Raw genomic sequence first — 287,135 nt, 5'->3', positions numbered from 1 at the left:
TCATTGGTTCGTTCCTACGTTCGTTCTTTCCTTCCTGCGTCCGTTCTTTCCTTCCAAAGTTCGCTCTTTCCTTCCTACGTTCGTTCGTTCCTTCCTACGGTTGCTCGTTCGTTCCTACGTTCGTTCTTTCCTTCCTACGTTCGTTCTTTCCTTCCTACGTTCGTTCTTTCCTTCCTACGTTCATTCGTTCGTTCCTACGTTCGTTCTTTCCTTCCTGCGTCCGTTCTTTCCTTCCAACGTTCGCTCTTTCCTTCCTACGTTCGTTCGTTCGTTCCTACGTTCCTTCCTACGTTGTTCTTTCCTTCCAACGTACGTTCGTTCGTTCCTACGTTCGTTCGTTCGTTCCTACTTTCGTTCTTTCCTTCCTACGTTCGTTCGTTCGTTCCTACGTTCGTTCCTACGTTCGTTCGTTCGTTCCTACTTTCGTTCTTTCCTTCCTACGTTCGTTCTTTCCTTCCTACGTTCATTCGTTCATTCCTACGTTCGTTCTTTCCTTCCTACGTTCGTTCTTTCCTTCCTACGTTCGCTCTCTCCTTCCTACGTTCGTTCGTTCGTTCCTTCCTACGTTGTTCTTTCCTACGTTCGTTCTTTCCTTCCTACGTTGGTTCGTTCGTTCCTACGTTCGTTCTTTCCTTCCTACGTTCGTTCCTTCGTTCCTACGTTCGTTCCTACGTTCGATCGTTCGTTCCTACTTTCGTTCTTTCCTTCCTACGTTCGTTCTTTCCTTCCTACGTTCGTTCTTTCTTTCCTACGTTCGTTCTTTCCTTCCTACCTTCATTCGTTCATTCCTACGTTCGTTCTTTCCTTCCTACGTTCGTTCTTTCCTTCCTACGTTCGCTCTCTTCTTCCTACGTTCGTTCGTTCGTTCCTTCCTAAGTTGTTCTTTCCTTCCTACGTTCGTTCTTTCCTTACTGCGTTCATTCGTTCGTTCCTGCGTTCGTTCTTTCCTTCCTACGTTCGTTCTTTCCTTCCTACGTTCGCTCTATCCTTCCTACGTTCGTTCGTTCGTTCCTACGTTCGTTGTTTCATTCCTACGTTCGTTCTTTGAGTCCTACGTTCGTTCCTTCGTTCCTACGTTCGTTCTTTCCCTCCTACGTTCGTTCTTTCCTTCCTACGTTCGTTCTTTTCTTCCTACGTTCGTTCGTTCGTTCCTACGTTCGTTCTTTCCTTCCTACGTTCGTTCTTTCCTTCCTACGTTCGTTCTTTCCTTCCTACGTTCGTTCTTTCCTTCCTACGTTCGTTCGTTCGTTCGTTCCTACATTCCTTCCTACGTTGTTCTTTCCTTCCTACGTTCGTTCGTTCGTTCGTTCCTACGTTCGTTCTTTCCATTCTACGTTCGTTCTTTCCTTCCTACGTTCGTTCTTTCCTTCCTACGTTCGTTCGTTCGTTCCTACGTTCCTTCCTACGCTGTTCTTTCCTTCCTACGTTCGTTCTTTCCTTCCTACGTTCGTTCTTTCCTTCCTACGTTCATTGGTTCGTTCCTACGTTCGTTCTTTCCTTCCTGCGTCCGTTCTTTCCTTCCAACGTTCGCTCTTTCCTTCCTACGTTCGTTCGTTCGTTCCTACGGTTGCTCGTTCGTTCCTACGTTCGTCCTTTCCTTCCTACGTTCGTTCTTTCCTTCCTACGTTCGTTCTTTCCTTCCTACGTTCGTTCGTTCGTTCCTACGTTCGTTCTTTCCTTCCTACGTTCGTTCTTTCCATCCTACGTTCTTTCTTTCCTTCCTACGTTCGTTCGTTCGTTCCTACATTCCTTCCTACGTTGTTCTTTCCTTCCTACGTTCGTTCTTTCCTTCCTACGTTCGTTCGTTCGTTCGTTTTTTCCTTCCTACGTTCGTTCTTTCCTTCCTAAGTTCGTTCTTTCCTTCCTCCATTCGTTCTTTCCTTCATACGTTCATTCGTTCGTTCCTACGTTCGTTCTTTCCTTCCTACGTTCGTTCTTTCCTTCCTACGTTCGTTCCTTCCTTTCTACGTTCCTTCGTACCTACGTTCCTTCCTACGTTCGTTCGTTCTTTCCTACGTTCGTTCTTTCCTTCCTACGTTCGTTCGTTCGTTCCTTCGTTCGTTCTTTCCTTCCTACGTTCGTTCGTTCGTTCCTACGTTCGTTCCTACGTTCGTTCGTTCGTTCCTACTTTCGTTCTTTCCTTCCTACGTTCGTTCTTTCCTTCCTACGTTCGTTCTTTCCTTCCTACGTTCGTTCTTTCCTTCCTACCTTCATTCGTTCATTCCTACTTTCGTTCTTTCCTTCCTACGTTCGTTCTTTCCTTCCTACGTTCGCTCTCTTCTTCCTACGTTCGTTCGTTCGTTCCTTCCTAAGTTGTTCTTTCCTTCCTACGTTCGTTCTTTCCTTACTGCGTTCATTCGTTCGTTCCTACGTTCGTTCTTTCCTTCCTACGTTCGTTCTTTCCTTCCTACGTTCGCTCTATCCTTCCTACGTTCGTTCGTTCGTTCCTACGTTCGTTCTTTCATTCCTACGTTCGTTCTTTGAGTCCTACGTTCGTTCGTTCGTTCCTACGTTCGTTCTTTCCTTCCTACGTTCGTTCTTTTCTTCCTACGTTCGTTCGTTCGTTCCTACGTTCGTTCTTTCCTTCCTACGTTCGTTCTTTCCTTCCTACGTTCGTTCTTTCCTTCCTACGTTAGTTCTTTCCTTCCTACGTTCGTTCGTTCGTTCCTACATTCCTTCCTACGTTGTTCTTTCCTTCCTACGTTTGTTCGTTCCTTCCTACGTTCGTTCTTTCCTTCCTACGTTCGTTCGTTCGTTCGTTCCTACATTCCTTCCTACGTGGTTCTTTCCTTCCTACGTGCGCTCTTTCCTTCCTACGTTCGCTCTTTCCTTCCTACGTTCGTTCGTTCGTTCCTACGTTCCTTCCTACGTTGTTCTTTCCTTCCTACGTTCGTTCTTTCCTTCCTACGTTCGTTCTTTCCTTCCTACGCTCATTGGTTCGTTCCTACGTTCGCTCTTTCCTTCCTACGTTCGTTCGTTCGTTCCTACGGTTGCTCGTTCGTTCCTACGTTCGTTCTTTCCATTCTACGTTCGGTCTTTCCTTCCTACGTTCGTTCTTTCCTTCCTACGTTAGTTCTTTCCTTCCTACGTTCGTTCGTTCGTTCCTACATTCCTTCCTACGTTGTTCTTTCCTTCCTACGTTCGTTCGTTCGTTCCTACGTCCGTTCTTTCCATTCTACGTTTGTTCTTTCCTTCCTACGTTCGTTCTTTCCTTCCTACGTTCGTTCGTTCGTTCCTACATTCCTTCCTACGCTGTTCTTTCCTTCCTACGTTCGTTATTTCCTTCCTACGTTCGTTCTTTCCTTCCTACGTTCGTTGTTTGTGTCCTACGTTCGTTCGTTCGTTCCTACGGTTGCTCGTTCGTTCCTACGTTCGTTCTTTCCTTCCTACGTTCGTTCTTCCCTTCCTACGTTCGTTCTTTCCTTCCTACGTTCATTCGTTCGTTCCTACGTTCGTTCTTTTCGTCCTGCGTCCGTTCTTTCCTTCCAACGTTCGCTCTTTCCTTCCTACGTTCGTTCGTTCGTTCCTTCCTACGTTGTTCTTTCCTTCCAACGTTCGTTCTTTCCTTCCTACGTTCATTCGATCGTTGCTACGTTCGTTCTTTCCTTCATACGTTCGTTCGTTCGTTCCTACTTTCGTTCTTTCCTTCCTACGTTCGTTCTTTCCTTCCTACGTTCGTTCTTTCCTTCCTACGTTCGTTCTTTCCTTCCTACCTTCATTCGTTCATTCCTACGTTCGTTCTTTCCTTCCTACGTTCGTTCTTTCCTTCCTACGTTCGCTCTCTTCTTCCTACGTTCGTTCGTTCGTTCCTTCCTAAGTTGTTCTTTCCTTCCTACGTTCCTTCTTTCCTTCCTGCGTTCATTCGTTCGTTCCTACGTTCGTTCTTTCCTTCCTACGTTCGTTCTTTCCTTCCTACGTTCGCTCTATCCTTCCTACATTCGTTCGTTCGTTCCTACGTTCGTTCTTTCATTCCTACGTTCCTTCTTTGAGTCCTACGTTCGTTCGTTCGTTCCTACGTTCGTTCTTTCCTTCCTACGTTCGTTCTTTCCTTCCTACGTTCGTTCTTTTCTTCCTACGTTCGTTCGTTCGTTCCTACGTTCGTTCTTTCCATTCTACGTTCGGTCTTTCCTTCCTACGTTCGTTCTTTCCTTCCTACGTTAGTTCTTTCCTTCCTACGTTCGTTCGTTCGTTCCTACATTCCTTCCCACGTTGTTCTTTCCTTCCTACGTTCGTTCGTTCGTTCCTACGTCCGTTCATTCCATTCTACGTTTGTTCTTTCCTTCCTACGTTCGTTCTTTCCTTCCTACGTTCGTTCGTTCGTTCCTACATTCCTTCCTACGTTGTTCTTTCCTTCCTACGCTGTTCTTTCCTTCCTACGTTCGTTCTTTCCTTCCTACGTTCGTTCTTTCCTTCATACGCTCATTGGTTCGTTCCTACGTTCGTTCTTTCCTTCCTGCGTCCGTTCTTTCCTTCCAACGTTCGCTCTTTCCTTCCTACGTTCGTTCGTTCGTTCCTACGTTTGCTCGTTCGTTCCTACGTTCGTTCTTTCCTTCCTACGTTCGTTCTTTCCTTCCTACGTTCGTTCTTTCCTTCCTACGTTCGTTCCTTGCTTTCTACGTTCGTTCGTACCTACGTTCGTTCCTACGTTCGTTCGTTCGTTCCTACTTTCGTTCTTTCCTTCCTACGTTCGTTCTTTCCTTCCTACGTTCGTTCTTTCCTTCCTACGTTCGTTCTTTCCTTCCTACGTTCGTTCTGTCCTTCCTACGTTCATTCGTTCATTCCTACGTTCGTTCTTTCCTTCCTACGTTCGTTCTTTCCTTCCTACGTTCGCTCTCTTCTTCCTACGTTCGTTCGTTCGTACCTTCCTAAGTTGTTCTTTCCTTCCTACGTTCGTTCTTTCCTTACTGCGTTCATTCGTTCGTTCCTACGTTCGTTCTTTCCTTCCTACGTTCGTTCTTTCCTTCCTACGTTCGCTCTATCCTTCCTACGTTCGTTCGTTCGTTCCTACGTTCGTTCTTTCATTCCTACGTTCGTTCTTTGAGTCCTACGTTCGTTCGTTCGTTCCTACGTTCGTTCTTTCCTTCCTACGTTCGTTCTTTCCTTCCTACGTTCGTTCATTTCTTCCTACGTTCGTTCGTTCGTTCCTACGTTCGTTCTATCCTTCCTACGTTCGTTCTTTCCTTCCTACGTTCGTTCTTTCCTTCCTACGTTAGTTCTTTCCTTCCTACGTTCGTTCGTTCGTTCCTACATTCCTTCCTACGTTGTTCTTTCCTTCCTACGTTCGTTCGTTCGTTCGTACGATCGTTCTTTCCTTTCTACGTTCGTTCTTTCCTTCCTACGTTCGTTCTTTCCTTCCTACGTTCGTTCGTTCTTTCCTACGTTCGTTCTTTCCTTCCTACGTACATTCGTTTGTTCCTACGTTCGTTCTCTCCTTCCTATTTTCGTTCTTTCCTTCCTACGTTCGTTCTTTCCTTCCTACGTTCTTTCTTTCCTTCCTACGTTCATTCCTTCGTTAAAACGTTCCTTCATACGTTGTTCTTTCCTTCCTACGTTCGTTCATTCCTTCCTGCGTTCATTCGTTCGTTCCTACGTTCGTTCTTTCCTTCCTACGTTCGTTCTTTCCTTCCTACGTTCGCTCTTTCATTCCTACGTTCGTTCTTTGAGTCCTACGTTCGTTCGTTCGTTCCTACGTTTGCTCGTTCGTTCCTACGTTCTTTCTTTCCTTCCTACGTTCGTTCTTTCCTTCCTACTTTCGTTCTTTCCTTCCTACGTTCGTTCGTTCCTACGTTCGTTCGTTCCTACGTTCGTTCTTTCCTTCCTACGTTCGTTCTTTCCTTCCTACGTTCGTTCTTTCCTTCCTACGTTCGCTCTCTCCTTCCTACGTTCGTTCGTTCGTTCCTTCGTTCCTTCCTACGTTGTTCTTTCCTTCCTACGTTCGTTCATTCCTTCCTGCGTTCATTCGTTCGTTCCTACGTTCGTTCTTTCCTTCCTACGTTCGTTCTTTCCTTCCTACGTTCGCTCTATCCTTCCTACGTTCGTTCGTTCGTTCCTACGTTCGTTCCTACGTTCGTTCGTTCCTACGTTCGTTCTTTCATTCCTACGTTCGTTCTTTGAGTCCTACGTTCGTCCTTTCCTTCCTACGTTCGTTCTTTCCTTCCTACGTTCATTCCTTCGTTCGTACGATCGTTCTTTCCTTCCTACGTTCGTTCTTTCCTTCCTACGTTCGTTCTTTCCTTCCTACGTTCGTTCGTTCTTTCCTACGTTCGTTCTTGCCTTCCTACGTTCGTTCTTTCGTTCCTACGTTCATTCGTTCGTTCCTACGTTCGTTCTCTCCTTCCTATTTTCGTTCTTTCCTTCCTACGTTCGTTCTTTTCTTCCTACGTTCTTTCTTTCCTTCCTACGTTCATTCCTTCGTTAAAACGTTCCTTCATACGTTCTTTCCTTCCAACGTTCGTTCTTTCCGTCCTACTTCGTTCTTTCCTTCCTACGTTCGTTCTTTCCTTCCTACGTTCGTTCTTTCCTTCCTGCGTTCATTCGTTCGTTCCTACGTTCGTTCTTTCCTTCCTACGTTCGTTCTTTCCTTCCTGCGTTCATTAGTTCGTTCCTACGTTCGTTCTTTCCTTCCTACGTTCGTTCTTTCCTTCCTACGTTCGTTCTTTCCTTCCTACGTTCGCTCTCTTCTTCCTACGTTCGTTCGTTCGTTCTTTCCTAAGTTGTTCTTTCCTTCATACGTTCGTTCTTTCCTTCCTGCGTTCATTCGTTCGTTCCTACGTTCGCTCTATCCTTCCTACGTTCGTTCGTTCGTTCCTACGTTCGTTCTTTCATTCCTACGTTCGTTCTTTGAGTCCTACGTTCGTTCGTTCGTTCCTACGTTCGTTCTTTCCTTCCTACGTTCGTTCTTTCCTTCCTACGTTCGTTCGTTCGTTCCTACGTTCGTTCTTTCCATTCTACGTTTGTTCTTTCCTTCCTACGTTCGTTCTTTCCTTCCTACGTTCGTTCGTTCGTTCCTACATTTCTTCCTACGTTGTTCTTTCCTTCCTACGTTCGCTCTTTCCTTCCTACGTTCGCTCTTTCCTTCCTACGTTCGTTCGTTCGTTCCTACGTTCGTTCTTTCATTCCTACGTTCGTTCTTTGCGTCCTACGTTCGTTCGTTCGTTCCTACGTTCGTTCTTTCCTTCCTACGTTCGTTCTTTCCTTCCTACGTTCGTTCTTTTCTTCCTACGTTCGTTCGTTCCTACGTTCGTTCTTTCCATTCTACGTTCGTTCTTTCCTTCCTACGTTCGTTCTTTCCTTCCTACGTTAGTTCTTTCCTTCCTACGTTCGTTCGTTCGTTCCTACATTCCTTCCTACGTTGTTCTTTCCTTCCTACGTTCGTTCGTTCGTTCCTACGTTCGTTCTTTCCATTCTACGTTTGATCTTTCCTTCCTACGTTCGTTCTTTCCTTCCTACGTTCGTTCGTTCGTTCCTACATTCCTTCCTACGTTGTTCTTTCCTTCCTACTTTCGCTCTTTCCTTCCTACGTTCGCTCTTTCCTTCCTACGTTCGTTCGTTCGTTCGTTCCTACGTTCCTTCCTACGCTGTTCTTTCCTTCCTACGTTCGTTCTTTCCTTCCTACGTTCGTTCTTTCCTTCCTACGTTCATTGGTTCGTTCCTACGTTCGTTCTTTCCTTCCTGCGTCCGTTCTTTCCTTCCTAAGTTCGCTCTTTCCTTCCTACTTTCGTTCGTTCGTTCCTACGGTTGCTCGTTCGTTCCTACGTTCGTTCTTTCCTTCCTACGTTCGTTCTTTCCTTCCTACGTTTGTTCTTTCCTTCCTACGTTCATTCGTTCGTTCCTACGTTCGTTCTTTCCTTCCTGCGTCCGTTCTTTCCTTCCAACGTTCGCTCTTTCCTTCCTACGTTCGTTCGTTCGTTCCTACTTTCGTTCTTTCCTTCCTACGTTCGTTCGTTCGTTCCTACGTTCGTTCCTACGTTCGTTCGTTCGTTCCTACTTTCGTTCTTTCCTTCCTACGTTCGTTCTTTCCTTCCTACGTTCGTTCTTTCCTTCCTACGTTCATTCGTTCATTCCTACGTTCGTTCTTTCCTTCCTACGTTCGTTCGTTCGTTCCTACGTTCGTTCTTTCCATTCTACGTTTGTTCTTTCCTTCCTACGTCCGTTCTTTCCTTCCAACGTTCGCTCTTTCCTTCCTACGTTAGTTCGTTCGTTCCTACGGTTGCTCGTTCGTTCCTACGTTCGTTCTTTCCTTCCTACGTTCGTTCTTTCCTTCCTACGTTCGTTCTTTCCTTCCTACGTTCGTTCCTTGCTTTCTACGTTCGTTTGTACCTACGTTCCTTCCTACGTTCGTTCGTTCTTTCCTACGTTCGTTCTTTCCTTCCTACGTTCGTTCGTTCGTTCCTACGTTCGTTCTTTCCTTCCTACGTTCGTTCTTTCCATCCTACGTTAGTTCTTTCCTTCCTACGTTCGTTTGTTCGTTCCTACATTCCTTCCTACGTTGTTCTTTCCTTCCTACGTTCGCTCTTTCCTTCCTACGTTCGTTCGTTCGTTCCTACGTTCCTTCCTACGCAGTTCTTTCGTTCCTACGTTCGTTCTTTCCTTCCTACGTTCGTTCTTTCCTTCCAACGTTCATTGGTTCGTTCCTACGTTCGTTCTTTCCTTCCTACGTTCGTTGTTTGTGTCCTACGTTCGTTCGTTCGTTCCTACGTTCGTTCTTTCCTTCCTACGTTCGTTCTTCCCTTCCTACGTTCGTTCTTTCCTTCCTACGTTCATTCGTTCGTTCCTACGTTCGTTCTTTCCGTCCTGCGTCCGTTCTTTCCTTCCAACGTTCACTCTTTCCTTCCTACGTTCGTTCGTTCGTTCCTACGTTCGTTCTTTCCTTCCTACGTTCGTTCTTTCCATCCTACGTTCGTTCTTTCCTTCCTACGTTCGTTCGTTCGTTCCTACATTCCTTCCTACGTTGTTCTTTCCTTCCTACGTTCACTCTTTCCTTCCTACGTTCGTTCGTTCGTTCCTACGTTCCTTCCTACGCTGTTCTTTCCTTCCTACGTTCGTTCTTTCCTTCCTACGTTCGTTCTTTCCTTCCAACGTTCATTGGTTCGTTCCTACGTTCGTTCTTTCCTTCCTACGTTCGTTCTTTCCTTCCTACGTTCGTTGTTTGTGTCCTACGTTCGTTCGTTCGTTCCTACGGTTGCTCGTTCGTTCCTACGTTCGTTCTTTCCTTCCTACGTTCGTTCTTCCCTTCCTACGTTCGTTCTTTTCTTCCTACGTTCGTTCGTTCGTTCCTACGTTCGTTCTTTCCTTCCTACGTTCGTTCTTTCCTTCCTACGTTCGTTCTTTCCTTCCTACGTTAGTTCTTTCCTTCCTACGTTCGTTCGTTCGTTCCTACATTCCTTCCTACGTTGTTCTTTCCTTCCTACGTTCGTTCGTTCGTTCCTACGTTCGTTCTTTCCATTCTACGTTCGTTCTTTCCTTCCTACGTTCGTTCTTTCCTTCCTACGTTCGTTCGTTCGTTCCTACATTCCTTCCTACGTTGTTCTTTCCTTCCTACGTACGCTCTTTCCTTCCTACGTTCGCTCTTTCCTTCCTACGTTCGTTCGTTCGTTCCTACGTTCCTTCCTACGCTGTTCTTTCCTTCCTACGTTCGTTCTTTCCTTCCTACGTTCATTGGTTCGTTCCTACGTTCGTTCTTTCCTTCCTGCGTCCGTTCTTTCCTTCCAACGTTCGTTCTTTCCTTCCTACGTTCGTTCTTTCCTTCCTACGTTCATTCGTTCATTCCTACGTTCGTACTTTCCTTCCTACGTTCGTTCTTTCCTTCCTACGTTCGCTCTCTCCTTCCTACGTTCGTTCGTTCGTTCCTTCCTACGTTGTTCTTTCCTTCCTACGTTCGTTCTTTCCTTCCTGCGTTCATTCGTTCGTTCCTACGTTCGTTCTTTCCTTCCTACGTTCGTTCGTTCGTTCCTACGTTCGTTCTTTCATTTCTACGTTCGTTCTTTGAGTCCTACGTTCGTTCGTTCGTTCCTACGTTTGTTCTTTCCTTCCTACGTTCGTTCTTTCCTTCCTACGTTCGTTCTTTCCTTCCTACGTTCGTTCGTTCGTTCCTACGTTCGTTCTTTCCATTCTACGTTCGTTCTTTCCTTCCTACGTTCGTTCTTTCCTTCCTACGTTAGTTCTTTCCTTCCTACGTTCGTTCGTTCGTTGCTACATTCCTTCCTACGTTGTTCTTTCCTTCCTACGTTCGCCCTTTCCTTCCTACGTTCGTTCGTTCGTTCCTACGTTCGTTCTTTCCATCCTACGTTCGTTCTTGCCTTCCTACGTTCGTTCTTTTCTTCCTACGTTCGTTCGTTCGTTCCTACGTTCGTTCTTTCATTCCTACGTTCGTTCTTTGAGTCCTACGTTCGTTCGTTCGTTCCTACGTTCGTTCTTTCCTTCCTACGTTCGTTCTTTCCTTCCTACGTTCGTTCTTTCCTTCCTACGTTCGTTCGTTCGTTCCTACGTTCGTTCTTTCCATTCTACGTTCGTTCTTTCCTTCCTACGTTCGTTCTTTCCTTCCTACGTTAGTTCTTTCCTTCCTACGTTCGTTCGTTCGTTCCTACGGTTGCTCGTTCGTTCCTACGTTTGTTCTTTCCTTCCTACGTTCGTTCGTTCCTTCCTACGTTCGTTCTTTCCTTCCTACGTTCATTCGTTCGTTCCTACGTTCGTTCTTTCCTTCCTGCGTCCTTTCTTTCCTTCCAACGATCGCTCTTTCCTTCCTACGTTCGTTCGTTCGTTCCTACGTTCCTTCCTACGTTGTTCTTTCCTTCCAACGTACGTTCTTTCCTTCCTACGTTCATTCGATCGTTGCTACGTTCGTTCTTTCCTTCCTACGTTCGTTCGTTCGTTCCTACGTTCGTTCGTTCGTTCCTACTTTCGTTCTTTCCTTCCTACGTTCGTTCTTTCCTTCCTACGTTCATTCGTTCATTCCTACGTTCGTACTTTCCTTCCTACGTTCGTTCTTTCCTTCCTACGTTCGCTCTCTCCTTCCTACGTTCGTTCGTTCGTTCCTTCCTACGTTGTTCTATCCTTCCTACGTTCGTTCTTTCCTTCCTGCGTTCATTCGTTCGTTCCTACGTTCGTTCTTTCCTTCCTACGTTCGTTCGTTCGTTCCTACGTTCGTTCTTTTATTCCTACGTTCGTTTTTTGAGTCCTACGTTCGTTCGTTCGTTCCTACGTTTGTTCTTTCCTTCCTACGTTCGTTCTTTCCTTCCTACGTTCGTTCTTTCCTTCCTACGTTCGTTCGTTCGTTCCTACGTTCGTTCTTTCCATTCTACGTTCGTTCTTTCCTTCCTACGTTCGTTCTTTCCTTCCTACGTTAGTTCTTTCCTTCCTACGTTCGTTCGTTCGTTGCTACATTCCTTCCTACGTTGTTCTTTCCTTCCTACGTTCGCCCTTTCCTTCCTACGTTCGTTCGTTCGTTCTTTCCATCCTACGTTCGTTCTTGCCTTCCTACGTTCGTTCTTTTCTTCCTACGTTCGTTCGTTCGTTCCTACGTTCGTTCTTTCATTCCTACGTTCGTTCTTTGTGTCCTACGTTCGTTTGTTCGTTCCTACGTTCGTTCTTTCCTTCCTACGTCCGTTCTTTCCTTCCTACGTTCGTTCTTTCCTTCCTACGTTCGTTCGTTCGTTCCTACGTTCGTTCTTTCCATTCTACGTTTGTTCTTTCCTTCCTACGTTCGTTCTTTCCTTCCTACGTTCGTTCGTTCGTTCCTACATTCCTTCCTACGTTGTTCTTTCCTTCCTACGTTCGCTCTTTCCTTCCTACGTTCGCTCTTTCCTTCCTACGTTCGTTCGTTCGTTCCTACGTTCGTTCTTTCATTCCTACGTTCGTTCTTTGAGTCCTACGTTCGTTCGTTCGTTCCTACGTTCGTTCTTTCCTTCCTACGTTCGTTCTTTCCTTCCTACGTTCGTTCTTTTCTTCCTACGTTCGTTCGTTCCTACGTTTGTTCTTTCCATTCTACGTTCGTTCTTTCCTTCCTACGTTCGTTCTTTCCTTCCTACGTTAGTTCTTTCCTTCCTACGTTTGTTCGTTCGTTCCTACATTCATTCCTACGTTGTTCTTTCCTTCCTACGTTCGCTCTTTCCTTCCTACGTTTGTTCGTTCGTTCCTACGTTCCTTCCTACGCTGTTCTTTCCTTCCTGCGTTCGTTCTTTCCTTCCTACGTTCGTTCTTTCCTTCCTACGTTCATTGGTTCGTTCCTATGTTCGTTCTTTCCTTCCTGCGTCCGTTCTTTCCTTCCTAAGTTCGCTCTTTCCTTCCTACTTTCGTTCGTTCGTTCCTACGGTTGCTCGTTCGTTCCTACGTTCGTTCTTTCCTTCCTACGTTCGTTCTTTCCTTCCTACGTTTGTTCTTTCCTTCCTACGTTCATTCGTTCGTTCCTACGTTCGTTCTTTCCTTCCTGCGTCCGTTCTTTCCTTCCAACGTTCGCTCTTTCCTTCCTACGTTCGTTCGTTCGTTCCTATGTTCCTGCCTACGTTGTTCTTTCCTTCCAACGTACGTTCGTTCGTTCCTACGTTCGTTCCTACCTTCGTTCGTTCGTTCCTACTTTCATTCTTTCCTTCCTACGTTCGTTCGTTCGTTCCTACGTTCGTTCCTACGTTCGTTCCTACTTTCGTTCTTTCCTTCCTACGTTCGTTCTTTCCTTCCTACGTTCGTTCTTTCCTTCCTGCGCTCATTCGTTCGTTCCTACGTTCGTTCTTTCCTTCCTGCGTCCGTTCTTTCCTTCCAACGTTCGCTCATTCCTTCCTACGTTCGTTCGTTCGTTCCTACGGTTGCTCGTTCGTTCCTACGTTCGTTCTTTCCTTCCTACGTTCGTTCGTTCCTTCCTACGTTCGTTCTTTCCTTCCTACGTTCATTCGTTCGTTCCTACGTTCGTTCTTTCCTTCCTGCGTCCTTTCTTTCCTTCCAACGATCGCTCTTTCCTTCCTACGTTCGTTCGTTCGTTCCTACGTTCCTTCCTACGTTGTTCTTTCCTTCCAACGTACGTTCTTTCCTTCCTGCGTTCATTCGTTCGTTCCTACGTTCGCTCTATCCTTCCTACGTTCGTTCGTTCGTTCCTACGTTCGTTCTTTCCATTCTACGTTTGTTCTTTCCTTCCTACGTTCGTTCTTTCCTTCCTACGTTCGTTCGTTCGTTCCTACATTCCTTCCTACGTTGTTCTTTCCTTCCTACGTTCGCTCTTTCCTTCCTACGTTCGTTCTTTCCTTCCTACGTTCGTTCTTTCCTTCCTACGTTCGTTCTTTTCTTCCTACGTTCGTTCGTTCCTACGTTCGTTCTTTCCATTCTACGTTCGTTCTTTCCTTCCTACGTTCGTTCTTTCCTTCCTACGTTAGTTCTTTCCTTCCTACGTTTGTTCGTTCGTTCCTACATTCCTTCCTACGTTGTTCTTTCCTTCCTACGTTCGTTCGTTCGTTCCTACGTTCGTTCTTTCCATTCTACGTTTGTTCTTTCCTTCCTACGTTCGTTCTTTCCTTCCTACGTTCGTTCGTTCGTTCCTACATTCGTTCCTACGTTGTTTTTTCCTTCCTACGTTCGCTCTTTCCTTCCTACGTTCGCTCTTTCCTTCCTACGTTCGTTCGTTCGTTCCTACGTTCCTTCCTACGCTGTTCTTTCCTTCCTACGTTCGTTCTTTCCTTCCTACGTTCGTTCTTTCCTTCCTACGTTCATTGGTTCGTTCCTACGTTCGTTCTTTCCTTCCTGCGTCCGTTCTTTCCTTCCTAAGTTCGCTCTTTCCTTCCTACTTTCGTTCGTTCGTTCCTACGGTTGCTCGTTCGTTCCTACGTTCGTTCTTTCCTTCCTACATTCGTTCTTTCCTTCCTACGTTTGTTCTTTCCTTCCTACGTTCATTCGTTCGTTCCTACGTTCGTTCTTTCCTTCCTGCGTCCGTTCTTTCCTTCCAACGTTCGCTCTTTCCTTCCTACGTTCGTTCGTTCGTTCCTATGTTCCTTCCTACGTTGTTCTTTCCTTCCTACGTTCGTTCTTTCCTTCCTGCGCTCATTCGTTCGTTCCTACGTTCGTTCTTTCCTTCCTGCGTCCGTTCTTTCCTTCCAACGTTCGCTCTTTCCTTCCTACGTTCGTTCGTTCGTTCCTACGGTTGCTCGTTCGTTCCTACGTTCGTTCTTTCCTTCCTACGTTCGTTCGTTCCTTCCTACGTTCGTTCTTTCCTTCTTACGTTCATTCGTTCGTTCCTACGTTCGTTCTTTCCTTCCTGCGTCCTTTCTTTCCTTCCAACGATCGCTCTTTCCTTCCTACGTTCGTTCGTTCGTTCCTACGTTCCTTCCTACGTTGTTCTTTCCTTCCAACGTACGTTCTTTCCTTCCTACGTTCATTCGATCGTTGCTTCGTTCGTTCTTTCCTTCCTACGTTCGTTCGTTCGTTCCTACGTTCGTTCGTTCGTTCCTACTTTCGTTCTTTCCTTCCTACGTTCGTTCTTTCCTTCCTACGTTCATTCGTTCATTCCTACGTTCGTACTTTCCTTCCTACGTTCGTTCTTTCCTTCCTACGTTCGCTCTCTCCTTTCTACGTTCGTTCGTTCGTTCCTTCCTACGTTGTTCTTTCCTTCCTACGTTCGTTCTTTCCTTCCTGCGTTCATTCGTTCGTTCCTACGTTCGTTCTTTCCTTCCTACGTTCGTTCTTTCCTTCCTGCGTTCATTCGTTCGTTCCTACGTTCGTTCTTTCCTTCCTACGTTCGTTCTTTCCTTCCTACGTTCGTTCTTTCCTTCCTACGTTCGCTCTCTTCTTCCTACGTTCGTTCGTTCGTTCTTTCCTAAGTTGTTCTTTCCTTCCTACGTTCGTTCTTTCCTTCCTGCGTTCATTCGTTCGTTCCTACGTTCGCTCTATCCTTCCTACGTTCGTTCGTTCGTTCCTACGTTCGTTCTTTCATTCCTACGTTCGTTCTTTGAGTCCTACGTTCGTTCGTTCGTTCCTACGTTCGTTCTTTCCTTCCTACGTTCGTTCTTTCCTTCCTACGTTCGTTCGTTCGTTCCTACGTTCGTTCTTTCCATTCTACGTTTGTTCTTTCCTTCCTACGTTCGTTCTTTCCTTCCTACGTTCGTTCGTTCGTTCCTACATTCCTTCCTACGTTGTTCTTTCCTTCCTACGTTCGCTCTTTCCTTCCTACGTTCGCTCTTTCCTTCCTACGTTCGTTCGTTCGTTCCTACGTTCGTTCTTTCATTCCTACGTTCGTTCTTTGAGTCCTACGTTCGTTCGTTCGTTCCTACGTTCGTTCTTTCCTTCCTACGTTCGTTCTTTCCTTCCTACGTTCGTTCTTTTCTTCCTACGTTCGTTCGTTCCTACGTTCGTTCTTTCCATTCTACGTTCGTTCTTTCCTTCCTACGTTCGTTCTTTCCTTCCTACGTTAGTTCTTTCCTTCCTACGTTCGTTCGTTCGTTCCTACATTCCTTCCTACGTTGTTCTTTCCTTCCTACGTTCGTTCGTTCGTTCCTACGTTCGTTCTTTCCATTCTACGTTTGTTCTTTCCTTCCTACGTTCGTTCTTTCCTTCCTACGTTCGTTCGTTCGTTCCTACATTCCTTCCTACGTTGTTCTTTCCTTCCTACTTTCGCTCTTTCCTTCCTACGTTCGCTCTTTCCTTCCTACGTTCGTTCGTTCCTACGTTCCTTCCTACGCTGTTCTTTCCTTCCTACGTTCGTTCTTTCCTTCCTACGTTCGTTCTTTCCTTCCTACGTTCATTGGTTCGTTCCTACGTTCGTTCTTTCCTTCCTGCGTCCGTTCTTTCCTTCCTAAGTTCGCTCTTTCCTTCCTACTTTCGTTCGTTCGTTCCTACGGTTGCTCGTTCGTTCCTACGTTCGTTCTTTCCTTCCTACGTTCGTTCTTTCCTTCCTACGTTTGTTCTTTCCTTCCTACGTTCATTCGTTCGTTCCTACGTTCGTTCTTTCCTTCCTGCGTCCGTTCTTTCCTTCCAACGTTCGCTCTTTCCTTCCTACGTTCGTTCGTTCGTTCCTATGTTCCTTCCTACGTTGTTCTTTCCTTCCAACGTACGTTCGTTCGTTCCTACGTTCGTTCCTACGTTCGTTCGTTCGTTCCTACTTTCGTTCTTTCCTTCCTACGTTCGTTCGTTCGTTCCTACGTTCGTTCCTACGTTCGTTCGTTCGTTCCTACTTTCGTTCTTTCCTTCCTACGTTCGTTCTTTCCTTCCTACGTTCGTTCTTTCCTTCCTACGTTCATTCGTTCATTCCTACGTTCGTTCTTTCCTTCCTACGTTCGTTCGTTCGTTCCTACGTTCGTTCTTTCCATTCTACGTTTGTTCTTTCCTTCCTACGCCCGTTCTTTCCTTCCAACGTTCGCTCTTTCCTTCCTACGTTAGTTCGTTCGTTCCTACGGTTGCTCGTTCGTTCCTACGTTCGTTCTTTCCTTCCTACGTTCGTTCTTTCCTTCCTACGTTCGTTCTTTCCTTCCTACGTTCGTTCCTTGCTTTCTACGTTCGTTTGTACCTACGTTCCTTCCTACGTTCGTTCGTTCTTTCCTACGTTCGTTCTTTCCTTCCTACGTTCGTTCGTTCGTTCCTACGTTCGTTCTTTCCTTCCTACGTTCGTTCTTTCCATCCTACGTTAGTTCTTTCCTTCCTACGTTCGTTTGTTCGTTCCTACATTCCTTCCTACGTTGTTCTTTCCTTCCTACGTTCGCTCTTTCCTTCCTACGTTCGTTCGTTCGTTCCTACGTTCCTTCCTACGCTGTTCTTTCGTTCCTACGTTCGTTCTTTCCTTCCTACGTTCGTTCTTTCCTTCCAACGTTCATTGGTTCGTTCCTACGTTCGTTCTTTCCTTCCTACGTTCGTTGTTTGTGTCCTACGTTCGTTCGTTCGTTCCTACGTTCGTTCTTTCCTTCCTACGTTCGTTCTTCCCTTCCTACGTTCGTTCTTTCCTTCCTACGTTCATTCGTTCGTTCCTACGTTCGTTCTTTCCGTCCTGCGTCCGTTCTTTCCTTCCAACGTTCACTCTTTCCTTCCTACGTTCGTTCGTTCGTTCCTACGTTCGTTCTTTCCTTCCTACGTTCGTTCTTTCCATCCTACGTTCGTTCTTTCCTTCCTACGTTCGTTCGTTCGTTCCTACATTCCTTCCTACGTTGTTCTTTCCTTCCTACGTTCACTCTTTCCTTCCTACGTTCGTTCGTTCGTTCCTACGTTCCTTCCTACGCTGTTCTTTCCTTCCTACGTTCGTTCTTTCCTTCCTACGTTCGTTCTTTCCTTCCAACGTTCATTGGTTCGTTCCTACGTTCGTTCTTTCCTTCCTACGTTCGTTCTTTCCTTCCTACGTTCGTTGTTTGTGTCCTACGTTCGTTCGTTCGTTCCTACGGTTGCTCGTTCGTTCCTACGTTCGTTCTTTCCTTCCTACGTTCGTTCTTCCCTTCCTACGTTCGTTCTTTTCTTCCTACGTTCGTTCGTTCGTTCCTACGTTCGTTCTTTCCTTCCTACGTTCGTTCTTTCCTTCCTACGTTCGTTCTTTCCTTCCTACGTTAGTTCTTTCCTTCCTACGTTCGTTCGTTCGTTCCTACATTCCTTCCTACGTTGTTCTTTCCTTCCTACGTTCGTTCGTTCGTTCCTACGTTCGTTCTTTCCATTCTACGTTCGTTCTTTCCTTCCTACGTTCGTTCTTTCCTTCCTACGTTCGTTCGTTCGTTCCTACATTCCTTCCTACGTTGTTCTTTCCTTCCTACGTACGCTCTTTCCTTCCTACGTTCGCTCTTTCCTTCCTACGTTCGTTCGTTCGTTCCTACGTTCCTTCCTACGCTGTTCTTTCCTTCCTACGTTCGTTCTTTCCTTCCTACGTTCATTGGTTCGTTCCTACGTTCGTTCTTTCCTTCCTGCGTCCGTTCTTTCCTTCCAACGTTCGCTCTTTCCTTCCTACGTTCGTTCGTTCGTTCCTACGGTTGCTCGTTCGTTCCTACGTTCGTTCTTTCCTTCCTACGTTCGTTCTTTCCTGCCTACGTTCATTCCTTCCTTTCTACGTACGTTCGTACCTACGTTCCTTCCTACGTTCGTTCGATCTTTCCTACGTTCGTTCTTTCCTTCCTACGTTCGTTCGTTCGTTCCTACGTTCGTTCTTTCCTGCCTACGTTCGTTCTTTCCATCCTACGTTCGTTCTTTCCTTCCTACGTTCGTTCGTTCGTTCCTACGGTTGCTGGTTCGTTCCTACGTTCGTTCTTTCCTTCCTACGTTCGTTCTTTCCTTCCTACGTTCGTTCTTTCCTTCCTACGTTCATTCGTTCGTTCCTACGTTCGTTCTTTCCGTCCTGCGTCCGTTCTTTCCTTCCAACGTTCGCTCTTTCCTTCCTACGTTGTTCTTTCCTTCCTACGTTCGCTCTATCCTTCCTACGTTCGCTCTTTCCTTCCTACGTTCGTTCGTTCGTTCCTACGTTCCTTCCTACGCTGTTCTTTCCTTCCTACGTTCGTTCTTTCCTTCCTACGTTCGTTCTTTCCTTCCTACGTTCATTGGTTCGTTCCTACGTTCGTTCTTTCCTTCCTGCGTCCGTTCTTTCCTTCCAAAATTCGCTCTTTCCTTCCTACGTTCGTTCGTTCGTTCCTACGGTTGCTCGTTCGTTCCTACGTTCGTTCTTTCCTTCCTACGTTCGTTCTTTCCTTCCTACGTTCGTTCTTTCCTTCCTACGTTCATTCGTTCGTTCCTACGTTCGTTCTTTCCTTCCTGCGTCCGTTCTTTCCTTCCAACGTTCGCTCTTTCCTTCCTACGTTCGTTCGTTCGTTCCTACGTTCCTTCCTACGTTGTTCTTTCCTTCCAACGTACGTTCGTTCGTTCCTACGTTCGTTCGTTCGTTCCTACTTTCGTTCTTTCCTTCCTACGTTCGTTCTTTCGTTCCTACGTTCGTTCCTACGTTCATTCGTTCATTCCTACGTTCGTTCTTTCCTTCCTACGTTCGTTCTTTCCTTCCTACGTTCGATCTCTCCTTCCTACGTTCGTTCGTTCGTTCCTTCCTACGTTCATTCTTGCCTTCCTACGTTCGTTCTTTCCTTCCTACGTTCGTTCGTTCCTTCCTACGTTCGTTCTTTCCTTCCTACGGTCATTCGTTCGTTCCTACGTTCGTTCTTTCCTTCCTACGTTCATTTGTTCTTTCCTACGTTCGTTCTTTCCTTCCTACGTTCGTTCTTTCCTTCGTACGTTCGTTTGTTCTTTCCTACGTTTGCCCGTTCGTTCCTACGTTCGTTCTTTCCTTCCTAGGTTCGTTCTTTCCTTCATACGTTCGTTCGTTCGTTCCTACGTTCGTTCTTTCCTTCCTACGTTCGTTCTTTCCTTCCTACGTTCGCTCTATCCTTCCTACGTTCGTTCGTTCGTTCCTACGTTCGTTCTTTCATTCCTACGTTCGTTCTTTGAGTCCTACGTTCGTTCGTTCGTTCCTACGTTCGTTCTTTCCTTCCTACGTTCGTTCTTTCCTGCCTACGTTCGTTCTTTCCTTCCTACGTTCGTTCGTTCCTACGTTCGTTCTTTCCATTCTACGTTCGTTCTTTCCTTCCTACGTTCGTTCTTTCCTTCCTACGTTAGTTCTTTCCTTCCTACGTTCGTTCGTTCGTTGCTACATACCTTACTACGTTGTTCTTTCCTTCCTACGTTCGCCCTTTCCTTCCTACGTTCGTTCGTTCGTTCCTACGTTCGTTCTTTCCATCCTACGTTCGTTCTTGCTTTCCTACGTTCGTTCTGTGTGTCCTACGTTCGTTCGTTCGTTCCTACGGTTGCTCGTTCGTTCCTACGTTCGTTCTTTCGTTCCTACGTTCGTTCTTTCCATTCTACGTCCGTTCTTTCCTTCCTACGTTCGTTGTTTCCTTCCTACGTTCGTTCTTTCCTTCCTACGTTCGTTCGTTCGTTCCTACATTCCTTCCTACGTTGTTCTTTCTCTCCTACGTTCGCTCTTTCCTTCCTACGTTCGTTCGTTCGTTCCTACGTTCCTTCCTACGGTGTTCTTTCCTTCCTACGTTCGTTCGTTCGTTCCTACGTTCCTTCCTACGGTGTTCTTTCCTTCCAACGTTCGTTCTTTCCTTCCTACGTTCGTTCTTTCCTTCCTACGTTCATTGGTTCGTTACTACGTTCGTTCTTTCCTTCCTGCGTCCGTTCTTTCCTTCCAACTTTCGCTCTTTCCTTCCTACGTTTGTTCGTTCGTTCCTACGGTTGCTCGTTCGTTCCTACGTTCGTTCTTTCCTTCCTACGTTCGTTCTTTCCTTCCTACGTCCGTTCTTTCCTTCCTACGTTCATTCGTTCGTTCCTACGTTCGTTCTTTCCTTCCTGCGTCCTTTCTTTCCTTCCAACGTTCTCTCTTTCCTTCCTACGTTCGTTCGTTCGTTCCTACGTTCCTTCCTACGTTGTTCTTTCCTTCCAACGTACGTTCTTTCCTTCCTACGTTCATTCGATCGTTGCTACGTTCGTTCATTCCTTCCTACGTTCGTTCGTTCGTTCCTACGTTCGTTCCTACGTTCGTTCCTACGTTCGTTCGTTCGTTCCTACTTTCGTTCTTTCCTTCCTACGTTCGTTCTTTCCTTCCTACGTTCGTTCTTTCCTTCCTACGTTCATTCGTTCATTCCTACGTTCGTTCTTTCCTTCCTACGTTCATTCGTTCATTCCTACGTTCGTTCTTTCCTTCCTACGTTCGTTCTTTCCTTCCTACGTTCGCTCTCTCCTTCCTACGTTCGTTCGTTCGTTCCTTCCTACGTTCATTCTTGCCTTCCTACGTTCGTTCTTTCCTTCCTACGTTCGTTCGTTCCTTCCTACGTTCGTTCTTTCCTTCCTACGGTCATTCGTTCGTTCCTACGTTCGTTCTTTCCTTCCTACGTTCATTTGTTCTTTCCTACGTTCGTTCTTTCCTTCCTACGTTCGTTCTTTCCTTCGTACGTTCGTTTGTTCTTTCCTACGTTTGCCCGTTCGTTCCTACGTTCGTTCTTTCCTTCCTAGGTTCGTTCTTTCCTTCATACGTTCGTTCGTTCGTTCCTACGTTCGTTCTTTCCTTCCTACGTTCGTTCTTTCCTTCCTACGTTCGCTCTATCCTTCCTACGTTCGTTCGTTCGTTCCTACGTTCGTTCTTTCATTCCTACGTTCGTTCTTTGAGTCCTACGTTCGTTCGTTCGTTCCTACGTTCGTTCTTTCCTTCCTACGTTCGTTCTTTCCTGCCTACGTTCGTTCTTTCCTTCCTACGTTCGTTCGTTCCTACGTTCGTTCTTTCCATTCTACGTTCGTTCTTTCCTTCCTACGTTCGTTCTTTCCTTCCTACGTTAGTTCTTTCCTTCCTACGTTCGTTCGTTCGTTGCTACATACCTTACTACGTTGTTCTTTCCTTCCTACGTTCGCCCTTTCCTTCCTACGTTCGTTCGTTCGTTCCTACGTTCGTTCTTTCCATCCTACGTTCGTTCTTGCTTTCCTACGTTCGTTCTGTGTGTCCTACGTTCGTTCGTTCGTTCCTACGGTTGCTCGTTCGTTCCTACGTTCGTTCTTTCGTTCCTACGTTCGTTCTTTCCATTCTACGTCCGTTCTTTCCTTCCTACGTTCGTTGTTTCCTTCCTACGTTCGTTCTTTCCTTCCTACGTTCGTTCGTTCGTTCCTACATTCCTTCCTACGTTGTTCTTTCCTTCCTACGTACGCTCTTTCCTTCCTACGTTCGCTCTTTCCTTCCTACGTTCGTTCGTTCGTTCCTACGTTCCTTCCTACGCTGTTCTTTCCTTCCTACGTTCGTTCTTTCCTTCCTACGTTCATTGGTTCGTTCCTACGTTCGTTCTTTCCTTCCTGCGTCCGTTCTTTCCTTCCAACGTTCGCTCTTTCCTTCCTACGTTCGTTCGTTCGTTCCTACGGTTGCTCGTTCGTTCCTACGTTCGTTCTTTCCTTCCTACGTTCGTTCTTTCCTGCCTACGTTCATTCCTTCCTTTCTACGTACGTTCGTACCTACGTTCCTTCCTACGTTCGTTCGATCTTTCCTACGTTCGTTCTTTCCTTCCTACGTTCGTTCGTTCGTTCCTACGTTCGTTCTTTCCTGCCTACGTTCGTTCTTTCCATCCTACGTTCGTTCTTTCCTTCCTACGTTCGTTCGTTCGTTCCTACGGTTGCTGGTTCGTTCCTACGTTCGTTCTTTCCTTCCTACGTTCGTTCTTTCCTTCCTACGTTCGTTCTTTCCTTCCTACGTTCATTCGTTCGTTCCTACGTTCGTTCTTTCCGTCCTGCGTCCGTTCTTTCCTTCCAACGTTCGCTCTTTCCTTCCTACGTTGTTCTTTCCTTCCTACGTTCGCTCTATCCTTCCTACGTTCGCTCTTTCCTTCCTACGTTCGTTCGTTCGTTCCTACGTTCCTTCCTACGCTGTTCTTTCCTTCCTACGTTCGTTCTTTCCTTCCTACGTTCGTTCTTTCCTTCCTACGTTCATTGGTTCGTTCCTACGTTCGTTCTTTCCTTCCTGCGTCCGTTCTTTCCTTCCAAAATTCGCTCTTTCCTTCCTACGTTCGTTCGTTCGTTCCTACGGTTGCTCGTTCGTTCCTACGTTCGTTCTTTCCTTCCTACGTTCGTTCTTTCCTTCCTACGTTCGTTCTTTCCTTCCTACGTTCATTCGTTCGTTCCTACGTTCGTTCTTTCCTTCCTGCGTCCGTTCTTTCCTTCCAACGTTCGCTCTTTCCTTCCTACGTTCGTTCGTTCGTTCCTACGTTCCTTCCTACGTTGTTCTTTCCTTCCAACGTACGTTCGTTCGTTCCTACGTTCGTTCGTTCGTTCCTACTTTCGTTCTTTCCTTCCTACGTTCGTTCTTTCGTTCCTACGTTCGTTCCTACGTTCATTCGTTCATTCCTACGTTCGTTCTTTCCTTCCTACGTTCGTTCTTTCCTTCCTACGTTCGATCTCTCCTTCCTACGTTCGTTCGTTCGTTCCTTCCTACGTTCATTCTTGCCTTCCTACGTTCGTTCTTTCCTTCCTACGTTCGTTCGTTCCTTCCTACGTTCGTTCTTTCCTTCCTACGGTCATTCGTTCGTTCCTACGTTCGTTCTTTCCTTCCTACGTTCATTTGTTCTTTCCTACGTTCGTTCTTTCCTTCCTACGTTCGTTCTTTCCTTCGTACGTTCGTTTGTTCTTTCCTACGTTTGCCCGTTCGTTCCTACGTTCGTTCTTTCCTTCCTAGGTTCGTTCTTTCCTTCATACGTTCGTTCGTTCGTTCCTACGTTCGTTCTTTCCTTCCTACGTTCGTTCTTTCCTTCCTACGTTCGCTCTATCCTTCCTACGTTCGTTCGTTCGTTCCTACGTTCGTTCTTTCATTCCTACGTTCGTTCTTTGAGTCCTACGTTCGTTCGTTCGTTCCTACGTTCGTTCTTTCCTTCCTACGTTCGTTCTTTCCTGCCTACGTTCGTTCTTTCCTTCCTACGTTCGTTCGTTCCTACGTTCGTTCTTTCCATTCTACGTTCGTTCTTTCCTTCCTACGTTCGTTCTTTCCTTCCTACGTTAGTTCTTTCCTTCCTACGTTCGTTCGTTCATTGCTACATACCTTACTACGTTGTTCTTTCCTTCCTACGTTCGCCCTTTCCTTCCTACGTTCGTTCGTTCGTTCCTACGTTCGTTCTTTCCATCCTACGTTCGTTCTTGCTTTCCTACGTTCGTTCTGTGTGTCCTACGTTCGTTCGTTCGTTCCTACGGTTGCTCGTTCGTTCCTACGTTCGTTCTTTCGTTCCTACGTTCGTTCTTTCCATTCTACGTCCGTTCTTTCCTTCCTACGTTCGTTGTTTCCTTCCTACGTTCGTTCTTTCCTTCCTACGTTCGTTCGTTCGTTCCTACATTCCTTCCTACGTTGTTCTTTCTCTCCTACGTTCGCTCTTTCCTTCCTACGTTCGTTCGTTCGTTCCTACGTTCCTTCCTACGGTGTTCTTTCCTTCCTACGTTCGTTCGTTCGTTCCTACGTTCCTTCCTACGGTGTTCTTTCCTTCCAACGTTCGTTCTTTCCTTCCTACGTTCGTTCTTTCCTTCCTACGTTCATTGGTTCGTTACTACGTTCGTTCTTTCCTTCCTGCGTCCGTTCTTTCCTTCCAACTTTCGCTCTTTCCTTCCTACGTTCGTTCTTTCCTTCCTACGTCCGTTCTTTCCTTCCTACGTTCATTCGTTCGTTCCTACGTTCGTTCTTTCCTTCCTGCGTCCTTTCTTTCCTTCCAACGTTCTCTCTTTCCTTCCTACGTTCGTTCGTTCGTTCCTACGTTCCTTCCTACGTTGTTCTTTCCTTCCAACGTACGTTCTTTCCTTCCTACGTTCATTCGATCGTTGCTACGTTCGTTCATTCCTTCCTACGTTCGTTCGTTCGTTCCTACGTTCGTTCCTACGTTCGTTCCTACGTTCGTTCGTTCGTTCCTACTTTCGTTCTTTCCTTCCTACGTTCGTTCTTTCCTTCCTACGTTCGTTCTTTCCTTCCTACGTTCATTCGTTCATTCCTACGTTCGTTCTTTCCTTCCTACGTTCATTCGTTCATTCCTACGTTCGTTCTTTCCTTCCTACGTTCGTTCTTTCCTTCCTACGTTCGCTCTCTCCTTCCTACGTTCGTTCGTTCCTTCCTACGTAGTTCTTTCCTTCCTACGTTCGTTCTTTCCTTCCTACGTTCGTTCTTTGAGTCCTACGTTCGTTCGTTCGTTCCTACGTTCGTTCTTTCCTTCCTACGTTCGTTCTTTCCTTCCTACGTTCGTTCTTTACTTCCTACGTTCGTTCGTTCGTTCCTACGTTCGTTCTTTCCATTCTACGTTCGTTCTTTCCTTCCTACGTTCGTTCTTTCCTTCCTACGTTAGTTCTTTCCTTCCTACGTTCGTTCGTTCGTTGCTACATTCCTTCCTACGTTGTTCTTTCCTTCCTACGTTCGCCCTTTCCTTCCTACGTTCGTTCGTTCGTTCCTACGTTCGTTCTTTCCATCCTACGTTCGTTCTTGCCTTCCTACGTTCGTTCTTTGTGTCATACGTTCGTTCGTTCGTTCCTACGGTTGCTCGTTCGTTCCTACGTTCGTTCTTTCGTTCCTACGTTCGTTCTTTCCTTCCTACGTTCGTTCTTTCCATTCTACGTCCGTTCTTTCCTTCCTACGTTCGTTGTTTCCTTCCTACGTTCGTTCTTTCCTTCCTACGTTCGTTCGTTCGTTCCTACGTTCCTTCCTACGGTGTTCTTTCCTTCCTACGTTCGTTCTTTCCTTCCTACGTTCGTTCTTTCCTTCCTAGGTTCATTGGTTCGTTCCTACGTTCGTTCTTTCCTTCCTACGTTCGTTCTTTCCTTCCTACGTTCGTTATTTCCTTCCTACGTTCGTTCTTAGTATCCTACGTTCGTTCGTTCGTTCCTACGGTTGCTCGTTCGTTCCTACGTTCGTTCTTTCCTTCCTACGTTCGTTCTTTCCTTACTACGTTCGTTCTTTCCTTCCTACGTTCATTCGTTCGTTCCTACGTTCGTTCTTTCCTTCCTGCGTTCGTTCTTTCCTTCCTACGTTCGTTCGTTCGTTCCTCCGTTCCTTCCTACGTTGTTCTTTCCTTCCTACGTTCGTTCTTTCCTTCCTACGTTTATTCGTTCGTTGCTATGTTCGTTCCTACGTTCGCTCTCTCCTTCCTACGTTCGTTCGTTCCTTCCTACGTAGTTCTTTCCTTCCTACGTTCGTTCTTTCCTTCCTACGTTCGTTCTTTGAGTCCTACGTTCGTTCGTTCGTTCCTACGTTCGTTCTTTCCTTCCTACGTTCGTTCTTTCCTTCCTACGTTCGTTCTTTACTTCCTACGTTCGTTCGTTCGTTCCTACGTTCGTTCTTTCCATTCTACGTTCGTTCTTTCCTTCCTACGTTCGTTCTTTCCTTCCTACGTTAGTTCTTTCCTTCCTACGTTCGTTCGTTCGTTGCTACATTCCTTCCTACGTTGTTCTTTCCTTCCTACGTTCGCCCTTTCCTTCCTACGTTCGTTCGTTCGTTCCTACGTTCGTTCTTTCCATCCTACGTTCGTTCTTGCCTTCCTACGTTCGTTCTTTGTGTCATACGTTCGTTCGTTCGTTCCTACGGTTGCTCGTTCGTTCCTACGTTCGTTCTTTCGTTCCTACGTTCGTTCTTTCCTTCCTACGTTCGTTCTTTCCATTCTACGTCCGTTCTTTCCTTCCTACGTTCGTTGTTTCCTTCCTACGTTCGTTCTTTCCTTCCTACGTTCGTTCGTTCGTTCCTACGTTCCTTCCTACGGTGTTCTTTCCTTCCTACGTTCGTTCTTTCCTTCCTACGTTCGTTCTTTCCTTCCTAGGTTCATTGGTTCGTTCCTACGTTCGTTCTTTCCTTCCTACGTTCGTTCTTTCCTTCCTACGTTCGTTATTTCCTTCCTACGTTCGTTCTTAGTATCCTACGTTCGTTCGTTCGTTCCTACGGTTGCTCGTTCGTTCCTACGTTCGTTCTTTCCTTCCTACGTTCGTTCTTTCCTTACTACGTTCGTTCTTTCCTTCCTACGTTCATTCGTTCGTTCCTACGTTCGTTCTTTCCTTCCTGCGTTCGTTCTTTCCTTCCTACGTTCGTTCGTTCGTTCCTCCGTTCCTTCCTACGTTGTTCTTTCCTTCCTACGTTCGTTCTTTCCTTCCTACGTTCATTCGTTCGTTGCTATGTTCGTTCCTACGTTCGTTCGTTCGTTCCTACGTTCGTTGTTTCATTCCTACGTTCGTTCTTTCCTTCCTACGTTATTCTTTCATTCCTACATTCGTTCTTTCCTTCCTACGTTCGTTCGTTCGTTCGTTCGTTCGTTCGTACGTTCGTTCTTTCCTTCCTACGTTCCTTCGTTCGTTCCTACGTTCGTTGTTTCCTTGCTACGTTCGTTCTTTCCTTCCTACGTTCATTCCTTCGTTCCTACGATCGTTCTTTCCTTCCTACGTTCGTTCTTTCCTTCCTACGTTCGTTCTTTCCTTCCTACGTTCGTTCGTTCGTTCCTACGTTCATTCTTGTCTTCCTACGTTCGTTCTTTCCTTCCTACGTTCGTTCGTTCCGTCCTACGTTCGTTCTTTCCTTCCTACGTTCATTCGTTCGTTCCTACGTTCGTTCTTTCCTTCCTACGTTCATTTGTTCTTTCCTACGTTCGTTCTTTCCTTCCTACGTTCGTTCTTTCCTTCGTACGTTCGTTATTTCCTTCCTACGTTCGTTCTTAGTATCCTACGTTCGTTCGTTCGTTCCTACGGTTGCTCTTTCGTTCCTACGTTCGTTCTTTCCTTCCTACGTTCGTTCTTTCCTTACTACGTTCGTTCTTTCCTTTCTACGTTCATTCGTTCGTTCCTACGTTCGTTCTTTCCTTCCTGCGTTCGTTCTTTCCTTCCTACGTTCGTTCGTTCGTTCCTCCGTTCCTTCCTACGTTCGTTCTTTCCTTCCTACGTTCTTTCTTTCCTTTCTAGGTTCTTTCTTTCCTTCCTACGTTCATTCGTTCGTTCCTACGTTCGTTCGTTCCTTCCTACGTTCGTTCTTTCCTTCCTACGTTTATTCTTTCCTTCCTACGTCCGTTCGTTCCTTCCTACGTTCGTTCTTTCCTTCCTACGTTCGTTCTTTCCTTCCTTCCTACGTCCGTTCGTTCGTTCCTACGTTTCTTCCGACGTTTTTCTTTCCTTCCTACGTTCGTTCTTTCCTTCCTACGTTCATTCGTTCGTTCCTACGTTCGTTCCTACGTTCGTTCCTACGCTGTTCTTTACTTCCTACGTTCGTTCTTTCCTTCCTACGTTCCTTCGTTCGTTCCTACGTTCGTTCTTTCCTTTCTATGTTCGTTCTTTCCTTCCTACGTTCGTTCTTTGAGTCCTACGTTCGTTCGTTCGTTCCTACATTTGCTCGTTCGTTCCTACGTTCGTTCTTTCCTTCCTACGTTCGTTGTTTCCTTCCTACTTTCGTTCTTTCCTTCCTACGTTCGTTCGTTCGTTCCTACGTTCGTTCTTTCCATTCTACGTTCGTTCTTTCCTTCCTACGTTCGTTCTTTCCTTCCTACGTTCGTTCTTTCCTTCTTACGTTCATTCATTCATTCCTACGTTCGTTCTTTCCTTCCTACGTTCGTTCTTTCCTTCCTACATTCACTCTCTCCTTCCTACGTTCGTTCGTTAGTTCGTTCCTACGTTGTTCTTTCCTTCCTACGTTCGTTCTTTCCTTCCTGCGTTCATTCGTTCGTTCCTACGTTCGTTCTTTCCTTCCTACGTTCGTTCGTTCGTTCCTACGTTCATTCTTGCCTTCCTACGTTCGTTCTTTCCTTCCTACGTTCGTTCGTTCCGTCCTACGTTCGTTCTTTCCTTCCTACGGTCATTCGTTCGTTCCTACGTTCGTTCTTTCCTTCCTACGTTCATTTGTTCTTTCCTACGTTCGTTCTTTCCTTCCTACGTTCGTTCTTTCCTTCGTACGTTCGTTCGTTCTTTCCTACGTTTGCCCGTTCGTTCCTACGTTCGTTCTTTCCTTCCTAGGTTCGTTCTTTCCTTCATACGTTCGTTCGTTCGTTCCTACGTTCGTTCTTTCCATTCTACGTTCGTTCTTTCCTTCCTAAGTTCTTTCTTACCTTCCTACGTTCGTTCGTTCGTTCCTACATTCCTTCCTACGTTGTTGTTTCCTTCATACGTTCGCTCTTTCCTTCCTACGTTCGTTCGTTCGTTCCTACGTTCGTTCTTTCCTTCCTGCGTGCGTCCTTTCCTTCCAACGTTCGCTCTTTCCTTCCTACGTTCGTTCGGTCGTTCCTACGTTCATTCCTACGTACGTTCTTTCCTTCCTACGTTCGTTCTTTCCTTCCTACGTTCGCTCTCTCCTTCCTACGTTCGTTCGTTCGTTCGTTCGTTCCTTCCTACGTTGTTCTTTCCTTCCTAAGTTCGTTCTTTCCTTCCTACGTTTATTCTTTCCTTCCTACGTCCGTTCGTTCCTTCCTACGTTCGTTCTTTCCTTCCTACGTTCGTTCTTTCCTTCCTTCCTACGTCCGTTCGTTCGTTCCTACGTTTCTTCCGACGTTTTTCTTTCCTTCCTACGTTCGTTCTTTCCTTCCTACGTTCATTCGTTCGTTCCTACGTTCGTTCCTACGTTCGTTCCTACGCTGTTCTTTACTTCCTACGTTCGTTCTTTCCTTCCTACGTTCCTTCGTTCGTTCCTACGTTCGTTCTTTCCTTTCTATGTTCGTTCTTTCCTTCCTACGTTCGTTCTTTGAGTCCTACGTTCGTTCGTTCGTTCCTACATTTGCTCGTTCGTTCCTACGTTCGTTCTTTCCTTCCTACGTTCGTTGTTTCCTTCCTACTTTCGTTCTTTCCTTCCTACGTTCGTTCGTTCGTTCCTACGTTCGTTCTTTCCATTCTACGTTCGTTCTTTCCTTCCTACGTTCGTTCTTTCCTTCCTACGTTCGTTCTTTCCTTCTTACGTTCATTCATTCATTCCTACGTTCGTTCTTTCCTTCCTACGTTCGTTCTTTCCTTCCTACATTCACTCTCTCCTTCCTACGTTCGTTCGTTAGTTCGTTCCTACGTTGTTCTTTCCTTCCTACGTTCGTTCTTTCCTTCCTGCGTTCATTCGTTCGTTCCTACGTTCGTTCTTTCCTTCCTACGTTCGTTCGTTCGTTCCTACGTTCATTCTTGCCTTCCTACGTTCGTTCTTTCCTTCCTACGTTCGTTCGTTCCGTCCTACGTTCGTTCTTTCCTTCCTACGGTCATTCGTTCGTTCCTACGTTCGTTCTTTCCTTCCTACGTTCATTTGTTCTTTCCTACGTTCGTTCTTTCCTTCCTACGTTCGTTCTTTCCTTCGTACGTTCGTTCGTTCTTTCCTACGTTTGCCCGTTCGTTCCTACGTTCGTTCTTTCCTTCCTAAGTTCTTTCTTACCTTCCTACGTTCGTTCGTTCGTTCCTACATTCCTTCCTACGTTGTTGTTTCCTTCATACGTTCGCTCTTTCCTTCCTACGTTCGTTCGTTCGTTCCTACGTTCGTTCTTTCCTTCCTGCGTTCGTCCTTTCCTTCCAACGTTCGCTCTTTCCTTCCTACGTTCGTTCGTTCGTTCCTACGTTTATTCCTACGTTCGCTCTTTCCTTCCTACGTTCGTCCTTTCCTTCCAACGTTCGCTCTTTCCTTCCTGCGTTCGTCCTTTCCTTCCAACGTTCGCTCTTGCCTTCCTACGTTCGTTCTTTCGTTCCTACGTTCGTTCTTTCCTTCCTACGTTCGCTCTCTCCTTCCTACGTTCGTTCGTTCGTTCGTTCGTTCCTTCCTACGTTGTTCTTTCCTTCCTACGTTCGTTCTTTCCTTCCTGAGTTCATTCGTTCTTTCCTACGTTCGTTCTTTCCTTCCTACGTTCGTTCTTTCCTTCCTACGTTCGCTCGATCCTTCCTACGTTCGTTCGTTCGTTCCGACGTTCGTTCTTTCATTCCTACGTTCGTTCTTTCCTTCCTACGTTAATCTTTCCTTTCTACGTTCGTTCTTTCCTTCCTACGTTCTTTTCTTTCCTTCCTTGGTTCGTTCTTTCCTTCCTACGTTCGTTCGTTCGTTCCTACGTTCGTTCTTTCCTTCCTACGTTCGTTCTTTCCTTCCTACGTTCATTCCTTCGTTCGTACGATCGTTCTTTCCTTCCTAGGTTCGTTCTTTCCTTCCTACGTTCGTTCTTCCCTTCCTACGTTCGTTCGTTCTTTCCTACGTTCGTTCTTGCCTTCCTACGTTCGTTCTTTCGTTCCTACGTTCGTTCTTTCCTTCCTACGTTCATTCTTTCGTTCCTACGTTCGTTCTCTCCTTCCTATTTTCGTTCTTTCCTTCCTACGTTCGTTCTTTCCTTTCTACGTTCTTTCTTTCCTTCCTACGTTCATTCCTTCGTTCATACGTTCCTTCATACGTTGTTCTTTCCTTCCAACGTTCGTTCTTTACGTCCTACGTTCGTTCTTTCCTTCCTACGTTCGTTCTTCCCTGCCTACGTTCGTTCTTTCCTTCCTACGTTCATTTGCTCGTTCCTACATTCGTTCTTTCCTTCCTTCGTTCGTTCTTTCCTTCCTACGTACATTCGTTCGTTCCTACGTTCGTTCTTTCCTTTCTACGTTCGTTCTTTCCTTACTACGTTCGTTCTTTCCTTCCTACGTTCGTTCGTTCGTTCCTACGTTCGTTCTTTCCTTCCTAGGTTCGTTCTTTCCTTCCTACGTTCGTTCATTCCTTCCTACGTTCGTTCGTTCCGACGTTCCTTCCTACGTTCGTTCTTTCCTTCCTACGTTCATTGGTTCGTTCCTACATTCGTTCTTTCCTTCCTACATTCGTTCTTTCCTTCCTACGTTCGTTCTTTGTGTCCTACGTTCGTTCGTTCGTTCCTACGGTTGCTCGTTCGTTCCTACGTTCGTTATTTCCTTCCTACGTTCGTTCTTTCCTTCCTACGTTCGTTCTTTCCTTCCTACGTTCATTCGTTCGTTCCTACGTTCGTTCTTTCCTTCCTGCGTCCGTTCTTTCCTTCTAACGTTCGCTCTTTCCTTCCTACGTTCGTTCGTTCGTTCCTACGTTCCTTCCTACGTTGTTCTTTCCTTCCTACGTTCGTTCTTTCCTTCCTACGTTCATTCGATCGTTGCTACGTTCGTTCTTGCCTTCCTACGTTCGTTCGTTCGTTCCTACGTTCCTTCCTACGTTCATTGGTTCGTTCCTACTTTCGTTCTTTCCTTCCTACGTTCGTTGTTTCCTTCCTACGTTCGTTATTTCCTTCCTACGTTCATTCGTTCATTCCTACGTACGTTCTTTCCTTCCTACGTTCGTTCTTTCCTTCCTACGTTCGCTCTCTCCTTCCTACGTTCGTTCGTTCGTTCGTTCGTTCCTTCCTACTGTGTTCTTTCCTTCCTACGTTCGTTCTTTCCTTCCTGAGTTCATTCGTTCGTTCCTCAGTTCGTTCTTTCCTTCCAACGTTCGTTCTTTCCTTCCTACGTTCGCTCTATCCTTCCTACGTTCGTTCGTTCGTTCCTACGTTCGTTCTTTCATTCCTACGTTCGTTCTTTCCTTCCTACGTTATTCTTTATTTCCTACGTTCGTTCTTTCCTTCCTACGTTCGTTCGTTCGTTCCTACGTTCGTTCTTTCCTTTCTACGTTCGTTCTTTCCTTCCTGCGTACTTTTCTTCCCTTTCTTGGTTCGTTCTTTCCTTCCTACGTTCGTTCGTTCGTTCCTACGTTCGTTCTTTCCTTCCTACGTTCGTACTTTCCTTCCTACGTTCATTCCTTCGTTCGTACGATCGTTCTTTCCTTCCTACGTTCGTTCTTTCCTTCCTACGTTCGTTCTTTCCTTCCTACGTTCGTTCGTTCTTTCCTACGTTCGTTCTTTCCTTCCTACGTTCATTCCTTCGTTCGTACGATCGTTCTTTCCTTCCTACGTTCGTTCGTTCGTTCCTACGTTCGTTCTTTCCATTCTACGTTCGTTCTTTCCTTCCTACGTTCGTTCTTTCCTTCCTACGTTTGTTCTTTCCTTTCTACGTTCATTCATTCATTCCTACGTTCGTTCTTTCCTTCCTACGTTCGTTCTTTCCTTCCTACATTCACTCTCTCCTTCCTACGTTCGTTCTTTCCTTCCTGCGTTCATTCGTTCGTTCCTACGTTCGTTCTTTCCTTCTTACGTTCGTTCGTTCGTTCCTACGTTCATTCTTGCCTTCCTACGTTCGTTCTTTCCTTCCTACGTTCGTTCGTTCCTTCCTACGTTCGTTCTTTCCTTCCTACGGTCATTCGTTCGTTCCTACGTTCGTTCTTTCCTTCCTACGTTCATTTGTTCTTTCCTACGTTCGTTCTTTCCTTCCTACGTTCGTTCTTTCCTTCGTACGTTCGTTTGTTCTTTCCTACGTTTGCCCGTTCGTTCCTACGTTCGTTCTTTCCTTCCTAGGTTCGTTCTTTCCTTCATACGTTCGTTCGTTCGTTCCTACGTTCGTTCTTTCCATTCTACGCTCGTTCTTTCCTTCCTAAGTTCTTTCTTTCCTTCCTACGTTCGTTCGTTCGTTCCTACATTCCTTCCTACGTTGTTGTTTCCTTCAAACGTTCGCTCTTTCCTTCCTACGTTCGTTCGTTCGTTCCTACGTTCGTTCTTTCCTTCCTGTGTTCGTCCTTTCCTTCCAACGTTCGCTCTTTCCTTCCTACGTTCGTTCGTTCGTTCCTACGTTCATTCCTACGTACGTTCTTTCCTTCCTACGTTCGTTCTTTCCTTCCTACGTTCGCTCTCTCCTTCCTACGTTCGTTCGTTCGTTCGTTCGTTCCTTCCTACGTTGTTCTTTCCTTCCTACGTTCGTTCTTTCCTTCCTGAGTTCATTCGTTCGTTCCTACGTTCGTTCTTTCCTTCCTACGTTCGTTCTTTCCTTCCTACGTTCGCTCGATCCTTCCTACGTTCGTTCGTTCGCTCCGACGTTCGTTCCTTCATTCCTACGTTCGTTCTTTCCTTCCTACGTTCGTTCGTTCGTTCCTACGTTCGTTCTTTCCTTCCTACGTTCGTTCTTTCCTTCCTACGTTCGTTCGATCGTTGCTACGATCGTTCTTTCCTTCCTACGTTCGTTCATTCCTTCCTACGTTCGTTCTTTCCTTCCTACGTTCGTTCGTTCTTTCCTACGTTCGTTCTTGCCTTCCTACGTTCGTTCTTTCCCTCCTACGTTCGTTCTTTCCTTCCTACGTTCATTCGTTCGTTCCTACGTTCGTTCTCTACTTCCCATTTTCGTTCTTTCCTTCCTAAGTTCGTTCTTTCCTTCCTACGTTCTTTCTTTCCTTCCTACGTTCATTCCTTCGTTCATACGTTCCTTCATACGTTGTTCTTTCCTTCCAACGTTCGTTCTTTACGTCCTACGTTCGTTCTTTCCTTCCTACGTTCGTTCTTCCCTTCCTACGTTCTTTCTTTCCTTCCTACGTTCATTTGTTCGTTCCTACATTCGTTCTTTCCTTCCTACGTTCGTTCTTTCCTTCGTACGTTCGTTCGTTCCTACGTTCGTTCTTTCCTTCCTACGTTCGTTCGTTCGTTCGTTCCTACGTTTCTTCCTACGTTGTTCTTTCCTTCCTACGTTCGTTCTTTCCTTCCTACGTACCTTCGTTCGTTCCTACGTTCGTTCTTTCCTTTCTACGTTCGTTCTTTCCTTACTACGTTCGTTCTTTCCTTCCTACGTACGTTCGTTCGTTCCTACGTTCGTTCTTTCCTTCCTAGGTTCGTTCTTTCCTTCCTACGTTCGTTCATTCCTTCCTACGTTCGTTCGTTCGTTCCTACGTTCCTTCCTACGTTCATTCGTTCGTTCCTACTTTCGTTCTTTCCTTCCTACGTTCGTTGTTTCCTTCCTACGTTCGTTATTTCCTTCCTACGTTCATTCGTTCATTCCTACGTACGTTCTTTCCTTCCTACGTTCGTTCTTTCCTTCCTACGTTCGCTCTCTCCTTCCTACGTTCGTTCGTTCGTTCGTTCGTTCCTTCCTACTGTGTTCTTTCCTTCCTACGTTCGTTCTTTCCTTCCTGAGTTCATTCGTTCGTTCCTCAGTTCGTTCTTTCCTTCCAACGTTCGTTCTTTCCTTCCTACGTTCGCTCTATCCTTCCTACGTTCGTTCGTTCGTTCCTACGTTCGTTCTTTCATTCCTACGTTCGTTCTTTCCTTCCTACGTTATTCTTTATTTCCTACGTCCGTTCTTTCCTTCCTACGTTCGTTCGTTCGTTCCTACGTTCGTTCTTTCCTTTCTACGTTCGTTCTTTCCTTCCTGCGTACTTTTCTTCCCTTTCTTGGTTCGTTCTTTCCTTCCTACGTTCGTTCGTTCGTTCCTACGTTCGTTCTTTCCTTCCTACGTTCGTTCTTTCCTTCCTACGTTCATTCCTTCGTTCGTACGATCGTTCTTTCCTTCCTACGTTCGTTCTTTCCTTCCTACGTTCGTTCTTTCCTTCCTACGTTCGTTCGTTCTTTCCTACGTTCGTTCTTTCCTTCCTACGTTCATTCCTTCGTTCGTACGATCGTTCTTTCCTTCCTACGTTCGTTCGTTCGTTCCTACGTTCGTTCTTTCCATTCTACGTTCGTTCTTTCCTTCCTACGTTCGTTCTTTCCTTCCTACGTTTGTTCTTTCCTTTCTACGTTCATTCATTCATTCCTACGTTCGTTCTTTCCTTCCTACGTTCGTTCTTTCCTTCCTACATTCACTCTCTCCTTCCTACGTTCGTTCTTTCCTTCCTGCGTTCATTCGTTCGTTCCTACGTTCGTTCTTTCCTTCTTACGTTCGTTCGTTCGTTCCTACGTTCATTCTTGCCTTCCTACGTTCGTTCTTTCCTTCCTACGTTCGTTCGTTCCTTCCTACGTTCGTTCTTTCCTTCCTACGGTCATTCGTTCGTTCCTACGTTCGTTCTTTCCTTCCTACGTTCATTTGTTCTTTCCTACGTTTGCCCGTTCGTTCCTACGTTCGTTCTTTCCTTCCTAGGTTCGTTCTTTCCTTCATACGTTCGTTCGTTCGTTCCTACGTTCGTTCTTTCCATTCTACGCTCGTTCTTTCCTTCCTACGTTCTTTCTTTCCTTCCTACGTTCGTTCGTTCGTTCCTACATTCCTTCCTACGTTGTTGTTTCCTTCAAACGTTCGCTCTTTCCTTCCTACGTTCGTTCGTTCGTTCCTACGTTCGTTCTTTCCTTCCTGCGTTCGTCCTTTCCTTCCAACGTTCGCTCTTTCCTTCCTACGTTCGTTCGTTCGTTCCTACGTTCATTCCTACGTACGTTCTTTCCTTCCTACGTTCGTTCTTTCCTTCCTACGTTCGCTCTCTCCTTCCTACGTTCGTTCGTTCGTTCGTTCGTTCCTTCCTACGTTGTTCTTTCCTTCCTACGTTCGTTCTTTCCTTCCTGAGTTCATTCGTTCGTTCCTACGTTCGTTCTTTCCTTCCTACGTTCGTTCTTTCCTTCCTACGTTCGCTCGATCCTTCCTACGTTCGTTCGTTCGCTCCGACGTTCGTTCCTTCATTCCTACGTTCGTTATTTCCTTCCTACGTTCGTTCGTTCGTTCCTACGTTCGTTCTTTCCTTCCTACGTTCGTTCTTTCCTTCCTACGTTCATTCCTTCGTTCGTACGATCGTTCTTTCCTTCCTACGTTCGTTCATTCCTTCCTACGTTCGTTCTTTCCTTCCTACGTTCGTTCGTTCTTTCCTACGTTCGTTCTTGCCTTCCTACGTTCGTTCTTTCCCTCCTACGTTCGTTCTTTCCTTCCTACGTTCATTCGTTCGTTCCTACGTTCGTTCTCTACTTCCCATTTTCGTTCTTTCCTTCCTAAGTTCGTTCTTTCCTTCCTACGTTCTTTCTTTCCTTCCTACGTTCATTCCTTCGTTCATACGTTCCTTCATACGTTGTTCTTTCCTTCCAACGTTCGTTCTTTACGTCCTACGTTCGTTCTTTCCTTCCTACGTTCGTTCTTCCCTTCCTACGTTCTTTCTTTCCTTCCTACGTTCATTTGTTCGTTCCTACATTCGTTCTTTCCTTCCTACGTTCGTTCTTTCCTTCGTACGTTCGTTCGTTCCTACGTTCGTTCTTTCCTTCCTACGTTCGTTCGTTCGTTCGTTCCTACGTTTCTTCCTACGTTGTTCTTTCCTTCCTACGTTCGTTCTTTCCTTCCTACGTACCTTCGTACGTTCCTACGTTCGTTCTTTCCTTTGTACGTTCGTTCTTTCCTTACTACGTTCGTTCTTTCCTTCCTACGTACGTTCGTTCGATCCTACGTTCGTTCTTTCCTTCCTAGGTTCGTTCTTTCCTTCCTACGTTCGTTCATTCCTTCCTACGTTCGTTCGTTCGTTCCGACGTTCCTTCCTACGTTCGTTCTTCCCTTCCTACGTTCGTTCTTTCCTTCCTACGTTCATTTGTTCGTTCCTACATTCGTTCTTTCCTTCCTACGTTCGTTCTTTCCTTCGTACGTTCGTTCGTTCCTACGTTCGTTCTTTCCTTCCTACGTTCGTTCGTTCGTTCGTTCCTACGTTTCTTCCTACGTTGTTCTTTCCTTCCTACGTTCGTTCTTTCCTTCCTACGTACCTTCGTTCGTTCCTACGTTCGTTCTTTCCTTCCTACGTTCGTTCTTTCCTTACTACGTTCGTTCTTTCCTTCCTACGTTCGTTCGTTCGTTCCTACGTTCGTTCTTTCCTTCCTACGTTCTTTCTTTCCTTCCTAGGTTCGTTCTTTCCTTCCTACGTACCTTCGTTCGTTCCTACGTTCGTTCGTTCCTTCCTACGTTCGTTCTTTCCTTCCTACGTTTATTCTTTCCTTCCTACGTCCGTTCGTTCCTTCCTACGTTCGTTCTTTCCTTCCTACGTTCGTTCTTTCCTTCCTACGTCCGTTCGTTCGTTCCTACGTTTCTTCCGACGTTTTTCTTTCTTACCTACGTTCGTTCTTTCCTTCCTACGTTCATTCGTTCGTTCCTACGTTCGTTCCTACGTTCGTTCCTACGCTGTTCTTTACTTCCTACGTTCGTTCTTTCCTTCCTACGTTCCTTCGTTCGTTCCTACGTTCGTTCTTTCCTTTCTATGTTCGTTCTTTCCTTCCTACGTTCGTTCTTTGAGTCCTACGTTCGTTCGTTCGTTCCTACATTTGCTCGTTCGTTCCTACGTTCGTTCTTTCCTTCCTACGTTCGTTGTTTCCTTCCTACTTTCGTTCTTTCCTTCCTACGTTCGTTCGTTCGTTCCTACATTTGCTCGTTCGTTCCTACGTTCGTTCTTTCCTTCCTACGTTCGTTGTTTCCTTCCTACTTTCGTTCTTTCCTTCCTACGTTCGTTCGTTCGTTCCTACGTTCGTTCTTTCCATTCTACGTTCGTTCTTTCCTTCCTACGTTCGTTCTTTCCTTCCTACGTTCGTTCTTTCCTTCTTACGTTCATTCATTCATTCCTACGTTCGTTCTTTCCTTCCTACGTTCGTTCTTTCCTTCCTACATTCACTCTCTCCTTCCTACGTTCGTTCGTTAGTTCGTTCCTACGTTGTTCTTTCCTTCCTACGTTCGTTCTTTCCTTCCTGCGTTCATTCGTTCGTTCCTACGTTCGTTCTTTCCTTCCTACGTTCGTTCGTTCGTTCCTACGTTCATTCTTGCCTTCTTACGTTCGTTCTTTCCTTCCTACGTTCGTTCGTTCGTTCCTACGTTCGTTCTTTCCTTCCTGCGTTCGTCCTTTCCTTCCAACGTTCGCTCTTTCCTTCCTACGTTCGTTCGTTCGTTCCTACGTTCATTCCTACGTACGTTCTTTCCTTCCTACGGTCGTTCTTTCCTTCCTACGTTCGCTCTCTCCTTCCTACGTTCGTTCGTTCGTTCGTTCGTTCCTTCCTACGTTGTTCTTTCCTTCCTACGTTCGTTCTTTCCTTCCTGAGTTCATTCGTTCGTTCCTACGTTCGTTCTTTCCTTCCTACGTTCGTTCATTCCTTCCTACGTTCGCTCGATCCTTCCTACGTCCGTTCGTTCGTTCCGACGTTCGTTCTTTCATTCCTACGTTCGTTCTTTCCTTCCTACGTTAATCTTTCCTTTCTACGTTCGTTCTTTCCTTCCTACGTTCTTTTCTTTCCTTCCTTGGTTCGTTCTTTCCTTCCTACGTTCGTTCGTTCGTTCCTACGTTCATTCTTTCCTTCCTACGTACGTTCTTTCCTTCCTACGTTCATTCCTACGTTCGTTCTTTCCTTCCTACGTTCGTTCTTTCCTTCCTACATTCACTCTCTCCTTCCTACGTTCGTTCGTTAGTTCGTTCCTACGTTGTTCTTTCCTTCCTACGTTCGTTCTTTCCTTCCTGCGTTCATTCGTTCGTTCCTACGTTCGTTCTTTCCTTCTTACGTTCGTTCGTTCGTTCCTACGTTCGTTCTTTCCTTCCTAGGTTCGTTCTTTCCTTCCTACGTTCGTTCATTCCTTCCTACGTTCGTTCGTTCGTTCCGACGTTCCTTCCTACGTTCGTTCTTCCCTTCCTACGTTCGTTCTTTCCTTCCTACGTTCATTTGTTCGTTCCTACATTCGTTCTTTCCTTTCTACGTTCGTTCTTTCCTTCGTACGTTCGTTCGTTCCTACGTTCGTTCTTTCCTTCCTACGTTCGTTCGTTCGTTCGTTCCTACGTTTCTTCCTACGTTGTTCTTTCCTTCCTACGTTCGTTCTTTCCTTCCTACGTACCTTCGTTCGTTCCTACGTTCGTTCTTTCCTTCCTACGTTCGTTCTTTCCTTACTACGTTCGTTCTTTCCTTCCTACGTTCGTTCGTTCGTTCCTACGTTCGTTCTTTCCTTCCTACGTTCTTTCTTTCCTTCCTAGGTTCGTTCTTTCCTTCCTACGTACCTTCGTTCGTTCCTACGTTCGTTTGTTCCTTCCTACGTTCGTTCTTTACTTCCTACGTTTATTCTTTCCTTCCTACGTCCGTTCGTTCCTTCCTACGTTCGTTCTTTCCTTCCTACGTTCGTTCTTTCCTTCCTACGTCCGTTCGTTCGTTCCTACGTTTCTTCCGACGTTTTTCTTTCCTTCCTACGTTCGTTCTTTCCTTCCTACGTTCCTTCGTTCGTTCCTACGTTCGTTCTTTCCTTTCTATGTTCGTTCTTTCCTTCCTACGTTCGTTCTTTGAGTCCTACGTTCGTTCGTTCGTTCCTACATTTGCTCGTTCGTTCCTACGTTCGTTCTTTCCTTCCTACGTTCGTTGTTTCCTTCCTACTTTCGTTCTTTCCTTCCTACGTTCGTTCGTTCGTTCCTACATTTGCTCGTTCGTTCCTACGTTCGTTCTTTCCTTCCTACGTTCGTTGTTTCCTTCCTACTTTCGTTCTTTCCTTCCTACGTTCGTTCGTTCGTTCCTACGTTCGTTCTTTCCATTCTACGTTCGTTCTTTCCTTCCTACGTTCGTTCTTTCCTTCCTACGTTCGTTCTTTCGTTCTTACGTTCATTCATTCATTCCTACGTTCGTTCTTTCCTTCCTACGTTCGTTCTTTCCTTCCTACATTCACTCTCTCCTTCCTACGTTCGTTCGTTAGTTCGTTCCTACGTTGTTCTTTCCTTCCTACGTTCGTTCTTTCCTTCCTGCGTTCATTCGTTCGTTCCTACGTTCGTTCTTTCCTTCCTACGTTCGTTCGTTCGTTCCTACGTTCATTCTTGCCTTCCTACGTTCGTTCTTTCCTTCCTACGTTCGTTCGTTCGTTCCTACGTTCGTTCTTTCCTTCCTGCGTTCGTCCTTTCCTTCCAACGTTCGCTCTTTCCTTCCTACGTTCGTTCGTTCGTTCCTACGTTCATTCCTACGTACGTTCTTTCCTTCCTACGTTCGTTCTTTCCTTCCTACGTTCGCTCTCTCCTTCCTACGTTCGTTCGTTCGTTCGTTCGTTCGTTCCTACGTTGTTCTTTCCTTCCTACGTTCGTTCTTTCCTTCCTGAGTTCATTCGTTCGTTCCTACGTTCGTTCTTTCCTTCCTACGTTCGTTCATTCCTTCCTACGTTCGCTCGATCCTTCCTACGTTCGTTCGTTCGTTCCGACGTTCGTTCTTTCATTCCTACGTTCGTTCTTTCCTTCCTACGTTAATCTTTCCTTTCTACGTTCGTTCTTTCCTTCCTACGTTCTTTTCTTTCCTTCCTTGGTTCGTTCTTTCCTTCCTACGTTCGTTCGTTCGTTCCTACGTTCATTCTTTCCTTCCTACGTTCGTTCTTTCCTTCCTACGTTCATTCCTTCGTTCGTACGATCGTTCTTTCCTTCCTACGTTCGTTCTTTCCTTCCTACGTTCGTTCTTTCCTTCCTACGTTCGTTCTTTCCTTCCTACGTTCGTTCGTTCTTTCCTACGTTCGTTCTTGCCTTCCTACGTTCGTTCTTTCCTTCCTACGTTCGTTCTTTCCTTCCAACGTTCGTTCTTTCCTTCCTACGTTCGCTGTATCCTTCCTACGTTCGTTCGTTCGTTCCTACGTTCGTTCTTTCATTCCTACGTTCGTTCTTTCCTTCCTACGTTATTCTTTATTTCCTACGTTCGTTCTTTCCTTCCTACGTTCGTTCGTTCGTTCCTACGTTCGTTCTTTCCTTTCTACGTTCGTTCTTTCCTTCCTGCGTACTTTTCTTCCCTTTCTTGGTTCGTTCTTTCCTTCCTACGTTCGTTCGTTCGTTCCTACGTTCGTTCTTTCCTTCCTACGTTCGTTCTTTCCTTCCTACGTTCATTCCTTCGTTCGTACGATCGTTCTTTCCTTCCTACGTTCGTTCTTTCCTTCCTACGTTCGTTCTTTCCTTCCTACGTTCGTTCGTTCTTTCCTACGTTCGTTCTTTCCTTCCTACGTTCATTCCTTCGTTCGTACGATCGTTCTTTCCTTCCTACGTTCGTTCGTTCGTTCCTACGTTCGTTCTTTCCTTCCTACGTTCGTTGTTTCCTTCCTACTTTCGTTCTTTCCTTCCTACGTTCGTTCGTTCGTTCCTACGTTCGTTCTTTCCATTCTACGTTCGTTCTTTCCTTCCTACGTTCGTTCTTTCCTTCCTACGTTCGTTCTTTCCTTCTTACGTTCATTCATTCATTCCTACGTTCGTTCTTTCCTTCCTACGTTCGTTCTTTCCTTCCTACATTCACTCTCTCCTTCCTACGTTCGTTCGTTAGTTCGTTCCTACGTTGTTCTTTCCTTCCTACGTTCGTTCTTTCCTTCCTGCGTTCATTCGTTCGTTCCTACGTTCGTTCTTTCCTTCCTACGTTCGTTCGTTCGTTCCTACGTTCATTCTTGCCTTCTTACGTTCGTTCTTTCCTTCCTACGTTCGTTCGTTCGTTCCTACGTTCGTTCTTTCCTTCCTGCGTTCGTCCTTTCCTTCCAACGTTCGCTCTTTCCTTCCTACGTTCGTTCGTTCGTTTCTACGTTCATTCCTACGTACGTTCTTTCCTTCCTACGTTCGTTCTTTCCTTCCTACGTTCGCTCTCTCCTTCCTACGTTCGTTCGTTCGTTCGTTCGTTCCTTCCTACGTTGTTCTTTCCTTCCTACGTTCGTTCTTTCCTTCCTGAGTTCATTCGTTCGTTCCTACGTTCGTTCTTTCCTTCCTACGTTCTTTCATTCCTTCCTACGTTCGCTCGATCCTTCCTACGTTCGTTCGTTCGTTCCGACGTTCGTTCTTTCATTCCTACGTTCGTTCTTTCCTTCCTACGTTAATCTTTCCTTTCTACGTTCGTTCTTTCCTTCCTACGTTCTTTTCTTTCCTTCCTTGGTTCGTTCTTTCCTTCCTACGTTCGTTCGTTCGTTCCTACGTTCATTCTTTCCTTCCTACGTTCGTTCTTTCCTTCCTACGTTCATTCCTTCGTTCGTACGATCGTTCTTTCCTTCCTACGTTCGTTCTTTCCTTCCTACGTTCGTTCTTTCCTTCCTACGTTCGTTCGTTCTTTCCTACGTTCGTTCTTGCCTTCCTACGTTCGTTCTTTCCTTCCTACGTTCGTTCTTTCCTTCCAACGTTCGTTCTTTCCTTCCTACGTTCGCTGTATCCTTCCTACGTTCGTTCGTTCGTTCCTACGTTCGTTCTTTCATTCCTACGTTCGTTCTTTCCTTCCTACGTTATTCTTTATTTCCTACGTTCGTTCTTTCCTTCCTACGTTCGTTCGTTCGTTCCTACGTTCGTTCTTTCCTTTCTACGTTCGTTCTTTCCTTCCTGCGTACTTTTCTTCCCTTTCTTGGTTCGTTCTTTCCTTCCTACGTTCGTTCGTTCGTTCCTACGTTCGTTCTTTCCTTCCTACGTTCGTTCTTTCCTTCCTACGTTCATTCCTTCGTTCGTACGATCGTTCTTTCCTTCCTACGTTCGTTCTTTCCTTCCTACGTTCGTTCTTTCCTTCCTACGTTCGTTCGTTCTTTCCTACGTTCGTTCTTTCCTTCCTACGTTCATTCCTTCGTTCGTACGATCGTTCTTTCCTTCCTACGTTCGTTCGTTCGTTCCTACGTTCGTTCTTTCCATTCTACGTTCGTTCTTTCCTTCCTACGTTCGTTCTTTCCTTCCTACGTTTGTTCTATCCTTTCTACGTTCATTCATTCATTCCTACGTTCGTTCTTTCCTTCCTACGTTCGTTCTTTCCTTCCTACATTCACTCTCTCCTTCCTACGTTCGTTCGTTAGTTCGTTCCTACGTTGTTCTTTCCTTCCTACGTTCGTTCTTTCCTTCCTGCGTTCATTCGTTCGTTCCTACGTTCGTTCTTTCCTTCTTACGTTCGTTCGTTCGTTCCTACGTTCATTCTTGCCTTCCTACGTTCGTTCTTTCCTTCCTACGTTCGTTCGTTCCTTCCTACGTTCGTTCTTTCCTTCCTACGGTCATTCGTTCGTTCCTACGTTTGCCCGTTCGTTCCTACGTTCGTTCTTTCCTTCCTAGGTTCGTTCTTTCCTTCATACGTTCGTTCGTTCGTTCCTACGTTCGTTCTTTCCATTCTACGCTCGTTCTTTCCTTCCTAAGTTCTTTCTTTCCTTCCTACGTTCGTTCGTTCCTACATTCCTTCCTACGTTGTTGTTTCCTTCAAACGTTCGCTCTTTCCTTCCTACGTTCGTTCGTTCCTACGTTCATTCCTACGTACGTTCTTTCCTTCCTACGTTCGTTCTTTCCTTCCTACGTTCGCTCTCTCCTTCCTACGTTCGTTCGTTCGTTCGTTCCTTCCTACGTTGTTCTTTCCTTCCTACGTTGTTCTTTCCTTCCTACGTTCGTTCTTTCCTTCCTGAGTTCATTCGTTCGTTCCTACGTTCGTTCTTTCCTTCCTACGTTCGTTCTTTCCGTCCTACGTTCGCTCGATCCTTCCTACGTTCGTTCGTTCGCTCCGACGTTCGTTCCTTCATTCCTACGTTCGTTCTTTCCTTTCTACGTTCTTTAATTCGTTCCTACGTTCGTTCTTTCCTTCCTACGTTCGTTCTTTCCTTCCTACGTTCATTCCTTCGTTCGTACGATCGTTCTTTCCTTCCTACGTTCGTTCATTCCTTCCTACGTTCGTTCTTTCCTTCCTACGTTCGTTCGTTATTTCCTACGTTCGTTCTTGCCTTCCTACGTTCGTTCTTTCCTTCCTACGTTCGTTCTTTCCTTCCTACGTTCATTCGTTCGTTCCTACGTTCGTTCTTTCCTTCCTACGTTAATCTTTCCTTTCTACGTTCGTTCTTTCCTTCCTACGTCCTTTTCTTTCCTTCCTTGGTTCGTTCTTTCCTTCCTACGTTCGTTCGTTCGTTCCTACGTTCATTCTTTCCTTCCTACGTTCGTTCTTTCCTTCCTACGTTCATTCCTTCGTTCGTACGATCGTTCTTTCCTTCCTACGTTCGTTCTTTCCTTCCTACGTTCGTTCTTTCCTTCCTACGTTCGTTCGTTCTTTCCTACGTTCGTTCTTGCCTTCCTACGTTCGTTCTTTCCTTCCTACGTTCGTTCTTTCCTTCCAACGTTCGTTCTTTCCTTCCTACGTTCGCTGTATCCTTCCTACGTTCGTTCGTTCGTTCCTACGTTCGTTCTTTCATTCCTACGTTCGTTCTTTCCTTCCTACGTTATTCTTTATTTCCTACGTTCGTTCTTTCCTTCCTACGTTCGTTCGTTCGTTCCTACGTTCGTTCTTTCCTTTCTACGTTTGTTCTTTCCTTCCTGCGTACTTTTCTTCCCTTTCTTGGTTCGTTCTTTCCTTCCTACGTTCGTTCGTTCGTTCCTACGTTCGTTCTTTCCTTCCTACGTTCGTTCTTTCCTTCCTACGTTCGTTCCTACGTTCGTTCTTTCCTTCCTACGTTCGTTCTTTCCTTCCTACGTTCGTTCTTTCCTTCCTACGTTCGTTCGTTCTTTCCTACGTTCGTTCTTTCCTTCCTACGTTCATTCCTTCGTTCGTACGATCGTTCTTTCCTTCCTACGTTCGTTCGTTCGTTCCTACGTTCGTTCTTTCCATTCTACGTTCGTTCTTTCCTTCCTACGTTCGTTCTTTCCTTCCTACGTTTGTTCTATCCTTTCTACGTTCATTCATTCATTCCTACGTTCGTTCTTTCCTTCCTACGTTCGTTCTTTCCTTCCTACATTCACTCTCTCCTTCCTACGTTCGTTCGTTAGTTCGTTCCTACGTTGTTCTTTCCTTCCTACGTTCGTTCTTTCCTTCCTGCGTTCATTCGTTCGTTCCTACGTTCGTTCTTTCCTTCTTACGTTCGTTCGTTCGTTCCTACGTTCATTCTTGCCTTCCTACGTTCGTTCTTTCCTTCCTACGTTCGTTCGTTCCTTCCTACGTTCGTTCTTTCCTTCCTACGGTCATTCGTTCGTTCCTACGTTTGCCCGTTCGTTCCTACGTTCGTTCTTTCCTTCCTAGGTTCGTTCTTTCCTTCATACGTTCGTTCGTTCGTTCCTACGTTCGTTCTTTCCATTCTACGCTCGTTCTTTCCTTCCTAAGTTCTTTCTTTCCTTCCTACGTTCGTTCGTTCGTTCCTACATTCCTTCCTACGTTGTTGTTTCCTTCAAACGTTCGCTCTTTCCTTCCTACGTTCGTTCGTTCCTACGTTCATTCCTACGTACGTTCTTTCCTTCCTACGTTCGTTCTTTCCTTCCTACGTTCGCTCTCTCCTTCCTACGTTCGTTCGTTCGTTCGTTCCTTCCTACGTTGTTCTTTCCTTCCTACGTTGTTCTTTCCTTCCTACGTTCGTTCTTTCCTTCCTGAGTTCATTCGTTCGTTCCTACGTTCGTTCTTTCCTTCCTACGTTCGTTCTTTCCGTCCTACGTTCGCTCGATCCTTCCTACGTTCGTTCGTTCGCTCCGACGTTCGTTCCTTCATTCCTACGTTCGTTCTTTCCTTCCTACGTTCTTTAATTCGTTCCTACGTTCGTTCTTTCCTTCCTACGTTCGTTCTTTCCTTCCTACGTTCATTCCTTCGTTCGTACGATCGTTCTTTCCTTCCTACGTTCGTTCATTCCTTCCTACGTTCGTTCTTTCCTTCCTACGTTCGTTCGTTATTTCCTACGTTCGTTCTTGCCTTCCTACGTTCGTTCTTTCCTTCCTACGTTCGTTCTTTCCTTCCTACGTTCATTCGTTCGTTCCTACGTTCGTTCTCTACTTCCCATTTTCGTTCTTTCCTTCCTACGTTCGTTCTTTCCTTCCTACGTTCTTTCTTTCCTTCCTACGTTCATTCCTTCGTTCATACGTTCCTTCATACGTTGTTCTTTCCTTCCAACGTTCGTTCTTTACGTCCTACGTTCGTTCTTTCCTTCCTACGTTCGTTCTTCCCTTCCTACGCTCTTTCTTTCCTTCCTACGTTCATTTGTTCGTTCCTACATTCGTTCTTTCCTTCCTACGTTCGTTCTTTCCTTCGTATGTTCGTTCGTTCCTACGTTCGTTCTTTCCTTCCTACGTTCGTTCGTTCGTTCGTTCCTACGTTTCTTCCTACGTTGTTCTTTCCTTCCTACGTTCGTTCTTTCCTTCCTACGTACCTTCGTTCGTTCCTACGTTCGTTCTTTCCTTTCTACGTTCGTTCTTTCCTTACTACGTTCGTTCTTTCCTTCCTACGTTCGTTCGTTCGTTCCTACGTTCGTTCTTTCCTTCCTAGGTTCGTTCATTCCTTCCTACGTTCGTTCATTCCTTCCTACGTTCGTTCGTTCGTTCCGACGTTCCTTCCTACGTTCGTTGTTCCCTTCCTACGTTCGTTCTTTCCTTTCTACGTTCATTTGTTCGTTCCTACATTCGTTCTTTCCTTCCTACGTTCGTTCTTTCCTTCATACGTTCGTTCGTTCCTACGTTCGTTCTTTCCTTCCTACGTTCGTTCGTTCGTTCGTTCCTACGTTTCTTCCTACGTTGTTCTTTCCTTCCTACGTTCGTTCTTTCCTTCTTACGTACATTCGTTCGTTCCTACGTTCGTTCTTTCCTTTCTACGTTCGTTCTTTCCTTACTACGTTCGTTCTTTCCTTCCTACGTTCGTTCGTTCGTTCCTACGTTCGTTCTTTCCTTCCTACGTTCTTTCTTTCCTTCCTAGGTTCTTTCTTTCCTTCCTACGTTCATTCGTTCGTTCCTACGTTCGTTCGTTCCTTCCTACGTTCGTTCTTTCCTTCCTACGTTTATTCTTTCCTTCCTACGTCCGTTCGTTCCTTCCTACGTTCGTTCTTTCCTTCCTACGTTCGTTCTTTCCTTCCTACGTCCGTTCGTTCGTTCCTACGTTTCTTCCGACGTTTTTCTTTCCTTCCTACGTTCGTTCTTTCCTTCCTACGTTCATTCGTTCGTTCCTACGTTCGTTCTTTCCTTTCTATGTTCGTTCTTTCCTTCCTACGTTCGTTCTTTGAGTCCTACGTTCGTTCGTTCGTTCCTACATTTGCTCGTTCGTTCCTACGTTCGTTCTTTCCTTCCTACGTTCGTTGTTTCCTTCCTACTTTCGTTCTTTCCTTCCTACGTTCGTTCGTTCGTTCCTACGTTCGTTCTTTCCATTCTACGTTCGTTCTTTCCTTCCTACGTTCGTTCTTTCCTTCCTACGTTCGTTCTTTCCTTCTTACGTTCATTCATTCATTCCTACGTTCGTTCTTTCCTTCCTACGTTCGTTCTTTCCTTCCTACATTCACTCTCTCCTTCCTACGTTCGTTCGTTAGTTCGTTCCTACGTTGTTCTTTCCTTCCTACGTTCGTTCTTTCCTTCCTGCGTTCATTCGTTCGTTCCTACGTTCGTTCTTTCCTTCCTACGTTCGTTCGTTCGTTCCTACGTTCATTCTTGCCTTCCTACGTTCGTTCTTTCCTTCCTACGTTCGTTCGTTCCGTCCTACGTTCGTTCTTTCCTTCCTACGGTCATTCGTTCGTTCCTACGTTCGTTCTTTCCTTCCTACGTTCATTTGTTCTTTCCTACGTTCGTTCTTTCCTTCCTACGTTCGTTCTTTCCTTCGTACGTTCGTTCGTTCTTTCCTATGTTTGCCCGTTCGTTCCTACGTTCGTTCTTTCCTTCCTAGGTTCGTTCTTTCCTTCATACGTTCGTTCGTTCGTTCCTACGTTCGTTCTTTCCATTCTACGTTCGTTCTTTCCTTCCTAAGTTCTTTCTTTCCTTCCTACGTTCGTTCGTTCGTTCCTACATTCCTTCCTACGTTGTTGTTTCCTTCATACGTTCGCTCTTTCCTTCCTACGTTCGTTCGTTCGTTCCTACGTTCGTTCTTTCCTTCCTGCGTTCGTCCTTTCCTTCCAACGTTCGCTCTTTCCTTCCTACGTTCGTTCGTTCGTTCCTACGTTCATTCCTACGTACGTTCTTTCCTTCCTATGTTCGTTCTTTCCTTCCTACGTTCGCTCACTCCTTCCTACGTTCGTTCGTTCGTTCGTTCGTTCCTTCCTACGTTGTTCTTTCCTTCCTACGTTCGTTCTTTCCTTCCTGAGTTCATTCGTTCGTTCCTACGTTCGTTCTTTCCTTCCTACGTTCGTTCTTTCCTTCCTACGTTCGCTCGATCCTTCCTACGTTCGTTCGTTCGTTCCGACGTTCGTTCTTTCATTCCTACGTTCGTTCTTTCCTTCCTACGTTAATCTTTCCTTTCTACGTTCGTTCTTTCCTTCCTACGTTCTTTTCTTTCCTTCCTTGGTTCGTTCTTTCCTTCCTACGTTCGTTCGTTCGTTCCTACGTTCGTTCTTTCCTTCCTACGTTCGTTCTTTCCTTCCTACGTTCATTCCTTCGTTCGTACGATCGTTCTTTCCTTCCTACGTTCGTTCTTTCCTTCCTACGTTCGTTCTTTCCTTCCTACGTTCGTTCGTTCTTTCCTACGTTCGTTCTTGCCTTCCTACGTTCGTTCTTTCCTTCCTACGTTCGTTCTTTCCTTCCTACGTTCATTCTTTCGTTCCTACGTTCGTTCTCTCCTTCCTATTTTCGTTCTTTCCTTCCTACGTTCGTTCTTTCCTTCCTACGTTCTTTCTTTCCTTCCTACGTTTATTCCTTCGTTCATACGTTCCTTCATACGTTGTTCTTTCCTTCCAACGTTCGTTCTTTACGTCCTACGTTCGTTCTTTCCTTCCTACGTTCGTTCTTCCCTTCCTACGTTCGTTCTTTCCTTCCTACGTTCATTTGCTCGTTCCTACATTCGTTCTTTCCTTCCTACGTTCGTTCTTTCCTTCCTACGAACCTTCGTTCGTTCCTACGTTCGTTCTTTCCTTTCTACGTTCGTTCTTTCCTTACTACGTTCGTTCTTTCCTTCCTACGTTCGTTCGTTCGTTCCTACGTTCGTTCTTTCCTTCCTAGGTTCGTTCTTTCCTTCCTACGTTCGTTCATTCCTTCCTACGTTCGTTCGTTCGTTCCGACGTTCCTTCCTACGTTCGTTCTTTCCTTCCTACGTTCATTGGTTCGTTCCTACATTCGTTCTTTCCTTCCTACATTCGTTCTTTCCTTCCTACGTTCGTTCTTTTTGTCCTACGTTCGTTCGTTCGTTCCTACGGTTGCTCGTTCGTTCCTACGTTCGTTCTTTCCTTCCTACGTTCGTTCTTTCCTTCCTACGTTCGTTCTTTCCTTCCTACGTTCATTCGTTCGTTCCTACGTTCGTTCTTTCCTTCCTGCGTCCGTTCTTTCCTTCTAACGTTCGCTCTTTCCTTCCTACGTTCGTTCGTTCGTTCCTACGTTCCTTCCTACGTTGTTCTTTCCTTCCTACGTTCGTTCTTTCCTTCCTGAGTTCATTCGTTCGTTCCTACGTTCGTTCTTTCCTTCCTACGTTCGTTCTTTCCTTCCTACGTTCGCTCGATCCTTCCTACGTTCGTTCGTTCGTTCCGACGTTCGTTCTTTCATTCCTACGTTCGTTCTTTCCTTCCTACGTTAATCTTTCCTTTCTACGTTCGTTCTTTCCTTCCTACGTTCGTTCGTTCGTTCCTACGTTCGTTCTTTCCTTCCTACGTTCGTTCTTTCCTTCCTACGTTCATTCCTTCGTTCGTACGATCGTTCTTTCCTTCCTACGTTCGTTCTTTCCTTCCTACGTTCGTTCGTTCGTTCCTACGTTCGTTCTTTCCATTCTACGTTCGTTCTTTCCTTCCTACGTTCGTTCTTTTCTTCCTACGTTCGTTCTTTCCTTCCTACGTTCATTCGTTCGTTCCTACGTTCGTTCTCTCCTTCCTACGTTCTTTCTTTCCTTCCTACGTTCATTCCTTCGTTCATACGTTCCTTCATACGTTGTTCTTTCCTTCCAACTTTCGTTCTTTACGTCCTACGTTCGTTCTTTCCTTCCTACGTTCGTTCTTCCCTTCCTACGTTCGTTCTTTCCTTCCTACGTTCATTTGTTCGTTCCTACATTCGTTCTTTCCTTCCTACGTTCGTTCTTTCCTTCGTACGTTCGTTCGTTCCTACGTTCGTTCTTTCCTTCCTACGTTCGTTCGTTCGTTCGTTCCTACGTTTCTTCCTACGTTGTTCTTTCCTTCCTACGTTCGTTCTTTCCTTCCTACGTACCTTCGTTCGTTCCTACGTTCGTTATTTCCTTTCTACGTTCGTTCTTTCCTTACTACGTTCGTTCTTTCCTTCCTACGTTCGTTCATTCCTTCCTACGTTCATTCGTTCGTTCCTACGTTCGTTCTCTCCTTCCTATTTTCGTTCTTTCCTTCCTACGTTCGTTCTTTCCTTCCTACGTTCTTTCTTTCCTTCCTACGTTCATTCCTTCGTTCATACGTTCCTTCATACGTTGTTCTTTCCTTCCTACGTTCATTTATTCGTTCCTACATTCGTTCTTTCCTTCCTACGTTCGTTCTTTCCTTCGTACGTTCGTTCGTTCGTTCCTACGTTCGTTCTTTCCTTCCTACGTTCGTTCGTTCGTTCGTTCCTACGTTTCTTCCAACGTTGTTCTTTCCTTCCTACGTTCGTTCTTTCCTTCCTACGTACCTTCGTTCGTTCCTACGTTCGTTCTTTCCTTTCTACGTTCGTTCTTTCCTTACTACGTTCGTTCTTTCCTTCCTACGTTCGTTCGTTCGTTCCTACGTTCGTTCTTTCCTTCCTAGGTTCGTTCTTTCCTTCCTACGTTCGTTCATTCCTTCCTACGTTCGTTCGTTCCGACGTTCCTTCCTACGTTCGTTCTTTCCTTCCTACGTTCATTGGTTCGTTCCTACATTCGTTCTTTCCTTCCTACATTCGTTCTTTCGTTCTTTGTGTCCTACGTTCTTTCGTTCGTTCCTACGGTTGCTCGTTCGTTCCTACGTTCGTTCTTTCCTTCCTACGTTCGTTCTTTCCTTCCTACGTTCGTTCTTTCCTTCCTACGTTCATTCGTTCGTTCCTACGTTCGTTCTTTCCTTCCTGCGTCCGTTCTTTCCTTCTAACGTTCGCTCTTTCCTTCCTACGTTCGTTCGTCCGTTCCTACGTTCCTTCCTACGTTGTTCTTTCCTTCCTACGTTCGTTCTTTCCTTCCTACGTTCATTCGATCGTTGCTACGTTCGTTCTTGCCTTCCTACGTTCGTTCGTTCGTTCCTACGTTCCTTCCTACGTTCATTCGTTCGTTCCTACTTTCGTTCTTTCCTTCCTACGTTCGTTGTTTCCTTCCTACGTTCGTTCTTTCCTTCCTACGTTCATTCGTTCATTCCTACGTACGTTCTTTCCTTCCTACGTTCGTTTTTTCCTTCCTACGTTCGCTCTCTCCTTCCTACGTTCGTTCGTTCGTTCGTTCGTTCCTTCCTACGTTGTTCTTTCCTTCCTACGTTCGTTCTTTCCTTCCTACGTTCGCTCTATCCTTCCTACGTTCGTTCGTTCGTTCCTACGTTCGTTCTTTCATTCCTACGTTCGTTCTTTCCTTCCTACGTTATTCTTTATTTCCTACGTTCGTTCTTTCCTTCCTACGTTCGTTCGTTCGTTCGTTCCTACGTTCGTTCTTTCCTTTCTACGTTCGTTCTTTACTTCCTACGTACTTTTCTTCCCTTCCTTGGTTCGTTCTTTCCTTCCTACGTTCGTTCGTTCGTTTCTACGTTCGTTCTTTCCTTCCTACGTTCGTTCTTTCCTTCCTACGTTCATTCCTTCGTTCGTACGATCGTTCTTTCCTTCCTACGTTCGTTCTTTCCTTCCTACGTTCGTTCGTTCTTTCCTACGTTCGTTCTTGCCTTCCTACGTTCGTTCTTTCCTTCCTACGTTCGTTCTTTCCTTCCTACGTTCATTCGTTCGTTCCTACGTTCGTTCTCTCCTTCCTATTTTCGTTCTTTCCTTCCTACGTTCTTTCTTTCCTTCCTACGTTCATTCCTTCGTTCATACGTTCCTTCATACGTTGTTCTTTCCTTCCAACGTTCGTTCTTTACGTTCAACGTTCGTTATTTCCTTCCTACGTTCGTTCTTTCCTTCCTACGTTCGTTCTTTCCTTCCTACGTTCATTTGTTCGTTCCTACATTCGTTCTTTCCTTCCTACGTTCGTTCTTTCCTTCGTACGTTCGTTCGTTTGTTCCTACGTTCGTTCTTTCCTTCCTACGTTCGTTCGTTCGTTCCTACGTTTCTTCCTACGTTGTTCTTTCCTTCCTACGTTCGTTCTTTCCTTCCTACGTTCCTTCGTTCGTTCCTACGTTCGTTCTTTCCTTTCTACGTTCGTTCATTCCTTACTACGTTCGTTCTTTCCTTCTTACGTTCGTTCATTCGTTCCTACGTTCGTTCTTTCCTTCCTACGTTCGTTCTTTCCTTCCTACGTTCGTTCGTTCGTTCCGACGTTCCTTCCTACGTTGTTCTTTCCTTCCTACGTTCGTTCTTTCCTTCCAACGTTCACTTTTTCTTTCCTACGTTCGTCCCTACGTTCCTTCCTACGTTGTTCTTTCCTTCCTACGTTCGTTCTTTCTTTCCTACGTTCGTTCCTTCGTTCCCACGTTCGTTCTTTCCTTCCTACGTTCGTTCTTTCCTTCCTACGTTCGTTCTTTTCCTTCCTACGTTCGTTCTTTCCTTCCTACGTTCGTTCGTTCGTTCCTACGTTTGTTTTTTCCTTCCTACGTTCGTTCTTTCCTTCCTCCATTCGTTCTTTCCTTCATACGTTCATTCGTTCGTTCCTACGTTCGTTCTTTCCTTCCTACGTTCGTTCCTTCTTTCCTACGTTCGTTCTTTCCTTCCTACGTTCTTTCGTTCGTTCCTACGTTCGTTCTTTCCATTCTACGTTTGTTCTTTCCTTCCTACGTTCTTTCTTTCCTTCCTACGTTCGTTCTTTCCTTCCTACGTACGTTCTTTCTTTCCTACGTTCATTCATTCGTTCCTACGTTCGTTCTTTCCTTCCTATTTTCGTTCTATCCTTCCTACATTCGTTCTTTCCTTCCTACGTTCCTTCTTTCCTTCGTACGTTCGTTCGTTCGTTCGTATGTTCGTTCTTTCCTTCCTACGTTCTTTCTTTCCTTCATACGTTCATTCGTTCGTTCCTACGTTCGTTCTTTCCTTCCTACGTTCGTTCTTTCGTTCCTACGTTCGTTCTTTCTTTCCTTCGTTCGTTCTTTCCTTCCTACGTTCGCTCTATCCTTCCTACGTTCGTTCGTTCGTCCCTACGTTCTTCCTACGTTGTTCTTTCCTTCCTACGTTCGTTCGTTCGTTTCTACGTTCCTTCCTACGTTCGTTCGTTCGTTCCTACGTTCGTTCTTTCATTCCTACGTTCGTTCTTTCTTTTCTACGTTATTCTTCCCTTCCTACGTTCGTTCTTTCCTTCCTACGTTCGTTCGTTCGTTCCTACGTTCGTTCTTTCCTTTCTACGTTTGTTCTTTCCATCCTACGTTCGTTCTTTCCTTCCTTGGTTCGTTCTTTCCTTCCTACGTTCGTTCGTTCGTTCCTACATTCCTTACTACGTTGTTCTTTCCTTCCTGCGTTCGTTCTTTCATTCCTACGTTCGTTCTTTTGTTCCTACCTTCGTCCTTTCCTTGCTACGTTCGTTCTTTCCTTCCTACGTTCGTTCTTTTCCTTCCTACGTTCGTTCTTTCCTTTCTACGTTCATTCTTTCGTTCCAACGTTCGTACTTTCCTTCCGACGTTCGCTCTTTCCGTCCTACGTTCGTTCGATCGTTCGTTCCTACGTTCCTTCCTACGTTGTTATTTCCTTCCTACGATCGTTCTTTCCTTCCTACGTTCGTTCTTTCCCTCCTACGTTCGTTTTTTCCTTCCTACGTTCGTTCGTTCGTTCCTACGTTCCATCCTACGTTGTTCTTTCCTGCGTACGTTCGTTCGTTCGTTCGTTCCTACGTTCGTTCTTGCCTTCCTACGTTCGTTCTTTCCTTCCTACGTTCGTTCGTTCGTTCCTACGTTCCTTCCTACGTTCGTTCGTTTGTTCCTACGTTCGTTCTTTCCTTCCTACGTTCGTTCTTTCCTTCCTACGTTCGCTCTATCCTCCCTACGTTCGTTCGTTCGTCCCTACGTTCCTTCGTACGTTGTTCTTTCCTTCCTACGTTCGTTCATTCCTTCCTACGTTCGTTCGTTCGTTCTTTCCTTCCTACGTTCGTTCGTTCGTTCGTTCCTACGTTCGTTCCTACGTTCGTTCGTTCGTTCCTACTTTCGTTCTTTCCTTCCTACGTTCGTTCTTTCCTTCCTACGTTCGTTCTTTCCTTCCAAAGTTCGTTCTTTCCTTTCTACGTTCATTCGTTCATTCCAACATTAGTTCTTTCCTTCTTACGTTCGTTCTTTCCTTCCTACGTTCGCTCTCTCCTTCCAACGTTCGTTCGTTCGTTCGTTCTTTCCTTCCTACGTTCGTTCTTTCCTTCCTACGTTCATTCCTTCGTTCCTACGATCGTTCTTTCTTTCCTACGTTCGTTCTTTCCTTCCTACGTTCGTTCTTTCCTTCCTACGTTCGCTCTATCCTCCCTACGTTCGTTCGTTCGTCCCTACGTTCCTTCGTACGTTGTTCTTTCCTTCCTACGTTCGTTCATTCCTTCCTACGTTCGTTCGTTCGTTCCTACGTTCGTTCCTACGTTCGTTCGTTCGTTCCTACTTTCGTTCTTTCCTTCCTACGTTCGTTCTTTCCTTCCTACGTTCGTTCTTTCCTTCCAAAGTTCGTTCTTTCCTTTCTACGTTCATTCGTTCATTCCAACATTAGTTCTTTCCTTCTTACGTTCGTTCTTTCCTTCCTACGTTCGCTCTCTCCTTCCAACGTTCGTTCGTTCGTTCGTTCTTTCCTTCCTACGTTCGTTCTTTCCTTCCTACGTTCATTCCTTCGTTCCTACGATCGTTCTTTCTTTCCTACGTTCGTTCTTTCCTTCCTACGTTCGTTCGTTCTTTCCTACGTTCCTTCTTGCCTTCCTACGTTCGTTCTTTCCTTCCTACGTTCATTCGTTCGTTCCTACATTCGTTCTTTCCTTCCTATTTTCGTTCTTACCTTCCTACGTTCGTTCTTTCCTTCCTACGTTCTTTCTTTCCTTCCTACGTTCATTCCTTTGTTCCTACGTTCCTTCATACGTTGGTCTTTCCTTCCAACGTTCGTTCTTTCCGTCCTACGTTCGTTCTTTCCTTCCTACGTTAGTTCTTTCCTTCCTACGTTCGTTCATTCCTTCCTAAGTTCATTTGTTCGTTCCTACGATCGTTCTTTCTTTCCTACGTTCGTTCATTCCTTCGTACGTTCGTTCGTTCCTACGTTCGTTCTTTCCTTCCTACTTTCGTTCGTTCGTTCCTACGTTCCTTCCTACGTTGTTCTTTCCTTCCTACGTTCGTTCTTTCCTTCCTACGTTGGTTCGATCGTTCCTACGTTCGTTCTTTCCTTCCTACGTTCGTTCTTTCCTTCCGACGTTCATTCCTTCGTTCCTACGATCGTTCTTTCCTTCCTACGTTCGTTCTTTCCTTCCTACGTTCGTTCTTTCCTTCCTACGTTCGTTCGTTCTTTCCTACGTTCGTTCTTGCCTTCCTACGTTCGTTCTTTCCTTTCTACGTTCGTTCTTTCCTTCCTACGATGATTCCTTCGTTCCTACGTTCCTTCATACGTTGTTCTTTCCTTCCAACGTTCGTTCTTTCCGTCCTATGTTCATTCGATCGTTCCTACGTTCGTTCTTTCCTTCCTACGTTCGTTCTTTCCTTCCTACGTTCGTTCATTCCTTCCTATGTTCATTTGTTCGTTCCTACGTTCGTTCTTTCCTTCCTACGTTCGTTCTTTCCTTCGTACGTTCGTTCGTTCATTCCTACGTTCGTTCTTTCCTTCCTACGTTCTTTCTTTCCTTCCTACGTTCTTTCTTTGCTTCCTACGTTCATTCGTTCGTTCCTACGTTCGTTCCTTCCTTCCTACGTTCGTTCTTTCCTTCCTACGTTTGTTCTTTCTTTCCTACGTCCGTTCGTTCCTTCCTACGTTCGTTCTTTCTTTCCTACGTCCGTTCTTTCCTTCCTACGTCCGTTCGTTCGTTTCTACGTTTCTTCCGACGTTTTTCTTTCCTTCCTACGTTCCTTCCTACGCTGTTCTTTCCTTCCTACGTTCGTTCTTTCCTTCCTACGTTCCTTCGTTCGTTCCTACGTTCCTTCCTACTCTGTTCTTTCCTTTCTACGTTCGTTCTTTCCTTCCTACGTTCGTTCTTTGAGTCCCACGTTCGTTCGTTCGTTCCTACGTTTGCTCGTTCGTTCCTACATTCGTTCTTTCCTTCCTACGTTCGCTCTTTCCTTCCTACGTTCGTTCTTTCCTTCCTACGTTCATACGTTCGTTCCTACGTTCCTTCCTACGCTGTTCTTTCCTTCCTACGTTCGTTCTTTCCTTCCTACGTTCCTTCGTTCGTTCCTACGTTCGTTCTTTCCTTTCTACGTTCCTTCTTTCCTTCCTACGTTCGTTCTTTGAGTCCTACGTTCGTTCGTTCGTTCCTACGTTTGCCCGTTCGTTCCTACGTTCGTTCTTTCCTTCCTAGGTTCGCTCTTTCCTTCATACGCACGTTCGTTCGTTCCTACGTTCGTTCTTTCCATTCTACGATCGTTCTTTCCTTCCTAAGTTCTTTCTTTCCTTCCTACGTTCGTTCGTTCGTTCCTACATTCCTTCCTACGTTGTTGTTTCCTTCCTACGTTCGCTCTTTCCTTCCTACGTTCGTTCGTTCGTTCCTACGTTGGTTCTTTCCTTCCTGCGTTCGTCCTTTCCTTCCAACGTTCGCTCTTTCCTTCCTACGTTCGTTCGTTCGTTCCTACGTTCCTTCCTACGTTGTTCTTTCCTTCCTACGTTCGTTCGTTCGTTTCTACGTTCCTTCCTACGTTCGTTCGTTCGTTCCTACGTTCGTTCTTTCATTCCTACGTTCGTTCTTTCCTTTCTACGTTATTCTTCCCTTCCTACGTTCGTTCTTTCCTTCCTACGTTCGTTCGTTCCTACGTTCGTTCTTTCCTTTCTACGTTTGTTCTTTCCATCCTACGTTCGTTCTTTCCTTCCTTGGTTCGTTCTTTCCTTCCTACGTTCGTTCGTTCGTTCCTACATTCCTTACAACGTTGTTCTTTCCTTCCTGCGTTCGTTCTCTCATTCCTACGTTCGTTCTTTCGTTCCTACCTTCGTCCTTTCCTTCCTACGTTCGTTCCTTCCTTCCTACGTTCGTTCTTTTCCTTCCTACGTTCGTTCTTTCCTTCCTACGTTCATTCTTTCGTTCCAACGTTGCTTCCTACGTTGTTATTTCCTTCCTACGATCGTTCTTTCCTTCCTACGTTCGTTCATTCCTTCCTACGTTCGTTTTTTCCTTCCTACGTTCGTTCGTTCGTTCCTACGTTCCTACCTACGTTGTTCTTTCTTTCCTACGTTCGTTCTTTCCTTCCTACGTTCGTTCTTTCCTTCCTACGTTCATTCCTTCGTTCCTACGATCGTTCTTTCCTTCCTACGTTCGTTCTTTCCTTCCTACGTTCGTTCTTTCCTTCCTACGTTCGTTCGTTCGTTCCTACGTTCGTTCTTGCCTTCCTACGTTCGTTCTTTCCTTCCTACGTTCGTTCTTTCCTTCCTACGTACGTTCTTTCTTTCCTACGTTCATTCGTTCGTTCCTTCGTTCGTTCTTTCCTTCCTATTTTCGTTCTTTCCTTCCTACATTCGTTCTTTCCTTCCTACGTTCCTTCTTTCCTTCGTACGTTCGTTCGTTCGTTCGTATGTTCGTTCTTTCCTTCTTACGTTCTTTCTTTCCTTCATACGTTCATTCGTTCGTTCCTACGTTCGTTATTTCCTTCCTACGTTCGTTCTTTCCTTCCTACGTTCGTTCTTCCCTTCCTACGTCCGTTCGTTCGTTCCTACGTTCCTTCCGACGTTGTCCTTTCCTTCCTACGTTCGTTCTTTGTGTCCTACGTTCGTTCTTTCCTTCCTACGTTCGTTCTTTCCTTCCTACGTTCGTTCTTTCATTCCGACGTTGTTCTTTCCTTCCTACGTTCGTTCTTTCCTTCCTACGTTCGTTCTTTCCTTCCTTCGTTCGTTCTTTCCTTCCTACGTTCGCCCTATCCTTCCTACGTTCGTTCGTTCGCCCCTACGTTCTTCCTACGTTGTTCTTTCCTTCCTACGTTCGTTCGTTCGTTTCTACGTTCCTTCCTACGTTCGTTCGTTCGTTCTACGTTCGTTCTTTCATTCCTACGTTCGTTCTTTCCTTTCTACGTTATTCTTCCCATCCTACGTTCGTTCTTTCCTTCCTACGTTCGTTCGTTCGTTCCTACGTTCGTTGTTTCCTTTCTACGTTTGTTCTTTCCATCCTACGTTTGTTCTTTCCTTCCTTGGTTCGTTCTTTCCTTCCTACGTTCGTTCGTTCGTTCCTACATTCCTTACTACATTGTTCTTTCCTTCCTGCGTTCGTTCTTTCTTTCCTACGTTCGTTCTTTCGTTCCTACCTTCGTCCTTTCCTTCCTACGTTCGTTCCTTCCTTCCTACGTTCGTTCTTTTCCTTCCTACGTTCGTTCTTTCCTTCCTACGTTCATTCTTTCGTTCCAACGTTCGATCTTTCCTTCCGACGTTCGCTCTTTCCGTCCTACATTCGTTCGTTCGTTCGTTCCTACGTTCGTTCCTACGTTGTTATTTCCTTCCTACGATCGTTCTTTCCTTCCTACGTTCGTTCTTTCCTTCCTACGTTTGTTTTTTCCTTCCTACGTTCGTTCGTTCGTTCCTACGTTCCTTCCTACGTTGTTCTTTCTTTCTTACGTTCGTTCTTTCCTTCCTACGTTCGTTCTTTCCTTCCTACGTACGTTCTTTCTTTCCTACGTTCATTCATTCGTTCCTACGTTCGTTCTTTCCTTCCTATTTTCGTTCTATCCTTCCTACATTCGTTCTTTCCTTCCTACGTTCCTTCTTTCCTTCGTACGTTCGTTCGTTCGTTCGTATGTTCGTTCTTTCCTTCCTACGTTCTTTCTTTCCTTCATACGTTCATTCGTTCGTTCCTACGTTCGTTCTTTCCTTCCTACGTTCGTTCTTTCGTTCCTACGTTCGTTCTTTCTTTCCTTCGTTCGTTCTTTCCTTCCTACGTTCGCTCTATCCTTCCTACGTTCGTTCGTTCGTCCCTACGTTCTTCCTACGTTGTTCTTTCCTTCCTACGTTCGTTCGTTCGTTTCTACGTTCCTTCCTACGTTCGTTCGTTCGTTCCTACGTTCGTTCTTTCATTCCTACGTTCGTTCTTTCTTTTCTACGTTATTCTTCCCTTCCTACGTTCGTTCTTTCCTTCCTACGTTCGTTCGTTCGTTCCTACGTTCGTTCTTTCCTTTCTACGTTTGTTCTTTCCATCCTACGTTCGTTCTTTCCTTCCTTGGTTCGTTCTTTCCTTCCTACGTTCGTTCGTTCGTTCCTACATTCCTTACTACGTTGTTCTTTCCTTCCTGCGTTCGTTCTTTCATTCCTACGTTCGTTCTTTTGTTCCTACCTTCGTCCTTTCCTTGCTACGTTCGTTCTTTCCTTCCTACGTTCGTTCTTTTCCTTCCTACGTTCGTTCTTTCCTTTCTACGTTCATTCTTTCGTTCCAACGTTCGTACTTTCCTTCCGACGTTCGCTCTTTCCGTCCTACGTTCGTTCGATCGTTCGTTCCTACGTTCCTTCCTACGTTGTTATTTCCTTCCTACGATCGTTCTTTCCTTCCTACGTTCGTTCTTTCCCTCCTACGTTCGTTTTTTCCTTCCTACGTTCGTTCGTTCGTTCCTACGTTCCTTCCTACGTTGTTCTTTCCTGCGTACGTTCGTTCGTTCGTTCCTACGTTCGTTCTTGCCTTCCTACGTTCGTTCTTTCCTTCCTACGTTCGTTCGTTCGTTCCTACGTTCCTTCCTACGTTCGTTCGTTTGTTCCTACGTTCGTTCTTTCCTTCCTACGTTCGTTCTTTCCTTCCTACGTTCGCTCTATCCTCCCTACGTTCGTTCGTTCGTCCCTACGTTCCTTCGTACGTTGTTCTTTCCTTCCTACGTTCGTTCGTTTGTTTCTACGTTCCTTCCTACGTTCGTTCGGTCGTTCCTACGTCCGTTCTTTCATTCCTACGTTCGTTCTTTCCTTCCTACTTTCGTTCTTTCCTTCCTACGTTCGTTCGTTCGTTCCTACGTTCGTTCTTTCCTTCCTACGTTCGTTCTTTCCGTCCTACGTTCGTTCTTTCCTTCCTACGTTCGTTCGTTCGTTCCTACATTCCTTCCTACGTTGTTCTTTCCTTCCTACGTTCGCTCTTTCCTTCCTACGTTCGTTCTTTCCTTCCTACGTTCATACGTTCGTTCCTACGTTCCTTCCTACGCTGTTCTTTGCTTCCTACGTTCCTTCGTTCGTTCCTACGTTCGTTCTTTCCTTTCTACGTTCGTTCTTTCCTTCCTACGTTCGTTCTTTGAGTCCTACGTTCGTTCGTTCGTTCCTACGTTTGCCCGTTCGTTCCTACGTTCGTTCTTTCCTTCCTAGGTTCGTTCTTTCCTTCATACGTTCGTTCGTTCGTTCCTACGTTCGTTCTTTCCATTCTACGTTCGTTCTTTCCTTCCTAAGTTCATTCTTTCCTTCCTACGTTCGTTCGTTCGTTCCTACGTTCGTTCTTTCCTTCCTGCCTTCGTCCTTTCCTTCCAACGTTCGCTCTTTCCTTCCTACGTTCGTTCTTCCCTTCCTACGTTCGTTCTTCCCTTCCTACGTCCGTTCGTTCGTTCCTACGTTCCTTCCGACGTTGTCCTTTCCTTCCTACGTTCGTTCTTTGTGTCCTACGTTCGTTCTTTCCTTCCTACGTTCGTTCTTTCCTTCCTACGTTCGTTCTTTCATTCCGACGTTGTTCTTTCCTTCCTACGTTCGTTCTTTCCTTCCTACGTTCGTTCTTTCCTTCCTTCGTTCGTTCTTTCCTTCCTACGTTCGCCCTATCCTTCCTACGTTCGTTCGTTCGCCCCTACGTTCTTCCTACGTTGTTCTTTCCTTCCTACGTTCGTTCGTTCGTTTCTACGTTCCTTCCTACGTTCGTTCGTTCGTTCTACGTTCGTTCTTTCATTCCTACGTTCGTTCTTTCCTTTCTACGTTATTCTTCCCATCCTACGTTCGTTCTTTCCTTCCTACGTTCGTTCGTTCGTTCCTACGTTCGTTGTTTCCTTTCTACGTTTGTTCTTTCCATCCTACGTTTGTTCTTTCCTTCCTTGGTTCGTTCTTTCCTTCCTACGTTCGTTCGTTCGTTCCTACATTCCTTACTACATTGTTCTTTCCTTCCTGCGTTCGTTCTTTCTTTCCTACGTTCGTTCTTTCGTTCCTACCTTCGTCCTTTCCTTCCTACGTTCGTTCCTTCCTTCCTACGTTCGTTCTTTTCCTTCCTACGTTCGTTCTTTCCTTCCTACGTTCATTCTTTCGTTCCAACGTTCGATCTTTCCTTCCGACGTTCGCTCTTTCCGTCCTACATTCGTTCGTTCGTTCGTTCCTACGTTCGTTCCTACGTTGTTATTTCCTTCCTACGATCGTTCTTTCCTTCCTACGTTCGTTCTTTCCTTCCTACGTTTGTTTTTTCCTTCCTACGTTCGTTCGTTCGTTCCTACGTTCCTTCCTACGTTGTTCTTTCTTTCTTACGTTCGTTCTTTCCTTCCTACGTTCGTTCTTTCCTTCCTACGTACGTTCTTTCTTTCCTACGTTCATTCATTCGTTCCTACGTTCGTTCTTTCCTTCCTATTTTCGTTCTATCCTTCCTACATTCGTTCTTTCCTTCCTACGTTCCTTCTTTCCTTCGTACGTTCGTTCGTTCGTTCGTATGTTCGTTCTTTCCTTCCTACGTTCTTTCTTTCCTTCATACGTTCATTCGTTCGTTCCTACGTTCGTTCTTTCCTTCCTACGTTCGTTCTTTCGTTCCTACGTTCGTTCTTTCTTTCCTTCGTTCGTTCTTTCCTTCCTACGTTCGCTCTATCCTTCCTACGTTCGTTCGTTCGTCCCTACGTTCTTCCTACGTTGTTCTTTCCTTCCTACGTTCGTTCGTTCGTTTCTACGTTCCTTCCTACGTTCGTTCGTTCGTTCCTACGTTCGTTCTTTCATTCCTACGTTCGTTCTTTCTTTTCTACGTTATTCTTCCCTTCCTACGTTCGTTCTTTCCTTCCTACGTTCGTTCGTTCGTTCCTACGTTCGTTCTTTCCTTTCTACGTTTGTTCTTTCCATCCTACGTTCGTTCTTTCCTTCCTTGGTTCGTTCTTTCCTTCCTACGTTCGTTCGTTCGTTCCTACATTCCTTACTACGTTGTTCTTTCCTTCCTGCGTTCGTTCTTTCATTCCTACGTTCGTTCTTTTGTTCCTACCTTCGTCCTTTCCTTGCTACGTTCGTTATTTCCTTCCTACGTTCGTTCTTTCCTTCCTACGTTCGTTCTTCCCTTCCTACGTCCGTTCGTTCGTTCCTACGTTCCTTCCGACGTTGTCCTTTCCTTCCTACGTTCGTTCTTTGTGTCCTACGTTCGTTCTTTCCTTCCTACGTTCGTTCTTTCCTTCCTACGTTCGTTCTTTCATTCCGACGTTGTTCTTTCCTTCCTACGTTCGTTCTTTCCTTCCTACGTTCGTTCTTTCCTTCCTTCGTTCGTTCTTTCCTTCCTACGTTCGCCCTATCCTTCCTACGTTCGTTCGTTCGCCCCTACGTTCTTCCTACGTTGTTCTTTCCTTCCTACGTTCGTTCGTTCGTTTCTACGTTCCTTCCTACGTTCGTTCGTTCGTTCTACGTTCGTTCTTTCATTCCTACGTTCGTTCTTTCCTTTCTACGTTATTCTTCCCATCCTACGTTCGTTCTTTCCTTCCTACGTTCGTTCGTTCGTTCCTACGTTCGTTGTTTCCTTTCTACGTTTGTTCTTTCCATCCTACGTTTGTTCTTTCCTTCCTTGGTTCGTTCTTTCCTTCCTACGTTCGTTCGTTCGTTCCTACATTCCTTACTACATTGTTCTTTCCTTCCTGCGTTCGTTCTTTCTTTCCTACGTTCGTTCTTTCGTTCCTACCTTCGTCCTTTCCTTCCTACGTTCGTTCCTTCCTTCCTACGTTCGTTCTTTTCCTTCCTACGTTCGTTCTTTCCTTCCTACGTTCATTCTTTCGTTCCAACGTTCGATCTTTCCTTCCGACGTTCGCTCTTTCCGTCCTACATTCGTTCGTTCGTTCGTTCCTACGTTCGTTCCTACGTTGTTATTTCCTTCCTACGATCGTTCTTTCCTTCCTACGTTCGTTCTTTCCTTCCTACGTTTGTTTTTTCCTTCCTACGTTCGTTCGTTCGTTCCTACGTTCCTTCCTACGTTGTTCTTTCTTTCTTACGTTCGTTCTTTCCTTCCTACGTTCGTTCTTTCCTTCCTACGTACGTTCTTTCTTTCCTACGTTCATTCATTCGTTCCTACGTTCGTTCTTTCCTTCCTATTTTCGTTCTATCCTTCCTACATTCGTTCTTTCCTTCCTACGTTCCTTCTTTCCTTCGTACGTTCGTTCGTTCGTTCGTATGTTCGTTCTTTCCTTCCTACGTTCTTTCTTTCCTTCATACGTTCATTCGTTCGTTCCTACGTTCGTTCTTTCCTTCCTACGTTCGTTCTTTCGTTCCTACGTTCGTTCTTTCTTTCCTTCGTTCGTTCTTTCCTTCCTACGTTCGCTCTATCCTTCCTACGTTCGTTCGTTCGTCCCTACGTTCTTCCTACGTTGTTCTTTCCTTCCTACGTTCGTTCGTTCGTTTCTACGTTCCTTCCTACGTTCGTTCGTTCGTTCCTACGTTCGTTCTTTCATTCCTACGTTCGTTCTTTCTTTTCTACGTTATTCTTCCCTTCCTACGTTCGTTCTTTCCTTCCTACGTTCGTTCGTTCGTTCCTACGTTCGTTCTTTCCTTTCTACGTTTGTTCTTTCCATCCTACGTTCGTTCTTTCCTTCCTTGGTTCGTTCTTTCCTTCCTACGTTCGTTCATTCGTTCCTACATTCCTTACTACGTTGTTCTTTCCTTCCTGCGTTCGTTCTTTCATTCCTACGTTCGTTCTTTTGTTCCTACCTTCGTCCTTTCCTTGCTACGTTCGTTCTTTCCTTCCTACGTTCGTTCTTTTCCTTCCTACGTTCGTTCTTTCCTTTCTACGTTCATTCTTTCGTTCCAACGTTCGTACTTTCCTTCCGACGTTCGCTCTTTCCGTCCTACGTTCGTTCGATCGTTCGTTCCTACGTTCCTTCCTACGTTGTTATTTCCTTCCTACGATCGTTCTTTCCTTCCTACGTTCGTTCTTTCCCTCCTACGTTCGTTTTTTCCTTCCTACGTTCGTTCGTTCGTTCCTACGTTCCTTCCTACGTTGTTCTTTCCTGCGTACGTTCGTTCGTTCGTTCCTACGTTCGTTCTTGCCTTCCTACGTTCGTTCTTTCCTTCCTACGTTCGTTCGTTCGTTCCTACGTTCCTTCCTACGTTCGTTCGTTTGTTCCTACGTTCGTTCTTTCCTTCCTACGTTCGTTCTTTCCTTCCTACGTTCGCTCTATCCTCCCTACGTTCGTTCGTTCGTCCCTACGTTCCTTCGTACGTTGTTCTTTCCTTCCTACGTTCGTTCGTTTGTTTCTACGTTCCTTCCTACGTTCGTTCGGTCGTTCCTACGTCCGTTCTTTCATTCCTACGTTCGTTCTTTCCTTCCTACTTTCGTTCTTTCCTTCCTACGTTCGTTCGTTCGTTCCTACGTTCGTTCTTTCCTTCCTACGTTCGTTCTTTCCGTCCTACGTTCGTTCTTTCCTTCCTACGTTCGTTCGTTCGTTCCTACATTCCTTCCTACGTTGTTCTTTCCTTCCTACGTTCGCTCTTTCCTTCCTACGTTCGTTCTTTCCTTCCTACGTTCATACGTTCGTTCCTACGTTCCTTCCTACGCTGTTCTTTGCTTCCTACGTTCCTTCGTTCGTTCCTACGTTCGTTCTTTCCTTTCTACGTTCGTTCTTTCCTTCCTACGTTCGTTCTTTGAGTCCTACGTTCGTTCGTTCGTTCCTACGTTTGCCCGTTCGTTCCTACGTTCGTTCTTTCCTTCCTAGGTTCGTTCTTTCCTTCATACGTTCGTTCGTTCGTTCCTACGTTCGTTCTTTCCATTCTACGTTCGTTCTTTCCTTCCTAAGTTCATTCTTTCCTTCCTACGTTCGTTCGTTCGTTCCTACGTTCGTTCTTTCCTTCCTGCCTTCGTCCTTTCCTTCCAACGTTCGCTCTTTCCTTCCTACGTTCGTTCGTTCGTTCCTACGTTCCTTCCTACGTTCGTTCGTTTGTTCCTACGTTCGTTCTTTCCTTCCTACGTTCGTTCTTTCCTTCCTACGTTCGCTCTATCCTTCCTACGTTCGTTAGTTCGCCCCTACGTTCTTCCTACGTTGTTCTTTCCTTCCTACGTTCGTTCGTTCGTTTCTACGTTCCTTCCTACGTTCGTTCGTTCGTTCCTACGTTCGTTCTTTAATTCCAACGTTCGTTCTTACCTTTCTACGTTATTCTTCCCTTCCTACGTTCGTTCTTTCCTTCCTACGTTCGTTCGTTCGTTCCTACGTTCGTTCTTTCCTTTCTACGTTTGTTCTTTCCATCCTACGTTCGTTCTTTCTTTCCTACGTTCGCTCTATCCTTCCTACGTTCGTTCGTTCGTCCCTACGTTCCTTCGTACGTTGTTCTTTCCTTCCTACGTTCGTTCGTTTGTTTCTACGTTCCTTCCTACTTTCGTTCGGTCGTTCCTACGTCCGTTCTTTCATTCCTACGTTCGTTCTTTCCTTCCTACGTTCGTTCTTTCATTCCGACGTTGTTCTTTCCTTCCTACGTTCGTTCTTTCCTTCCTACGTTCGTTCTTTCCTTCCTTCGTTCGTTCTTTCCTTCCTACGTTCGCCCTATCCTTCCTACGTTCGTTCGTTCGCCCCTACGTTGTTCCTACGTTGTTCTTTCCTTCCAACGTTCGTTCGTTCGTTCCTACATTCCTTACTACGTTGTTCTTTCCTTCCTGCCTTCGTTCTTTCTTTCCTACGTTCGTTCTTTCGTTCCTACCTTCGTCCTTTCCTTCCTACGTTCGTTCCTTCCTTCCTACGTTCGTTCTTTTCCTTCCTACATTCGTTCTTTCCTTCCTACGTTCATTCTTTCGTTCCAACGTTCCTTCCTACGTTGTTATTTCCTTCCTACGATCGTTCTTTCCTTCCTACATTCGTTCTTTCCTTCCTACATTCGTTCTTTCCTTCCTACGTTCATTCCTTCGTTCCTACAATCGTTCTTTCCTTCCTACGTTCGTTCTTTCCTTCCTACGTTCGTTCTTTCCTTCCTACGTTCGTTCGTTCGTTCCTACGTTCCTTCCTACGTTCGTTCGTTTGTTCCTACGTTCGTTCTTTCCTTCCTACGTTCGTTCTTTCCTTCCTACGTTCGCTCTATCCTTCCTACGTTCGTTAGTTCGCCCCTACGTTCTTCCTACGTTGTTCTTTCCTTCCTACGTTCGTTCGTTCGTTTCTACGTTCCTTCCTACGTTCGTTCGTTCGTTCCTACGTTCGTTCTTTAATTCCAACGTTCGTTCTTACCTTTCTACGTTATTCTTCCCTTCCTACGTTCGTTCTTTCCTTCCTACGTTCGTTCGTTCGTTCCTACGTTCGTTCTTTCCTTTCTACGTTTGTTCTTTCCATCCTACGTTCGTTCTTTCCTTCCTACGTTCGCTCTATCCTTCCTACGTTAGTTCGTTCGTCCCTACGTTCCTTCGTACGTTGTTCTTTCCTTCCAACGTTCGTTCGTTTGTTTCTACGTTCCTTCCTACTTTCGTTCGGTCGTTCCTACGTCCGTTCTTTCATTCCTACGTTCGTTCTTTCCTTCCTACGTTCGTTCTTTCATTCCGACGTTGTTCTTTCCTTCCTACGTTCGTTCTTTCCTTCCTACGTTCGTTCTTTCCTTCCTTCGTTCGTTCTTTCCTTCCTACGTTCGCCCTATCCTTCCTACGTTCGTTCGTTCGCCCCCACGTTGTTCCTACGTTGTTCTTTCCTTCCAACGTTCGTTCGTTCGTTCCTACATTCCTTACTACGTTGTTCTTTCCTTCCTGCCTTCGTTCTTTCTTTCCTACGTTCGTTCTTTCGTTCCTACCTTCGTCCTTTCCTTCCTACGTTCGTTCCTTCCTTCCTACGTTCGTTCTTTTCCTTCCTACGTTCGTTCTTTCCTTCCTACGTTCATTCTTTCGTTCCAACGTTCCTTCCTACGTTGTTATTTCCTTCCTACGATCGTTCTTTCCTTCCTACATTCGTTCTTTCGTTCCTACATTCGTTCTTTCCTTCCTACGTTCATTCCTTCGTTCCTACAATCGTTCTTTCCTTCCTACGTTCGTTCTTTCCTTCCTACGTTCGTTCTTTCCTTCCTACGTTCGTTCGTTCGTTCCTACGTTCGTTCTTTCCTTCCTACGTTCGTTCTTTGTGTCCTACGTTCGTTCTTTACTTCCTACGTTCGTTCTTTCCTTCCTACGTTCGTTCTTTCATTCCGACGTTGTTCTTTCCTTCCTACGTTCGTTCTTTCCTTCCTACGTTCGTTCTTTCCTTTCTTCGTTCGTTCTTTCCTTCCTACGTTCGCCCTATCCTTCCTACGTTCGTTCGTTCGCCCCTACGTTCTTCCTACGTTGTTCTTTCCTTCTTACGTTCATTCGTTCGTTTCTACGTTCCTTCCTACGTTCGTTCGTTCGTTCCTACGTTCGTTCTTTCATTCCTACGTTCGTTCTTTCCTTTCTACGTTATTCTTCCCTTCCTACGTTCGTTCTTTCCTTCCTACGTTCGTTCGTTCGTTCCTACGTTCGTTCTTTCCTTTCTACGTTTGTTCTTTCCATCCTACGTTCGTTCTTTCCTTCCTTGGTTCGTTCTTTCCTTCCTACGTTCGTTCGTTCGTTCCTACATTCCTTACTACGTTGTTCTTTCCTTCCTACGTTCGTTCTTTTCCTTCCTACGTTCGTTCTTTCCTTCCTACGTTCATTCTTTCGTTCCAACGTTCGTTCTTTCCTTCCGACGTTCGCTCTTTCCGTCCTACATTCGTTCGTTCGTTCGTTCCTACGTTAATTCCTACGTTGTTATTTCCTTCCTACGATCGTTCTTTCCTTCCTACGTTCGTTCTTTCCTTCCGACGTTTGTTTTTTCCTTCCTACGTTCGTTCGTTCGTTCCTACGTTCCTTCCTACGTTGTTCTTTCTTTCCTACGTTCGTTCTTTCCTTCCTACGTTCGTTCTTTCCTTCCTACGTTCGTTCTTTCCTTCCTACGTTCGTTCGTTCGTTCCTACGTTCGTTCTTGCCTTCCTACGTTCGTTCTTTCCTTCCTACGTTCGTTCTTTCCTTCCTACGTACGTTCTTTCTTTCCTACGTTCATTCATTCGTTCCTACGTTCGTTCTTTCCTTCCTATTTTCGTTCTTTCCTTCCTACATTCGTTCTTTCCTTCCTACGTTCCTTCTTTCCTTCGTACCGTCGTTCGTTCGTTCGTATGTTCGTTCTTTCCTTCCTACGTTCTTTCTTTCCTTCATACGTTCATTCGTTCGTTCCTACGTTCTTTATTTCCTTCCTACGTTCGTTCTTTCCTTCCTACCTTCGTTCTTTCCTTCCTACGTCCGTTCGTTCGTTCCTACGTTCCTTCCGACGTTGTTCTTTCCTTCCTACGTTCGTTCGTTCGTTCCTACGTTCGTTCTTTCCTTCCTACGTTCATTCATTGTGTCCTACGTTCGTTCTTCCCTTCCTACGTTCGTTCTTTCCTTCCTACGTTCGTTCTTTCATTCCGACGTTGTTCTTTCCTTCCTACGTTCGTTCTTTCCTTCCTACGTTCGTTCTTTCCTTCCTTCGTTCGTTCTTTCCTTCCTACGTTCGCTCTATCCTTCCTACGTTCGTTCGTTCGTCCCTACGTTCTTCCTACGTTGTTCTTTCCTTCCTACGTTCGTTCGTTCGTTTCTACGTTCCTTCCTACGTTCGTTCGTTCGTTCCTACTTTCGTTCTTTCATTCCTACGTTCGTTCTTTCTTTTTTCCGTTATTCTTCCCTCCCTACGTTCGTTCTTTCCTTCCTACGTTCGTTCGTTCGTTCCTACGTTCGTTCTTTCCTTCCTTGGTTCGTTCTTTCCTTCCTACGTTTGGTCGTTCGTTCCTCCATTCCTTACTACGTTGTTCTTTCCTTCCTGCGTTCGTTCTTTCATTCCTACGTTCGTTCTTTCGTTCCTACCTTCGTCCTTTCCTTCCTACGTTCGTTCTTTCCTTCCTACGTTCGTTCTTTTCCTTCCTACGTTCGTTCTTTCCTTTCTACGTTCATTCTTTCGTTCCAACGTTCGTTCTTTCCTTCCGACGTTCGCTCTTTCCGTCCTGCGTCCGTTCGTTCGTTCGTTCCTACGTTCCTTCCTACGTTGTTATTTCCTTCCTACGATCGTTCTTTCCTTCCTACGTTCGTTCTTTCCTTCCTACGTTCGTTTTTTCCTTCCTACGTTCGTTCGTTCGTTCCTACGTTCCTTCCTACGTTGTTCTTTCCTTCCTACGTTCGTTCGTTCGTTTCTACGTTCGTTCTTGCCTTCCTACGTTCGTTGTTTCCTCCCTACGTTCGTTCTTTCCTTCCTACGTACGTTCTTTCTTTCCTACGTTCATTCGTTCATTCCTACGTTCGTTCTTTCCTTCCTATTTTCGTTCTTTCCTTCCTACTTTCGTTCTTTCCTTCCTACGTTCCTTCTTTCCTTCGTACGTTCGTTCGTTCCTATGTTCGTTCTTTCCTTCCTACGTTCTTTCTTTCCTTCATACGTTCATTCGTTCGTTCCTACGTTCGTTATTTCCTTCCTACTTTCGTTCTTTCCTCCCTACGTTCGTTCTTTCCTTCCTACGTTCGTTCGTTCGTTCCTACGTTCCTTCCGACGTTGTTCTTTCCTTCCAACGTTCGTTCGTTCGTTCCTACGTTCTTTCTTTCCTTCCTACGTTCGTTCTTTCCTTCCTACGTTCGTTGTTTCCTTCCTACGTTCATTCGTTCGTTACTACGTTCGTTCTTTCCTTCCTACGTTCGTTCTTTCCTTCCTACGTTCGTTCGTTCGTTCCTAGATTCGTTCTTTCCTGCCTACGTTCGTTCTTTCCTTCCTACTTTCGTTCTTTCCTTCCTACGTTCGTTCGTTCGTTCCTATGTTCGTTCTTTCCTTTCTACGTTCATTCTTTCCTTCCTACGTTCGTTCGTTCGTTTCTACGTTCCTTCCTACGTTGTTCTTTGCTTCCTACGTTCGTTCTTTCCTTCCTACGTTCGCTCTTTCCTTCCTCCGTTCGTTCGTTCTTTCCTTTCTACGTTCGTTCTTTCCTTCCTACGTTCATTCGTTCGTTCCTACGTTCGTTCTTTCCTTCCTACGTTCGTTCTTTCCTTCCTCCGTTCGTTCGTTCGTTCCTACTTTCGTTCTTTCCTTCCTACGTTCGTTCTTTCCTTCCTACGTTCGTTCTTTCCTTCCTACGTTCGTTCGTTCGTTCGTTCCTACTTTCGTTCTTTCCTTCCTACGTTCGTTCTTTCCTTCCTACGTTCGTTCTTTCCTTCCTACGTTCGTTCTTTCCTTCCTACGTTCGTTCGTTCGTTCCTACGTTCATTCCTACGTTGTTCTTTCCTTCCTACGTTCGTTCTTTCCTTCCAACGTTCATTCGTTCGTTCGTACGTTCGTTCTTTCCATCCTACGTTCGTTCTTTTCTTCCTACGTTCGGTTTTTCCTTCCTACGTTCGTTCGTTCGTTCCTACGTTCCTTCCTACGTTGTTCTTTCCTTCCTACGTTCGTTATTTCTTTCCTTGGTTCGTTCTTTCCTTCCTACGTTCGTTCGTTCGTTCCTACATTCCTTCCTACGTTGTTCTTTCCTTCCAACGTTCGTTCTTTCTTTCCTACGTTCGTTCTTTCGTTCCTGCCTTCGTCCTTTCCTTCCTACGCTCGTTCTTTCCTTCCTACGTTCGTTCTTTTCCTTCCTACGTTCGTTCTTTTCTTCCTACGTTCATTCTTTCCTTCAGACGTTCGCTCTTTCCGTCCTACGTTCGTTCGTGCGTTCCTACGTTCCTTCCTACGTTGTTCTTTCCTTCCTACGATCGTTCTTTCCTTCCTACGTTCATTCGTTCGTTCCTACGTTCGTTCTTTCCTTCCTACGTTCGCTCTTTCCTTTCTACGTTCGTTCGTTCGTTCGTTTCTACGTTCCTTCCTACGTTGCTCTTTGCTTCCTACGTTCGTTCTTTCCTTCCTCCGTTCGTTCGTTCTTTCCTTCCTACGTTCGTTCGTTCGTTCCTACGTTCGTTCTTTCCTTCCTACGTTCTTTCTTTCCTTCCTACGTTCTTTCTTTGCTTCCTACGTTCATTCGTTCGTTCCTACGTTCGTTCGTTCCTTCCTACGTTCGTTCTTTCCTTCCTACGTTTGTTCTTTCTTTCCTACGTCCGTTCGTTCCTTCCTACGTTCGTTCTTTCCTTCCTACGTTCGTTCTTTCCTTCCTACGTCCATTCGTTCGTTCCTACGTTTCTTCCGACGTATTTCATTCCTTCCTACGTTCGTTCTGTCGTTCCTACGTTCATTCGTTCGTTCCTACGTTCCTTCCTACGCTGTTCTTTCCTTCCTACGTTCGTTCTTTCCTTCCTACGTTCCTTCGTTCATTCCTACGTTCCTTCCTACGCTGTTCTTTCCTTACTACGTTCGTTCTATCCTTCCTACGTTCGTTCTTTGAGTCCCACGTTCGATCGTTCGTTCCTACGTTTGCTCGTTCGTTCCTACGTTCGTTCTTTCCTTCCTACGTTCGTTCTTTCCTTCCTACGTTCGTTCTTTCCTTCCTACGTTCGTTCGTTCGTTCCTACGTTCGTTCTTTCCTTCCTATGTTCGTTCTTTCCTTCCTACGTTCGTTCTTTCCTTCCTACGTTCGTTCGTTCGATCCTACATTCCTTCCTACGTTGTTCTTTCCTTCCTACATTCGCTCTTTCCTTCCTACGTTCGTTCTTTCCTTCCTACGTCCGTTCGTTCGTTCCTACGTTCCTTCCGACGTTGTTCTTTCCTTCCTACGTTCGTTCGTTCGTTCCTACGTTCGTTCTTTCCTTCCTACGTTCATTCATTGTGTCCTACGTTCGTTCTTCCCTTCCTACGTTCGTTCTTTCCTTCCTACGTTCGTTCTTTCATTCCGACGTTGTTCCTTCCTTCCTACGTTCGTTCTTTCCTTCCTACGTTCGTTCTTTCCTTCCTTCGTTCGTTCTTTCCTTCCTACGTTCGCTCTATCCTTCCTACGTTCGTTCGTTCGTTTCTACGTTCCTTCCTACATTCGTTCGTTCGTTCCTACTTTCGTTCTTTCATTCCTACGTTCGTTCTTTCTTTTCTCCGTTATTCTTCCCTTCCTACGTTCGTTCTTTCCTTCCTACGTTCGTTCGTTCGTTCCTACGTTCGTTCTTTCCTTCCTTGGTTCGTTCTTTCCTTCCTACGTTCGTTCGTTCGTTCCTACATTCCTTACTACGTTGTTCTTTCCTTCCTGCGTTCGTTCTTTCATTCCTACGTTCGTTCTTTCGTTCCTACCTTCGTCCTTTCCTTCCTACGTTCGTTCTTTCCTTCCTACGTTCGTTTTTTCCTTCCTACGTTCGTTCTTCCCTTTCTACGTTCATTCTTTCGTTCCAACGTTCGTTCTTTCCTTCCGACGTTCGCTCTTTCCGTCCTACGTTCGTTCGTTCGTTCGTTCCTACGTTCCTTCCGACGTTGTTATTTCCTTCCTACGATCGTTCTTTCCTTCCTACGTTCGTTCTTTCCTTCCTACGTTCGTTTTTTCCTTCCTACGTTCGTTCGTTCGTTCCTACGTTCCTTCGTACGTTGTTCTTTCCTTCCTACGTTCGTTCGTTCGTTCCTACGTTCGTTCTTGCCTTCCTACGTTCGTTGTTTCCTTCCTACGTTCGTTCTTTCCTTCCTACGTACGTTCTTTCTTTCCTACGTTCATTCGTTCATTCCTACGTTCGTTCTTTCCTTCCTGTTTTCGTTCTTTCCTTCCTACTTTCGTTCTTTCCTTCCTACGTTCCTTCTTTCCTTCGTACGTTCGTTCGTTCCTATGTTCGTTCTTTCCTTCCTACGTTCTTTCTTTCCTTCATACGTTCATTCGTTCGTTCCTACGTTCGTTATTTCCTTCCTACTTTCGTTCTTTCCTCCCTACGTTCGTTCTTTCCTTCCTACGTTCGTTCGTTCGTTCCTACGTTCCTTCCGACGTTGTTCTTTCCTTCGAACGTTCGTTCGTTCGTTCCTACGTTCGTTCTTTCCTTCCTACGTTCGTTCTTTCCTTCCTACGTTCGTTGTTTCCTTCCTACGTTCATTCGTTCGTTACTACGTTCGTTCTTTCCTTCCTACGTTCGTTCTTCCTTCCTACGTTCGTTCTTTCCTTCCTACGTTCCTTCCTACGTTCGTTCGTTCGTTCCTAGGTTTGTTCTTTCCTGCCTACGTTCGTTCTTTCCTTCCTACTTTCGTTCTTTCCTTCCTACGTTCGTTCGTTCGTTCCTATGTTCGTTCTTTCCTTTCTACGTTCATTCTTTCCTTCCTACGTTCGTTCTTTCCTTCCTACGTTCGTTCGTCCGTTTCTACGTTCCTTCCTACGTTGTTCTTTGCTTCCTACGTTCGTTCTTTCCTTCCTACGTTCGCTCTTTCCTTCCTCCGTTCGTTCGTTCTTTCCTTTCTACGTTCGTTCTTTCCTTTCTACGTTCGTTCTTTCCTTCCTACGTTCATTCGTTCGTTCCTACGTTCGTTCTTTCCTTCCTACGTTCGTTCTTTCCTTCCTACGTTCGTTCGTTCGATCCTACATTCCTTCCTACGTTGTTCTTTCCTTCCTACATTCGCTCTTTCCTTCCTACGTTCGTTCTTTCCTTCCTACGTCCGTTCGTTCGTTCCTACGTTCCTTCCGACGTTGTTCTTTCCTTCCTACGTTCGTTCGTTCGTTCCTACGTTCGTTCTTTCCTTCCTACGTTCATTCATTGTGTCCTACGTTCGTTCTTCCCTTCCTACGTTCGTTCTTTCCTTCCTACGTTCGTTCTTTCATTCCGACGTTGTTCCTTCCTTCCTACGTTCGTTCTTTCCTTCCTACGTTCGTTCTTTCCTTCCTTCGTTCGTTCTTTCCTTCCTACGTTCGCTCTATCCTTCCTACGTTCGTTCGTTCGTTTCTACGTTCCTTCCTACATTCGTTCGTTCGTTCCTACTTTCGTTCTTTCATTCCTACGTTCGTTCTTTCTTTTCTCCGTTATTCTTCCCTTCCTACGTTCGTTCTTTCCTTCCTACGTTCGTTCGTTCGTTCCTACGTTCGTTCTTTCCTTCCTTGGTTCGTTCTTTCCTTCCTACGTTCGTTCGTTCGTTCCTACATTCCTTACTACGTTGTTCTTTCCTTCCTGCGTTCGTTCTTTCATTCCTACGTTCGTTCTTTCGTTCCTACCTTCGTCCTTTCCTTCCTACGTTCGTTCTTTCCTTCCTACGTTCGTTTTTTCCTTCCTACGTTCGTTCTTCCCTTTCTACGTTCATTCTTTCGTTCCAACGTTCGTTCTTTCCTTCCGACGTTCGCTCTTTCCGTCCTACGTTCGTTCGTTCGTTCGTTCCTACGTTCCTTCCGACGTTGTTATTTCCTTCCTACGATCGTTCTTTCCTTCCTACGTTCGTTCTTTCCTTCCTACGTTCGTTTTTTCCTTCCTACGTTCGTTCGTTCGTTCCTACGTTCCTTCGTACGTTGTTCTTTCCTTCCTACGTTCGTTCGTTCGTTCCTACGTTCGTTCTTGCCTTCCTACGTTCGTTGTTTCCTTCCTACGTTCGTTCTTTCCTTCCTACGTACGTTCTTTCTTTCCTACGTTCATTCGTTCATTCCTACGTTCGTTCTTTCCTTCCTGTTTTCGTTCTTTCCTTCCTACTTTCGTTCTTTCCTTCCTACGTTCCTTCTTTCCTTCGTACGTTCGTTCGTTCCTATGTTCGTTCTTTCCTTCCTACGTTCTTTCTTTCCTTCATACGTTCATTCGTTCGTTCCTACGTTCGTTATTTCCTTCCTACTTTCGTTCTTTCCTCCCTACGTTCGTTCTTTCCTTCCTACGTTCGTTCGTTCGTTCCTACGTTCCTTCCGACGTTGTTCTTTCCTTCGAACGTTCGTTCGTTCGTTCCTACGTTCGTTCTTTCCTTCCTACGTTCGTTCTTTCCTTCCTACGTTCGTTGTTTCCTTCCTACGTTCATTCGTTCGTTACTACGTTCGTTCTTTCCTTCCTACGTTCGTTCTTCCTTCCTACGTTCGTTCTTTCCTTCCTACGTTCCTTCCTACGTTCGTTCGTTCGTTCCTAGGTTTGTTCTTTCCTGCCTACGTTCGTTCTTTCCTTCCTACTTTCGTTCTTTCCTTCCTACGTTCGTTCGTTCGTTCCTATGTTCGTTCTTTCCTTTCTACGTTCATTCTTTCCTTCCTACGTTCGTTCTTTCCTTCCTACGTTCGTTCGTCCGTTTCTACGTTCCTTCCTACGTTGTTCTTTGCTTCCTACGTTCGTTCTTTCCTTCCTACGTTCGCTCTTTCCTTCCTCCGTTCGTTCGTTCTTTCCTTTCTACGTTCGTTCTTTCCTTTCTACGTTCGTTCTTTCCTTCCTACGTTCATTCGTTCGTTCCTACGTTCGTTCTTTCCTTCCTACGTTCGTTCTTTCCTTCCTACGTTCGTTCGTTCCTACTTTCGTTCTATCCTTCCTACGTTCGTTCTTTCCTTCCTACGTTCGTTCTTTCCTTCCTACGTTCGTTCGTTCGTTCCTACTTTCGTTCTTTCCTTCCTACGTTCGTTCTTTCCTTCCTACGTTCGTTCTTTCCTTCCTACGTTCGTTCGTTCGTTCCTACGTTCATTCCTACGTTGTTCTTTCCTTCCTACGTTCGTTCTTTCCTTCCAACGTTCATTCGTTCGTTCGTACGTTCGTTCTTTCCATCCTACGTTCGTTCTTTTCTTCCTACGTTCGGTTTTTCCTTCCTACGTTCGTTCGTTCGTTCCTCCGTTCCTTCCTACGTTGTTCTTTCCTTCCTACGTTCGTTCTGTCTTTCCTTGGTTCGTTCTTTCCTTCCTACGTTCGTTCGTTCGTTCCTACATTCCTTCCTACGTTGTTCTTTCCTTCCTACGTTCGTTCTTTCTTTCCTACGTTCGTTCTTTCGTTCCTGCCTTCGTCCTTTCCTTCCTACGCTCGTTCTATCCTTCCTACGTTCGTTCTTTTCCTTCCTACGTTCGTTCTTTTCTTCCTACGTTCATTCTTTCCTTCAGACGTTCGCTCTTTCCGTCCTACGTTCGTTCGTGCGTTCCTACGTTCCTTCCTACGTTGTTCTTTCCTTCCTACGATCGTTCTTTCCTTCCTACGTTCATTCGTTCGTTCCTACGTTCGTTCTTTCCTTCCTACGTTCGCTCTTTCCTTTCTACGTTCGTTCGTTCGTTCGTTTCTACGTTCCTTCCTACGTTGCTCTTTGCTTCCTACGTTCGTTCGTTCCTTCCTGCGTTCGTTCGTTTGTTCCTACGTTCCTTCCTATGTTCGTTCGTTCGTTCCTACGTTCGTTCTTTCCTTCCTACGTTCGTTCTTTCCTTCCTACGTTCGCTCTATCCTTCCTACATTCGTTCGTTCGTTCCTACGTTCCTTCGTACGTTGTTCTTTCCTTCCTACGTTCGTTCGATTGTTTCTACGTTCCTTCCTACGTTCATTCGTTCGTTCCTACGTTCGTTCTTTCATTCCTACGTTCGTTCTTTCCTTCCTACGTTCGTTCTTTCATTCGACGTTGTTCTTTCCTTCCTACGTTCGTTCTTTCCTTTCTACGTTCGTTCTATCCTTCCTACGTTCGTTCGTTCGTCCCTACGTTCTTCCTACGTTGTTCTTTCCTTCCTACGTTCGTTCGTTCGTTTCTACGTTCCTTCCTACGTTCGTTCGTTCGTTCCTATGTTCGTTCTTTCATTCCTACGTTCGTTATTTCCTTTCTACGTTATTCTTCCCTTCCTTCATTCGTTCTTTCCTTCCTACGTTCGTTCGTTCGTTCCTACGTTCGTTCTTTCCTTCCTACGTTCGTTCTTTCCTTCCTTGGTTCGTTCTTTCCTTCCTTCGTTCGTTCCTTCGTTCCTACATTCCTTCCTACGTTGTTCTTTCCTTCCTGCGTTCGTTCGTTCGTTCCTACGTTCATTCGTTCGTTCCTACGTTCGTTCTTTTCCTTCCTACATTCGTTCTTTCCTTCCTACGTTCATTCTTTCGTTCCAACGTTCGTTCTTTCCTTCCGACGTTCGCTCTTTCCGTCCTACGTTCGTTCGTTCGTTCGTTCCTACGTTCGTTCTTTCCTTCCTACGTTCGTTCTTTCCTTCCTACGTTCATTCCTTCGTTCCTACGATCGTTCTTTCCTTCCTACGTTCGTTCTTTCCTTCCTACGTTCGTTCTATCCTTCCTACGTTCGTTCTTTCCTTCCTACGTTCGTTCTTTCCTTCCTACGTTCATTCGTTCGTTCCTACGTTCGTTCTTTCCTTCCTATTTTCGTTCTTTCCTTCCTACTTTCGTTCTTTCCTTCCTACGTTCCTTCTTTCCTTCGTATGTTCATTCGTTCGTTCCTACGTTCGTTCTTTCCTTCCTACGTTCGTTCTTTCCTTCCTACGTTCGTTCTTTCCTTCCTACGTCCGTTCGTTCGTTCCTACGTTCCTTCCGACGTTGTTCTTTCCTTCCTACGTTCGTTCGTTCGTTCGTTCCTACGTTCGTTCTTTCCTTCCTACGTTCGTTCTTTCCTTCCTACGTTCGTTCTTTCCTTCCTACGTTCATTCGTTCGTTACTACGTTCGTTCTTTCCTTCCAACGTTCGTTTTTTCCTTCCTACGTTCGCTCTTTCCTTCCTACGTTCGTTCGTTCGTTCCTACGTTCCTTCCTACGTTGTTCTTTCCTTCCTACGTTCATTCTTTCATTCCTACGTTCATTCGTTCGTTCCTACGTTCGTTCTTTCCTTCCTACGTTCGTTCTTTCCTTCCTACGTTCGTTCGTTCGTTTCTACATTCGTTCCTACGTTTGTTCTTTCCTTTCTACGTTCGTTCTTTCCTTCCTACGTTCGTTCTTTCCTTTCTTGGTTTGTTCTTTCCTTGCTACGTTCGTTCGTTCGTTCCTACATTCCTTCCTACGTTGTTCTATCCTTCCTACGTTCATTCTTTCTTTCCTACGTTCGTTCTTTCGTTCCTACCTTCGTCCTTTCCTTCCTACGTTCGTTCTTTCCTTCCTACGTTCGTTCTCTTCCTTCCTACGTTCGTTCTTTCCTTCCTACGTTCATTCTTTCGTTCCAACGTTCGTTCTTTCCTTCCTACGTTCGCTCTTTCCGTCCTACGTTTGTTCGTTCGTTCCTACGTTCCTTCCTACGTTGTTCTTTCCTTCATACGATCGTTCTTTCCTTCCTACGTTCGTTCTTTCCTTCCTACGTTCGTTCTTTCCTTCCTACGTTCGTTCGTTCGTTCCTACGTTCCTTCCTACGTTGTTCTTTCTTTCCTACGTTCGTTCTTTCCTTCCTACGTTCGTTCGTTCGTTCCTACGTTCGTTCTTTCCTTTCTACGTTTGTTCTTTCCATCCTACGTTCGTTCCTTCCTTCCTTGGTTCGTTCTTTCCTTCCTACGTTCGTTCGTTCGTTCCTACATTCCTTACTACGTTGTTCTTTCCTTCCTACGTTCGTTCTTTTCCTTCCTACGTTCGTTCTTTCCTTCCTACGTTCATTCTTTCGTTCCAACGTTCGTTCTTTCCTTCCGACGTTCGCTCTTTCCGTCCTACATTCGTTCGTTCGTTCGTTCCTACGTTAATTCCTACGTTGTTATTTCCTTCCTACGATCGTTCTTTCCTTCCTACGTTCGTTCTTTCCTTCCAACGTTTGTTTTTTCCTTCCTACGTTCGTTCGTTCGTTCCTACGTTCCTTCCTACGTTGTTCTTTCTTTCCTACGTTCGTTCTTTCCTTCCTACGTTCGTTCTTTCCTTCCTACGTTCGTTCTTTCCTTCCTACGTTCGTTCGTTCGTTCCTACGTTCGTTCTTGCCTTCCTACGTTCGTTCTTTCCTTCCTACGTTCGTTCTTTCCTTCCTACGTACGTTCTTTCTTTCCTACGTTCATTCATTCGTTCCTACGTTCGTTCTTTCCTTCCTATTTTCGTTCTTTCCTTCCTACATTCGTTCTTTCCTTCCTACGTTCCTTCTTTCCTTCGTACGTTCGTTCGTTCGTTCGTATGTTCGTTCTTTCCTTCCTACGTTCTTTCTTTCCTTCATACGTTCATTCGTTCGTTCCTACGTTCTTTATTTCCTTCCTACGTTCGTTCTTTCCTTCCTACGTTCGTTCTTTCCTTCCTACGTCCGTTCGTTCGTTCCTACGTTCCTTCCGACGTTGTTCTTTCCTTCCTACGTTCGTTCGTTCGTTCCTACGTTCGTTCTTTCCTTCCTACGTTCATTCATTGTGTCCTACGTTCGTTCTTCCCTTCCTACGTTCGTTCTTTCCTTCCTACGTTCGTTCTTTCATTCCGACGTTGTTCTTTCCTTCCTACGTTCGTTCTTTCCTTCCTACGTTCGTTCTTTCCTTCCTTCGTTCGTTCTTTCCTTCCTACGTTCGCTCTATCCTTCCTACGTTCGTTCGTTCGTCCCTACGTTCTTCCTACGTTGTTCTTTCCTTCCTACGTTCGTTCGTTCGTTTCTACGTTCCTTCCTACGTTCGTTCGTTCGTTCCTACTTTCGTTCTTTCATTCCTACGTTCGTTCTTTCTTTTTTCCGTTATTCTTCCCTCCCTACGTTCGTTCTTTCCTTCCTACGTTCGTTCGTTCGTTCCTACGTTCGTTCTTTCCTTCCTTGGTTCGTTCTTTCCTTCCTACGTTTGGTCGTTCGTTCCTCCATTCCTTACTACGTTGTTCTTTCCTTCCTGCGTTCGTTCTTTCATTCCTACGTTCGTTCTTTCGTTCCTACCTTCGTCCTTTCCTTCCTACGTTCGTTCTTTCCTTCCTACGTTCGTTCTTTTCCTTCCTACGTTCGTTCTTTCCTTTCTACGTTCATTCTTTCGTTCCAACGTTCGTTCTTTCCTTCCGACGTTCGCTCTTTCCGTCCTGCGTCCGTTCGTTCGTTCGTTCCTACGTTCCTTCCTACGTTGTTATTTCCTTCCTACGATCGTTCTTTCCTTCCTACGTTCGTTCTTTCCTTCCTACGTTCGTTTTTTCCTTCCTACGTTCGTTCGTTCGTTCCTACGTTCCTTCCTACGTTGTTCTTTCCTTCCTACGTTCGTTCGTTCGTTTCTACGTTCGTTCTTGCCTTCCTACGTTCGTTGTTTCCTCCCTACGTTCGTTCTTTCCTTCCTACGTACGTTCTTTCTTTCCTTCGTTCATTCGTTCATTCCTACGTTCGTTCTTTCCTTCCTATTTTCGTTCTTTCCTTCCTACTTTCGTTCTTTCCTTCCTACGTTCCTTCTTTCCTTCGTACGTTCGTTCGTTCCTATGTTCGTTCTTTCCTTCCTACGTTCTTTCTTTCCTTCATACGTTCATTCGTTCGTTCCTACGTTCGTTATTTCCTTCCTACTTTCGTTCTTTCCTCCCTACGTTCGTTCTTTCCTTCCTACGTTCGTTCGTTCGTTCCTACGTTCCTTCCGACGTTGTTCTTTCCTTCCAACGTTCGTTCGTTCGTTCCTACGTTCTTTCTTTCCTTCCTACGTTCGTTCTTTCCTTCCTACGTTCGTTGTTTCCTTCCTACGTTCATTCGTTCGTTACTACGTTCGTTCTTTCCTTCCTACGTTCGTTCTTCCTTCCTACGTTCGTTCTTTCCTTCCTACGTTCGTTCGTTCGTTCCTAGATTCGTTCTTTCCTGCCTACGTTCGTTCTTTCCTTCCTACTTTCGTTCTTTCCTTCCTACGTTCGTTCGTTCGTTCCTATGTTCGTTCTTTCCTTTCTACGTTCATTCTTTCCTTCCTACGTTCGTTCGTTCGTTTCTACGTTCCTTCCTACGTTGTTCTTTGCTTCCTACGTTCGTTCTTTCCTTCCTACGTTCGCTCTTTCCTTCCTCCGTTCGTTCGTTCTTTCCTTTCTACGTTCGTTCTTTCCTTCCTACGTTCATTCGTTCGTTCCTACGTTCGTTCTTTCCTTCCTACGTTCGTTCTTTCCTTCCTCCGTTCGTTCGTTCGTTCCTACTTTCGTTCTTTCCTTCCTACGTTCGTTCTTTCCTTCCTACGTTCGTTCTTTCCTTCCTACGTTCGTTCGTTCGTTCGTTCCTACTTTCGTTCTTTCCTTCCTACGTTCGTTCTTTCCTTCCTACGTTCGTTCTTTCCTTCCTACGTTCGTTCTTTCCTTCCTACGTTCGTTCGTTCGTTCCTACGTTCATTCCTACGTTGTTCTTTCCTTCCTACGTTCGTTCTTTCCTTCCAACGTTCATTCGTTCGTTCGTACGTTCGTTCTTTCCATCCTACGTTCGTTCTTTTCTTCCTACGTTCGGTTTTTCCTTCCTACGTTCGTTCGTTCGTTCCTACGTTCCTTCCTACGTTGTTCTTTCCTTCCTACGTTCGTTATTTCTTTCCTTGGTTCGTTCTTTCCTTCCTACGTTCGTTCGTTCGTTCCTACATTCCTTCCTACGTTGTTCTTTCCTTCCAACGTTCGTTCTTTCTTTCCTACGTTCGTTCTTTCGTTCCTGCCTTCGTCCTTTCCTTCCTACGCTCGTTCTTTCCTTCCTACGTTCGTTCTTTTCCTTCCTACGTTCGTTCTTTTCTTCCTACGTTCATTCTTTCCTTCAGACGTTCGCTCTTTCCGTCCTACGTTCGTTCGTGCGTTCCTACGTTCCTTCCTACGTTGTTCTTTCCTTCCTACGATCGTTCTTTCCTTCCTACGTTCATTCGTTCGTTCCTACGTTCGTTCTTTCCTTCCTACGTTCGCTCTTTCCTTTCTACGTTCGTTCGTTCGTTCGTTTCTACGTTCCTTCCTACGTTGCTCTTTGCTTCCTACGTTCGTTCTTTCCTTCCTCCGTTCGTTCGTTCTTTCCTTCCTACGTTCGTTCGTTCGTTCCTACGTTCGTTCTTTCCTTCCTACGTTCTTTCTTTCCTTCCTACGTTCTTTCTTTGCTTCCTACGTTCATTCGTTCGTTCCTACGTTCGTTCGTTCCTTCCTACGTTCGTTCTTTCCTTCCTACGTTTGTTCTTTCTTTCCTACGTCCGTTCGTTCCTTCCTACGTTCGTTCTTTCCTTCCTACGTTCGTTCTTTCCTTCCTACGTCCATTCGTTCGTTCCTACGTTTCTTCCGACGTATTTCATTCCTTCCTACGTTCGTTCTGTCGTTCCTACGTTCATTCGTTCGTTCCTACGTTCCTTCCTACGCTGTTCTTTCCTTCCTACGTTCGTTCTTTCCTTCCTACGTTCCTTCGTTCATTCCTACGTTCCTTCCTACGCTGTTCTTTCCTTACTACGTTCGTTCTATCCTTCCTACGTTCGTTCTTTGAGTCCCACGTTCGATCGTTCGTTCCTACGTTTGCTCGTTCGTTCCTACGTTCGTTCTTTCCTTCCTACGTTCGTTCTTTCCTTCCTACGTTCGTTCTTTCCTTCCTACGTTCGTTCGTTCGTTCCTACGTTCGTTCTTTCCTTCCTATGTTCGTTCTTTCCTTCCTACGTTCGTTCTTTCCTTCCTACGTTCGTTCGTTCGATCCTACATTCCTTCCTACGTTGTTCTTTCCTTCCTACATTCGCTCTTTCCTTCCTACGTTCGTTCTTTCCTTCCTACGTCCGTTCGTTCGTTCCTACGTTCCTTCCGACGTTGTTCTTTCCTTCCTACGTTCGTTCGTTCGTTCCTACGTTCGTTCTTTCCTTCCTACGTTCATTCATTGTGTCCTACGTTCGTTCTTCCCTTCCTACGTTCGTTCTTTCCTTCCTACGTTCGTTCTGTCATTCCGACGTTGTTCCTTCCTTCCTACGTTCGTTCTTTCCTTCCTACGTTCGTTCTTTCCTTCCTTCGTTCGTTCTTTCCTTCCTACGTTCGCTCTATCCTTCCTACGTTCGTTCGTTCGTTTCTACGTTCCTTCCTACATTCGTTCGTTCGTTCCTACTTTCGTTCTTTCATTCCTACGTTCGTTCTTTCTTTTCTCCGTTATTCTTCCCTTCCTACGTTCGTTCTTTCCTTCCTACGTTCGTTCGTTCGTTCCTACGTTCGTTCTTTCCTTCCTTGGTTCGTTCTTTCCTTCCTACGTTCGTTCGTTCGTTCCTACATTCCTTACTACGTTGTTCTTTCCTTCCTGCGTTCGTTCTTTCATTCCTACGTTCGTTCTTTCGTTCCTACCTTCGTCCTTTCCTTCCTACGTTCGTTCTTTCCTTCCTACGTTCGTTTTTTCCTTCCTACGTTCGTTCTTCCCTTTCTACGTTCATTCTTTCGTTCCAACGTTCGTTCTTTCCTTCCGACGTTCGCTCTTTCCGTCCTACGTTCGTTCGTTCGTTCGTTCCTACGTTCCTTCCGACGTTGTTATTTCCTTCCTACGATCGTTCTTTCCTTCCTACGTTCGTTCTTTCCTTCCTACGTTCGTTTTTTCCTTCCTACGTTCGTTCGTTCGTTCCTACGTTCCTTCGTACGTTGTTCTTTCCTTCCTACGTTCGTTCGTTCGTTCCTACGTTCGTTCTTGCCTTCCTACGTTCGTTGTTTCCTTCCTACGTTCGTTCTTTCCTTCCTACGTACGTTCTTTCTTTCCTACGTTCATTCGTTCATTCCTACGTTCGTTCTTTCCTTCCTGTTTTCGTTCTTTCCTTCCTACTTTCGTTCTTTCCTTCCTACGTTCCTTCTTTCCTTCGTACGTTCGTTCGTTCCTATGTTCGTTCTTTCCTTCCTACGTTCTTTCTTTCCTTCATACGTTCATTCGTTCGTTCCTACGTTCGTTATTTCCTTCCTACTTTCGTTCTTTCCTCCCTACGTTCGTTCTTTCCTTCCTACGTTCGTTCGTTCGTTCCTACGTTCCTTCCGACGTTGTTCTTTCCTTCGAACGTTCGTTCGTTCGTTCCTACGTTCGTTCTTTCCTTCCTACGTTCGTTCTTTCCTTCCTACGTTCGTTGTTTCCTTCCTACGTTCATTCGTTCGTTACTACGTTCGTTCTTTCCTTCCTACGTTCGTTCTTCCTTCCTACGTTCGTTCTTTCCTTCCTACGTTCCTTCCTACGTTCGTTCGTTCGTTCCTAGGTTTGTTCTTTCCTGCCTACGTTCGTTCTTTCCTTCCTACTTTCGTTCTTTCCTTCCTACGTTCGTTCGTTCGTTCCTATGTTCGTTCTTTCCTTTCTACGTTCATTCTTTCCTTCCTACGTTCGTTCTTTCCTTCCTACGTTCGTTCGTTCGTTTCTACGTTCCTTCCTACGTTGTTCTTTGCTTCCTACGTTCGTTCTTTCCTTCCTACGTTCGCTCTTTCCTTCCTCCGTTCGTTCGTTCTTTCCTTTCTACGTTCGTTCTTTCCTTTCTACGTTCGTTCTTTCCTTCCTACGTTCATTCGTTCGTTCCTACGTTCGTTCTTTCCTTCCTACGTTCGTTCTTTCCTTCCTACGTTCGTTCGTTCCTACTTTCGTTCTATCCTTCCTACGTTCGTTCTTTCCTTCCTACGTTCGTTCTTTCCTTCGTACGTTCGTTCGTTCGTTCCTACTTTCGTTCTTTCCTTCCTACGTTCGTTCTTTCCTTCCTACGTTCGTTCTTTCCTTCCTACGTTCGTTCGTTCGTTCCTACGTTCATTCCTACGTTGTTCTTTCCTTCCTACGTTCGTTCTTTCCTTCCAACGTTCATTCGTTCGTTCGTACGTTCGTTCTTTCCATCCTACGTTCGTTCTTTTCTTCCTACGTTCGGTTTTTCCTTCCTACGTTCGTTCGTTCGTTCCTCCGTTCCTTCCTACGTTGTTCTTTCCTTCCTACGTTCGTTCTGTCTTTCCTTGGTTCGTTCTTTCCTTCCTACGTTCGTTCGTTCGTTCCTACATTCCTTCCTACGTTGTTCTTTCCTTCCTACGTTCGTTCTTTCTTTCCTACGTTCGTTCTTTCGTTCCTGCCTTCGTCCTTTCCTTCCTACGCTCGTTCTATCCTTCCTACGTTCGTTCTTTTCCTTCCTACGTTCGTTCTTTTCTTCCTACGTTCATTCTTTCCTTCAGACGTTCGCTCTTTCCGTCCTACGTTCGTTCGTGCGTTCCTACGTTCCTTCCTACGTTGTTCTTTCCTTCCTACGATCGTTCTTTCCTTCCTACGTTCATTCGTTCGTTCCTACGTTCGTTCTTTCCTTCCTACGTTCGCTCTTTCCTTTCTACGTTCGTTCGTTTCTACGTTCCTTCCTACGTTGCTCTTTGCTTCCTACGTTCGTTCGTTCCTTCCTGCGTTCGTTCGTTTGTTCCTACGTTCCTTCCTATGTTCGTTCGTTCGTTCCTACGTTCGTTCTTTCCTTCCTACGTTCGTTCTTTCCTTCCTACGTTCGCTCTATCCTTCCTACATTCGTTCGTTCGTTCCTACGTTCCTTCGTACGTTGTTCTTTCCTTCCTACGTTCGTTCGATTGTTTCTACGTTCCTTCCTACGTTCATTCGTTCGTTCCTACGTTCGTTCTTTCATTCCTACGTTCGTTCTTTCCTTCCTACGTTCGTTCTTTCATTCGACGTTGTTCTTTCCTTCCTACGTTCGTTCTTTCCTTTCTACGTTCGTTCTATCCTTCCTACGTTCGTTCGTTCGTCCCTACGTTCTTCCTACGTTGTTCTTTCCTTCCTACGTTCGTTCGTTCGTTTCTACGTTCCTTCCTACGTTCGTTCGTTCGTTCCTATGTTCGTTCTTTCATTCCTACGTTCGTTATTTCCTTTCTACGTTATTCTTCCCTTCCTTCATTCGTTCTTTCCTTCCTACGTTCGTTCGTTCGTTCCTACGTTCGTTCTTTCCTTCCTACGTTCGTTCTTTCCTTCCTTGGTTCGTTCTTTCCTTCCTTCGTTCGTTCCTTCGTTCCTACATTCCTTCCTACGTTGTTCTTTCCTTCCTGCGTTCGTTCGTTCGTTCGTTCCTACGTTCATTCGTTCGTTCCTACGTTCGTTCTTTTCCTTCCTACATTCGTTCTTTCCTTCCTACGTTCATTCTTTCGTTCCAACGTTCGTTCTTTCCTTCCGACGTTCGCTCTTTCCGTCCTACGTTCGTTCGTTCGTTCGTTCCTACGTTCGTTCTTTCCTTCCTACGTTCGTTCTTTCCTTCCTACGTTCATTCCTTCGTTCCTACGATCGTTCTTTCCTTCCTACGTTCGTTCTTTCCTTCCTACGTTCGTTCTATCCTTCCTACGTTCGTTCTTTCCTTCCTACGTTCGTTCTTTCCTTCCTACGTTCATTCGTTCGTTCCTACGTTCGTTCTTTCCTTCCTATTTTCGTTCTTTCCTTCCTACTTTCGTTCTTTCCTTCCTACGTTCCTTCTTTCCTTCGTATGTTCATTCGTTCGTTCCTACGTTCGTTCTTTCCTTCCTACGTTCGTTCTTTCCTTCCTACGTCCGTTCGTTCGTTCCTACGTTCCTTCCGACGTTGTTCTTTCCTTCCTACGTTCGTTCGTTCGTTCCTACGTTCGTTCTTTCCTTCCTACGTTCGTTCTTTCCTTCCTACGTTCGTTCTTTCCTTCCTACGTTCATTCGTTCGTTACTACGTTCGTTCTTTCCTTCCAACGTTCGTTTTTTCCTTCCTACGTTCGCTCTTTCCTTCCTACGTTCGTTCGTTCGTTCCTACGTTCCTTCCTACGTTGTTCTTTCCTTCCTACGTTCATTCTTTCATTCCTACGTTCATTCGTTCGTTCCTACGTTCGTTCTTTCCTTCCTACGTTCGTTCTTTCCTTCCTACGTTCGTTCGTTCGTTTCTACATTCGTTCCTACGTTTGTTCTTTCCTTTCTACGTTCGTTCTTTCCTTCCTACGTTCGTTCTTTCCTTTCTTGGTTTGTTCTTTCCTTGCTACGTTCGTTCGTTCGTTCCTACATTCCTTCCTACGTTGTTCTATCCTTCCTACGTTCATTCTTTCTTTCCTACGTTCGTTCTTTCGTTCCTACCTTCGTCCTTTCCTTCCTACGTTCGTTCTTTCCTTCCTACGTTCGTTCTCTTCCTTCCTACGTTCGTTCTTTCCTTCCTACGTTCATTCTTTCGTTCCAACGTTCGTTCTTTCCTTCCTACGTTCGCTCTTTCCGTCCTACGTTTGTTCGTTCGTTCCTACGTTCCTTCCTACGTTGTTCTTTCCTTCATACGATCGTTCTTTCCTTCCTACGTTCGTTCTTTCCTTCCTACGTTCGTTCTTTCCTTCCTACGTTCGTTCGTTCGTTCCTACGTTCATTCCTTCGTTTCTACGGTCGTTCTTTCCTTCCTACGTTCGTTCTTTCCTTTCTACGTTCGTTCTTTCCTTCCTACGTTCGTTCGTTCTTTCCTTTCTACGTTCATACGTTCGTTCCTACGTTCGTTCTTTCCTTCCTATTTTCGTTCTTTCCTTACTACGTTCGTTCTTTCCTTCCTACGTTCGTTCGTTCGTTCCTACTTTCATTCTTTCCTTCCTACGTTCGTTCTTTCCTTCCTACGTTCGTGCGTTCGTTCCTACGTTCCTTCCTACGTTGTTCTGTCCTTCCTACGTTCGTTCGTTCGTTCCTACATTCCTTCCTACGTTGTTCTTTCCTTCCTACGTTCGTTCTTTCGTTCCTACCTTCGTCCTTTCCTTCCTACGTTCGTTCTTTCCTTCCTACGTTTGTTCTTTCCCTTCCTACGTTCGATCTTTCCTTCCTACGTTCATTCTTTCGTTCCAACATTCGTTCTTTCCTTCCGACGTTCGATCTTCCCGTCCTACATTCGTTCGTCCGTTCCTACGTTCCTTCCTACGTGGTTCTTTCCTTCCTACGATCGTTCTTTCCTTCCTACGTTCATTCGTTCGTTCCTACGTTCGTTCTTTCCTTCCTACGTTCGTTCTTTCCTTCCTACGTTCGTTCGTTCGTTCCTACGTTCGTTCTTGCTTTCCTACATTCGTTCTGTCCTTCCTACTTTCGTTCTTTCCTTCCTTCCTACGTTCGTTCTTTCCTTCCTTCCTACGTTCGTTCTTTCCTTCGTGCGTTCGTTCGTTCGTTCCTACGTTCGTTCTTTCCTTCCAACGTTCTTTCTTTCCTTCATACGTTCATTCGTTCGTTCCTACGTTCGTTCTTTCCTTCCTACGTTCGTTCGTTCCTTCCTACGTTCGTTCTTTCCTTCCTACGTTCGTTCGTTCGTTCCTACGTTCGTTCTTTCGTTCCTACGTTCGTTCTTTCCTTCCTACGTTCGTTTTTTCCTTCCTACGTTCGTTCTTTTCCTTCCTACTTTCGTTCTTACCTTCCTACGTTCGTTCTTTCATTCCTACGTTCGTTCTTTCCTACCTACGTTCGTTCTTTCCTTCCTACGTTCGTTCTTTCCTTCCTCCATTCATTCGTTCGTTCCTACGATCGTTCTTTCCTTCCTACGTTCGTTCTTTCCTTCCAACGTTCGTTCTTTCCTTCCTACGTTCGTTGTTTCCTTCCTACGTTCGTTCTTTCCTTCCTACGTTCGTTCGTTGGTTCCTAAGTTCCTTCCTACGTTCGTTCGTTCGTTCCTACGTTCGTTCTTTCCTTCCTACGTTCGTTCGTTCCTACGTTCATTCCTTCGTTCCTACGATCGTTCTTTCCTTCCTACGTTCGTTCTTTCCTTTCTACGTTCATTCTTTCCTTCCTACGTTCGTTCGTTCTTTCCTTCCTACGTTCGTTCTTTCCTTCCTACGTTCATACTTTCGTTCCTACGTTCGTTCTTTTCTTCCTATTTTCGTTCTTTCCTTACTACGTTCGTTCTTTCCTTCCTACATTCGTTCTTTCCTTCCTACGTTCGTTCGTTCGTTCCTACTTTCGTTCTTTCCTTCCTACGTTCGTTCTTTCCTTCCTACGTTCGTTCGTTCCTTCCTACGTTCCTTCCTACGTTGTTCTGTCCTTCCTACGTTCGTTCGTTCCTACATTCCTTCCTACGTTGTTCTTTCCTTCCTACGTTCGTTCTTTCTTTTCTACGTTCGTTCTTTCGTTCCTACCTTTGTCCTTTCCTTCCTACGTTCGTTCTTTCCTTCCTGCGTTCGTTCTTTTCCTTCCTACGTTCATTCTTTCATTCCTACGTTCATTCGTTCGTTCCTACGTTCGTTCTTTCCTTCCTACGTTCGTTCTTTCCTTCCTACGTTCGTTCGTTCGTTCCTACATTCGTTCCTACGTTTGTTCTTTCCTTTCTACGTTCGTTCTTTCCTTCCTACGTTCGTTCTTTCCTTTCTTGGTTTGTTCTTTCCTTGCTACGTTCGTTCGTTCGTTCCTACATTCCTTCCTACGTTGTTCTGTCCTTCCTACGTTCATTCCTACGTTCGTTCTTTCTTTCCTACGTTCGTTCTTTCCTTCCTACGTTCGTTCGTTCGTTCCTACGTTCCTTCCTACGTTGTTCTTTCTTTCCTACGTTCGTTCTTTCCTTCCTACGTTCGTTCGTTCGTTCCTACGTTCATTCCTTCGTTCCTACGGTCGTTCTTTCCTTCCTACGTTCGTTCTTTCCTTTCTACGTTCGTTCTTTCCTTCCTACGTTCGTTCGTTCTTTCCTTTCTACGTTCATACGTTCGTTCCTACGTTCGTTCTTTCCTTCCTATTTTCGTTCTTTCCTTACTACGTTCGTTCTTTCCTTCCTACGTTCGTTCGTTCGTTCCTACTTTCATTCTTTCCTTCCTACGTTCGTTCTTTCCTTCCTACGTTCGTGCGTTCGTTCCTACGTTCCTTCCTACGTTGTTCTTTCCTTCCTACGTTCATTCTTTCTTTCCTACGTTCGTTCTTTCGTTCCTACCTTCGTCCTTTCCTTCCTACGTTCGTTCTTTCCTTCCTACGTTCGTTCTCTTCCTTCCTACGTTCGTTCTTTCCTTCCTACGTTCATTCTTTCGTTCTTTCCTTCCTACGTTCGCTCTTTCCGTCCTACGTTTGTTCGTTCGTTCCTACGTTCCTTCCTACGTTGTTCTTTCCTTCATACGATCGTTCTTTCCTTCCTACGTTCATTCCTACGTTCGTTCTTTCCTTCCTACGTTCGTTCTTTCCTTCCTACGTTCGTTCGTTCGTTCCTACGTTCCTTCCTACGTTGTTCTTTCTTTCCTACGTTCGTTCTTTCCTTCCTACGTTCGTTCGTTCGTTCCTACGTTCATTCCTTCGTTTCTACGGTCGTTCTTTCCTTCCTACGTTCGTTCTTTCCTTTCTACGTTCGTTCTTTCCTTCCTACGTTCGTTCGTTCTTTCCTTTCTACGTTCATACGTTCGTTCCTACGTTCGTTCTTTCCTTCCTATTTTCGTTCTTTCCTTACTACGTTCGTTCTTTCCTTCCTACGTTCGTTCGTTCGTTCCTACTTTCATTCTTTCCTTCCTACGTTCGTTCTTTCCTTCCTACGTTCGTGCGTTCGTTCCTACGTTCCTTCCTACGTTGTTCTGTCCTTCCTACGTTCGTTCGTTCGTTCCTACATTCCTTCCTACGTTGTTCTTTCCTTCCTACGTTCGTTCTTTCTTTCCTACGTTCGTTCTTTCGTTCCTACCTTCGTCCTTTCCTTCCTACGTTCGTTCTTTCCTTCCTACGTTTGTTCTTTCCCTTCCTACGTTCGATCTTTCCTTCCTACGTTCATTCTTTCGTTCCAACATTCGTTCTTTCCTTCCGACGTTCGATCTTCCCGTCCTACATTCGTTCGTCCGTTCCTACGTTCCTTCCTACGTGGTTCTTTCCTTCCTACGATCGTTCTTTCCTTCCTACGTTCATTCGTTCGTTCCTACGTTCGTTCTTTCCTTCCTACGTTCGTTCTTTCCTTCCTACGTTCGTTCGTTCGTTCCTACGTTCGTTCTTGCTTTCCTACATTCGTTCTGTCCTTCCCACTTTCGTTCTTTCCTTCCTTCCTACGTTCGTTCTTTCCTTCGTGCGTTCGTTCGTTCGTTCCTACGTTCGTTCTTTCCTTCCAACGTTCTTTCTTTCCTTCATACGTTCATTCGTTCGTTCCTACGTTCGTTCTTTCCTTCCTACGTTCGTTCGTTCCTTCCTACGTTCGTTCTTTCCTTCCTACGTTCGTTCGTTCGTTCCTACGTTCGTTCTTTCGTTCCTACGTTCGTTCTTTCCTTCCTACGTTCGTTTTTTCCTTCCTACGTTCGTTCTTTTCCTTCCTACTTTCGTTCTTACCTTCCTACGTTCGTTCTTTCATTCCTACGTTCGTTCTTTCCTACCTACGTTCGTTCTTTCCTTCCTACGTTCGTTCTTTCCTTCCTCCATTCATTCGTTCGTTCCTACGATCGTTCTTTCCTTCCTACGTTCGTTCTTTCCTTCCAACGTTCGTTCTTTCCTTCCTACGTTCGTTGTTTCCTTCCTACGTTCGTTCTTTCCTTCCTACGTTCGTTCGTTGGTTCCTAAGTTCCTTCCTACGTTCGTTCGTTCGTTCCTACGTTCGTTCTTTCCTTCCTACGTTCGTTCGTTCCTACGTTCATTCCTTCGTTCCTACGATCGTTCTTTCCTTCCTACGTTCGTTCTTTCCTTTCTACGTTCATTCTTTCCTTCCTACGTTCGTTCGTTCTTTCCTTCCTACGTTCGTTCTTTCCTTCCTACGCTCATACTTTCGTTCCTACGTTCGTTCTTTTCTTCCTATTTTCGTTCTTTCCTTACTACGTTCGTTCTTTCCTTCCTACATTCGTTCTTTCCTTCCTACGTTCGTTCGTTCGTTCCTACTTTCGTTCTTTCCTTCCTACGTTCGTTCTTTCCTTCCTACGTTCGTTCGTTCCTTCCTACGTTCCTTCCTACGTTGTTCTGTCCTTCCTACGTTCGTTCGTTCCTACATTCCTTCCTACGTTGTTCTTTCCTTCCTACGTTCGTTCTTTCTTTTCTACGTTCGTTCTTTCGTTCCTACCTTTGTCCTTTCCTTCCTACGTTCGTTCTTTCCTTCCTGCGTTCGTTCTTTTCCTTCCTACGTTCATTCTTTCATTCCTACGTTCATTCGTTCGTTCCTACGTTCGTTCTTTCCTTCCTACGTTCGTTCTTTCCTTCCTACGTTCGTTCGTTCGTTCCTACATTCGTTCCTACGTTTGTTCTTTCCTTTCTACGTTCGTTCTTTCCTTCCTACGTTCGTTCTTTCCTTTCTTGGTTTGTTCTTTCCTTGCTACGTTCGTTCGTTCGTTCCTACATTCCTTCCTACGTTGTTCTGTCCTTCCTACGTTCATTCTTTCTTTCCTACGTTCGTTCTTTCGTTCCTACCTTCGTCCTTTCCTTCCTACGTTCGTTCTTTCCTTCCTACGTTCGTTCTCTTCCTTCCTACGTTCGTTCTTTCCTTCCTACGTTCATTCTTTCGTTCCAACGTTCGTTCTTTCCTTCCTACGTTCGCTCTTTCCGTCCTACGTTTGTTCGTTCGTTCCTACGTTCCTTCCTACGTTGTTATTTCCTTCATACGATCGTTCTTTCCTTCCTACGTTCATTCCTACGTTCGTTCTTTCCTTCCTACGTTCGTTCTTTCCTTCCTACGTTCGTTCGTTCGTTCCTACGTTCCTTCCTACGTTGTTCTTTCTTTCCTACGTTCGTTCTTTCCTTCCTACGTTCGTTCGTTCGTTCCTACGTTCATTCCTTCGTTCCTACGGTCGTTCTTTCCTTCCTACGTTCGTTCTTTCCTTTCTACGTTCGTTCTTTCCTTCCTACGTTCGTTCGTTCTTTCCTTTCTACGTTCATACGTTCGTTCCTACGTTCGTTCTTTCCTTCCTATTTTCGTTCTTTCCTTACTACGTTCGTTCTTTCCTTCCTACGTTCGTTCGTTCGTTCCTACTTTCATTCTTTCCTTCCTACGTTCGTTCTTTCCTTCCTACGTTCGTGCGTTCGTTCCTACGTTCCTTCCTACGTTGTTCTGTCCTTCCTACGTTTGTTCGTTCGTTCCTACATTCCTTCCTACGTTGTTCTTTCCTTCCTACGTTCGTTCTTTCTTTCCTACGTTCGTTCTTTCGTTCCTACCTTCGTCCTTTCCTTCCTACGTTCGTTCTTTCCTTCCTACGTTTGTTCTTTCCCTTCCTACGTTCGATCTTTCCTTCCTACGTTCATTCTTTCGTTCCAACATTCGTTCTTTCCTTCCGACGTTCGATCTTCCCGTCCTACATTCGTTCGTTCGTTCCTACGTTCCTTCCTACGTGGTTCTTTCCTTCCTACGATCGTTCTTTCCTTCCTACGTTCATTCGTTCGTTCCTACGTTCGTTCTTTCCTTCCTACGTTCGTTCTTTCCTTCCTACGTTCGTTCGTTCGTTCCTACGTTCGTTCTTGCTTTCCTACATTCGTTCTGTCCTTCCTACTTTCGTTCTTTCCTTCCTTCCTACGTTCGTTCTTTCCTTCGTGCGTTCGTTCGTTCGTTCCTACGTTCGTTCTTTCCTTCCTACGTTCGTTCGTTCCTTCCTACGTTCGTTCTTTCCTTCCTACGTTCGTTCGTTCGTTCCTACGTTCGTTCTTTCGTTCCTACGTTCGTTCTTTCCTTCCTACGTTCGTTTTTTCCTTCCTACGTTCGTTCTTTTCCTTCCTACTTTCGTTCTTACCTTCCTACGTTCGTTCTTTCATTCCTACGTTCGTTCTTTCCTACCTACGTTCGTTCTTTCCTTCCTACGTTCGTTCTTTCCTTCCTCCATTCATTCGTTCGTTCCTACGATCGTTCTTTCCTTCCTACGTTCGTTCTTTCCTTCCAACGTTCGTTCTTTCCTTCCTACGTTCGTTGTTTCCTTCCTACGTTCGTTCTTTCCTTCCTACGTTCGTTCGTTGGTTCCTAAGTTCCTTCCTACGTTCGTTCGTTCGTTCCTACGTTCGTTCTTTCCTTCCTACGTTCGTTCGTTCCTACGTTCATTCCTTCGTTCCTACGATCGTTCTTTCCTTCCTACGTTCGTTCTTTCCTTTCTACGTTCATTCTTTCCTTCCTACGTTCGTTCGTTCTTTCCTTCCTACGTTCGTTCTTTCCTTCCTACGTTCATACTTTCGTTCCTACGTTCGTTCTTTTCTTCCTATTTTCGTTCTTTCCTTACTACGTTCGTTCTTTCCTTCCTACATTCGTTCTTTCCTTCCTACGTTCGTTCGTTCGTTCCTACTTTCGTTCTTTCCTTCCTACGTTCGTTCTTTCCTTCCTACGTTCGTTCGTTCCTTCCTACGTTCCTTCCTACGTTGTTCTGTCCTTCCTACGTTCGTTCTTTCTTTTCTACGTTCGTTCTTTCGTTCCTACCTTTGTCCTTTCCTTCCTACGTTCGTTCTTTCCTTCCTGCGTTCGTTCTTTTCCTTCCTACGTTCGATCTCTCCTTCCTACGTTCATTCTTTCGTTCCAACGTTCGTTCTTTCCTTCCGACGTTCGATCTTCCCGTCCTACGTTCGTTCGTTCGTTCCTACGTTCCTTCCTACGTTGTTCTTTCCTTCCTACGATCGTTCTTTCCTTCCTACGTTCATTCGTTCGTTCCTACGTTCGTTCTTTCCTTCCTACGTTCGTTCTTTCCTTCCTACGTTCGTTCGTTCGTTCCTACGTTCGTTCTTGCTTTCCTACATTCGTTCTTTCCTTCCTACGTTCGTTCTTTCCTTCCTACGTTCATTCGTTCGTTCCTACGTTCGTTCTTTCCTTCCTATTTTCGTTCTTTCCTTCCTACTTTCGTTCTTTCCTTCCTTCCTACGTTCGTTCTTTCCTTCGTACGTTCGTTCCTACGTTCGTTCTTTCCTTCCTACGTTCTTTCTTTCCTTCATACGTTCATTCGTTCTTTCCTTCCTACGTTCGTTCGTTCGTTCCTACGTTCCTTCCTACGTTGTTCTGTCCTTCCTACGTTCGTTCGTTCGTTCCTACATTCCTTCCTACGTTGTTCTTTCCTTCCTACGTTCGTTCTTTCTTTCCTACGTTCGTTCTTTCGTTCCTACCTTCGTCCTTTCCTTCCTACGTTCGTTCTTTCCTTCCTACGTTCGTTCTTTCCCTTCCTACGTTCGATCTTTCCTAACTACGTTCATTCTTTCGTTCCAACATTCGTTCTTTCCTTCCGACGTTCGATCTTCCCGTCCTACATTCGTTCGTTCGTTCCTACGTTCCTTCCTACGTGGTTCTTTCCTTCCTACGATCGTTCTTTCCTTCCTACGTTCATTCGTTCGTTCCTACGTTCGTTCTTTCCTTCCTACGTTCGTTCTTTCCTTCCTACGTTCGTTCGTTCGTTCCTACGTTCGTTCTTGCTTTCCTACATTCGTTCTGTCCTTCCTACGTTAGTTCTTTCCTTCCTACGTTCGTTCTTTCCTTCCTACGTTCATTCGTTCGTTCCTACGTTCGTTCTTTCCTTCCTAATTTCGTTCTTTCCTTCCTACTTTCGTTCTTTCCTTCCTTCCAACGTTCTTTCTTTCCTTCATACGTTCATTCGTGCGTTCCTACGTTCGTTCTTTCCTTCCTACGTTCGTTCGTTCCTTCCTACGTTCGTTCTTTCCTTCCTACGTTCGTTCGTTCGTTCCTACGTTCGTTCTTTCGTTCCTACGTTCGTTCTTTCCTTCCTACGTTCGTTTTTTCCTTCCTACGTTCGTTCTTTTCCTTCCTACGTTCGTTCTTACCTTCCTACGTTCGTTCTTTCATTCCTACGTCCGTTCTTTCCTACCTACCTTCGTTCTTTCCTTCCTACGTTCGTTATTTCCTTCCTCCTTCATTCGTTCGTTCCTACGATCGTTCTTTCCTTCCTACGTTCGTTCTTTCCTTCCAACGTTCGTTCTTTCCTTCCTACGTTCGTTGTTTCCTTCCTACGTTCGTTCTTTCCTTCCTACGTTCATTCGTTGGTTCCTAAGTTCCTTCCTACGTTCGTTCGTTCGTTCCTACGTTCGTTCTTTCCTTCCTACGTTCGTTCGTTCCTACGTTCATTCCTTCGTTCCTACGATCGTTCTTTCCTTCCTACGTTCGTTCTTTCCTTTCTACGTTCGTTCTTTCCTTCCTACGTTCGTTCGTTCTTTCCTTCCTACGTTCGTTCTTTCCTTCCTACGTTCATACGTTCGTTCCTACGTTCGTTCTTTTCTTCCTATTTTCGTTCTTTCCTTACTACGTTCGTTCTTTCCTTCCTACATTCGTTCTTTCCTTCCTACGTTCGTTCGTTCGTTCCTACTTTCGTTCTTTCCTTCCTACGTTCGTTCTTTCCTTCCTACGTTCGTTCGTTCGTTCCTACGTTCCTTCCTACGTTGTTCTGTCCTTCCTACGTTCGTTCGTTCCTACATTCCTTCCTACGTTGTTCTTTCCTTCCTACGTTCGTTATTTCTTTTCTACCTTCGTTCTTTCGTTCCTACCTTCGTCCTTTCCTTCCTACGTTCGTTCTTTCCTTCCTGCGTTCGTTCTTTTCCTTCCTACGTTCGATCTTTCCTTCCTACGTTCATTCTTTCGTTCCAACGTTCGTTCTTTCCTTCCGACGTTCGATCTTCCCGTCCTACGTTCGTTCGTTCGTTCCTACGTTCCTTCCTACGTTGTTCTTTCCTTCCTACGATCGTTCTTTCCTTCCTACGTTCATTCGTTCGTTCCTACGTTCGTTCTTTCCTTCCTATTTTCGTTCTTTCCTTCCTACTTTCGTTCTTTCCTTCCTTCCTACGTTCGTTCTTTCCTTCGTACGTTCGTTCCTACGTTCGTTCTTTCCTTCCTACGTTCTTTCTTTCCTTCATACGTTCATTCGTTCGTTCCTACGTTCGTTCTTTCCTTCCTCCGTTCGTTCTTTCCTTCCAACGTTCGTTCTTTCTTTCCTACCTTCGGTCGTTCGTTCCTTCGTTCGTTCTATCCATCCTACGTTCGTTCTTTCCTTCCTACGTTCGTTCTTTTCCTTCCTACGTTCGTTCTTTCCTTCCTACGTTCGTTCTTTCCTTCAAGCGTTTGTTCTTTCCTTCCTAAGTTCGTTCTATCATTCCTACGTTCGTTCTTTCCTTCCTACGTTCGTTCTTTCCTTCCTACGTTCGTTCGTTCCTACGTTCGTTCTTTCCTTCCTACGTTCGTTGTTTCCTTCCTACGTTCGTTCGATCGTTTCTACGTTCGTTCTTTCTTTCCTACGTTCGTTCTTTCCTTCCTCCATTCATTCGTTCGTTCCTACGATCGTTCTTTCCTTCCTACGTTCGTTCTTTCCTTCCAACGTTCGTTCTTTCCTTCCTACTTTCGTTCGTTCGTTCCTACGTTCGGTCTTTCCTTCCTATGTTCGTTCTTTCCTTCCTACCTTCGTTCTTTCCTTCCTACGTTCGTTCGTTGGTTCCTAGGTTCCTTCCTACGTTCGTTCCTTCGTTCCTACGTTCGTTCTTTTCTGCCTACGTTCGTTCTTTCCTTCCTACGTTCGTTCTTTCCTCCCTCCGTTCGTTCGTTCGTTCCTACGTTCGTTCTTTCCTTTCTACGTTCGTTCTTTCCTTCCTACGTTCGTTCTTTCGTTCCTACCTTCGTTCTTTCCTTCCTAAGTTCGTTCTTTCCTTCCTACGTTCGTTCTTTCGTTCCTAAGTTCCTTCCTACGTTCGTTTGTTCGTTCCTAGATTCGTTCTTTCCTGCCTACTTTCGTTCTTTCCTTCCTACGTTCGTTCTTTCCTCCCTCCGTTCGTTCGTTCGTTCCTACGTTTGTTCTTTCCTTTCTACGTTCGTTCTTTCCTTCCTACGTTCGTTCTTTCGTTCCTACCTTCGTTCTTCACCTTCCTACGTTCGTTCGTTCGTTCCTAGGTTCCTTCCTACGTTGTTCTTTGCTTCCTACGTTTGTTCTTTCCTTCCTACGTTCGCTCTTTCCTTTCTACGTTCGTTCGTTCGTTCCTACGTTCGTTCCTACGTTGTTTTTTCCTTCCTACGTTCGTTCGTTCGTTCCTATGTTCGTTCTTTCCTTCCTACTTTCGTTGTTTCCTTCCTACGTTCGTTCTTTCCTTCCTACGTTCATTCGTTCTTTCCTTCCTACTTTCGTTCTTTCCTTCCTACGTTCGTTATTTCCTTCCTACGTTCGTACTTTCCTTCCTACGTTCATTCGTTCGTTCCTACGATCGTTCTTTCCTTCCTACGTTCGTTCTTTCCTTCCTACGTTCGTTCTTTCCTTCCTACGTCCGATCGTTTGTTCATACGTTCCTTCCAACGTTCTTTCTTTCCTTACTACGTTCGTTCTTTCCTTCCTACGTTCGTTCGTTCGTTCCTACTTTCGTTCTTTCGTTCCTACGTTCGTTCTTTCCTTCCTACGTTCGTTCTTTCCTTCTTACGTTCGCTCTTTGCTTCCTACGTTCGTTCGTTCGTTTCTACGTTCCTTCCTACGTTTTTTTTCCTTCCTACGTTCGTTCTTTCCTTCCTACGTTCATTCGTTCGTTCTTTCCTTCCTACGTTCCTTCTTTCCTTCCTACGTTCGCTCTTTCCTTCCTACGTTCGTTCGGTCGTCTCTACGTTCCTTCCTACGTTCATTCGTTCGTTCCTACGTTCGTTCTTTCCTTCCCACGTTCGTTCTTTCCTTCCTACGTCTGTTCGTTCGTTCCTACGTTCCTTCCGACGTTGTTCTTTCCTTCCTACGTTAGTTGTTTCCGTTCGCTCTTTCCTTCCTACGTTCATTCGTTCGTTTCTACGTTCGTTCTTTCCTTCCTACGTTCGTTCGTTCGTTGCTACGTTCGTTCTATCCTTCCTACGTTCGTTCTTTCCTTCTTACGTTCGTTCTTTCCTTCCTACGTTCGTTCTTTCCTACCTACGTTCATTCGATCGTTCCTACGTTCGTTCTTTCCTTCCTACGTTCGTTCTTTCCTTCCTACGTCCGATCGTTTGTTTATACGTTCCTTCCTACGTTCGTTCTTTCCTTCCTACGCTCGTTCGTTCGTTCCGACTTTCGTTCTTTCCTTCCTACGTTCGTTCTTTCCTTCCTACGTTCGTTCTTTTATTCCTACGTTCATTTGATCGTTCCTACGTTCGTTCTTTCCTTCCTACGTTCGTTCTTTCCTTCCTACGTTCGTTCTTTCCTTCCTACGTTCATTCGTTCGTTCCTACGTTCGTTCTTTCCTTCCTACGTTCGTTCTTTCCTTCCTACGTTCGCTCTCTCCTGCCTACGTTCGTTCCTTCGTTCCTTCTTACCTTGTTCTTTCCTTCCTACGTTCGTTCTTTCCTTCCTGCGTTCATTCGTTCGTTCCTACGTTCGTTCTTTCCTTCCTACGTTCGTTCTTTCCTTCCTACGTTCGCTCTATCCTTCCTACGTTCGTTCGTTCGTCCCTCCGTTCCTTCCTACGTTGTTCTTTCCTTCCTACGTTCGTTTGTTCGTTTCTACGTTCCTTCTTACGTTCGTTCGCTCCTACGTTCGTTCTTTCATTCCTACGTTCGCTCTTTCCTTCCTACGTTATTCTTTCCTTCCTACGTTCGTTCTTTCCTTTCTACGTTCGTTCGTTCGTTCGTTCCTACGTTCGTTCGTTCGTTCGTTCCTACCTTCGTTCGCTCGTTCCTACGTTCATTCGTTCGTTTCTACGTTCGTTCGTTCGTTCGTACTTTCGTTCGTTCGTTCCAGCGTTCGTTCCTACGTTCGTTCGTTCGTTCCTACGTTCGATCGTTCCTACGTTCGTTCTTTCCTTCCTACATTCGTTCGTTCGTTCCTACGTTCGTTCGTTCGTTCCTACGTTCGTTTGTTCGTTGGTTCCTACGTTCGTTCGTTCGTTCGTTCCTACGTTCGATCGTTCCTACGTTAGTTCTTTCCTTCCTACGTTCGCTCTTTCCGTCCTACGTTTGTTCGTTCGTTCCTACGTTCCTCCCTACGTTGTTGTTTCCTTCATACGATCGTTCTTTCCTTCCTACGTTCATTCGTTCGTTCCTACGTTCGTTCTTTCCTTCCTACGTTCGTTCTTTCCTTCCTACGTTCGTTCGTTCGTTCCTACGTTCCTTCCTACGTTGTTCTTTCTTTCCTACGTTCGTTTTTTCCTTCCTACGTTCGTTCTTTCGTTCCTACGTTCATTCCTTCGTTCCTAAGATCGTTCTTTCCTTCCTACGTTGGTTCTTTCCTTTCTACGTTCGTTCTTTCCTTCCTACGTTCGTTCGTTCTTTCCTTCCTACGTTCGTTTTTTCCTTCCTATGTTCGTTCTTTCCTTCCTACGTTCATACGTTCGTTCCTACGTTCGTTCTTTCCTTCCTACGTTCGTTCTTTCCTTCCTACGTTCGTTCTTTCCTTCCTACGTTCGTTCGTTCGTTCCTACTTTCGGTCTTTCCTTCCTACGTTCGTTCTTTCCTTCCTACGTTCGTTCGTTCGTTCCTACGTTCGTTCTTTTCCTTCCTACGTTCGTTCTTTTCCTTCCTACGTTCGATCTTTCCTTCCTACGTTCATTCTTTCGTTCCAACGTTTGTTCCTTCCTTCCGACATTCGATCTTCCCGTCCCACGTTCGTTCGTTCGTTCCTACGTTCCTTCCTACGTTGTTCTTTCCTTCCTACGATCGTTCTTTCCTTCCTACGTTCATTCCTACGTTCGTTCATTCCTTCCTACGTTCGTTCTTTCCTTCCTACGTTCATTCTTTCCTTCCTACGTTCGTTCGTTCGTTCCTACGTTCGTTCTTGCTTTCCTACATTCGTTCTTTCCTTCCTACGTTCATTCGTTCGTTCCTACGTTCGTTCTTTCCTTCCTATTTTCTTTCTTTCCTTCCTACTTTCGTTATTTCCTTCCTTCCTACGTTCGTTCTTTCCTTCGTACGTTCATTCGTTCGTTCCTACGTTCGTTCTTTCCTTCCTACGTTCGTTCTTTCCTTCCTATGTTCGTTCTTTCCTTACTACGTCTGTTCGTTCGTTCCTACGTTCCTTCCGACGTTGTTCTTTCCTTCATACGATCGTTCTTTCCTTCCTACGTTCATTCCTACGTTCGTTCTTTCCTTCCTACGTTCGTTCTTTCCTTCCTACGTTCGTTCGTTCGTTCCTACGTTCCTTCCTACGTTGTTCTTTCTTTCCTACGTTCGTTCTTTCCTTCCTACGTTCGTTCGTTCGTTCCTACGTTCATTCCTTCGTTTCTACGGTCGTTCTTTCCTTCCTACGTTCGTTCTTTCCTTTCTACGTTCGTTCTTTCCTTCCTACGTTCGTTCGTTCTTTCCTTTCTACGTTCATACGTTCGTTCCTACGTTCGTTCTTTCCTTCCTATTTTCGTTCTTTCCTTACTACGTTCGTTCTTTCCTTCCTACGTTCGTTCGTTCGTTCCTACTTTCATTCTTTCCTTCCTACGTTCGTTCTTTCCTTCCTACGTTCGTGCGTTCGTTCCTACGTTCCTTCCTACGTTGTTCTGTCCTTCCTACGTTCGTTCGTTCGTTCCTACATTCCTTCCTACGTTGTTCTTTCCTTCCTACGTTCGTTCTTTCTTTCCTACGTTCGTTCTTTCGTTCCTACCTTCGTCCTTTCCTTCCTACGTTCGTTCTTTCCTTCCTACGTTTGTTCTTTCCCTTCCTACGTTCGATCTTTCCTTCCTACGTTCATTCTTTCGTTCCAACATTCGTTCTTTCCTTCCGACGTTCGATCTTCCCGTCCTACATTCGTTCGTCCGTTCCTACGTTCCTTCCTACGTGGTTCTTTCCTTCCTACGATCGTTCTTTCCTTCCTACGTTCATTCGTTCGTTCCTACGTTCGTTCTTTCCTTCCTACGTTCGTTCTTTCCTTCCTACGTTCGTTCGTTCGTTCCTACGTTCGTTCTTGCTTTCCTACATTCGTTCTGTCCTTCCCACTTTCGTTCTTTCCTTCCTTCCTACGTTCGTTCTTTCCTTCGTGCGTTCGTTCGTTCGTTCCTACGTTCGTTCTTTCCTTCCAACGTTCTTTCTTTCCTTCATACGTTCATTCGTTCGTTCCTACGTTCGTTCTTTCCTTCCTACGTTCGTTCGTTCCTTCCTACGTTCGTTCTTTCCTTCCTACGTTCGTTCGTTCGTTCCTACGTTCGTTCTTTCGTTCCTACGTTCGTTCTTTCCTTCCTACGTTCGTTTTTTCCTTCCTACGTTCGTTCTTTTCCTTCCTACTTTCGTTCTTACCTTCCTACGTTCGTTCTTTCATTCCTACGTTCGTTCTTTCCTACCTACGTTCGTTCTTTCCTTCCTACGTTCGTTCTTTCCTTCCTCCATTCATTCGTTCGTTCCTACGATCGTTCTTTCCTTCCTACGTTCGTTCTTTCCTTCCAACGTTCGTTCTTTCCTTCCTACGTTCGTTGTTTCCTTCCTACGTTCGTTCTTTCCTTCCTACGTTCGTTCGTTGGTTCCTAAGTTCCTTCCTACGTTCGTTCGTTCGTTCCTACGTTCGTTCTTTCCTTCCTACGTTCGTTCGTTCCTACGTTCATTCCTTCGTTCCTACGATCGTTCTTTCCTTCCTACGTTCGTTCTTTCCTTTCTACGTTCATTCTTTCCTTCCTACGTTCGTTCGTTCTTTCCTTCCTACGTTCGTTCTTTCCTTCCTACGCTCATACTTTCGTTCCTACGTTCGTTCTTTTCTTCCTATTTTCGTTCTTTCCTTACTACGTTCGTTCTTTCCTTCCTACATTCGTTCTTTCCTTCCTACGTTCGTTCGTTCGTTCCTACTTTCGTTCTTTCCTTCCTACGTTCGTTCTTTCCTTCCTACGTTCGTTCGTTCCTTCCTACGTTCCTTCCTACGTTGTTCTGTCCTTCCTACGTTCGTTCGTTCCTACATTCCTTCCTACGTTGTTCTTTCCTTCCTACGTTCGTTCTTTCTTTTCTACGTTCGTTCTTTCGTTCCTACCTTTGTCCTTTCCTTCCTACGTTCGTTCTTTCCTTCCTGCGTTCGTTCTTTTCCTTCCTACGTTCATTCTTTCATTCCTACGTTCATTCGTTCGTTCCTACGTTCGTTCTTTCCTTCCTACGTTCGTTCTTTCCTTCCTACGTTCGTTCGTTCGTTCCTACATTCGTTCCTACGTTTGTTCTTTCCTTTCTACGTTCGTTCTTTCCTTCCTACGTTCGTTCTTTCCTTTCTTGGTTTGTTCTTTCCTTGCTACGTTCGTTCGTTCGTTCCTACATTCCTTCCTACGTTGTTCTGTCCTTCCTACGTTCATTCTTTCTTTCCTACGTTCGTTCTTTCGTTCCTACCTTCGTCCTTTCCTTCCTACGTTCGTTCTTTCCTTCCTACGTTCGTTCTCTTCCTTCCTACGTTCGTTCTTTCCTTCCTACGTTCATTCTTTCGTTCCAACGTTCGTTCTTTCCTTCCTACGTTCGCTCTTTCCGTCCTACGTTTGTTCGTTCGTTCCTACGTTCCTTCCTACGTTGTTATTTCCTTCATACGATCGTTCTTTCCTTCCTACGTTCATTCCTACGTTCGTTCTTTCCTTCCTACGTTCGTTCTTTCCTTCCTACGTTCGTTCGTTCGTTCCTACGTTCCTTCCTACGTTGTTCTTTCTTTCCTACGTTCGTTCTTTCCTTCCTACGTTCGTTCGTTCGTTCCTACGTTCATTCCTTCGTTCCTACGGTCGTTCTTTCCTTCCTACGTTCGTTCTTTCCTTTCTACGTTCGTTCTTTCCTTCCTACGTTCGTTCGTTCTTTCCTTTCTACGTTCATACGTTCGTTCCTACGTTCGTTCTTTCCTTCCTATTTTCGTTCTTTCCTTACTACGTTCGTTCTTTCCTTCCTACGTTCGTTCGTTCGTTCCTACTTTCATTCTTTCCTTCCTACGTTCGTTCTTTCCTTCCTACGTTCGTGCGTTCGTTCCTACGTTCCTTCCTACGTTGTTCTGTCCTTCCTACGTTTGTTCGTTCGTTCCTACATTCCTTCCTACGTTGTTCTTTCCTTCCTACGTTCGTTCTTTCTTTCCTACGTTCGTTCTTTCGTTCCTACCTTCGTCCTTTCCTTCCTACGTTCGTTCTTTCCTTCCTACGTTTGTTCTTTCCCTTCCTACGTTCGATCTTTCCTTCCTACGTTCATTCTTTCGTTCCAACATTCGTTCTTTCCTTCCGACGTTCGATCTTCCCGTCCTACATTCGTTCGTTCGTTCCTACGTTCCTTCCTACGTGGTTCTTTCCTTCCTACGATCGTTCTTTCCTTCCTACGTTCATTCGTTCGTTCCTACGTTCGTTCTTTCCTTCCTACGTTCGTTCTTTCCTTCCTACGTTCGTTCGTTCGTTCCTACGTTCGTTCTTGCTTTCCTACATTCGTTCTGTCCTTCCTACTTTCGTTCTTTCCTTCCTTCCTACGTTCGTTCTTTCCTTCGTGCGTTCGTTCGTTCGTTCCTACGTTCGTTCTTTCCTTCCTACGTTCGTTCGTTCCTTCCTACGTTCGTTCTTTCCTTCCTACGTTCGTTCGTTCGTTCCTACGTTCGTTCTTTCGTTCCTACGTTCGTTCTTTCCTTCCTACGTTCGTTTTTTCCTTCCTACGTTCGTTCTTTTCCTTCCTACTTTCGTTCTTACCTTCCTACGTTCGTTCTTTCATTCCTACGTTCGTTCTTTCCTACCTACGTTCGTTCTTTCCTTCCTACGTTCGTTCTTTCCTTCCTCCATTCATTCGTTCGTTCCTACGATCGTTCTTTCCTTCCTACGTTCGTTCTTTCCTTCCAACGTTCGTTCTTTCCTTCCTACGTTCGTTGTTTCCTTCCTACGTTCGTTCTTTCCTTCCTACGTTCGTTCGTTGGTTCCTAAGTTCCTTCCTACGTTCGTTCGTTCGTTCCTACGTTCGTTCTTTCCTTCCTACGTTCGTTCGTTCCTACGTTCATTCCTTCGTTCCTACGATCGTTCTTTCCTTCCTACGTTCGTTCTTTCCTTTCTACGTTCATTCTTTCCTTCCTACGTTCGTTCGTTCTTTCCTTCCTACGTTCGTTCTTTCCTTCCTACGTTCATACTTTCGTTCCTACGTTCGTTCTTTTCTTCCTATTTTCGTTCTTTCCTTACTACGTTCGTTCTTTCCTTCCTACATTCGTTCTTTCCTTCCTACGTTCGTTCGTTCGTTCCTACTTTCGTTCTTTCCTTCCTACGTTCGTTCTTTCCTTCCTACGTTCGTTCGTTCCTTCCTACGTTCCTTCCTACGTTGTTCTGTCCTTCCTACGTTCGTTCTTTCTTTTCTACGTTCGTTCTTTCGTTCCTACCTTTGTCCTTTCCTTCCTACGTTCGTTCTTTCCTTCCTGCGTTCGTTCTTTTCCTTCCTACGTTCGATCTCTCCTTCCTACGTTCATTCTTTCGTTCCAACGTTCGTTCTTTCCTTCCGACGTTCGATCTTCCCGTCCTACGTTCGTTCGTTCGTTCCTACGTTCCTTCCTACGTTGTTCTTTCCTTCCTACGATCGTTCTTTCCTTCCTACGTTCATTCGTTCGTTCCTACGTTCGTTCTTTCCTTCCTACGTTCGTTCTTTCCTTCCTACGTTCGTTCGTTCGTTCCTACGTTCGTTCTTGCTTTCCTACATTCGTTCTTTCCTTCCTACGTTCGTTCTTTCCTTCCTACGTTCATTCGTTCGTTCCTACGTTCGTTCTTTCCTTCCTATTTTCGTTCTTTCCTTCCTACTTTCGTTCTTTCCTTCCTTCCTACGTTCGTTCTTTCCTTCGTACGTTCGTTCCTACGTTCGTTCTTTCCTTCCTACGTTCTTTCTTTCCTTCATACGTTCATTCGTTCTTTCCTTCCTACGTTCGTTCGTTCGTTCCTACGTTCCTTCCTACGTTGTTCTGTCCTTCCTACGTTCGTTCGTTCGTTCCTACATTCCTTCCTACGTTGTTCTTTCCTTCCTACGTTCGTTCTTTCTTTCCTACGTTCGTTCTTTCGTTCCTACCTTCGTCCTTTCCTTCCTACGTTCGTTCTTTCCTTCCTACGTTCGTTCTTTCCCTTCCTACGTTCGATCTTTCCTAACTACGTTCATTCTTTCGTTCCAACATTCGTTCTTTCCTTCCGACGTTCGATCTTCCCGTCCTACATTCGTTCGTTCGTTCCTACGTTCCTTCCTACGTGGTTCTTTCCTTCCTACGATCGTTCTTTCCTTCCTACGTTCATTCGTTCGTTCCTACGTTCGTTCTTTCCTTCCTACGTTCGTTCTTTCCTTCCTACGTTCGTTCGTTCGTTCCTACGTTCGTTCTTGCTTTCCTACATTCGTTCTGTCCTTCCTACGTTAGTTCTTTCCTTCCTACGTTCGTTCTTTCCTTCCTACGTTCATTCGTTCGTTCCTACGTTCGTTCTTTCCTTCCTAATTTCGTTCTTTCCTTCCTACTTTCGTTCTTTCCTTCCTTCCAACGTTCTTTCTTTCCTTCATACGTTCATTCGTGCGTTCCTACGTTCGTTCTTTCCTTCCTACGTTCGTTCGTTCCTTCCTACGTTCGTTCTTTCCTTCCTACGTTCGTTCGTTCGTTCCTACGTTCGTTCTTTCGTTCCTACGTTCGTTCTTTCCTTCCTACGTTCGTTTTTTCCTTCCTACGTTCGTTCTTTTCCTTCCTACGTTCGTTCTTACCTTCCTACGTTCGTTCTTTCATTCCTACGTCCGTTCTTTCCTACCTACCTTCGTTCTTTCCTTCCTACGTTCGTTATTTCCTTCCTCCTTCATTCGTTCGTTCCTACGATCGTTCTTTCCTTCCTACGTTCGTTCTTTCCTTCCAACGTTCGTTCTTTCCTTCCTACGTTCGTTGTTTCCTTCCTACGTTCGTTCTTTCCTTCCTACGTTCATTCGTTGGTTCCTAAGTTCCTTCCTACGTTCGTTCGTTCGTTCCTACGTTCGTTCTTTCCTTCCTACGTTCGTTCGTTCCTACGTTCATTCCTTCGTTCCTACGATCGTTCTTTCCTTCCTACGTTCGTTCTTTCCTTTCTACGTTCGTTCTTTCCTTCCTACGTTCGTTCGTTCTTTCCTTCCTACGTTCGTTCTTTCCTTCCTACGTTCATACGTTCGTTCCTACGTTCGTTCTTTTCTTCCTATTTTCGTTCTTTCCTTACTACGTTCGTTCTTTCCTTCCTACATTCGTTCTTTCCTTCCTACGTTCGTTCGTTCGTTCCTACTTTCGTTCTTTCCTTCCTACGTTCGTTCTTTCCTTCCTACGTTCGTTCGTTCGTTCCTACGTTCCTTCCTACGTTGTTCTGTCCTTCCTACGTTCGTTCGTTCCTACATTCCTTCCTACGTTGTTCTTTCCTTCCTACGTTCGTTATTTCTTTTCTACCTTCGTTCTTTCGTTCCTACCTTCGTCCTTTCCTTCCTACGTTCGTTCTTTCCTTCCTGCGTTCGTTCTTTTCCTTCCTACGTTCGATCTTTCCTTCCTACGTTCATTCTTTCGTTCCAACGTTCGTTCTTTCCTTCCGACGTTCGATCTTCCCGTCCTACGTTCGTTCGTTCGTTCCTACGTTCCTTCCTACGTTGTTCTTTCCTTCCTACGATCGTTCTTTCCTTCCTACGTTCATTCGTTCGTTCCTACGTTCGTTCTTTCCTTCCTATTTTCGTTCTTTCCTTCCTACTTTCGTTCTTTCCTTCCTTCCTACGTTCGTTCTTTCCTTCGTACGTTCGTTCCTACGTTCGTTCTTTCCTTCCTACGTTCTTTCTTTCCTTCATACGTTCATTCGTTCGTTCCTACGTTCGTTCTTTCCTTCCTCCGTTCGTTCTTTCCTTCCAACGTTCGTTCTTTCTTTCCTACCTTCGGTCGTTCGTTCCTTCGTTCGTTCTATCCATCCTACGTTCGTTCTTTCCTTCCTACGTTCGTTCTTTTCCTTCCTACGTTCGTTCTTTCCTTCCTACGTTCGTTCTTTCCTTCAAGCGTTTGTTCTTTCCTTCCTAAGTTCGTTCTATCATTCCTACGTTCGTTCTTTCCTTCCTACGTTCGTTCTTTCCTTCCTACGTTCGTTCGTTCCTACGTTCGTTCTTTCCTTCCTACGTTCGTTGTTTCCTTCCTACGTTCGTTCGATCGTTTCTACGTTCGTTCTTTCTTTCCTACGTTCGTTCTTTCCTTCCTCCATTCATTCGTTCGTTCCTACGATCGTTCTTTCCTTCCTACGTTCGTTCTTTCCTTCCAACGTTCGTTCTTTCCTTCCTACTTTCGTTCGTTCGTTCCTACGTTCGGTCTTTCCTTCCTATGTTCGTTCTTTCCTTCCTACCTTCGTTCTTTCCTTCCTACGTTCGTTCGTTGGTTCCTAGGTTCCTTCCTACGTTCGTTCCTTCGTTCCTACGTTCGTTCTTTTCTGCCTACGTTCGTTCTTTCCTTCCTACGTTCGTTCTTTCCTCCCTCCGTTCGTTCGTTCGTTCCTACGTTCGTTCTTTCCTTTCTACGTTCGTTCTTTCCTTCCTACGTTCGTTCTTTCGTTCCTACCTTCGTTCTTTCCTTCCTAAGTTCGTTCTTTCCTTCCTACGTTCGTTCTTTCGTTCCTAAGTTCCTTCCTACGTTCGTTTGTTCGTTCCTAGATTCGTTCTTTCCTGCCTACTTTCGTTCTTTCCTTCCTACGTTCGTTCTTTCCTCCCTCCGTTCGTTCGTTCGTTCCTACGTTTGTTCTTTCCTTTCTACGTTCGTTCTTTCCTTCCTACGTTCGTTCTTTCGTTCCTACCTTCGTTCTTCACCTTCCTACGTTCGTTCGTTCGTTCCTAGGTTCCTTCCTACGTTGTTCTTTGCTTCCTACGTTTGTTCTTTCCTTCCTACGTTCGCTCTTTCCTTTCTACGTTCGTTCGTTCGTTCCTACGTTCGTTCCTACGTTGTTTTTTCCTTCCTACGTTCGTTCGTTCGTTCCTATGTTCGTTCTTTCCTTCCTACTTTCGTTGTTTCCTTCCTACGTTCGTTCTTTCCTTCCTACGTTCATTCGTTCTTTCCTTCCTACTTTCGTTCTTTCCTTCCTACGTTCGTTATTTCCTTCCTACGTTCGTACTTTCCTTCCTACGTTCATTCGTTCGTTCCTACGATCGTTCTTTCCTTCCTACGTTCGTTCTTTCCTTCCTACGTTCGTTCTTTCCTTCCTACGTCCGATCGTTTGTTCATACGTTCCTTCCAACGTTCTTTCTTTCCTTACTACGTTCGTTCTTTCCTTCCTACGTTCGTTCGTTCGTTCCTACTTTCGTTCTTTCGTTCCTACGTTCGTTCTTTCCTTCCTACGTTCGTTCTTTCCTTCTTACGTTCGCTCTTTGCTTCCTACGTTCGTTCGTTCGTTTCTACGTTCCTTCCTACGTTTTTTTTCCTTCCTACGTTCGTTCTTTCCTTCCTACGTTCATTCGTTCGTTCTTTCCTTCCTACGTTCCTTCTTTCCTTCCTACGTTCGCTCTTTCCTTCCTACGTTCGTTCGGTCGTCTCTACGTTCCTTCCTACGTTCATTCGTTCGTTCCTACGTTCGTTCTTTCCTTCCCACGTTCGTTCTTTCCTTCCTACGTCTGTTCGTTCGTTCCTACGTTCCTTCCGACGTTGTTCTTTCCTTCCTACGTTAGTTGTTTCCGTTCGCTCTTTCCTTCCTACGTTCATTCGTTCGTTTCTACGTTCGTTCTTTCCTTCCTACGTTCGTTCGTTCGTTGCTACGTTCGTTCTATCCTTCCTACGTTCGTTCTTTCCTTCTTACGTTCGTTCTTTCCTTCCTACGTTCGTTCTTTCCTACCTACGTTCATTCGATCGTTCCTACGTTCGTTCTTTCCTTCCTACGTTCGTTCTTTCCTTCCTACGTCCGATCGTTTGTTTATACGTTCCTTCCTACGTTCGTTCTTTCCTTCCTACGCTCGTTCGTTCGTTCCGACTTTCGTTCTTTCCTTCCTACGTTCGTTCTTTCCTTCCTACGTTCGTTCTTTTATTCCTACGTTCATTTGATCGTTCCTACGTTCGTTCTTTCCTTCCTACGTTCGTTCTTTCCTTCCTACGTTCGTTCTTTCCTTCCTACGTTCATTCGTTCGTTCCTACGTTCGTTCTTTCCTTCCTACGTTCGTTCTTTCCTTCCTACGTTCGCTCTCTCCTGCCTACGTTCGTTCCTTCGTTCCTTCTTACCTTGTTCTTTCCTTCCTACGTTCGTTCTTTCCTTCCTGCGTTCATTCGTTCGTTCCTACGTTCGTTCTTTCCTTCCTACGTTCGTTCTTTCCTTCCTACGTTCGCTCTATCCTTCCTACGTTCGTTCGTTCGTCCCTCCGTTCCTTCCTACGTTGTTCTTTCCTTCCTACGTTCGTTTGTTCGTTTCTACGTTCCTTCTTACGTTCGTTCGCTCCTACGTTCGTTCTTTCATTCCTACGTTCGCTCTTTCCTTCCTACGTTATTCTTTCCTTCCTACGTTCGTTCTTTCCTTTCTACGTTCGTTCGTTCGTTCGTTCCTACGTTCGTTCGTTCGTTCGTTCCTACCTTCGTTCGCTCGTTCCTACGTTCATTCGTTCGTTTCTACGTTCGTTCGTTCGTTCGTACTTTCGTTCGTTCGTTCCAGCGTTCGTTCCTACGTTCGTTCGTTCGTTCCTACGTTCGATCGTTCCTACGTTCGTTCTTTCCTTCCTACATTCGTTCGTTCGTTCCTACGTTCGTTCGTTCGTTCCTACGTTCGTTTGTTCGTTGGTTCCTACGTTCGTTCGTTCGTTCGTTCCTACGTTCGATCGTTCCTACGTTAGTTCTTTCCTTCCTACGTTCGCTCTTTCCGTCCTACGTTTGTTCGTTCGTTCCTACGTTCCTCCCTACGTTGTTGTTTCCTTCATACGATCGTTCTTTCCTTCCTACGTTCATTCGTTCGTTCCTACGTTCGTTCTTTCCTTCCTACGTTCGTTCTTTCCTTCCTACGTTCGTTCGTTCGTTCCTACGTTCCTTCCTACGTTGTTCTTTCTTTCCTACGTTCGTTTTTTCCTTCCTACGTTCGTTCTTTCGTTCCTACGTTCATTCCTTCGTTCCTAAGATCGTTCTTTCCTTCCTACGTTGGTTCTTTCCTTTCTACGTTCGTTCTTTCCTTCCTACGTTCGTTCGTTCTTTCCTTCCTACGTTCGTTTTTTCCTTCCTATGTTCGTTCTTTCCTTCCTACGTTCATACGTTCGTTCCTACGTTCGTTCTTTCCTTCCTACGTTCGTTCTTTCCTTCCTACGTTCGTTCTTTCCTTCCTACGTTCGTTCGTTCGTTCCTACTTTCGGTCTTTCCTTCCTACGTTCGTTCTTTCCTTCCTACGTTCGTTCGTTCGTTCCTACGTTCGTTCTTTTCCTTCCTACGTTCGTTCTTTTCCTTCCTACGTTCGATCTTTCCTTCCTACGTTCATTCTTTCGTTCCAACGTTTGTTCCTTCCTTCCGACATTCGATCTTCCCGTCCCACGTTCGTTCGTTCGTTCCTACGTTCCTTCCTACGTTGTTCTTTCCTTCCTACGATCGTTCTTTCCTTCCTACGTTCATTCCTACGTTCGTTCATTCCTTCCTACGTTCGTTCTTTCCTTCCTACGTTCATTCTTTCCTTCCTACGTTCGTTCGTTCGTTCCTACGTTCGTTCTTGCTTTCCTACATTCGTTCTTTCCTTCCTACGTTCATTCGTTCGTTCCTACGTTCGTTCTTTCCTTCCTATTTTCTTTCTTTCCTTCCTACTTTCGTTATTTCCTTCCTTCCTACGTTCGTTCTTTCCTTCGTACGTTCATTCGTTCGTTCCTACGTTCGTTCTTTCCTTCCTACGTTCGTTCTTTCCTTCCTATGTTCGTTCTTTCCTTACTACGTCTGTTCGTTCGTTCCTACGTTCCTTCCGACGTTGTTCTTTCCTTCCTACGTTCGTTCGTTCGTTCCTACGTTCGTTCTTTCTTTCCTACGTTCGGTCGGTCGTTCGTTCCTACGTTCGTTCTTTCCTTCCTACGTTCGTTTCATTTCTATCCTACGTTCGTTCATTCCTTCCTACGTTCGTTCTTTCCTTCCTACGTTCGTTCTTTCCTTCAAACGTTCGTTCTTTCATTCCTACGTTCGTTCTTTCCTTCCTACGTTCGTTCTTTCCTTCCTACGTTCGTTCGTTCGTTCGTTCCTACGTTCGTTCTTTCCTCCCTACGTTCGTTGTTTCCTTCCTACGTTCGTTGGATCGTTTCTACGTTCGTTCTTTCCTTCCTACGTTCGTTCGTTGGTTCCTAAGTTCCTTCCTACGTTCATTCGTTCGTTCCTACGATCGTTCTTTCCTTCCTACGTTCTTTCTTTCCTTCCTACGTTCGTTCTTTCCTTCCTACGTCCGATCGTTTGTTTATACGTTCCTTCCTACGTTCTTTCTTTACTTACTACGTTCGTTCTTTCCTTCCTACGTTCGTTCGTTCGTTCCTACTTTCGTTCTTTCGTTCCTACGTTCGTTCTTTACTTCCTACGTTCGTTCTTTCCTTCTTACGTTCGCTCTTTGCTTCCTACGTTCGTTCGTTCGTTCGTTTCTACGTTCCTTCCTACGTTTTTCTTTCCTTCCTACGTTCGTTCTTTCCTTCCTACGTTCATTCGTTCGTTCCTACGTTCGTTCTTTCCTTCCTACGTTCGTTCTTTCCTTCCTACGTTCGTTCTTTGATTCCTACGTTCATTCGTTCGCTCCTACGTTCGTTCTTTCCTTCCTACGTTCGTTCTTTCCTTCCTACGTTCATTCGTTCGTTCCTACGTTCGTTCTTTCCTTCCTACGTTCGTTCTTTCCTTCCTACGTTTGTTCGTTCGTTCCTACGTTCCTTCCGACGTTGTTCTTTCCTTCCGACGTTGTTCTTTCCTTCCTACGTTCGTTCTTTCCTTCCTACGTTCTTTCGTTCCTTCCTTCGTTCCTTCCTACGTTCGTTCGTTCGTTCCTACGTTCATTCTTTCCTTCCTACGTTCGTTCTTTCCTTTCTACGTTCGCTCTTTCCTTTCTACGTTCGTTCCTTCGTTCCTACGTTCGTTCCTACGTTCGTTCATTCCTTCCTACGTTCGTTCTTTCCTTCCTACGTTCGTTCGTTCGTTCCTACGTTCATTCGTTCGTTCCTACGTTCGTTCTTTCTTTCCTACGTTCGTTCTTTCCTTCCTACGTTCGTTCTTTCCTTCCTACGTTCATTCGTTCGTTCCTACGTTCCTTGTTTCCTTCCTACGTTCGTTCTTTCCTTCCTACGTCTGTTCGTTCGTTCCTACGTTCCTTCCGACGTTGTTCTTTCCTTCCTACGTTCGTTCTTTCCTTCCTACGTTCGTTCCTTCCTTCCTACGTTCGTTCTTTCCTTCCTACATTCATTCGTTCGTTCCTACGTTCGTTCTTTCCTTCCTACGTTCGTTCGTTTGTTCCTACGTTCGTTCTTTCCTTCCTACGTTCGTTCTTTCCTTCCTACTTTCGTTCGTTCGTTCCTACGTTCGTTCTTTCCTTCCTACGTTCGTTCTTTCCTTCCTACGTTCGTTCTTTCCTTCCTACGTTCGTTCTTTCCTTTATACGTTTTTTCTTTCCTTCCTACGTTCGTTCTTTCCTTCCTACGTTCGTTCGTTCGTTCTTTCCTTCCTACGTTCGTTCTTTCCGTCTTACGTTCGTTCTTTTCTTCCTACGTTCATTCGTTCGTTCCTACGTTCGTTCTTACCTTCCTACGTTCGTTCTTTCCTTCCTACGTTCATTCGGTCGTTCCTACGTTCGTTCTTTCTTTCCTATTTTCGGTCTTTCCTTCCTACGTTCGTTCTTTCCTTCCTACATTCGTACTTTCCTTCCTACGTTCATTCGTTCGTTCCTACGATCGTTCTTTCCTTCCTACGTTCGTTCTTTCCTTCCTACGTTCATTCGTTCGTTACTACGTTCGTTCTTTCCTTCCTACGTTCGTTCTTTCCTTCCTACGTTCGTTCGTTTGTTCCTAGGTTCCTTCCTACGTTCATTCTTTCCTTCCTACGTTCGTTCATTCCTTCCTACGTTCATTTGTTCGTTCCTACGTTCGTTCTTTCCATCCTACGTTCGTTCTTTCCTTCCTACGTTCGTTCTTTCCTTCCTACGTTCATTCGTTCGTTCCTATGTTCGTTGTTTCCTTCCTACGTTCGTTCTTTCCTTCCTACGTTCGTTCTTTCCTTCATACGTTCGTTCTATCCTTCCTACGTTCGTTTGTTCAATCCTACGTTCGTTCTTTCCTTCCTATGTTCGTTCCTACGTTCCTTCCTACGTTGTTCTTTCCTTCCTACGTTCGTTCTTTCCTTCCTACGTTCATTCATTCGTTCCTACGTTCGTTCTTTCCTTCCTACGTTCGTTCTTTCCTTCCTACGTTCGTTCGTTCGTTTCTACGTTCCTTCCTACGTTCGTTCTTTCCTTCCTACGTTCGTTCGTTCCTTCCTACGTCCGTTCTTTCCTTCCTACGTTCGTTCGTTCGTTTCTACGTTCGTTCTTTCCTTCCTACATTCGTTCTTTCCTTCCTACGTTCGTTCGTTCGTTCCTACGTTCCTTCCTACGTTCGTTCGATCTTTCCTACGTTCCCTCTTTCCTTCCTACGTTCGTTCTTTCCTTCATACGTTCGTTCTTTCCTTCCTACATTCGTTCTTTCCTTCATACGTTCGTTCTATCCTTCGTACGTTCGTTCTATCCTTCCTACGTTCGTTCCTACGTTCCTTCCTACGTTGTTCTTTCCTTCCTACGTTCGTTCTTTCCTTCCTACGTTCATTCATTCGTTCCTACGTTCGTTCTTTCCTTCCTACGTGCGTTCGTTCGTTTCTACGTTCCTTCCTACGTTCGTTCTTTCCTTCCTACGTTCGTTCGTTCGTTTCTACGTTCCTTCCTACGTTCGTTCTTTCCTTCCTACGTTCGTTCGTTCGTACCTACGTTCCTTCCTACGTTGTTCTTTCATTCCTACATTCGTTCGTTCGTTCCTACGTTCGTTCTTTCCTTCCTACGTTCGTTCTTTCCTTCCTACGTTCGTTCTTTCCTTCCTACGTTCGTTCGTTCATTCCTACGTTTGTTCGTTCGTTCCTACGTTCGTTCTTTCCTTCCTACGTTCGTTGTTTCCTTCCTACGTTCGTTCGATCTTTCCTACGTTCGTTCTTTCCTTCCTACGTTCGTTCGATCGTTCCTACGTTCGTTCTTTCCTTCCTACGTTCATTCTTTCCTTTCTACGTTCGTTCGTTCGTTCCTACGTTCGTTCTTTCCTTCCTACGTTCGTTCGTTCGTTCGTTCCTACGTTCGATGGTTCGTTCCTACGTTCGTTCGTTCGTTCGTACGTTCGATCGTTTGTTCCTGCGTTCGTTCGTTCGTTCCTACGTTCGTTCCTACGTTCTTTCGTTCGTTCCTACTTTCGTTCGTTCGTTCCTACGTTCGTTCTTTCCTTTCTACGTTCGTTCTTTCGTTCCTACGTTCGTTCGTTCGTTCCTACGTTCGATCGTTCGTGCCTACGTTCGTTCGTTCGTTCGTTCCTACTTTCGTTCGTTTGTTCCTACATTCGATCGTTCGTTCCTACGTTCGTTCGTTCGTTCGTTCCTACCTTCGTTCGCTCGTTCCTACGTTCATTCGTTCGTTTCTACGTTCGTTCGTTCGTTCGTACTTTCGTTCGTTCGTTCCAGCGTTCGTTCGTTTGTTCCTACGTTCTTTCCTTTCTACGTTCGTTCGTTCCTACGTTCGTTCGTTCGTTTCTACGTTCGATCGTTCGTTCCTATGTTCGATCGTTCGTTCGTTCGTTCCTACGTTCGTTCGTTCCTACGTCCGATCGTTCGTTCCTACCTTCGTTCGTTCGTTCCTACGTTCGTTCTTTCGTTCCTACGTTCGATCTTTCGTTCCTACGTTCGTTCGTTCGTTCGTTCTTTCGTTCCTCCTTTCCTTCTTTCGTTACTACGTTCGATCGTTCGTTCCTACGTTCTTTCTTTCGTTCCTCCGTTCGTTCGTACATTCGTTCGTTCGTTCCTCCGTTCCTTCGTTCGTTCCTCCGTTCGTTCCTACGTTTGGTATGTTGATTCACTGTTTATTTCTATTTTTCTGGACCATATTATACTGACGAGTAGAAGTTGTATAATACTACAATAACTACGAAATCATGATCTATAATTTAGTTCGTTTTTGAGGGGTTGGCTTTGAGAGTTGCATTTCCTCGCATTCGGTAAAAATGTGCTTTTTATAGTAGTCTGACCCTAGAGTCCTTCATGGCGTGATGCGTTATTGTATAGTAATGCCCTTATATAAATATAAATAAATATATATATATATATATATATATATATATATATACATATGGGAGAATATACAAATAATAACAACAGACGAGGACAGGTGGTGTAAATAACAAAAGTATATATTAGTATGACGCTCGGGAATACGGAAAGTCTTTGACGTTTCGAGCTATGCTCTTCAACAGTAAGAATACGGAGACAAGGAGAAAAACACGGAGAAAAAAAATTGAATAGTGTTCGGTCAACGGTCAATCACAATATTGTGTCTATATATATATATCTATATATATATAAGGGGGGGCTGAAAAGTTCCTGGCTTCAAGGGCATCGTGAAAGGCCTGGTTGGAGGCCCAACCTTCTAAGTTCTCTTACAGGACTGCTGCAATAACTCAAAGCCTGGAACTTTTCAGCACCCCTCATATGCAGATACACACACACACTTATATGTGATATCATACGTAAAATTATGATACAATTTTACATATTCTTTTAATGTTCATTTTCAACATAATAGCTGTACCGTGATGTTATCCTACATTGTACAGGGTGTCCACAAAGTCTGGGTACATGGAGTAAATAAAATCATAACATAAAGAATTAGATATAAGAAATAATGATTTCTTAAAGTATGTGTTAATCTCCATGTGGGTACATGGAGTAAATAAAATCATAACATAAAGAATTAGATATAAGAAATAATGATTTCTTAACGTTTGTGTTAATCCCCATGTGGGTACATGGAGTAAATAAAATCATAACATAAAGAATTAGATATAAGAAATAATGATTTCTTAAAGTATGTGTTAATCCCCATGTGGGTACATGGAGTAAATAAAATCATAACATAAAGAATTAGATATAAGAAATAATGATTTCTTAACGTTTGTGTTAATCCCCATGTGGGTACATGGAGTAAATAAAATCATAACATAAAGAATTAGATATAAGAAATAATGATTTCTTAACGTTTGTGTTAATCCCCATGTGGGTACATGGAGTAAATAAAATCATAACATAAAGAATTAGATATAAGAAATAATGATTTCTTAAAGTATGTGTTAATCCCCATGTGGGTACATGGAGTAAATAAAATCATAACATAAAGAATTAGATATAAGAAATAATGATTTCTTAAAGTATGTGTTAATTCCCATGTACCCAGACTTTGTGGACACCCTGTAGTCACGATGCCAATGATATCAATAGCATCTCTTCTCTCTTCAGAAAATATTTTACACGAAATAGGCGCAGGAGTGGCTGTGTGGTAAGTAGCTTGCTTACCAACCACATGGTCCTGGGTTCAGTCCCACTGCATGGCACCTTGGGCAAGTGTCTTCTACTATAACCTCGAGCCGACCAAAGCCTTGTGAGTGGATTTGGTAGGTGGAAACTGGAAGAAGCCCATCATATATGTTTGTGTGTGTGCTTGTCCCCTCAACATTGCTTGACAACCGATGCTGGTGTGTTTATGTACCCATAACTTAGTGGTTCGGCAAAAGTGACCAATAGAATAAGTACTAGGCTTACAAAGAATAAGCTCTGGGGTCGATTTGCTTGACTAAAGGCGGTGCTCCAGCATGGCCGCAGTCAAATGACTGAAACAAGTAAAAGAATAAAAGAAAAGAAGAATTATATTCAAATAATAATTTTATTAGAAATATTACAGTAATCTCACCAATGTAGATAAAATAGTGGTTATGGTTGGGCAATTTGACAGGATCCAACAGGTCCAGTGACTGCTTTGAACGCCAATGTCTGCTTTGGTTTTGTTTCTTCAGCTGGGTGCTTTATTCATGACATCAGCACCAGTAAAGTCACTGTGCATCTGGCAAGAATAAGACCCCTTCAACTAAGAAGTTTGTATCATAGAATGAGGGGTGGTCTCAGTGGGGTTGGCATCAAACGGGTTAAACAGTACATTTGCCACGCAACATTTATGACAACTTAGACTCTCCTGCTTTCTTTTCCCTCAGGCTGGATAGCCATGTACCTCCTTTACAGCAGCACACCTGTTTCTGTCCTCTACACAAAGACACCTGTTTCTGCCTCTCTGCCACGCTCTAACCCTCATCATCTGACAAGATCAACACCCCACTCTCCCAAAGGATCTTTGTCTTGCAAGTTACTTGGTGACCCTGTCAGTGTTGGTGCCACACAAAAAGCATCCAGTCCACACTGTAAGGTGGTTGGCATCCAGCTGTAAAAACCATACCAAAACTGACCTTGTCTATGCTTATACCATGTAAAAGCATTCAGTCTACTCTGTTGGATGGTTGGTGTTAGAAAGGGTATCCAGCTGTAAAAACCCTGCCAAAATAGACACAGAAGTTTGGTGCAGTCTTCTGCCTGGTCAGCTCCTGTCAAACCGTCCAACCCATGCCAGCATGGAAGGCAGACAGTAAACGATGATGATGAATTTTGACAATGACATAGTCATTACTCTGTACTAACACATGCGTGTGTAGTTAAGTGAACTTCTTCAGTGAAGGATTTAGCACAGATGCCACAATGAAATGGTCTCTCTCCTGTATGAATACGTTTGTGCATAGCGAACTGACCTGACTGACAGAATGATTTACCACAGATTTTACAGTGATAGGGTCTCTCTCCAGTATGAATATATTTGTGAGTAGTTAAGGTTTTTGAGTGAGAGAAAGATTTACCACAAATATCACAGTGATATGGTTTCTCTCCTGTATGAATACGTTTGTGACTAGATAATTCACTAAGTTGACAGAAGGACTTACAACAGACATCACAGTGATACGGCTTCTCTCCTGTATGAATGCGTTTGTGTTTTGTTAAGTCAGTGCTTCCAGAAAAAGATTTATCACAGATATCACAACGATATGGTTTCTCTCCTGTATGAGTGCGTTTATGTTTAGTCAAGTCACCACTTCCAGAAAAAGGTTTACCACAAATATCACAGTGGAATGGCTTCTCTCCAGTATGAATGCGCATATGAACAGTTAAATTACTCCTTTGAGAGAACGACTTACCACAGATATCACAGTGATGTGGTTTCTCTCCCGTGTGAATGCGTTTGTGAATAGTGAGGCCCCCTTTCTCAGAGAAAGATTTGTCGCATATATCACACTGATATGGTTCCTCTCCTGTATGAATGCGTACGTGAATAGTTAAATTACTCTTTTGAGAGAATGATTTACCACAGATATCACAGTGATATGGTTTGTCTCCTGTATGAACCCGTTTGTGATTAGTGAGAAGCCATTTATCAGCAAACAATTTACCACAGGTGTCACACCAATAAGGTGTTTTCTTTTTCTCTTTCTTTATATCATCAGGAAAACCAATAGTTGTAGACAGTGTTTTAAAGTCGTCTTTCTTCTCACATAATGTATTTTCCATAATTTTTCTTCTCTCACTAAAATGTACGTATGTTCATTTTTCCCTTCTCAGATATATATATATTATTAATAACAGATACTTCTGTTATTATATTTCCATCAAGTCTGATATTCATAGATATTTGAAGGGGTTGAAAACTCCTTTTTTAAATTTGTCCAAGTTTAGTTTACCATTTAAATATTCCGAGAAAAATATGTTGCTAATTAATCACCACTCAGAAGAAATATTTCGCTGTAATTCAGCAGATAATTATACAGACAGGACTGTATTAATTTTGTAAAACATTTTGTTTTTGTCTTCAAAAGATGATAAACATTGATGACATAATGTATCTGATGAAACTATCCATTAATCAATCACAAACGTCATTTGATAATCTGAAATAAGAAAAGAGAAAAAGACAGTATAAGACATAGAAAATATTGAAATAGTGGAGAGCCAACTATATTACATCTTACAAATAAACTGTAGATCATTGTCATCATCATCATTTAATGCCTGTTTTTCCTGCTGGCATGACAGGAACTGGCAAAGCAAAGGGCTGCACCAAATTCCATTGTCTGTTTTGACCTGATATCTACAGCTGGATGCCCTTCCAAACACCAACCACTTTACAGTGTACTGGGTGTCTTTCATGTGTCACCAGTAAGGGTACCCTTTGTGTGTCACTGACAAGGGTGCCTTTTACATGTCACCAGTATGGGTGATCCAACAATTTTACCCTTGTAACAATTAACTATAATGCTGCTCTCCCAAATGTTGAGTCATGACACTTTCCTCCGCAACCTGATTAACTCTACAGGTAACTAGGCTGTATCCTAATCCACCAGATATTTCAAGCAACTCAGCAGTCATTCTTCATAGATTAAGGGATTTCCTTGTTTTCGTATCCTTAATTGTTTCATCAATTTCACTGCTGCCCCACTAAGATACCTTAACCCTTTAGCATTTAAACCGGCCAAAAGTATTCTGCCTATTCTATGTTCAAACTGGCTAAATCTGGTCTCTCACACCAACCCTACAATATCGTTTTAAAAATTAACAGCTACCTCATCAAAATCTCATAGCTACAAGATAATGCAGGATTAGACCAAAACAATGTCGATGAAAAAGCATTAATTTTGGCAGAATAATGCAAACACTAAAGGGTTAACCCCTGTTGCATCCACACTGGAAATGCCCTCTTTCTCTCATACATTCTACACATTTAGTAATCTTTTGTAATACTGCCATACTTCTTTCTTTTCAGTGTATGAGAGAAATACTTTTGCGGCTGAAGATAGCTTTGTATTGTCAATTATACACTGATATAAAGCTTGAAACACGTGTATCGCAGAATCCTTTGTGTTTTTGTTTTTATTTTTTGCATTTACAATTTATTCTTTCACCTCAACCACGAGCGGGCATACACAGGTGCTTACAATTGTCAAGTATTGCCTCTAACATTTACTTTACCTATATATATATATATATATATATATATATATATATATACGTATATATATGTGTCTGTGTTTGTCCCCCCCAACATCGCTTGACGACCGATGCTGGTGTGTTTACGTCCCCGTAACATAGCGGTTCGGCAAAAGAGACCGATAGAATAAGTACTAGGCTTCCAAAGAATAAGTCCTGGGGTCGATTTGCTCGACTAAAGGCGGTGCTCCAGCATGGCCGCAGTCAAATGATTGAAACAAGTAAAAGAGAGAGATATCTCCATTTCATAGCGCTGGACTCCATACCCATTTCATGTTTAAAAACTAGTTTTATAGATACTTCTTTCAAAATTCCTATTTTGTTTATCACACATTCCCTTGCGTAGGCTGTACTATGTAAAAAAGGTTAGAGAAAGAAACCTAACTGGTTCTTGCAATAAAAACATCGAAAGCAAAATTTTTTTTATGCACCCTTAAAATACTACTGTGAACTCAGTTTACTCTTTTGCTTATGTGGAGCCCCCAAAATCGTATATGGAGGTCAGCTGAGAACGACGACTGGCCAAGAACAGGCTTGTTGATTCGTCATGTTAACGTTCAAATCCGTTTCATCACTGATTTCGATCAATGTGGGGGAGAATAGAAGGTCCAAACTAAAAGGTTTGACCCGGAGGGAAATAAAAAAAATAATAAAATATTCTAACTTGCTGCGAACGAATACGAAGAAGAAAACGCGCGCTCGCGAACGGTGGGGGAGGGGATTCGGAACATTCGCATCCTGAATGTTCCGAGATGCCTCACCGGAGCCAAGAAACAAAAGAAAAATAGTGTAATAGATGTAAATATAGCAGTGAAACAGGCATAACTACAGGGTTTTACCCCCCAGACTTTGGGAGGTCATAACTTTCAGAAAAATGAATATTTTTTATTTCCGAAAATTGTCCCCCCCCCCCCATTCCAAAACACTTTCAGCGGAAATTTTTGTATATTCGGATTCTACATAGTAAATACTATATGCATAGAAAATTTCATTTAAAAATATTCATTTTTCTGAAAGTTATGACCTCCCAAAGTCTGGGGGGGGGGGTAAAACCCTGTAGTTATGCCGTCGTGAAGGCATAACTACAGGGTTTGTGATGTGTGACGATGGGAATGTTCCGAGCCCTCTCCCCACACGCCCGTTCGCGAGCTCGCGTTTTTTTTTTTTTCCCCCACCAGGTCAAACCCTTTAGTTTGACCGAATAGAATATCGATGTCTGACAGCAACATGAGCCGAAGTGGGGATGGTGGGGTATCAGTTAATGCCGACGAAATTATACAATATTAACAATTACAACAGTTTCGTTAATAAATACTTACGGAAATATTTTAAAGGGATAATATTGATATAGCCGTAAATCGGGGAATGGAAAACAACCGAGCAACAAGGTTTCAAAACAGAACCGGAAATCTTTCTTTAACTAGGCATGCGTGGAGGTGACGCCTGCTTCATGTTCATCTGTATGTGTTTAACAATATCTATCTATCTATCTAGTTCTCTTTGTATCTGTCTGTTTATCTATAAACAGAACAATTACCATGGTAACAGATCTTTTCACTTTCATTGGTAGATAAAGAAATTAATTTTTTTGTAACTAAACACTTTCAAACTTCGGATACTGGTAGAATGTATCATATAAAACATCTTTTACTCTTAGCGTTGTTAAGAAAAGTTTCTATTTATGAAGTTATTTCGTGTTAAAGTTGTCATATTTCGGTAATTTCAACCAATCAATGACGTGTATTCAGCTGAATAAAATTACTACTGTTGTTTGTCAACAACAACTTCCGGCGGTGTATATTTCGTTTGTCAGTGTTATTTATGATACATTTCATCTCAGTTACGTTCGTCGGAATAAATGAGTGCATCTGAAGCATATTCACTTCATGACACCACCCTAATCGTTCGTGCATTTCTACTGCTGTTTAGGTTTTTTTTTTCTTTCTATTTATCAGCTACTATTTTCGGAAAGACTTTCCCCACCCACCATTTTCACACAAATTATTGCTTTTTTTTATATAATTTTTTTGCCAAAACCCCCAGCTTTTCGGATACAGAGATTTCAGAAAATTGCCAGTACTATTCAAGAAGAGTGGTCCCGGTACACGCACACGCCTATCCGCGCTAGCTAGTCGTGACAAGTCGATCCTACAACGACTATATAACGTGAATGCGCAAAACATGTATGAGGGTTTTTTTAAAACAAAGTAAATAAATAATTTATGATAAATTTTTTAATAAGTGGAAGAAGAGTTTCAGAAGAACGGTCAGGTACAAAGACTAAAAACCTATTTTGATCCTCTCTATCCCATCCTCCGTTGTATTTGCGCTTGCACATCATAGATTCATCTGTTTCTACGATCTGCCCAAGTCCATCAATTTCGTAGGAGTTACGCAAAAGATAATTACTTGTAATGTCCCTCATGTACTGATACCATTGAACAACAGTAGATTTTGAATGACCGACTTTTTAATGGACTCTTTACCAAAAACAGGGAGTGTATGATTTATTTACTTTGTTTTAAAAAAATAATGTAAATTTTCAAATTAACACCTGCACGATTACCTAACCATAACCGCAACTCTAAAACCTTCATACATGTTTTGCACATGACGTGCTAGGTAGTCGTAGGATCTATATATATATATATGCACATATACATACATGTATATATGTGTGTGTATATATTATATATATTGAGTGGGCAAACAAAAATATGAGACACTGCCTTGAAGAATTTTTTGTCGAATGAATCGACAAGTGCTTCTTGTTTTATTTTGATAAACCAGGTACTTATTCTATCGGTCTCTTCTTGTCAAACTAGTAAATTATGAATGTAAATAAACCAACACTGGTTGTCGTGCAGTGATGAGGGAGAAACGCAGACACACACATACACTTACATGGATTTCTTTCTATCTACCAAACCCTCTCACAAGGCTTTGGTTGGTCTGCGGCTATAGCAGAAGAGATATGCCAAATTATCCCACACTGGGACTGAACCAAGGACCATGTGCTTTGGAACCAAGTTTCTTACCACACAGCTGCAACTGCATATATATATATATATATATATATATATATAAACATAGATATATATATATATATATATATATATATATAAACATAGATATATATATATATATATATATATTAACATAGATATATATATACATATATTAACATAGATATATATATACATATATATATATATATATATATATATATATATATATATATATATATATATATATATATATATATATATATATATATACATATATATATGCGAGTAAAAATAAATACAAAAAAAGGGTGGATTTTTTTGTATGATTGTGTATAGAGGAATATATTATTTTGCTTAAAAGAGTTCCAACACTGTCTGTTTTTTATGTTTTATTTATATTCCTGCAGAACTAATGTGGGGTATAGAATATGGAATATACAATATATAATATAATATACAATATATAATATAAAATAAAATAAAAATGGATGGCACCATGAAATAAAGTATTGAATGTAGATGAAATATTGAGTGTTCAATATAAAGGATCAAATATATAAATTGTCATACCGGCCATGACGAAGGGAAATAGCCCTGAAACTCGAGTCGCCTTTATATATATATATTTATATTTATATATTTATATATTTGATCCTTTATATTGAACACTCAATATTTCATCTACATTCAATACTTTATTTCATGGTGCCATCCATTTTTATTTTATTTTATATTATATATTGTATATTATATTATATATTGTATATTCCATATTCTATACCCCACATTAGTTCTGCAGGAATATAAATAAAACATAAAAAACAGACAGTGTTGGAACTCTTTTAAGCAAAATAATATATTCCTCTATACACAATCATACAAAAAAATCCACCCTTTTTTTGTATTTATTTTTACTCGCATATATATATATATATATATATATATATATATATATATATATATATATATATATATATATGTATATATATATCTATGTTAATATATATATATATATATCTATGTTTATATATATATATATATATATATATATATATATATATATCTATGTTTATATATATATATATATATATATATATATATATATATATATATATCTATGTTAATATATATATATATATATATATGTATCTATGTATGTATATGTGTATATATACAAAACTATATGTATGTGTATATACATGTGTACATATTACATATACATCAATATATATACATGTACATACATATGTGTACACATATATGCATGCATACATATTTATGCATATGTATACATACATATATATAAACACATATAAACATAAATCTATATATATACAAGTCAGACACATGGTGGTGGTAATATCTCCTCCACTCTGCTCTACTCAGTGTTACCAATTCCCATGTCTTCAGGTTTATCTTGCAATGGAACAGCAGGCAACCTTGGTGTCTGGCACCAAAATTAAGCTGATCATAGAAGAGAGATTTAGGTAAGTATCTTGCATGCATACCACATGACCAAGCTCAGTTGTGCTTTGACACAGAAATTCTCTGCACCTTGAATATCACATCTTGCAAGAACCCCTGTGTTGTGGACTTTGTCCTGCCACTTGATGTTGCAAAGTTGAAAGCAGCAGAGATGAAATGAGTCTAGCCATTTAATTAGGTACCTTTAGAGTGGGCTTTCTCAGCCATTTTCTATCTATGCACCCCTTTGATTGTTATTTTATTCTGTTTGACCCCCCCCCCCATAACCATTCAATGTTTAAAATCTAGTTTTATAGAAACTTCTTTCAAAATTCCTAATTTGTTTTCCATGCATTAACTTGTGTAGGGTGAGCAATTTATAATGTTAGAGAAAGAAACCTAGCTGTTTCTTGCAATACATACATCATATTTCCACTGTCTTGTCAGGGAGCACGGTTCTTTATGATCGTAGGCACAGAGACTTTAAAAAAAAAAAAAAACAGAACAACCCAGTTTTGGAAGGAAAACATGCACTGTAATTGTGGTGTGCATCTCTTTCTGGCTGGATGGTCTCATATATGCACGTAGCACTGAGTTGAAGGAACGCAGTCAGAGAGAGTGACAGAAATAGAGAGGGACAGACAGAGCGAGAGACAGACAATGGTAGCGAACTGCTAAGTGAAAAGGAAAGAAAGAGGAAAAGAACTTTGAGTTGTTAATTTGTTTTTAAAAGAAAAGGAAAAGAAAGGGAAAAGAACTGTGTTGTTAAATGTTTGAAAAGAAAAAAAAAAAAGAACTGTGTTAAATGTTTTAGAAGAAAAGCTCTGGGATCCTTCTGATTTGACGGGCACCACTTGTTTTCTTAACGAAACACTTTCAAACTTGGGATACTGGTAGAATGTGTCATATAAAACATCTTTTTCTCTTAGACTTCTTAACAAAAATATATTCTTAATAAGTTATTTCATGTTAAAGTTGTCGTATTTCTGTAATTTCAACCAATCATTGACGTCTATTCAGCTGAATACAGTTACTGCTGTTTTTGTAAACAATAATTTTTGCCGGTGTCAAGAGCGTTATTCCCTGTTTAATTATATCATTATTCCCTGGTTTAGGGTTTTAGGGTTAGGGTTCGGGCTTTAGAGTTAGGGTTAGGGTTTTAGGGTTAGGGTTGGGGTTATGAGTGAGGTTATGGCAAAAATAATCATAACCCTAACCGTAACCCTAACTCTAAAACCCGAACCCTAAAACCCTAAAGCTAAAACCAGTACAAATGCACGAAAGATGTCATAAATAACAGTACCACGGAAAGTTGTTGTTGACAAACCATGACACTAATTTTATTCAAGGAAAAAGATCCCATGACACCGCTAGCACATGTTGTTTACAGGATCTAGTTCAAAACGGGGGCACCAGTTTTCATTTATGCGACAATTTTTTTACATGAAATAACTTCGAATACAAAATTTTTTATCTGTTCTATAACACAAAATATACAAGTATACGAAGTTTGAAAGTGTTTCGGTACCAAAAACACTACATAAAACATAAATGAAAAGTGTTGCCGTCAAATTAGAAAGATCCAAGAACTGGGTTATAAATGTTTGAAAAAAAAAAAAAAAAAGATTTGTGTTAAATAAATGTTTGAAAAGAATTTTTTTTTAAAAAAAAAGAAGAACTGTGTTGTTAAACGTTCTAGAAGAAAACGAACTTTGTGATGTTAAATGTTTGAAAAGAAAAGGAAAAGGAAAAGAACTTGTGTTGTTAAATGTGTTATTTAAAGGAACAGAAAAAAGGAAGTTTCCAAAAGAACTGTCGTTGTTATTGAATGTTTAAAAAATATTTACTTTGACTACACAACGTTTTGTGTGTGTTTCTGCTGTTGTTGGTGGCTCTACTGGCTTCGTTTTGCTGCTTTCACCATCCGGAGCGGGTTTCTGATTTGCTGAACGTTGTTGCACGCGAGCTTCTCTGGGCCAGCAAACTACGAGTTGGTGGCACCGCGTGTAGGTTAACAATATAAATATATTTAATAATGAACCATGTAATTTACACTCTGGAAAATGTATCTAAAATGCTTTTGGTTAATGTTTTACATAAAACTATTAAACTAAAAGAAACATGAATTGGGCCGTTAATTTTTATTTTTTTTCAATTTTAAATACGTAGACTCTTGCTTTGGATTCGAGGCAAATTCGGTTGCTGTTTTTTGCATGATGAAGGTGCACGAAAATACTATTTCGTTGATAAGTAATAATTATTTTGCTGACAAATGCCTTTTGATTAACGACGGGTTGGATTAATTGAAAGAATGGCATTTCTGACTGGATTAAATTATGCTAGGGACTTTTAACCTATGTCACCGATATATATTCATCGCTTCGGCAATAATAATTATCTTATATTAAGAGCACATATTAATGTTGGTGGATAACATACGATTGCCTACTTGTTTCAGGGTCAGTGTTCTATCACCTTCATCATTAATTAATTTCATCATAAATGAAGTTCGATCGTCGATTGTTTGCAACTCATATGGAAGATCATTGCACGTACGTTCCAATCGTTAATGTCAAATTGCATCGCCCTATCTTGCAATGATTTACTATTTATGCTAAGTGATTGTTTTGTTATAAGCTGTGGTAAAAAAGAAAAAAAATGTTCACCTGAAGTTCTGTTACCAGTCATTTATGATCTCTCTCTATATATAATCGTTTTAGCCTACATAGGATCATTAAACTATATCCACATCTCTTAAAAGAGAAATAAGTTTTTTTCTTGAGAGGACCCAGTTGGCAATCTGCATTTTCGTAGCGAATAGAAAATATATCGGCATTACATATTTTCCACAAATGTTATCAAAATTCTTATGATCTTCAAGACAAGGAACTCGATCATTATATATTAATACAGAAATTTCTCCGGTTTTTAAGAATTCCTCAAGAATGAAAATGCAGGACATTAATCAGTTGAACACTTCTAACCCGACTGTTCAGACCGATACAGAAACAGTTACACAGATATGCAGCGACGAAAAGCCTTTAATTAGTGAAACTAAAGAAAGATTATTGGATAAAAGAAATATTCCTGAATATCGCTGTGGGATTTGTAGGAAAACATTCTCTTCAAAACATGAAGTTTTAACGCACAAAGAAATACACAAAACAGAGAAACTATATCGATGTGAAATGTGTGACAAATATTTTGGTACTAATCGTTATTTAAGAAAACACAAAAAATTACACAGTGAAGAAAAACCACATCAGTGTGAAATATGTGAGAAATCGTTTGTCTGTAAAAGTTATCTAACAAAGCACAAGAGAATACATACCGCAGACAAAAAATTTCGTTGTGAAATATGTGGGAAAGCATTCTTTGATGAATATGATCTTGTAGTTCACATAAGAATCCACACTGGAGAAAAACGCTATCAATGTGAAACTTGTGGTAAGTCATTCTCTCAACGTTCTACTCTTGTAGCTCATCAAAGAATACACAGTGGAGAAAGGCCGTTTCACTGTGACATATGTGGGAAAACTTTTGTGATCAAATCTGATTTAACAAACCACGTGAGGATACATACTGGAGAGAAACCCTACGTCTGTGATCTATGTGGGAAATCGTTTACTGTTAACAGTCACTTAAAATCACACAGGAGGACTCACACTGGAGAACGACCATTCCGCTGTAAAATTTGTGGGAAATCTTTCAGTGAGAATTCCAGTCTTGTGGATCACCTAGCGAAACACGCTCGAGAAAAACCCCATCGTTGTGAAATATGTGATAAGAATTTTGCTTCTAATGGTAAGTTAACAACACACACGCGGATACACACGGGAGAAAGGCCCTATCATTGTGAAACATGTGGGCAGTCATTTAAAAATAATTCTCATTTACAGACACACAAACGAATACATAGTGGAGAGAAACCCTTCCATTGTGAAGTATGCGGGAAATCGTTCTCTGATAGTTCTGGTTTTATAGTTCACAAAAGGATACATACCAGGGATAAACACTTCATCTGTCAAACATGTGGGAAATCGTTTTATGGGAAATCAAGTCTTGTTGTTCACCAAAGAATACACAGTGCAATAAAACCATGAAACTGAAATCTGTGGAAAATATTTTTGATCAAACAATGATTTGAAAAAAAAAGCACTTAATCCACACTGGAGCAAAACCTTTCTAGTGTTAGAGTTCATGTACACAATCACATGATGGAAACCACTTTACAGAGGGCACTGGATATTTTACACAGCACCAGGGTGTTATGTAGCACTGGCATGGGTGCTTTTTCTTATGTGACACCAGCAATATACATAAAATTACTGTCGATAGAAGATGCAACCCTATTTCTGCTGCTTATGCTCCTACGTCTATGATTCTGATCCACTGGTCTTCAATATAAATGCATATCAATATGCAACTATCAACTCATTGGTGTCCTTGCACTTGAATATGTACAACTTCACTCACTCACACTCTTAGCCGCACTCACTTGGCTCTTGTACTTACATGTATCTTCTTCAGTTATTCTTTCATAATATTTTTACAATTATACTCTGGCCTAACATTTAACCAACATTTTTAATCTTGCATCCACCATTTTTCAACACATGCTCCTTTATGCAATTCACATTTGCAGTTCCTGTGCCATTCTCATCATCATCATTTAACATCTGCTTTCCACGATTGCATGGGTTAGATGGTTTGACAGGAGCTGGCTGGTGAGAAGACTGCACCAGGCTTCAGTGTCTGTTTTGGCATGGTTTTTACGACTGGATGTCCTGCCTAACACCAACCGCTCTGCAGAGCAGTCATGAGGTGGGAATATTTAGCAATCAGATCACTACATCCAATGTCATAATTCACTAGAATATTATTTACATGATAAAAAAACTAAACTAATCACGACTTTGTGTGAAATAGGCTCCAGGAATAATTTCATCTTTTGGCTTGTTTCTGAGCCTAACGATCAATATAAATTCAGCACACTTTGACCACTTGACAGAGAGCATTGGGTTAGAGCAGAGAGAACAGTGAAAGACAGCAGAGATGGTTTCTATGGCTGGATACAGACACCTGCTGACAACAACCACAATGAACGATCAACAACAGCAACACAACGACAATCATTTAACTTACTCACTGTTATAACAATAACATTTAAACTCTCTTGGCATTTTGTCATTCATAGCACCAACATTGCTCATATTTTTGTGTATGAAAAGAATAAAATTTTGTCTATCAAAAATTGCAATGGATTCAGTATTCTTCTTTATACATCATCATCTTCATCATCGTCCTTTAACATCTCTTTTTCCATGCTGGCATGGGTCGGATTGGTTGACTGAAGTTGGAGAGCTGCACCAGGTTCCAGTCTGATTTGGCTTGGTTTCTATGGCTGGATGTCCTTTCTAATGCCAACCACTTCACAATGTGTATTGGGTGCTTTTAATGTGGCACTGGTATGAGCACATTTACATGGCACCAGCACAGGACTGCTGTAGGCTAATCCTTTTCACCAGGCAATGGCGGCTCGTTGATAAAATTAGGAGTGGTGCTGCTTCAGAAAATTTTTAGCTGTTGTTTTAATATTGTGTAAAAGGAAACAACATATAAAAAGAAAATGGATACATAAACTTGATCAGTTCATGTTTTAGCCACTGGTGGGTAGTGTGTTTAATTTGTTCACTGAACACTTCTGCAAATTCCCCCCTTGTTTTTTCAAAAATACCCCTAAATTACAAAATATGGGTGTGAGGGGAAATCTGCCCTATTTTCCAAACCCTAGACACAACACTAGCAGGAAGCAGGATAACAATCTAATTCTACATGTTATTACATTCAAGAATATAAACACGTTTTTAAGTACAACACATATGTGGAGTCAAAATGAAACACTGCTTTTACCAGCACACCAGGGTCGGCACTGTGTGAACCACAGTGCTCTCTGTCCCTAGTGGGCAGCTTCCTATTTTGGACATGTGAGCATGTGCTCAGCAGCCAAACACCACATTGCTGGAACTATGAAGCACATAGTTCTATACAATGATTTTTCTATTTTTATCATAAACAAGGGGACGGCTACTGACATTAAGCTTGAGGGTATAAAGAAGGAATTAAAGAAAAAAGGACTCATTACATTGAATGTTATCGATAATACTGAGTGGAAATAGGGGGTGCTGCAGGTCCGCAGTGCCCATACACAAGCCGCTGCTGTCACCAGGAGATGCAGCCTTAACAATTCTACTATGGAGGACAGATCTTGAGTACATATACGAGGTCTAATCAATAAATATCTGGACTGTTGCCATAGTAACGAAGCTAAAGCATGCAGAATGAAGCTGTTTGACCTTCAACCAGCAGAACTGAGAAAAACTTCACAAATGTGCATGCAGCTGTGAAAAGAAATCATCAGATCACCATCCGTGAGTTATCAGAGGACGTGCAGATTAGCTATGAAGATTTGGGTACGAGACGTGTGTCTGATAAGTTTATGCCAAAACTGCTTTCAGCTGACCAAAAGGACACTCAGGTTTCAGTTGCCCAAGATCTCCTTGTGTCGAGGACAATGAAAACTTTTACAAAACTATGCATAGGCCTCTGAGCAGGTATCGCCAACCTCTTGGCAAAATTTGATGCAGAATCTCTGCTCAGCTTCCTCTGTCATGGTCAATGTGACAATCACACACTACACATGTTCCTTCCAAGCACTGCTGTAAAGAGCGGAAGTGAGATAGAGCTTATTGTGCATGCACATCAGAGTTCAAGGTCAATCTGTGCCTAGCAGCTTCACTCGACATGTTTTAGCTTTGTTACTATGACAACAGTCTGGATACTTATTGATCAGACCACATACATGAAATTTGTGGAAAATTAAACATTAAAAAACCATGTTAATCATAAGCAAATATGTCCAGGAGAAAAATATTGAGATGATTTGTTGAAAATATTCTTTGTATGAGGGGGTGCATGATAGTTACTGGCTTTTGGTAAAAGAAAATACAGGAGAAACAGATAATCATGTTGCCCTCACAGATCCACACACTTATTGCAGTGGTCCTTCAGTTTTTCTAAGCCCTGTAAAAGAATTTGATGTGGGACCTGCTACAAGGCTTCTCCCAGTCCACAGCTGCTGTGATGAATGGGAGTAAAGCCCTGGCAGGAGGACTTAGCAGGAGATGAAGGACGTGTTCTTACCAGCGCATGCAACGGATAACTATTATGTGGTAGGCTGCAGGCTGATGTGTGTACACACACAGTTCTTTGTTGCGAACATGATGGTACCATCTGATGTTCTTAATGGTTCTCAGGACTCTGCTACCAAAGCCGTCAATCCTCTTTGCCAGGGTCTTCCAGCAGGGCCACATTTCTGCTCCATAGAGGAGGATGGAGAGGGCCAATGCATTGTAGATGTGGAGCTTCATCTGGGAGACAGAGCAGTGATGCCATAGGAAGTACATGACCCCAATCGCCAGACCACATCTGTGGTTGATCTTTGGGGTCAAGTTTCCTACCAGGACTTTACTCTCATTCAATGCAGAAGATGCAGGTTGGAAGAGGCCTTGTGTCAGGCCCCACATCTGATGGCTGAATGTGATTGGGGAAGATCTCCTGAAGCTCAATGTTTCCTTGTAGGATTCAGAGGGGCTGGCACAGGACCAGCAGTGACGGAGAGCTAAGTCAAATCATAGTCATGACCAGTGCCGGTGACACATAGAAGGCACCTGTGTCGGTGACATGTAGAAGGTACCTGTGCCAGTGACACATAGAAGGTACCTGTGCCAGTGACACATAGAAGGCACCTGTGCCAGTGACACATAGAAGGTACCTGTGCCAGTGACACATAGAAGGTACCTGTATCAGTGATATGTCTATGCATGATGATGCCTCTGGAACCACTAACTTGGGATAACCCCAGCCCCATAAAGCAAGAGCATGAAGCTGTCAATCATCTTTGCCAGGGTGTTTGAAAGGGGCCACGTTTCTGCTCCATAGAAAAGAATGGAGAGGGCCAATATATTTTAGATGCAAAACTTCATCTGGGAGATAAAGCAGTGGCACCAAATGGGCTTCCATTGAGAGTACAGGACTCCAGCAGCCAGACTACATCTGCAATCAATCTCCAGGGTCTTCTGTATGTCACTGGCACAGGTGCCCTTTAAATGCAACCAGCATTGGTTCTTTGCCCTTTTACATGGCCCTGCACAGGTGCTTATATGTGACACTGCACAAGTGCTTATGCACAGTAGCACATGGGTGCTTATGCACAGTAGCACATGGGTGCTTATGCACAGTACCACCTGGGTACTTTTTCGTGACACTGCCATGAGTGCTTTTTACATGGCATCAGACCAGGACTCTTGCAGGTCAATCCTCATCAGCCGAGGAACTGGTCTTAGCACTTCTACTGCAGAGTATGGGTCTTCTGGGGCACAGCAAGGTACCAGGCATCTTGGTCCTTTGTCATCCCACCAGAAAGGTTCAGCATCCTGAGGTCGTTCTTCACTCATTTCATACTTATAAAAAGCATCTAATCCACACTGTAAATTGGTTGGCATTCGGAAGAGCATCCAGCTGTAAAAATCGTGCCAAAATAGATTTCACTGGTGCTGGTGTCACATAAAAAGCATCCAGTCCACACTGTAAAGTGGTTGGTGTTTGGAAGGACATCCACCTTCCCAACCAAATGGTAGGGTTCAGTCTCACTACGTGACACCCTGGGCAAGTGTCTTCTACTACAGCCTTGAATTGATGGAAACTGAAAAGAAGTCCATTGTCTATGTGTGTATGTTTGTCCCCCCATCAGCACTTGACAACTGTTGTTAGTGTGTTTACAACCCTGTAACTTAGTGGTTCAACAAAAGACACTGATAGGTACTGGCATGGGTTCATTCAACTATAAATTCTTCAAGGTGGTGCTCCAGCATGGCCACAACCTAATGACTGAAAGAAGTAAAAGATAAAAGAATATATGTCCTTAAATTTTGTTGTAAAATATTTTCTTTTATGTCTTGTTTCTATTATTTGCAATACACTTTGTTCAAAAAAGAACACTGGAGTTTGATGAGATTGTAGATAAACAAAATTTTATTCTTTTCATACACAAGAAACAAATATTGTTGTTGCTATCAACGACAAAATATTGAGAGAGTTTTTGTTCTTGGTTTAGTTGTAGCAGCAGATAACGTGCAAGTTAGTTGCCATTTACTGACTTCTAATGTCATTTATTCTTCAACTGTTCCCATCTAGGTTCCTCACTTAGATGGACGCTGGACCATCGCAGGTGACCTGCTAGATGTAGGAGGAAAGAGTGAGAGAAAGTTGTGGCAAAAAAGTCAGCAGAAGTTCACCATTACCTTTTGCCGGAGTTGCGTGGAGCCTGGGTGTTTCACTCATAAACACACACATTGCCCAGTCTAAGATTCAAATCTGTGATCCCTCGACTGCGAGTCCACTGCTCTAACCACTAGGCCATGTGTCTCCACAAAAGGGTCAGCACTAGGAAGGGCAACTGTCAGTGAACACTGCCCTGTATAGGTAACTGTAAGGAGTATGATTACAGACCACAAGGTCGACCCCTGCTTTAAAACAATGAACTTTGAGAGTGATACAACTTACACATCTGAATGAATGGCTACGTGTTTAGTCAAGTTACTTTTTTGGGAGAAAGATTTATCACAGATGTCACAATGATATGGCTTCTCTCCAGAATGAGTACGTTTGTGTATAGTTAAATCACTGTTTTGAGAGAATGATTTATCACAGATATCACATTGATATGGCTTATCTCCTGTGTGTATACGCTTGTGTACAGTTACTTCACCATTTCGAGAGAATGATTTACCACAGATGTCACACTGGAATGGCTTCTCTCCTGTATGAATACGAATGTGGATAGTTAAGTCACTCTTTTGAGAGAATGATTTAGTACAGATATCACACTGATATGGCTTCTCACCTGTATGAATACGTTTGTGTTTAGTCATATAACCAATTTCAGAGAATGATTTACCACAGATATCACAGTCAAATGGTTTCTCTCCCGAATGAATACGTTTGTGTTTAGTTAAGACTCCATTATCACAGAATGATTTACCACAGATATCACACTGATATGGTTTATCTCCAGTATGAATGCGCTTGTGTGCAGTTAAATTTACGTTTTGAGAGAATGATTTTCCACAGACATCACAGCAATATGGCTTTTCCCCTGTATGAATACGTATATGCCTCGTTAAGTCACTACTTCCAGAGAATGATTTACTACAGATATCACAATGATATGGTTTCTCGTCTATATGTATACGTTTGTGAATGGTCAAGTTGTTTCCATGAGAAAACGATTTACCACAAATATCGCAGTGGTATGGTTTCTCTCTCGTATGAATACGCTTGTGTGTTGTTAAATTTCCGTTATGAGAGAATGATTTACCACAGATGTCACAGTGATATGGTTTCTCTCCTGTATGAATGCGTCTGTGGTTAATTACTTCACCATTTCGGGAGAAAGACTTACCACAAATATCACAGTGATGTAGCTTCTCATCTACGTTAACACGTTCATGAGTAGTTATCTCCATGAGCGAATGATTTACCACAGATGTCTTCAGCAATGTGATTTTTGTCCCTGTATGAATGAGCTTGTGGCTATTTAAACAATGATTTAGAAAGAAGGATTTACCACAGATATATTCAGTAATATGATTTTCTTCCTGTATGAATAAGCTTGTGCCTATTTAAATAATGATTAAAAGAGAATGATTAACCACAGATAATACAGTTACATGGTTTTTTCCGAGTTCAATTTTCTAGAGAGGATGACAATTTACAGATATCTCAGTGATGTCATGATTTTCTTATCTCTTCAATCCTTATGTAAGTTCCTTATGCAAGTTCTGTTCCTTTTCTCGCAATATTCAGATATTACACTTGTTCACAGTTCTACGGTTTATTCCTTGCAATAGTTTCATTACTTTATTTCCAGCAACTGTGACTTTTATTGATATAGTAAGACACTTTTGTAAGTTTGTTCAATTTTAATGAGGATCTAACGAAGAAGAAGGAAAACGTTTTATCTTCTTCAGAAGTGTTTCAGTTTAATTCACGACAGAATTAATTAAACACGTTTATATTGTTTTTTTGGTACAACATTTTCCTTTCAATCTTTAGATGATGATAAATATGGACGATGCATCTCTCTGATGTCAACTACTCCTTGATGTCAATGTCAACTGAAGATCTGAAAAAAGAGAGAAACAGCAGAATAAGATACAGAGGAGGCATAAAAAGTGGACATTTTACAACATTTTTAAAGAGATAAACTGTACATAAAACCAATTACTTGATTCAATTGAATTTCACTTTTTATTTTATTTTTTTTCTAAGCGGGCGTGGCTGTGTGGCGAGAAGCATACTTCCCAAACTGATGGCTCTGGGTTCATTCCCACTGTGTGGTACCTTAAGCAAGTGTCTACTATAGTCTCGCACCGACCAAAGCCTTGTGAGAAGATTTGGCAGACGGAAACTGAAAGAAGCCCGTCGTATATATGTATGTCCCCTTATCATCACTTAACTAATGTTTATGTCTCTGTAACTTAGCGGTTCAGCAAAAGTGTCTGATAGAATAAGTGGCACTATCATGCTATTAGCTGTCAGAAGTGAAAGTGCTCACTGCTAGTGAAGTATCTGTCTGTCTGCCTGTCGATTCTTTGGCTACTGACAGCTAATACCATGACTGGCCGGAGCGAGCTATATGTCTGTCTGTCTGTCTCTCTCTCTATCTATCTATTACTCGAAAGTTCGCGCGTCCGCGCTAGCTAGTCGTGAGTAGAAAACACAAATTTAATATAAAAACATATTTCCTGAAATTGCAAATTATTTAAAATATAAAAATATAATTTTCAACAGAGAGAATTTATCAAAATAGAAAACAAATGAAGTTTGAAGTTTAAAAATAATAGGATCGACCACTCACGACTAGCTAGCGCGGACGCGCGAACTTTCGAGTAATAGATAGATAGATAGATAGAGAGACAGACAGACAGACATATAGCTCGCTCCGGCCACAGGCATGCAGACAGACAGACAGATACTTCACTAGCAGCGAGCACTTTCACTTCTTTATGATAGTGCCGAATAAGTACTAGGCTTACAATAAGTAAGTCCTGTTGTCAATTCCTTCAACTGAAACCCATTACAGCGCTGCTCCAGCATGACCGCAGTCAAAATGACTGAAACTAGTCAAAGATCTATGAGATTGAGTGCGTTCTGTGTTAACATATATTTCTGCAATGCATATAAACACATACATATATACACATATAGATTACTTACATACACAAACATACATGCACGTATATACATACATATACTTTATCGAAAGATAGCCATACATACACAAAAAGATACATGAACACAAGTGATTTTGCTGAAAGAAAAAAAAATTGATTAAACATTTTCTTACGGAAACTACCGAACAAATAGTTTCAGTTTTGATATACCATCTGCGAAAGATCGCTGCGAGCTACAAATCAGTCGCTGAGTAAAAAGACTTACTTGTATTTCTCCATCAATTTCTGTTTCCCATCTTTCCAAGTCAACGCGTCACCTTCATCGTTAACGTTCTCTTTGTTTGCTTTGTTTTTTCTCCCCCACCAGTTGTTATTCCGTTTCAATTATTCTATGAATTAGACAATATTCTTTCAATATTCTACAACAAATCCAATCCACTGAACCAACACCAACAACAACAGGAAACTGTTTTAGCAATCTCTAGTGATTAGAGGTCAGTTTTTCGTATGCAGTCAATGTCACTTCCGTCATGTCATCTTTCACTCTTCAGTAAATTCAGGAACGTTGCAAACATGTTTACGTTGCCTTGGTAATTAACTCCGCTAATTAATTAATTACACAGGTTGATCATTAGAAGTATGATAAATATAGTTTATCAATTTGCCTTCCTTCGATATAGCTCTCATTATTACATTTTATAATTGCATAATTAGGTAAGTATCGTTTTATAAGGTTCTCTACAAGTCACGTGACTTGTATGTTAAACTGCCTGTCTATCGACCTGCCCTTCGATCTGTCTACTTCTCTTTCATATCCATAAACCTTTTATATATCCATCATCTTTTACGTCCATGAACCTTTAAAACTTTCGCGAAATTCTAGTTAAGCACGCCGGCGATCTTTCGATACCAGTACGAAATATCGGCCTTTTCCGTAATACTCACACGATCTTCACTCGGGTGTTAGGGTTACGGTTAGGGAGGGAATTCCCTAACCCAAACCCTATCTGTAACCCTCTTTCCCTCCAACACTTTTTACGGAAAAGGCCGATCTTTGGTAAAGATCGCCTAAGGCACTTTTTACGGAAAAGGCCGATATTTCGTACTGGTATCGAAAGATCGCCAGCACGCCATATAACCCCTCATAACTTTTTTAGTTTTAAGAATTTTCGGAAAACCTTTTGCAAAGTTGAGTACTACATTCGGAAATTCATACAAATATGCAAAGAATTGTGTGTGTGTGATTTAAGGGCGATTTAGCTGTTATTTTTAGCACATCCCACGACCACCCGATACCTTCCTCGTTTCTTTTAATTTTTACTCCCTGCTACCATAAATCTTAAAAGTTCCATTCTATTACAAATATTTTTTAAAATCAGAGTTTAAAATACGGACAGTCCGAATTTTTTGCTTAAATCCCAGCAATTGACCAGTCTTCAATGCTGCATCGTTCCATTAAATATGTTTCTGAAGAGAAAATATTGAAAAACATCAATTCATGTCAGAATGAACGAAGAAGGTATCAGGTGGTCGTGAGATGTGCTAAAAGCAATAGCTAAATGGCCCTTATGTTCTGGCAAGCCTACAGTCACTGATGATGACCAAATTGAAATGCTGATCAAAAGTAATTCAGGTCACACAAGAGAAAACATCACAGAGATATTCCACATATGTCATATGAGCATTATAAGGCATTTAGAAAAACTTGGATACACGAACCACCATTATGGTGCTTGGGTGTCACATAATTTAACAAAAAGAAAAAAAAAGAAAAAAAAAAAAAGAAGGGCTGCATTTCCCTCTGTGATTCACTTCTCAAATGCAGCAAAACTCCATTTTCGAAAACAATGATCACAGGTGATGCTAAAAATAGCATGTTTACAAAAAAGTGGAGTGAAAAAAGATCTTGGAGAAAATGAAATGAACCTCTTTTAATCCCTCCAAAAGCCAGTTAGCATCCAAAGAAGGTGATGCTCTGTATCTGGTGGAATTGGAAGGGCATTGTGGACTTTTAGCTCCATCTGCAAAATCATATGTTGAATTTAGACCATTTTGACTTTCTTTTTGTCTTTGGTCTGTAAGTGTTCTTTCTTGTTTGCTTCTGTCTCGAAATCAAAGGAAATCACTACCATTCCCTTCAAACCTTGCTTTTGTCAGTTGGACATCAATGTCTTGAAATTTGCCTATTTTCCATTACGTTTCAGACAGATTCTGTACTGAGTTGTCCAAGCAGAAATATCTTTGTAGCAAATATTTCTGCTCAGTACCACAAATTTGCTTGTCAGTTGTTTGACCTTAACCAGTTGAGCATGTCTCTTAGTGGCTGACAATATGTGCATCTCTGATGATGAGCAGAAGTAGTGGGGAAGCGTCATAGCCATGTGTTGGCAGGGATTCTTTGGGGTTTAAATAAAAGTAAAATTTGCAGGAAATATTGGACATTTTTCATACTTTCTGAGGGTAATCAAATAGGAAATAACAGTTGCTACCCAAGGACAAAAATCGTGTTACCCAGTGTCATTATTCCCAATTAGCCCAATTAGAGGAGGCATTTGATGGAAAACATTGTGAATTGAACAGTCAGAAGTGTGTTGACTTTCCTCAGGACAACAACACACTTCATGTTTCCTTGCAGATGCCACAGAAATTGGTACAGCTTGGCTAGGATGTCCTATCACATCCACTCTACTCACCTGGTCTTGCACCTTCAGATTACCATTCCTTTTGATCCCTTCGAAATACTCTTAGTGGGGAGAACTTCAATTCTTCAAAAGAGTAAAAACCCTAACCCTAACCCCAAAAGATGCCTCATTCTGGGCAGAGGAAATCAAGAAACTCCCTTAAAGATGGTGACAGGTAATGGTACAAAACATGGTTAAATAAAGAATTGTGCAAATATCTAAATATTGTTTTTGAGTTTTACTTAAAAAAAAAAACAGTACACACTTTTTGTTCCAACCTAATTTCTGCAGATTATTTGTACAGAAATGTAGTTAAATTTCCACTGTTGTACTTCAAGTATCCTCTATTATATCTTACACTGTTGTTTTCTTTATTATTTCAGAATACCAGATGACATTGCAGATTAAAAGATGGCTTGTATCACCATTTATCATCTTTTAAATATTACACATCATCAACAATGTGACTCACGAGAGATATAACCCTGTGGTGAATGGTTAATCCATATTACTCCTTAAGGAGCATAAAGTTGGTTTCCTGGTTTCTTTGGTGTACATATTCCTCCCTGGAGGGATACCAGTTCATTGCAGGGTAACTCAGTTTTATCAGCTGAGTGAACAATTTGGAATGAAATGTTTTACTCATGGACAAATTTGTTGTGAATGACTGTGAAATATTTCTTCTGCAGAATTTATGAAATGATTTTATATTCTTAATTGGAAAAATTTACTACAGAGTTTGCAGTATATTTGGATATCAAGAAAGATCACATTAGTGGGAAATAACTGGCACTCCATCTGTTACTATGACGAGAATTCCAGTTGATCCGATCAACGCAACACCCTGTTTATAAAATCGATGTGCAAGTGGCTGAGCAATCCACAGACACGTGACCCCTTAATGTAGTTCTCAGGGAGATTCAGAATGTGACAAGGCTGCCAGCCCTTTGAAATACAGGTACAACTCATTTTTTCCAGCTGATTGGACTGGAGCAATATGAAGCAAAGTGTCTTGCTCAAGGATACAATGCACCACTAGGAATCAAACTTATGAGCTGAATGCCCTAACCACTGAGCCATGCACCTCCACGTCTTTGGAAAGAATAGCAGATGAAATATTTAAGATATAAAAACGGAATGATTAGAAAACATCCATGTATTTTTGGGAAATACGAAAAGCTATGGAAAATGAATTGTGTATGAATGAGGTTAAATGTACAGTAAAAACAATGGATTCTTCTGATGATATAACAAAAAAGAAAGGTAAAACATCCTACCACTGTGACATCTGTGGTAAACTGTTCTCCCAAAAATTTCACCTCACAACTCACAGACGTACTCACACAGGAGAAGAACCATTTCACTGCGACATCTGTGGTAAATCGTTCTCTCAGAAATGCAATTTAACTACTCACAAACACATCCATACAGGAGAAAAACCATATCAGTGTGATATTTGTGGTACATTTTTCTCTCATAATTCACGTTTAACTACTCATAAACATATTCATACAGGAGAGAAACCATATCACTGTGATATCTGTGGCAAGTCATTCACTCAGAAATGCAATTTAACTTCTCACAAAAACATTCATACAGGAGAAAAACCATATCACTGTGACATCTGTGGTAAATTCTTCTCTTGTAATGAAAACTTGATTTATCATAAACGTGTTCATTCTGGAGAAAAGCGATACCACTGTGATATCTGTGGTAAGTTGTTCTCTCTTAATGTGCACTTAACTAACCACAAACGCACTCATACAAGAGAAAAACCATATCACTGTGATATCTGCGGTAAAACATTCTCTGTAATTGGCCATGTAACTAATCACAAACGAATCCATACTGGTGAAAAACCATACCACTGTGATATCTGTAGTAAATCATTCTCTGAAAGAAGTAACTTAACAAGACATGAACGCATTCATACAGGAGAGAAACCATATTACTGTGATATCTGCAATAAATCATTCTCCGACAGAAGTGCCTTAACCAAACATAAACATATTCATACAGCCGAGAAACCGTATCACTGTGATATCTGTGGTAAGACATTCTCTGAAAATAATGGTTTAACAAAACACAAACGTATTCATACAGGAGAGATGCCTTATCATTGTGATATCTGTAGTAAATCATTCTCTCAAAGTAATTATTTAACAAGACATAAATGCATTCATACAGGAGAGAAACCATATTACTGTGATATCTGCAATAAATCATTCTCGCAAAGTAGTAACCTGGCTAAACACAAACATATTCATACAGGAGAGAAACCGTATCACTGTGATATTTGTAGTAAATCATTCTCGCAAAGTAGTAACCTGGCTACACACAAACGTATTCATACTGGTGAGAAGCCATATCACTGTGATATCTGTGGTCAGTCATTCTCTGGTGACTTGACTAACCACAAACGTACTCATACAGGAGAAAAACCATATCACTGTGATATCTGTGGTAAATCATTCCCTAGAAATGATGATCTCTCTAAACATAAACGTACTCACACAGGAGAAAAACCATATCACTGTGATATCTGTGGTAAATCATTCTCTGGTGACTTGACTAACCACAAACGCACTCATACAGGAGAAAAACCATATCACTGCGATATCTGCGGTAAAACATTCTCTGTAGTTGGCCATGTAACTAATCACAAACGAATCCATACTGGCGAAAAACCATACCACTGTGATATCTGTAGTAAATCATTCTCTGAAAGAAGTAACTTAACAAGACATGAACGCATTCATACAGGAGAGAAACCATATTACTGTGATATCTGCAATAAATCATTCTCCGACAGAAGTGCCTTAACCAAACACAAACATATTCATACAGGAGAGAAGCCATACCACTGTGATATCTGTGGTAAGACATTCTTTCAAAGTAGTAACCTGGCTAAACACAAACGTACTCATACAGGAGAAAAGCCATATCACTGTGATATCTGTGGTCTGTCATTCTCTGGTGACTTGACTAAGCACAAACGTACTCATACAGGAGAAAAACCATATCACTGTGATATCTGTGGTAAATCATTCTCCAAATCTGGTTATTTGATTATACACAAGCGTACTCATACAGGAGAAAAACCATACCACTGTGATATCTGTGGTAAATCATTTTCTCAAACTAGTAATTTAAGTCAACACAAACGTACTCATACAGGAGAAAAGCCACATCAATGTGATATCTGTGGTAAATCATTCTCTCAAAGTAGTGATTTAACTAAACATGAAGTTGTTCACATATAACAGTAACTGCATTCTATATACACAGATATTACTAATCCCCTACAACAGAAAGAATAAATTTTCAAGTTTTATTTCTATTTTATTGACTACTAGCAGAGATACCCGGCGTTGCCAGTATTACATGCAATTGAAGAATGAGAATTTTCTATAATATTTTCTGTAAGGAACTGGAATACATTTGATTTGAATTTCATGAAAATTGTACATGAGGGTTCTTTCCCTCTCTACACACCCTAAAAAAATTCTAATCATGAGACACGTATCCCATACTATTGATACTATGAATTTTCATGGGAGTTATGGCCGTTATGCATAGAATATAATTTCCAAATTTCATAAAGATCCATTCAGTACTTTTGACGTAGTTTTGGATAAGAAAACAAATGACTAATGTGTGATGGGTGTATATATGTATAGATATCTGTATGCATGTATATGTGTACATATTACATGTACATCTATATATATACATCTACACATTTGTATGCATATAGATCTATATCTATACATATACGTGTACATATACATCTATATGTATACATATACATCTCTCTCTATATATATAAGTATATATACACCATTAAAGTGAAAGTATCTGTCAATACAGTATCGAAATGTGATTGTTTCAGTTAGTGGAATAGTTTCATTTTTAAAGTGAAAGTATTTGACATGAGTGTTTTTGTTTCACTTTTGACACGTAATACTTAAATAATGGGAGAGATATTGTTGCTGTGGGCTTGAACTATGCAAGAAGTTAAAAATTTTTTTTAACTAAAACACAACCGGGACCCTAAGTAAGGCATGTGTAAAATTTGAATGAAATTGGTTGTGTAGTTCTCGAGTTTTAGGGATTCACACAGACAGATAGACAGACACACATTCTCATTTTTATATATATATAGATTGCAGTCTTCAGGATGTTTTTGCATTTTATATGTTCCAGTTGATCCGATCAACGGAACAGCCTGCTCGTGAAATGAACGTGTAAGTGGCTGAGCACTCCACAGACACGTGTACCCTCAACGTAGTTCTCAGGGATATTCAGCGTGACACAGTGTGACAAGGCTGACCCTTTGAATTACAGGCACAACAGAAACAGGAAGTAAGAGTGAGAGAAAGTTGTGACGGAAGAGTACAGCAGGGTTTGCCACCATCCCCTGCCGGAGCCTCGTGGAGCTTTAGGTGATTTCGCTCAATAAACACTCACAAGGCCCTGTCTGGGAATCGAAACCGCGATCCTATGACTGCAAGTCTGCTGCCCTAAATAATCATACACAAACACACATACACTCGCTCAGATATATAAATATATTTTAGACAAACACACATACACATACACAAATATTCACATTCCTCCCCTTTACACACACACACACACACACATATACTCACACAGAGTTGAAGCACTGATTTTTGTTTCACCATTGACTTTTTACCATCCCACTTCCATCAGTGGATCACCCCTTCCTTTCTCATTCATATATTGTATCTGAGAAATACAGAGTTATTATAGTAGAAGATACCTGATGCTCTTCTTACCACTTCCTCTCTCTCATTGCTAATACTTTCTCTCACTCCTTCTCAGTCATGGCTATTACTCTCACTACTTCTCCTTGACTGAATTACTATTTCTTCTCCTCTCCCCTCACCATTTACTCCTACTCCATGATTTTGGAGAAATATATATATATATATATATATATATAATAATAATAATAATATTAGGGACAAAATCCAAAATTACAGGTAAAAACTCAATTAAAATCAATTTATAAAAAATTAAAATTAAATTGAGCTTTATAGATAAAATATATATATAAATATATAGTTTTAGGGAAAAGAACCAAGGTTCATGAACTCATCAATGAAAATCCACTGTCACATATAGAAAAATTAATAATTAAAAGCACAATAAATGAGTATAATATAATACAAAGTAAATATCATAAGATAAATATAATAAAATGATTACACGTGTTTCATAACTAATTTTCAAAAATTGTTAATTTTTCTATATGTGATAGTGGATTTTCATCGATGAGTTCTTGAAACTTGGTTATTTTCCCTAAAACTATATATTTTATATATATATATATATATATATATATATATATAGGGAAATGTACTTGCATAGCAAGTGACCTGATCTGAGATCGTGTGCTGGAACGAAAACAATTGCAGCATGGAAGATGTTTATACGCCATTTAAGAAACACAAAAACCGTTAGATTCACTTCAACATGTATACTAAGCAAGTAAGCCCTATTATACAAAGAAATAATTAGACGTAAAATATAAAAATTATTAGAACCGGGAATCAAATGTAAAAATATCATCAGGGGGCCAGCAGAAAACCGTCCAGAGGACGATCTTTCTGCTAGTATATGTAATAGTTAAATATGTATATATTATATGTGTAATAGTTAAATATATATGTAATAATTAAATTATATATTGATATGAACGCCAAAAAAACGTTATGTCCCTCTTCCACGAGTTGGGTTTGAAACTGTGCTCTAGTTGTTCAGGACAGTGGTATTTCCTTTGTCCTGTCAACGAGCACGGTTATTTATGGCCGTAGGAATGTGATCTCTGACCCTTTCCGGTCATCGAAAGTTTAAAAGCAGATAGGAACTGTGAGTAAACCGACCCAGCTTTGGAGGGGGGAACGCAGCACTGTGAGCTACGGTATGTCTATCTTTCTGGCTGATTATCTGTCATAAATACAGGAGCATAGATTTGGAACCCTAGTCGGTGTAAAGGCGGTCAGTCGGTGAAGAACAAGTGGAGTGAAGAAGCCAGATGGACAGAGTAGTCGGTGATAGACACTGAGAGAGAGCGGCTATTGACAGAAGGTACCAGTCAGCAAAATGGATAGAGTCAGTGAGAGAGAGGGAACTGTTGTGGCAAAGTGATGTAGTGGGAGACTGCGTTGGTTGGAAGAAGTAATTTGTTACGGTAAATGTTTGCTTATATTTTTAAAGAAAATGTACTTGTGTTGTTATATGTTTTTGTGAAGAAAAGAAAGAACTCTGTTAACTGTTGTTAAATGTTTTTAAAAGAAAAGAAGAGAAAAAAAAAAAGAACTCTTGTTAACTGTGTTGTAAAAAGAAAAGAAACAAAAGAACTTTGTTAATGACTCCTGATAAACGAACTTTGTGATGTAAAATGATTGAAAAACTTTGTGATGTTGGATGGTTGAAAAGAAAAGAAACTTTGTAATGTTAAATGTTTGGAAACTTTGTTAAATGTGTTATTTTAAAAGCAAGAACTATTGTAATTGAATGTATTTGTTTTGTTTTGAAAAAAAAGTTGTTTGACTATGCAACGTATGGTCTGTTATTTCTTTTTGTTTGTCATCGTTACGTGCTTCGCAGGCTTTGTGGACATCCTGATTCACTGAGCGCCGTCGTTGCGCACGCAAGTTTTCTCAACGAAGGTCTTGCGCGTGCGGCGTTTGTAACAATATTATGCACTTCATTGTATTCCATTATGAGCATGATCCCCTGGTTCATGGAAAAATTACCTTGCTAATAGGGACAAGTATATTAAAGGCTTATGTTAGCAATGCATTTCAGTCACTTTATAAAGGTTATCTCTACAGATTTCCTATAGAAATTATAGCCAGTACTGAAATTTACGATGATGCATATATGAATATATCTATGAAAACAATGCGACTGAAGATAGAAAAATATAGGAAATGGGTGTGTGTATATATAAATATATATATATACATTTATATTTCAGTTCTTGCTCTTTCTTCAGCACCACATCCAACCCATTCACCATCAACAAAAACATTGTTTAAATAGTTGGTCACTACATATATATTAATTGCTGGTGAGGACTCCGTATTTTGTTATGCAACTGTAATAAACTACTAAGTCTGTTAAAAGCTTTACGAGTCAAGACTGTGTCCTACTTTCATGTTAGCAGTGTGATTCAATCACTTTTTAAAATTATCTTTACAGATTTTCTAGACAATTTAAAGCTACCTCTGAAAGTTACAATGATGCATATACAAATACATCTATGCAAACAATGTGATTGAAGATAGAAAAATAGCTGATGAGCAAATATGCATATTTCAGGAGGTCTTTTCCTTCTTCAGTACCACATCCAACCCATTAGCCATCCATAAAAACATTGTTTAAATAGCCACTAAATTTTGTGGTATGACACAAATGGATATACCAACTTAACATATTAAACATATTCCTGACAAATGTTATGTGCATATTAATTGCTCATAGAGACACTGTATTTTGTTATGTAACTATAATATACAACCAAGTCTTTTATAAGTCAATACTGTGTCCTACTGTGTTTAGCAGTGTGATTCAATCACTTTTTAAAGTTATCAATACCAACTTTCTAGAAAAATTAAAGAGTATCAATGACTATTGTAAAGGTTACAAGATGCAACAAAAATTAAAAAATAAATAAATGAGTGGAAATCGAACCAGTGAGTGTGTTAAATAATAAGGCACTAAAAGAGAACGACTGTCCGACACAATGGAAAAATTAAAGCTATCTCTGAAAGTTATGACAATGTGTATATGAATATGTCTCTGTAAACAGTGCAATCAAAAATAGAAAAATAGGTAATGGGTGAAAATGTATATTTCAGGAGTTACTTTGGTACCACATCCAATTCATTAATCACCAATGAACACATTGCTTAACCCTTTAGCATTTAAACCAGCCATATCCAACCTAAATATTCTACCTGTTTCATGTCCAAACAGGCTGGGTCTTGTCTCTTACACCTCCCCTACAATGTCATTTTGAAAACCAACAATCACATCATTGAAATCTTGAAGCTATGAGATAATCCAGGATTAATTCAAAACAATTTGAATAAATAAGCATTGTATTTGACAGTATAATCTGAATGCTGAAGGGTTAAATAGCCACTAAATTTAGCACTGTTACACATTTGGATATATCAATTTTACATATTAAACATATTCCTGGCAACTGGTACATACAGGGTGAGCCAAAAGTAGGTGGACAGTATTTGGAATAGGTTTATGTACGAGCTGTATTAATGCAATTGTTTATTATAACTATGTTGCAACTATGTTTTTGGTGTTTTTTTATTGTCCACCTACTTTTGGCTCACCCTCTATATATTAATAGCAAGACAGGTGTCCGTGTTTCTCTGTAACCTGACTTTTCATCATCTGACACATGATCACCTCCTCCAATATCCTCTCTCCTCGCAAAAAATTCCTTGTTTTGCAAGTTACTTAGTGACCCTACCAGTGTTGATGCCACATGAAATGCATCCAGTCCACACTGTGGAGTGGTTGGCAATTGGAAGGCATTCAGCTGTAAAAACCATGCCAAAACTGACCTCACCTGTGTTGGTGCCATGTAAAAAGCATTCAGTCTACTCTGCAGGGTGGTTGGTGTGAGGAAGAGCATCCAGCCAGAAAAAACCCTGCCAAAGCAGAGACAGTAGCCTGAGGTAGTCTTCTACCTGGTCAACTCCTGTCAAACTGTCCAACCTATTCCAGCTTGGCAGATGTTAAATGAATACACTACCAAGTATCATTTACATAAACATATTTATATACGAAAGATCATAATTCTCAGTGCTGGCTCTTATTCCTATAGAACATCTGTAGAAATAACTTTAAAAAGTCATTATACGAGGTGGTATCAAAAGACTCCAGGACTGGTTACTTTTAATAAAAAATAACTCATTTACCTAAATTTTAACATCATCTCCTTCAAAATAGTCACCTTCCGCAGTCATACATCGGTCCTGGCGTTCCTGCCACTTTTGGAATCCAGCCTAGGAGTCATTTTCCATAAGCAAGTTGAGGACTTTCTGTAATTCACTCTGGGTCTCCTCGACAACAGTGTTAAAATGGCGACATTTGAGCTGCATTTTCATTTTGGGGAAGAGATGGAAGTCTACAGATGCTAAATCTGGTGAATAGGGCAGGTGTGGAATGATACCATGTTGTTTTTGGTGAGAAACTCACAAGTGAAGAGAGCTTAGTGATGGTGCATTGTCTTCATGAAGAATCCAACTCATCATGCTCCACAGATCTGGTCACTTTCGTTGAATGTTCTCCTTCAAATGCCTTGTTTCTTCAGTTGGGTGCCTTTTCTAACACAAATCATTTCAGAATGTACTGGGTGCTTTAGTCATGACATCATCATCATCGTTTAACGTCCGCTTTCCATGCTAGCATGGGTTGGACGATTTGACTGAGGACTGGTGAAACCAGATGGCTACACCAGGCTCCAATCTGATTTGGCAGAGTTTCTACAGCTGGATGCCCTTCCTAACGCCAACCACTCAGAGAGTGTAGTGGGTGCTTTTACATGTCACCCGCACGAAGGCCAGTCGGGCGGTACTGGCAACGGCCACGCTCAAGATGGTGTATTTTATGTGCCACCCGCACAAGAGCCAGTCCAGGGGCACTGGCAACGATCTCGCCCGAAAACAGGTAAAAATACAGTTTCTACTCAGCTTCGAAGACAAAGGTTCTCTTCAACTGAGTGGGGCTAAATTTGGGAAGGACGTTCTGCTCAGAGATAAAGTTAAACTTCAAAAGAAAGGACCTTTATAAATATATGGTATTTATGGTAAACAGTGCATATGGCTAAGTGGCTATGGAATTTGGCTCATAATTTTAAGGTTGTGAGTTCAATTCCAGGCAGTGTGTTGTCCTCGATCAAGACATTTCTTGTTACTCCAGTCCACTCAGCTAATAAAAATGAATTGTACCTGAAATTCAAAAGGCCAGCCTTGTCACACTGAATCTCCCTGAGAACTACATTAAAGGTATGTGTGTCTGTGGAATGCTCAAGGTACAAGATGTTAGATTTAGAGAGACTATGGACAAAGAATTGAGGACAGATGGGTAGTTAGGTAAGTTTGTGAGAGTGAAAGAGAGTAGAGACAAGAAGCAGAAGTGAAAACAACACTGAAGTATTTTCTTTTTTCATTTTGTATATTTATTTACGACATAACAACTGTTCAATGATATCATCTTTTATTGTATATATAGCTACAGAAAATATGAAATATTGTTATCAGTCATATCATTTTTCCTGTGCCAAAGCATAATCATCATCTAATTTCCACCTTCAAAGATCGCATGGCTTGAACATGTTGACAGGTCCAGGGACTGCTTTGTCTTCTAGTATTTACTCTGGCATTGCTTCTGCAGCTGGGTGGCCTTGCTAACACCAATCACTTCACTTAGTGCACTGGGTGCTTTTGTCATGATACTAGTACCAATGAAGCTACTATGCAGCGTGCAAGACTGAAATCCCCTTCGACTGAGCAGAGCTACATTAAAGAGGGAGATAAGAGGTTAAAGTATGAAAGAAGGGGTTGTATAGTCATGTATATTTATCTTGTAGGATGAATTTTAAACCTTCTCTGCACTGTTCTCCACATGAGTTTCTTTCCTTGTAGCTGCATTTTGTCACATTGCTAAGTTTATTTCCAATAAACAGGGTACGTTTGATTCAGAATGAGGCTAAACTTTTCTTTTCTGGTGTTATTTTCATTGTTTATATTCTAAGCACGAGGTAACCAATCTTCAAAATCGATTGCAGTTTCTTTTAGATTTTATTTTTACTGAATGTAAATGGCCACTCCTGCATTTGAAGCTTTTCTGAAAGAAATCTTGTTTGATTCTGACTCAGACAATGATTTTGAAGGATTTACTTAGGCAGACATTGATGGTGAAATTATTCAAGATGATGTCCAGTGATGTGAGGGTCAAAGAACTGAAGTATTTCGGATTGCAAGACAGTGTGTGAGACAAAACTGTGATGTCACAGGAGAGAAATGTGTCCACATGGATGATGGTGCACTTGCTTTTAATGATTCTGAAAAGAAAGAGGCTTGGAGAAGCGCCATTATGAAAGACTGCTGAATGTGGAGAATGAATGGGAGGAGGGGAGCCTGCCAAATGTTGACCCAGTAGAGGGACCAGCTATCTGAATAGACAGCTCCCTGGTAGATAAAGCAATTAAGGGTATGAATCCAGGAAAAGCCCCCAGCCCATTAGGAATCACTGCTGAGATGCTTAAAACATCTGGTGGTGTGAGCTATGGCCTAGTCACCCGTATTGTAAACCAGGTAGTTCATGATGGAGTCATACTCAATGACTGGCATAGCAGCACCATAGTCAACTGCTACAGGGGTAAAGGTGATGCTTTAGATAGAAATAACTACAGGGGTATCAAACTGCTGGATCAGGTGATGAAGGTCACAGCCCAACTAATTAAGGAGAGAGTCCGCTTAGATGAGATGCAGTTCGGTTTTGTGCCAGGTAGAAGCACCACTGATGCTATATTCCTGGTACAGCAAATGCAGGAGAAACACCTAGCCAAAGATAAACCCCCTATACTTGGCTTTTGTGGATTTGGAGAAAGCCTTTAACAGGATCCCCTGATCCTTTATCTGGTGGGTGATGCGGAAGCTGGGGATTGATGAATGGTTAATAAGGGCTATACAGGCCCTCCACAGAGACGCCATTAATAAGGTTAGGGTTGGCAATGAGTATAGTGAAGAATTCCAGGTAGTCCTCCAGGCAATACCAGAGGAATTCAAGACAGGTTGCCCCTGGGAGCTCCTCTATGCTGATGACCTGGCCCTCATAGCAGAATCAGTACCAGAACTAGAGAAGAAATTCCAGGCATGGAAGCAAGGTTGAAGGACCATAAAGTCAATGTTGCAAAGACCAAAGTTCTAGTAAGCAGGAAGGCGAACACACCACACACCCCTTCAGGTAGGTGACCCTGCTCAATCTGTAGAAAAGGTGTAAGTAGAAACTCCATAAATGTAAGCTATGGATACATAAGAGGTGCAGCAACATCAAAGGAAGATTAACTGGGAAGATAGCTTTCGTGTGTGGCAGATGCACAGGGGCAATAAACATCACAGATGCTCAGAAAACAGATTCCATCACATGCCAGGGGGAAAAACTAGAAGTAGTTGGTAGTTTCTGCTACTTAGGGGACCAAGACAGTAGTGGAGGTGGATGCTCAGAGAGTGTTACCACTAGAATAAGAATTGCCTGGGCAAAGTTCAGACAGCTTCTACCCCTACTGATGACAAGACTGTCAGAAATACAGGAGTTCCTTTATGAGATCTTTCAGCAGACTCCGTCAACACCTGACAATAACCTCATTATCATAGACAGAAACTTGAACAACTGATGATAAGGCTGATGCCAGTGTTGTTTAGCTGGCACATAAAAAGCACCCTTCAAACGTTGGGTGATATGTTGTGCTTTAGAAAACCTGTCAATTTGAAATTGAAGTCGTGGCCAATGCTAGAGTCATCTGACTGGCACTTGTGCTGGTGGTATGTAAAAAGCACCATTTGAGCTTTGGGCCTCATGGACGCAGGGACAGGTGACTGAGAACTTTGGCGATATACCGTGCTTCTGAAGACCTGTCAAGCCAAGTGAGATTGATGCCGGTGTCACATCAAAGGCACATAAAAAACACTCACTAGACTCTTGGTGTTAGGAAGGGCATCCAGCCATAGGAACCATGCCAAATCAGATTGGAATCTGGTTTAGCTCCCCGGTTTACCAGCTTTCAGTCAAATCGTCAAACCCACGCGAGCATAGAAAATGGATGTTAAATGATGATGACATACTGATATGGTTTCTAAACTCTATGCTTAAGTTTATGTCTCTTTAAGTAATTATACGAAAATGATTTACCACAGATATCACAGTCAGATGGCTTCTTTTCAGAATGAACATATTTATGAATATTTAAGCCATTTAAGCAAGAGAAAGATTTACCACAAATATCACATAGATATAGTTTCTCTCCTGTATGAATACGTTTGTGACCAGCTAAATCACTACTTTGAGAAAATGATTTGTTACAGACATCACAGTGAAATGGTTTCTCTCCTGTATGAATGCGCTTATGAACAGTTAAGGGACTGCTTTCAGCGAACGATTTACCACAGATATTACACTGATATGGTTTTTCCCCTGTGTGAATACGCCTGTGTACAGTCAAGTGAGTACTTTGTGAGAATGATTTACTACAGATATCACACTGATATGGTTTTTCACCTGTATGAAAGCGCTTATGTTGAGTCAAGTCACTACTTCCAGAAAATGATTTACCGCAGACGTCACAGTGAAATGGTTTCTCCCCTGTATGAATGCGTTTGTGTTTAGTTAGGGTGCTCCCTACTGAGAACGATTTACCACAGACATCACAGGGATATGGTTTCTCTCCTGTGTGAATGCGTATGTGAACAGTCAAATGAATCCTTCGAGAGAACGATTTACCACAGATATCACAGTGATGTGACCTCTCTCTTCTGTGAATACGTTTGTGTTCATTGAGGGGCCTCTTGTCAGAGAATAACTTACCACAGATATCACACTGACATGGTATTTTCCCTTTCTCTTTCTTTATATCATCAGGAAAATCAATAGTTTTACATTGGGTTTCATATTCCTCACATAATATATATTCCATAATTAGTTTTTTTGCAGTTGTAGAAAATTGTTGCTTTTAATTTCCATTCAGAAAATCTATTTCACTGTAATTCACCCAAAATTTATATAAACAAGGTTATATAAATTCTGTGAAACATTTTCCTTTTAGTCATCAAGAGATGATAACTAATGGTGATGTATCTGCTGCAAACAATTCTTTAACCTTTGGCACACTGTCCATACATTATGTCACCGTATGAGTTTTCTCCTCTGTAGCAGCAGAGAAGTGACAGTGGAGACAATCCCAGAGATGATGGAGTGTTTGAAAGGTTAATCTTAAATGTTATTTGATAATCTGAAATAAGAAAGAAACAACAGTATAGAAGATATTTAAACAGTAGATATCCAACAATATCACAATGCCCTATAGATAAACTGTAGATCATCATCAATTAACATCCGTTGCCCATGCTGACATGGGTTGGATGGTTTGACTAGGGCTGGTAATCTGCATTTCTGCACCAGGCTCCTGTCTGATCTAGCATGGTTTCTATAGCTGAATGCTCTTCCAAGCACCATCTACTCTGAGAGTGTAATGGGTGCTTTTCCCTGCCACCAGTACAGGTGCCATTTGCATGACACTAGTATCTGCTATGACTACAATTTCACTTGGCTTGATGTGTCTTCTTCTCAAGCATGGTGTAATGCCAAAGGTCTCAGTCAGCTGTCATTGCCTCTGTGAGGCCTCATAAAATGCTTTCTGTGCCACATTACCTCAACAAAACCCAATGCTTGGAAGGTGCCAATTACATACCACCAGCACAGGTGCCAGCTATGTGACACCAGCATCGGCCATGACTAGGGTATAGTTATTTAACTAAGCAAGAGAACTTATCCAATGATTCCTTCCAATCAAGATATAGATTCATCCTTTTAGCATTCAAATTACACTGACAAATGTAATCGCTTATTTCGTCTTCTTGTTTTGAATTAAACATGTATTTCAGATTTTGATGTGTTTGTTTTATTTTTAAAAGGACTTTGTAAGGTATGCATGAGAGGATGGATCTGGCCAGTTTGAATATAAAACCAGAAGGATATCTGGGCTTGACATGGCAAGTTTAGATGCAAAAGGATTTTATATATAGTAGTAAAGTACAAGAATACATCATCATCACACTGTGTAACAGAATTAACATTTTTTTTTTGTCTTTGGTCAATAAGTGTTCTATATATATATATATATATAAAATTAAGGAGAGGAGAAAACAAATTCAAAGGCTGATATATACATTCAATCCATATTAATGAAATTCTCCATATTATACAAGGTACATACATAGATGCATTCATTTTTATGCAGGAAGGAGGCAATCCACATAATCCGAGCCAACAAAAATAGTTTACTCAATAAAATATCTGACGTTATAATTACCTGTAGACACAAATATCTTTCAACGTTTAAATTTTTCATAAATAATTAAAACATAGGATTCTAATTTAGCCTTTCTTTATATTATGGACTCTTCCAAAACTTTATATTATAAACAGCATAGTAATATACTTTATATTATACACAGTGTTTAATATCATATGCCTGAAGATAACGGTCCAATTAAACATTTGATTTTTATGTAACACACCTTTCCTTTCAAATTTTAACCTTGTGATTCTATTAACTCTGATGAGAGAAATATAGAGTATTGCTATGGTTGGAGTTAGGTCAACCCATAGCAACCTATACCTTTTCGAAACAGTCATAAGACTTTATACAGGTTCCAGACTCCTTCTGAATCATTTTACATCCATTTTATCATCCACTTCATTTGGATTTCACAATAACATTTATGGACTTACATTTTTTATATATTTATATTTATGAATTTTTATGTTTGTAGATTTTTATATGGGTATGAATTTTTATATATTTATAAATTTTCGTGTATATGTATGTATTGATAAATTCTTAGAAAACTTTTACATATCATATAGATGAATGCATCTATGTATGTACCTTGTATAATATGGAGAATTTCGTTAATATGGATTGAATGAATATATATATTGGCCTTTGAATTTGTTTTCTCCTCTCCTCAATCTTATATTCCTGAAGCTCTACTCGGTTGATCTGGACAAAGTGGATATCTATATCACTTATTTCTTCATTATATATATATATATATATATATATATATATATATATATATATATATATATATATATGTAGGTGAAGTATATTTGCCACTTAAATGTGGCTGACCCCTAAGGGTGGATGTTACTGTTGCTTTTAGCCCCAGGAGAACATCTCCTCCAGCTGGCTATCGACACACATCTGTGTCCTGTATATATATATATATATATACACACACACATACATACTGTGAAGGATATGCCTGTATGTATGGGTGGCCACGATTTTACTTAGTTCGACATATCTTCTCATGTATAGTTAAACACCAGAAGTCTCAGTCCCTTACCGTTTCCTCAGTACTGATATAGTCACATATCTCTTCTACAGCAATACTTTTGTGCCTGTCCCTCCCTCATACTTTCGTGCCTCAACAGATAAGTAACAAAACAATGTATTATATGTTCATAAACGGAAACTGCAAATTTGTATCAGATTCCTCTACTATCAGAGATCCTAACTTATAGAAAGTGTTTCTGAACCAGGGTCCATAGAAGATTTTGTTAAAATTTATTTGCAAATAAATTAGTTATACGTCTACAATACACAAAATATTTTAACAATTTTGTTTATACAATTATTAATAAAAACTATAATAGAATTTTTTAAAACAACGAATCGTTCGTCAGGAGGGTATATCCGAGTAAAATAGGAATTAAAGAAGTCCATATATAAAATATGGTCGAATTGGAGCAGGAGTCGAGGAACTTTTTTAACCAGTTACCCCAATATATATATATTCACGCCGACGTTACCTCCCTTGATTTGAAACTAAGACGATCATAGATTCTTTGAATTCAAAAAATTTATTGTATTTATTTATATGGAAAATACAATTATAAATATAAAACAAATGCGACAAAATAACGTAATATCCTCATTACGAAACACAAAGATTTTTCACTTCAGGTTTGGGAGAAATGATATTTCATTTTAGTTACAATTACATCACAATTGATGCATTTTGATGCCAGAGCAATTTGGACAGTCTTCAGTGTCCAATCGATTACTCTTTATTTTTATGTTCATTAGGGTGGAAAATCCATGTTTGCAAAGGTGGGCTGTTGCAAAAGTCAACTTTCTGTCTGCCTTCTGATTCCAGACTACGATTTTTTATATGATTCTACTTATGTCCAATGAGTCCTCATTACCCCACTTGGAGTAATCTACCCCGATTCGCCGACTCCTCATTTAGAGAATAGTCTAGAACTGGGGTTTCTCAACCAGGGTCCATGCAACAAAATAGTCACTCGGGGATTCCCAATAGTATTTTAAGAGCCTCTGAAAAATTTTGTTTTAGATGTATTGCAAGAAACAGCTTAACTTCTCTAACATTTTACATAGTTCAACCTAAACAAGTTTCTATAAAGCTAGTTTTTAAATATCGAATGGTTATGGGGGTCCACCAGAATGAAATAGTAATCAAAGGGATCCAGCAGTTAAAAAAACCGGTTGAAAACTGCTGGTTATTGATTTGTGTTGTTTAAATTTGTTTCATCCTTCAATGTGGTGGAGACCAGAACTGATGTCTACGTCTAACGAGGAATATTAAAAGGGTATGTTTTGTGGAGGTGATGATGAATGGGTTAATGCAGGCGATAACATACAATATTAATTAACAGATATAATAGTTTCATAACTGAATACTTACAGAAATTCTTTATCGAGGTGAATATTGATATGACTTTAATTGTGATATGAGAAACATAACACTAAGAACAAAAGGCAAGAAGGCGGATATCACCTTTACTGCGCTTGCGTACAAGTGACATCGCTTTCGTTTATAATATTAGTTTCGAATTCTGGCACAAGGCCAGCAATTTCGGGGTCGGGGTGAGTCGATTGTAATTGACTCCAGTGCTCAACTGGTATTTATTTCATCGATCCTAAAAGGATGAAAAGTAAAATTTATCGCAGAAGAAATGCCGCTAAGCATTTTGCCAGGCATGAAAACGATTCTGCTAGCTCGTCACTTTCTTTTTTAATATAATAATCAAAACTGGGGGCACCAAATCGTTCGTCGTTAATTGACGAAGTTGGCATTTTCGTTAACGATTTAACTTTCACGTTAACTTTGGAAATCATTATCGGAATAATAAACTTCCATTAATTTAAGTCAACTTCCGTTAATTTCCTTTAACAGATTTTATGGTTTTGGCAATTTTTAAAGGTGGTTTTTAGGTAGTTTTAGAGTAAAAAACTGAATTTCTTTAGCTTTTTGGCTTTTTTTTTCTAATAAAAATTAATGCTAATGGCTTGGAATTATCGATTAGGAAATAATAACTAATTAACGGTTATCGAAGTTTACTTTTTGGTTTATGGTTAACGAAGTTAACTTATCGATTAACGGTGCCCACCTTTGATAATAATATAGTTTCAAATTTTGATACAAGGCCAGCAATTCCGGGGGAAAGGGGTAAGTCGATTACAATGACTCCAGTGCTCAAGTGGTCCTTATTTCATTGACTCCTAAAACGATAAAAGGCAAAGTCAACTGCAGCGGAATTTGAACTCAGAACGTAAAGACGGAGAAAATGCCGCTAAGCATTTTGTCTGGCGTGCTAACGATTCTGCCACCTCTCTGCCTTCTTCCATACATAATATTGATTTCAAATTTTGGCACAAAACCAGCAATTCGGAAGAGGATGTAGTAAGTCGATTATATCGACCTCAATGCGCAACTGTTACTTATTTTGGCATACCTACCTGAATTTGCTTTCTGACACCTTTCAGAAAAACAGTTATTTTTTATACAAATACATTTCAGATGGTTTAGCTTTTGATGATATCGGAATTTGTTCTGAAAGAAAATTTTTTCCCGTAGGTGGGGAGCAGAGTTTCGAAAAATTCACTCATGCTGCTTTTGTTTCCTCTTAACTGTCAGAAAAATAGGTATTTTTCAATGAAATTTCCTACAAACACATTTCAGAGCGTGTAAATTACGATTACATTGAAATCTGATGCGAAAAGGAAAATGGTAAACGCACACACATACAAAGTGCCGTCACAATTTATTTTTCGAAATTTCATTTTGTAGATATACATGATACTAGCAGAAAGACACGGCGTTGGTCGGGATTCAAATGGCAGAGTTTTTTTAATACTTTACACCACCATTAGTCGAAGAAATTGACCCCACGATTTATTCTTTGTAAGCCTAGTACTTCTTCTATAGGTGTTTTGCCAAACGGCTAAGTTACTGGGACGTGAACACAGCAACATCAGTTGTCAAGTGATGGTGGGGCTACACAAACACACACGTCAAATCGTCCAACCCATGCTATATAAAATATATATATATATATATATATATATATATACGTGCATATAAATATACATGTATATATATATACACAACTATATTAGAAGGTTTAGAGGTGATGTACAGGAATTATATATTAGAAAAAATAATAAGGTACTCAGATATCTGGATGGTTGTACATTTACAGATTTTTATTAATATGTCACATGTTTTTATAAATCATATATTAGCGCTTTCATCTACTCTAGTAGACTCTCCAGATTTAATTTTTCTTGAAAGGATTTGTCTCTTTTTATAGTATTATTGAATGTGTAGGGGGTGGAGAGAGATATTGTTGTTGTTTGTTGGCACTCCGTCGCGGGTTCCAGTTGATCCGATCAACGGAACAACCTACTCGTGAAATTAACGTGCAAGTGGCTGAGCACTCCACAGACACGTGTACCCTTAACGTAGTTCTCGGGGATATTCAGCGTGACACAGTGTGACAAGGCTGACCCGTTGAATTACAGGTACAACAGAAACAGGAAGTAAGAGTGAGAGAAAGTTGTGGTGAAAGAGTACAGCAGGGTTCGCCACCATCCCCTGCCGGAGCCTCGTGGAGCTTTAGGTGTTTTCGCTCAATAAACACTCACAACGCCCGGTCTGGGAATCGAAACCACGATCCTATGACTGCGAATCCGCTGCCCTAACCACTGGGCCATTGCGCCTCCGGAGAGAGATATATAGGATAGTAAAAGAGGGTGAGGAATGGGGAGAAAGTGAGAAAGAGAGAGAGTGTGTGTGCCTGTGTATCCGAAAGGAGTGTCAATGGGAAAGAGAAGGAAAGAAAGAAGGAAGAGAGAAAGAAAAAAGAAAATTGTGTTTACAGCTGGTCAGTTCTTTCAATAGAAGATGACAAGTTAATTCTTGACCTTAAAAAATGGCAAAACTAGGTGGCTATTTAAGGAAAACATTGTTTGGAAAAAGTTATTTTTTCAAATGTTGCCATCATTGAAATGGTGGCTGAAGGAGGGGAGAAAAAAAAAAAGGGTAAGTCTGCTCTTGACAATGAATCTGCCACAGATCTCAAGTCTGCACAAATTGAAAATTAAGAAACCCCATTTACGGGTTACCTCAATTTTTTAAGGTAATCCATTTTAGCAACAGACTGGTAACAATAGGCTGAAAAGCTTCGCATACATGGTTTTGTCTTCCACTCATATTACTCATTCACCAAGTTAGCAAGTAATATTCCTATCTGTGGTTTCAAATACAATTTTATTGAAGATATCTCTGAATATTTAATGAATTCCCTATTTCTGCACTTTCTAAATATATTCATTTTTAACAAATCTCCCAAATTTCAAGTTATAAAATCAAACCCCAAAATGAATACCATTATTCCTTATTTACCAGTCTTAATGTGCAGATACAAATGATTGTTGAACTTAGTCAAAAACAGTCACATCTGTATATGTGACCTTAACACCAACTGAACAAATATCTTAGTTTTACAGTGTATACCGACCAGTGTATTTTGTCTACATTTTTAGTAACTTTTAAATGTTGTGATTTACTTTTGTTGTGTTGTAAATAACCATTTTACAAAGTTATGGTTTATAAAATAAATGGTTTGCAAAGAAAAATGATTGGTTCATCTTTTTTTTTTTTCTGGCAGTTTCTACATGATTTTTCAGATATTCCCATACATGTGCCATGTAAACTGATGATGCTCATACACGTACATCTTCAAAATAAATTTAATATTCTTTCTGTTTAGCAGTGGGTGGTCCTCATTGGCAGTAAATTGAAACATTACATTTGAATTTCAAACACTGAGTGGGTGAGGCTGGAATCACAATGTTCACGTTTGTTTCACATGATCTAGAATGTTTGACAGGAGAGATAACTGTTGTCGACTCCCAACAAGTATTTTGCGAACATACTTCAAATAGCGTTGCCTACAATCTTTTACAGGCATCAGAATGTGGCCACCGCATTGAAAAATTTCAATTGAACAAATCGACACCACTACTTTTGTTTTTATGCCGGGTACTTGTATTTTTGGCCTCTTATACCAAACTGTTAAGTTACATTAGATCGAGAGTGACTATGGGCAAAGAATTGAGGATGGATGGGTGGATAGGTAAGTTTATGAGAGTGTGAAGAGAGAGTGAAAGAGAGTAGAGACAAGAAGCAGAAGTGAAAACAACACTGAAGTATTTTCTTTTTTCATTTTGTATATTTATTTACGACATAACAACTGTTCAATGATATCATCTTTTATTGTATATATAGATACAGAAAATATGAAATATTGTTATCAGTCATATCATTTTTCCTGTGCCAAAGCATAATCATCATCTAATTTCCACCTTCAAAGATCGCATGGCTTGAACATGTTGACAGGTCCAGGGACTGCTTTGTCTTCTAGTATTTACTCTGGCATTGCTTCTGCAGCTGGGTGGCCTTGCTAACACTTAGTGCACTGGGTGCTTTTGTCATGATACTAGTACCAATGAAGCTACTATGCAGCGTGCAAGACTGAAATCCCCTTCGACTGAGCAGAGCTACATTAAAGAGGGAGATAAGAGGTTAAAGTATGAAAGAAGGGGTTGTATAGTCATGTATATTTATCTTGTAGGATGAATTTTAAACCTTCTCTGCACTGTTCTCCACATGAGTTTCTTTCCTTGTAGCTGCATTTTGTCACATTGCTAAGTTTATTTCCAATAAACAGGGTACGTTTGATTCAGAATGAGGCTAAACTTTTCTTTTCTGGTGTTATTTTCATTGTTTATATTCTAAGCACGAGGTAACCAATCTTCAAAATCGATTGCAGTTTCTTTTAGATTTTATTTTTACTGAATGTAAATGGCCACTCCTGCATTTGAAGCTTTTCTGAAAGAAATCTTGTTTGATTCTGACTCAGACAATGATTTTGAAGGATTTACTTAGGCAGACATCGATGGTGAAATTATTGGAGATGATGATGAGGATGTAGACTGTACCTACAGTTTATACTTAGAACAATGTACTGAGTGGATACTATCATCCATGACTGGCCGAGTTAAGGAATATACTATCCCAGGGTTACATGAAAATACTATTCATCCATTCCTTTATTAGTATACAGAAAAAGCAAGTCTGTACACACAATACAATGTAAGTTATTGAAGGCTGATCTCAAGACATTGAGCCTTACGAAGGAGGTACTAGGGACCTGGCTATCAGACAAGTTGCTGTACGCAAGAAGCCCCATCCACCACAGCAGAGTTGACACTGGTGTTGGTTCCACATAGAAAGCACTTGTGCTGGTGTGACAATAAGAACACCCAGTACACTCAATGGAGTGGCTGTCATTAAGAAGGGCATCCAGCTGTAGAAACCAAGCTATAACAGACAATGGTGCTTGGTGCAGCTCCAGGTAAACCGTGCCAGCGTATCACCCTTCAAACGTTGGGTGATAAGCTGTGCTTGAGAAGACCTGTAAAGGCATGTGAAATTGAAGTTGTGGCCAATGCTAGAGTCATCTGCCTGGCACTTCTGCTGGTGGCATATAAAAAGCACCATTCGTGTGTTGGGACTCATGGAGGTAACCGAGACGTTTGGCGATATACCGTGCATGTGAAGACCTGTCAAGCCAAGTGAGACTGTAGTTGTGGCCAACACCGGTGTTACATCAATGGACACATAAAAAGCACCCACTAGATTCTTGGAATAGTTGGCATTAGGAAGGGCATCCAGCCTTAGAAACCATACCAAATCAGATTGGAATATGGTTTAGCTTCCCAGTTTACCAGCTTTCAGTCAAATCATCAAACCCATGCCAGCATGGAAGATGGATATTAACTGATGATGATAATGATATGGTTTCTAAACTCTATGACTAAGTTTGTTTCTTCAAGTAATTATACAAAAGTGATTTATCACAGAGATAAACGTTTCTCTCCTGTATGAATACATTTGCGACTTCGAGAAAATGATTTACCACACACCTCACAGTGAAATGGTTTCTCTCCTGTATGAATGCGCTTATGAACAGTTAAGGGGCTGCTTTCAACAAACGATTTACCACAGATATTACACTGATATGGTTTTTCCCCTGTGTGAATACGCCTGTGTACAGTCAAGTGAGTACTTTGTGAGAATGATTTACTACAGATATCACACTGATATGGTTTTTCACCTGTATGAAAGCGCTTATGTTGAGTCAAGTCACTACTTCCAGAAAATGATTTACCGCAGACGTCACAGTGAAATGGTTTCTCCCCTGTATGAATGCGTTTGTGTTTAGTTAGGGTGCTCCCTACTGAGAACGATTTACCACAGACATCACAGGGATATGGTTTCTCTCCTGTGTGAATGCGTATGTGAACAGTCAAATGAATCCTTCGAGAGAACGATTTACCACAGATATCACAGTGATGTGACCTCTCTCTTCTGTGAATACGTTTGTGTTCATTGAGGGGCCTCTTGTCAGAGAATAACTTACCACAGATATCACACTGACATGGTATTTTCCCTTTCTCTTTCTTTATATCATCAGGAAAATCAATAGTTTTACATTGTGTTTCATATTCCTCACATAATATATATTCCATAATTTTTCTTCTCCAAATAAAAAATACAGATGTTTATTATTATTTGATTTTTTTGCAGTTATATATTTTGTTCATAACAGATATTTCTACGGCTGTATTTCCATCACTTCTAATCTTTTTGGTATTTGAATGATGAAGACACGTTTGTGAATTTGTCTAAGTTTAATTACAACACAAAAACCATATTGTAAATATTCAAGGCACTTTAGGAGAAATGTTGCTTTTCAAAGAAAACCTTCCTAGAAATTTGTTGCTTTTAATTTCCATTCAGAAAATCTATTTCACTGTAATTCACCCAAAATTTATATAAACAAGATTACATCAATTCTGTAAATCATTTTCCTTTTGGTCATCAAGAGATGATAACTAATGGTGATGTATCTGCTGCAAACAATTCTTTAACCTTTGGCACACTGTCCATACATTATGTCACCGTATGAGTTTTCTCCTCTGTAGCAGCAGAGAAGTGACAGCGAAGACAAATCCCAGAGATGATGCAGTGTTTGAAAGGTTAATCTTAAATGTTATTTGATAATCTGAAATAAGAAAGAAACAACAGTATAGAAGATATTTAAACAGTAGATATCCAACAATATCACAACACCCTACAGATAAACTGCAGATCATAATCAATTAACAGGTGCCAGTTTCATGACACCAGTATCTGCTATGACTACAATTTCACTTAGCTTGATGTGTCTTCTCAAGCATGGTGTAATGCCAAAGGTCTCAGTCAGCTGTCAGTGCCTCTGTGAGGCCTCAAAATAAGCTTTTTACATGCCACCGACATCAGCCACGTTACCTCCACAAGATCCAATGCTCAGAAGGTGCCACTTACATACCACCAGCACAGGTGCCAGTTATGTGACACCAGCATCGGCCATGACTAGGGTATAGTTATTTAACTAAGCAAGAGAACTTATCCAATGATTCCCTCCAATCAAGATATAGATTCATCCTTTTAGCATTCAAATTACACTGACAAATGTAATGGCTTATTTCTTCACATTGTTTTCAATTAAACATGCATTATCTGATAGCTTTCAGATCTTGATGTTTCTTTCATTTTTAAAACGACTTTGTAAGGCATGTGTGAGAGAATGGACCCAACCAGTTTCAGTATAAACCAGGATAATTTGGGCCTGACATGAAAAGTTTAAATGATTTCATATATGACAGTAAAATACAAGGATACATCATCATTACATTGCGTAACAAAATTAAAATTCGAATTTTGTCTTTGGTCAGTCAGTGTTATTTCCTGATTGCTTTTATCTACAAATCAAAGGAAATGACTACATATATACATACATAGAAAGAAGGAGATGAGTCTATGTATGGATGGCCACGATTTTATTTAACTTGACAGATCCCAGTACCTTGTCATTTCCTCAGTAGTGATGTAGTCACATATCTCTTCTATAGCAATACTTTTGTGCCTGTCCCTCCATCATACCTTTATTATATGTTCCTATCAGAAACTAAATTTGTATCAGATTCCTCTACTATCAGAGATCCTAACTTATAGAAAGTGTTTCTGAACCAGGGTCCATAGAAGATTTTGCAAAAATTTATTTGCAAATAAATTAGTTATACGTCTACAATACACAAAACATTTTAACAATTTTGTTTATACAATTATTAATAAAAACTATAATATAATTTTTTAAAACATCGAATCGCTCGTTAGGAGGGTATACCCGAGTAAAATAGGAATTAAAGAAGTCCATATATAAAATATGGTCGAGTTGGAGCAGGAGTCGGGGAACTTATTTAACCAGTTACCCCAAAATATATATATTCACGCCGACGTTACCTCCCTTGATTTGAAACTAAGACGATCATAGATTCTTTGAATTCAAAAAATTTATTGTATTTATTTATATGGAGAATACAATTATAAATATAAAAAGTATAAAACAAATGCGACAAAATAAATAGCCACATTACGAAACAAAAGGATTTTTTTAGAAACTTTTTCACTTCAGGTTTGGGAGAAATGAGGTTTCATTTTTGTTACAATTACACCAAAATTGTTGCATTTTGATGCCAGAGCAATTTGGATAGTCTTCGATTACTCTTTATTTTTTAATGTTCATTAGGGTGGAAAAAAATCTTTGTTTGCGAATGTAGGTTGTTACAAAAGGCAACTTTTTGACTGCCTTCTGATTCCAGAAGAAAAAGTTATCGTAACAAGGAACACGTTTCTTTTAAATATAATTTTACTTATGCCCAATGAGTCCTCATTACCCGCAAGAATTTTCTTTTTAACCCACTAGGGGTAATTTACCCTGGTTCGCCGACCCCTGGCTTAGAGAAAGTCTAGGACCGGTGTTTTTCAACCAGGGTTCATATAAGACTTTCAGGGGTCCACGCAACAAAATAGTCAATTGGGGATTCAAAATAGTATTTTTAGAGCCTCTGAAAAATGTTGTTTTAGATGTATACATTGCAAGAAACAGCTGGGTTTCTTCCTCTAACATTTCACATAGTTCAACCTACACAAATTAACGTGGACAACAAAACAGGAATTTTGAAAGAAGTTTCTGTAAAACTAGTTTTTAAACATCGAATGGTTATGGGAGTCCACCAGAATGAAATAGTAATCGAAGGGATCCAGTAGTTAAAAAAAAACCGGTTGAAAACTGCTGGTTATTGATTTGTGTTGTTTAAATCTGTTTCATTATTCAATGTGGTGGAGACCAGAACTGATGTCTACGTCTAACGAGGAATATTAAAGGGTATGTTTTGTGGAGGTGAGACGATAACATACAATATTAATTAACAGATATAATAGTTTCATAACTGAATACTTACAGAAATTCTTTATCGAGGTGAATATTGATATGACTTCAATTGTGATATGAGAAACATACTACGAGGAACACTGGCAAAAAGACGATATCACCTTTACTGCGCTTGCGTACAAGTGACATCGCTTTCGTATCTTATATAAGTTTCGAATTCTGGCACAAGACCAGCAATTACGTGGGTCGGGGTGATGCACGATTTTCACTAACAAAAAAAAAAAAAAAGAAAAAGAACCTCGGATATTTTGCATGGAATCAAGTACCCTGACCTCCTAATATGCTGCAAATCCCTTAATCTGGTTCGGAAAAAGTGGGGTGAGGAGACCCCGCCCCGTCCCGGAATCATTGGAATTTTTTTTTTCTTCTTTTCGTTGAATGAATTCCTGTGGCATCCTAATATGCTACAAAACCCTTTTTGGAGTCCGAAAACGGGGTGGGGTGAGGTGGAAGTTTCGGAAATTGTACCCACTCCCAACATTTTACAGAAATAAAATTTCCAGAGTGTGATTTACATGGTTCATTATTAAATCTCTCTATAGATTGTGTATGGTCAATGTTTACATCTTTAACCGATTATTAAACAGAACATAGTTTTTGTTTCCCATACATGGAATAACATGGCAATCCTTCGGTATTGGTTAACGATATCATTCACCCATACAATCATCCCGCATGACACAAAGAGACTAGTCTGAAAAACAGGGTAAATGACGTTGCCCCCTCATGCCTCAGTCTGTATACCAGTAACTAAGGATCGCCAAAAACATTACAGACATTGTTTATATCTTATGTACAATTAAAGTTTCTACAATCAAAGTGGACGATCATGGTTTTCATAATCACCACTTTAGTAGAAAGTGAGTTATACATCTTTAGATGTATACCTGACTTTCCTACTATAAAATTAGAATATAACGGAACGCTGAACTCCAGACCATCAACTTAAACAACACTTTATTTAGGTGGTAAATATATACATCTTTAGCTCTTGCTGTTACAGCTTCTGTTGTGTGTGAGCATAGTTGTTGGGACGTGGGTATGTAGTTGCAAGCGAGCTGTCGAGTGTAAGTCCAGGAAAGATGTAGAGAGACAGCTTATCACGTCCATGCTCATGGTCGGCCGACCGTAAAAGGGATAGAATTAAGCGGGAACGCTTGCTTGTTTAATTCCACGCATGCGCACGGCGTTACTACACCTTATACTCGTTCCACCTTTTTTGCTTCTTTTTCCTCTCGTTTTGTTCTTCACTCTTTCAGTGTCCAGCGTCCTGGTATTAAAATATATCTAACGTACGAACAGAGCCCGAAAGATTGCTTGGAGATACATGGCATGTTTTATAAATCTGCCAGTTTAAAGTACCAACAAGCCGCCATTGCCTGGTGAAAAGGATTAGCCTACAGCAGTCCTGTGCTGGTGCCATGTAAATGTGCTCATGTCAGTGCCACATTAAAAGCACCCAATACACATTGTGAAGTGGTTGGCATTAGAAAGGACATCCAGCCATAGAAACCAAGCCAAATCAGACTGGAACCTGGTGCAGCTCTCCAACTTCAGTCAACCAATCCGACCCATGCCAGCATGGAAAAAGAGATGTTAAAGGACGATGATGAAGATGATGATGTATAAAGAAGAATACTGAATCCATTGCAATTTTTGATAGACAAAATTTTATTCTTTTCATACACAAAAATATGAGCAATGTTGGTGCTATGAATGACAAAATGCCAAGAGAGTTTAAATGTTATTGTTATAACAGTGAGTAAGTTAAATGATTGTCATTGTGTTGCTGTTGTTGATCGTTCATTGTGGTTGTTGTCAGCAGGTGTCTGTATATACTCATTGAAAGGGCATCCAGCCATAGAAACCATCTCTGCTGTCTTTCACTGTTCTCTCTGCTCTAACCCAATGCTCTCTGTCAAGTGGTCAAAGTGTGCTGAATTTATATTGATCGTTAGGCTCAGAAACAAGCCAAAAGATGAAATTATTCCTGGAGCCTATTTCACACAAAGTCGTGATTAGTTTAGTTTTTTTATCATGTAAATAATATTCTAGTGAATTATGACATTGGATGTAGTGATCTGATTGCTAAATATTCCCACCTCATGACTGCTCTGCAGAGCGGTTGGTGTTAGGCAGGACATCCAGTCGTAAAAACCATGCCAAAACAGACACTGAAGCCTGGTGCAGTCTTCTCACCAGCCAGCTCCTGTCAAACCATCTAACCCATGCAATCGTGGAAAGCAGATGTTAAATGATGATGATGAGAATGGCACAGGAACTGCAAATGTGAATTGCATAAAGGAGCATGTGTTGAAAAATGGTGGATGCAAGATTAAAAATGTTGGTTAAATGTTAGGCCAGAGTATAATTGTAAAAATACTATGAAAGAATAACTGAAGAAGATACATGTAAGTACAAGAGCCAAGTGAGTGCGGCTAAGAGTGTGAGTGAGTGAAGTTGTACATATTCAAGTGCAAGGTCACCAATGAGTTGATAGTTGCATATTGATATGCATTTATATTGAAGACCAGTGGATCAGAATCATAGACGTAGGAGCATAAGCAGCAGAAATAGGGTTGCATCTTCTATCGACAGTAATTTTATGTATATTGCTGGTGTCACATCAGAAAAAGCACCCATGCCAGTGCTACATAACACCCTGGTGCTGTGTAAAATATCCAGTACACTCTGTAAAGTGGTTTCCATCATGAAGGGCATCCAGCCATAGGAACTGAGCCAAAAACAGACATGGAGCCTGGGCAGCTCTTCAGATGGCCAGTTGCTATCAAACCACCCAACCCATGCCAGCATGGAAAACGGACGTTAAATGATGATGCTAGCAATGAATCTGTTTGCTAAGCATCTCTATGCATGTTGTGCAAGTGCTGGGTGCTTGTGTGCATGTTAAATGTGAATGTATGGATGTTGAAATGTGTGACATGTAAAGATGAAAACTGAAAAAGATGATTTCCATAATGCTTGCACATGATAATTATTCTTCAATGTCAGTGGATTAGAAGTTTAGATTTGTAAGAAATTTTCTTACATTTAGCTATTAAAAGATTTTCCTTTTGAGTATATTTGTTTGTTTTTTAAAGAGACCCACCCTCCTTTTCACTGTCAGGAGGCACAAGCAATTACACACACATGTACACATGCAACGAGAATTTCTGCCTACCAAGGTGCCATGCAGTGGGACTGAACCTGAAATCATGTGATTGAGAAAATGATGAATGCTAAAAGATTTACAAAGAATATTTTCAACAAACCATCTGAATATTCTCCTCCTGGACATAACTGGTAACAACATATACATAATGTTTTACCCTTCCATTTTTCTTATTAACCCCTGCATTATTCTAATCAGGATTAATGAGGGATGTCATTGTAATTCACAGTAATGGATTTCCCAAACACTTTAACCATTCAGCACTTAAACTGGCTGAAATATTCTACATGTTTTATGCTCAAACTGGCCAGATTTGACCTCTCGCATCTGCTCTACAATGTCATGCAAAAAATACAATAACATCATCAAACTTTCAAAGCTCTGAGATAATGCAGGATTAGTTCAAAAGTATGTATATAAATAAGCATTACATTTGACACAGGAATCTGAATGCTAATGGGTTACACTAGCTGTATCCATCTTTATGTTGAAACCAGCAAAGTCCACCTTCTCACACCTACCCTACAATGTCATTCTAAAAGTAAACAATCACGTGGCTGATGTTGGTGTCAGGTGTGAGTGCTAAACGGTTAGGACAAAGGCTCTTTCTCTCAGATAAAATCTGTAAAAGATTGATTCTCACAACGCTTGCCCACAATGGATATTCTTCAATGTTGGTGGACTGTAAGAAATTTTCTTACATTTGGCCGTTAAAAGATTTTTCGCTTGTTTGTATTTGTTCGTCCTTTTATTGCTAAAAGATTTCACAATGAAAAAGCCTTTCTCTAGTGTGACTGTGTACATGAACTCTAACACTAGAAAGGTTTTTCTCCCATGTGGATTAAATGCTTTTTTTTCAAATCACTGTTTGATCAAAAATATTTTCCACAGATTTCAGTTTCATGGTTTTATTGCACTGTGTACTCTTTGGTGAACAACAAGACTTGATTTCCCATAAAACGATTTCCCACAAGTCTTACAGATGAAGCGTTTATCCCCGGTATGTGTCCTTTTGTGAACTATAAGATTAGAACTATCAGAGAACGATTTCCCGCATACTTCACAATGGAAGGGCTTCTCTCCACTATGTATTCGTTTGTGTGTCTGTAAATGAGAATTATTTTTAAATGACTGCCCACATGTTTCACAATGATAGGGCCTTTCTCCCGTGTGTATCCTTCTATGTGCTGTTAAGTTACCATTAGAAGCAAAATATTTATCACATATTTCACAACGATAAGGCTTTTCTCCAGTGTGTTTCCCTTGGTGAACCACAAGACTGGAATTCTCACTAAAAGATTTCCCACAAATTTTACAGCGGTATGGTCGTTCTCCAGTGTGAGTCCTCCTGTGTGATTTTAAGTGGCTGTTAACAGTAAACGATTTCCCACAGAGATCACAGTTGTAGGGTTTCTCTCCAGTATGTATCCTCACGTGGTTTGTTAGATCACATTTGATCACAAAAGTTTTCCCACATATGTCACAGTGAAACGGCCTTTCTCCACTGTGTATTCTTTGATGAGGTATAAGAGTAGAACGATGACAGAAAGACTTCCCACAAGTTTCACAATGATAGCGTTTTTCTCCAGTGTGGATTCTTATGTGAACTACAAGATCATATTCATCAAAGAATGCTTTCCCACATATTTCACAACGAAATTTTTTGTCTGCGGTATGTATTCTCTTGTGCTTTGTTAGATAACTTTTACAGACAAACGATTTCTCACATATTTCACACTGATGTGGTTTTTCTTCACTGTGTAATTTTTTGTGTTTTCTTAAATAACGATTAGTACCAAAATATTTGTCACACATTTCACATCGATATAGTTTCTCTGTTTTGTGTATTTCTTTGTGCGTTAAAACTTCATGTTTTGAAGAGAATGTTTTCCTACAAATCCCACAGCGATATTCAGGAATATTTCTTTTATCCAATAATCTTTCTTTAGTTTCACTAATTAAAGGCTTTTCGTCGCTGCATATCTGTGTAACTGTTTCTGTATCGGTCTGAACAGTCGGGTTAGAAGTGTTCAACTGATTAATGTCCTGCATTTTCATTCTTGAGGAATTCTTATAAGCGGAGAAATTTCTGTATTAATATATAATGATCGAGTTCCTTGTCTTGAATATCATAAGAATTTTGATAACATTTGTGGAAAATATGTAATGCCGATATATTTTCTATTCGCTACGAAAATGCAGATTGCCAACTGGGTCCTCTCAAGAAAAAAACTTATTTCTCTTTTAAGAGATGTGGATATAGTTTAATGATCCTATGTAGGCTAAAACGATTATATATAGAGAGAGATCATAAATGACTGGTAACAGAACTTCAGGTGAACATTTTTTTTCTTTTTTACCACAGCTTATAACAAAACAATCACTTAGCATAAATAGTAAATCATTGCAAGATAGGGCGATGCAATTTGACATTAACGATTGGAACGTACGTGCAATGATCTTCCATATGAGTTGCAAACAATCGACGATCGAACTTCATTTATGATGAAATTAATTAATGATGAAGGTGATAGAACACTGACCCTGAAACAAGTAAGCAATCGTATGTTATCCACAATTATTTTACATTATAACAATTAAATTACCGAAACGATGAATATATATCGGTGACATAGGTAAAAAGTCCCTAGCATAATTTAATCCAGTCAGAAATGCCATTCTTTCAATTGATCCAACCGTTGTTAATCAAAAGGCATTTGCCAGCAAAATTATTATTATTTATCAACGGAGTAGTCTCTTCGCTCACCTTCAGCCTGCGAAAAATAGCCACCGAATTTGCCTCAAATCATGAATCCAAAGCTAAAATCTACATATCTAAAAGTGAAAACAAGCTTATCGGCCTAATTAATGTTTCTTTTGGTTTAATGGGTTCATGTAAGTTATTAAACAGGACGTAGTTCTTGTTTCCCATACATGGAATAACATGGCAATCTTTCGGTATTGGTAAACGATATAATTCACCCACACAATCTTCCTGCATGACACAAAGAGGCTAGTCTGAAAAACAGAGTAAATGACGTTGCCCCCTCATGCCTCAGTCTGTATACCAGTAACTAAGGATAGCCAAACAAATTACAGACATAGTTTATATCTAACGTGTAATATAGTTTCTACAATCAAAGAGGACGATCTGGGTTTTCTTATTCTTTTCTTTATACTCGTTCCACCTTTTGCACCAACTTTTCCTCTCTTTTTTTCTTTTCTTCTTCTTCACTTTCTCAGTGTCCAGCGTTGTGGTATTGTATGAACAGATCCCGAATGATTGCTTGGAGATACACGGCATGTTTTATAAACCTGCCAGTTTAAAGTATCGTCAAGCATATACCTATTAGTAGCTCTTTCGTAATTCTATATTAAATTGTTATAATGTGTGTATACAAATGTTATATATTTTATACTAAGATATCAAACACTGTACAAAACTGATTCATAAGATTAAACCATTTAGCATTAGACTGGCCGTATCTAGCCAAAACATTCTTCTTTATATTCAAACCGGTCAGATCTGGCCTCTCATACCTACCATACAATATCTTACTAAAAATTAAAGTGCCTCATCAAAATCTCAAAGCAACAAGATACATACTATTACTCCACACAAAAAACATATTGGAGGTCCACACCCCATAACAATCCTCAATCTAGTTTCATCCGGCAAAACTCTCCAACCCATATCAGCATGGACAATGAATGTTAAATGATGATGATGATAATGAATTATTAACATCTCAGGCATTTTCATTGATCATGACACTTATAAAAACCATCACCTTTTTTCAACTGAGCTTTTTCTGCACACACATATATATATATATATATATATATATGGGAGAATTTACGAAAAAAACAACAGACGAAGACAGGTGGTGTAAACAACAAATGGATGTATTAGTTTAACGGTCAGGAATAGAGAAAGTCTTTGACGTTTCGAGCTACGCTCTTCAACTGAAAGGAACACAGAAAGAAACGAGGAGAAAATATATATATATATATATATATATATATATATATATATATATATATATATATATATATATATATATATATATATATATATAACTTTTATTGGGATTAATGTACATTTAGGACATTTTAAGAATTAATATAAATATTATCTTCATAATATAAAACAAACATCACAATTTTAGAGATTTGTTTGTCGAGTTAAATCTTAATAAATGTTCTCTTTTTGAGAAAGAGTTTTTTTTGAAGATAGTTGAATCAGGAAGAGTCAATTTGCAAACACACATGCACACTTTCTTTATTTATATATATATATATATATATATACATACACACATAGAGGCCCACCAAAGGGTGGGGTCAGCTGAAGCCCATGAATTTAAGTGACCCACAAGCCAGAGGAAGAAAAAGATACGAGGGTTTACCTTAAATGAATTTTAAGGAAATGAAGCTTGTCAACAAACTCCCATGCAAAATAAGAGAAAAACGAAAGAAATCAAAAGTGAAAGTAAGAACAATGTCAACAGTTATAAGAACACCAGAAATGAAAAGAAAAAGAAGCAATGGTGATGAAAGGTGTGGGTGTATACTTACACATACATACTAACATACACACACATGCATATATACATACATACATACACACACAGGCCGGCATTGGTGCATGATGGAGTTGAATGCTTGGTCTTTGGTGCAGCTAATATGGCGGGTAAAGATACCACGATGGAAATGCATTAAAATATCAATACTGTTTTGGATCATTAGGGAGTGCAGAGTATTTGCAGGTAATGGATACTGCAATAGCAAATATGAAAGATTTTTTTTTTTTTTCAGGATTTAGCAGATTATGAAAAACTGAGCAATATTTTACTCAATGGAAATTTTGTGCTGAAGTGATCATGCAGTATCCAGAGCTTGATGAATTTTCTTTAAGGAATGAAATACTTTTTTATAGAAATCATCATTGTGAACCATCTCTGGAGGATCATTGTAAAATATTTGGTGAAATGCAACCAGAAGTCCATCACATTTTTCCAAACGTTGAGTGATTGCTCAGTCTACGTACAGTGTTTCCAACCAGTTCTTGTGAAGATGAAAGATCTTTTAGACCACTGCAGTGACTCAAAACTTGGCTGTGATTGATCATGACTCATCAAAAGGTTGAATCATATTCTAATATACCACGTTCGTAGAGATGTTTTACTTTTTGATTATTTGATATTTTAACGAAGATGCAGTCTTCACTAAAATATAATGAATTCTTTTTAAGCTTATTTTTCTATATCTGAACTTCATTTGAATATATAATATTTAATTAGCGTAAAACTTTACTTATGGGATAGGGTCTGGGAAAGGCACCACAAGCACTACTAACATGCTTCTTTAAGAATCAACAAATGTTGGTTTGTCTCCCTCACATTTTAAAGGCAAACAAGACCCCTGACTATGTATATGAACTCTAAGACTAGAACGGTTTTTCTTCAGTGTCGATTCTTCAGTGCCTTTTTTTTAAATCATTGATCGAAAATATTTTCATGGTTTTATTGCACTGTGTATTCTTTGGTGAGCAACAAGATTTGCTTTCACACAAAACGATTTCCCACATGTTTGACAGATGAAGTGTTTATCCCCGGTATGTGTCCTTTTGTGAACTATAAGATTAGAACTATCAGAGAACGATTTCCCGCATACTTCACAATGGAAGGGCTTCTCTCCGCTATGTATTCGTTTGTGTGTCTGTAAATGAGAATTATTTTTAAATGACTGCCCACATGTTTCACAACGATAAGGCCTTTCTTCCGAATGTATCCGCTTGTGTGTTGTTAAGTTACCACTAAAGGCAAAATATTTATCACATATTTCACAATGATAGGGTCTTTCTCCCGTGTGTCTCCTTTGGTGAACCACAAGACTGGAATTCGTATAGAACGATTTCCCACATATTTTACAGCGGAATGGTTTTTCTCCTGTGTGAATTCTCCAGTGTGATTTTAAAACGCTGCTAACAGTAAACGATTTCCCACAGAGATCACAGACGTAGGGTTTCTCTCCAGTATGTATCCTCACGTGGTTTGTTAAATCAGATTTCATCCCAAAAGTTTTCCCACATATGTCACAGTGAAATGGCTTTTCTCCACTGTGTATTCTTTGATGAGCTACGAGAGTAAAACGATGACAGAATGATTTTCCACAAGTTTCACAATGATAGAGTTTTTCTCCAGTGTGGATTCTTATGTGAACTACAAGATCATATTCTTCAAAGAATGCTTTCCCACATATTTCACAACAATAGTTTTTGTCTGCGGTATGTATTCTCTTGTGCCTTGTTAGATAACTTTTATAGACAAACGATTTCTCACATATTTCACACTGATGTGGTTTTTCTTCACTGTGTAATTTTTTGTGCTTTGTTAAATTACTATTAGTAGCAAAATATTTGTCACACATTTCACATCGATATAGTTTCTCTGTTTTGTGTATTTCTTTGTGCGTTAAAACTTCATGTTTTGAAGAGAATGTTTTCCTACAAATCCCACAGCGATATTCAGGAATATTTCTTTTATCCAATAATCTTTCTTTAGTTTCACTAATTAAAGGCTTTTCGTCGCTGCATATCTGTGTAACTGTTTCTGTATCGGTCTGAACAGTCGGGTTAGAAGTGTTCAACTGATTAATGTCCTGCATTTCCATTCTTGAGGAATTCTTAAAAACCGGAGAAATTTCTGTATTAATATATAATGATCGAGTTCCTTGTCTTGAAGATCATAAGAATTTTGATAACATTTGTGGAAAATATGTAATGCCGATATATTTTCTATTCGCTACGAAAATGCAGATTGCCAACTGGGTCCTCTCAAGAAAAAAACTTATTTCTCTTTTAAGAGATGTGGATATAGTTTAATGATCCTATGTAGGCTAAAACGATTATAGAGAGAGAGATCATAAATGACTGGTAACAGAACTTCAGGTGAACATTTTTTTTTCTTTTTTACCACAGCTTATAACAAAACAATCACTTAGCATAAATAGTAAATCATTGCAAGATAGGGCGATGCAATTTGACATTAACGATTGGAACGTACGTGCAATGATCTTCCATATGAGTTGCAAACAATCGACGATCGAACTTCATTTATGATGAAATTAATTAATGATGAAGGTGATAGAACACTGACCCTGAAACAAGTAGGCAATCGTATGTTATCCACCAACATTAATATGTGCTCTTAATATAAGATAATTATTATTGCCGAAGCGATGAATATATATCGGTGACATAGGTTAAAAGTCCCTAGCATAATTTAATCCAGTCAGAAATGCCATTCTTTCAATTAATCCAACCCGTCGTTAATCAAAAGGTATTTTGCCAGAAAAATAATTATTACTTATCAACGAAATAGTATTTTCGTGCTCCTTCATCATGCGAAAGATAGCCAACCAATTTGCCTCAAATCCAAAGCAAAAGTCTACATATTTAAAAGTGAAAACAAGCGTAACGGCCCAATTAATGTTTCTTTTAGTTTAATAGTTTTATGTAAGTCATAAAACAAAACGTAGTTTTTGTTTCCCATACATTTAACAACATGGCAATCTTTCGGTATTGGTAAACGATATCATTCACCCACACAATCTTACCGCATGACACAAAGGGGCTAGTCTGAAAAACAGGGTAAATGACGTTGTCTCCTCATGCTTCAGTCTGTATACCAGTAACTAAGGATCGCCAAAAACATTACAGACATTGTTTATATTCTACAATCAAAGTGGACGATCGTGGTTTTCATAATTTTTTCCTTATACTCGTTCCACTTTTTGCATCAACCTTTTTTTTTGCTTCTTTTTCCTCTCGTTTTTTTTTCTTTCACTTTCTCAGTGTCCAGCGTCCTGGTATTAAAATATATCTAACGGACGAACAGAACTCGAAAATTGCTTGGTGATACATGACATGTTTCATAAATCTGTCAGCTTAAAGTATCGTTAAGCACGTACGTTTTGGTAGCTCTTTCATAATTGTTTTTTAAAACTGATATAATGTGTGTGTGCAAATATTATATACTTTATACGAATAGATAAAAATCGGATCTTCTCCATCTCAGGCACAGAGTAGACCCAGATCAGCTGTACAAAACTGATGAATAAGTTTTAACTATTTAGCAATTAAACCGACCGTATCTAGCCAAAACATTCTTCTTAGTTTATGTTCAAACAGGTCAGAGCTAAGCAGAATCGTTAGCGCTACGGTCTGACTTCAAATTTCTTCGGAGTCGATAAATTAAGCACCAGTCAAGTGTTAGGGTGGATGTGATCGGCTCATCCCCTCCCCACAAATTTCAGGCTCTGTGCCTATAGTAGGAAGGAAGGATTATTATTAAGGCGACGAGCTGGCACAGTGGTTAGCACACTGGACGGAATGCTTAGCGGTATTTCGGCCACCGCTGCGTTTTGCGTTCAAATTCTGCCGAGGTCGACTTTGCCTTTCATCCTTTCGGGGTCGATAGATTAAGTAGCAGTGAAGCACTGGAGTCGATGTAATCGACTGTTCCCCTCCCGTCTAATTCTAGGCTTTGTGCGTATAGTAGAAAGGATTATTAAGACAGCGAGCTGGTAGATTAGCACGCTGGGCAAAATGCTTAGCCTCATATCGTCTGTCCCTTTGTTCTGAGCTCAAATTCCGCCGAAGCCGACTTTGTCTTCCATCCTTTCGGGGTCGATAAAATAAATGCCAGTTGCAAATTGGAGTCGATGCAATTGACTTACCCCTCCGCCGAACTTGCTGGCCTTGTGCCAAAATCTGAAATCATTTTAAAGCCAGAAAGCTGACAGAATCGTTAGCACGCCGGGCTAAAAGGCATAGTGACATTTCATCTATCTCAGTGGTTCCCAATCCTTTCATTTAAATGAGTTTTCCTACGGACCCCTTTTAATATGCTTATCCCTGTTTCAGTCATTAGACTGCAGCCTAATATAATTCACGGACTACTACAGGTTGGGAACCACTGGTCTATCTTTACGTTCTGAGTTCAAATTCCACCGAGGCCAATAAAATAAACGCCAGTTAAACACTGGAGTCGATCTAAGCCCTTCCATGAAATTGCTGGCCCTGTGCCAAAATTTGAAATCATTATTAAAGGCAGTAAGCAGGCAGTCATTAGCACAAACGTGTTCATACAGGTGAGAAGCCATATCATTGTGACATCTGTGGAAAATCTTTCTCTGGAAATAGCACATTAACTACTCACATACGAACTCATACAGGTGAGAAACCATATCAGTGTGATATCTGTAATAAATCTTTCTCTGAAAAACGTAACTTAACTACTCACAAGCGCATTCATACAGGTGAAAAACCATACAGGTGTGATATTTGTGGGAAATCGTTCTCTGTGAAAAGTACCTTAACTACTCACAGACACATTCATACAGGTGAGAAACCATTCCACTGTAATAGCTGTGGCCAGTCTTTCTCTGTAGGTAGTACATTAACTAAACATAAACGTCTTCACACAGGAGAGAAGCCATATCACTGTGATGTCTGTGGCCAATCATTTATTCGAAATCTCCAGTTAATTATTCACAGACGTATTCATACTGGAGAGAAACCCTGTCACTGTGATATCTGTGGTGAATCATTTTCTCAGAGAAATGCATTACTTGAACATAGACGAATTCATGTAGGAGAGAAACCATTTCGTTGTGATATCTGTAGAAAATCATTCTTTCAAAATGATCTCTTGACAGTACATAAACAGACTCATACACAGGAGAAGCCACACCATTGCCTTATCTGTGGTAAATCGTTTTCTCGAAGTAATGATTTAACAACCCATGAACGCATCCACACAGGTGAGAAACCGTATGTCTGTGACCTCTGTGGTAAATCATTCTCTCATTCAAGTGCTTTAACTAAACACCTGCGTAGTCATACGGGGGAAAAGCCATATCACTGTAATGTCTGTGGTAAATCATTTGCTCAGGCAGGTACTTTAATCGCACACCTGTGCGTTCATACAGGTAGAAAACCACACACCTGTGATATTTGTGGAAAATCATTCTATCGTCAAAGAACTTTAACTAAACACGTGCATATTCATTCAAGATTTAAAAATATATAGTTACAATTATCATCATCATTTAATGTTTGTTTTCTATGCTGGCATGGGTTGGACGGTTTGACTGGAGCTGGTAAGCCAGTGAGCTGCACCAGGCTTCTGACATTTATTTTGGCCTGGTTTTTACACCTGAGAGCTCTTCCTAATACCACTTGCTTTACAGAGTGTACTGGGAGCTTATTACATGGTGCTGGCATGGGTGCTCTTTATGTGACGCCGGCACAGGTGCTTTTTATGTGGTGCCAGCACTGTTTCAGTATCTAAATCAGTGGTTCTCAACCAGGGCCCATATGGCCTCTGAGGGTCCATATAAGACTTTTGAGGGTCCACCAAACAAAATAATAAATTAGTGATCCACACTAATATTTTAAGGGTCCCTGAATAACTTTTGCTTTAGATGTGTCTATTGGTATTTTATTGCAAGAGACAGCCAGGTTTCTTTCTCCAACATTTTACATTGTTCAACCAACACAAGTAAATGTGTGAAAAACAAAATAGGAATTTTGAAAGAAGTTTCTATAAAACTAGGTTTTAAACATCGAATGGCTATGCCCAAGATATCACCATATTTTCTCAGTTTTTAATCATCTCAGCTGTAAATTCTATAATCCAGAGTCCCTACTTCATCACTGTTAATATTTTTGATATTGGTTTCAAATTTTGATGCAAAGTTGTAATTTTGGTGGATGAAGCAAGTCAATTGCATCAACCCTTGTGTTTAACTGGTACTTAATTTATCAACCCCAAAAGGACGAAAGGCAAAGTCGACCTCAGTGGAATTTGAACTCAGAAAAAGAAGCCAAATGAAATGCTACTAATCCTTTTGCCCAGTGTGTTAACAAATCTGCCATCTTGCCGCTTTGAGTCAATATTTTTGATATTTTGATATCTAAATAAAGCTTGTTTATTTTTCAATTATTCTCCTGTCATTTTTGATGTTGAACATCTAAGTAAAACGTGCTGATGCAACTATAAATTATAGAATTCATTGACTTGAACAGTTTATGGCAAAAGTTGTAGATTTTTTAGCATTTAAACCAGCCATAGCTAACCCAAATTTTCTATCTGCTTTATTATCATTCATTGACGCACACATACAAGAGGGTGCTGAAAAGTTCCTGGCTTTGGATAAAAAAGAAAATACTGGAGGATCAGTTAATTATGATTTTATTCCACATATTCCCCCATTGCAGCAGTCCTTCGGTTTTTCTAAGCCCTGTAAAAGAACTTGGAAGGCTGGGTCTCCAACCAGGTGCAAAAATGTTCACAGACCAATGGGCCAGTTACTGCAATCTACATCAACTTGTCTGCATTCATGGAACAGTGAATCAACACCATCATTTTTACATCCACTTTCCTGTGCTTATGCGGTTCAGAAAGTTAATTCAGGCAGATTTTCTATGATGAGAGGCTCTTTTTGTTGCCAACTCTCACCTGTTTCCAAAGCAAGTCAATGATTCCCCATGGCCAGACATGTTTTCACAGATTATAGGAAATGAACGGATGCTTGTATGACATGACAACCGTTTTTTAACTACCACAACATGTTAAGACAAGGACGCACACACACACACATATATATATATATATATATATAACAAGTCTCTCCTAGTAAAAGGAAGATTGTACGATGCATATATACAAACAATTCTGCTTGGAAGTGAGACGCGAGTCCTGAATGCAGAGGGCATGCAAAGGCTAAAGAGGGATGAGGCTGGTATGCTTTGCCGGATGTGTAATGGAAGTGTACATGTGCTACAGAGTGTTAGTGTATTGAGAGAAATGCTGGGCATAAGAGGAAATAGACACAGTGTACAAGAGAGAAGACTGTGCTGGTTTGGTCATGTGGTGTGGATGGATGCTGACAGCATCCATCCAGTTATGAACAGATATAGTTGTTTCATTATTAAATATGGAATTGTTTTATAAAGGAGAATATTGCTGGAAGAGAGACATAAAACAAGACAAAGAAAAGTGGTTTGGAAGCTGAATGAACTTTTATTGAGCTTACACTGAAGGAATACAGATATATATATATATACATTGTCATACATATCTTTGTATGTGTTTATTTATAAGCATGCGTAGTTATACACATACATACTTAAATGAAACGACAATATCCTAAGGGAAATAACTCAAAAAAGTCAATCAGATGCTTTTCAACTCGAGGGACAAGTAAGGGTATATTAAACAGTATAGAAGATACATTATTAATGAATTCATATTGTTTATATAGACGCAGACGTGGCTGTAGGGTTGAGAAGCTTGCTTTCCCAACCATGTGGTCTTAGGTTCAGTCCCACTACATAGAACATTGGACAAGAGTCTTCTATAGTTATGGACTGACCAATGCTTTGTGAACAAATTTGATAGACAAAAAATGAAATGCTTATCTTCAATCGCATTGTTTCCATAGACGGATTCGTATACGCGTCGTAACTTTTACACGTAGCTTTAATTTCTCTAGAAAATCTGTAGGGATAATTTTAAAAAGTGATTGACTAGCACATAGATCTCCTGAAGAATTATGTTAGGAGTGTGTGTGTGTGTCTATGGAGTGCTCAGCCACTTGTATGTTAATTTCACAAGCAGGCTGTTCCATTGAATGAATCAACTGAAACAATTGTTGCTGTAATCCAAGGTGAGTCAGGCCACAGTCCAGCAATACATACTAAGGAAATTTTGCAGATGGAGATTAATTTTCTAGCTTCTAGTAATTTTGAAAATACTATAAAGTAACAATATACATAAAATTATTAGAGATACCAATGAGAAAAATGAAAGTTTCTTCATTAAAAATTAAATAGGACATCTGTCACAACATTTATGACAATCTGAATGTTGACAATGATAAAGTCTCTATTCTGTATAAATACATTCACCCATGGTGGCACCATGTTAAAAGGACCTAGCATAGACTGTAAAGTGGTTGGCATTAGGAAGGGCACCCAGCTGTAGAAACCAAGCAAAATCAGACTGGAACCAGGTGCAGCTCTCCTGCTGGCCAGCCCTGGTCAAACCATCCAACCCATGCCAGCATGGAAAACAGATGTTCATGAAGACAATGATGATGATGGTGGTTAAGTGTCCTTCTCCAGAGAAGGATTTAACACAGAAGTCACAGTGATAGGGTCTCTTGCAAGATGAATATTTTTCAGAGTAGTTAAGGTATATAAACTAACAAAAAGATTTACAACAGAGAGAAACATGATTTCTCTTCAGTAAGAATATATTTATGACTATGTAATTGACATAACCAAGAAAATGATTAACTGTAGATATCACACTGACAGAGATTTTTACACATGTGTGACTATATCTATGTGCAGTTGTATTTCAATTACAATACTCTTTTACTTGTTTCAGTCAGTTGACTGTGGACATGCTGGAGCACCGCCTTTAGTTGAGCAAATCGACCCCAGGACTTTTTCTTTGGAAGCCTAGTACTTATTCTATCGGTCTCTTTTGCCGAACCGCTAAGTTTCGGGGACGTAAACACACCACCATCGGTATATATATATATATATATATACACACACACACACATATATATATATATATATACGATGGGCTTCTTTCAGTTTCAATCTACCAAGGCTTTGGTCGGCCCGAGGCTATAGTAGAAGACACTTGCCCAAGGTGCCACGCAGTGGGACTGAACCCAGAACCATGTGGTTGATAAGCAAGCTACTTACCACACAACCACTCCTACACCTATGTGTATCAACATTTTTTTTTTTTTTGCTTTAGTCAGTAGGTTTTATTTTCTATTTGCTTCTAGCTGGAGATAAAAAAAAAATGACAAAAATTCACTTCAAATTTTGCTTCTGCAACCTGGACATCAATGTTCTGAAATGTAGTGGAAAATATTTCCATTACATTTCAGACAGATTCAGAACTGAGTTGCTGAAGCAGAAATACCATTATAGCAAATATTCTGCTAAATACCACAGATTTGCTTGTCAGTTGCTTGACCTTAACGACTTGAGCATGTCCCTTAGTGGATGATGATATGGACATCTCTGATGATGAGAAAAAGCAGTTAGGGAGCATCATAGCCATGTGTTAAAAGGGATTATTGGGGTTTGAATAAATGTAACAAATGCAAAGTTTGCAGGAAATAGTAACCATTTTTCATACTTTCTAGGGGTAAAGCAAGAAGGAAATAACAGTTGCCACCCAAGGACCAAAATCGTGATACATAATGTTATTTGTGAATGATTTATCACAGATGTTGCAGTGATATGGCTTGCGACTTGTATGAAAGTATTGATAAAGAATTAAGGCACAATTTCCAAAGAATGATTTACCAAAGTCATCTCCTGCATGAATACATTTATAAATAGTTGAGGGACTACTTTCCAGAGAATGATTTGCCAGATATCATACTATGGGTTTTCTTCTGTGTGAATACATCTATGAGTACTTAAATATTTATTTTTTGAGAATGATTTACCACAGATATCACACTGATATGGTCTTTCTCCTGTATGAACGCGTCTATGTACAGTCAATTGCGCACTTTGCGTGAACGATTTACCACAAACAATGCAGTGATATTGTTTCTCTCCTGTATGAATACGCTTATGAGTGGTTAAGGCACTACTTCCAGGGAATAACTTACCACAGATATCACACTGATATGGTTTTTCTCCTGTGTGAATACGTTTATGTATAGTTAAGTATGGACTTTTTGAGAATGATTTACCACAGATATCACACTGATATGGTTTTTCTCCTGTGTGACTATTTCTATGGACAGTCAAATGTGTACTTTGGGAGAACGATTTACCACAAATATCGCAGTGATATGGCTTCTCTCCTGTATGAACACGTTTATGAATTATTAAGGGACCACTTCCAGGGAATGATTTACCACAGATATCACACTGATACGGTTTCTCTCCTGTGTGAACACGTTTATGTACAGTTAAGTGTGGACTTTTTGAAAATGATTTGCCGCACACATCACAGTGATATGGTTTCTCACCTGTATGAAAGAGCTTATGTTGAGTTAAGTTGCTACTTCCAGAGAATGATTTACCACAGACATCACAGTGATATGGTTTCTCTCCTGTATGAATGCGTTTGTGTTTTGTTAAGGTACTTCCTACAGAGAATGATTTACCACAGACATCACAGTGATAAGGTTTCTCTCCTGTATGGACGCGTACATGAACAGTTAAATTAACTTTTTGACAGAATGACTTACCACAGACATCACAATGATATGGCCTCTCTCCTGTGTGAATACATTTATGATTAGTGAGGTGATCTTTGTCAGAGAACGACCTACCACAAATACTGCACAGAGAAGGCGTTTCTCTTTTCTCTTTCTTTATATTATCAGGAAAATCAATAGGTTTAAATTCAACTGTGTTTTCACATAATTTATTTTCCATAATTTTCCTTTTCCCACTAAAATAGTATCTGCTTGTTTCAGTCATTGGATAGCAACCATGCTGAAGCCACAGCCTTGTAGAGTTTTAGTCAAAGTTTCCTTAAGTCTGATACTCATTGTAGTGGTCTCTTTTGCTGAACTGTCAAGATACAGAGCATAAATTTACACCAGATGTGAAGTGGGGTAGGTGACAAACACAGAAATACACATATATATATAATGGTCTTTTTTCAGTTTTGTCTATTAAATCCACTCACAAGGCTTTGGTTGGCCTGGGGCTACAGTAGAAAATACTTGCTGAATTATTACATATTTTATTCGTGACAGATATTTCTGCTGTTATATTTCCATCAATTCAGATCTATGTTGAGATTTGAAGAGGCTGAAAACCGTTTTGTAAATTTGTCCAAATTTAGATTATCATTTAAAAATTCCAAGAAAAAATGTTGCTATAAATCACCGTTCAGAAGAAATATTTCACTAATTCACCAGAGATTTATATAAGCACATTTCAGTAAAGTATTTCTTTTAGTCTTCAAAGGATGATAAATATTGATGATGTATGATGACTCTGCTGTAAGCAATCCTTTAACCATGAATGTTACTTCATCATCATCATCATCATCATCTTTTAACGTCCGCTTTCCATGCTGGCATGGGTTGGACGATTTGACTGAGGACTGGTGAAACCAGACGGCTGCACCAGGCTCCAGTCTGATCTGGCAGAGTTTCTACAGCTGGATGCCCTTCCTAATGCCAACCACTCCGAGAGTGTAGTGGGTGCTTTTATGTGCCACCAGCACGAGGGCCCTGAAATAGGAAAAGAAAAGAAAAAAAAACAGCATCAGATATAGAAGATATTTAAACAGTAGAGATACAACAATATTACCACATCTCCTTACAGATAAACTGTACATATAATTATTTAACTGAATCACATTACTCAAGGATGAACAAGCTTTAACAACTGTTTTCCTTCCTTTATTGTGGTAAAAAGTTGTCTATATTTTTCTTGACATACTGATGGATATGAGAACCAGCTGTAGGTTTCTTTTATCAAGAAATTATCAGATGAGGAATTTCTCTTTCATACAGCATACACACCAACCCTACAATATCGTTTTAAAAATTAACAGCTACCTCATCAAAATCTCATAGCTACAAGTTAATGCATGATTAGTTCAAGATAATGTGGATAAAAAAAGCATTAATTATGGCAGAATAATGTGAACACTAAAGGGTTAAATGCAAAACTTATTTTATTAGCATTGCATTTTCCCAATTCTACTAAATCACATGTTACAATAATCAGCTTTTCTAAGATCTGAGTAAAATCATAATTTCCAGCAATTTAGGAACAGAAATCTCAGTAGATTCATCAATAATTAAACTGTGCTTGGGTCTTCCTAAGACACTTATAGGAATCTGACAGGCGTGAAGTGGATTCGATCCACTATGCCACAAATTTGAATTAATACTGCGTCAGAACTTTTCTCGCGGTGGAACAACGGTTTTCGAGGTGGTGTCTCCACGGTAGAGACGGACTATATGTAATCTGAACCTTTCCCCACCCTTATTTATTAATTTTTTTACGGAATCCCACGTTTTAGGCTATGGAGATTCCGATTCTGAAAAAAAATTGTTTGAAAAATTTCAATCCCCCCCCACCACTAAGCAGGCTATTTACATGCTAGAAATAACAGCCAAATCTCACAAAACTAGTGTTAGGTTTAGGGTTAGGGTCAGGGTTATGGTTAGGGTTAGGGTTTGAGTTAGGTTTACCCTGTGGATCTATATAAAAACGGGGGGAGGGTGAATCGAAATCTCCATAGCCTAAAACGTGGGATTCCATAATAAATAAGGGGGGAAAGGTTCAGATTACATATAGTCCATCTGGACCGTCTCCACCACTTGACCCTTTGGTGACCTCTTCTACTCCATCAGATCTAGAATAGAATCCTTTGTTCTCACTAGCTATAAAAACAGGAGACCACAAGCAAACTCTCTCTTTAGTCACCGATCGGTGACGCCTCAACAGGCTAGTCACCAGCCGCCGGTGACCAACTACAACCTTGGCCAGAGGAAAAGATGAAGTTACTGTCAGCCACTGTGAGACAACGGCACACACACTACACAACAGTTACACACTTTTTAACTCTTTAAAATATGGACCAAGTAATAATTAGTAATAAATCCAGTGCACTTGGTCCACTTACGCTTCTGTATTTTGTTCTGATTACCAAAGCACTCTCTACACATTTCAGTTAAGTGATTCACAGTTCTTACCAATCATCATCATCATTTAGCATCCGTTTTCCATGCTGGCATGGGTTGGACGGCTTAACATGTACTGGTAAGGCCAAGGACTCCCTAACCCTAAAACCCTAACACCCTAGTGAAGATCGTGCGGGTGTTAATCTGAAAAATTACCCTTTTTTTTTCTTGTTTTGTTTTGGTGGCCACGTATTCAAGTAAACATTAACCAGAATCTCTTATGTTGATGTATTTTTGTGTATGTATGTTTGTTTGTTCTAAAGAACAAACAATAAAGGGGAGGGGCGTATTAGTGGATGTTACTGTTCCGAAGGGAAGATGAAAAACATGGATTTTAAAGAAAATTATTTTTCAGAAAGAGCTTCTCGCGAAATTTGTTTTCACTAGGAGGAAACTTTAAATAAAAAAAAAAGGAAATGTCTTGCCAAAAAACAAGCGCAAAAAAAAATTCCGGAAAAATTGCAACTTACGTGAGAGAGCATTCTCGATTATCCGGCAATTATTTAATATTCATGTTTGGTTGGAATGATTCAACTTTTTCCGGTTATATCGTGCGATGGAGGGTTGGGTAATAAGTCAGTTGATGTTGACGAAAACATATAATATGGACAGATATAGTGGTTTCGTTATTAAATACGGAAATGCTTTATAAAGGAGAATATTGGTGGAAGAGAGACATAAGACAAGACTCAAAAGAAACAGGAAAGGTTTGGCAATCGTATTAACCCTTAATGCGCTTGCGCAGAAGTGACACAAATACACACTTACATACATATATATAAGCATTTATACGCACACATACACATACTTACCTAAATGAAATAACGGTATCCCAAGGGAAATAACTCATAGAGATCATTATGTATTTGAGTAAGGGTAGATAAATCATACAAGATAAATTCTTAATGAATTCATTTCCAAACCGTGTGGTCTTCGGTTCAGTCCTATGGCGTAGCAAATTGGACAGGTGTCTTCTATGGCCCTGGGCTGACCAAAGCCTTGTGAATAGATTTGATAGACGGAAACTGAAATGCTTATTTTTACTATTTTCGATCGTATTATTTCCATCGACGTATTCGTATACGCATCGTCATAACTTTCAGATGTACCTTTGATTTCTCTAGAAAATCTATAAGAGATAATTTTAAAAAGTGATTGAATTGCAATGCTAATACAGTAGGACATAGCATTGATTTATAAAACCTTTAATATAGTTGGTAGAATATTATGGTTGTATAACAAAATACAGCGTCTCTGCAAGCAATTAATATGCCAAGAATCTGTTTAATATGTAAAATTGGTATATCGATTGTGTTACACCACTGTTATACAGTGCATGTGGCGGACCTTTTCTGTTTGGCTGCCAAGATTTCAAAAATCAAGGTGTATTGAAAATTTTAAAATTTGGTATATTAATGTAGTTTTCCAAGTTGAATTGCTGGAGATCTCTCACTTTCTCCAAATTCAAAAAAAAAAAAAAAAGAGTTATAGATTTTTAAAGTTTGATCATTTTCACCTTGTCAGGTAACAATATTTGAAAGCTGTCATTTTGTGTGTGACTGTGCATTTTGCAACATCCTGAAAATAGCACGTGTGTTTTTATAGGAAACCGTACACAAATGACTTTTTATATTTTGGAATTTTCAGAAAATTTTTTGCAAATTTTTATTCTACACGTGGGAATTCATACGATTATGGAAAAAGGAAAGTTGTTGGGGTGTGTGATTTAAGGCCTATTTAGCTGCTATTTTTAGCACACCTCACAACCACCTCAAAGACAAAAAAAAAAACCAATTAAATAACACATAATTTGTAATTTTAAGCATTCAATATGCATTTAATGTGGTAAACGGCACATTGCAAATTAAACATTTCTCAAAATAAGAAACTTATAGCACAAGGAGATTTATCACAAAACAAAATAGCAAATTACAGATTATATATTTAAAAAAAAACATCTCAACAATCTTCCCAGGATCACCAACCTTAATTGGATAATGGAGCAGGTCCTCCACACATACTTCCCTACCATAGCTGTTATAATCGACAGCTGTGCAATGGCTCATCCCCAGTTCTTCAACACAAAACCTGACTGAAATCAATTCCTTAACCAACGAGTAAAGGGAAAGCACTACAGTCCTAAGACAGAGGGGGTCACTTTCAAACCACGAGTCTTTCCTCACTGACACAGATTCCATGTATCCTTGGCACATGTATCACTAGTACATATTCCCACTATGTTGTCTTGTATTCATAAAATGCTTCTTCATGTTGCATAATTTTCTTTGGAGCATAACACCATTTTCTTGCAAGTACGAAACTGCATCCTGCTCTGGTGCACAATTTAAGGCCTATTTCACTGCTATTTTCAGCATATATGACAACCACCTCAATGGCTGGAATATACTTGTCAACATGGGCTTTCTTGTAGACAAAAGAGTTCTCATGTTTGCGTTGTTACTATGGAAACATACATGAATGTTTGTGGCTTACAATTGGCTAAAATTACCCAAAATTTTTTCATTTTAATAGCTATAACACTTTATTTATTGATTTATATAAATAGTTGAGGGACTATTTTTCAGAGAATGATTTGCCAGATATCACACTATGGGTTTTCTTCTGTGTGAATACATCTATGAGTACTTAAATATTTATTTTTTGAGAATGATTTACCACAGATATCACAATGATATGGTTTTTCTCCTGTGTGAATAAGTCTATGTACAGTTAGGTGTGCACTTTGTGAGAATGGTTTACCACAAACATCGCACTGATATGGTTTCTCTCCTGTGTGAACACGCTTATGAGTAGCTAAGGCACTACTGCCAGGGAATGACTTACCACAGATATCACACTGATATGGTTTTTCTCCTGTGTGAATACGTTTATGTATAGTTAAGTATGGATTTTTTGAGAATGATTTACCACAGATATCACACTGATATGGTTTTTCTCCTGTGTGACTATTTCTATGGACAGTCAAATGTGTACTTTGGGAGAACGATTTATCACAGATATCACAGTGATATGGCTTCTCTCCTGTATGAACACGTTTATGAATTACTAAGGGACTACTTCCAGAGAATGATTTACCACAGATATCACACTGATACGGTTTCTCTCCTGTGTGAATACGTTTATGTACAGTTAAGTGTGGACTTTTTGAAAATGATTTTCCGCACACATTACAACGATATGGTCTCTCACCCGTATGAAAGTGTTTATGTTGAGTTAAGTCGCTACTTCCAGAGAATGATTTACCACAGACATCACAGTGATATGGTTTCTCTCCTGTATGAATGCGTTTGTGTTTTGTTAAGGTACTTCCTACAGAGAATGATTTACCACAGACATCACAGTGATAAGGTTTCTCTCCTGTATGGACGCGTACATGAACAGTTAAATGAACTTTTTGACAGAATGACTTACCACAGACATCACAATGATATGGCCTCTCTCCTGTGTGAATACATTTATGATTAGTGAGGTGATCTTTTTCAGAGAACGACCTACCACAAATGTTGCATAGAGAAGGTGTCTCGTTTTTCTCTTTCTTTATATTATCAGGAAAATCAATAGGTTTGAATTCTGTTTTAAATTCAACTGTGTCCTCACATAATTTATTTTCCATAATTTTTCTTCTCTTGCTAAAATATCATTTGTTTCAGACATTGGACAGAAGTCATGCTGAGGCACTGCCTTGTGGGGTTTTAGTCAAATGAAGGCTTTGGTTGGCCTCGGGCTACAGTAGAAATTACTTGCTCAAAGTGCCACACAGTGGGACTAAACCTGGAACCATGTCGTTGGGAAGCAAACTTCTTACCACACAGTCACACTTAAATAAATATGTTTATTCTATTTTTCTCCTCACTCACATATTATTTGTAACAAATATTTCTGCTGTTATATTTTCATCAATTCTGATCTATGTTGAGATTTGAAGAGGCTGAAAACTCCTTTGTAAATTTGTCCAAGTTTAGTTTTATCATCTAAACATTCCAAGAAAAAATTTTGCTATTAATCACCATTCAGAAGAAATATTTCACTAATTCACCAGAGATTTATATAAGCAGATTATATCACTTAAGTAATCTTCAAAAGATGATCAATATTGATGATGTATGATGATTCTGCTGTAAGCAATCCTATAACCACAAATGTCATTTGATAATCTGAAATAAGGATAGGAAAAAAAGCAGTATAAGAGAAAGAAGAGATACAACAACATTACCACATCGCCATACAAGTAAACTGTAGATATAATTATTTAACTACACCACATCTTGTCACACTAGATTGAACAAGCTTTAACAACTGTTTTCCCTCCTTTATTGTGGTAAAAATGGTGTTTACATTTTGCTTGACATACTGATTAATATGAGAACCAGCTGTAGGTTTCTTTTATCACAAAATCTCAATTTCTTGGAAAATATTCAGGTGCAGCATGTGATACAGTAAGGTGGAAGGAATGACAAACACGTCTTTCAAGTATCAGATGAGAAATTTCTCCTTAACCCATTACCTACCAGTGATCTCATGAGATCACTTAAAAATTACAAATTTCGTAATTATCTGTCAATATTTACACATATCTAACCTTTTTGTTATATCTACTAGGTATATTTCTCTGATATTCAAATGAGGTTTGCTAATTTTTCACCCAATATCTCACTTATTTCTATTTAAAATGTTATTTTGATCATTCCAGCATGTTTCTAAGGCTGTTTTATGCTAGAAATCAAAGTTCCATAAAAAAATTCCAGTTAATAGAATTATGGGAGGTAATGGGTTAATATGGCATATATACCATTGCTTTACACCAGTCATGACTGATGCATTGTCTGCATCTAATGCAACCAGATTTTGCAAATCAAAGTCCTGCTCTTTTAAGCATTCTTTAAATGCACACCTTATTTTATTAGCATTGCATTCTTGCAATTCAACTAAGTCAAAATATTCTTTTATTCTTTTACTTTTACTCGTTTGTCATTTGACTGCAGCCATGCTAGAGCACTGCCTTTTAGTTGAAATGAACCCCAGGACTTATTTTTTGTAAGCCTGGCACTTATTTTATCGTTCTCTATTGCCAAACCGCTAAGCTACGGGGTGTAAACACACCAACATTGGTTGTCAAGTAATAGCGGTGGTGGACAAACACAGACACACAAACATATATGTATAAATGATGGGCTTCTGTTCAGTTTCTGTCTACCATATCCACTCACAAAGTCTTGGTCAGTCCCAGGCTATAGTAGAAGAAACTTGCCCAAGGTGCTACGCAGTGGGACTGAACCCAGAACCATGTGGTTGGGAAACAAGTTTCTTACCACACAGCCAAGCCTGCACCTAGACACACCACAAATTTAAAAAATTTTTTTCAAAGATCTGAATATATAATTTCCAGCAATTTGGTGACAGAAATCTTGATAAATCTATCAATATTTATTGATAAATCTACCGAGATTACAATTTAATTATAATTAAACTCTACTTGTCTTTTCCTAAGACAATTTTTAACAATTCTTTCAAATATGGACCAAGAGCATTAGTAATAATTCCAGTGCACTTGGTTCACTTAAGTTTCTGTATTTCGTTCTGGGTGAAAGTAAAGAATACATACACCCTGTGTTTAGGGTTAGGGTTTTTGTTATACTGAGAACGGGTGATGTAAGTGTTCTTAACCCCTGCCGTGTTCTGAATACCAAAGCACTCTCTACATATTTCAGTTAAGTGATTCACAGTTCTTATTAATCACCACTATCATTTAATGCCGGTTTTCCATGCTGGCATCGGTTGGACGGCTCGACAGCAACTGGTATGGTCAGAGGCTGCACGTGGTTCAATAGTTTATTTTGGTTTGTTTTCTACGACTGGATGCTCTTTTTAACGCCAAACACCCCACGGAGTGTTCTAGGTGCGTTTTTATGTGGCACCATCACCCGTGCTTTTTACATGGCATTAGCTCCCACGCTAATGCTTTCTACATGGAATCTCGGCTTGGTGCACATTAGGATTAGACACTGAGGGAAAACCGCTGTAACTTTTTTTATTTTTTCATTTTGGCGGGGGGGATGGTAAAAAAAAATTTTATAGGGGGAATCGCATGACCGTGATATGTAGAATTCGAAAGGGAAAATCGCCAAAATGAAAAAATAAAAAAAAGTTACAGCGGTTTCCCCTCAGTGTTTAATCCCAATGTGCACCCTTGGCTTTTAGGATCTCAATTCTGTTGAGGGGCAGATCCTCTCGAATACAACAATGCGCCACATATCCTTCGTAGAGGATATGACAGAGATGACATAAAAATAATGAATTCGTGAAAAAATAAAACGTACTTTTACGTCTGTATGTGTATCTGCACATGTGTGTGTGAGTGAGTGTCTGTACAAGAGTGTGTTGGCCTCTGTGCGTCGCTGTTCAAGTCGCTCGTGCAAATTAAAAACAATGAACGTGTGTGCGCGACCGTGTTTTTCACTGATCAGCTGCAAAAAATAAACATTAAAGAAACAAAAAATTCTATATGAAAGTTGGCGAACAAATACCTTCAGTTTTCAGAGACCAAAAGCAGTGGACTGCCACACACACACACAAAAAGAAACTATGGTGGAGATGGAGTATATGTAATCTGGGTATACCATAACTTTTAAATTTTGTTTTTTTTACGGAATCCTATGTTTCAGACCATGGAGAATCCGATTCTGGAAAAAAATTTTCAAAAATCTCAATTTCAAAATTTCGACCCCCCACCCGGTTTTTATATAGATCCACAGGGTAAACCTAATCCTAACTCAAACCCTAACCCTGACCGTAACCCTGACCCTAACCCTAACCCTAACCCTAACACTAGTTTTGTGAGATTTGGCTGTTATTTCTAGCATGTAAATAGCCTGCTTGGTGGGGGGGGGGGATTGAAATTTTTCAAAAATTTTTTTTTCAGAATCGGAATCTCCATAGCCTAAAACGTGGGATTCCGTAAAAAAAAAAATTAATAAATAAGGGGGGGAAAGGTTCAGATTACATATAGTCCATCTCTACCGAAACTATTTTGAGAAATAACAAAAGAAAAAAAATTTCCGGAAAAATTGCGACTTACTTGAGAGAGCTTTCTCGATTATCCGGCAATTATTTAATATTGATGTTTGGTTGGAATCATTCAATTTTTCCGGTTATATCGTGCGATGGAGGGTTGGGTGATAAGTCAGTTAATGTTGACAAAAACATACAATACGGACAGATATAAGTGGTTTCGTTATTAAATACGGAAATGTTTTATAAAGGTGAATATTGCTGGAAGAGAGACATAACACAAACAAGGAAGAAAAACTGGTTTGGAAGTGAAATCGAGGATTATTGCGCATGCGCGGACGTGACATACATACATACATACATACATACACACACACGTATAATATATAACATACACATACAGATGCCTGTCTGTATGTGTATTAACATGCATACGCACATACATACACATAAGTGAAATAACGGTGCCCAAAGGGAAATAACTCATAGAAGTCATTCGTATGTATTTGAACACGAAAGACGAATAAAGCTATATTAAACAGCATACAAAATAAATTCTTAATGAATTCATGTTATCAATATAGACGTGGCTGTGGCTGCATAGTTAAGAAGCTTGCTTCCAAACTATGTGGTCTTAGGCTCAGTCCCTCTGCGTAGCACATTGGACAAGGGTCTTCTATGGCCCAGTGCTGACCAGAGCCTTGTCAATAGATTTGATAGACGGAAACTGAAATGCTTATTTTTCTATTTTCGATCGTATTGTTTCCATCGACGTATTCGTAAACGCATCGTTGTAACTTTCAAATGTAGCTTTAATTTCTCTAGAAAATCTGTAGAGATAATTAAAAAGAAAAAAAGTGATTGCTATAATGCAACTCCGTGCTGAACCTGTCTGAAATGTAATGGGAAAATAGATCAGTTTCAAAATATTGATGTCCAGGTGACAAAGGCAAAGTTTGAAGGGAATAGTAGACATTTCCTTTGATTTCTAGGCAGAAGCAAATAGGAAATAACCCTTACTGACCAAAGACAAAAAAAAAAAAAATTAAATTTTGTTACACAGTGTAATAAAGTAGAGATGAGAAATGAAATGAAAACAAAATACCTATACACATACACTCATATATATGCATGTGCATGTATGTATATATGTATATACACACACATAGCCACATGATTTTTTATAAGTTTATAACCAGTCACCATGCTTGTTCCACAAGTTTTTTATTCTCTCTGTTTATTTTCTCTTATTCCTTTCTGTTGAAGAGCGTAGGCTCGAAACGTAAAAGGCTTTCCCACTTTCCCGAATGTCAAACTAATACACCTGCTTGTTGTTCATACACTTGTCTTTGTCTTTTGTTTTTCTGTAAATTTCAACTATATATACATACATACATACACACACACATATATATATATATATATATATATATATGTATATATATATATACACAAGAATAAGGGCAGGGAATCGTCAATTAGTAATATATATATATATATACTGGAGTAAGCACATAAAATGTGCAACAAGGTAGAAAAAAGAGTACTCAAATACCAGAGGTAGAGTAATATGCTTTATTTAAAAGCAGCAGAAATATAACAAAAGACTGTTACTCTGAGTTTCACGTTCCCGTTCATCGGACAGTTTTGTTAGAAATTTCTAACAAAACTGTGCGATGAACGGGAACGTGAAACTCAGAGTAACAGTCTTTTGTTATATTTCTGCTGCTTTTAAATAAAGTATATAGATAGATAGATAGATAGATAGACATACACAAAGAAGATATTCTCATACATATAATCAGAATACAACAGAGTCTCTAACTGTTTATTTCCAACACAATAACTGTACAGTGATGTTATCCTTTATTGTATTCACAATGTCAATGAAACCAATGGCATCTCTTCTCTCTTCAGAAAATATCTAACATGAAATATATATATATAAATATGTTAAAGAAATTATTTTATTAGAAATATTACAGAAGTTATCTCACCAATACAGATACAGTTATAGAAAATATATTGGGAGATTAATATCATACACTGTTATATCTTCTTTCCAGAATCAATTCTTCAGAATCTCTGTCTCTTAACATTGATCTTCCATAGTGGTACGCGTTGGACAATTTGACAGGATCTGACAAGTCCAATGACTGCTTTAAGTGCCAATGTCTTCAGCTGGGTGCTCCGTTCATGACATCAGCACTAGCAAAGTTACTGTGCATCTGGCATGAATAAGATCCCCTAGAAGCAAAGGTAGTTTTATGCTGGGAGATAAATTAAACATTAAAAGAAAGGGTTTTATGGTTAGTAAAGATCCCCCCTTTAGTCAAAAATGACCATGGGATTGCACATAGAAAGTTCCCCTCCAAGGCACAAGTCCAGGCAAAGTTATTTGTGGAAAACCATCACCCATGCTTACCCGTCTCCCCTTTCCACGCCACTGATGTTGTCAAAAAGAAAAGCAAAGGCTGATACAACTAGGCACCGGTGATGCAACAACTCATTGCTACAGCTAAGTAAAACTGGAGCAACGTGAAATAAAATATCTTCTTCAATAACACAATACACAGTCTGTTCAGGAATTGAACTCACAACCTCACAATTGTAAGCTCAATGCCCTAACCACTGAGCCATGCTTATGGTTATATACCATGTTTATCTTATGAGATGGATTTTAATGAATTGCTGATTAAGATTAATATTTTTAACCTTGGTATTTTATAAGTACTATATCGTCATCAATCTGATGCCCGTTTTCCATGCTGGTAAGGGCTGGACTGTTTGACAGGATCAGGTGAGCCACAGCACTACGCCAGGCTGCACTGTCAGCTTTTGCAGAGATTTTCTGATAGGAGGATGATAATGATGATGATCATCATCATCATTATTTAACATCTATTTTCCATGCTGGCATGAGTTGGACGGTTTTACAGTTGACCAGCTGAAGGGCTGTTCACATGCCATGTCTGTCTTGGCATGGTTTCTACAGCTTGATGCCCTTCCTAACACCAACCACTTCACAGAATGTACTGGATGCTTTTATGCAGCACTGGCATGGATGCTTTTTATGTGGCACCAATGCTCATGCTAATGTTAACCACTTTGCAGCAGCCATAGAAACCAAACTAAAATAGACTATGCAGCTTGGTGCAGCCCCTGATCTTGCCAGTTCTTTTCAAGCCGTCCATCCCATGCCAGCATGGAAAACAGATGTTAGATGAAGATGATGGACATTGACAATGATACAGTCACTACTCTGTATTAATACATGTATGTGTAATTAAGTGGCCTTCTTTAGAGAAGTATTTACCACAGTTGTCAGTGATATGGTTTTTCTTCTGTATGAATACACTTGTGCATAGCGAATTGAGCAGACTTGGAGAATGATTTACCACAGATATTACAGTTATATGGTTTCTCACCTGTATGGAGACGTTTATGAATAGCAAATTGACCAGATGTTGAGGATGATTTACCACAGATATCACAGTGATAGGGTCTCTCTCCAGTATGAATATATTTGTGAGTAGTTAAGGTATTTGAATGAGAGAAAGATTTACCACAAATATCACAGAGATATAGTTTCTCTCCTGTATGAATACGTTTGTGACTAGATAATTCACTACTTCGGGAGAATGATTTACCACAGATATCACAGTGATATGGTTTCTCCCCTGTGTGAATGCGTTTATGAAGAGTTAAGGGACTACTTTCAGAGAATGATTTACCACAGATATCACATTGATACGGTTTTTCTCCAGTGTGAATACGTCTATGTTCAGTTAAGTGTGTATTTTGTGAGAATGATTTACCACAGATATCACACTGATATGGCTTGTCACCTGTGTGAAAGCGTTTATGAAGAGTCAAATCACTACTTCCAGAAAAAGACTTATCACAGACATCACAGTGATATGGTTTCTCTCCTGTATGAATGCGTTTGTGTTTAGTCAAGCTACTTCCTACAGAGAAAGATTTACCACAGATATCACAGTGAAATGGCTTCTCTCCTGTATGAATACGTATGTGGACAATTAAGTTGCTCCTTTGGGAGAATGATTTACCACAGATATCGCAATGATGTGGTCTCTCTCCTGTATGAATACGTTTGTGATTAGTGAGAGCTCCTTTATCAGAGAATGATTTACTACAGATATCACAGTGATATGGTTTCTCTCCAGTGTGGATGCGTACATGAACAATTAAGTAACTACTTTGAGAGAATGATTTACCACAAATATCACAGTGATATGGTTTCTCTCCTGTGTGAATACGTTTGTGATTAGTGAGAAGCCATTTGTCAGAGAACGATTTACCACAGATGTCACATTGATAAGGTGTTTTCTTTTTCTCTTTCTTTATATCATCAGGAAAATTAATAGTTTTACATTGTGTTTTAAATTCATCTTTCTTCTCACATAACGTATGTTCCATAATTTTTCTACTTTCATTATAACAGAGATCTTTAATTTTTTTTTTTCTTTTCAGTTATACATTTATTTTTAACAAATATTTCTACAACTATACTCCCATCATCTCTGATCTTTGTTGATATTCGAAGCAGCTAAAAACTTCTTCGCTAATGTGTCCAAGCTTAATGTATCATCTAAATGTTGCAAGAAAAATGTTGCTATTCACCTCTGTTCAAATGAAATATTTTACTGTAATTCATCACAGGTTTATATAATCTGGATCATATCATTTCTGTAAAACATTTTCTTTTAATCTTCAAAAGATGTTAAATACTGATGATATATCTCATGTAAGCAATCCTTGAATCACAAATGTCATTTGATAAGCTGAAAAAAGAATGAAACAACGGTATAAGATACAGAAAATATTTAAATAGTAGAAGATACAACAATATTACATCTTAGCGATATAATTTTTTAATGGAGTTAATGAACTTATCCCTATCAAATAGGGATTTTAGAGAATGGTCTAGATTTTAGGCAATAGAAATCAACAACCTTATTCTTGTGTAAATTAGTTTCAGGGTGGCTTTGCGGTAAGAAGCCTGCTTCCCAACCACATCGTCGCGCGTTCAGTCCCACTGCATGGCACCTTGGGCAAGTATCTTCTTTTATAGCCTGGGGCCGACCAAAGTCTTCCGAGTTGATTTGGTAGACGGAAACTGAAAGAAGCCCGTCGTATATATATTTATATTACTGTGTGGGTGTATGCCTTTGTGTCAGTGTTCGTCCCCCACCACTGCTCGGCAACCAGCGTTAGCGTGTTTACGTCCCCGTAACATAGCGGTTCGGCAAAATTTTCCGACAGAATAAGTATCAGGTTTTATAAAATAAGTCCTAGAGTCAATTTGTTCGACTAAATCCTTCAAGGCGGTGCTCCAGCATGGCCGCAGTGCAAAATGACTGAAACAAGTAAAAGATAAGGATCAACAAGAAATAGAAAAAAAAAATGTGGTAAGTAGCTTGCTAACCGATCCACATGGTTCCGGGTTCAGTCCCACTGCGTGGCACCTTGGGCAAGTGTCTTCTACTATAGCCTCGGGCTGACCAAAGCCTTGTGAGTGGATTTGGTAGACAGAAACTGAAAGAAGCCTGTCGTATATATGTATATATATATGTGTGTGTCTGTGTGTCTGTGTTTGTCCCCCCACCATCGCTTGACAACCAATGCTGGTGTGTTTACGTCCCCGTAAACTAGCGGTTCGGCAAAACAGACAGATAGAATAAGGGTAGAGATGGACTATATGTAATCTGAACCTTCCCCCCCCCCTTATTTATAATTTTTTTTACGGAATCCCACGTTTTAGGCTATGGAGATTCCGATTCTGAAAAAAAAATTTTTGAAAAATTTCAACCCCCCCCCCCCACCAAGCAGGCTATTTACATGCTAGAAATAACAGTCAAATCTCACAAAACTAGTGTTAGGGTTAGGTTTAGGGTCAGGGTTAGGGTTAGAGTTAGGGTCAGGGTTAGGATTAGGGTTAGGGTTTGAGTTAGGGTTAGGGTTAGGGCTTGAGTTAGGGTTAGGTTTACCCTGTGGATCTATATAAAAACCGGGGGGGGGGGGGGGGTCGAAATTTTGAAATTGAGATTTTTGAAAATCTTTTTTCAGAATCGGAATCTCCATAGCCTAAAACGTGGGATTCCGTAAAAAAAACAAAATTTAAAAGGGGTGGGGTATACCCAGATTACATATACTCCATCTCCACCAGAATAAGTACTAGGCTTCCAAAGAATAAGTCCTGGGGTCGATTTTCTCGACTAAAGGCGGTGCTCCAGCATGGCCGCAGTCAAATGACTGAAACAAGTAAAAGAGATTTGAGAAAATGATAGAAAACAGAATCGATATCGATGACTGAAAGACAACATCAAAGAGTGTGTTTCGTCGAGGCGATGGTGGTGGGGGAGGAGTCAGTTAATGCCGACGGAAACAGACAATATTAACGGATATAATAGTTTTGCTATTGAATACTTACAGAAATGTCTTATAAAGGAGAATATGGATACAACCGCATCAGAGATATGAGAAATATCAGACATGAGACAAAAAAAGAACGGAATTGGAGTCCGTTCTCTTATGGCGCATGCGTAGAAGTGACATTTGTTTTATACGCCTGTATGTATGTATGTGTGTACGTATATGCGGGTATGTGTGTGTGTATGTATAACAGAACAGCGCGATCCGAAAAGATCGTACACGGCTTGGGTAGATGCCATAAAGCGGATGGTACTCGTTCAACGAAATTTGTTAACCAACATGTTTTATATACTTCTTTGGCACTATCATGCTATTAGCTGTCAGAAGTGAAAGTGCTGCCTGCTAGTGAAGTATCTGTCTGTCTGCCTGCATGCCTGTCGATTCTTTGGCGACTGACAGCTAATACCATGACTGGCCGGAGCGAGCTATATGTCTGTCTGTCTGTCTCTCTATCTATCTATCTATCTATCTATCTATTACTCGAAAGTTCGCGCGTCCGCGCTATCTAGTCGTGAGTGGTCGATCCTATTATTTTTAAACTTCAAACTTCATTTGTTTTCTATTTTGATAAATTCTCTCTGTGGAAAATTATATTTTTATATTTTAAATAATTTGCAATTTCAGGAAATATGTTTTTATATTAAATTTGTGTTTTCTACTCACGACTAGCTAGCGCGGACGCGCGAACTTTCGAGTAGTAGATAGATAGAGAGAGAGACAGACAGACAGACAGACATATAGCTCGCTCCGGCCAGTCATGGTATTAGCTGTCAGTAGCCAAAGAATCGACAGGCAGACAGACAGATACTTCACTAGCAGTGAGTACTTTCACTTCTGACAGCTAATAGCATGACAGTGCCCAAAACAGTTTCAAACTTTGAATAAATACAGCTTTTTTTTAAATCATTTTTTTAAAAACTAAACAGTTTGAGGTACTCTTCAAGAAGAGTGGTCCCAGTGCGCGCACTCGCGCATCCGCGCTAGCGAGTCGTGACTAGTCGATGACTACCCAGCGCGAGTGCGCGTCATATATGAGGATTTTTTCTAAACAAAGTAAATAAGGGTTTTAGGGTTAGAGTGCGCGCACCGGGACCACTCTTCTTGAATAGTACCATATGTATAGTGTTAGGTGTGATGTACAGAAATTACATATTGAGAAAAAAGTCGTCAGAATTTTGGAAAAACATCTTTTTATTTCGTCATTATTATTAACGCTTTCGTTTGTTTCTCGAATTTTTCAAATAAAATTTTGTGAATGGTACAAACAGCTTGTTCATTTATAGAAAACAGATGTCTTTTTTTTAGAAGAGAATATTGTTGTTGTTTTTTGGCGGGGGTGAGGTTCTATTGACAATGAAGATGGATAGATAGAAATATAGGGAGATAGATAGGTAAAGAGAGGGAGAGAGAGAGAGAGAGAGAGGAGGATCCCCCCTTCCTATTCACCAGTTATTATCATTGTATTAGAATGGGTTTAAGGATGGTGACCTCTTCAAAAAAACAGGTGCGTTGTGGTCATCACCGAAAGTCTTTTTGCTTCCTCTTTCCCTCCTCTTTGAGCTATATTTAGAATACAAAATGTACTGCTAATAGTATGTTGTCAACTTAATGTGACAGTCCCATAAAAGGGAAGAATGCTACTGTTATTTAGCCCTAGGAAACACCGTTTCCTGTAGGACTTGACACATTTCCTTTGTCCTAATGTTTTCAAAGTGGAGATAAGTGCCTCCACCCAGCAAAGCCAGCATCCAGAAACTAGTTTCAGAGTCATTGCTCTTCATCAGTCCGGAATAGCATGGCCTGCTGGTTGTTGACTCCTATCCGCCTTTGAAAACATATTTCAAGTGAAATACATTCACTAATTTTTGAAAATAGAAATAATATATTTCTAAATCTCTGAGACTTTATCATGCTGCTACTGCATAAATTCCATATATGTGTCCCTGGATGGTATAAGAATGTTCTTGGTAGAAATACCTAAAAATTGTTTTGCCATTATTGCAGTCTATGAGAAGTGCTCAATAGAGGAAATGTATATAGTTATAATTTTCTTTTGAAACACATAGACAGCGAAGAAGTGCTCAAGTCGAACGTGATCAAAATGTTCAAACTATCTTCTACCTGACAACTTATATGAAGCCTAATGTCTATATTTTGCTAATTACTCCGTGTTAATGAAGTTTAAACATTATTGTTATGTGTATTGTGACATATACAATTTATGTCAATTAAAGTTAACCTTCTCTATAGCTGAGTACATTATGGAGTACTTTTGGAATAGGTGAATCTGTTAAACTAATTATCATTAAACAAATCTAAATTAGACATGACTATTACCTTGTGATGTTGAAAAATATCATTTCCAGTATATATATATATATATATATATATATATATATATATATATATATATGTATATATGTATATATATATGTATATATGTATATATATATATATATATATATATATATATATATATATATATATATATATATATATATATATATATATATATATATTCCATTTAAGTCTGTGAGCTGGCAGAATTGTTAACATGCTGGGTGGTACTTTGTCCATCTTTATATTCTGAGTTCAAATTCTGCTGTGGTCAGCTTTGTCTTTCATCCTTTTTGAGTCAATAAAATAGGTACCAGTTGAACACTGAGGTCAATGTAATTGGCTGACCCCCTCCCCTGAAATTACTAGCCTTGTGTCAAAATTTGAAATCAATATTTTATATTCCATGTAATTTATAAAACTTACTAATATGTCACATATTTATACAAAAGATTATCATCAGATATTTATTTCCAATCATTATTTTAACATTTAGGCGAGGACAGGACCAATCTATCGGCCAAAAAGTTGAGTGACAAAGATTGAATTAGTTCATTCAATTTCCTACAAGAATATATAGTTTTATTTGTGTAAAGTAATTACTTTATTTTTTATAATTATTTTTGAAAAATAAGTGCATGTCCTCTGTAAGGCTTGTGAAAAGGGCTCCATCTTCTTGGCACTGAAACTCCAGATGAGGCTCTGTTTCCAAAGGGTTAATGAAAAATTGTTTAAACGTTAATTTGACAGCCTGATACACTGACAGAAATGCATATGTGTTTTGGTTGTGTGTTTAAAACAATGAAGTAAACATCTTTAAAATTTAATAGTTTCACAAAGCTATATGTTTTCTTTATAGATTCACTATGGAAGGAAATACAGGAAACACTTCAAGAATACTTAATCCTCGGAAAACAAATTTTTGTGATCCAACAGCAAAAAGTGATGAAGAAGGAGTCTACAATAAAAAGTATGGATGTTGGAGAGATATTTTAGTGACAGAAACGTCACAGAACCGTTCTTCATCTCAGTCAACAACAAAACAAAAAAGACATAAAGAAGACCATAAAAAGTGTAAAACAATTGGAAGACGAGTTGTTTTGGACAAATGCCTGTATTATACAAGATTCAATGCATATGAAGACAAAATTAATATGTTGGTAAATTCGCGGGAAAAAATATGTACCATTTTAAAAAGTGTTGGATTGGATAAAAGTAATTTTCTAAAAGATTTTACACAGAAAATTGAAATTTTGCAGAAAAACATTAAGAAATATGATTACAACCACAATTTTATTATCTTTGGACAACTTGAATGGTTTCTGGAACAATATATAAAGAAAAATGTTTTGCAACACAAACACAGAAGCATTGATCCACCAAAAATAACCAACAAATTTCGACCTCTTTCTCCAGTTGTGATCAGAGAAGCAAAGTTCGCTGAATCTGGTGAAGATTTCAGCAACCCAATATCCAATATTATCATTATACAGGGTGGAGTGGTAACGTATTCCCACCATTATATGACGGTGTGTTGTGTGAAAATAAACGGTAACAGAAATGATGTTCATTGCCCATCTTCTGTCACCGATTTTACCAGAATCGGTGAAGACACTGTACTAGCCACCCTTCCATTTATGAAAATTATTCTAATTATCAGTCCCTAGAGTTTTAAAATTAAAACGCTTCAATTAGGCTTTTACAAGGTTTCATACTTAGAACATTCTACAGTTATAGGTGTAGAAATGTTCAGTAAGACTGTAAATTTTATTGATTGAGAAGATAATAAAATTACAAAGCAATTCAGTGTCAAAGAGGAACCAACAGCTATTGTTGTAGGTCCACAGAATAAGCTGTTGCTGTCATTTTCAAATATCAACAGAGTTGCTTGTTATAACCTAGATGGTCAGAAGTTATTTGAAGTATGTACCCATTCTCTGGAACTTCCAATCAGCATAACTACGTACCAAAACCATTTTTATGCCCTCCAGGGGCATATTATTTATAGGATTTCAGGCACCGGTGGTGTGTCAAAGAAAGAAATTGGCATGAAAGGTCGGTATATTTCTGTTGACTCGAGTACAATCTTCTTGATTGATTATTTTGGTCTTCCTCATGCTGTTAGGACAACTAAAGACTTTTGGCCCAGGTTATCTTACTCCAACCAGCTGCATACTCCCACTTTGTACAACCATATTTATATTGAAGATTATTATGATATTACAAACATTCTACCTATGTCAACATCTTCTATGTTAATAATCTCCAGGAATAAGGAAGCCATATTGTTCACTGACATTGGGGGAAAAATTCGCCAGAATTATTCAACTTTTCCCTTCCTTCCTTCTGTCTTTTGTAGATTGAACTCAAAAACATTTTTTATTTTTTATTGGGAAATTAAAGCACTTCAGTATATCACATGTCCTGAACTAACGAAAGGCCCTTTAATAAAGGTCCACGCTGAATACATTAAGATATGTCATCTTGTATCCAATAAGTGTTTAGCTCTGGCCACAAATGAAAACAAACAGGAAGTACATATCCTATTGATTAAGGAGGACAAAGTTGACATCATAGAAAGAATTTCTCTGGGTCATGAAAATGTCACCATTGCTGCAACTCCAATTAATTTTGTAGTCTTAGATGGAAGGAAAAATAAAATGGTATTTTATTCCACATGTGGTGAAGAACTTTTTGAAAAATTCCTTCCATGCTGTGGCTACCCTCATCACATCTACTCTGATAATGTTTATTACTATGTTGTGTTCAGGAGAGAGTCTATTGTAATATGTTACAATATATATGGTGACATTAAATGGCAATGGAATCTACCTCTAACCGCTCCCTCTCACATTGCTGTTTTCCAAGGAACAGTTTATGTAGTGGACATTGTACTCAACAGGGTTCTGCTTTTCAAATGTCATGACTGGTCCAGCTGTCGTTTACACATCAAAAATCCTTATATCAGAAATCTAAATCTACGACTCAAAGAAAAGAAGAATGACAAAAAACTTGTCATTGGCAAAATATGTAATCTGGAGAATGGACAGTTGGTGGTGTCCGACATCAACCATGATTGCTTGTTATACATTTCTAATGAAGGAGACATTGTGACGAGATTATCTCTGCCGTCTCCAGCTACGGATATATGTCGATGGGATTCTCATCAAATAGGTGTCACATTACCCCTACAGAAACAATTAAGGATCATTGGAAACCTATCAAAGACAGTGAGAAGTGTATCATTAGGGCAGCCTTATGTACGGGTGTGTAAGATGGGTGGAGGTGAAATTGTTTGTTATTGTGATAAACCATCTCATTTAGATATTTTAACTATTAAAAATTATAATCGAGTTGAAATCATTCATAGAATTAATATCCCTTTTGTAGTGAAATCATTATCAATAGACAAGGAAACACGAAAGCTATTAATTGTTACTAGGAAAAAAGTGTTTCAGTTCAATAGTAGTGGTGATAGTTGCAGTAATAGTAAGATGGTCCCTGGTGCTTTATTGTCACATATGAAACCCTCCCTCGATTTCTTTGGTGGATGTATTGATAAATTGTTTGTTTATCTGATTGACAACAGCCGTATGTTTGCTATGACTGATCATAACCTGGTGGTGAGAGATCACATTACTAATAAGCAGCTTGACATGTGCACTGACCTGGTAGATGTGTTTTCCAGAAACATCTGTGTCAGTGAAATGTTGTCTTCGAAATTATATCTACAGGATCTGACAAAGCTAGACATATTGATGTTGTCCCTACAGGTTTACAAAACAGAGAACCAATGAGAATCGACAGTTCAATCATTACTGAAAATAACCTGATTGCAGGATATGACGTTAATAATAAAAACATTATGATATTCACATTTGATGGACAACTTCTGAATTCTGTCAAATTGAATGTCAGTTACTTTATCAATATGTGTCAATGGCAGTCAAACACATTGGCTATTATGACTGGTTGTTCTGATGATGACGATGATGATAGTGGTGACTATGATGACAACGATGATGATAGTGGTGACGACGATGATCATGATGACGACGATAATGCTGTTGAACCCCAACTGTGGACATTAAAAGTGGAATTTCCATTGTCATTGGTAAATTACCAGACAAGAAATAAATATGAATGTGTGGCTTCATTGTCAAACAGTCAACTGGTTTTTAGTAAATGGGGAGACGAATGTAAGTTGTATGTTGTTGATATTGACGAAATACATTTGACTGTCAATGAAAATAAACAAATAGACATACCTGAGATATTAACAAAATACAGCCATGGGGGTAGTAATTATATTAATGAGATCTATAATGTTGTAATTAATGCTAATGATGTCATTATTGTTCATAATAAACGATTCATCATTTTCTTCAACGGTGATGGTCAGTATTTACATTCTGTCAGAACCTACCGAGATTATTTTGGGTTTTATAACATGACAATTGATGACAGTTTTTTGTTCGTTCATGGTTGGTGGGAAAGATATTTTAGCGACTACAGTGAATATAAAAACATTGTCTGTTTGACACAGACTGGTGAATACAACAGAATATTTTTAAATAAAAGAATTTATAAAGATAAGGTAAATTTCTCCTGTATAAAGTGTAAAGGGCCAAGGTTTATTGGAAGCTACAGATATAGTGATTGTAACAAATTGTATGTTGAAGGTTTGTTTAAGGCTAATCGGGAAAGATTCGTCGTCTGTCGTTTACAGACAGACAATTGCCCTGTTCAAGTAAAAGATATTGATATCTCTGATGAAGGAAAGACAGTTGTATGTGAAAAAGCCAATAATGGAAATGTTAAAATATTTGATAAAGACGGGGAGCTGCTATGTCACAGAAATGTGGCAAGTTTAGTTGGTGGTGTGTGTTTTACACAAGGAAAACACATAATATGATTACAGTTCCTGACAGACAAGAAATATTTCAACTGAATGGAGAAGATTTGGTGAATTATAAAGTTTGGGAAAGTCTCGTCCCTTATGGTGTAATATGGAGAAAAGTGGGGGGTATTTACTGGTGTCAACATATTGAATTGATTGAATGTCATTGCATAAAGATTGATGGGGACCAACTGGAGGTTCTGGAATCTATGTCATTATCAAAACTTGATTCTGGTCTTCATTTCCCTTCCATCACATCTCAGATGAAATAGACAGTAGTGAATTAATTAAATTGAAATACAATGGAGAAGAAAGAAGTAAATCGGGTGAAATAGTTGGTAAAGGTAGATTCATGGTTAGGTGTGGTAATTACATAGCAGAGTGTATGTCGGGAATTGATGAAATATCAGTGAGGAGACTGCCATATAGAACAGCAATGGTCCCTTTTTCCATTCCTGCATTCAAGGAACCTGTTAATTATGATATTGAGGACACCAAGGATCACAACAGTAAACTAATTAAGTTAGACAACAATGTCAGTGTGTTTATGTTTAGAGACACTGTCACAGTGATCACCACAACAGGTGACATACTTCAACATAAACAACTACCACAACCTCAACCACCACTAGACATATGTCGGTGGACAGATGAATGTTTCATAGTTGCCTTTGGTGAACAGCTAATGTTCTTTGAAAGAGATCTCTGTTGTTTAAAAACCATCAACACTGAGAAATACTACAACAGGATTTATAAACACGGCGACAATCAACTCGTGTGTGGTGGTCATGATATTGGAGACAGAACTAAAGATGGAAGATGCTATTACAACTACTATGTCGATATAGTTGATATTGATGGTGGGACATGTAAATATAATTGTGGGGTGTGTTCTGGAGTGGATGTGTTCAAGAAAGAGAGAGAGGTTCTGGTGAGTGATATAGCAGTGACATCTGGTGGAGATATTGTTATTGTGAAATGGAAGGATTGGCAGAGGTGGAGTGGTGGTCACTATATTATCTGTTGGTACAGGGAACAGTTGTTGGTCAGGAGTATAAAACTACTGCCAGGTTTTGATCAGAATTATATTTACAGACCTTGTCTAAATATACATGGTGAATATGTTTATATAACAGACATATATAACAATATTTACCAGATACCTGGAGATATGCCACACCAAACATCTGAAAGTATAAAACAATATTTATTCCTTGATGGTGAAGACAACGAAGTCTTCACAGTTCTTGGATTCGGTATTTCAGACAGTTCCTTCTTCGTTTTCGGAATTATTCCAGGATGTTAGTCTTTTGCTTTCTTTCATTATGACAAATAAATATGTTTCATAAATATTAACAGTTTGTTATTGTTATTATTATTGTTACAAAATTCAGTTTACTCACAAATGAGCTGATAGAATCATTAGCATGCTTAGCAACATTTCACCTGTTTTTACATTCTGAGTTCAAATTCCACTGAGGTCAACTTCGCTTTCATCCTTATGGGGTTGATAACAGGTAACAAATGATCACTGGGTTCAGTGTAATCCACTTACCCTCTACCCCCAAATCGCTGGCCTTGTGCCAAAGTTTGAAATCAATATTATATATGAAAGAAGAGTGGAGGCGCAATGGCCCAGTGGTTAGGGCAGCAGACTCACGGTTTTGATTCTCAGACTGGGCGTTGTGAGTGTTTATTGAGCGAAAACACCTAAAGCTCCACGAGGCTCCGGCAGGGGATGGTGGCGAACCCTGCTGTACTCTTTCACCACAACTTTCTCTCACTCTTTTTTTCCTGTTTCTGTTGTGCCTGTAATTCAAAGGGTCAACCTTGTCACGCTGAATCTCCCCGAGAACTACGTTAAGGGTACACGTGTCTGTGGAGTGCTCAGCCACTTGCACTTTAATTTCACGAGCAGGCTGTTCCGTTGATCGGATCAACTGGAACCCTCGACAGAGTGCCAACCACCAACAATATGAAAGAAGGTGGTGAACTCACAAAATCGTTAGCAGACCAGGCAAGAGGCTTAGTAGCATTTTGTCTATCTTTGTGTTTTAAGTTCAAATTCCAGCAAGGTGTTAACATCAGTATAATTGGCTGACCCCATACCCCAAAACTGCTAGCCTTGTGCATTAACCTCTCATCTAATATAAAGGAACCTGTCTTTACTGTAGCCCCCCCCCCTCATTTGAATGGAAGCTTGGATTTTGCAAGCTGTACGGCAACCTCACTAGAGCTGGTGCCACAGAAAATGCACCCAGTACTATGAAAAGTCTTTTCTCTTGTATGTGTATCTTTATGTTTGGTTAAATTACAAGCAGTAATAAATGATTTCCTAAATATTTCACAGTTGAATGGTTTCTCCAGTATGAGAACACATATGAACTATGAAATCAGAATTATAAAAGAATGATTTTCCACATATTTGACAGTGGAACGATTTTTCTCCAGTGTGTGTTCTTTGGTGTCTTGTTAACGCACTGTTAGAGACAAAAGAATTTCCACAAACTTCACAGTGGAATGGTTTTCCCCCAGAGTGTATGGTTTTGTGTCTTTTTAACACACTCTTAGAGAAGAAATTTTTTCCACAGATTTCACATGGAAACGGTTTCTCTCCAGTGTGCGTTCTTTTGTGACTGACAAGATGAGAATTCTGAACGAAGGATTGTCCACAAATTTCACAATGGAATGGTTTTTCACCAGTATGAATTCTTTTGTGACCAACAAGGCTACAGCTGTTAACAAACGACTTCCCACATAAGTCACAATGGTAAGGTTTCTCTCCACTGTGTATTTTCTTATGTCTTGTTAACTCACTATTACTGATATAAGATTTCCCACAAATTTCACAACAGAATGGTTTTTCGCCTGTATGTTTTCTGCTGTGCCTTTTTACCTTACCGTTACAAGCAAAAGAAACCCCACACATTTCACAGTGGAATGGTTTTTCCCCAGTATGTACTCTTTTATGAATGACCAGAATAGAATTAGTACTGAACGATTTCCCACATATTTCACAGTGGCAGGGCTTCTCTCCTGTGTGAACTCTTTTATGTCTGGTTAAATTACTTTTATTCACAAACGCTTTCTCACATATATCACAGTGATAAGCTTTTTCTCCACTGTGTATTTTTTTGTGCGTCAATAACGCACTGTTATTTATAAATTTTTTTCCACATATCTCACAGTGAAATGGCCTTTCTCCCGTATGAATCGTTTTGGGATCAACAAGCCGAGAATTAACAGAGAAGGATTTTCCGCAGGTTTCACATTGATAAGGCTTTTCTCCAGTGTGTACTCTTTTGTGTCTTGTTAAATCATTGTTATTGATATAAGATTTCCCACATATTTCACAGTGAAATGGTTTTTCTCCTGTATGTACTCTTTTGTGTCTTGTTAAATCATTAACTGCGAAATGTTTCCCACACGTTTCACAGTGGAAAGGTTTCTATCCGGTGTGCGTTGTTTTGTGATATGCAAGACGCGAACGAGCAGAGAATAACTTACCACAGATTTCACAATGATACGGTTTCTCCCTAGTGTGTACTCTGTTGTGACATACAAGATGTGAAATCTCATATGAGATCACTTAAAAATTACAAATTTCGTAATTATCTGTCAATATTTACACATATCTAACCTTTTTGCTATATCTACTAGGTATATTTCTCTGATATTCAAATGAGGTTTGCTAATTGTTCACCCAATATCTCGCTTATTTCTATTTGAAATGTTATTTTGAAATATTATTTTGATCATTTCAGCGTGTTTCTAAGGCTGTTTTATGCTAGAAATTAAAGTTTCATAAAAAAAATTCCAGTTAATAGAATTATGGGAGGTAATGGGTTAAGATGGAATAGAAATTACGTTATATGTAAATAAACAAGTTTGTTTTTGAAGCGCTGAAATGTATTGTAGAAAGATATCTTTTGTCAAGACGTAAGTAGTGCTCTGTAGAGGTTTTATCCTATATATGCTCTTCTAGCAGTCCTTAAGTGTTGAAAAAATATATCTTTCTACTTGTACTAGTTATTACTCATTTTACCCCATTTTAGACATTGTTTTTTTTTTTTTATAAAGCTTGAAAATTATCAATTTAGGAAAAAATTGACTTAGAATACAACAGAGGAAAGAATATGGATCTTTTTTAAAATGGGGGCCACATTTTTCATTAATGTTTTACGTAGTGTTTTTGGTACCGAAAGACTTTCAAACTTAGTATACTTGTAGAACAGAAAAATATTTTTGTATTCGAATTTATTTCATATAAAAAAATTGTCTTATTTCAATAATTTCAACCAATCACCGACAAGTATTCAGTTGTTTACATTTACTCCTTTGGCTGATTAAGCGATGTAAAGCGTATTTAATCTCCATACCTTCGTTTTATTTGCTTTTTTCATTTTAAATTTGCTTTAACCCTAACCCTAAGGTTAGGGTTAGGGTTAATTGTTTCAGAATCGTTTGTTTATGTAGTCGGCACTTAATGTATATCGGCTGAATGGACGTCAGTGATTGGTTGAAATTACAGAAATACGACAACTTTAACATGGAATAATTTATGGATTTCTTTTTTTTTTAAGAAGACTAAGAGAAAAAGATGTTTTATATGACACATTCTACCAGTGTTCCAAGTTTCAAAGTGTTTCGTTAATGAAAAATGTGGCCCCCGTTTTAAAAAAGATCCAAGAATATTGATTGTTAAACACCAAAAATTATCCAAATCTTTTATTAGCAGCCTCAATAAGAATCGGAGGAAAAATCCCTTGGGGGGGAAAAAAAGGTACCTGTCACCCGACTATGCTTCGTTAGTTTGGTGATGAAAAGAAAAACCATTCTCAGAGTTACCTTCCTTGGAAAGATTCTAACGATGTCCGATGAGAGATACATGGTGTCTTTTTAAAAACTTTTTGTCTTTTTTCCTGTTCACTAGTCCACAAACGGGGAAGACTACGTTTCCAAAACGAACTCTGTTAATATGGTACCAACTAAAAACTCCACTTTTTGTATTCAAGCAGGTATCCAAATCATGCAGATTATTAAGATCATTGTCCTTTCGACCATGCAAAGTTTACACTGTCTGCTTTTGTTGAAGTAAGACAACCTGAGATTATTTAGTCTAATACCAAAGGGGTTCTCCATTACTTCAACATATTAAATATTTAATCATCATGGTGATGACATTGAGTTTGAAGCATTTAAGCTAGCTTTATGTTATCAGCAAATATTAATGTTGACGAAAGTAAAGAATATGTACGCCCGGTGTTTTGGATTACGGTTTAAGGTTAGGATTAGGATTAGGATTTAGAGTTAGAGATTAGGATTTAGGGTTAGAGATTTTGTTACGCCAAAAACGGGTGGTGTACATATTCGTAACCTCCACCATTAATATTTACCTTACAATGAGATAATTACATTCACTCAAGTAATTATCCTTTCTGCTATAGACACAAGGCCTGAAATTTGGGGGGGGGGCGGAGGCTAGTCGATTACATCGACCCCAGTGCATAACCCCGAAATGTTGAAAGGCAAAGTCGACCTCGGCAGAATTTGAACTCAGAACGTCGTGTGAACTCAAGTAATTATAAATATATGAAGTACGCAGTGTGGTGGACAATTTTACCCTTGCATACATCATACCGGAGACATGAATTAAATGTCCTAACATAATTTGATACATCCAGAAACATTTTTAATCATATCAAGATTTCACAACAGAATGTCTTTTTCCCCCTGTATGTTTTTTGCTGTGCCTTTTTAACTTAGCTTTACAGGCAAAAGAAACCCCACACATTTCACAGTGGAATGGTTTTTCCCCAGTATGTACTCTTTTATGAATGACCAGAATAGAATTAGTACTGAACGATTTCCCACATATTTCACAGTGGCAGGGCTTCTCTCCTGTGTGAACTCTTTTATGTCTGGTTAAATTATTTTTATTCACAAACGCTTTCTCACATATATCACAGTGATAAGCTTTTTCTCCACTGTGTATTTTTTTGTGCGTCAATAACGCACTGTTATTTGTAAAAGTTTTTCCACATATCTCACAGTGAAATGGCCTTTCTCCCGTATGAATCGTTCTGTGATCAACAAGCCGAGAATTAACAGAGAAGGATTTTCCGCAGGTTTCACATTGATAAGGCTTTTCTCCAGTGTGTACTCTTTTGTGTCTTGTTAAATCATTGTTATTGATATAAGATTTCCCACATATTTCACAGTGAAATGGTTTTTCTCCTGTATGTACTCTTTTGTGTCTTGTTAAATCATTGTTAACTGCGAAATGTTTCCCACACGTTTCACAGTGGAAAGGTCTCTCTCCGGTGTGCGTTGTTTTGTGATATGCAAGACGCGAACGAGCAGAGAATAACTTACCACAGATTTCACAATGATACGGTTTCTCCCCAGTGTGTACTCTGTTGTGACGTACAAGATGTGAAATCTGAACGAAAGATTTCCCACAAATTTCACAGTGATATGGCTTTTCTTCAGTATGTGTTCTTTTGTGATTTATAAGACTAGAATTAACGGAGAAGGATTTCCCACAAATTTCACAGCGGTAAGGTTTCTCCTGAGTGTGGATTTGTTTGTGCCTTGCTAAGATACCGCTGGTTGTAAAATATTTACCACACACGTCGCAGTGGTAGGGTTTTTCTCCAGTGTGAGTCCGTATGTGAGTAACCAGACTCGATTTCTGACTAAAATATTTCCCGCAGATTTCACACTGAAATGGCTTTTCTCCAGTATGTATTCTCTTGTGACTTGTTAAATAATTATTATCGGAAAATGATTTTCCACATATTTCACAGTGGTAAGGTTTATTTCCACTGTGAATTCGCTTATGTATAACAAGATGACAATTCTGACTGAATGATTTTCCACACTGTTCACAACGAAACGGTTTTTCTCCGGTGTGTACTCTTTTGTGTTGCGTTAAGTTACTGGATTTGCCAAACGATTTCCCACAAACTTCACAGCGAAATTTTGTGTCCAATGAATGTTCTTTAGTAAATACTTCGTTGCTTAACATTTTATCATTACTATAAGTCTGTGTTACTATATCCAAATTGGTCAAAACAGTCGAGTTGGGAATATCCAAGGGTTTAATGTCTTCCATATTCACACCAGATGTAATTTTCTTGGATATTGTGATGCTCTCGGATAAACTAAGCAATATGTATATAATTTTTACTAACCCCCACGATATAGCACATATACAATTTGTAGCACATATACAATTTGAAACAAAACTACTTTTTTTTTTATATCTATATTATGAAATATGGTTATGATTGAATAGGTACTGTACAGTCTAAAATATATATATATATTGAGTCTGTCTAGACAATACGTAGGCCAGTGTGTGTGGTGCTATGAAATCACAATTGATCACCATTGCAGAGTAGCACTAGAAATGATCGAGGTTTTAAATTTGCAAGTCAATTACAAACGGAAGAAATATCAAAGTTAACTCATAATTTGGCCCCTGAAGTCCATATTCTTGTAAACAATTCAGGACGTAGCGATAGTTGGTAACAAAATTAAATATTTCATCGTCACGGTGACGAAGCACCGAGTTTGAAACATCTTAGCTGGTTCTATGTTATTGGCAAAAAATCAATGTTTACCTTACAACGAAATAATTACATTCGCTCAAGTAATTATAAATATACTAAGTACACGGTGTAGGGGACAATTTTACCCTTGCATAAATCATACCGGAGACATCAGTTTAATGTACATAATACGTACAGAAACATTTTTAATAATATCAATTTTAGTTTTTTATCACGACTTCAAGTGTCGGAGTCAACGGTATCATTGAAGCTGGAAGTTATATTGCATTGTGTTTGCCAATTCTTCAAATAAATATTACAAGTAAAAAAACAAAGTTCTTTCAGATACGTCACATGAAGGGAAGTCACTCTGCACAAACTATTCAAACACTCGTGGTAGCATGTTTGGCAAGACGGACGGATAGAGTACGTGTGAGTGTGAGTGTGAGTGTGTGTGCACGCACACACACATTTTTTTTTTTTTTCTTTCGAAAAACATAAATCCGGAGAAAAAACACACTCTAAGAAATAGAGCAGAAGTGGGTTATGAGTATTTTTGCCAAATTTGGTAAAAAAATTTGTGGCGGTGTATTGAACAGATTTTCACCAAATTTGGCAAAAATACTTAACCCTAACCCTAACTCTAAAACCCGAGCCCAAATCCTAAAACCAGTACAGACGCACGAACGATGTCATAAATAACAGTACCGCCGATAGTTGTTGTTGACAAACAACGGCACTAATTTTATTCAAGGGAAAAGATCCCATTACACCGCACAACGTTATGTTGACAATCCACAGCAGTAATTGTTTTCACCTCAATAGACGTCAGTGAGTGGTTAAAATTACCGAAATACGACAACTTTTAGCATGAAAGAACTTCGAATACAAAATTTTTTCTCTGTTCTATAAGACAAAATATACAAGTATACGAAGTTTTAAAGTGTTTCGGTAGAAAACACACTAAATAAAACATAGATAAAAAAAAAAATGGTGTCCGCCAAATCAGAAAGATCCGCAGTCTATATTAATTACTGGTGAAGGCCGGTTTATAGGGTTACCTTAGGTTTCTAGCCATAAATGGTACTTTTATGGCGTATCTTCAGACCCTAAGACCTGTTGGCCTATGGCCACTTTAAAATATGGAGGGGGAAACGATAGAGCTATAAACAGTGGGGGTTTTCTCCCTTTGGGGCTGGTCATCGGCTTCTGGCTGTGTTGTCCTCTTTCAGTCACACCACCCATCAGCTATGAGGGTAAAATTTAGTTTTCCCCTACTCTCATCAGCAATCATTTTCTAGCTGTGGTATAATTATCGCTAATACTGCTATTATGTGGTTCCCAAAACGCTAACAGGAATCTCCTGAAATACAAGCACAGCCCGAAAATCTCCATTCTGGAGTTCAGTATGGTCCCTTGTACGTGCAAGTTTTTCAGGATTTCCATGCATTCGGTTACGCATAGCTTGCAGCGTTTTGTTCCGTTTATGTATGGACCCGGACAGTGTGAGATTTTCCATGATATCGAGTATGGAATTCCTTCAGTTGCCAGTGATGTTACATATCTCCTTTCTCAAACTCTAAAGGAGGATTTATGGCTGGAAAAACGTTTCTTAAAGGAAGTTCTCACACATCCAATGTATTTCCTTGGATGCATGGAGTCGGTGTTGTGCCTACTGCTGCTGTTGCAGTTGTCGATGTTGTTGCTGCTGTCGATGGTGTTGATTCTGGTGGTGCTCCAGCTGGGGCAGTTGGTAGTGGTGGTTGTGTTACTGCTTCTGCGTGTGTTGCCAGTGGTGCACATCATCATCATCGTTTAACGTCCACTTTCCATGCTAGCATGGGTTGGACGATTTGACTGAGGACTGGTGAACCAGATGGCTACACCAGGCTCCAATCTGATTTGGCAGAGTTTCTACAGCTGGATGCCCTTCCTAACGCCAACCACTCAGAGAGTGTAGTGGGTGCTTTTACGTGTCACCCGCACGAGGGCCAGTCAGGCAGCACTGGCAATGGCCACGCTCAAAATGGTGTATTTTATGTGCCACCCGCACAAGGGCCAGTCCAGGGGTACTGGCAACGATCTCACTGTTGTTGCCTGTGCTGTCGACGATGACGTTGCTAGGGTCAACGAATTTGCTGCTGCTGGGGCCGTTGGTGCTAGTGTTGGTAGCACTGGTAATGTTATTGCCAGATGTCGAGAGGGCACTGTCAATGTTACCATTGTAGCCAAAGGTGTTACTTGTTATTATTGTTATCTTCCCTGGTGGGTCTTTACTAAATTAACTCTTAAGTCCTTTGATTCTAGACTTTGCTTCCACATCTGAAGTTTCTTCTCTAGTTCTGGTAGTGATTCAGCTATAAGAACAAGGTCATCAGCACACAGGAGCTCCTAAGGGCAACCTACTTTAAATCTTCTGTAATTGCCTGGAGGACTATGATGAACAAGAGGGGGCTGTTACCCTTTATTGACATTTGAAATGGATAACCAAAAATTTCGTATTCCTGTTGTAATGCTTTTCTTTTAAAAAAAAAGGAGAAAATGCAGCAAAGACTTGCAAAAACATTTGTGAAGTTTATGGTGATGATGCTGTAGGTGAATCAACAGTTCGAAGGAGGTTGGCAAAATTTGAAACTGGAGAGTTTAGCTTGGAAGAGGAGTCGCAGTGGAAGACCTTCAAAATTGGATGAAGAGGTTTTGAAGGCAAAAATCACAGAAAACTCAAATATCATGATTAGAGAACTTGCAAAGGACTTAAGTTTCTAAAAGTATGGCTCATGATCAACCTAGTGAAGCGAGGATACATTTCTCGCTGTGATGTATGAGTCCCTCACAAACTCTCAGAAAAGAATTACTTGGACTGGTATTATGCTTGTGTTATGATTTTGAAATGGAAATGCCTTTTTTGAAACAACTTCTGACTGGAGATGAAAAATGGATTGTGTATGAAAACACAAAGTTTGCATAAGGATCCCCCAAAACAGCAACCAAAGACAAACATCCATGTTGAAAAAGCTATGCTTTGTGTTTAGTGGGATCATAAAGGCATTATTTATCATGAGCTTCTCCCAGAAAACTAGACCATTAATTCTGATGTGTGCTGTCATCAGCTGGCTAATTTGAACCAAAAAATGAAAGAATTGAGACCAGAAATTGCCTATAGGAAAGGAGTAGTGTTCCAACACGACAATGCCCAACCACATGTGTCTTTGGCTACCTGAACAAAATTACATGAACTTGTCTGTAATCTCTTACCCCATTCACCATATTCTCCTGATATTGCACCATCTGACTACCACTTGTTTTTGTCTCTACAGAACTCATTGCAAGGAAAAACATTTAAAGATTTTGATGGAGTCAAAATGCATCCAGATAACTCCTTTTTCTTCAAAACCAGTCAAATTTTATGCTGATGGAATATTTAAATTGCCTGATAGATGAGCAAAGGTCATTAATAATAATGGAATTATTCCATTGAATAAAATTTATTGAAAGGTCAATTATTTATATCCCTTTTTACATATTAAAAAACGCTCAGAACTTTCCGGACAACCTAATATATATATATATATATATATAGGTTGACTGGTTAAGTGTCAGTACAATTAACATTAAATATATATATGCTAACTGGTTAATTATTGTTACCGCTATTGGTGGTGGGTGTCGTATATCAGTAGTAGTACAATGTTAATACAAATGCAGGTAAATAAGTTAGATATATAAATAGGATAAGGGTAGTTAATTCATTACATGTAGTGACTAATTAATTAAGCAAACAATAAAAATAAGTACAGCATGGTCATGTTTGATTTTGTGTTGTAACAAAATAGGTTAAACATTTCAATATAAATTTTACACTGATAAAATGTTTCCAGTATTGAATTAATTTTATAAAAACGATTTCAACAGTCCAGAAAATACCACATAACAAATATTGCAGGCATTCAACTTTAATTTCCATTTTATAAGAGATTTATAAAATTAAATTTTAATTTACATTAACCACAAGTTATTTGGTCATAAATTATGCAAATTTAATTTACATAATTAGGAGTTATTTTGCCATAAATTCAGGTGATAAGAGTTTCCATGAATTTCATATTAAAAGAAATTTTTTAAGAATATTTTCAACAAATCATCTTAATGATATACTAATTTCCACAAATTTTTATAGTCATAATTAACGAGACTGTGCCTCTGTAATTAACTTTAATTACAAACAAATCTATTTTCAAGAGATACTTATAGATTACAAGCTGACAAGACACAGAATATATCTTGATCATCATTGTTTGATGTCCATTTTTCCATGCTGGCATGGGTCAAATGGCTTGACAGGAGCTAGTAAGGTCGTGGGCCACACCAGGTTCCATCGTCTAATTTTGGATTGGTTTCTACAGCAAGATGCCCTTCCTAATGCCAACCACTTTGCAGAGTGTACTGCAAACTTTTTCAGTGGAACCAACACCAGCACATTTTATGTGGCACCAGAGCTTTTTACATGGCACCGGTGTTTAATCATTTAAATCTTTTCTCTCAAGTTCGAATCCAGCTGCAGATTATAAAAGTGATGTGGTTGATGTTAGAAAGGGCATCCAACTGTATAACCCATATCAGACACAGGAGCACAACGCAGTCCTCAAACATGTTGGATCCTGCCAAACCATCCAACCCATGCCAGGCAGAAAACACAGGTACTAAATGAAGATCATCATCATCATAACGATTTTCCTCCAGTGTGTATTTTTCTGTGTCTGGCAAAATGACCACTACTTCGGAATGATTTCCCACAAATGTCACAGCTGTAAGGTTTCTCGCCAGTATGTATTCTTTCGTGTCTCGTTAAATCGCCTTTGGTTACAAAAGACTTCCCACACACTTCACAATGATACGGTCTCTCTCCGGTGTGGATCCTTACATGACTGGCAAGATTAGTATTATTACTGAACGATTTCCCACAAATTTCACAGTGATAGGGCTTTTCTCCAGTGTGTGTCCTTTTATGATTTACAAGTCTGGATTTAAATAAGAATGATTTTCCACATAGCTCACAATGCACAGGTTTCTCCTCGTTGTGGATCTTTTTGTGTCTTGTTAAATCACCTTTATCCACAAAAGATTTTCCACATATTTCACAGTGGAAAGCTCTTTCTCCAATGTGTCTTGCTTTATGACGTAAAAGACTAGAATTCAAAGAGAACCATTTCCCACAGATTTCACAATGATGTGTCTTTTCCTTTGTTAAATCACCTTTGTTATGGTGTATTGCTTCATGATGTACAAGCCTGGATTTGAGAGAGAACGATTTACCACAGATTTCACAGTGGTATGGCGTTTCACCAGTGTGAGTACGTATGTGACCAACCAGACTCGATTTTTGACTGAAACTTTTTTCACATACTTCACATTGAAATGGCTTCTCTCCTGTGTGTATTCTCTTGTGACTTTTTAAATAACTACTAAGAGCAAACGATCTTCCACATATTTCACAGTGGAAAGGTTTACTTCCAGAGTGAATACGTTTATGAATAACAAGATGGTAATTGTAAGAGAAAAATTTACCACAAATTTCACAGGGAAACGGTTTTTCTCCGGTGTGTACTCTCTTGTGTTGTGTTAAATTGCTGTTTTTTATAAATGATTTCCCGCATATTTCACAGTGGTAAGGTTTCTTCCCCGAGTGAATACGTTTATGGAGAGCAAGATGAGACGTCCGAGAGAAGGATATTCCGCATACTTCACAAAGATACGGTTTTTCCCCAGTGTGTACTTTCTCGTGTTCTTTTAAGTAACGGACTTTGCCAAACGACTTCCCACAAATTTCACAGCAAACTTTTTTGTCCAATGATTTTTCTTCAGCAAGCATGTTGCAGCCGAAAATTCTCTCATTATTATTATAATAAGTCTCTGTTACTGTATGCAAATTAATAAAAACAGCGGAGTTGGGAACGGCCAAGGGTTTAACGTCCTCCATATTCATTCCAGAGGTACTGTTCAGATTCATTATAGTTCCATTGCTTTTCTCAGATATTATTGGTCTCTTTTAACAAGTGGGTAAAATACGCAATTTGTATATTGTTTTTACTTACTCCCAGTATACTCGCTGTCGACTTGTGTCCATGTAGCATATATATATATATATATATATATATATATATATATATATTTTACTGTATACAAAATACCTTTAAAAAATTTTTAAATCTATGTTATGAAATCTGGTTATGATTTCGTCAATGCTTTATAGTCTAAAAAATATATTGAGCCCGCGTGGAAAATACGCATGTGTGTGTGCGTGTTTGTGGTACTAAGAAATCAAAATTGTTCACCATTACACTGGCATTAAAAATGACTAGGGTTTTAGATTTGCTAGTCGACTACAAAGGGAAGAATTATCAAAGATATTCACTCATTACTTGGCCATTGAAGTCCATATTCTCGTAAACAATTCAAGATGCAGCGAAAGTTGGTAACAAAATTAAATATCTAAGCATCACTTGACGAAGCCCCCTAGTTTGAAACATCTGAGCTAGTTCTATATTATCGGCAAACATTAATGTTTACCTTACAACGAGATAATTACATTCGCTCAGGTAATTTTTAATAGACTAAGTACGCGGTGTTAGTGGACAATTTTACCTTTGTATAAATCATACCGGTGACGTAAGTTAAAAGTCCCTAACGTAAATTTATACGTACAGAAACAATTTTTTATATTTTATAGATATGCTTTCCCCGTACATTAACTATAGAAAATAATCAAATATTAGGGCATATAAAGCTCTATGACGATGGTTTATAATTCTATTCACAAAATTTCACTCGCCGCTGTTTCTAAACAAACACAGCATTCACATGTTTACGTTTTGAACATCAGTTTTGACTTTAACCCATAAAGCGCTGGGACTTGCACTTACATAGCATGGACTGCTGAGCACATTTTACGAAAATGAGACTACCCTGCACACATAAGAAACAAAAAATAGTTAAAATATCTTCTTCGTATATAATGGTGGCAAGTTTTACATCATCTGAAAGTCATTATTTGAACTATTACTCCACTTGCATTCGGGGGTGGTTGGGGTATCTAAGCGATTGAGTGATTTCTTTATTAGGCATAAAGCCCCAAACACAGATGGGGACACCACAAGGACAGACAAGACCACAGTGGGGACAAAAAACATAAAACGAATGGAAATGAAATGAAAGTTATATAAAAATGAGAAAATGAAATGGACGCTTGGGCCTTTCTAAGCGTTTGAGTGACATTAGATTGCAACAAATGCCCATAAATTAAATGCATCTATTTGGGCCACGATCGTAACCCGTCGCACTTTATTTGTTTAGGCGGCCAGCTGGTAAGAACCATTAATACGCCGGATAAAATGCTTTGTGTCATTTCGCCTTTACGTCCTGCGTTCAAATTCCCACGAGATCGACTTTTACCTTAAATCCTTTCGCACTTGATAAAATGTGTGTGTGTATATAATTAACTTATATATATATATTATATATAAATTCAAATTACGACAAACGTAAATAAACAAACGAAGTTTGCTTTTAGAAACGTTGAGATGTCTTAGAAAGTTAAAGAAGTGATTTTAAATTCTCAATCGCAGAATAATGCGGTACTAGTAAAGCAGCGCGGACCCGTCCGCGCTAGCTAGTCGTGAGTGGTCGATCCTAACCCTAACCCTAAACACGTATTCATTTGCACACGCGGGTTAGGGTTAGGGTTAGGGTTAGGGATAGGATCGACCACTCAAGACTAGCTAGCGCAGACGCGCGTTCGGGTCCGCGCTGCTTTAGTAGTACCGAATAATGCTAATAATATAGCCTGAACAGGATAAACTACCCCTATTTTGCAGAAAAAAGTGTAGGTGGCCAACTGTGGACTCGAACTCACATCCCCGTGATTACGCGTCACGATGCTTACTTTTTATTAAAGCTGCAAAAGTATCACAGAACTGTTACTCAGAGTTTCACGTTGCCGTTCGTCAGACAGTCGTGATGGAAAACTGAATTAAAACTTCTCCATGGGTGGAATTTATGAATATTTTAATTGTATTACAACGTGGGTTTCCACAAATCAAAAGTTTTTACGACCATAATCTGCATCCCTAGGATGCTTACAATACAATTTGTTGTATCCGTAGACATCAGGTGGGTGTTTGTTCATGCTGTCACAACTGTCCGACAAATGGGAACCTGAAACTCTGAGTAACTATTCTCTGACAATTCTACAGAATTAAGAAGAAAAAGAAATTACCAACATCACGTGTAATATATATGTGTATATATATATATATATATATATATATATATATATATATATATATAAAACATCTTTTGTTATGTCCTGTTATTATTTTTATTGTATTTGTGTAACATTGTTTTGTTTTTTTCCGTCCTTGTTTTTGTATTATTTTACTAAATTCTTTGTTATATTCAAAATTAACTGAAAGAAACCCAGAGCATCTCAACAGAAATATGGCAACGAAAGGGTTAAAATATACAATAGAGAAACAATTCTTAACCCTTTTGATACCAACCTGGTTGAAACCACCTCTGGCTCTGTAGTAGAAATGTCTTGTTTTCATAAGTTCTGAATTAAAATCTTCCACCAAACCTTAGTCACAATTTATGTTCCTAACACTAGCTTAATGACAACTAAGTTACTTTACTAAATTCTTTGTTATATTTAAAGTAATTGAAAGAAACACAGAGCATCTCAACAGAAATATAGTTAAAAAAAGCGTTATCCCTTTTGGTACCATCCTACCTGAAACTGCTTCTGGCTCTGTAGTACAAATGTCTTGTTTTCATAAGTTTTGAATTAAAATCTTCCACCAAACCTTAGTCACAATTTATGGTCCTAACATTAGCTTAATGATAACGAAGTTATTTTACTAAATTCTTTGTTATATTTAAAGTAATTGAAAGAAACACAGAGTATTTCAAAATAAATATGTGGTGAAGACAGTGAGCTGGCAGAACCATTAGCAGGCCACGCAAAATGCTGAGTGGCATTTTGTCCATCTACAGATTCTGAGTTCAAATTCTGTTGAAGTTGATTTTGCCTTCATCCTTTTGGAGTCGATAAAATAAGTTTCAGTTGAGCACTGGGGTCAATGCAATTGAATTACCCCACCCCCCAAAAAAACTTGCTGGCCTTGTGCCAAAAGTTGAAACCAATTTGTGTGCACAAATATATATTGTGTATATACAAGAAATTGAGAATTATTTCCCATCATTTGTAGTTGGCTGTCCATAACGCTGAACAACTGCCTAGGTGCAGGTGTGGCATATAGTAAAGAAGTTTGCTTACCAACCACTTAGTTCTAGGTTCAGTCCCACAGTATTCCACCTTGGGCAAGTGTCTATAGACTTGGGCTGACCAAAGCCTCGTGAATGGATTGGGTAGATGGAAACTGAAAGAAGCTCATCCTATGTGTTTGTGTATGTGTGTGCCTTTATCTCCCACCACCACTTGACAACTGGTGTTGGTGTGCTTATATCCCTGTAACTTAGTGGCTCGGCAAAAGAGACCAATAAAATAAGTACCAGGCTTCAAAAAAAAAAACAGAAGAAAAGTAGTGGTTGTTGTGTTCGACTAAAATTCTTCAAGATGGTGCCCCAGCATGGCCGCAGCTTAATGACTGGAACAAATAGAAGATAAGCTTTTATCTATTTCAGTGCTCGGCAACCTTTTTTCACTTGTGGTACACTTATATTCTTGAACATAACTATTCTGGGAACTTTTTGATACCATCTCATATGGATGAGAATTCATCTACAAAATTCCTGTGTTAACCAGGGCTTCAGAAGACAACATTTGTGCAAGAGGACTGGACTGGAAACACAAAACTTATTGATCATACAGCTAAAAGAATTTTCTTAAACATTTCATTATAAATTTTACACTTATGTTTTCAGTGTTGAATTAATTTTAAACTTTTTAGTATTTAAACCAGCAATATCTGACCCAAATATTCTATATATATTTATGTTCAAACTGTCTAAATCTGGCCTCTCACACTTCCCCTACAATGCCATTCTAAAAAAAAAGCAATCATCAGAATTTTGAAGCAACAAGATAATGTATGATTAGTTTAAAACAATGTGAATAAATAATTATTACATTTGACAAAATAATCTGAATGCTAAAGGGTTAAAAAAACAATTTCAACAGTCCAGAAAATACCACATAACAAATATTGCAAACATATTTTATAAGAGATTTATAAATGTTAATTTACATTAACCACAAGCTATTTGGTCACAAATTATGAAAATTTAATTTACATAACTAAGAGTTATTTCACCATAAATTCAAGTGATAAGATTTTACAAAAGTTTTACATTTTTAAAATTTTATTTTTTATGAATATTTTCAACAAATCATCTGTCATATATAATAATTTCCACAAACTTTTACAGTCATAATGAGACTAAGTCTCTGTAATTAACTTTAATTACAAACATACCTATTTTCAAGAGATATTTATAGATTACAAGATGACAAGACAGAATACATCTCCAACAAGATCATCATTGTTTGGCGTCCATTCTTCCATGCTGGCATGGGTTGGACAGCTTGACAGGGGCTGGCAAGGCCAGGGGATCACAACAGGTTCCATAATCTGTTTCCGCTTGGTTTCTACAGCTGGAAGCCCTTCTTAATGCTAACCACTTTGCAGAGTGTACTAGGCGCTTTTTAAGTGGCACTATCACCAGTGCCTTTTATGTGGCACCAGCACTGGTGCTTTTTACATGGCACCCACACCACTGCACTGGTGATTTTCACATAGCACCATTACCTGTAGTTTTTACGTGGCACCATCACCAGTGCATTTTATGTGGCACCAGCAACAGTGTTTAATATTCTCTTCTTTTCTCTCCAGCTTGTATTCAGCTACAGATTACAAATGTCAAGTGGTTGGTATTAGGAAGGGCTTCCAACTGTATAACCCAGGGGGGTTTTCAAAATGTGGTCCGCAAGGACAAGACAGGGGGTCCGTGGGCAGCAAATACTTTTTATGGGCAATTTGATTTTATATATGTTTTTTAATCGAAATCTTTTAATTGACAATAAACCTATTTGTTAAATACTGTTAAATAAATAAATGTAAAAATATGTTATTTTAAGCAAATATTTATGTATAAATTTCATAAGCGTTTATAAGGTAAAGCCTGAAATATAAAGGGGTCCGCAAGTCAAAAATAACCCATATCATACACTGCACAATGCAGTCCAAACAGGTTGGATCCTGCCAAACCATCCAACCCATGCCAGGCAGAAAACACAGACACTAAATGAAGATCATCATCATGATGACGATTTACTGAGAAGCAATTTTTCTTCAGTGTGTATTTTTTTGTGTTTGGCAAAATGACCGCTACTTCTGAAAGACTTCATACATATATCACAATGATATGGCTTTTCCCCAGTATGTATTCTTAAGTGATCAACAAGATTAGAATTATTAGTGAATAACTTCCCACAAATATCACAGTTGTAAGGCTTCTCTCCAGTGTGTATCCTTCTGTGCCTTATAAAAGCACCTTTGGTCACAAAAGACTTCTCACATATTTCACAATGATATGGTCTCTCTCCAGTGTGTAGTCTTACGTGATTGACAAGATGTGAAATCTGAACGAATAGTTTCCCACAAATTTCACAGTGATAGGGTTTTTCTCCAGTATGTGTTCTTTTATGATTAACAAGCCTGGATTTAAATGAGAAAGATTTTCCACAAATTTCACACTGCTCAGGTTTCTCCTCATTGTGGATTTTTTTATGTCTCGTTAAATCACCTTTATCCACAAAAGACTTTCCGCATATTTCACAATGGAATGGTCTTTCTCCAGAGTGCATTGCTTTATGACGCAAAAGACTGGAATTAAAAGAGAAAGATTTACCACAGATTTCACAGTGGTAGGGTTTTTCCCCAGTGTGAATACGTATGTGAGTAACCAAACTGGATTTCTGACCGAAATATTTCTCACATATTTCACACTGGAATGGCCTTTCTCCCGTGTGTATTCTCTTGTGACTTTTTAAATAACTATTAAGAGCAAATGATTTTCCACATATTTCACAGTGGAAAGGTTTGTTTCCAGTGTGACTATGTTTATGGAGAGCAAGACGATAATTGTGAGAGAAAGCTTCCCCACATATTTCACAGGCAAATGGTTTTTCTCCAGTGTGTACTCTCTTATGTTGCGTTAAATTACTGTTTTTCACAAATGATTTCCCGCATATTTCACAGTGGTAAGATTTATTTCCTGTGTGAATAGGTTCATGAAGAGGAAGAGATGTTTGAGAGAATGATTTCGTAACTATTTCATCAAGGCAAGTTTCTTTTCCAGAGTGTATTTTCCTATGTTCTTTTAAATAACGGACTTTGCCAAATGATTCCCCACAAATTTCACATCGAACGGTTTTGTCCAATGATTTTTCTTCAGTAAATACTTCATCGCCTAAAGTTTTCTCATTACTATTATAAGTCTCTGTTACTGAATCCAAATTGGTAAAAACGGTTGAGTTGGGGATAACCAACGGTTTAACGTCCTCCGTAGTCATTGTGCTTCTCTGAGATATTTTGAATCTCTTTTCACAACTGGGTAAAATATGCAATGTGTGTATATCTTCTACATGCCCACAGTGTACCCGTTGTTGACTATGTCCATGTAGCACATATATTATTGTAGATAAAAGATTCCCCCCTTTCTTTTTAATCTACGTTATGAAATATGGTTACGGCTTAATATTTGCTTCATAGTCTTAAAAGTATTGTGATTCTGTCTGGAAAATACGCATGTGTGTGTCTGTATGTAGTACGATGAATTCACATTTATTTACCACTGTGGTGGCAATAAAAATGATCGAGGCTTAAGATTTGCAAGTCAACTAGAAAAGGAAGAAATAATATCAAAGTTATTCAACCATTATTTGGCCATTGAAGTCCATATTCTCGTTAAGAATTCATAACGTAGCGAAAGTGGGTAATAAAAAGAAACATTTAGTCCTTAAGGTGATGGAACATCCGATTCTGGAACATTTAAATTGGTTCGAAGTAATCAGCAAACATTAGTGTTTACCTCACACCAAGATAACTACATTCGCTGAAGTAATTAGTAGACGGTGTAAGGGATAATTTTACCCTCGAAAAAAATCATACAGGGAAACTATTAAGTTAAAAGTCTCTAACAAACATTTCAATACATTTGGAGGTATTTGTAATAATGTCAGTTTGCTCTTGCGGTCGCCTCCAATCAACCGTTAATTCTCAAAACATTATCCAAGAAAATAAGTATGTGAGAGCCTCTCTGCTGTCGTTGATAAATCTGAAGCATTTCGGTTTCCAATACAAAATGATGCCAACATGGAGTTAACACCCTTACCAATGACTAACTGTTAGTTTGATATTTTATTTAATGTCCTGTTTTGATTTTGCTGCGCAGCGCAGTCTGAATTTCTAGTTTTGTCGTTACTTCAAGCGGGGGAGTGAACGGTACCTCAAAGCTTCTAAACCAATCACTTTGAGATTGTCAAATATTCTTTTACTGAATATTTAAAACAATGGCGTCCTTTCAGTTTCGTTTCACGAGGGAGGCCACTCTACCTAAACTATTCAAACATGGGACGTCAATAAGCGGTGTGTGTGTGTGAGAGAGAGAGCGAGAGAGAGAGCTGGGTAGATAGATAGATAGATAGATAGACAGTTAGTTAGACAGATGGATGGATGGATAGATAGATAGATGGATAGACAGATGGATAGATAGATGGATAGATAGACGGATAGATAGATGGATAGATAGACAGATGGATAGATGGATAGATAGATAGATAGATAGATAGATATATAGATGGATAGATAGATAGATAGATAGATAGATAGATAGATAGATAGATAGTTGGATAGATAGCTGGGTAGATAGACAGATGAGTGGGTAGGTCGGTCAGTATTTCCAAAATTTCAATTTTTTTTAAAATCGTGCACTCCTCCAAGCTTTCGGAATACCTACTTCACTCCATTTCAACAGTGTTTATGCTGGTCAAACCAGCTGAGAAAATGAGGAAGTCTTAATGTGGTCGCTCGAATTGTTAGAAATAACAGCTGAAGTTCTGAAAAATAATTTTTTGTCAAGTTTCTCTTTTTTAGACTTTTGATCTTGTTTTCGTTTTGGTATTTCAAGAAGTAAACCCTAATGTTTTACACGTCCCAAGTAATTTACTTACTTTATTTATTTAGCGAGCGAGCGAGCGAGCCAAATGTTTCACCACATTTACTAAATCTTCCATATAATGCAGGGGTGGGTATCCCCCGCACGCGTAACCATCTTATTGCGCCTGCAAGCTGGTAGACTCGTTTGTACAAAACATAGTCAATTTTTCAATCATAAAATTTATACAATATTCGTATGCCTCTTTGCGACATAGGTCGCGTTTCCACTACGACTTAAAATGGTTAGACTAGAACAGAAAATCATGCTAGGTTTGCACCATTCTCTTTTGACGCAACTACACCCCAGCTGAGAAATATAAATATCTCATGAGTAATATAAACGTCTTAAATTCAGTGGTAGCGTTAATTTAATGTCTTAAACTTATCTTTATTAATGTATATCGAATTATACATAGATATATACAAGATTGACACAGATTTCAGAGTTAGAACTTGTGATCCACCTGCGAACCTTTTTCGTTGAAATTTTTTTGCTCGCCGCACTAAAAAGTTTCCTCTACCCCTGATATAATGTGATCACACAATCAAATTTAGGGAAAGCGGAAACTGAAAGAAGCTCATCATATATATATATATGTTTGTGTATGTGTGTACCTTTATCTCCCACCACCACTTGACAACTGGTGTTGGTGGCTTACATCCCTGTAAGTTAGTGGTTCGGCAAAGAGACCAATAAAATAAGTACCAGGCTTCACTAAAAACTTTCCCCACCCCTGATATAATGTGATTACACAATCAAATTTAGGGAAAGCGGCAGCAATAGGGTATGTCAAAAAATTAACTTGGATTCCTTGAATTATGGAAACAAATTATTGATAAAATTATTCTTTGCAAAGTTAATGATAAAATATGATAAAACTTATTTGAAAATGGATTTTTAAAATGCGGTGAACAGCATCCTGTCTAAACCCTACAGTTTTTCTACATTATTAGAAATTTTACATTAGAATTTTCAGTGTTAAAAAGTAAAGAACAGGAAAGTCGTGACACAATTGGAATCTTCGATGTTCAAAACAGAAATCCGAAGGCACTTTTGTAAAAAAAAAACCCTAAAAGATCGAAAATAATTTCGATCAAGAAGAGCTGTGGTTATTTATCTAAATGCATTTACATATTCGTTTCAGCAAACCAAGTTCGATTTTTACATTTCCCATTATTACTGGTCAACCTTAATAACCTCGGGTTTTTTTTTACATGCAGATTGTTATTTCACTGGACAATGCTTTTTTTGATTTTTAACTTACTGTCATTTGGGTACATCTGAAAGGGCAAGTTAATATAACTGTTTCTATGAAACCAGTCTTATTTATATTAAGGTAAAAATTATTCTCTACACCGCCTACTTAGTATTGTTGTACTTGAAACGTTAATGTTTGGGATAGCATAGAACCACTTAAATATTTCAAGGACTTTATTACCTCGTCTACATGATTAAATATTCCATTCTATTACAAGCTTACACCACATCCTGAATTCTTTACAAGGAAATTGATATTGATGAGCAATTGATGAATGAATATCTTTATTAACCTTTCTTCACATTCGTCACACACACACACTTGTACGTTTCTACATTTGATGATAAACAATTCTGATTTATATACACCAGACACTTGCACTCCTTTTATATATATATATATATATATATATATATATATATATATATATACACACAATTCACAATTATTTTCTTTCTTCGACATCGGTTTTGGATTAATATGATTTATTCCTTTCTACACATCTGCAGAGTTTACAATTAATACACTTAATTTAAGCCTGTCTTTGCTGATTGCTTAATTTGATTACGTTGCTTTGGTATTTATTTATTTATTTATTGACCTCATTTTTAAGCTGCATATCACCCATTAAACCATATCCATATTTCATAACATTGAAATAGTAGCACATAGGTTTGTCTGCAAAAATATGTTTGCAATTTAAAAAGGACTCGGTTGGCAACAACTATTCTAGGGTAAGTTGAAAATATATCTACTCCGATTATTCCTCCCCACTTGCAAACAAAGTGCCATACTATCCAAGACAAGGAATTGAACCACAATATATTACAGTCAGAGATATTCCTTAGATTTTGACAATTCCTTAGATTCCAGAGATATTCCTTAGATTTTGACAATTAAGAATGAATATGGAGGACGTTAAAGTCTTGGATTCTTCCAACAACACAACTGTTTTTACCAATTTGGATCCCGTGACGCAGACATACACTGTTGTGAAACCTTTGGGCAGTGAGACATTTACTATACAAAGACTTTATCACTGTGACATATGTGGTAAATCTTTTAGTTCTAACCTTAATCTAACGGAACATAGGAGATTTCACACAGGAGAAAAACCTTACAAATGCGATATTTGTAGTGATTCTTTTTTTTCTAACGATGTGTTAATAGGACACAAAAGGATGCACGCTGGAGAAAAACCATTCCATTGCAAAATATGTGGGAAATCATATGCCAATAATAGCGATTTGATTCGACATAAAAGAATACATACTGGAGAAAAACTATTCCGGTGTGAAACTTGTGGAAAATCCTTCACCAAGAATTCAGGACTTGTTACCCACGTACGTATTCACACCGGAGAAAAGCCATATTCTTGTGACATTTGCGGGAAATCATTCTCTCAGAATTCCGTTCTTGGAGTTCACAAAAGAGTACACACAGGAGAAAAACCATTCCTCTGTGAAATATGTGGAAAATATTTTATAAACAACAGTGCCTTAACTACACACCAAAAAACACATGCTGGGGATAACTCTAGCTCTGAGAAAGACGCTTAAAAATGTTTTTTTAATAATTGTCATTGGCTGGATTCTGGTTTCAGCACCCTATATAAATCCCTCAAAACTTTTATATTTGTTGGCATTTAAAAAAAAAAATTTGTGAATCTGTTCTATACGTAGGATTTCATACGATTATGCAAAAAAATTTTTTTTTCTGAAAATTCTAAAAAAAGGTACTTGAACCAAAATTCTACTTGAAAAAGAGTGAAACTTTTGGAATTTGTTGGGGAGGGAGTTTAAAGATTATAATTGTATGGATTCCCAAGTGTAGGACACAAATTTGCTAACATTTTCCTGAAAATTACCAAAAATAAAAAACTTGAATTCTGCCTTTTCATCTTGTACATCACAAAATGACACACTGAAGGGGAAAAAACCCCCCTATCATTGTGAAATACACGGGAATTTATTCTTTTCCAATTCTCATCTTGTTATTCACCAAATCCACATTGGAGGAACAGCCTGTTGTGAAAATACATGGGATAATATTTTGACTCTTACAGTTGATTAAGATGAAATAAAATATACAGTTAACTACTGATTATCTGGCATTGTTGGGACCTGGGGATTATTGGATTAGTGATTTTGCCCAATTATCAATTGTTTCTTTGACTCAATGTTAGTAAAGAAATGGAGTAACTGGTCTTTTTGTTTTGTTTTTTTCTTTATGTTGTAAACTGTCAAAGATCCAACGTTGTGTAATTCACATAATCTTTTCATGGACACATCGCTGTCAAGTTTTTTGAACAGTTCAACCTTTTCTTTTATGGACAATGTGTGGTGTTTTATGCTTTACATATTCGGTAATCTCCGACATCTAAAACGTAGGAATCTGAAAATTGTTTTCCAAAAAACTGCATTTTTCAAGGAGAGGTGCAAAACTGCATTAGCCGCCAAACTGGTAAGGCTTACCTTTATTTACAAATGTGTGTTTACACAGCAAGTGGTACCAACAAATTGTAGCAGCTGGTTGGTATGACAACCCAGGAAATTAAAAATTTTTCTAGCTGAAATTAGTGCCAGATTAGTGGCAGTCTACTGTACCACACTGAAGGGAAACCCCTCTCCACTGAAGAGGAATGTGGAATACATTGAACTGAGTAGGGTAATCTATATTCCACATTTTGGTATTTTTTTCTGAACCAATTTTAAATTTTTATTAATTCACCTGAAGAAAACTTTTTTCTTTATGATGTAATTGAATTATTCATCAATAAAAAATAACGCACCTGAAACAGCTGTAGTGTGCCTTTAACCCATTTGTGTTATTTTATTTATGTAACAACAATACTTGGAAACTTCCCCATGTTGGATCTGGAATTTAGATTGGATCGTGAAACTGCATGCCAGTGTGCTGGTATATATATTCATATGTATGTGTATATTTGTATGTTCATGTACGAGGGGGTGCTGAAACGTTCCTGGCTTTGGGTAAAAGAAACTACTGGAGGATCAGCTGGTTATGATCTTATTGAACATGTTCCCCTCTCAGATTCCCTTGCTTTTTGCAGCAGTCCTTCAGTTTTTCTAAGCCCTGTAAAAGAACTTGGAAAATTTGGTTTTTAACCAGGCCTTTCACAATACCCTTACAGACAGGAACTTTTCAGCACCCTCTCATGTATGTACACACACAAGGGGGTGCTGAAACGTTCCTGGTTTTAGGTAAAAGGAAATACAAGATCAGCTGGTTATGATTTTACAGTTCTATATTTAAGAGATGAGGAATTATGTACATTATTTACATTTGACGGATATTTATCCTCATCTTGTTTGTTGTTAACACAACGTTTCGGCTGATATACCCTCCAGCCTTCTTCAGGTGTCTTGGGGAAATTTCGAACCTGGGTTCTCATTTCTAAGGTAATTTTCAATGTTGTTGTTATTATTCAGGTCACTGCTTGGAATTGAACTCAGAGTCTTGGGGTTAGTAGCCCGTGCTCTTAACCACTATGCCATATGCCCGTAGTGGTTAAGAGTGCAGGCTACTAACCCCAAGATTCCAGGCAGTAACCTGAATAATAATAATAATAATGATACCTAAGGAATGAGAACCCAGGTTCAAAATTTCCCCAAGACACCTGATGAAGGCTGGAGGGTGTATCAAGTGAAACCTTGTGTTAACAACAAACAAGATCAGGACAAATATCTGTCTTCAAATGTCTGGCAAATATGGTGGGTGGGGCATTGTTTCCCATTCAAACTGCTCCAGCCTTTGGAATGTCATCCTTGGACTATGTGGCAAGCATTATCCTGATGGAAGAATACCTTTCGTCTTGAAACCAAAGACATTAATATTCTGATGGCATGCAGGTGTTGATGAATGGTTGAATGACCAAATCCAAGCTTCTCTGCTAGTTCCTCAGCAGTTACAATGGGATTTTGTTCCACCAGAGTTTTCAAGATGTCCTCATCAAGCTCTACAGATCTTCTAGGATGAAGCTTGTCTTCTGGGCTGTAGTTTCTAGCTTGGAATTTCTGGATCTACCGTTAACACTGGCTTATACTTATTGTCCGATCCCCACATACTGCATTAATATTCCTCACATTTCCTGTTCTATTGTTGCTTTTATTGAACTCATAAAGCAAACCAGAAAAGCACTCGGAGAGCGCAGACTTCTGCCAAGCCGCTCATTTCTACCCTTATACACGCATGCTGAAAAATCACCCAATTTCCCAAACCAACGCCGGCAAAAACAACCTCCTTGGCGAGGGTAAAAAAAAAAAATAACACAGCCATATGATTTAAAAAAAAAAAAACCCTTTTAAAACAGGAATCCTCTGAAGCAGTTCACAACCACCAACATCATCATCAGCAGCATTGTTATTGCTTCCACTTCAACCACAGACACCACCATCAACGTTATCGTGACGGTTACCTTGACAGTCGCTTTCACCACTACAACCAGTATAACCACTGCAATACCACCATCACACTACTAACACTATCATCAACATCATTATTACCACCATCACCTCAGCATCACCCATCACACCGCTCCTGTCGCCATTATAACCACCGATACTATTTCATCCTCCTCCCATACTTATCTCGACCATCATCATCGTCAACACTGTCTCTAAATAGCAACGCCACCATAGGTTACGTGAAAACGATGTGTTTTCAAGGGAGATAATCAAAGAACGTAACATTGTAATACTTCATGTAAATTCAATATAACAAATGAAAAATCCTTCAAGAATCCATAAAAATTCTTGGATCACTACCAAAATTTCATCATCTGTTCCTTTTGTCGTTACCAACTTTTCCTGCAAGTTTCATCAAATGCCGTTCACAACTTTTTGAGTTATTTTGCACACACACAGACAGACGGACGGACAAACCAACGCCAATGAAAACATAACCTCCTTCCTTGGAGGAGTTAAATATGCTGAATATGCTCCTTTGTCACTTCCATTATGGCTTTGGAAAAATAACTGTTAAAATCGAACTGCACTCTTCAAAACTTGCACTAAGAATAAATCATCATCGTTTAACGTCCGCTTTCCATGCTAGCATGGGTTAGACGATTTGACTGAGGACTGGTGAAACCAGATGGCTACACCAGGCTCCAATCTGATTTGGCAGAGTTTCTACAGATGGATGCCCTTCCTAACGCCAACCACTCCGAGAGTGTGGTGGGTGCTTTTTACATGCCACTGGTACGAAGGCCAGTCAGGCGGTACTAGCAACGACCACGCTCAAAATGGTGTATTTTATGTGCCACCTGCACAAGAGCCAGTCCAGGGGCACTGGCAATGATCTCGCTCGAAAGTCCTTACACATGACACGGGCACAAGTGCCAGAAAGGTGACGCTGGGCACAGGTGCCCTCACAATTTCGTTTTTGCTTGCCCCAATAAGTCTTCGCAAGCTGAGTTTCGTGTCCAATGAAGGAGACGACATTGGCATGGGTGCCAGATGTCAAATTTAACTCGATTTCGATTTCACTTGCTTCAGCAGGTCTTCACAAGTGGAGTTTAGTGTCCAATGAAGGAAGGAAGGTACGCATAAGTGGACTGGCTGAGGCCTTAGATTTAGGTCTCACTCGGCTTGCCTGGTCTTCTTATGCACAGCATATTTCCAATTGGCAGAGTTTCTACAGCTGGATGCCCTTCCTAACGCCGACCACTCAGAGAGTGTAGTGGGTGCTTTTACATGCCACTGGCACGAAGGTCAGTCAGGCGGTACTGGCAACGGCCACGCTCAAAATGGTGTATTTTATGTGCCACCCGCACAAGAGCCAGTCTAAGGGCACTGGCAACGATCTCGCTCGAAAGTCCTTACACATGCCGTGGGCACAAGTACCAGAAAGGCGATGCTGGGCAGAATTATTGTTTCACACGTAGTTCAAAATAACCTGACTTCATTTTACACGCCTTCGCTTTGTATACACAATATGATCTCTGTGCCACGTAAAAATTTCACATGACTGCAGGGTTAAACCGGTCCTGGTAAGTTCGGTTTAACTAAATAACTCATTTATATCTTGCTTTTTTTTTTTTTTTGTCCTTGTAATTAATGGGTTATGCGAAGAGAATCATGATTATGAAGAGGTTAGTACATGGCTGCAGGGTGGAAAGGAACATGCTTCCTTAAATTGCTTTTACGGTGATCCTCTAGGAAAATATATGGATTTTATATTTCAAGTAGACCAGAGGGAGGTTTATCTCCACTGGTCAAAAGAGACAAACATCCTTTTAGCAAACATCCATTAATGTCTTATTGCCTGAACAAATAAATCCATGAAGATGATTTATCCATTGCCCGCGGATACTATGGACTACACTGTAATTATTCCAAGAATACAGTCTGTGATCTGAAGAGACATGTAATTTGCGGAAACACATGAAGCGATGCATTTAAATATTCATAAATTCCATCTAAAGATTATTGTTATTATTATTATATTTATCCGACATTGTATCGGTGCAGCTCGATGCAACCCCTGAAACTAGTTCACCAGTCAGCATCATTGGACTGTGGCCAGCACGGTGGAATAGGAGCTTTATTTGCATATTCAAAATGCTTCCTGTAAACAAATTTAAAAGATATATATATATCCATCTATGTACTATATATCTACAAAGTGACTAAGGTATTTCTCTTGATCTTTATGTATCTGTATAAGTGTGTGTATATGTATCTATATGTGCATGTGTGTGTATCTATATGTGTGTGTCTTTGTGTCTGTTTGCCTGACCACCACTTGATAACCGATGTTAGTGTGTTTACATCCCCATAACTTGGTAGCTCAGCAAAATGAGACTGAAAGAATAAGTACTTAAGAAAATAAGTCCTGGGATTGGTTGAAACAAGTAAAAGATCCTTTCAAGAAGATGGCTCCAAATCACAAATCCCTTCATGTAGATGGCTCTGCTCAATCTATAGAAAAGGTGTCGGTAGAAACTTCACAAAATGCAACCAGTGTAAGCTTTGGACACATAAAAGGTACAGCAAAAATACAGGTAGTTTAACAAGGAAACTAACTTTTGTATGTGGAAGATGCAAAGGTGCAATAAACACTGAAAACATGTAGAAAGTAGACTCCATCAACTGCCAGAGGGGCAAGCTAGAGGTAGTTGATAGTTTCTGGTATCTAGGCGACCAAGTTAGTAGTGGAGGTGGTTGCTCTGAGAGCAAAACTGTGAGAATAAGATTAGGCTGGGCAAAGTTCAGAGAGTTCCTACCCCTGCTGGCAACAAAGGGCCTCTCTCTCTCTCTCTCTCAGAGTGAAATACAGATTCTATGATGTCTGTGTGTGAACAGCTATGCTACATGGCAATTAAACATGAGCTGAGACAGCTGAGAACATGCATAGGCTTGAAAGAAATGAAGCCAGTATGCTTCGCTGGATGTGCAATGTCAGTGTGCATGTTTGACAGAGTGTAAGCATCTTGAGAGAAAAGCTGGGCATAAGAGGCATCAGATGTGGTGTGCAAGGGAGACGACTGCACTGCTATGGTCGTGTGATGCATATGGACGAGGACAGCTATGTAAGGAAGTGCCAATCTCTAACTGTGGAGGGAACCTGTGGTAGAGGTAGACCCAGGAAGATATGGGACAAAGTGGTGAAGCATAATCTTTGAACTTTGAGCCTCACAGAGGCAATGATTAGTGACGGAGACCTTTGGTGATATGCTAGGCTTGAGAAGAGCCGTCAAGCCATGTCATGGTGTTGGTGTCGTGTAACTGGGACCGATGTTAGTGGTGTGTAAAGAGCAATGTTCGAGCATTGGGCCTCACAGAGGCAAAGTGGCTGAGGTCCTTTGGAGAGTTGGGCCTCATGGAAGCAATGACTGAGACTTTGGCATTATGTTCTGCTAGAGAAGAAGACCCATCAAAATCACAGTTATGGCTCAGACGGGTGTCATGCAAAATGCAATCATGCTGGTGGCACATTAAAGCACCGATTACAATCTCAGAGTGGTTGGCATTAGGAAGGGCATCCAGCTGTAGAAAACTATGCCAAATCAGACTTCCAGCTTACCAACCCTGGTCAAACCATCCAACCCATGCCAGCATGGACAACAGACTTTAAATGATGATGACATATATATATATATACACATATATATATATATATATATATATATATATATATATATATATATATATATATATATATATAGATATATGTGTGTGTGTGTGTGTGTATTTTATTAAAATTATTAATTTTTATAATAATTATTATCTATAAGGTTTTTATTCCCATGCTGGCCACTTGATATGATCAGTATTTTAAATAACGATCTAATCCTTATATATATATATATATATATACATATATGACGGGCTTCTTTTCAGTTTCCATCTACCAAATCCACTGACAAGGCTTTGGTCAACCTAAAGTTATAATAGAAGACATTCTGTGTTCAGTGGGATTGAACCCAGAGCCATGTGGGTGGGAAGCAAGCTTCTTAACACACAGCCACGCTGTGCCTATTATTTATACATATGTGTGTATATGTATATATAGACACATACATACATATATGGCATACATATACACTACAGTGCAAGCAGAAGCACACACACAAATCAAATATATTATGTATATATAGATATATATATAGATATATATATATATATATATACATATATATTACGTATCTATCTACACACAGATAAATGTATGTACATTTATATATGTGTCTGTATTTGTTTTTCTAAGTATTTTTGTTTTTGTACTTGTAGTGGGAACCTAGCACACTCACAAACACACACACATACATATATATGGGCATATATACACCTAAACACACACATGCCTAGTATTCACTGTTATAATTGGTGTCAAGGACTTACGATTTGCCTACGTGATCAAATACATAGCAGATCGTGTGCTAGTTTCAGACACACACACACACGCACACACACACACACACACACACACACACGCACACACACACGCACACACACACACTCGAGTCGTTAACACCCACTTTTTCCTGCATACAAATAGGCCTTGTGACTTGTGATTTTTACATTTCTGCTACTCTTTGCTACGAACTGAACTCAGAGACGAAGACTTCAGGCTGAGATTCAAACACAATTATTGACTTTGGTAAGTCATTTTGTGATAATTATTTTCATTAACAATTTAGTAACGCATTTACTTTGTTAAATATGCATTAGACCTATTTCAAACATAAATATACTGTTTTATAGAAAATTATTTTATTTTCAAGCAGTGAATTATATACGAGAAGCTGTTAAACTTTGCCAGGATTTGAACCCAGAATAAATACCTTAGGATAAATGCAGTATTACTTTTTTAGTCTGGTAAATAATTTAACTGTATCTAATTGCCGAACGGCTAACTTTGGAAATATACCAGATATTTAAATTGAATTGTTAGTACTAAGACATTTACAGTATGTTTGAATGATGGGAACTATGTCTATCTATCTATCTATCTATCTATATACAAATTCGGTATATGGTGAAGCAAATATTTGCTGATCCCTTAATTATATTTATCTATCTATCTATCTATATATATATATATATATATATATATATATATATATATATATATATATATATATATATATATATATTCCCAGCAGTATACTGGATAGATACTATCCCTTAGTGGGTTGAACCCCCAACCCCTAACTCTCTCACGTTATATATATATCTATATATATATATATGTATATGTATATTATATTATAGATATGGTTATGGTATATTCCGTTAGGAACTCACTATCCAGTAGTAATATCATACGTACTTCCAGGTTTGCGTTTGGGCATCTGTCATATGTGAATATATGATTGAAAAAATTGGAGTCAACAAGAAGAAGCATGGTTGGACATTTATTTTCATTCACTACAATTGTTTCTGTGCAATGTAGTCCTCCAGGTATGCAGGTATTTGATTATACAACCGTTTCCCTGCATTATGCAACCACGTTGTTCTGGGTTCAGTCCCACTGCCTGGCACCTTGGGCAAGTGTCTGCAACTATAGCCTCGGGCCAACCAAAGCCTTGCAAATGGATTTCGTAGACGGAAACTGAAAGAAGCCCATCATACATTTAAAAGAATACGTATATATTCATGCACACAGTTACATTCGCATTTGTATTTAGTTTCTCATATCATTATATAGACTATATCAAATATGTATTTGATACAGTCTATATATTTTCACAAGAGACAAAAGATTTCTCATCATTTTTGTTCTACTTCCTCCTCAACTACTTCTTTCTTTCTCTGTGGAAGACATCGACAGGGGTTACGCATGTAGAGAGAAAGGGATCTTTCAGATTTAAAATACCCTAAACACACTGTATGTCGTCACATGGATACTTTTTTAACTCCATTAGTTGTTCAGAGCCCAAAAAAGGGTATTAAATACATGCATACACATGACTATCAACATCATCGTTTTTAATGGTCACTTTTCTCTGCTCCCATCGGTCAATTGAGGCTTCATTGAGGCAGTTTTTCTATGGACAGATGCTCTATTTCCAAGCAAGCTAATATTTTCTCTAGCCTAGCAAACTACAGACAGCCAAACTGTTAGCTTTGGTTACTAATCACCAGACACAACACAAAACAACACACACACACGCATTATTCCTACGCATATACATTCAAATATTTGTTATACATTCAAGTCACAGCCACCCACAAACATACAACATAGTGGTGCGAGAAGAGGGTTGTGTAATGGGATGGGAAAGACCAGTGTGGTGGTGGTGGTGATGGAGTAGCGAGGCAGTGTGACGTGGAGGAAGGATTTGCTATGGGAGGGTTAGGTTTGTTTTTTTCACCTTAAACTGTTTCTCGTGATTTTAATTTCTCATGTCCTTTACTTTTAGACACCATTATCTTTCATTATATTATTGCTCCCAACAGGAATTCATTACATATTTATTGAGCTCTGTCTTAACACATCTCAGGGTTTACTCTTAACGTTTTTGACAAAATTTTGTATTTTAGAAGTTATTTCGTCAGAACTTACAGAGTGACAATGGACAAATTTGTGTTTGATAAGCACCAATACACGGCTTACTCTCTAACTTCTGCCGATGATATATATGCATATTATACATATATTGTAAAGAAAATCTCATCAAGCAAGCAAACCAATGAAAGAGCCTCTGCCTGGTCGTTTGACACGCTAAAAATAGCAGCCAATGTATCCCCGTAGCCCCTGGAAAAGTACAGGACAAGTTATTACACCTGGAAAAGTATAGGGCAAACTATTACTTCAAGTAAAGAATAAGAAACTTTTTACTAAAAATATTGCAGCTAAAATTAAAATTTTGAATATTAAAACTTATTTTATTATAGTTTACAAATAACACTATACTTATTTATTTAGAATTTGGCTAATTTACTACCTTAAATACAGAAAAGAGTGACTAATTAGACAAACTTACAAATTAACTGAACAGTTTTGTACAATAAATTTAAAAGATGAGAACTGCTAAGAGTCATAAATTAGAAGAACTGGCATTCTTTGCCAAAATATTTTAAGTAAAAAGTTTCTTATTCTTTACTTTACTTGAAGTAATAGTTTGCCCCTATACTTTTACAGGTGTAATAACTTGTCTTGTACTTTTCCGAGTTTATAATCTTAAGAATATTACTTTTCATGCTTGCATTTTCCCATGTAATGATATGTGTGTGTGTGTGTATAATCATAAGATTTACAATTTTACCAACAAATCTTCAGGTTCTTATTCAAAATATTCTCAACCTAATTTTACATCACCTTAAAACTAAGCGTTAAATTAAACATTAAAAATTAAAGAATTGAACTTTACAAAATTAAGAATTATAAATATAAATTAGCATACATTTATCAAACTTAGAAAGTCAAGTATAGAATGTCAAATATGAAATATAAAATTATACATCAGAATAAAGATGTCTGTGATTAAATGTGAAAAATAATGTGAAAAATAAAGATACATCTCTTCTCTTGATAAAGTCAGGATCTCATTCCAAATGTGTGTGTCTATATATATGTGTATGTATGTGTGTGTATATATATATATATATATATATATATATATATATATAGTTTTAGGGAAAATAACCAAGTTTCAAGAACTCATCGATAAAAATCCACTATCATCATCATCATCATCATCATCATCATCGTTTAACGTCCGCTTTCCATGCTAGCATGGGTTGGACGATTTGACTGAGGACTGGTGAAACCGGATGGCAACACCAGGCTCCAGTCTGATTTGGCAGAGTTTCTACAGCTGGATGCCCTTCCTAACGCCAACCACTCAGAGAGTGTAGTGGGTGCTTTTACGTGTCACCCGCACGAAAACGGCCACGCTCGAAATGGTGTCTTTTATGTGCCACCCGCACAAGCCAGTCCAGGGGCACTGGCAACGATCTCGCTCGAAAATCCTACAGGAGCCAGTCAGGCGGTACTGGCAACGGCCACGCTCAAAATGGTGCATCTCATGTGCCACCCGCACAAGAACCAGTCCAGGGGCACTGGCAACGATCTTACTTGGCTTGCCGGGTCTTCTCACGCACAGCCCATTTCCAAAGGTCTCGGTCCGTAGTCATCGCCTCGGTGAGGCCCAATGTACGAAGGTCTTGCCTCACCACCTCAGCCCAGGTCTTCCTGGGCCTACCTCTTCCACGGGTTCCCTCAACTGTTAGGGTGTGGCACTTTTTCACGCAGCTATCCTCCTCCATATAGAAAAATTAATAATTAAAAGCGCAATAAATGAGTATAATATAAAGTAAAGTAAATATCATAAGAAAAATATAATAAAAAGATTACACGTGTTTCATAACTAATTTTCAAATAGGAAAGAAATTTAAATCGATTAAAATCAATTGAAATTATCGAAAATAAATTCTATTCAAAAATATAGCTAATCGTCAGATTGTAAGTAGAACAATAATTAGATATATATATCTCAACCAACAATAAGTACCAAATGAATTAATATGAAATACTTATTATATAAAGATATTTATATAATAAGTATTTATTTATGTCATCATCATCATCATCATCGTTTAACGTCCGCTTTCCATGCTAGCATGGGTTGGACGATTTGACTGAGGACTGGTGAAACCGGATGGCAACACCAGGCTCCAGTCTGATTTGGCAGAGTTTCTACAGCTGGATGCCCTTCCTAACGCCAACCACTCAGAGAGTGTAGTGGGTGCTTTTACGTGTCACCCGCACGAAAACGGCCACGCTCGAAATGGTGTCTTTTATGTGCCACCCGCACAAGCCAGTCCAGGGGCACTGGCAACGATCTCGCTCGAAAATCCTACAGGAGCCAGTCAGGCGGTACTGGCAACGGCCACGCTCAAAATGGTGCATCTCATGTGCCACCCGCACAAGAACCAGTCCAGGGGCACTGGCAACGATCTTACTTGGCTTGCCGGGTCTTCTCACGCACAGCCCATTTCCAAAGGTCTCGGTCCGTAGTCATCGCCTCGGTGAGGCCCAATGTACGAAGGTCTTGCCTCACCACCTCAGCCCAGGTCTTCCTGGGCCTACCTCTTCCACGGGTTCCCTCAACTGTTAGGGTGTGGCACTTTTTCACGCAGCTATCCTCCTCCATTCTCACCACATGTCCATACCAGCGCAATCGTCTCTCTTGCACGCCACAACTGATGCTTCTAATGTTCAGCTTTTCTCTCAAGATACTTACACTCTGACGGGTATTCACATTGATATTACACATCCAACGGAGCATACTGGCTTCATTCCTTGCGAGCTTACGTATGTCCTCAGCAGTTACAGCCCATGTTTCACTGCCATGTAGCATGGTTGTTCGTACGCATGCGTCATACAGTCTGCCTTTTACTCTGAGTGAGAGTCCCTTTGTCGCCAGCAGGGGTAAGAGCTCTCTAAACTTTGCCCAGGCTATTCTTATTCTAGCAGCTACACTTTCAGCGCACCCACCCCCACTACTAACTTGGTCGCCCAGATAGCGGAAGCTATCGACTACCTCTAGTTTTTCACCCTGGAATGAGATAGAAGTTGTTTCCTGTTTGTTTGCAGTCTTTATTGCACCTGAACATCTGCCACAAACAAAAACTAACTTGCTAGTTAACCTGCCTTTGATGTTGCTGCACCTCTTATGTGTCCATAGCTTGCACCGGGTACATCTTATAGAGTTACTACCTACTCCTTTTCTACATACTGAGCAGGGCCATCTACCTGAAGGGGTTTGTGTTTTATCTACCTTCCTACTTATTAGGATTTTGGTTTTAGCTAGGTTGACTCTAAGGCCCTTCAATTCTAGACCTTGCTTCCACACCTGAAACTTCTCCTCTAGTTCTGATAGTGACTCCGCAATTAGGGCAAGGTCATCAGCATAGAGGAGCTCCCAGGGGCAACCTGTCTTGAACTCCTCTGTGATTGCCTGGAGGACTATGGTAAATAATAGGGGGCTGAGGACGGAACCTTGGTGGACCCCTACCTCTACCCGGAATTCATTGCTGTACTCATTTCCAACCCTCACCTTACTGGCCGCATCTCTGTACATGGCTCGCACAGCTCTCACTAGCCATTCTTCTATCCCAAGTTTCCTCATTGACCACCAGATAAGGGATCGGGGGACCCTGTCAAAGGCTTTCTCCATGTCAACGAAAGCCAGGTACAGAGGTTTATCCTTGGCTAGGTATTTCTCTTGCAACTGTCTCACTAGAAATAAGGCATCAGTAGTGCTTTTACCTGGCACGAACCCAAACTGCATCTCATCTAAATTGATTCGCTCCCTAATTAGTTGGGCTATGACCCTCTCTGTAACTTTCATAACCTGATCTAACAGCTTGATGCCTCTGTAATTATTTGTATCTAAAGCGTCCCCTTTACCTTTGTAGCAGTTGACTATGATGCTGCTACACCAGTCATAGGGTATGACTCCTTCGTGTATCACCTGGTTCGTAATACGGGTGACTAGGCTATAGCCAACACTGCCAGATATTTTGAGCATCTCTGCAGTGATTCCTGATGGGCCGGGGGCTTTCCCGGTCTTCATACTCTTAATTGCTTTATCTACCCTGGTACTATCAACTCGGATAGCTGGTCCCTCTATTGGGTCGACATAAGGCAGGCTCTCTTTCTCCCATTCATTCTCTTTATTAAGCAATCTATCGTAGTGGCATCTCCAGACCTCTTTCTTTGCATCCTCATTTAATGCAAGCGTACCATCATCCATGCGAACACATTTCTCTCCTACAACATCACTATTCTCTCTCCTACACTGTCTTGCAACCCGAAATACCTCGAGTTATGTATTTAAAACAATGATAATTTATGTAAGATGTTTTTTGTATATAATATACATGTTATTATAATGGATGAAGGGATGATTATTGAATGGTTATTATTTTGATATTATGATATTTTTAATAATTTTTCTATCTTTATATAATAAGTATTTCATATTAATTCATTTGGTACTTATTGTTGGTTGAGATATATATATCTAATTATTGTTCTACTTACGATCTGACGATTAGCTATATTTTTGATAATTTCAATTGATTTTAATCGATTTAAATTTCTTTTCTATTTGAAAATTAGTTATGAAACACGTGTAATCTTTTTATTATATTTATCCTATGATATTTATCTTATGATATTTACTTTACTTTATATTATACTCATTTATTGCGCTTTTAATTACTAATTTTTCTATATGTGATAGTGGATTTTCATCGATGAGTTCTTGTAACTTGGTTATTTTCCCTAAAACTATATATTTTATCTATAAAGCTCAATTTAATTTTAATTTTTATAAATTGATTTTAATTGAGTTTTTACCTGTAATTTTGGATTTTGTCCCTAATATTATTATATATATATATATATATATACTTATTAATAATTAGCAGAAGTATCTACCTTTCATCTCTTAAGCTCTCTCTCTCTTCTTCTTTTTACTCTGCTATCTTATTGCTGTGACAAAGAATGGCAGTAAATCTCTTCTCTTCACCATTCTTCCAATGAAACTAGGGATGTTACTGGGCCTCCCTGAGTCTCTCCCCATCACTCAACCCCTCCTTTCCATATATTTATTACCCTCATCCCAAGGTATATGTGAAACCCAGAAATTGAGGGGAACCTTTACTTTTGTCAAGGACATGGCAATCGTCTCTAGTGACGGCGCCATAAGATGCACCCAGTGCACATTGTGCAGTGGTTGGTGTCAGGAAGAGCATCCAGCTGTAGAAAGAAAACCAGAAAATGTAACTTCAGGCAAGATATTCTTTGAACCATCCAACCCATTCCAGCATGGAAAGTGGGGGTAAAATGATGATGATCATACATACATACGGACATATGGATGTATAAATATACATATGTGCATCTTTGCGTATATATTATACATATTCTTTCATATATATGTATGTGTATATAAATACATATACAATTAGATTAAAGTCTAATATAATTATTATGAGAGTTTTTGTAGGTTTTTCTTCCCCAAAATAAACCAAGTAGAATGGCACAAGTGAAACATAAACATTAATTCCAATTTAATTTTATAGTTGAAATATCTGCAATTATCTGGTTTTCTCTTCATAAAATTTGTTGTCAACAACAACATAGCCTTATCCAGCTTTTTCCAAAAATATGTTGTTGTTTAGTCCATGTATATTCAAAGAGCTGACATCTCGAAGAAGGTCACTTTTACTTTTCATTCCTCCTGGGGTCAATAAAGTAACAGTCATTATTTTATAGACCAAGGAGGAGGTGGAGGATCATTCTGATGATGATGAGTCACCAGAATGTCATTAAACACTCCACCAATATTTCCTAATCCACCTCATTAAACCCCCAATACTTCATAATAAACTACACCAAGTTATATCTCCTCACCTAACACAAAATAAAACACACTTCCCCTGCCAAACCCCTTTTTCATACAAACACATCTTTCTCATTGCTACCCAAACATTGTCCCTCATATTACAGATAATTAAGATGAACCTACTTTTCGTTAATTAAGCTTATTCATTAACCAATCTTTATTATCTCAATCAGGAACAAATAATAACGACCCTCTCAACATGCTGTGTATCAGTGTGATTATATGGAAGCCCATCTTTTGATAAGCTTTCCAAGTTTAATCAATGTTGTCTATGATAATTGTGTGGATTATATTGGAATGTTGAGAGATTTACAGCATTTGTCAGGTTAAGAACCAGTTTCATCTCCAGCTTTATTGATATCTCTTAATCCAGGTAAATATGATGGAAACAAGCCAACCATGACGGTCCCATCATTTCCAGGACATATAATCATTAGTAATACTTATATTCCATCTAACTAGCAAAATGTTCAGTCTGTCTTGTATCTGACAAATGTCTATGAAACATAAAGTCTATGTTTTGCTAATTGTTCCATGTTAACAAAGTTTGAACATGATTGCTGTGTGTTGGGACATAATATAGCATTTATACCAATTAAAGTTAATTTTCTCTACAGCATGGAATGTCTCGTTATTGGGTACTTTTGGAGCAGGGGAATCTCCTTGACTAATTATCGTTAAATAAATCTAAGCCACTCATGACTATTACTTTGTGATGTTGAGAGCAAATATCATTTCCAGTGAATATAATTATTGCTAATATTTAGACTCCATGTAATTAATGAAACTTATTAATACATCTTAAAATAGATTGTAACCAGATGTTTATTTCTAATCATTATTATTACAACAGAAAGTTGTTTAAATATTAATTAGCCAAGATTAATTCACTGACAGAAATGTTTTGTTTGTGTTTTTCAAATAATGAAGTAAACATCATCTCCCTGAAACTTGAATATTTTCACAAAGCTGAATGTTTTCCTTATATTTCATTACAGATTCACGATGGAAGGCCAGACAGAAAATACTTTAAGAACACTTATCCCTCAGAAAAGGGCTTTAAGGGACTCAACAATAAAAAGGTATGAAGAAGGAGTTGTCAATAAATATGACAGAGATGATGGTTCAAAGAGAAAAATGCCAGAGGAACGAGCTTCATCTCAGTCAACAACAGAACAAAAAAGACAAAAAGGAGAACATGAAAAGAGGCAAATAATGTTAACACGAAATATTTTGGACAAACGTGTATATTATACAAGGTTTAATGCATATGAAGACAAAATTAATTTGTTGAAAAATTCTCGTGAAAAAATATGTACTTTTTTAAAATATGTAGGAATGGATGAAAATACTTTTCTAAAAGATTTTACACAAAGAATACAAATTTTGATGAAAGACATTAAAAAATACGATTTCAATCAAGAATTTATTATTTTGGGAAAACTGGAATTGTTCCTGAAACACTATTTAAAGACAAATGTTTTACAAGACAAACACAAAACCATTGAGGCACCGAAATTAATCAACAAATTCCGGCCTCTTTCTCCAGTTGTAACCAGGGAAGCAAAGATGGATGAATCTGGTGAAGACTTAAGCAACCCAATATCCAATATTGTTGCAATACAAGCGGGGATTGTTACATATTCCCGCCATTGTATGACAGTATGTTGTATGACAAGAGACGGTGACAGAAATGATGTCCATTGCCCATCGTCTGTCACTGATTTCACCAGAATCAGTCAAGACACAGTTCTGGCCACCCTCCCCTTCCGAAAAACGATTCTTATTATCAACCCTTTAAGTTTTAAAATCAAAAGAATTCAGTTAGGATTAATCTTGGTTTCTTACTTGGAACACTCTACACTTATAGGTGTAGAAATGTTTGGTAGGACCATATACGTCTTTGACTGGGAAGATAATAGAATAAAATCTGAATTCATCACCAAAGAAATACCTACAGATATTGCTGTAGGAGCACAAAATAAACTCTTATTATCCTTTTCCAGTATTAACAGGGTTACCTGTTACAATGTGGATGGCCAGCAGTTATTTGAGGTTGGTACCAATTCCCTGGACATCCCAACCCACATCACTGTGTACCAAAACCATTTTTATGCCCTCCAGGGACATATTATTTATCGGATTTCAGGTATAGGTGCTGTGACAACAAGAGAAATTGGCATGAAATGCCGCCATATTTCTGTTGGCAAAGAAAACATTTTTGTAACCGATTATTTTGATGTCCTTCATATCATTAGAACAAATGAAGACTTTTGGCCCAGGCAGTCATATAAGCACCAGCAACATACCCCCAGTTTAAAAGACTATATTGATATTGAGGATTGCTACAATATTACTAATATTCTACCTATGTCAACATCTTCTATCTTAATAACCTATAACAATAATAAAGCTATATTATTCACTGAGACTGGAGAAATAATTAACCAAAATAATTCAACTTTCCTTGAGATTCCTTCTTGCTTTTGTAGACTCAACTCAAACAGAATTTTAGTGTTTTATCATGAAAAGAAAGAACTTCAGTATATCAACTGTCCTGAACTAAGCAAAGGCCCTTTAATAAAGGTCCAAACTGATTACAGGAAAATATGTCATATTGTATCAAATAAGTGTTTAGCTGTGACCACCACTGAAAACAAAAACGAGATCCATATCCTTTTGATCAAGGAGGACAAAGTTGACATTATAGAAAGAATTTCTCTGGGACATTCTAATGTCACCATTGCTGCAACTCCAATTAATTTTGTAGTCTTAGATGGAAGGAAAAATAAAATGGTATTTTATTCCACATGTGGTGAAGAACTTTTTCAAAAATACCTTCCATTCTATGGCTACCCTCATCACATCTACTCTGATAATGTTTATTTTTATGTCCTCTTCAAGAGACACTCTATTCTGATATGTTATGATATATATGGAGAAATGAAATGGCAGTGGCAACTGCCTTTCCCTGTTCACCCTCACATTGCTGTTTTCCAAGGAACTGTTTATCTACCGGACACTCAACTCAACAGGGTCCTTCTTTACAAGTATCAGGACCGGTCGTCTGGCTGTGGTTTACACCTGAAAAATCCTTATATCAGAAATCTAAATCTACGACTCAAAGAAAAGGAGAAAGACAAAAAACTTGTCATTGGCGAAATATGTAATCTGGCAAATGGACAGTTGGTGGTGTCCGACATCAACCATGATTGCTTGTTATACATTTCTAATGAAGGAGACATTGTGTCGAGATTATCTCTGCCGTCTCCAGCTACGGATATATGTCGATGGGATTCTCATCAAATAGGTGTCACATTACCCCTACAGAAACAATTAAGGGTCATCGGAAACCTATCAAAGACAGTGAGAAGTGTATCATTAGGGCAGCCTTATGTACGGGTGTGTAAGATGGGTGGAGGTGAAATTGTTTGTTATTGTGATAAACCATCCCATTTAGATATTTTAGCCATCAATTATCATAATCAAGTTGAAACAATTAAGACAATTAAGATCGATTATTTTGTGAAATCATTATCAATAGACAAGGAAACAGAAAAGCTATTAATTGTTACTAGGGGAAAAGCTTTTCAGTACAACACTGGAATAGGTGGTGGTGGTCATGGCAGTGCACGTCGTCAGAGTAGTGGCAGTGATGGTAGTATTAGTAGTGTTGAGATGGTGTCCAGTGATTGCGAGTCCGAAACAGAAGCTTTTTTCAAGCACATTAGTGGTGGTGGTCATGTCAGTCGTCGTTCTTGTAGTATTAAGATGGTCCCCAGTGTTTTAATGTCCCAAGTGAAACGTCCCCTCAATCTCTACGGTGGATCTATTGACCAAACGTTTGTGTATCTTGTAGACAGAAGCCGTATGTTTGCTATAAACGATCATAATTTGTTGGTTAATGATCTCGTTACAAATAATCAACTTAATTATTATATCGACCTGGTAGATGTATTTTCCAGAAACATTTCTGTCAGTGAAATGTTGTCATCATCTTTATATCTACAGGATCTAACAGTTTCTGATAAAGCCAGACGTATTCCTCTCCCTCAACATTTGGGAGACAAAAAAACAGTGAAGATTCAATGTTTGGTTATAACTGAAAATAATCTGATTGCAGGATGGGACAAGGGGAATGGAAACATTAAGATATTCACATTGGATGGTCAACTTTTGGATTCAATCAAATTCAATGTTAATGGATATATTAAGATGTGTCGATGGCAGTCAAACACACTGGTCATTTCGAATAGAGATTATTTTGATGATATATTCCAACTGTTGACATTAAAAGTGGAATTTCCATTGTCGTTGGTAATTTACCAAACAAGAAATAAATATAAATATGTGGCTTCTTTATCAAACAATCAACTGGTTTTTAGTAAATGGGGAGATGGAAGTCATTTGTATTTTGTGGATATGGATGAAATACATTCGAGTGTGAAGGAAATAAAACAAATAGACATACCTGAACCATTAATAACGAGAAACGAAGATGGAGATTATTATTATGATGACATCAAGGATATTAAAGTTACTGCTGAAGATGTCATCATTGTCTTCCACAGAAGATTCATCATTTTCTTCAACAGTGATGGTCAATATTTACATTCAGTCAGACACTACATGGACTGTTTTTCTACTGGTGAAGACAGGATGACAATTGATGACAGTTTTTTGTACATTCATGGTGATTGGGAGAAATATTTAGGTTTATCCAGATATAAAAACATTTTGTGTTTGACCCAGGATGGGGAATACAAGAGAATATTCTTAAATAGAAGAATTTATAAAGATGAAGTATATCTCTCCAGTATAGACTGTAAAGGACCAAGGTTTGTTGGAAGCCCCTGGGGGGGAATGGAGAATGAATTGTATGTTGAAGGGTTGTTTATGTTGAATCGAGAAAGGTTCCCGGTTGCTCGTTTACAAACAGACGAATTTGCTGTTCAAGTAAAAGATTTTGATATTTCTGAAGAAGGAAAGACAGTTGTGTGTGAAAAAGCCAATAATGGAACTGTTAAAATATTCGATGAAGACGGGGAGCTGCTATGTCACAGAAATGTGGCAGGTTTAGTTGGTGGTGTGTGTTTTACACAAGGAAAACACATAATGGCCACGGTTCCTAAAAGAAAAGAAATATTTCAACTGAATGGAGAAGATTTGAAGACATCTCAAGCTTGGACAAGTCTCGTCCCTTATGGTGTAATATGGAGAAAAGTGGGGGGTATTTACTGGTGTCAACATATTGAATTGATTGAATGTCATTGCATAAAGATTGATGGGGACCAAGTGAAGGTTCTGGAATCTGTGTCGTTATTAAATCTTGATTCTGGTCTTTGTTTCCCTTCCATTACATCTGGGGAAATATTCAGTAATGAATTAATTAATAAATTGGAATACAGAGGCGGAGATGGAGATGGAGGAAGAAGAGGTGAATCAGGTGAAGTAATTAGTAAAGGTAGATTAAAGGTGAGATGTGGTAATTACATAGCGGAGATTAATAATTCAGGAATTGATGAAATATCAGTGAGGAGACTTCCATATAGAACAGCAATGGTCCCTTTTTCCATTCCTGCATTCGAGGAACCTGTTTGTTATGATTATAGGGACATTAGGGACCGGAACAGAAAACTAATTAAGTTAGATGAGAATGTGAGTGTGTTGATGTTTCGAGAAAGTCTCACATTAATCAGAACAACAACAACAACAGTGGACATACTTCAACAGGAACAACAAGAAGAACTACCACTGGACATTTGTCGGTGGACAGACGAATGTTTCATTGTCGCCTTTGGGAAGGAAATGAGGGTCTTCAACAGGGATCTCTGCTGTTTAAAAACCATCAGAACTGAGAAATACTACAAAAGGATTTCTAAATACAACGACAATCAACTCGTGTGTGGTGGTCATTATATTAGAGACATGACTCAAGAAGAGAGAGACAAGGAATACGAAAGAATATGGAAGAACAACAAGGTTTGCTATTGTTGCAGAGACCCCGACATCTTTGACCCTTATTATGTGGATGTGGTTGATATTGAAGATGGGGAATGTAAAGATGAAGTGTGTAGGGGGAAGATGGGGAGATATGGAAGGTTGGAGGGAGAAGAAGGGGTGGATGGTGTGGGGGTCACATCTTCTGGTGATGTTGTTGTTGTGAGGAGGGAGAGGAAGTTGTGGTTCGTTGAACAGTGGAAAGATTGGTGTTTTGTGGAATGGTTCAGGGAAAAGTCTTTGGTGGGGAGAATAATAATACAAGAAAGAATATATTTGGGAGAGGAATCTTATATTCTAAGATTTCATTTAACCACAAATGGTGAATGTGTTTATATAACAGATGAAAAAAACAATATTCACGAAATACCTGGACATATTGAAGGGGAAACACCTGAAGATAATGAAATCCTGATAACTGAAGATAATCCAAAATATTTACTCCTCGAGGGTGATGAAACTGAAGTCTGTGAAGTTCTTGGTTTGGATGTTTCAGAAAATTCTTTGATGGTTTTTGGAATTATTCCTGGAATTCCATCTTTTGCTTTCTTTCATTTTGACAAATAAATATTTCCAGAAATATTAAACTTCAATCTTATTCTTTCTTCTTCTTCTTCTTCTTATTATTATTATTGTAAATGGCTTCACCCGGGAATCGAACCCGCATCGCATTCTACACACTAACAATCAGTGTTGTAACATTCCTCAACACACTCTCTTTGTGTGTGTGTGTGTATATACATATATACACACATATTTAGGAATGTATAGAAATAAGGCTATAAACCTGAATATGAACTCACTTTTGAATGTATATACATAAAGAGGTGCTCCAGCAGGGCCGCATCCAAATCACTGAAAATAAGTTTTAATAAAATGTGTATATATATACATGATTGTTTGTGTTTAAATATGCACGTTTGTGTATATAATATATATGCATGTGTGTATATATATACACACACACACCTATATATATACATGTGTGTGTATGTATGTATATATGTTTGTGTGTATATGTATATACATGTGTGTGTGTTTAAATATGCATGTTTGTGTCTGTGTGTATATACATATATATATTATGTATATATATTATATATATATATTATATATATATGTGCGCATGTATGTATAATGTATGTCTGGTGGCAAACCAGTGACTTTCCTGTCATTGATTCTCCATTAAAAAGCAGACGACCGAAAGCAACAACAACAACAACAACAGACGAGAAATAAAAATCGAAGGACAATTTACAAAGCATTCATGTCAAATATTCTCCTATAGATGGCCTAACATCATGCTAGAAATAACAGCCAAATACTCTGAAATGTGTATCGTTTTTTCATAAAAAAGTGAAGGACACTTTCAGAAGCAACTCTAAAAATATTGTCCTGGGGCGGTTTAAGTGTAATATATTATAAAAGTATGCATCTATGAGTTTTATGTGTTTCAAAGACATAGTAAAGACGCGTGTGTATATGTGGGTATATATCAATATACATGTGTATAAATGTTCCTTTATGATGTATATGCTTCTTCCCTAAGAACTGGCAGAAAAATGGATATTCTTCATGGAATTTCCTACAAATATGCTTCAGATGGTGTAGATTCCGATTAATATGGGCATTTATTGGAAAAACCATTTTTCTTTCTTTTATGACAAAAGGCGAATCTTGTGAATTTTCTAAAACTGCTTTTCCCACCCAGGGACAAACGGTTTTCACAATGAATTCCAATTTAATCGGAATCTAAACCATCTGAAGAATATTTGTAGAAAATTTCATTAAAAAATACCCATTTTCATGAAAGTTATGAGGAAACAAAGTCGATGGGGTGTACATCTGTAGTTATGCCCTAAAATCAGTGGGGCACAATTCTGTTGTTATGCCAAATTATTTATAAAAGCGGTTCGGCAAAAAGAGACCGACAGAATAAGTACTAGGCTTATAAAGAATAAGTCCTTTTGTTGATTTGCTCGACTATAAAGGCGGTGCTCCAGCATGGCCGCAGTCAAATGACTGAAACAAGTAAAAGAGTAATTCGATTAACTAGAGACCATAAAATTGGTCATGAAAGAATTAAACGCTGGCATTAAGAACTAATGTTCGGTGCACACCTCGAAGAAGTATGCCTGCTAGCCTGTCAACTTATACTTATGTATCTGTTTGCCCTTCTGTCTGTCCGTCCATCCATCCACCGAAACATGTCGACATTTCTCGCGGTTTGAATAGTTTATGCAGAGTGACCTCTTTAGTATGAGAAAATTTGACAATCTCAATGTAATAACGACCAAACTAATATACAAACTGTGCTACATAACAACGTAAAAGCAATATCAAGTACCCGGTTGTTGGTTATTGGTACGGGAGATAACAACATCTTGCCATCATTTTGTATCTAAAACCGAAATACTTCAGTTTTGCTAACAATAGAGGGGAAGCCGCATTGATACACAATAGTTATTTTCCTGGGTAATATTTTGTGAATTTACAGTCGGTTGGGGGCAACTGCAAGAGCGAACTGATAGGATTAAAAATATTTCTGGATGAATTAAATTGTTAGGGACATTAAACTCATGTCTCCGGTATGATTTTATGCAAGGGAAAAATTGTCCACTACACCGTGTACTTAATGTATTTATAATTACCTGAGCGAATGTAATTATCTCGTTGTAAGGTAAACATTGATATTTGCCGATAACATAGAGCCAGCTAAGATGTTTCAAACTCGGTGCTTCGTCACCGTGACGATGAAATATTTAATTTTGTTACCAAATTCGGTTACGTCCTGAATCGTTTACAAGAATATGGACTTCAGGGGCCGAATAATGGTTGAATAACTTTGATAATATTTCTTTCGTTTGTAGTTGACTTGCCAATTTAAATCCTTAATCAATTCTGTTGCCACCACAGGGGTGAACAAATGTGAATTCATCGTACTACATACAGACACACACACATGCGTATTTTCCAGACAGACCCATAATACTTTTTAGACTATAACGCACTTATTAAGCCATGACCATATTTCATAACGTAGATAAAAAAAGAAAGGAATTTTTTTTTTAATATGTATTTGTGCCATATGGACATAGTCAGCAACGAGTATACTGGGGGTAAGTAGAAATTATATGCATATTGTATATTTTACCCAGTTGTGAAAAGAGACTCACAATATCCCAGAGAAGCCTACCTGGAGTGAATATGGAGGACGTTAAACCCTTGGATATTCCCAACTCGATTGTTATCAATTCGGATATTGTAACGCAGACTTATAGTGACGAGAAAACATTAGACTGTGAAATGCTTGCTGAAGAAAAATCATTGGACAAAAATGTTTGCTGTGAAATTTGTGGGAAGTCGTTTGGCAAAGTCCGTTACTTAAAAGAACACGAGAAAGTACACACTGGGGAAAAACCGTATCTTTGTGAAGTATGCGGGAAATCGTTCTCTCGGACGTCTCATCTTGCTCTCCATAAACGTATTCACTCGGGGAAGAAACCTTACCACTGTGAAATATGCGGGAAATCATTTGGGAAAAACAGCAATTTAACCAAACACAAGAGAGTACACACCGGAGAAAAACCGTTTCCCTGTGAAATTTGTGGTAAATTTTTCTCTGACAATTATAATCTTGCCATCCATAAACATAGTCACACTGGAAACAAACCTTTCCGCTGTGGAATATGTGGAAGATCGTTTGCTCTTAATAGTTATTTAAAAAGTCACAAGAGAATACACACGGGAGAAAGGCCATTCCAGTGTGAAGTATGTGAAAAAAGTTTCAGTCAAAAATCGAGTCTAGTTACTCATATACGTATTCACACTGGAGAAACGCCATACCACTGTGAAATCTGTGGTAAATCTTTCTCTCTTAAATCCAGGCTTGTACAACATAAAACAATACACTCTGGAGAAAAACGCTATGACTGTGAAGTCTGTGGCAAATCGTTCTCTTTGAATTCCAGTCTTGTACACCATAAGACAATGCACACAGGAGAAAGACCATTCCACTGTGAAATATGTGGAAAATCTTTTGTGGATAAAGGTGATTTAACAAGACACAAAAAAATTCACAATGAGGAGAAACCTAAGCACTGTGAAATTTGTGGAAAATCGTTTTCGGTTAATTCTAGTCTTATAGATCACAAAAGAACACATACTGGAGAAAAGCCATATCATTGTGAAATTTGTGGGAAATCTTTCATTCAGATTTCACATCTTGTATGTCACAACAGAGTACACACTGGGGAGAAACGACATCATTGCGAAATCTGTGGTAAATCCTTCTCCTCTCGTTCGCGTCTTTTATATCACGAAACAACACACACCGGAGAGAAACCATTCCACTGTGATATATGTGGGAAACATTTTGTGAATAACAGTGCCTTGACGACTCACAAAAAGATACACACCGGCGAGAAAGCTTATCGCTGTGACATATGTGAGAAAGCTTTTGTGAATAACAGTGATTTAACCAGACACAAAAGAATACATACAGGTGAGAAACCCTGTCACTGTGAAATATGTGGAAAATCGTTCAGTAATAATGCTAACCTTGTCAATCATGTAAGAATCCACACTGGGGAAAAACCTTATTATTGTGAAATTTGCGAGAAATCGTTCAGAAGTAGTTCTAATCTTGCCAGGCACAAAAAAATTCACACTTGAAAAAAAATCCTTCCTCTGTGAATGACTATGACGATGTTGATGACGATGATGATGATGATCTTCATTTAAGTGTCCATGTTCCATACTGGTACGCATAGGACACTTTGACAGGATCCAGTGTGTTTGAGGACTGCACTGTGCACCAGTATTTGATATGGTTTCTATAGCTTGGTTCACTTCTAAACACCAACCACTTCATGGTGTGTATTGTGTACTTTTTCTGTTTTTGTTTTTTGGTTTCTTTTTTTCTTTTTTTTTATGATACCAGCTCAGGTGAGATTCCCAATGCAGCTTCTGAGACTAAGATTCCCTTCATATGAGTGGGACTACAGTAGAGAGAAAGGTGGATTTATTACTTACTTATTTGTGCTTGCAGTGGCACTCATACTGCTACCGACCTCTACTCTTTATAAGAGTTCGGCTAGTCCATTCTTCCAATCTGCCAGGGGTGTCAATGATTCTTAAGACATAATTAATTCAAAGCAATGTGAATAAATTGACAGAATGATCTGGATACTAAAGGGCTAACGAAGTACGGCCGCATGGCTACTGACATTATTGACGAAAGGCTGGGATTGACTGGGGTGGAGCTTGAAGAGAAAGAAATAGTGGCGATGAGGTGTCTGAATGGACCCACAAAGTACGAAGTGAGTGGGGACAGGACAATAGCAAGTATGCGTGGGTAGAGGTTGCGTGAAAGTGTATGGGAGATTGAAGGAGGGTTAGAATGAGGAAATTGGTGCAGGGGTGAATATAATGAATGGAGAACAAGTTTTAAAAGATAAGGAGGGAAGGTAGGCAACAACTGAGAGGGTTGAAGGACGGTTGTAGTGATTGGGTGCATAAGAGGTCAGGTGGTGATCTCTCATACATCTGAGTTGAAGTAAGAGGAGAATAGAAAACGACTGACAGGGTAAAATAAGCGAGGAGGAAGTGTAACAGAAATAGTAATAATAGTATAGTAGACAGGTAGTGAGCTGGCAAAATCATTAGCATGCTGGGCAAAATGCTTACTGAACATAGGTAATCCAATCCAGTAGACAGGACAAAACTGAGAAGAGAGATAACATGTTCCGTAGCCCCCCCCCCCCAGTGCAGGAGCAGAGAGGCAAGCGTAGTGTATGAGAGAGTGAGAACTGACTGGGTTCATGTAGTGTCTATTCAGACATTCCCAATCCCACATCACCCTTGTCCAATATCCCAGGTTCTTTCACCCGGTTTTTCCTCTGCACCCCCCCTCCCGCCATATCCCTCCCTGTAGGTGTTCATTTACAAAGGTTTGAGAGGAACGTTAATGGCATCAATCCCCACCAGTCTAAGAGAGCCAGCACAGGCCATAAGTACTGTCCCTTTCTGCATTCCCAGCCAGTAAAAAAGTGGTTAAGTGAATAATATTTATCACGGTGAGATGTGTCAAAGAATTATTTTCTTTGAAGTTTTTCTTGTAGTCTACAAAAGTGTTCTTGTTTCAGGAAAAAAACATCTCATTAGCCCTTTCACTGCAGAAATCAGATATTTCCACTAAAAATGTCGTTAACCTTAATTGCAGAAAATAGTTTTATATGTCAATCTATCTTTTGTTGAGGAATGTCATGTTTGAAATTGTTTTTGTTAAGATATGCCAAGTTTATAAAGACAACTGATTCTATTTCTTGTTAGATATTTAAGATCATTACCGGAATAATTATTAAATAAATTTGATTTTGCAGTTAAAGGGTCATAATATTTAGGGAAGCCTAAGGCTGTGAACTGGCAGAAACGTTAGGACGCCAGGCGAAATGCTTAGTGGTATTTTGTCTGTCTTTACATTCTGAGTTCGAATTCCGCTGAAGTCGACTTTGCCTTTCGTCTTTTTGGAGTTGATAAATTAAGTACCAGTTGTGTAATGGGGGTCGATCTAATCGACTGGCCCCTTCCCCTGAAATTTCAGGCCTTGTACCAAGAATACAAAAGAATATTTAGGGAAGCTTTGTTTGGGAATCCTATACTCTCATCATCATCATCATCATCATCGTTTAACGTCCGCTTTCCATGCTAGCATGGGTTGGACGACTTGACTGAGGACTGGTGAAACCAGATGGCAACACCAGGCTCCAATCTAAATTTGGCAGAGTTTCTACAGCTGGATGCCCTTCCTAATGCCAACCACTCAGAGCGTGTAGTCCATTCAGAGAGTAGTTAACAAATTATTAACCCGGGATAGAAATCTGAACCGGTGTGAAATGTGTGCAGAAATATGTGTGAAATATATGCAGTTTGAAGGAAACCTAGACTTGTAATCCACAGCTGATTACTAGAGAGGAAAATAAAATAGTATTATTGTGAAGTATGTTGGAAATATATTTTGTGTACTATAAACGGTAAAGACCCTGTTTTTAGGTTACGGATGACCATGGGATTGCACCTGGAAAGTTCTCCTTTGAGGCACAAGTCTGAGCAAGGTTATTTATGGAAGATCAGCAGTCGCCCATGCATACCAGCCTCTCCTCTCCATGCCACCGATGTCATCCAAGGGAAAGGCAAAGGGGTCCGATACAGCTTGGCACCAGTGATGTCGCAACTCATTTCTACAGTTGAGTGAACTGGAGCAATGAAAATAAAGTGTCTTGCTCAAGAATAACAGCCCAGTCCAGAAATTGAACCCACTACCTCATGATTGTAAGCCCAACGCTCTAACCACTGAGCTATGTGCCTTCAATGTGTGCTGTAATCTTGAAATTTATAAATATGTCTTGGAAAAAGAATTATGTGTCATTAAATTTCATTAACCTTAATTGTGGAAAGCAGTTTTATTATACCAATCTTTTTTTTTTTGTTGAGGAATGTCATCACTTGACAACCGGTGTTGGTGTGTTTATGTCCTCTTAATTTAGAAGTTTGGTAAAAGAGATCAATAAAATAAATACTAAGCTTCAGAAATAAGTCCTGAGGTTGATTTATTTGACAAAACCCCTTCAAGGTAGTGCTCCAACATGACCGCACTCAAATGACTGCAACAAGTAAAAAAACAAACAATAAAAATAAAATAAAGATAAAAGAATTAAGTGAGTGATTTGTTATATCTTACCTCTTAGATTTTTGATAAAATGCTCAGAGCAAAATGTTAATAAAAATTTAATTTTATAAATCTCATGAAATTGAAATTAAAGTTTTATAACAGCAATATTTGTTGTGTGGTATTTTCTGGACTTCTGAAATTATCATCATAATCATTTAATGTCCACTTGCCATGCTGGCATGGGTTGGATGGTTTGAAAACTGGTAAGCGGAGGAGCCGCACCAGGTTCCAGTCTGATTTGGCAAGATTTCTACAGCTGGATGCCCTTCCTAATGCCAACCACTCCGAGAGTGTAGTGGATGCCTTTACATGTCACCAGCATAAGGGCCAGTCAGGCGGTACTGGCAACAGCCATGCTCAAATGGTGTTTTATTACGTGCCACCTGCACAGGAGCCAGTCCAGCGGCACTGGCAACGAGCTCGCTCTAATGTTTTTCACGTTGTCACTGGTGCAAGTCCCAGTAAGGCAACACTGGTAACAATCATGATCAAATAGTGCTTTTTATGTTCCTCTGGCACGGGGGCCAGTCAGCAGCCCTGGCAACGATTATGCTTGGATGGTGCTCTTAGCACTCCACTGGCACAGATGCCAATCATGCGGTGCTGTCATCAAATTTGATTTCGATTTCACTTGCCTCAACAGGTCTCACAAGCAGAGTTTAGTGTCCAATGAAGGAAAGGTATACATAAATGAGCTGGTTACCTCACTGGCATAGGCCACAGGTTATGGTCTCACTTGGCTTGCCGGGTCTTCTCAAGCACAGCATATTTCCAAAGGTCTCGGTCACTAGTCATTGCCTCGGTGAGGTCTAATGTCTAAAGGTCGTGCTTCACCACCTCATCCGAGGTCTTCCTGGGCCTGCCTCTTCCACGAGTTCCCTCAACTGCTAGGCTGTGACACTTTTTCACACAGCTATCCTCGTCCATATGTATCACATGACCATACCAGCGCAGTCGTCCCTCTTGCACACCACATCTGATGCTTTTTAGGTCTAACTTTTCTCTGTCGAGTATGCACACTGACATCACACATCTAGTGAAGCATACTGGCTTCATTCCTTGCAAGCTTATGCATGCCCTCAGAGCAGTCACGGCCCATGTTTCACTGCCATGTAGCATGGCTGTTCATACACATGCGTCACACAGTCTACCTTTTACTCTGAGCGAGAGACCCTTTGTCACCAGCAGAGGTAAGAGCTCTCTGAACTTTACCCAGGCTATTCTTATTCTAGCAGCTACACTCTCAGAGCACCCACCCCCACTACTGACTTGGTCACCTAGGTAACGGAAGCTATCAACTACTTCTAGTTTTTTTCAGTGTTTATTGCTCCTGAGTATCTGCCACATACAAAAACTATCTTCCCAGTTAGCCTTCCTTTGATATTGCTGCACTTCTTATGCTTACATAGGTTACATTGGGTACATCTTATAGAGATTCTGCCTCCGACTTTTCTATAGATCGAGCAGGGCCATCTGTATGTATGTATGAACACACACACACACACACACACACACATCCACACCAGATGGTCTTCTAGTTTCCGGAGAAACTACAGAAGACACCTGCCCAGGGTGCCATGCAGTAGGACTGAACCCGGAGCCATGCTTTTCACAACACAGCCATACCTGCGCCTAGGAATATAAAAGTGTTTTAAATGGACAGAAAAAAAAAAGTGGAAATCATTCGCCATTAACTCATATGTAGTTATTTCCCTTACACCACGCACAGTTGCTAGCTTTGCTGGCTAGGTGTCTCTGATGACAATCACGTGATACATACCCGTCCGTTTACAAATACCTTATTTACTGTTGCTAGCAATGTTGTTGTCCAGAGCTTCGCTGTTGACCCTTGTGACCTTTATTGCCTTTGACCCCATATATTGTTTCCCGCTGACCTCTTCCTTCCATCTTCAGAAAGACATAGGTAAGTCTGGACGTTTTGTTTATGTTTAATGTAATAGTCGTAGTAGTGGTAATAATGGTTCTTAGTGTATGCGTTGTTGAGCTTCGCTACTAAGTCAGGCCTCTGACGAAAAGACACGCCAGCTGTGGCCCTCTAGACTCTGTTTTTTCACACACAGTGCATCGAGGATCATATCATTCGATATGTACCTCCATCATCTAACGATTAGTGAATTTGGCTGCTATTTCCACCACATATATTGTGTAGAGAGGTCACCCTCGCTAGCGCTTATGCACATACGACAGTAGTGTACGATTTAAAAGGGTTTGGGTTGATTTTTCTATCTTTTGTGGTGTATGTGACTCTAATACACGAATATTGTGGTTATATTGGGGGCCCCAAGATCAGAGGGAAGTGATGAAAGGCAATCGAAATTACAACATGAAACTGATAATAACAGGACTTAAGAGCGCCCATCCTATTCTATTTCCGTTCCGATAAGTAATTAATTGCCCTGTTATTCGAACGACGAACAACCTGAACATTGTTAAAAAAAGTCGCAAACCAGGATGGCCTTTTGTAGTTGACTGCAAGCTTGTGGCACTGCCAATGTTGATAGCAAGGCCGTTGTTTTGTTTACGTCTCGCTTACACAAGCACGTACATGCACACAGATAAACATACATAAATACATTACATATGTACATTCCTTCCTAGAGAGGCACACACACACATATACACACATATGATAATTGCTTCATCTTGACTTGATAGACGTCCCATCAACACACACATCATACGCCATCCCACAGCACAATCCCTTCGTCGATGAGCCTTCAGATGACTTTTAAGACCCAGCTGTTAACTGACTTAATAATATTATATATATATATATATATATATATATATATATATATATATGTGTGTGTGTAACGGTTTGTTGTTAAGGTGTTGGTTGTCAGTATGCAAGATGGAAGAAGAACAGCGATCGAAGCTTAAGAAAATATTTATTTACCGTTAGTTACTTTGTATATAATGTCTTGACTCGACGGACAAATGTGTGTATCATATAAAAACAATAGAGTTATCTGTTCTTGTATGTTTGTTGCTCGTTATGTTTGGTCAAACTGCTAGCTGCCCAACTAGGAATTAGAGGAAGATAGAGTGAATGTTAAATGTAGGGAGTCGATAAAATGATGCCTTCAACAGCAGTGCTGTTGTGATAAGACACTCCCACTGGTAAGCCTTCTCCCAGTTGAATTATCTCACTAACTGGATTTTGCCTGGGGTCGCCTCTCTGTCAGCTCCTTTTTGCCAACTAGGTTCTCACTAATTTCTTTTCTTTGCCAATACATGGCTAACATAGAGGGGACGACACAAGGACAAAACAAAAACATCTAGGGACTGCTGTTATAAAAATCGAATACAATGAAATTGAAGGAATGAACCAAATGAATTAAAATGAATTAGAAATTAATAATAATATACAGTTTTTTTCTAGATTTGTGTTCGACCCGCCGTCCTCCCCCTTTTTTTCCTCATCATAATTAATGTTCTTTACAAAATTGAGGTGTCAGTACAAGGCCGATCTCGCTGCCACGAGTGCCCTCATAACTAGCTCCTTAATCTGGCTACAGTGTGTTTTGCAATCCAATAAGGTCTTGTTCAACTTCCTGTAACCAGATCCCTGTCTATGGGCTTTGTCTATATGTACCTTACATGTCACTAATTTGTGATCCGTGTAGGGTATATAAGTAAATTGTGGACAGCTAAAGGAGGACCTATCTCAAGTATTCACTACTATCCTGTCTTTATAAGACATGAGAGATATGTCGTTATTACTCCAAGTCCCCATTAGAACACTCGGAATCTCAAGTCTGTATCGATCTGCCAGCCTAAATCACTTCAGCAGATCGATGAGGCGTGAGTTACTTTTCCTGTCGATCGAGCCAATGCTATCTAAGCATGCATCTAGAATAGCATTAAAGTCTCCTAGCATCACTATTGTCTTTGATGTCACGAGAAAGTCCTCCAGGCATCGATAGGACTCGTTCCGTTTGCTTGTTGAACGAGGTGCGTAAATGCCGATCAACCTGAAGGTCTTACCACTGAATGTTAGATCCAGATCCAGAACAACCGAATCACCTTCTGGGTCTACAAAGGTTGCACGTGTCTGCAGAGCCAAGCTTTTTTGGAGCAAAACCACACCCCCACCCCCACCCCTGTCCGACTGGGAGACAAGATTTTCTCATAGTCGTTCAGGAGGTTTGAGAAGGGTTGCACCTTGTCCAACTTGGTCTCTGTAGCAACCATAATACCAATTTTATGTGACCTGAGCGCTGTCGAGGAGAGCAGCTTGCTTGCACTTTGAGCTCAGGCTATGCACATTTAGACAGCTTACACGTAGCGTAGCCATATCATAAATGAGAAAAGAATTACTTTGGAGTGGAGTTCAGGTAAGTACAGTGCATAATATCAATAAACGACAAATGAACAAAGTTTACATAATCGTTTTCATTAGCTGTTGTGGAGTGAACTGACTCAGTGGACTGGATGAGTCTTATAAATAGAATGAACCAGAAGACAGTTGAGGACGAACTGTGAGAGCGTTAGTCTTGTTATGGATTCTGTGTTGGAGTATCAGATTGTTATTGTGCAAACGGTTATAATAAGATAACTAACTCTTGTTACATTACTTATTGTTATATTTGGTACTCTGATATATTGTCACACACACACACACACACATTATATATCATCACTAATGATATAATAACATAAGCTTACAGCTGTTTCTACTTTGTATGTGTGTGGGTGTATGCATTTAAATCTGTCTGCTTGACTATCTATCTATCTGTCTGTCTATCTGAATGGCTGTCTGTCTGTCTATCTCTCTCTATCTATATCTTTCTTTCTCTCTATCTATCTGCCTATCTATCTATCTATCTATCTGTATCTATCTATCTATTAATCTATCTATCTATCTACCTGTCTATCTATCTTTTTGTCTGTTTGTCTATATATATATATATATATATATATCTAACTGGCTGTCTTATCTCCATTTCTCTGACTCTACCACCACCACCCAATCAGGCACAATATGGCAGGTGACCGACTTTCACCTGGACGTCAACTACAGTACCCATGGTGACCACACCCAGATGTGCCACAACCATGCTACTTCTCCGCATCATGATCACCACTTCAAGGACAACCTCAGTACGTATGGCGACTACTCCTGCGATTCACCCTGGGCCCTTGTTTCATCTGCCGTCAGTGCGATGAAGAGCATCGAAGCATCTCCGGACTTCATTTTATGGACTGGGTAAGTCATTGATATGGTAGACCTACAGTTAACTTTTCAGCCTTTAAACTGTCCAGATCTGGCCAAAACAGTCTCCCTGTTTTATGTCCAAACTGTCCAGATTTGGCCTCTCACACTAACCGAACAATATCTTTGTTAAAATATACAATCACATCATTGAAATCACAAAACTACAAGATAATGCATGATTACATCAAAACAATATTACATTTGATAAAATAACCGGAATGCTAAAGTGTTAAGCCAGCCATATCCAGCCCATGAATTCTACCTGGTTTGCATTCAAAGTGACCAGATCTGGTCTCTTACACCTACTCTACAATGTCATTCTAAAAATATATTATCACATCATTGAAATCTCAAAGCTATGAGATAATACACAATTAATTCAAACCAATGTGAATAAATAAGCATTACATTTGACGGAAGAATCTGAATCCAGAGTAGTTAAACCAGCCTTTTATATATTCTGTTTTATGTTTAACCTGAGTAACCTGAATGCTAAAGGGTTACACTGGCAATATCCCACTCTACTTGTTCTATATTCAAACTGGCTTGATCTGGCATTTCACATCTATCCTACACCTATTCTACTATGTTATTCTAAAAATATACAGTCATATCTTCAAGCTACGAGATAATGTATGATTAATTCAAAACAATGTGAATACATAAGCATTGCATTTGATGGAATAGTCTGAATGCTAAAGGATTAAGGTTCAAATTAGCCAGATCCAGCCTCTCACACCTAACCTACAATGTCATTCATCATCATCATCATTGTTTAACGTCTGCTTTCCATGCTAGCATGGGTTGGACGATTTGACTGAGGACTGGCGAACCAGATGGCTGCACCAGGCTCCAATCTGATCTGGCAGAGTTTCTTCAGCTGGATGCCCTTCCTAACACCAACCACTCAGAGAGCGTAGTGGGTGCTTTTATGTGCCACCGGCACGAGGGCCAGTCAGGTGGTACCAGCAATGGCCATGCTCGTGTTACATAAATAATATTTTCAAGATTAAATGAAGAAAAGACAACAGACAAAAAATATGATCTACCTATCATCATCATCGTTTAACGTCCGCTTTCCATGCTAGCATGGGTTGGACGACTTGACTGAGGACTGGTGAAACCGGATGGCAACACCAGACTCCAATCTAAATTTGGCAGAGTTTCTACAGCTGGATGCCCTTCCTAACGCCAACCACTTAGAGAGTGTAGTGGGTGCTTTTACGTGTCACCTGCACGAAGGCCAGTCAGGCGATACTGGCAACGGCCACGCTCGAAATGGTGTCTTTTATGTGCCACCCGCACAAGCCAGTCCAGGGGCACTGGCAACAATCTCGCTCGAAAACCCTACAAGGCCAGTCAGGCGATACTGGCAACGGCCACGCTCGAAATGGTGTCTTTTATGTGCCACCCGCACAAGCCAGTCCAGGGGCACTGGCAACGATCTCGCTCGAAAACCCTACAAGGCCAGTCAGGCGGTACTGGCAACGGCCACGCTCAAAATGGTGCATCTTATGTGCCACCCACACAAGAGCCAGTCCAGGGGCACTGGCAACGATCTTACTTGGCTTGCCGGGTCTTCTCACGCACAGCACATTTCCAAAGGTCTCCGTCAGTAATATATCTAATTACAAAGAAACTAACGAAGAATTCGTGACCTATGTTTTCTGTCTGCCTGTGTATCTAGTATATGTTCATTTATTTATTACACATTCTTTTTTAATTATATAGGCACAGGAGTGGCTGTGTGGTAAGTAGCTCGCTTACCAACCACATGGTTCCGGGTTCAGTCCCACTGCATGGCACCTTGGGCTAGTGTCTTCTACTATAGCCTCGGGCCGACCAAAGCCTTGTGATTGGATTTGGTAGACGGAAACTAAAAGAAGCCCGTCGTATATATATATATATATATATATGTTTGTGTGTCTGTGTTTGTCCCTGCAACATCACTTGACAACTGATGCTGGTGTGTTTACGTCCCCATAACCTAGCGGTTTGGCAAAAGACCCCCGATAGAATAAGTACTAGGCTTACAAAGAATAAGTCCTGGGGTCGATTTGCTCGACTATAAAGGCGGTGCTCCAGCATGGCCGCAGTCAAATGACTGAAACAAGTAAAAGAGTAATAGGTAGGTCATATTTTCCGTTTGTTGTCTTTTTATTTAATCCTGTATGTATGCATACATACACATGCACGCACACACACACATATATTTGTTTGTGTATGTGTTTGCTCCATCTTTCAGGGACAGCATCCCACACATCAAGGACTCCGAGGACAGCCTGGACAAGGTGTACGAGGTGATCGGCAACATCACCCGCCTCCTCCGCTCCACCTTCCCCAACACCACCATATACCCGACCGTCGGCAACCATGACGCCTACCCGTCCAACCAGATGCCCGACACTGCCCCCGGGTCTGACTTCTATGCTCAGCTGCTGACCCGTAGCCACTGGGCTGAACTTCTCCAGCCGGACGATCAGGCCCAGTTTATTACAGGTGAGTCGTCTCATAGCCAAACCTTGTCTTCACGAGTGTCTGTTTTGTTTTGTTGTAGTTGTTCTTGTTGTTGTTAATTACTTTCGTTCCATCATCATCATCGTCATCATCATCATTGTAATTATTGTTGTTCTTATCATTATTGTTGTTCTTATCATCATCATTCTTCTCATCATCATTGTTGCCATCATCATCATTACGATGACCACCACCACCATCATCATCATCAGTATCTTATTTCTGTATTGCCCTCAGGGGGCTAAACATAGAGGGGACAAACGGATTAAGTCGATTACCAGTGCGTAACTGGTACTGGGGTTGATTTGTTTGACTAAAGGCAGTGCTCCAGCACGGCCGCAGTCAAATGACGGAAACAAGTAAATGAATAAAAGAATATTTATATTTATAAAAAGTGCCCATTACACTGTAAAGTGGTTGGCATTAGGAAAGGCATCTGGCTGTAGAAACCAATCCAAATCAGGCCTTAAGCTGGTGCAGCTCTCTGGCTTACCATGCAAACCATGTCAGCATGGAAAACAACCGTTAATTGAAGATGATATGTGATTCTCTCTCTCTCTCACACACACTCACACACACACACATTCAAACATATCATCATCATCGTTTAATGTCTGCTTTCCATGCTAGCATGGGTTGGACGATTTGACTGAGGACTGGTGAAACCAGATGGCTACACCAGGCTTCAATCTGATTTGGCAGAGTTTCTACAGCTGGATGCCTTTCCTAACGCCAACCACTCGGAGAGTGTAGTGGGTGCTTTTACGTGCCACCGACACGAGGGCCAGTCACACGGTACTGGCAACGGCCACGCTCAAAAAGGTGTTTTTTATGTGCCACCTGCACGGGAGCCAGTCCAGCGGCACTGGCAACAACCTCGCTCGAATGATTTTCTAACGTGCCACCAGCACAAGTGCTAGAAGGCAACGCTGGTAACGATTACGCTCAAATGGTGCTATTTACGGGCCACTAGCACGTGGCAATGAACACGCTCGACAGTGCTGTTAGTGTTCCGCTGGCGCAGGTGCCAGTCATCGAGTATGGTTCAATTATGATTTCACTTGCCCCAACAGTTCTTCGCAAGCAGAGTTTAGTGTCCAATGAAGGAGAGGTTGGCATGGATGCCAGTCGTCGGATTCGGTTCGATTTCAGATATATTCATATATAAGATACCAAGTACATGATTGGATAATTTTCATATTCTCTGTTGGTCATCGTTGGGAATCCAGCGGGAAAGTCTAACGATGCTTGTTTCTGACAGGACCCCATGGCCTAGGTACCCAAGGATTCTACTTGCCTGACCCTCCAGAGAAGAAGCGGACACAGAAGATCAATGGGTGAATTCTGGTTAGATTTGTTGCCACAATGTCCTCCTTTTGTGTGTCCTTTTTCTAACGTCTTTCCTTCCATTTCCAGCTGGGTACTACTCCACCCTGATTTCCACGGGTTTCCGACTGATATCGCTGAACACGAACCTGTATTACAGTATGAATAATTTCACCCTTAATACCACTGACCCAGGTGGTCAGTTTGAATGGCTTCAGGCCCAGCTAGAGCTTGCAACTCAAAACAAAGAAAAGGTGAGTGGACATTGTTCTGTTTGGTCTATACCAGTGACTCTCAACCCCATTTTTGTTTCCCTTATGGAGCCTATTGATTCTTATTTTATTCAGAAGGACCCTCATGGCCATTTGATGTCTAACCATTTAGCATTTAAACCATCCATATCCGGCTTTAATATTATACCGGTTTTACCGGGGAGTACTGAAAAGTTCCTGGCTTTAAAGGTGATGCAAAAGGCCTGGTTGGCGACCCAAACTTCCGAGTTCTTTTACAGGGCTTAGAAAAACTGAAGGACTGCTGCAATAAGTGTGTGAATCTGAGAGGAGAACATGTTGGATAAAATCATAAGAATTGATCCGCCTGTATTTTCTTTAACCCAAAGTCAGGAACATTTTAGCATCTCCTCATATATATATATATATATATATATATCAATTTTAAACAGAGCTCAAAACTGATCTGTGAGTTTTTTGCTAAGATTGTTAACAGATACTATATTCTTTTGCCAAATTTTTGGTGAAAAAAATATATTTAAACATATATATATATATATATGTATGTATGTATAAAGAGAGAAAAGGATAAAGAGACCAATGGCAAAGTTAGAAATAAATTTTATGGATAAAGTCTTACAGCTGTTTCAGGGAAAATCCAATGTATCCCTTCATCGGAAACGGTAATAGTAGGAGAATGGATTATTACATCTATAAGAGGAGATTTGTAATAAAAAGTGAGAGCGATGTGCAGAAGAAAGAACAAAGAAGAAACAGTACTTGGAGTGGAGCTTCATTCTGGCAGTATCTTTGGGTTTGGTCGAAACTAATAGTCTTCATAACCTTATATATATATATATAATGCATAATCACTTTGTTGTTATTGTAGGTGTTACTGATGGCCCATGTCCCACCCGGCATTTTCGAGAGACGTGCCTTCCTCCAGTGGATGCGACCAGACTTTAACGACCAATTAGTGGACATCCTGTCTAACTACTCTGACACTGTCGACATGCAGATCTATGGACATGAACACACAGACACCTTCAGGTTGTTGTATGAAGGTAAGACAGTGTTGTGGGTGGTGGTTGTGGTAGTGACAGTTGTGGTGGAGGAGACTGGGGCAGTAGTTGTGGCGGTAGCAGCGGTGGTGGTGGTAATAGTGGAGATGATCATGGTGGATGGTTGTAGTTGTGGCGGTAGCAGCGGTGGTGGTGGTAATAGTGGAGATGATCATGGTGGATGGTTGTAGTTGTGGCGATGTTGCTGATAATGGTGGTAGGGATAATAATGATGATGGTAACAGTTGTGGGAACGGTAATGGTGGGTGGCTGTGATTTCAGTGGTGGTGGTGGTGGTGGTGGTGGGTGGCTGTGATTTCAGTGGTGGTGGTGGTGGTGGTGGTGGGTGGCTGTGATTTCAGTGGTGGTGGTGGTGGTGGTGGGTGGTTGTGATTTCAGTGGTGGTGGTGGTGGTGGTGGCGGGTGGCTGTGATTTCAGTGGTGGTGGTGGTGGTGGTGGCAGTGGTGGTGGGTGGCTGTGATTTCAGTGGTGGTGGGTGGCTGTGATTTCAGTGGTGGTGGTGGTGGTGGTGGTGGTGGTGGGTGGCTGTGATTTCAGTGGTGGTGGTGGTGGGTGGTTGTGATTTCAGTGGTGGTGGTGGTGGTGGTGGGTGGCTGTGATTTCAGTGGTGGTGGTGGTGGTGGTGGGTGGCTGTGATTTCAGTGGTGGTGGTGGTGGTGGTGGTGGTGGGTGGCTGTGATTTCAGTGGTGGTGGTGGTGGTGGGTGGCTGTGATTTCAGTGGTGGTGGTGGTGGTGGGTGGCTGTGATTTCAGTGGTGGTGGTGGTGGTGGGGGTGGTGGTGGGTGGCTGTGATTTCAGTGGTGGTGGTGGTGGTGGTGGTGGTGGTGGTGGTGGTGGGTGGTGATTGCGGTGATGGTAGTAGTAGTGGTGGTTGTGATATTGATACTGGTGGTGGTGGTGGCAATAACTGCAGTGGTTACAGTGGAAGAGGAGGGCTGTGGGGGTGATGGTAACGATTATGACCCTGTTGCTTGTGCTGTTGATGACCATAATTGCGGACATATATTTATCTTTTCCCTCTATCTCCTCTGCAGCAAGACACCTGCTTTTCCCTCTATCTTACTTTAGCCCCCTTTGTCTCCCATTTTAGCTCTATAGGGTCCCAGCTATGAGTTAAATCAGTAGTTCCCAGACTTTTTTGGGCTGCTGACCCTTCGACTTCCGGGCCACGTTCCTAGTGCACCCGCATCCCCCAACTCACCACCACAAACGGACCACTTTCTGCAGCAAATTCAAAGCAATTGTATTTCACAAATAAAACTTAAACCCTAATTAACCCATTATTTTGTTTGCTTTTACGTACATTGCTCTCCTTTTGGCCACCCCCACTTCCCTTGAAGGTCCCTCCCCCCAGGTGGGTGGGAGCAGTATGACCCACTTTGGGACCTTCTGGGTTGAATAGTTCATACATCATCACTGTTATCATCATCATCATTATTGTTCTCTCTCTCTCTTTCTCTCTTTTCCTCTCTCACATATACACACACTCTTTCTTTCCCCGTCTCCCGCTCTCTCTAAATCACTCATGTTTTCTTTTATCCCCCTACAGATGGCGTTGCTGCATCAGTAATGCTGATGGCTCCTGCGGTCACTCCAATGAACAGCACTTTGCCCGGTGTCGGGCCGAATAACCCGGGTGTCAGGCTGTACCACTACAACCGAACGAGTCACCGTCTGCTCAACTACCACCAGTACTACTTGAACCTGTCGAACATCCGTCCCAGAGTGAACCACGCCGTCTGGCAGCTGGAATACCGTGCGCTGGAAGACCTCCCCCTCGACAACTTCTCCGCTGCGGCCTTCTTCGAGCTCGTCTCTGGCTTCTCCTTCAACAAGACATCTCCTTTCCGGCGCTACCTGCGCTACAACACCGTGTCGTACCAAAAAGATCCGATACCAGATCAGTGCACCCTGGCCGAGCATGTTTGTGCCATCATGTACCCGTCCATGCATGGTTACATGCATTGTGCGGCAGTCCTAAGCCAGGGTAAACTCAACATCGACAACGCAGCGGTTAACTTCGACGGCATCTCGTCTGTTCCACCCATGCCCTTCTCACCGAGCTACAGCTTCCCATCAGCTGCTCACCCGAGACGGTCCGTTCACATATACGTCTACTACATCGTCGCTGTATGCAGCATGTGTCTCTGCCTTGCTTTTGTCATCCTTGCTGTGCTCCGGAAGCGATACACTTCCACCCCATATCTTTTGTTTCGGTATCACCCCCTAACCAATAGGAATTAGATCAACTTCACCCCAGATTTGCTGTTGTCTGTTGAAGGGAGCCTTTACACTGCCACAAGAACTGGTAGAAATATCAGCCAAATCTCCCTCAAATAAACCTTACTGTCTTATATATGTATGATGAGCCAATGAGTGAGACCTCTACATGGTAGCCAAATGTTGTAGAAGTAGCAGCCAAATCGCCCTCAGATCACACCCTTCTGTCTTATGAGCCAATGAGAGAGATCTCTACATTGTAGCTACCCCTTGTAGATATAGCAGCCAAATCTCCCTCAGATCACACCCTTCTGTCTTATGTATGTATATATGTATGAGCCAATGATTGAGACCTCTACATGGTAATTAAACCTGCTAGAGATTGCAACCAAATCTCCCTCAAATCACACCCTACCGTCTTATGTACGTATGTATAAGCCATTGAGCGAGACTGCTATATGGTAAAAATATCAGCTAAATATCCCTCAAATCATACCCTGTTCTCTGATGTATGTATACATGTATGAGCCAACAAGGGTGACATATACACGATAGCTTGATATGCTAGAAAAAGCAGCCAAATCTCCTTCAAGTCACCCCTTACTGTTTTCTATGTATGTATGTATGAGCCGACAAGGAAAACCTTTATGTGGCAACCAGACCTTACAGAAATAGCAACCAAATCTTCCTCAGATCACATCCCACTGTCTTGGGCATGTATTTATGTATGTATGAGCCGATAAGGGAGACCTCTATGTGGCTACCAGACCTCATAGAAATAGCAGTCAACACTCCGTCAAAGCACACTCTCTTATGTATGTGTATATGTATGTACCATCAAGGAAGACCCCTACATGGTACGCAGTGATGCCAGAAATACCAACTAAATCAGCCTCATACCATATCTTACTGTCTTATACTATATTTGGCTATCCATATTAGGCAGGAAGCTGTCTGGTAATGACTTAATTAGCTATTGTGAAACTATAATAACAATAATACTCCGAAAAACAGTGTTAATTGGGACGGCTAAGATACTTAGGAGGGTTCTTGGCATCTAAGGTTATTTGTAGCCCAATGTCAGGAATTTTTCTTTTGCAACAGTTTAATCTGTTGTGTGTATATGAAATAATGATGAAAATCCTTTTTTACTGATAGGCACAAGTCCTGAAATTCGGGTGGGAGCAGCTAGTTTATTACATCACCCCCCCCCCAGTACTCTTGAAAGGATGAAAGGCAGTCAACCTTGATGGAATTTGAACTCAGAATATAAAGATGGACAAAATGTTGCAGAGCATTTTGTCTGGCATGCCTACTGCCTTATTATTATTATTATTATTATTAATAATAATAATGATAATAATAATAATAATATATTAGTGACAGAGATGTGATTTTGTCCTTTTTTTGGTCTTGACAATAAACCGATGCTCAACCGTGCTAGAGATAGCAGCGACTTACCTTCCCGCCGGTGAAATAGAGGAAAGCAGTGCCAGAACAGGCGCGGGTGTTGCAATTAGCCAGTGAGCTCATTAAAAAATATATATATATTAGCGACAGAAGCAGTATTGATATTAAGAGGTAATATTTATCCCCCACTTAAATGTGGATGTTCTGTTAGAACAAACTGTACTGTGATAGATTGCATGAGAGAGACCCTCATAGATTGCATGAGAGAGACCCTCATATTGGCTTTTGGTGCAAGCTGCATTTTTGTTTATATCACTAGCAGGGAGATGGATCCCCACCACCTCTGTGCTGAGACCACCAGATCGAGTGATTTTAACCTTCCTTGGTCTCATCAATGAACACCCAACCACTAGAGATAGCAGTGATTCATGCCTGCCAGTGGTATACAGAATGACGGTGCTAAAACAGACACTAATGTTGTGATTAGCCAGTGAGCTTGTTAAAGAATATATATTAGCAACAAAGACAGTATTAATATGGAGAGGTAATGTTTATCCCCCATTTAAATGTAAACGTTCTGTTGGAACAGAGTATACTGTGGTAGATACCATGGGAGAAACTCTCATACTGGCTTTTGATGCAAAATGTCCTCTTGTTTATATTTATGTGTGTAGCCTCGTCTTGGCTTCATGGCATATAGCTATGACTGTCACTGTCGTACCAACAATGTTTTTTTTAATTTCTAGTCTTTCATGGAAAACATTGTCTGACCACGGGGGAAATATAACCCTGCTTGGAAGCAGGTGAGGGGTGGTAATAGGAAGGGCATTTGGCCGTAGAGAAATCTGCCTCAACAAATTCCACTTGACCCCCTGAAAGCCTGAAAATAATCCATCATTCAATGTCTGTTTTCCAAGCTGGCATGGGTTGGATGGCTTTTGGCTGGAGCCAGTAAGCTGGAAGGTTACACCAGGCTCCAGTCATCTGTTTGGCTTGGTTTCTATGGCTGGATGCTTGCCCTTCCTAATGATAAGAATATTAAATGATGATGCACACATATGTGTGTGTATGTGTGTTTGTTTTGGGTTTTGCTCAAAGCATTCATAAGATTGAAAATGTCTTTTATTTTTCTTTTTTTTTTTTTAACAAAGCTCAAAATGCAAGCAAAGCTATAAACCATAATAATAATAATATTCATAAAACACTGTGTAAACATGCCACTAGCAAAGTTGGACAGAATCATCTATAGAGTATTATAAAGATGTGTGTGTATATAATTTTTATGTTCAGGTGTAATAAAAATAATTTTACATTAAGAGTGTCATAGTTCACTTTAAGTGTTGTAATATTGAAGAATTTATAAAGAAAGAAAATAGACAGCTTCTGACAATATGGAAAGTTTAATAAAACTTTTATATTTCGGGCACAAAGGCCCATCTTCAGAAGCAATGAACAATCTTAGAAAAGTCTAGTTATGTTGGATCCATTAATCCATTCTAACTTTACTACATTTATGTAACAGCAGCAGTTGATCCTCAAACGTAAGTGTAATTGATGTCCCGTTGTTGTTGTTGTTGTTGTTGGCACTCCGTCGTTTACGATGTCGAGGGTTCCAGTTGATCCGATCAACGGAACAGCCTGCTCGTGAAATTAACGTGCAAGTGGCTGAGCACTCCACAGACACGTGTACCCTTAATGTAGTTCTCGGGGATATTCAGCGTGACACAGAGTGTGACAAGGCTGACCCTTTGAATTACAGGCACAACAGAAACAGGAAGTAAGAATGAGAGAAAGTTGTGGTGGAAGAGTACAGCAGGGTTCGCCACCATCCCCTGCCGGAGCCTCGTAGAGCTCTAGGTTGGTGTTTTTGCTCAATAAACACTCACAACGCCCGGTCTGGGAATCGAAACCGCAAGTCCGCTACCCTAACCACTGGGCCATTGCGCCTCCGCGCCATCCCACTCAGCTAACAAAAATGAGTTGTACCTGTATTTCAAAGATCATATTCTTATCACATTCTGTGTCATTCTGCATTTCCCCGAGAACTACGTTAAGGGTACACGTGTCCGTGGAGTGCTCAGCCACTTGCACGTTAATTTCACGAGCAGGCTGTTCCGTTGATCGGATCAACTGGAACCCTCGACGTCGTAAGCGACGCAGTGCCAACAACAACAACGTTTTCATGTGTATCAGTGTGTAACACTGTTTGGTAGCCGCCACATTATCTAAGGGAGAGAACTCTGTTTGAATTAACGCGGATGCTTAACAACCAAAGCTATCTTTCGATAACCGCACACGGAAAAAAAAACTATTTCTTCGGCAATTTCCGTAAAAATATTTATTTCTTTAACTTTTTTCGACAGAATCACTTATTCTTTTACTCTTTTACTTGTTTCAGTCATTTGACTGTAGCCATGCTGGTGCACCACCTTTAGTCGAGCAGATAGACCCCAGGACTTATTCTTTAGAAGCCCGGTACTTATTCTATCAGTATCTCTTTTGCCGAACCGCTTCTTGACGACTGGTGCTGGTTTATTTACACCTCTGTAACTTAGTGGCTTGGCAAAAAAGAATGGATAGATTACGTAACAGACTTGAAAAATAAGTAACGGGGTCAATTTGTTCAAATTAAGGGTCTTCAAGACAGTGCCCCAACATGGCCACAGTCTAATGACTGAAACAATTAAGAAATAAAAGATCTTTGGAACCAATATTTTGCCAAAATTTAAAACCAATATTCTGCTTAAGTGTAGCAAAACCTGGTGTTAGAAATCTTTATACATATGCTTCAGGATGAAGGATTCATTACGTACAGAACATAATATGAGATTATAGCAGAATAGATTGACAAAATAAAGACAAAGCAAATTATTCTCTCTCCCTTTGAAATATAGTTGTTATTAGGACATAGCAGAGAACACATAGCTATAAAGACCACGTTAATTTCACGAGCAGGCTGTTCCGTTGATCGGATCAACTGGAACCCTCGACGTCGTAAGCGACGGAGTGCCAACAACACAACAAGGGATGGAGCAATGTGAAAAAAAGGTGTCTTGCTCAAGGACACAACGCGCCGACAGAAATCGAACTCACATCTTTACGATTGTGAGTCGAATGCTCAAAGTGCTTAGCCACGTTCCTTCTACGTAAACAAAATTCAAAAGTCTTCCCTATATATCCTTATATATACATATACAATAATCCCTTCAGATCTCAGATATTTTCTCTGAATCTGTCTGATTTTTTTAATGTGTTTGCTTCCTGGTAATAAATAGACATTAATTAATATCCAACTTTTTACCCTACTGTTTTAATTATATATATATATATATATATATATATATAGTTTTAGGGAAAAGAACCAATATCTTATGATATTTACTTTGTAATATATTATACTCATTTATTGTGCTTTTAATTATTAATTTTTCTATATGACAGTGGATTTTCATCGATGAGTTCATGAACCTTGGTTCTTTTCCCTAAAACTATATATTTATATATATTTTACTCTGTAAAGCTCAATTTAATTTTAGTTTTCTATAAATTGATTTTCATTGAGTTTTTACCTGTAATTTTAGATTTTGTCCCTAATATATATATATATATATATATATATATATATATATATACAAAGGATATGTAAGCATGTATACACACATAAATGTACATACTTACATCTACATGTGTATATAGATGCATATCAGGGTACAGGACGTTAGAAAAATGAACTACAGACAACGGAACGAACACATGGGAAAACAAATAGCCACACTTGGATTAATTCATCAGCTGCCTCTATTCTAAACTAGGCGTTTCGAAGATAAGGCAGGACGCACTCTTAGAATAGTTTCTTCCTGAGTAGTGGATCAATCCACTAAACAGAGAATTCCAAGGTAGCAAACACAAACCAAGACAGGGAAAAATGGACAGTGAAAACAACATTAAGAAGCCATATATATATATATATATATATATATATATATATATATATATATATATATATATATAAGCATATTAAATGGGGTCCGTGGGAAAAGTCATTTCAATAAAAGGGGTCCTTGGTTGTGAAAAGGCTGGGAACCGCTGATCTATATATATTTTTCGTTACTGGTGAATCGCGTATGTTACCTACATGCATCGTTCAAACCAGTGGTTCTAAACCAGGGTCTATGTTACCCGTGGTGGGGAGGCCATATTAGATTTGGGTGGGAGGTCCACGCAAGCAAATTAGTAAATTGGGGATTCACAGTAATCTTTCAGTGGTTCGTGAAAAAAAAATTGGGCACTGTTGTCATGGTATTAGCTGTCAGAAGTGAAAGTAGAAAAATCTGACAAGGAACGTTACTGCTGGTTTGAGTTGATTCTTTGGCTACTAACTGGCCGGAGCTACCTAACTGTCTGCCTATCTATATATCTATCTATCTATCTCCCTCTCTCTATATCTATCTATCTATCTCCCTATCTATCTATCTATCTATCTATCTATCTATTTGTCTATCTATCTATCTATCTACCACTCGTCTACCTTCGTTTGTGTCCGTAGAATTTATCAAATTAGAAAACATAAATTTAATATAAAAATATATTTTCTGAAATTGCAAATTATTTAAAATATAAAAATATAATTTTCAACAAAGAGAATTTATCAAAATAGAAAACAAATGAAGTTTGAAGTTAAGTTTTAAAATAAATGTGATTACTTACGCTCGGTAGATACTTATATTCTGTAATGTTCCAAACGCATGGATATAGGTATCGAATTTGTTCCAATAACCTTCCGAAGATTTTGTCAATTAATTCCATTTACACTGGGATATGCAGAAGTCATAGTGAAAATTGGAAAGTGAAAAACCTTCAACTAATTCTTTCATACGTGTTGATTTCAAAATGAATAACTTTGAATTACGCGCGGTGGTGGGGGCTGATGGGTGTATGTGATTTATTTTTAAAAACAATAATGAATAAGGCAAGAAATATATTTATTTATAAAGTTTAAACTCAACATGGAATGAAATATATTTATTTATAAACTTTAAACTGAACTTCATTTGTTTAAATTCTACGGAAACAAGCGAAGTTGAACGAGTGATAGATAGACAGACAGATAGATATAGATAGATAGATAGATAGATATAGATAGCTAGCTCCGGCCAGTCAGTAGCCAACGAATCAACTCAAACCAGCAGTAACGTTCCTTGTCAGATTTTTCTACTTTCATTTCTGACAGCTAATACCATGACAGTCGTATTTATTAAGAAAAACAGCGAAGTTTCTTTCACTCATGTTTTACACAGATCAACAGGTTTCTGGATACTGACACATCGACAGACTTCTGGATCAAGAATCCCATATAGCCTCTCAGAACTTCTTTATTATTTGGAATTTTCAGAAAATGTTTGTGGATTTGTGTTCTACACACGTGAATTCATACGACTGTTCATCTGTCAGTCTGTCTCCTATCTATCTATCTATCTATCTATGACAATATTGACCAAGGTTACCGTGGTCTTTTCCGTAGGCTTTTCTTTCCACGGCTAAACCTAAACTGTCCTCCCCTCTTTTTACACGAGAACATTACTGTGATACACGATCCCTATTGATCCCCCTTCTTTTTTTTCTCGATCCCTTTTGATCGAACTCCCCCTACTTTTTCCCCCCTTCCCCCTCCCGAAAAGAAAAGCTCTTCATTGTATTTGTCCCATCTTTGTTGAGCCCTGTGTGGCTAATAAAAGAAATGTATCTATCTATCTATCTACCTTTCTGTCTGTCTGTCTGTCTCTCTCTCTCTCTATCTATCTATCTATCTATCTATCTATCTGTCTGTCTGTCGGCTTGTCTCCTATCTATCTATCTACCTACCTATCTATCTGTCTGTCGGCTTGTCTCCTATCTATCTATCTACCTACCTATCTATCTATCTATCTATCTATCTATCTATCTATCATTTGGTCTGTCTTCTATCTATCTATCTATCTATCTATCATTTGGTCTGTCTTCTATCTATCTATCTATCTATCTATCTATCTATCTATCTACCCGTCTGTCTATTTTACAGCTGGGTGCCCTTCCAAATGCCACCCACTTTACAGTGTGGACTGGATGCTTTTTACATGGCACCAGCAGTAGCAGGGTTGCCAAGCAACTTGCAAGACAAAGAATCTTTGAGAGAGGGTGGGCATTGAAAGTGGTGACCTTGTACCAGGCTTAAAAAATAAGTATTGGGGTTGATTCATTTAATAAAGTATTCAAGGCGGTGCCCCAGCCTGGCTGCAGTCTAATGACTGAATCAAGTAAAAGATAAAAGGTAAAAAATATATACATATAGATATATTAATAATAATAAAGGAGTTACGACGCAAAAACGTATAAATTCAAAAGAACATATTTATCTTCTTCAATATATATTTCAGTATAAAGAATTCATTAAGTGACTTAAATCAAAATTTCTTTACACATCATTCAGGAACAAATATAACATCAGCAAAAATACATTCCGTTTAAAAGCACAAACCGTTCATGGCGAAAAAATTTCACAATTACAAAAAATGAACAAAATATAGATATACATATAGATATACATATAAAATACACACACACACACATGTGTGTACATATATGTGTGTGTGTGTGCATACATACATATATATATATTTATTTCTTTATTGCCCACAAGGGGCTAAACATTAGAGGGGACAAAACAAGGACAGACAAAAGGGTTAAGTCGATTACATCGATCCCAGTGCATAACTGGTACTTATTTAATCGACCCCGAAAGAATGAAAGGTGAATTCGACCTCGGCGGAATTTGAACTCAGAACATGGAGACAGATGAAATAGTGCTAAGCATTTCACCCAGTGTGCTAACGTTTCTGCCAGTTCGCCACCCTTAATATATACACACAAACACACCATTTACATTATATGCATATATGTGCATACGCATGTGTGCATGCATACACACATATATATGCAATATAATACAAACAGTTAAAATTGACTTATTTTTACAAGCACAGTGTTAGACAGAAGCACACGTTCTCTCTCTCACACACACACACACACACACACACACACACAATTATATCACAGCCGTTTGATCAGTCTATTATAGAGTTATGGAGTGTTCCTGTAATGTGACAGAGCAGGAGGGGAAGGCGGTGGTGTGGGTGTGGGTGGAGGGGCTCTGAGATGAGTGACTCATGAATCCGATCAACAGCTGGTTGTTACATCGTTGGGAGAGTGAGTCACCTGTAGCTGCCAGGTAAGTTATCTGGCTAATTATGTCACCTGATTTTTATTTATGTACACACACACACACATTTATATGTGTATTTGCATATCTGTGTATGTATGTAAGTGTGTTTATTTGCATATCTATCTATCATTCTCATTCTTGTCTAGCTCACTCTCACTGTTTATACACACACACATATATGTGTGTGTGTAAATATATGTATACATACATACATACATACATACATGTATATATACATATATGTATATGTATATATACATGTATATATATATATATATATATATATATATATATATATATATATATATATATATATGTATGTATGTATACATATATATATGCACACACACACACACACACACATGTTTATATAGGTACACATGTATATATGTATGTATATGTATATGTAAATATGTGTGTGTGTGTATGTGTGTGTGTGATGTGCAGGAGCAGGAAACATTAACAACACAGGAAATAGATTCCCTCAAATAGATCCCTAGAGGTTGTAGGTAATTTCTGTTACCTAAGGTGACCTAATTAGCAATGAAGGAGGATGTTCTGAAAAAGTATCATTGCTAGGGTTAGAACAGAATGGAAGATGCTCAAGGAAATATCTCCTCTATTGGTAACAAGTCTCTCTCTCTCTCTCTCTCTTAAAGTAAAAGGCAGTTTGTGTGAAGCATGAACATGAAAAGCAATGTTATATGGTAGTGAGACATAGACTCTGAATGAAAAGGACATGCAAAAACTAGAATGGAATGAAGCTGGTATGCTCTGCTGAGTGTGCAATCTCAGAACAGAATGCAGAAAGTCTAAGAAATAAATTTCTCTTTTCATAACAAGAGTCTCCCTTAGAGTAAAAGGCAGTTCATGTGAAGCATGAACAAGAACAGCAATGCTACATGGTAGTGAAACGTAAGCCCTGAATGTAGAGGACATGGAAAGATTAGAATGGAAAGAAGTTGGCATGCTCTGCTGAATGTGCAGCAGCAAAACAGAATGAAAAAAGTCAAAGAAAATATTTTCTCTCTTTTTGACAAAAGTCTCTCCCTTAGAGTAAAAAGCAGTTTGTGTGATGCATGGGCATGAACAGAAAAGCTACAATAATGTTATTGTTGTTGTTGTTATTATTAATATTATGTGGTGAAAACTCACAGCTTATTTTACTGGGTACGATTGAAAGTGTCAGGCGTCCACAGCCAGCAGACTAAGGTGACACTTTGTTTTACTGGTCATGCTTGAAGAACCCTGCCAAGAATTCTTGCAGTTCCAAGCATGGCTGATTTTTGTAGGTGTTCTACTTTCACACTTGCACCAATCTTTTCCAGCCATATTGGTAGTTAAATGCTGATACTTCCAAACGCACCAATTACTCTTGGTATCATGTCTACTCCCTTCATTGACCACGACTTTCGTATTTCCCACTCAAATCGTCACAGTTGTTTATTTTTTATTCTTCTTTCACACTGAACCTGTTGTTACCTGGGCACGTTATGTCAATTATCATTATAATCATCATCATCATCATCATTATTAAGGTGGCAAGCTGGACGAAATGTTTCGCTGTATTTCACCCATCACTACATTCTGAGTTCAAATTCCACCAAAGTCAACTATACCTTTCATTCTTTTGGCATTGATACAGAAAAAATTTGATGGAATACTTTTGTTAGACTGTTTTTCGAAGGCATCCATGCATGCTTCTACCCCTTCATGGTGGTCAATATTGGAAATATAAGGAAAAAAACATCCATGGTTACCAAAATAATAATAATAATATGCCCTGATGCAGTACCAGACAGTGGCTCTCATGGTTTCTGATTTTAACTGATTATTTTGTAAGCCCACGTCATCCCACATTTATCTCCACTGCCGCTCCGATCATCCGCATCATATTATTCAGTCAACTCCGAAATCCCAACTTTTGAGGATAAAACGGATTTGTACTGACATAGGGGGCAAAAAAGACCGATAGAATACGTACTAGGCTTACAAAGAATAAGTCCTGGGGTCGATTTGCTCGACTAAAAGGCGGTGCTCCAGCATGGCCGCAGTCAGATGACTGAAACAAGTAAAAGTAAAAAAAAAGAATACATACTTATATACACACATATATAAACACACACACACACACACACACACACATATATATATATATATATATATATATGTATCTATACATACATTCATATACAGAAAGCATGCATGAGAGAGAAAGATAGACAGAAAGAGAGAGAGAGTGTATGTGTGAGAGAGAGAGAGAGAGAGAAAGAGAGAGAGAGAGAGAGACAGCGGGATCAATGGGAGGTGGTGGAAGGGAGGAGTTAGTTGCAGGCAGTGAATGTAAGAGTATTCGCAGGGCGCCGTGCACTGCCTGACATCGCGCACGCACGCAACCTACCTGGTCAGCAGACCGCTTGTGTCCACAAGACCATGCGTCACACTTGATGAATGGGTGTGGTCGTAGGTGTGGGTGTCACTGTCAAGATGGAGCCAGGGAAGAAGTGAGAGGAGGAGGGGATGTGGTAGGATTACTGCTTTTGTTGTCGTTGTTATGGTGTTGTTGTTGTTTAACCCCGAGCAGTCCTAACATGGCAAATCTGAGATCAAAAGGATTCCAGTTATAACCATCTGGAATGTGTCATTTATTTATTTATTATTATTATTATTATGTTCCACACTGCAAATGTTTTATTTTTTTTTTTCCTGGACTTGTGTATCTAGGACTACATTGTCTGATGTATTCTTCCCTTGTTGCTGCTGCTGTTTAATCCAAGGTCTGGCATAAATGTGAAGAGCAATGATCAAAGGTGTTTCTAGCCATGACCATCCTGTCTGTTATTCAGACATAGTGTATCTAGGACTACATCATCTAATGTTTCCTTCTGTTGTCATTTTTTAACCCTAGGTAAGCCCTGGTCCAAAAGACCTATGATCAAGGGTGTTTCCACCTACGACCATCTTGTCTTTTTTTCAGACATGGTGTAGCTAGGGCTACATTGTCTAATGTGTCATTCCTTGTTGTTTTTGTTTAGCCCCAGGTCAGTCCTTATCCAGCAAACCTATGATCAAGGGTACTTCCAGCTATGACCATCCTATCTTTTATTCAGGCATAGTGTATCTAGGACTACATTGTCTAATGTACCCGTTCCTGTTCTCATTGTTGTTTACCCCCAAATCAGACCTGATTCAGCAGATCTAGGATCAAGTGTCTTTCATATCTTTCCATTTCATTTTAAGACAGAAGGGTGTGGTTTGAAGAAGGCTTAGGCTGCTGCTGTTTTTAGCAGAAAAAGTGACCTTATGACCATCTTGTCTTTCATTCAGATATAATGTATAATGCCCTTCCTAACGCCAACCACTCCGAGAGTGTAGTGGGTGCTCTTACGTGCAACCAGCATGAAGGCCAGTCAGGTGGTACTGGCAACGGCCATGCTCCAAATGGTGTATTTTACGTGCAACCTGCACAAGAGCCAGTTCAGGGGCACTGGCAACGATCTCGCTCAAATGGTTTTTCACGTGCCAGTAAGGTGACGCTGGTAACGATCACGTTCAAATGGTGCTATTTACGTGTCTCTGGCACGGAAGCTAGACAGCTTGTGACCATCTTATCGTTCATTCAGACATAGTGTGTATGGGAGTGGAGGGATGTGGCTGAGCGGTTAGAGTGTTGGACTCATAATTGTAAGATTGTGGTTTCAATTCCTGGAGATCAGGTGACGCATTGTATTTATGAGTAAAACACTTCATTTTACATGGCTCCAGTCCACTCAGCTGGTAAAAGTGAGTAACCCTGTGACAGACTAGCATCCTATCCAGGTGGGGAATATATATGCTGCGAAACCAGGAAACCAGCCCTTATGAATGACTTGAGAAGGCAAGACAGAAGGGTGTTGTTTGAAGGTCTGGGCTGCAGCTATTTTTAGCAGAGTGAGTGATCTTGTGACCATCTTGTCTTTCATTCAGACGTAATA

The 287,135-nt window shown here is 40.4% G+C and overlaps 15 protein-coding genes and 1 pseudogene across 28 annotated transcripts; 7 read left to right on the top strand and 9 right to left on the bottom strand.

The window, feature by feature from the left end:
• Positions 1-117,321: 117,321 nt before the first annotated feature.
• On the bottom strand, positions 117,322-123,577 carry LOC128251088 (uncharacterized). Its single transcript, XM_052977460.2, has 2 exons — positions 121,851-123,577; positions 117,322-119,435 (listed from the first exon to the last, which is right to left on the bottom strand). Exon 2 carries the CDS (start codon positions 119,056-119,058, stop codon positions 118,126-118,128), a length of 933 nt encoding a protein of 310 aa, XP_052833420.1. The 5' UTR covers positions 119,059-119,435; positions 121,851-123,577; the 3' UTR covers positions 117,322-118,125.
• A 3,255-nt stretch (positions 123,578-126,832) lies between these two features.
• On the top strand, positions 126,833-130,263 carry LOC149130745 (uncharacterized). Its single transcript, XM_089343805.1, has one exon. It carries the CDS (start codon positions 127,949-127,951, stop codon positions 129,104-129,106), a length of 1,158 nt encoding a protein of 385 aa, XP_089199931.1. The 5' UTR covers positions 126,833-127,948; the 3' UTR covers positions 129,107-130,263.
• Positions 130,264-134,073: 3,810 nt separating this feature from the next.
• LOC106873325 (uncharacterized) lies at positions 134,074-157,640 on the bottom strand. Of its 4 annotated transcripts, none has more exons than XM_089343813.1 (2): positions 157,539-157,640; positions 134,074-136,248 (listed from the first exon to the last, which is right to left on the bottom strand). In XM_089343813.1, exon 2 carries the CDS (start codon positions 135,587-135,589, stop codon positions 134,624-134,626), a length of 966 nt encoding a protein of 321 aa, XP_089199939.1. In that variant the 5' UTR covers positions 135,590-136,248; positions 157,539-157,640; the 3' UTR covers positions 134,074-134,623. The 4 variants fall into 4 exon arrangements, 3 of the variants coding, with proteins under 3 accessions (XP_089199939.1, XP_052833419.1, XP_089199940.1); XM_052977459.2 differs by lacking the exon at positions 157,539-157,640 and adding an exon at positions 137,565-139,551; XR_016238712.1 differs by lacking the exon at positions 134,074-136,248 and adding an exon at positions 150,245-150,560.
• On the top strand, positions 137,874-146,570 carry LOC106873326 (uncharacterized). The gene is made up of 2 exons (XM_014920651.3): positions 137,874-138,013; positions 140,364-146,570. The coding sequence occupies exon 2, from the start codon at positions 141,135-141,137 to the stop codon at positions 143,241-143,243; it is 2,109 nt and encodes a 702-aa protein (XP_014776137.1). The 5' UTR covers positions 137,874-138,013; positions 140,364-141,134; the 3' UTR covers positions 143,244-146,570.
• Positions 157,641-161,394: 3,754 nt separating the features above from the next.
• Positions 161,395-173,498, bottom strand: LOC149130744 (uncharacterized). 2 transcript variants are annotated; one of them, XR_016238710.1, is made up of 2 exons: positions 166,550-173,498; positions 161,395-161,698 (listed from the first exon to the last, which is right to left on the bottom strand). XR_016238710.1 is itself a non-coding variant. In XM_089343803.1 (2 exons), exon 2 carries the CDS (start codon positions 163,730-163,732, stop codon positions 163,058-163,060), a length of 675 nt encoding a protein of 224 aa, XP_089199929.1. In that variant the 5' UTR covers positions 163,733-164,268; positions 166,550-167,225; the 3' UTR covers positions 161,395-163,057. The 2 variants fall into 2 exon arrangements, 1 of the variants encoding a protein (XP_089199929.1); XM_089343803.1 differs by having other exon boundaries at positions 161,395-164,268; positions 166,550-167,225.
• Positions 173,499-174,969: 1,471 nt separating this feature from the next.
• Positions 174,970-177,525, bottom strand: LOC106873323 (uncharacterized). Its single transcript, XM_089343804.1, has one exon. The coding sequence runs from the start codon at positions 176,384-176,386 to the stop codon at positions 175,229-175,231; it is 1,158 nt and encodes a 385-aa protein (XP_089199930.1). The 5' UTR covers positions 176,387-177,525; the 3' UTR covers positions 174,970-175,228.
• A 4,258-nt stretch (positions 177,526-181,783) lies between these two features.
• On the bottom strand, positions 181,784-280,805 carry LOC128251087 (uncharacterized). 8 transcript variants are annotated; one of them, XR_016238711.1, is made up of 4 exons: positions 194,580-194,951; positions 188,296-191,658; positions 187,954-188,017; positions 181,784-186,019 (listed from the first exon to the last, which is right to left on the bottom strand). XR_016238711.1 is itself a non-coding variant. In XM_089343810.1 (4 exons), exons 2-4 carry the CDS (start codon positions 198,950-198,952, stop codon positions 184,197-184,199), a joined length of 2,883 nt encoding a protein of 960 aa, XP_089199936.1. In that variant the 5' UTR covers positions 198,953-199,317; positions 200,967-201,431; the 3' UTR covers positions 181,784-184,196. The 8 variants fall into 8 exon arrangements, 7 of the variants coding, with proteins under 7 accessions (XP_089199936.1, XP_089199934.1, XP_089199938.1 ...); XM_089343810.1 differs by lacking the exons at positions 187,954-188,017; positions 194,580-194,951 and adding exons at positions 197,840-199,317; positions 200,967-201,431 and having other exon boundaries at positions 181,784-185,083; positions 190,130-191,012; XM_089343808.1 differs by lacking the exon at positions 188,296-191,658 and having other exon boundaries at positions 194,580-194,869.
• LOC149130743 (uncharacterized) lies at positions 201,526-209,561 on the top strand (annotated as a pseudogene). The gene is made up of 2 exons (XR_016238709.1): positions 201,526-201,786; positions 204,165-209,561. The product of XR_016238709.1 is annotated as an uncharacterized LOC149130743 (transcript).
• LOC149130742 (uncharacterized) lies at positions 204,401-213,840 on the bottom strand. The gene is made up of 2 exons (XM_089343997.1): positions 213,829-213,840; positions 204,401-211,653 (listed from the first exon to the last, which is right to left on the bottom strand). The coding sequence occupies exons 1-2, from the start codon at positions 213,838-213,840 to the stop codon at positions 210,550-210,552; spliced, it is 1,116 nt and encodes a 371-aa protein (XP_089200123.1). The 3' UTR covers positions 204,401-210,549.
• LOC149130741 (uncharacterized) lies at positions 212,920-219,286 on the bottom strand. Its single transcript, XM_089343800.1, has one exon. It carries the CDS (start codon positions 215,320-215,322, stop codon positions 213,907-213,909), a length of 1,416 nt encoding a protein of 471 aa, XP_089199926.1. The 5' UTR covers positions 215,323-219,286; the 3' UTR covers positions 212,920-213,906.
• On the bottom strand, positions 219,699-222,577 carry LOC106884367 (uncharacterized). The gene has a single exon (XM_089343801.1). The coding sequence runs from the start codon at positions 221,766-221,768 to the stop codon at positions 220,482-220,484; it is 1,287 nt and encodes a 428-aa protein (XP_089199927.1). The 5' UTR covers positions 221,769-222,577; the 3' UTR covers positions 219,699-220,481.
• LOC106884370 (uncharacterized) lies at positions 225,982-231,337 on the bottom strand. Its single transcript, XM_014935724.3, has one exon. The coding sequence runs from the start codon at positions 228,348-228,350 to the stop codon at positions 227,094-227,096; it is 1,257 nt and encodes a 418-aa protein (XP_014791210.1). The 5' UTR covers positions 228,351-231,337; the 3' UTR covers positions 225,982-227,093.
• On the top strand, positions 231,350-234,071 carry LOC149130740 (uncharacterized). The gene has a single exon (XM_089343815.1). It carries the CDS (start codon positions 232,157-232,159, stop codon positions 232,811-232,813), a length of 657 nt encoding a protein of 218 aa, XP_089199941.1. The 5' UTR covers positions 231,350-232,156; the 3' UTR covers positions 232,814-234,071.
• LOC149130739 (uncharacterized) lies at positions 240,200-254,732 on the top strand. Of its 2 annotated transcripts, XM_089343798.1 has the most exons (3): positions 240,263-240,380; positions 240,995-241,183; positions 249,144-254,732. In XM_089343798.1, exon 3 carries the CDS (start codon positions 249,151-249,153, stop codon positions 254,710-254,712), a length of 5,562 nt encoding a protein of 1,853 aa, XP_089199924.1. In that variant the 5' UTR covers positions 240,263-240,380; positions 240,995-241,183; positions 249,144-249,150; the 3' UTR covers positions 254,713-254,732. The 2 variants fall into 2 exon arrangements, with proteins under 2 accessions (XP_089199923.1, XP_089199924.1); XM_089343797.1 differs by lacking the exon at positions 240,995-241,183 and having other exon boundaries at positions 240,200-240,380.
• Positions 255,385-261,982, top strand: LOC106878798 (uncharacterized). The gene has a single exon (XM_089343799.1). It carries the CDS (start codon positions 257,353-257,355, stop codon positions 258,817-258,819), a length of 1,467 nt encoding a protein of 488 aa, XP_089199925.1. The 5' UTR covers positions 255,385-257,352; the 3' UTR covers positions 258,820-261,982.
• On the top strand, positions 263,641-277,219 carry LOC106878796 (acid sphingomyelinase-like phosphodiesterase 3b). The gene is made up of 6 exons (XM_052977454.2): positions 263,641-263,801; positions 266,876-267,107; positions 269,362-269,615; positions 271,050-271,213; positions 272,079-272,253; positions 273,823-277,219. Exons 1-6 carry the CDS (start codon positions 263,696-263,698, stop codon positions 274,515-274,517), a joined length of 1,626 nt encoding a protein of 541 aa, XP_052833414.2. The 5' UTR covers positions 263,641-263,695; the 3' UTR covers positions 274,518-277,219.
• Positions 280,806-287,135: the final 6,330 nt, after the last annotated feature.

The sequence above is a fragment of the Octopus bimaculoides genome, chromosome 28 (assembly GCF_046866305.1).
Source record: "Octopus bimaculoides isolate indiv1 chromosome 28, ASM4686630v1, whole genome shotgun sequence".
Lineage (NCBI taxonomy): Eukaryota > Metazoa > Mollusca > Cephalopoda > Octopoda > Octopodidae > Octopus > Octopus bimaculoides.
The sequence above is the reverse complement of the archived record's forward strand: the minus strand, read 5'-3'. Positions and strand labels throughout refer to the sequence as shown.

Coding starts and splice junctions, on each gene's coding strand:
- LOC128251088 (XM_052977460.2), bottom strand. CDS start 119,058: ATGGAAAATACATTATGTGAGAAGAAAGACGACTTTAAAACACTGTCT.
- LOC149130745 (XM_089343805.1), top strand. CDS start 127,949: ATGAAAATGCAGGACATTAATCAGTTGAACACTTCTAACCCGACTGTT.
- LOC106873325 (XM_089343813.1), bottom strand. CDS start 135,589: ATGGAGATAACTACTCATGAACGTGTTAACGTAGATGAGAAGCTACAT.
- LOC106873326 (XM_014920651.3), top strand. CDS start 141,135: ATGTATTTTTGGGAAATACGAAAAGCTATGGAAAATGAATTGTGTATG.
- LOC149130744 (XM_089343803.1), bottom strand. CDS start 163,732: ATGGAATATATATTATGTGAGGAATATGAAACACAATGTAAAACTATT.
- LOC106873323 (XM_089343804.1), bottom strand. CDS start 176,386: ATGGAAATGCAGGACATTAATCAGTTGAACACTTCTAACCCGACTGTT.
- LOC128251087 (XM_089343810.1), bottom strand. CDS start 198,952: ATGGAACATACGTTATGTGAGAAGAAAGATGAATTTAAAACACAATGT. Junction 191,013..197,839: donor CAGAAGAAAAACCATATCAC/TGACAACTGTGG, acceptor ACACCTTCTCTA/TGCAACATTTGTGGTAGGTC. Junction 185,084..190,129: donor CTCAAAAAATAAATATTTAA/GTACTCATAGAT, acceptor TCTCTGACAAAG/ATCACCTCACTAATCATAAA.
- LOC149130741 (XM_089343800.1), bottom strand. CDS start 215,322: ATGGAAGACATTAAACCCTTGGATATTCCCAACTCGACTGTTTTGACC.
- LOC106884367 (XM_089343801.1), bottom strand. CDS start 221,768: ATGAATCTGAACAGTACCTCTGGAATGAATATGGAGGACGTTAAACCC.
- LOC106884370 (XM_014935724.3), bottom strand. CDS start 228,350: ATGACTACGGAGGACGTTAAACCGTTGGTTATCCCCAACTCAACCGTT.
- LOC149130740 (XM_089343815.1), top strand. CDS start 232,157: ATGAATATGGAGGACGTTAAAGTCTTGGATTCTTCCAACAACACAACT.
- LOC149130739 (XM_089343797.1), top strand. CDS start 249,151: ATGGAAGGCCAGACAGAAAATACTTTAAGAACACTTATCCCTCAGAAA.
- LOC106878798 (XM_089343799.1), top strand. CDS start 257,353: ATGGAGGACGTTAAACCCTTGGATATTCCCAACTCGATTGTTATCAAT.
- LOC106878796 (XM_052977454.2), top strand. CDS start 263,696: ATGTTGTTGTCCAGAGCTTCGCTGTTGACCCTTGTGACCTTTATTGCC. Junction 263,802..266,875: donor CCATCTTCAGAAAGACATAG/GTAAGTCTGGAC, acceptor CCACCCAATCAG/GCACAATATGGCAGGTGACC. Junction 271,214..272,078: donor CAACTCAAAACAAAGAAAAG/GTGAGTGGACAT, acceptor TTGTTATTGTAG/GTGTTACTGATGGCCCATGT.